General features: G+C 42.4%; 1 protein-coding gene across 4 annotated transcripts; it reads left to right on the forward strand.

Annotated features, from left to right (window-relative positions):
* The first annotated feature begins 19901 nt into the window (after positions 1 to 19901).
* TEX264 (testis expressed 264, ER-phagy receptor) lies at positions 19902 to 197676 on the forward strand. 4 transcript variants are annotated; one of them, XM_063121117.1, is made up of 5 exons: positions 19902 to 20000; positions 25509 to 25797; positions 72315 to 72536; positions 153875 to 154043; positions 191596 to 197676. In XM_063121117.1, exons 2-5 carry the CDS (start codon positions 25540 to 25542, stop codon positions 191916 to 191918), a joined length of 972 nt encoding a protein of 323 aa, XP_062977187.1. In that variant the 5' UTR covers positions 19902 to 20000; positions 25509 to 25539; the 3' UTR covers positions 191919 to 197676. The 4 variants fall into 4 exon arrangements, with proteins under 4 accessions (XP_062977187.1, XP_062977188.1, XP_062977191.1 ...); XM_063121118.1 differs by having other exon boundaries at positions 25522 to 25797; XM_063121121.1 differs by lacking the exon at positions 19902 to 20000 and adding an exon at positions 21776 to 21868.
* The last annotated feature ends 64196 nt before the right edge of the window (positions 197677 to 261872 follow it).

Raw genomic sequence — 261872 nt, forward strand, 5'->3', positions numbered from 1 at the left:
TTAGGGGGAGGGAGTTTGGCCTTCTAGGGAATCCCAGAGGGCCAGACTGGGACCCCAGATGGGCTGGATTTGGTGCCCAGGCCTGAAGTTCTGTACCTGTCATAGGTGAAATGCTCCTCCACATGGTTCTGAGTGTTATTATTTTGACAGCAGAAACCTTTGCCTGTTGACTCAGAAGTAAGTCACATTGAGTCCAGGTTATTCATGACAAGTGTGCATAGGAATGCAGCCTTAGTGTCTGCTTTGTTCCCACTGTTCTAACACATTTGGCCTATTTATTTATACATACATACATTTGTATCCTGCCCTATATCAATGGGATCTTAGGGTGGTACGCAGATATATAAATGGCAGCTGCAGATTGTCGGTAAATAACAAACATGATGCTAGAAAGTGCGCAACTGAATATGCTCTTGATAGCAGGGCTGATGTTGTTTGGTCTTGTAATAGTGTTGGTGGAGTAGATATAGGGACAGAGTGGGCACCAAGGTCTGTAGCAGGGGCTAGTTTGTACCTCCATTTGGTGGCCCATTGTTCCTAGTGAGCAGCTTCTTCAGGTTGTGTGGGCAGTCTTTGTACAAGAACAGGCCTTCGACTCCAGGCTTATGAGAGGGATCATTTTAAGGGCTGCACATCCTTGATGAAGTTTTGGAAAGTTTTAGCTGAGAGTTACAGGTGACAAGAAGTGTCATTCTGTTACTTTTGCTGCTGGACCTGTCCTGAGGTTCATGGCAATAGCAAGCAGAAAAAGAGCTGTGCCAGCTCTAACAGAAAAATATGGTAGAAAGGACATCCACAGAACATATAAGTCTTTATTTCAACAACAATACAATAAAACTATCTCAATTTCTTGTGAACATAGCTGATGTCCGTCAGGGGAATTAATTTAATGTACTCAACAGTAAGCGACAATGCAAAGCAAAAGAGCTCAGAAGTCATGGTTAGTCACACGGTTCTTAAAAGAACCAAATGGTGCCAACCTTAGATTCCATTTAACAGTTGATAGAACAATTCCCTGATAGTGGATCAGGATCCATCAATTGCCAATGGAAGTCTTGCTGGAGTTCCACTGGGGTAGATGTCAATGCAGCACAAGAGGCAAAGATGGCTTCACAGAGAGATTAAAGTTCAAAGATGATTTTTCAATATTATTATTATTATTATTATTATTATTATTATTATTATTATTAATTTATATAGCACCATCAATGTACATGGTGCTGTACAGAGTAAAACAGTAAATAGCAAGACCCTGCCGCATAGGCTTACAATCTAATAAAATCATAGTAAAACAATAAGGAGGGGAAGAGAATGCAAACAGGTACAGGGTAGGGTAAGCAGGCACAGGGTAGGGAAAAACTAACAGTAGAAAGTAACAGTAGACATTTCTTTTGCCAGGTCCCCTTGGTAATACATTGCTTGAAGACATGGCTGGGAATACAGTGAGGCATATGTACCATTCATTTCAGTACTGAAATGAATGGTACATATTGATAACCCCAAAGGGAAAATATAAAAGACAAATGTGTATGTGCAAAGATTGACTTGCATATCAAAAGCAACACAATCATTGAATGACTTACATTCCTCAGTGCCCTTTACATAGGGATTCCTTCATTGGGATGAAACTGACACCTATCACCTGTCTAACATATGGCTTGACATTTAGCAGAACAATTCAAATTCCGGGGGGGGGGGGGCATGTGATGTGTCCAACTGAGAAAGCTTTTTGCCATTCACTTTGCCAGACTTGCAGTGTAGTCCTACAGATGTCTACTCAAATGTAGGTCCCATTGAATTGAATAGGTATTACTTCCAGGAAATTGAGTACAGGGTTGAATAGTTAGAAATGGAGTTAGAGACTAATGCAAAGCTGAACCACACAAGGTCTCAGCTCTGCTGGAACTGCAAAGTGTATACTTCCAGAAACCTTGTACTTTCTGTCACAAATGCCCATTCTGGCTGTGGACAGAGAATCATTTTGTTCCCATAATGTTGAAGGTTGTGTGATAGAGGAACTGTTTCCCATGGTGTATGCATTGTGTGGGGGCATTTACACAACATGTGTCTGACTCAAGCAAGCATTAGCAATAGCCACTCATCACTGTCATGAGCAGTCCATTCATTGAAAGGGTAGGCTAGAAAGAGCATAGGATTTGAATACAGAGGCTTTTCATCTCTAGGTCATCTGCTCAAATCTGGATCAGGTCAATACATGCCAGGAGTAATTGTGGCTGCTGGCTATATAATAGTCTCTGTGAAATGTGGGTGGTCTCAGTCACATTCCTAGGAGATACATGTCACCATCAACTCCCTGTCCATCCTGGCAGTCTAAGCTGGGATGCTGATGTCTGAAGATCATGTCTGCTCTAGAGGTGTTTGTCTGGGGCAAGAGAAGAGAATGCTAATGGGGAAATAGGAGCAGGTGGAGTAAAAGGGACAAGAGCTTTGTTCTACTGCACCTGTTTTAGGAATTCTGCAGCTGACTTTGCTAGCACTGAGTTAAGAGAGTGCCAATGTCTACAACAATTTTTTAGAATGGAAAGCTCCTAAAGATAAAACAAAATAAAGTATTGTTTAAAGAGCACATGCTTGTTTATTGGAAACCTATAATCACCATCCTTTCAGGCTGTAGAAGCATTCAATCTGTGGAGGCTCTGCAGTTTCCCTTGAACCCTCAGTTCTGAATCTTCTCATTAAATCTGGCTTCCTCCCTAGTTTAAAACATGAAAGCTATACAGTATTTTCTTTTAATCAAAAAACCTCCCCCTGCCCACAGCTCTTATCTGTACTCCCCCCTAGCTTCCTTCTGTAATTAAAATAGCAGAAGTGGGTGTGGGAGGGTTTGGCAGAATCCAGGGAAAGTATTTTAATGAGCATTTTGTGGGTGCGTGGGGAAAGGTTAGGCAGTTTTTATTATCTTTTTCTTGTCAAAGATTTTCAGCTGGAATTGGTCTGAAATTATGGCTTCATTTTGAGATGGTCTTTCTGGACCTTCCTATGTACTTGGAAGCAGTGCCCTTTTCTTTGGCACATGCTAGCCTTTGCCCTCCCTAGAATGCCTTATTCCTCAGAGCACCTCTCTGCTCTCTCTGAAAGGTTTCAGAGTCTGTGGGCAATGCCTCATTCTTTTTGGACAAGGTTTGTAGACCTGCCTTCTATGAAGTCGGAAGGGGAGAAAAGCTAAAGATGGTTACAGCCAGGTATCAAGCCGAGCCCCCTTGGTGTTTTGTAGTTCAGATCAGAGAGCAAGTTTAACTTTGAAGAATTTATAGGAGCCCAGCCATAGCACATAATCAGCTCTTCCCTGTTGCTGTCCAATAAGATTCTTTGCTGGTCTGCTTGGTTATCATGAGTTCTTGGTTATCATGAGTTCCCTGGACTAGAGCTTGGTGGTGGCCTAAGAATTGAATCTCTAAGGCCATTGATCCTGGACCTCCTGTGGACTCAGACCTTGACAAAGGGTGAAAATAGTACCTTATAAAATGTAATATGGAAATGTCTGGTTGGTGTCTATTTCCCTTCTCATATACACATTGGGAAGCCAGTGGATATGTTGGGAATGAAACAGGCATGTGCATGTTATTCCAACATCATACTTTACATGCCTTTTCCATTTACATGGGTATTAGCATCCTTATCTGAAAACATAAGAATATTCCCTGAACAAAGAAGGAATTACCTATTTGCTTCTGCTATTGCTTCTATATTGGAAGGGAGCACACACTATGCCTATAAATGTTGGAATAGAGTCAGTTCAAACATGCAGATGTTAATTAATATGCAGGCCTTGTTTAATCCTACTAATATTGTTTTAAGTTAGTTGTAAATATTGTGCCTCATGGTTGCCCTGTGTTTAAATAGGCAAATTTAACGTTTTCTGTATTTTCTGCTATGGCTTGTTTAACCAATTTTCAGTTTTATCCAAGACCAATCCACACCGCCCTGTGCTCTGTCCAAAAAATGTAAACTTTTGAACCATAGAGAACAGCAAAAGAAACTGAAGGAAGAAAATCATAATGAGAAACAGGTTTTGCCCTTTCGTGACAGTCTCATGTTCAAGATTTCTATCTACATCAATTTTTAAAGCCATTCATTGGTATGGAGAAATCTCCTTTTCTAGTTTTTGTTAGTCTGTTTCCATGTTCTGATATGTGCAGCAGCAACAGCGGAACAGAGGATAGACCCTGAGCCAGTGCTGCAACCTGGGTTCACCCCCTATGCTACAGGTTCAAGCTTCTATTTCTCAGATGGTAATATAAAATGTGGAAATAAAATTATGCATATTTTCTTAAGACATTTTATATGAAATTGGCATCCTTTTCTCCCAAATTACATTGACTTCTTGGGTTACTAATGTGGCCTTTTCATCAGCTAATGAGTTGGAAGCTGGTTAAAAATTCCACCAGAATACAGATATTGCAAAAATACAGAACGGGGTTGCCACATTTCCCTGCAGCAACCGGTGCCCAAGTGAGTGTTGTTTCTACCCCCGCAAACAAGTTTCCATTTACTGTCTAAAGAGATACGCTAAGGTACCAACAACTTCCTCTTAAGCCTTTTACAGCCCGTCTTTTACTCCTGAGAAATAAGAGTGATCCCCATCCAAAATCCAGAGCACTGGATATTGAGAAGAAATGAAAAGGAACACCACCTCTATAGTGAGATCGCAGAGATGACCAGCTCACCTCAATTCCATAGCCCTTAACTACTCAACCCTTCATATTCAGTAATAATGAATCAAAGGAGTTTATTGAGATTAAAAGAACGGGAGGATGAGGATGTGAAATGAATATAAAGCAAGAGAAATAAAGATGCATTTAGGCTGCTACTAGAGGTACAAAGTAACTTACAGGCATATAAATCTATAGGAAGTTTTCAGTCTCCAACACCTACATAGTCCTGGAGCCTCTACACAAGTGTGTCTCCCAACTCATTTTTTAAAATCAAACTCGAGCTTCATAGTTTTGCCCACTGCTTTCAGATCTTTCTTCTCTTTGTAATGTTATGCTGCTAGGCTGGTTGCATTACTTTAAACCCAGTCTCTTTCTGCTTCTGCCCCACTATACATTTTAGCTCTCAGTAGAGTGGGCCCAAGTAGGTTGTTAGCCTGGCCTTTGAACATGCATGATTTTGTTGGTTTGGTGAGTCACGCAGGGTTAATTAATATATTATTTATTTAAACCAGCCCCTGTAACTTAGGAGTATCTCCTTGGACACTCTGACGTATGAGTATGTTCTTATTGGTAGATTCTTTTGTTTAAAGTTACAGCACAAAGTAATGGTAACGGCAAACTTTTCTGTTAGGATTTCATCTGTGCTTTCTCACTGCCTAGCTATATACAAATATGTGTTTACTACATATTTTCAGATGTGTCTCTTCTCCATGCATTATGCATGTAACCTTTCTTTCTTGCTGTACATGAAGCATTCCTCATGTTCCTTAATTAAAAAGTTCCACAGGTGTAGTTACATAAAATACAACTCGCAATTCTATGTACACTTACACTTACCTGGGATTAAGCCCCATTAAACACAGTGGGAGTTACTTCTGAGTAAATATGGATAGGATTGTGATGCAAATGTGTTTTTCATGGGATTGCTTTCTTCAGCCTTCCTTTGCTGTTTCTCTACCCCAAAGTTCTTACTGAGATTTACTTTAGAAAAGATATGCCTGACTCCATGGAATATCTTTACCTTACTCATTTCTCCACATTAGTTTGATCTTTTAAATACAGAACTTGGAACAGGCATACATTGCTGTGGGCTCCCTTCCCCTGAAGAGGCCCTCTCCATAATCCCTCATGGGATTGTTTTTAAAATAAAAGGCAGCTCTAAGAATCCAGGAGCCAAGATCTGCAATAAATCTTCCTGCCTGCTGTAAACAGTATCCAAGAAGATGTCACCAGAAGCATAGATGAGAGAAAGGCGGGTGTTTGGGGAAAGAAAGTAGATGATGAGACGATCCTGTTTTGTACTTACATATGAATTGTGGTTACAAAGGATAGAATCAGGTGTCCAGCTATTGTGCTGTGGCTAATTAAATATTTCCCATGTTGTCATTACATCCATGACTACAGCAGGTAATTTGTAGCCTCCGATCACATGACAAACCAAGTATTACTATGCTTCTATAATTGCTTGGCAGTCCAGGGAAACTCTTGGCTCAATATGTGGCTAGAAACTACAGATGACAAGTCTCTGTGCGATTAGAGGTACCTTGTGGCAAATCTTTAAGTGGCTATCTTGTAGTAAGTGGGTGAATGATTCCATTCATAGCATTTTGATCTTGAAGAGATTATGATTGGTTCCACATTAATGCCCTTTAGCACTTCTGAGACATCACTCTTCTACTATCAGCTGTAAATTAAAATGGAGTTCCACACAGCACTTAATACAACACTATATTATAGCAGTGCCCATTCCCATGGCCAAGATCATTGTATAATACTTACTTGCAATTAAGTCCCATTCAGCAAAGATTCCTTCCAATATCAATTAAAAGTTAGCTATTTGCAGATGCTCCCCATATTTTTTTCTTCCTGTGATTATGGCTGGGGATTACTGATGAATAGCCTCTTAATCTCCTTTGAATAGTCTCTCTTAATTGCCCCAGTGTCAGTTTTTGTTCCCAGAGGAAAGGGTGGGGGGATAGCTTTTAAAACAGATTTTATCTCAATGACAAAAATAAATAGAGAAATAGCATATATTGTATAAAATAGTTTTAAAAATGAAATCAATAATTAAAGGCATGGGAAAATAATCTGACACTGGGGCAATTAAAAGATGTTACTTAAGGGGCAATTAAGAGGTTGTTCTCTCAGCCACATCCAAAGGGTAGCAATTAAAAGTGTAGGACCTGCAAAGAGGAAATTTAATTAAAAATCAGAATTTTTAAAACCTCAGCCTCTCCACATTGGACAGGCTAGCATAGAAAATACATTTTAATATTTTTTTACCACAAGTCACATCAGGGAGCAACATTGGAATGCAGAAAACATTGGAATATAGCAGAATAGATGAATTTATGGCGCCTATATTCTTTATAATACTATATGGAATATAGAATATTATACTGTAACATTTATTCAGGTGGTGATGATGGGATTGCGAGATGCTACTAACTATCTCTGCAGAGGCCACCAGTGAGGGAGGAAGCAGCAGCCAGGCACCTCTCCACCTTGCCTGGGTCCAGCTCCAGCTGAGAGCCCCCTCCCTCCTGCTGTCAACTGTAACTGCTGAACTTTGCAACTAAGATTGTAGTGCCTGAATTTGCTTTCCTTTCCCCCCTCCTCCTCCTCCCTCCCAATCCCTTTTCCTTTTGTGTCATGTCTTTTAGATTGTAAGCCTGTGGGCAGGGACTGTCAAGAAATACTTTTGTAAGCCGCCGTGAGAGCCTTTTTTGGCTGAATGGCGGCATAAAAATCCTTAAATAAATAAATAAATAAAAATATATTCTTTATAATACTGTATGGAATATAGAATATTATACTGTAACATTTATTCAGGTGGTGATGATGGGATTGCGAGATGTTCTTTATTTTCCTTGACAAATTAGGATTGCTGTTGTAAAATATGACTCCAGTTCAGAGATCCTCAGGTACATGCTGTTGTAAGTAAGGATTGTCTGTACACATCCCAGAATAGATGGTCATAATTTTCTGTTTTGACAGCACCAACCGCTGATTACCAAGAGAAGGACTGGATTGAGTCCCCCATCTCTCCAAAGAAGTTATTATCAGCACAGTTAAAGCTCACAGAGATGATCTCACTTCAGTCCTGTGTACTTAATCAAAATCCAACAATGCAGCTTTAGTTACCATATGTGGAGTCCAGTAAATGGATAGACATGTGCACTACATTTCTATCCTGCTTTTCCTCTGAGAAGCTAAAGGCAGTGTATTTGGTTCCCACCCCACAATATTATTCTCACATCCACTCTGTTGGTAGGTTAGTTTGAGAGATAGTGGGCTTCATCCCACGTACCAGTTTCCCTCGAATTATCGCCATAGCGTAAAGCTGTTGTTGTTGTTAGCTAAATCACACCCCGGGGCGGCAGCGCTCCTAAGATCCTTTGCATACCAGGAAAGGGGATGACCTAATCTGATTCAAATTTGGTATGCTTAAAGCCCTCCTTAATATCTATTACTGTGCTAATTTTGATGTCTTTATCTTTAAAACTTATGCAGATGTAAGCATTTGTTTAATTTGTACTTTAAACATATCAAATCCTCCTCCTGCGCCTCCAGTGGCTGCTTGGAGAACAACAAAAGATTCGCTCCTAAAGAGGTAGCAAAATAGGTCGGTTCTTTTATATATGAAGCACAATTAACTTTACAGTCAAAGCATGATTATAAACTGGAAAACTTCGGAGTCCTTTGCACGCAATTCACAGTGATTGCACAGTATAACCCTGGTGTGATGAAGCTCAGTGACTAGCTCAAGTCACTTGTTGAATTTCATGTCTGAATAGGGATTTGAATCTGCCTCCCTATTCTACGCCATCATACTTCAACAATCTAACCACCTATAGGTCTTATCCTGGAGGGCATGTTTGTATTGAAGCCTGCTTCTACATGCAGATTGTTCTCACTGGATCAGGGCACATTTCTTTTCAGCACAATCCTATGCATGTTTACTTGGTAAAAGTAAATCTCATTGTGCTCTCAATGTGAATACTAGGATCAAAGCCTTAATCATGCAGGCATCTTTGTCATAGGATACTTTAGTTACTGAGAGGAATTATATGCCATTTGCAGTTACTAGAGCATGGTTGCCAAAGTTACCATTCCATTTGGAACCAGCAACCTCTTGTGCTGGTGGTAAAAACGTAAGAACATAAGAGCCCTGCTGGATCAGACCAAGGGTCCATGTAGTCCAGCATTCTGTTCACACAGTGGCCAGCCAGCAGGACATGAGTGCAACAGCCAGCACCCTCCAGCCCATCTTCCCCAGCAACTGGTGTACAGAGGTTTACCGCCTGTGATACTAGAGGTAGCACAGAATCATCAGGTCTAGTTTCCATTGATAGCTGTCTCCTCCAGGAATTTGTCTGACCTCCTTTTAAAGCCTTTATTTATTTATTTATTTATTACATTTTTATACTGCCCAATAGCCGAAGCTCTCTGGGCGGTTCACAAAAATTAAAACCATAATAAAAACAACCAACAGGTTAAAAACACAAATATAAAATACAGTATAAAAACCACAACCAGGATAAAACCACGCAGCAAAATTAATATAAGATTAAAATACAGAGTTAGAACAGTAAAATTTAAATTTAAGTTAAAATTAAGTGTTAAAATACTGATAGAATAAAAAGGTCTTCAGCTGGCGACGAAAAGAGTACAGTGTAGGCGCCAGGCGGACCTCTCTGGGGAGCTCATTCCACAACCGGGGTGCCACAGCAGAGAAAGCCCTCCTCCTAGTAGCCACCTGCCTCACTTCCTTTGGCAGGGGCTCAAGAGAAGGGCCCCTGTAGATGTTCTTAAGGTCTGGGTAGGTACATATGGGAGGAGGCGTTCCTTCAAATAACCTGGCCCCAAACCGTTTAGGGCTTTAAATGTCAATACCAGCACTTTGAATCGGGCCCGGACCTGGACTGGCAGCCAATGAAGTTGTAAAAGGACTGGCGTGATGTGATCTCACCGGCCAGTCCCTGTTAGTAAACGGGCTGCCCTGTTTTGTACCAGCTGAAGCTTCCGGACCGTTTTCAAAGGCAGATCCAAGTATAACGCATTGCAGTAATCCAAATGAGAGGTTATCAGAGCATGGATAACTGTAGCTAGGCTATCTCTATCTAGATAAGGGCGTAGTTGGTATATCAACCTAAGCTGATAAAAGGTGCTCTTTGCCACTGAGTTCACCTGTGCCTCAAGTGACAGTTCTGGATCCAAGATCACCCCCAAACTATGGACTCGATCCTTTAGGGAGAGTGCAGCCCCGTCCAGGACAGGGCAAACAGATGAACCACCCACTAACAATACCTCTGTCTTGACTGGATTGAGTTTCAGTTTGTTAGCCCTCATCCAGTCCATTACCATGCCCAGGCACTGGTTCAGAATAGCCACTGCCTCACCTGGGTTTGATGAAAAGGAAAGGTAGAGCTGGGTATCATCTGCATATTGATGACACCTCAGTCCACATCTCTGGATAACCTCCCCCAGCGGCTTCATGTATATGTTAAACAGCATAGGGGATATGATAGAGCCCTGTGGAACCTGATGGCTTAGGAGCCATGACACAGAGCAATAATCCCCCAGCACCACCTTCTGGAATTGGTCGTCCAAGTAGGAGTGGAACCACTGCAATGCAGTACCTCCAACTCCCAGCTCAGAAGGATGCCATGGTCGATGGTATCGAAAGCCGCTGAAAAGTCCAGAAGAACCAACAGGGTCACACTCCCCCTGTCTCTCCCCGGCAAAGGTCATCCCACAGGGCGACCAAGGCAGTTTCCGTTTCAAAACCAGGCCTGAAACCCGATTGAAATGGATCTAGATAATCCGTTTCATTCAAGAGTGCCTGGAGTTGTCCTGCAACCACCCGCTCAAGCACCTTGCCCAGGAAAGGGATATTAGCCACCGGCCTGTAGTTGTTAACATCCTCCGGGTCCAGGTTAGGCTTCTTCAGGAGTGGTCTAATTACCGCCTCTTTTAAAGAGGCTGGCACCACTCCCTCTCTGAAGGAGGCATTTACAACCTCCTGCACCCAGCCGGCGATCCCCTCCTTATTTGATGTAATGAGCCATGAGGGGCAAGGGGCAAGAACACAGGTGGTCGACTGGACTTGGCCAAGCGCCTTGTCCACATCCTCGGGCCTCAATAACTGAAACTCATCCAATAAAACTGAACCGGACAGCACTCTGAACGCCTCTACTAGTGGAGCTGCATTAAGTGTGGTGTCCAATTCATGACGAATCTGAGCGACTTTATCTTCAAAGTGCTGTGCAAACTCATCACAGCATGCTACTGAGGGTTCAACTATCTCACACCCTGGCCCAGAGTGTAAGGCCACGAACCACCCAGAAAAGTTCTGCTGGACGACACTGAGAAGATGCAATGCTGGTGGAAAAAAACTGTCTCTTTGCCACCCTCACTGCCACAGAGTAGGCTCAATAGTGAGCTCTAACCCGTGTTCGATCAGACCCAGCACGAGTTTTCCTCCACCTGCGTTCTAGCCGTCTCCCCTCTTGCTTCATTGCCCTCAGCTCAGGTGTATACCAAGGAGCTGACCGGGCTCTGCTCAGAGGGAGAGGGCGCTTGGGCGCGATTGTGTCAACAGCCCGAGTCATCTCTGCATTCCACAGAGCGACCTGGGCTTTGACAGGAGCACTGGCCATATCAGCAGGAAAATCCCCCACAGCCCTCTGGAATCCATCGGAGTACATTAGCCTCCAGGGGTGGACCATTTTAATAGGCCCCCCACCCTTGCAGAGGGGAAAGGCTGCCGAGAGTCTAAACCTCAATAGGAAGTGATCCGACCATGACAAGGGGGTGGATGTTAGTTCCCCCACTTCCAGATCACCATCCTCCTGTCCAGTCGAGAAAACCAGATCAAGCATGTGTCCTTTTACATGCGTTGGGCCAGTGACATGTTGAGACAGCCCCATGGTTGTCATGGCAGCCATGAAGTCCTGAGCTGCTCTGGATACAGCAGCCTCGGCATGGTAGTTGAGATCCCCCAGAACCACCATCCTGGGGGTCCTCAACACCAGGTTCGAGACAACCTCCGTCAGCTCAGGCAGGGAGACTGTTGGGCAGCGGGGTAGACGGTCCACCAGCAGAATCCCATATCTGTCTCAAGTACCCAACACACAGTACAAACACTCAAGATCAGCACTCAAATGAGCAGGGAGCCTAGAGAGGGAGATTGTATTTCTATAGACCATGGCAAACCCCCCTCTCCAGCCCTCGAGTCTGTGCTGGTGCTGCACCGAGTACCCAGGAGGGCAGAGCTGGGTGAGAATAAGCCATCCAAGTTGGTGGCCATCTTGTGATAGTGAATTCCATAGTTTGACTATGAATTGTGTGAAGAAGTACTTCCTTTTATCTGTCCTGAATCTCCCACCAATCAGCTTCAAGGGGTGACCCCAGGTTCTAGTTAAATGTCTCCCTATCCACATACTTCACACGAGGCATAATTCTGTACACCTTTATCAGATCTCCTCTTAGCCTCCTTTTTTCCAAGCTAAACAACCCCAGCTATGATAACCTTCCATCATAGGGGTGTTGCTCCAGTCCCTTGATTGGTTTGAGAACCTGTACCAGCAAAATCCTAGTATGATACAGATTGATGTTGAATCTGAGGAATCACATGATCTAAAGCTGATAGACCGTGGTAATGATTACACCAAGAAAAACCTTTCATTGTAGCAATACATTTAATTAGTTCAAGCAATACATTTAATTAGTCTGTCTCATCCAAAGGCTTAGTAGTCTGGCAAAGGCTGATAAAATGAGGCAGATTTCAAAGACTGAGCAATCTGCGGCCAGCAGGATAACCCAAGCGAAACATATTTTAGCAAATATGTAACCTGCAAAATCACTTTAAAGTTACTGGTGAACCTTGGATTGGTATCACCATAGGGATTCCCAACCCTGTATATAGAAAGTCTTAACGTTATCACTAAACCTACTGACTGCAAAGAAAGGCATTAGTGGGGACAGCAATAAAAATAGGCTTAGCCAGGAGTTTCCCATTATATCATATGACAAACTGATGGGAGAGTAATCTTAATCTTGGCTCATCCTTTTATTAGAATTGTCTTGGGAGAGGCATAGCTGAGGTGCAGAGCTCTTGAGGGAGCTGGGCATGGTATATTTATTTGTTACACTTTATTTTGCTCTTCCTTCAAAGATGATAGAGTAGCATTGTGCCTCAAAACTACATAGTGAAGTAGGTTACACTGAGAAATAGTGACTTGTCCACTATATCTCAATGAGATGCACAACTGAAAGTTGATTTGCATTTGCTTTATGTACATCAGCAAGTGTTTGCAGTGCTAAACTGGGAGACCCATGCCTTCGCTCAGGGATATACAGTACCTAGGAACCATAATAGACCCTCCTGACTCTCCTAGGAACCATAGTTATAGGAATGCTCTCCACATGCTTTGAGTCTTTCGCCTCCTTTTTTTACTGCACAGCGCAACAAGGGAAAGTCAGAGAACTATTCCTGCCTTTTGAGTAATCTTTTAGAAGCTGCAGTTCAGTAGTAATCATTGCAGGCTTCTCCTTCACTTGTGAAGCCAAAAGCAAGAAGAGAGAGACCTGAGGGGGGATCTACACTACTGCTTTTAAAGCACTTTAAAGCACTTTGAAAACGTTTTGAAAACTGTATATGCAGTGTGTCCTGGGCCCCAACAGTTGTCAAAACTGTTATAAAGCGCTTTAAAGCAGTAGTGTAGATCCCCCCCTGGGGATCATAGCAGATGCGGGTCGACTTGTTACTGGGGCTAGGAGAAAATCCATTAGTATTGCCTTCCACAGAACCTGAAATGTCTTTCAGTGGTACTGCTAAGGCTAAAGCTTATATAGTAACTGTTACACATTCCTCAGGTATTCAATAGGTATAGTGCCTAACTTTGTATTACACATAACAGCTGATGGTGAACCAGATTTATATCTAATACTGTAGCATTCCACACCATATTATTTTAATAATAAATCATCAGATTTCATGTTTTGAGGCTAAATGTAGCACTTTTGTATTTAAAAGTGATGGAAAACTAAAAAAGAAAAGAAAAAAGATGACCATTTATGGTATTTTGAAGCATAATAGAACTTACTTCTGATTAAACATACATAGGTTTGTCCTGATAGACTACAATCCAAATACACTTACTTTCTAGGAAGTCCAATTAAACATAGGATTTAGTTCCCAATAAACTTGCATAGGATTGCAATATTAATAGTTTAATCCTATGCATATTCACTCAGAAGAGAGTATGCATAGAACTGCAGTCTTTTAATAAACTTTTAAAAAGTTTATTGAAATTAAAGACACTAAAATTCTGTAATGGGATATATGTTTTTCTATACCTCCAAGGCTGTTCACACTGCTTGCTCTCTTCTTCACTATGAGAAGCTGCTGCTATCAAATTTTAAAAGTGTACCTGTTTCCACTTGACAAATGTTGGAAGATTATGTATGATATTACAAATTCAAGATTCAAAAATAGGTTCTGTTAAATATTATTATATGTATCTAACCAACTCTCTCAATTTTATCTAAAATATTATTGGTTCATAAAATGATAAATGAGAAAACAATTTATAATGCAAAAATACGGAACCATCCCAGCATTCATTACAAAACTATATATATATATATATTAAAAAATATTGTACTACTCACCTGTCCAGAGCTCTCCTGAGGGTTCATAAAATGAATGCATTCCAAGAACAGAATACTGTGCTGTCTTCCACACTACAATTCTGTCTCAAACCCAACACGATCTACTGTATAAGAGGCTGGCACACAAACACCTGAAAATTACAAAGAGTCTTGAAAGTGGGAGTGGAGTGAACAAGCCATGATGTCATTCAGAGACAGCCTCCATTCATAAAAATCAGCAGAAGCTGCTAGTTAGCAAACCATCTGTCCCACCTCTTTTCCAACCTCTACTGAATTCTTTGGATCATACAAAATGTATGGAGAACAGATGACACCTTGTGGCGAATTTGTTTCTCCAGCTAGGTTTCTAAATTCAAACCCTTTCCTGGGACTGACATGAACTTACAAACTGGCCCTTGCTCCAGGTAATTAATGTATTAAAATGCTCATCGCATGATAAATCATCAACAATGCACCATCCTCCTAGCCCCCCATGTTATTAAAAAGACTGCACAATCTATGACATAGTACTTAATATCCCTAGTATTACTGATGGAAAATCAAAGAATTGAATTATGTGATTATGAGAGCAGAATACAGAAGGCACTTGATTTCCAGGCTTATATTTTGATTGCTGGATTGTGGGCAGTCTGACCATGGCTTGAAAGCTGCATGTGATTCCAGACATGTGGCTCCTTCTTTCCTTCCTTTCATCTTTACCAGGACCCTGTAACAGGGCTCTGGCACTGAATAAACAGCATGGTGTTTGTGTCCACTGTAAAACAAATTGAAATAAGTATTATTACTAAAAAAAACAAATAGCCTTTGTTTGGCATGGTCCCTTTGTTTGACTAATTCACAGCTTTATCATATTCATGTTTAGTTGGAAGCAAGCACTTCTAAATTTAACAGAGCTTATTCACAAATGAATGTGGACAGGATTATAGCCTGTTTTGTAAGCATTTTTGCAAGCATTTTGATCTAAAATATTATGTATTTGTCACATGCTAATCTACTATGCTCACTTTTCCTTGGATTGTCCCCCCCCCCCCCACCTTCATTAAATCTTCTGCTGGATCCACCCACAAAATACTATTATTGCCTTACAATTGTTTTTCTAGTTGTTATTGAGAGCTTTCACCATGAGGGGTCAGTCCTTTCTTATATTTGAATAATTCTCCAGTTGTCTGGGATTCCTTTCTATGATCAGAATATGTTATTGATAATTTTCTTTCCCAGCACTTTTTGACCCAGTTCAGCCAATCATCCAAACCATGACTTATGAGGTGATTGTCTGAAATGTTGTGAACTGCTGAGAGTTTCTATTACATTCAGTGGTATATAAATGTTGCAAATAAATAAATGTGTGGGCGATCATCTCTGAGCTGACACAAGTACTTGCTAGTATTGCTCTTTTAAAAAAGGGAATTCTTATTCCGATACCTCGTTATCATCTCTTTTCCCCCAGTATAAGATGTGGATATTTTATTTAGTTAAAGTATTTTTATCCTCCTCCTCAGCCAAAAAGGCTCCTGGAGCAGCTTGCGGCTCACCTGGTGGCTACATTGAGGTCTTTTCAGTGCCAGGTAAAGACTTTTTTTTATTTCTCCAGGCTTTTTAGTTCCTGAGTTTGTTGTTAAATGTGTGTTCTTGTGTTTTCAGATCTTTTCCTACTGCTGTTTATTTTTAGTCTAGTTTTATTCTGTTTAAAACTTTTAAAGGGTTTATATTATGTTTTATCATGTTGTATTTTAGGGTTTTAATATTTGTTAACTGTTCAGATAAATTTCATGGTGGTAGTATTCAGCAGGGCTGGTGGAATGGCCCTGTTTCTCCCTTGCATTTTTTGTTCTAAAATCAAATATAAAATTATCAATAAAATCTGCCTGCCTGAGACCTTTTGGAAGAGCCTTTCTTTGTGCCCCACCAACGCAAGATATACGTTATGGTATGACATGGGAGAGGGCTTTCTCTATTGTGGAACCCCGGGTGTGGAATGCCCTCCCCCTGGAAGCCTGACTGGTGCCAGCAATGGCTTCATTTTAGCGCCAGGTTAAGACATAGCTTTTTAACAAAGCCTTTGATGGCTAAAGCCACCAGCCTACACACTGTCTTGTTTTAATTGAATTTTACTGTTTTAAAATTTCATACTTCTTTTAACATATTGATGGTTATAGGATTTTTTTTAGGATGTTTTAATAATATATACTGTGTTTTTAATCAGTATTTTATGTATTTTATACCTACTGCTGTTCCCCGCCTCGATCAAAATGGAGCGGCGGGTAAGAAATAATTTTTTTATTATTATTTGTTTTAGAATTGTATATTATTTGTTCTATTTTATATGTATGAGTTTATCTGTACGCCGCCCTGAGATCCTTGTGACATAGGGCAGGATATAAATGTTAATATGTAAATAAAAGCAATTACATCATGAATTAAAGTAATCATCCAAAAGTACAGCAATAGGAACCATTGTAAACCACCCAGAGAGCATAGGCTATTGGGCGGTATAAATAAAAATGCAATAAAATAAATAATAAATAGTACACACACCAAGTCCCGAAAGACTAGTTTTAACGATTGGGAGAAGATCAACCAGGTAAACATCTTTAGAAAAGAAATTTCAGAGTGCCACAAACAAGAAGACCCTAGATCTCAGTACCACTATCCAGGCAACCCAGATTGATGGCACATAAGACAGTGTTGTCTTTTCATTTTTGGCACCTTTATAACAGAACACTCTCACCAAAGGGGTTTACCTGGCACCTACATTGTAATCTTGTTGACACTAAGCCAACAGCTTTTTATTTTCCCAGGATTTTCAATCCTAAATATATTTTTTTAGTACTTATTAGTTCTGTTGTACTAATTTTATTTTCTGTTGCTGTTTTTATTTTGTGGTTTTATTCTCTTTTAAATGCTATTTTCATATCACATTTTTATTTCATGAATTTTATTTTCCTTGTAACCACCCAATACTTGTTATTGGGCAGCATATGATATAAATACCATAGACCCAGATCACTCAGGGCTTTAAAGGTCAAAAACAGCTCTTTGAATTATGCCACAACATAAACAATACTATGGCCCCAGGTTGCTTAGGGCCTTAAAGGTTAAAAGCTGCACCCTGAATCATGCCCAGGAACAGGTGAGCAACTAGTTCAGCTCTTCAAGCAAAGGTGATTTAAGGTTCTATTGGTGAAACCCTAAAAGGAGTCTAGCTATTGCCTTCTAAAATAATTATAGTTTCGGAATAACCAGACACAGTGCCACTTAGGGTGCGTTAATGAGTGAAGATGTAACTGGAGGAGGATCCCGAACGGCTGTGCAGGTACCGAGCTGGTAATAGGGAAGTATGAATAGTACTCTAGCTTAGGGGTCCCCAACCTTTTTGGAGCTGTGGGTACATTTGGGAATTTGAGGAACAGCTGTGGGCATCACCGCAACATGGCTCCTATTGAGGATGTGGCTAGTCATATAATGCTCGCTGTGTGGGCCTGGCTACAGTGAACTGAGTACAAGCAGATGAAGGCTCTGAACTCCAAAGCCAACCCACATATTTGACCCATTTAAAGTTGCAACAAAATACCCATTTAAAGTTGCAATCCTATGCATAGTTACATGGAAGTCAGAAGGAATTACTTCTGAATAGGTGTACATAGGTTTGCTCTACTCATCCGACACACACTCCCAACAGCCCAAAAGGAAAGAAAAATGCCTCCAGAGCAAAAAAGAAATAGTTTTCCCTAACTTGAGCCCAGGTTCAGCCATTCTACTCCCCATCTGGCACTCCTACCTCATCCTCTGCCATCAGAGCCCTTGCCAAGAAGTTGCTCTGTGTGTGTATTCAAAGAATGAGTTAAGGGGCTGGGAAAGGAGAGAAAAAGAGCAAGGCTAGGGGCTGGGAGGAGAAAGAAATTGTGTGAAAGAGGAGAGAGAGCGAGAGAGCAAGGCTATGGGGTGGAAGGAGGTAAAGAAGTTGTGAGAAATAGTGAGACTAGGGGCTGGGAGAGAGTGGGAAATAGCTAGGTAAAAAGGGGGAGAGAAAGAGCAAGGCTGGAAGGGAAAGAAACAGTGAGGTAAAGAGGTAGGGAAGGGGAAAAATAGCAAGGCTAGAGCCTGAGAATGAGGGAGAAATACAAGGCAAAAGTTAGAGGAGAGAGAAAGAGCAAGGCTGCAGGAAGAATCATCAAAGTAAAGAGGTAGGGGGAGAAATAGTGAGGTTAGAAACAGGGAGTGGAGTGAGCAAGAACAAAGAGGAAAAGTCTGTGTGAACAGAAGATTGGATGAGGCCAGGAAGCAACTCTTTCCTTCCCTTCCTGCTCGCTGAACAGTTGATCAAATGTAGATACAAGAAAAAGAACCTAGAGCCCTAACATTTTAAGTTCAAAATAAAATTAAAAATACATTTTTGAAGTAGGCAGGGAGTGGATGCTGTCAAAGGTCCAGGTAAGGTGTTGGGGACCCATGCTCTAGCTGTTGTGATACTGCTGACAGGAAACAAAAGCAGACTCAAGCCTGTCAATGTTGCAGAAAAGTAGTCAGGGATTAGCAGATTCTGATCAGCGCCCGGTGCTCTGGCCCACTACTGTCCTGATAAAGCAGATGTAATGTATGCACATCATCAAAAAGTCATTAGAGTGGAGGGAAAAATATGCAATTTCCCCAACCTTAGGAAATCGTGTGTTTCTCTCCCCACCGCTGACGGGAGCCTTAACAGGGCCTTTAAGGCCCCCATCGACGGGGGCGGGCAAAACCACACAATTTCCCCAAGGCTGGGGGATTCGTGCGTTTTCTCCCTTCAGTCTCATGGTGGCTTGAACTGTTTTAATTGTTATTGGAAACCACCGTGATATTATATCTAATAAATACATAATAAATAAATACATTTCTAGGTAAATAGTAGATTACAGTGATTGTTATGGTAAATCTTTAAAGTCTCTGTGTTTTGCACTTGGGAATAAGCTCTTTTGAACTCAGTGGGGCTTACTTTTGTGTAAACATTCACTGAATTGGGCTGCACCTCCATTATAGGCAAAGTAGTTGAGTGAGCCCTGTACTATAGCATTAATAGCAAAAATTACCTTCTTTCTGAGAAATGCCTGGAAAATAAAAGCAGGCAGAAATGAAGCTTTCCCTTGCACGGAACTGAAGACACGGAGGCAGGCTTCACCTGCGGCCGTTTATAGGTGCAGGAACCCTGTTGGGGTAGCCCGCTCTGAGGTGTTCCGTGGCTAGCAAAAACCCAGCCTCCTTTCCTAAACCAGGCGAAGCGGCCTCTCGCTTACTACGTGCCAGCCTCGCCATCACCTGGAGAGCAATGCCGCCGCCGGTTCTTCCCCTTCCCGCCTTCTCTGTAGCGGCGAGAAGGAGGACCACGACGGGGCAGTGCCAGTAGCCCTCACACAAGCGGCTTCCTCCCTCTCTACTCGGGGATACCAAGCCGGCCGGCGACTGAGCCGCCCTGCCTGCCTCGCCTGCGCCCGTCGAGCTCCACCCCATCCCGCGGGGCTCAGCCCGTCGCTGCGCGCTCTCGGGCGGCGGCGGGGACGCGCCTTCCAACCGCCGAGCCAGGCGCGCCCCCGACTGTCGCCTCAGCCCGTGACTGAGCCAGGAGCTGCCACTTGAGTGCCGAGCCGGCTCCGCTCCCAACAGCTGTAGGGGGTGAGTAGGGGGCGGGTGGGGGGCACGCAGGGAAATGGAGTGAGTTTCGCAGGGAGCCGGGGTGGACGGGGGGGGGGGTGGACGAGGAAGGAATGAGGAGATCCCACTCACTGGATTTCTTGGGGCGGGGGGGGGGGTCGCTGTTGCGAAGGGGAAGTGGGAAGGGCCATAACGGAGGAGATCCCAGAGGAATCTGTTTTCGCTCGAAACGGAGTGATTGACATACGGTGGCGCGCAGGTCGGTGGGGTAAGGGGAGGAATTTAAAAGAAAAAGAGCAAAACCCGCCAACGCAAATAACCCCTGAATTTGTTTCAGCCGTCGTATATCTGGTGGAAGAGCTAAATGACTGACAGGCAAATGAGGGTCTCAGCTTTCCCATTTTTGCTTTCTCCCATAACCTGTTGTCAATCCCAGTTGTTCCTTTATGGACAGTTTTGTTATCACGCACCACCATAGTACCTGTCATTCTGAGAATTTACATTATTTCTGACAGAAGACTCCTGTGCTTTTAGCAGCGATGTGATAAGCGGAAATTCGGCATATATTAAGTTTTAACCAACACGGCAGCTGCACGCTGGCTAAAGCTTTTACTGCTGAATTTTGATTGTCACACAAGTGTTAAAGGCACAACAACTTAACACCACCACCCCGCTCCTGCCTGAGATAGTTAGCAGCCTTAATAATTTTGAAAGAAATTAATATGCCCTCCTGTTTGTCAAATTAGGAGTTGAATTCATGCATCTACTAAATTCATCTTTTGCATATTTACTTCGAAGTATGCATCAGATTGAAGGCTTGCAGTACAATCTTAAGAATGTTTATTCAGAAGTTAGTCCCACTTATTCAATGGAGCTTACTCCCAGGTAAGTGTGTCCAGGATTGCCAGTGATTGCCAACCATGACTATTTGAATTTCCTCTCCACCATGAATAAAACTGAGTATTCTTCTCTCAACATTTGAATTTGCTTAAAAAATATTGCTTTCTGAGGTTCTTGTTGTGGAGCTTTTATTTTTTTTGGAAGCACATAGGCTCAAAACTTTACTTTTATTTAAAAAAAACCAGTTTAGATTCTCAGTTATTCACTTCCCTACAAGAGTCACAATTAGAGGAGTAAGTTGTTGCAAAATTTCCAATATAATTGAGTGAGCTTGAAACTTGAGGAGATGCAGCTAGAATTTAGCTGATATATAACACTGTTCAAATAATGGCTTTCCAACTCTCCTGCTGTTTAGTAGCTCAGGTTTTGGGAGTATGCAGTGACCACTGGTTTTCACAGAATACATTTGAATGGAAAATCCCTGTTTGTGCTGGCTAGGAAAACCGGGTGAGCAACTCCTAATAACCTGGTTTTAACAAGTACTGATGTTTTGATCACATTGTGTACTAGTCCCATGGGTTCATTCCACTTTGGTTGTTTAGTCTTTACCTGCAGTGGTAATATTATGTTTGTGTCATGACAATTAGCACTAGAGATGTCACAAACAGAGGATTATGGTTCATGTAGGTGGAGTTGATAGCCTAAAAGGAGCAAAAGCTCCTCTTTTCCATGTAAGATTCTCTGGTAAATGTTTCAGTCACCTTCCTCCACAGCATCATGATGACACACATGCAGGATTGCTTCAAAAGAAAATCTGTTCCAAAGTTTTCAGTAAAAGCATCACTGGTTCTTTAAGGAATGGTTGTAAAATTGCATGCTGGCTCTATGAGCCATGCACGAGCACTGTGATCTCATCAAGCTGGTTCACATGAACCAGGAAGTAGAATGCAGCTGAAATAAACAAGATCAGTTGGGAGAATCGAAGCAGTTCTCTGCAGAGGGAAGGATGAATGTGATTTTGTAGCAGATTTCACTTCCAAATAGCCAAGGTCAGCAACTGAAGTGATTAATTACTTGGTGACATTTTCTGCTTATCATACAACATAGGTGATAGTAGCCTTGTCTGTCTCTGTTCTTTAGAGTAAGATTTCTCTCTTTCATTTGTGTGGAGTGTGTTGTGTCTTGGGAATATATTCTTGGTTATTCCTAGTTTTTCACACTTCAGGTTTAAGAATTAGAAATTAAAACATTAAGGATTAAAATCTGTCTACATGGGTTCAAATGGAGAATTACTGGGGTTGCAGCCATGATCAATGCAAGGGAATGCCCACCTTAATTAGGCAGTGACAAATGGTACAATACAGTATCAAACTGGAATTTAAACTGCAATTTAAATGACTGGGATTTTGCCTTCAGTCTAATTCTATTTATGTAAAAAACGGATTCCTGCTATTCTTGTCAAAGACAACATATGGCAGTTAAGATGACTTCCCAAATGTGGTACCCTCTACATATTTTGGACAATAACTCTTATCATCTCCAGCTAGAATAGCCAGTGATCAGGGATACTGGGGTGTGTAGTCCATACCATCTGAGGGTACCAGGTTTAGGGATGATGTAGCAAGCCTGCTGAGGGTAAGCAGGTCTGGAGTTGGGCAGTGTCTAGATGGGAGATTTCTTAGGAACCTTAGATAAGCCATCTTGAATTTTTGAAATGTGTGATATAAATCAGAATTGTGTACTCATGTTGCTATTTGAGGGAAAAGACAATCTTAAGAGGGAAAAGCCCCTATATTTTTTTACCTATAATATTAAATATTTTCACATTTACCTTTTGCCAGTTTTAAAAGTTTCTGAATTACTAAAGACACTGAATAAATACAAGCAATGAATGTTGTATATGATACTTAAGCCCAATTCCAGCATGTTTACTTGGAAGTATGCATAAATATGACTGCAGCCCTAAACTTAATTTGATAGTGTGGACTACCGCTTTTGTAATTATAATATAAGCACACATATATCTAGGGAGAAAAATTAACCAATTGTGTGTACAGTGGTGCCACTCTTTTTTGTTGTTGTTTATATTTAGCATCCTGTTTACATTTTAGCATCCCATTGGGACATCTGGGTGCTGCCTATTCAGCGTTGGGTTGCTGCCATGTTAAACAAAACCCTGCGCTTTCTCTAATCCCGATGCAGAGGGAAGGCATGGGTTTTCTGGTGGCTATTCAGCTTGCGGGCCTGGTCCCTGCTCTCTGCCTGGGCGAATGGAGACCAATCAGTTGCCATCCGCCTAGGGAATGCCTCTGCCATGATGCTGGAGCGAGGCTAGATGGCGGATATGCCATATTCACCTCGCTCCAGTGAAAAAGTCAGGGTAAGTCTCTGACTTTTAAAAATCGCAGCTTTGGGGGAAAGACCTGCAATGGTTGGGAGGTAGCTACTGCATCATTTAACTGATGCAGCACCACTGTACACCCACCGCAGGGCTTCCAGAGCATATAGGCAGTGCTGGCCACTAAACAGGATGCTGGACTAGATATAGCTATCCTCTGATCTGATTCAGCAGGGCTCTTATGTGGCCTCCATTTTTATGTTTATTTTTATTTTTTTATTGCAAAGGGAGAATGAGGAGCATGGCAAAGAAGACATTTCCTCTTATTTTATCCTTCCTCTCCTCTGCAAGCTTTCTTACCTTGTGCCAACTCAGGAGATCTGTGCGGAAACAACCTTCCCTCTGCATAGCAATTTCTGCATCTGGAACTATGGGTGTAAATTGGGCAAGTGTGGAATGCTTTCTGTCCCTACTGCAGTATATAGTTTTTCAATGGGAAATATGTTTGGGTGTTTATCCAATAGTGTTGGCACAAGGTCTTCTACCACCTGAGGTGGGAGAGTGTGCCCCCCCTTACCATCGCGTCCCCCCCTCATGGGAGGTTTAGCCCTGGCATCCAAATATATATACCACTGAAAGCAATGCAATGAAGATCTACACTGATAGAGATGTGTGTTTAGATGCACATCCAATTTATGCCTGGTTTCTAATCCATTAAGTGATAAGTGTAGATCTCCTAACTTGGATTTTAGTGCATGGCTCCATTGACCATTTTGCTGTGGTGGGGAAGCTAAAATGAAAATCACAAAAGCTTACTATGCTGGCAAAAAAAAGCATTTCTGAACTTAATACTATTTTTCTCCCTGCTGGGCTTTCTTATGGCTTTGAAGCTCAGTTGAGAAGAAAATGTCTAAAAATGGCTGTTGGAATTGGTGTGCAAAGAAGGCATTAATCATTCACCCAGTGCTTTTTACTCCCACAAATGGCTCTTCATTGGCATTGCAAGGGAAACACAGAGATGGGAACCACTCAGTAAGTCTGAACAGAATACCCCATGTGTTCAGCCTGTTATGGATGGCGTTGCGCTAAACATTCAGGTTTGCAGTCATTGATGCAGCACTGTCATTAGAGACCCAAGTAACTTTTGTGGCTCGAAGCAGCTTCCCCCCCCCTTTTTTTTTTTTTACTGATATGCCTACTGTGTGACCTTACTTGGATGGAGATAGTTTGGCCATAATTACCCATGCTCTCTTGCAATCTTTGTACATGGGGCTGCTTTTAAAAGCAGTTGAGAAATTGCAAAACAGGGCTGTTTATGAACTGGAACTGGGCAGTCCGACTATATTATATCTGTGCTTTGTCAACTGCATTGGTTCCCAGTCCATTCCAGGCCCAACGTAATGTGTTGGTTTTAATCTTTAAGGCCGTAAATGGCTTGAGACCAGGTTATCTGAAAGGCATCGGCAGCTGGTTTAGCACTCTGGACCATGCAGGAAATCTGTAAAACTGAAGTGTTCCAATTAATAACTGTGCACATACTTCAGTTAGTGTTTGGATCCTTTTGCATAAAAGTACCGAGAAATGCAATTAAAACCACATTAATTACTAATATGAGTGGGTGGGGGAAGGATCAAGTGAACCTTCACCCTCTTCCATTGCTGCTGCTTCTCCCTCCAGATTGCTAAATCATGAAACAACCTTGCCAGGGTGGGGATGGCAGTAAGGTTTGGTTACATGCATTTGCATGTAATATCTAGTTTGATCTTTAAAAAACTGAAATTATAGGGTAATGGAAAAGACAGTCCTAACAGAAATGAGGACCTTCCCCAATGTGGAAGGTATTTATGAAAATGTTGAGCTTTTCATCAAATATCTTGAGTACTGGAAAGACATATTCTTAAAATACAAATGCTGAGTTCCATATCTTGGGCTGCTCGTGATTGAGTCCATGATTCTCCCCACCACCCCAGTAAGATACTATTACAAAATTAAGTGACATTTTTCAAGGACAGATTTCCTTTCTATAGCTGCTTTTGCCCTTTGGCTAATCTCACCAGGGTGAATAGTAGCAAGCTTAATCTCTTTGCAGTGTACTCCAGGATGTGGCTTTTATTCCTTGCCAAACTGAACAAACAGTTGCTGAAGTGGAATTGTTTTTTTCAGAATTGCTTCATTTGTTAAAGTTCCACATCTGAATTTGGTTTAAAAATTAAAGTACTTTTATTAAAGCTATTAGGAAAGAATTTATTTGTGTGTGTGTGTGTGAACCTACCCTAAACCTATGAGTAGCTCTGGGAGCAAGTCATTTATAATGGTAATGTCTAATCTTTGTCCTCCTCCCTTGTTGTTAGGTCATACCTGCAGTTTGAGCTACCAGGAGTCATGACGGACTGGCTGCTGATTGGATTGTTCGCAGCACTGGTTGTGCTTCTGCTGCTGACGCTCTTTGGATTTGCTGTCTATTCAGGACTTTTCACAGAAGTGGTTGTGAGTGCTGGTTTGCCCCCCATTGGCAACATCACTGTGGCATACAAATTCCAGGTGGGGCCTTACGGTGAAAATGGAAGGCTGTTTACGGAGAGCTGCAGCATCTCTCCAAAGCTCTGCTCCATTGCTGTCTATTATGACAATCCTCACACGGTAAGTTGCAGTGAGACCTTGGTTTGTCAGGCTTGAATGCATCACTGTGAATCCACCACAACCTGGGGACAATGAGGAAGTCTTTTTGAATTGGTTTGATCTTTATTTACTTATGACATTTAAATCTTGCAGATGCTCAAGGCGATGTATGTAGTTTTTCTCTCCCTCCATGTTATCGTCACAACAACCTGTGATGTAGATTAAGCTGAAGGAGAATGACTGGCCCAGGGTCTCCCAGTGATTTTTTCGGCTGAGTGGATATTTGAATTTGGATCTCCCCGGCCCTGGCTTGACATCATCCTGGCACTCTCCATTTTGGAATGTACACCGAGGCTTCCAAGCTAGTTCCATGTGTAGGAGCCTTTTGTATTTGGTACACTGGTCTTGTTACATGGTGTAGAACCTTTAAGCTGGGGGTGCCTACAACTCCCATCAACTGTAGCCAGCATAGCCAATGATTTATTTATTTAATTATTTGTGACATTGGTATACTGCTAAATATAATAGAACCTCTTAGTGGTTTACAATAAATATTAAAATTACATTAAATACAATACTAAAAAGCACAACACTAAGAACAAAACATTAAAAGCACAACATTTAAAATAGTCTTCCAACTACAATAAAAACAATTCAAGGAGCAGCAAAATGGAGCGGCATTATTAATTTACTTACAGTCAAAGGAAAGCCTGGATGAAGAAATGTGTTTTCAGGAGGTGTTTAAAAGATGTCACATTTTCTGCCTCCTGAACTGCATGAAGGAGGGTTTTCCAGAGGGTGGGTGCTGCTACAGAGAAGGCCCGCTGTTGGGGCTCTTCATGGCGACATTACATTCATTTTGGAATGACCAGCAATGATGAGGGATCATGGGAGTTGTAGGCCAAAACATCTGGATTGCCCATCCCTCCTTTAAGCTTTCACAGAATTTAGCTTCCTGAGGACCGAGGTATTCATTTTATTAAGAAAAGCAAGTCTCTGACCCTGAGAATATTCAGATTGGAAATGTTTGGACTGGAGTCTTCAGCATGGCTCACACTTCTGAAGAGCAGAGCTTTCATTCCTGTAATGTCTTTGTTCTTTGCTCTTCCATAACCCTTTTCTGTCTCTACTGCCCCATGCCTCTTAACTGATTTGTGCCTCTGTTCATTGATGTGCCATCACCAGCCTTGTCAAAATGGTCCACATTTTATGAAAGCCTAGAGTATTACAGATTATTATTATTATATTTATTTGTATCCCGCCATTTGCCAAATACTGGGCCTCAAGGCGGTCTCACAAAGTTTAAAACATACATTTTAAAACCTAGGAAAAGAGATGTAAAAAAAAAAGTTTAAAAATACACAACAAAATTATAAGTCTTAACATAGATGGAGGACCAAATTACTCTCCAAAGGCCTGTTGGAACAAACAAGTTTTAGCCTGCTTCCGAAAAGCCCATCAAAGAGGGAGCCAGTCTAGCTTCCCCGGGAAGAGAGTTCCAAAGCACTGGAGCAGCCATCAAGAAGGCCCTCTCCCATGTTCCCATGTGAAGATGGTGGGACTGAAAGAAGGGCTTCTCCAGAAGATCTTAAAGCATGGGCAGGCTCATAAGGGAGAATACAGTCTTTCAAATAACCTGGACCTGAGCTAAGCCGTATAGGGCTTTATAGGTCATATCCAGCACTTTGAATTGTGCCCAGAAACAGACTGGAAGCCAGTGGAGCTGTTTTAACAGGGGAGTTGTATGCTCCCTGTAACCAGCCCTGGTCAACAATCTGGCTGCAGCTCTTTGAACCAGCTGGAGTTTCCGAACACTCCTTAAAGGCAGCCCCACGTAGAGCACTTTACAGTAATCTAATCAGGATGTAACTAAGGCATGTGTCACTGTGGCCGGGTCCGACATCTCTAGGAATGGGCGCAGCTGGCGCACTAGCTTTAACTGTGAAAATGCACTCCTGGCCACAGCCGAAACCTGGGCATCTAGGCTTAGGGCTGAATCTAGAAGTACACCCAAGCTGCGGACCTCTGTCTTCAGGGGGAGTGTAACCCCATCCAGCACAAGTTGAATCCCTATTCCCTGATCTGCCTTTCGACTGACCAGGAGCACCTCTGTCTTATCTGGATTAAGCTTCAATTTGTTCGCCCTCATACAATCCATTACTGCCAACAGACACCGATTTAGCACAGAAACTGCTTCCTTGGAATTGGGTGGAAAGGAGTAGTAGAGTTGGGTGTCATCAGCATACTGGTGGAACCGCACCCCACAACTCCAGATAACCTCTCCCAACGGTTTCCTGTATATGTTAAATAGCATGGGGGACAAAACAGAGCCCTGAGGGACTCCACAGGCCAATGGCCAAGGAGTCGAACAGGAGTCCCCCAGTACCACCTTCTGGGTCCACCCGAAGGAATGGAGCCACTGTAAAACAGTACCTCCAAGTCCCATCCCAGCAAAGCGGCCCAGAGGGATACCGTGGTTGATGGTATCGAATGCCGCTGAGAGGTCCAGAAGAACCAGCAGGGACACACTCCCCCTGTCCAGTTCCTGGCGAAGATCATCCACCAAGGTGACCAAAGCTGTTTCTGTCCCATAACCAGGCCTGAAGCCAGATTGAAATGGATCAAGATAATCCGTTTCATCCAGGATTAAGTACATTTTTCACAAACTGCATGGTTTCCATGCTTCACTGCTTAGTTGTTTGTTGTTGAGGATTTGGATAGCTTGTCATGGCTTTTCTAATGTTCAAATGCAGTTTGCCTCCGAATATCAGCTGCTGGGCACAGACAACAGCAAGGGCCATTCCATTGCCTTCTTGCCATGCTTATAAGCTTTCCAGAGGCATTTGGCTGGCCTCTGTTGACAGCCAAATGCTGGACTAGATGGATCTGCGTTCTGATCCAGCTGGACTCTTCTGATGAAGACCTCTGGGCCCCAGGGAAAGGGAGAAAGCCCCGGCCAGGGCCCTCACGTCATCAGCTCCTGAAGAAATTTTAGTTGGCCTGAGAGAACTCTATTCTTTTTGCAGTGACACTTCTTTCTTTTAGCATTTCAAAACTGTAAAACTGCCTTGGATGCCTTGGCAGAATCATAATAAAATCCCCTGTGTTTCTGAGGATTTCTAATGTGGACAAAACGTTAATTAACTGAGAATGTTCTTCTTAACTGGGAGACTGTGATCTAATTAGTTTTAAATGTTCACCCTCTGCTGTATATAACACACGACTAAAAATGATTAAGGTCTCAAAAGCTAAAGTAACAAACAGATTGTTAGACTGTTCCATCCAGTTGAATTGCAGCCTTTACTCTCTGATAATCTGTATGTATAACAACATTATCTCTTTTTCTCCATTGTGTTGAACCTTTCTGACTCTGCAAACCTGAAAGTATGTGAGAGTTATACTGTGTATTTTATCACCCTTAATTTTCTATGGAATTGTGAGGTCTGAATGAAATGGCAAAACTTTCCTGTAAAACAAAGTGTTGGCTGCTTGTGGCTCAGAGTCCTATGAAAGGTCAGATCACTGTCTAATTCAGGGGTGTAGAACCTTTTTGACAACAATACCAGCATATTTTAACTTAAAGCTCTTACTGCCAGTAACTGTGTCTTAGGAGAGGCCTTTCAACTTTTTGGCTGGGGAAAAACTTCAGGGGGAAAAAAGTGTGGGGCCAGGGGAAGGGACCATGGCTGTTTGGGGAATCCCAGAGGGCTGAATTGGGATCCCAGGCAGCCCAGATTTGGCCTGTGTGCCTGAGATTCAACACTACTGGTCTAGCTGGATACAGGAATGGACTCAGCCTTGGAAGAGGTAGGAGTAATCTGACTTGATGGTTATTTCCAAATGATTGTACTAGATGATATTGGTGAATCTGGATAGCAATATGCCATCAGTTGTCCATTTATAAAGAGAATGACCTGTTGGTTGGTGAGCTGATATATTATTCAGTGATAAAAAACACCTACTGGTTTAGAATCAGATAACATTATGTCAAGTTGGCTCAAGGTCCACAAAGCCAGGAAGTTATAAGCTAAGGCTTAACAGACAAGCCCTGATCAGTAATGATGTTGCTGTCCAATATTACAAATTATGCCTTCTTAGAATTTATTCTCCATGCACCCAAACTTTTCCTTGGTCTTTTGGGTGCAACTCCAGATGGAGAGGATGGAATACATGAAAGCCTATGTGACTGAATAGTCAGCTTCTCTCCTTCTAGTTTAACAGCATTTAACAAACACTAGAAAAGTGGCAGTTTTCCTTATTATTCTTGAGTACTAGTATTAGGGTTTTCTTTCTTAAACATGCATGCATTTAAGTATGTTTTCTCCAGATTCTGTCTCAGTTACTACATTCTTTATTAGAGGCTATATTTTATAGTGTGATCTCAGTGGTGGAGCTTTTTGATTCCCTGCACAAGAGTAGATGATGAAACATGTTTGTGGGGGGAAAATAATCTGTATATAGAAAGGAGTCAGGGAGCCAAGGCACCTGATGGAATGACCTTCCTTACTAACCATATTGTTTGTGGATACAAAGGCTTACAGTGAGAGAAAGTAGTTCTTCTGCCCACTGTGACAGAATAACTACCTCTGGCCCCTCTCTCTTTCATTGGAATATATTTCTTCAGTGTAAGTTAAAGAACCAAGAAGTAAAATGACATTGTGCTTTATCTTAAAGGATTTCCAAATACTTGAAAGACAGTCACTCATCCGGGCAGCCCTTGCTAGTTTTGCACATGGCATTTGCTTCTTCTTCCTCAATTTTCCAGTCCATGTGGAATAAACCTCACCCTGGCTATAGTCTGTCTTGCAAATGCAATCATGTTCGCTGCCTCCTTACTGCTAAATTTTATAATTAAGTTCTGTCTCAGCCATCAGCTAGTGCCAGTATATCTCCAGAGCTCAAGTACTTACCCAAAAGTATTTACTGATGCAGGTGAACCTTTTGGATTTGGGCCCTGTAATGGTCCTTTATTTGCAGTTGAAGTGTGCATCAGAGTAGTCATTCTGTAAGCCTGTTGACACTTGTGGCCAAATAATGGGGTTTACTAACTAGAATCTCTCAGCCTTGTTATTGTGTTCATCCAATGACCTGCCAAATGATGTGCCTAGAGAGTGATCTAATTTAACATGCTTACTAAATACAAATAAAATAAAGCTAAAAAAGTACCCCGTATTATTTTTGTCCCATTATACTACAAGTATTTGAGGGGGAGGAAATTAAAGCACACATAATGTAATTTAAATACTATATTATGTAGACTTTTTATTGGAATACTTGATCGTAGGGTGTGTGGTGTGTCTGTGTACCCACCTCAGGTAAAAACTGTCATTTTTTGCTCTTTTAATCTATATTCATGCATTTCTGAAATAACTTGAGAACAATCTTGGGATGTTTATGCATGAACTTCTGCATATCACCTTTGTGCTATAGTCTTAGACAATATGTGGCCCTGTTTATTGTACATATACTTGTGTGTATAGCCCTCAACAGCCATCTGAAATAATAATAATGTAATGGCATTTTATTATGGCCTTGGCTGTTATTTAAGCAAGAACAGGAGAGACGTGGGGCTTTAAGGGAGGGCAACTTCAGGCGAACCAGGGGCCAATTTAAATCATTCCTTTTTTTAGTTACAGTACCAGATTTTCCACTAGATTTGTTTCTAGTGGAATGTTCTGAGATTATTGGTGTTGATGCTCTACCATTGATGTTTTCTATCCTGTGCATTCTAATTAAGCAGTGTGTGAGCTTCACTTTATTGAACATCTCGGGATATAAGAATAAGGATTTGGTGACAGTTATTTGTGAAGTGTTAACATACCTTCAGAGTGTTATATTATTGTGGATTTCTTCACTTCCCCCTTTTCAGAAATTTGCTTTGATAGTGAGGGATGCATTCTATCCAAAGCATTCATGGACACATAGGCCTAGTTTGCATGTAATGAGAAGCCCCCCTGGATGAATTTCCTCATGGGTCTTTTCATTGCAGTGGTGGCTGCCATCTTGAATATTTCAGCTGTGGTGGGGGTCCACTGTAACTTGTTGTTACGTGTGAACCCTGTGAGGGTGGGATGTTGAGGTGGTTGACAATCACTTAGAACCCATGGGCTGTTTTAGGCAATTCATCCATGGTACTTCTCATGACATACAAATTGGGCCACTATAGGTAATTTTGCATGTCACAATAAGCCACCCTGAAAAGAAGCCATGGTGGATTGGTTGTTCACTCACTAACTCAGCTTACTCCTAACAGATGATCAGGCGCTCTGGGGCTTGCTGGGGCTTCTTTCCCACTGAGTCTTCTCGCCTGCTCCCAGTACATATTTCATGGGCCTTTGCGGCACAACCTCAGCAGTCTGCTCCACTATTCTGCTAATGAGCACAAATGTGCTCATTAGTGTAGTAGAGTTTATTTTATAGATTTTTTTTTGCATCTTCAGTGAGTTTTGCACATATCCAAACTTTTTTTATGTAAAACTTTGAGGGATATTTGTGCAAATTTGCTAAAGTGCAGTAGTTACTGAAAATAAGCGCAGTAGTATCTAAATTTGTGCAAACCTCCCCAAAAGTTAAATAAAAAAGTTATATTTTCCACCCAAACGTGGGAAAAAACGTTCAATATACAAATCTCCCTGAGGGTGAGGGAAAGGGTGTCACTGTCTAAGGAGGTGATGTATCGGGGTGGGGGGCAGATGTCAAGGGAGGAAAGAGGAAGGAGGTGGCACTTGCAATATTGCAAGGAGCAAATGGGTTTTTCGCTGCTCTTGCCAGGCAGCTCTATAGACCTTTCCAACAAGACACGTGTAAGCCACTCTGCTGGGTTTATACATCATGACAAGCTTGAAAACAAACCACCCTGAACAACCCAACAACAAGCCATGATTGCTAGGGTGGCTTATGCATGGTTAACAAACTACACTGAGGAAACTGCATTGGGTTCAGACATCAGAAGAAGCCATCTTGAAACAAACAAGGGTAACAACCCAGCATGGGTTGTGTCAAGCGAACCTGGTCAGTATGAAGCTGTAGAGCCATACAGCCATTATGGGAGCTAGTCGGTATTCTTAGGCTCTTTTTCTGAGTGTACCTCAAGATTAAAGACTTAAACTAGTTTAATAGTAATTGTGTCTCCCCAGGGATCTGTATTGCAGTGAAGAGGGTTAGGATTTCTAGCAGAGCATTTTAAACACCTTCAACAAACTGCGATTTGTAGGATTATTCTTACTGCAGATTTGCCCTCTAGATTTCATTTCATCGTGGGTGTTTTTGATGGTTCATGTCCTCCTGATGAGTGGGAGAGAGCCCACTTCTAGGATACTCTGATTTACAAGATCTAGATTTACAAGATTTGCAGCCCTATGGTTTAAAGTGCAGCTGTCTTCAGCTGTTTCTATTTCTGTAGATTTGCAGGGAGGGTGTCCCTAGGGATGGGGCCACGCCAAGTCCTTTGAGCAGCAGACAAAGGTCTTCCTCTTTTGCATTCTATTGCAAATGACAGCAAGGCTGCACTGTGGGGATGATTCTCATTAGATTAAATAGAACTAAGATTTTTCCTTGGATAACAGGCTTCCTGATTATTTATAATGATAGTGCATCCTATTTGCAAGCATTTTAGACAAAACAGTCCAAGAAGGTGACAGTTATTTCCATTGTACAGATTGGTCCATGACTTGTCCAGGGCCATCTGCTGAGTTGGGTTTTTGAGCTAGGTGCAATTTCAATATTACAGTCCAGCAGTATATCAAACTGATTCTCAGAAGTGCTATTGCTGTCTTAATTGAATGTATTCTCAACAATAATCTGACGAACTGGGGCATAGTTATTCCTCATTTGTTAAGGCATTGGAGATTTCTGATAATGAAAAGGCCATCAAGGCAGTTGGTGTTTCAGTAAGTTGGCTCGTGTTGCAAGGGATGGCTTATTCTAGGAGTGCATGTAACACGCATAGCCAGCTTGTAAAAAAATAGGGTTCATTACTTTAATTGGTCAATGCATTCATATTTCCCTTGTACTGTGTCCTGCTGATCTTGATGGCATTTTAGAGATGACTTTTTGTGGTTTCTAATAAAAAGTGATGTTTTGGACTGTGATTTATTGAAGAACTTCACCTGTGTCTGGCTGCAGTAGCCCAGTGTCTCTTTTGCCACATCCCCTTCAAGAGTCTTCAGAAGTAGCTGGTGTAGAACCTCAGGCCCGAGGGCCAAACCTGGCTTCCTGGAGGTATCCATCAGGCCCTCCAGGGGTCCACAGAAAGCTATGTGTCCTTCCCCTGGCTCCATCCTTTTCTTCAACCACCAATTGTGTAGTTGTTCCCTGGCTTTGTGCAGTTTTTTCCCAGTCCTAAAAGATTGAAATGCCTCTGCTAAGGCTTAGTTACTGACAGTAAGAGCTTTAAGCTAATATGTTGGTATTTGTGGCCCTATCCTTTTGCTTTCAGCCATGCACACCATTGGAAAATAGCTTCCAAGAGTGTCTCCAAAATGGCTGAAAGTGATTTTGCACCCCTGAATTAGGATGTGTGGGTTTTGCTTCCTGATCTAGGTTTTGATAAAACCTAGCAAGTAACATTGAATTCCATTTGGGTGCAACTGGAAAGTAGCCTCATTATCTTTCAGTAGGACAACTCTGTCTCAGTTAATGCAGAAATGCCATGTCTGTGTCATGCATTTTTTGTGAACTGCCCAGAGAGCTTCGGCTATTTTATTCGGCGGTATAAAAATGTAATAAATACAAAAATAAAATAAAATTTACATTCCAAGATTGGGCCAAAACAGACTAAAGGGGATTTAAGAAAGCTTGGGACAACAGGAGATTGGTGATTTTGGATACCTGGGTCCTGCTAATTGCATCTTCTGAAATAGGCATTCATTTTACAGTAGGAGAAACCAAGTCACAAGGAAGCAATGCAGAATGACTGTTGCTCATACACTGAGCCAATGGAGCCCAGGAAAACTTCCTCCCAGCCTCCCATTGTAACTGCTAGACAGAGAGTTTCAAATGTGTGGCAGAGTCCACTTCCAGTATGCCTTGGCTCTTACGCAGTTAACGTGGAATGCTTTAACTGAAACTGAGCACCACAATGGCCACAGCCAACAGACATGGAAAGGCAAGCCAGACTGAGTCACTTTATCAGGGTCTACTTCTACAGCCTTGGAAAAGTGGAGCCATACGGCTTCTGTCGGTTACTCCTCTGGCTGCCTTGTGTTGTTCCAGCTGAGTAATTGACTGATAGCCTGCCTTGTTGGGCATGAAAGGGAAAGCGAGTCTGCCCAGCAAGCTAAAAAAAGTAAGCTGTGGCTCTGCACAGGAATCTTGGTATAAATTGTTCTGTTTTATTTTGAAGGTGAATTGTGAGTCACATGAAGAAGACTGGCTGGAAGGACAAAAGTGGCTTCTGCTTTCTCTTTATGTATATGTGTTCATGTGCCTGTGGGGTTGCTAGGAAAAAGTGACTGCATAGGCTGCCTGGATTGATTCTAGAGGGCAGGGTGGAGGCGAGCGCGTGAGCAAGGGAGACTTTCCACAGTCTGAGATCACCAAGTGGAACCCTATCATTAGCCATCTGCGTTACGTTTTGTTGTGGCCTCTTTATTTCTAACCATGCACACTCACATACCCAGCGACTGCTTGATGTGGGTGGAGCTGCTGGAAAGACTCAGACATGAAAATCCTCTTCTAATCTGTGCATCAAGACTCTTGTTCTTGGGGGGCTTCTGTTGTGGAAGCTCACCAGTTAAGGTTGCACAAGCCATGGATTACTTCAGTAGATAGCAAGCAGAGTTATTCCAAGACAAGGGTGCACAATTATTCATGTCAGCACCAAAGAACAAGCCAGGCAGAACAAAGCTGAAGACGGGGTGATAGGAACAGGTTGTAGATGTGAATGCCTAGAAAAAAATCCTTTAAAAAATCAGAAAAACATCTTCCCCTGGGCCATTTTTGGTTTGTTTTTTCCAAAAGAAATCATTGAACAGCTTTGGATTATGGAATATTTTCAACCCTCAGAGTCATTAAGGATCTCTGGGGAAGTGGGTGGAGAGCATCCCCTCTACTTGTCTTCAAGCAATCCTGCTAAGATGGCTCTTTTCTCACTGCTAGTAGTCTGTATGAGAATTTCTGCGGGTGGCAGTGGAGAGTTCAGGCAGCAGGAAATTCTGCAGTGGTATGTGGGGTGGGGTGGGGGGTTAGGGTATCCTGGGGGATGCAGTAAAAGGCTTGAGGGATAGCAGGCTGTGCACCCTATTCTAAAAGCCATGTGAACTGCTGTGGTGCAGTGGATAGCATTCAAACGGGCATTCAAATGGACTTTGGAGGTGGGTCCAAGGCAAATCCTCTTTTGGCTTCAATTTGCTGTCTGTAAAATAGGAGTAATAATGAACTACCTCTGAGAGTTATTGTGAAACTGAGCTAGGATTGCAATGCTCATTTCACATTGAAAGTGCTACAATAAATGATGCTGTGTTCATAGTATTAGAATTTGAAGGTTTAAATGAGACTTGGCAGTCTGACTTCAGGTGTTATGGTTTCAACAGATCTGACCTGACCTCATGTGAGGAACCACATCTCTGGGCCAACTGCTGTGGGTCTGAGGTGACAATTTGGGTTGGTTTGATGTGTTTTCTGCTTCTATGTCAGTTTAAGGGGATAGACAGTTGCCCCAGGGCCATTTTTGGTTTGGTTCCTTCACCCCCAAAGTCAATCAATTGCTTTGGATTATGGAATAATTTCTTTAAGAAAGATTAATAAAATCTTATGACAAGGTATTTATATAGTGCTACCCAGCCTGTACTTTCCCCCAAATGATTTCTAAAAACTATGTAATAAGTTTTATAGAAAGACTAGAGATGTAAAATTTCTAGAAATAATGAAGCCATAGGGAGATTTTTTAAAAATCTTTTTTGTAAGATTCCCACCACAGTTATTTCTTCCATTCCTTATTTAAATTATCTTTTACTAATAGCCTTCTCAGGCCTGGGCCAAGGTAGGTTGCTCCCTGAAGCGCTGGGGTCTCCCTGTGCCCCCACAGGCCCCTCCCCTCCACCCCTTCCTGTGATCTCCTCCTCCCCACAGCCTCCTCTGCTCCCTCCCTTGCATGCCCAAGAAGCAGCAATCAGCTGTGCACCTTGCCTTCTAACCCTGCCTGCCACCAGGCAACTTAATTTTCTGAGCATGGGCACACACACCTGCATCACCAACACGCTGTCTCAGTAAGGTATTTCTGCCTTCAGTTGCTGCACTAGATGGATGCACAGGTGCTATGTGGCTCCTGAAGGCAGAATTACCTACGCGTGTCCCCCTAAGGAAAGTAAGCTGGCAAGAGTTGGGAGGCGTGGTGCAAGGTGCATGGGCTACGGAGCGGCTGCTGCTTCTTGGGCCTGCCAGCTACCTGCATGGCCTGCAAGAACCAGCAGACCCTTTGCAGGGGTAGAGCACCGTTCTTCCCCTCCTCTGCTGCCTGCTTCCTTCCGCTTAATGGTAAGGCTGGCCCTGGACATTTAGGGATGCTCCAAGTCATATTCTGTTTCCCAAAATGTGAGTAGACTCACTATATTATATAATGGAAGAAAATGTGCATTTTAAACAATCTGGGTTTTGTTCGTAGAATCCTGTGTTTCCAGGCTTGTTCTGGTTAAATGCTGTAGCAGTCAATTAATGTAGTTCTAATCTAAAACCCATATGGTATAGAAATATAGTTCTAATCTAAAACCCATATGGTATAGAAATTATGTAGGTTACCTTGCCACTGTCACCAGAAGTGACAGAACACATGTGGGTTATCCCACCAATGTTTCTTTCTCACCATCACTAGAAGACAACCTTTCAAAATGAACTAAAATAAGATGTTTATTAACTGAAATTATTTACAAATGAGAACAAAATGTCACTCTTCAAATAATAGGTTGAGATTGCTTAAAGGTTCTTAAATTAAATAGGAACCTAAAATATATGTCTAACTTGCTTTCTCATGTTTGTATAATAAATGTAAAAATATAGTTTGTTCATATAATTACGAATTTACTGAGTTTACTTTTAGAGGTGTTTAAATATAATAATAATTTTATGAACAAACCAAGTTATACATAATATAACTTTAGGAACAGAAAAGCTCCTTTATGTTCTTAAAGCAGCCCTCCCCAACCTGGTGCCCTCCAAATGTTTTGGACTACAACTTCCAGCATTCATAACTATTGGCCATGCTGCCTGAAGCTGATGGGAGCCGAAGTCTAAAATATTTAGAGAGTACCAGGTTGGGGAAGATGAGGAAGACTGTCCTAAAGCAACAAACTGACTTTAGATCTCTAAACCATGCTAAAACAAAAGTATTGCTTATTTTTCTATTTCCCCCCAATTTCCATCTCCTCCCCAACCACTGTTTCTTTCCACAGCTTCAAAATTTCTGGAAATTTTAAATCTCTGTGTGAAGCAGTTCTGAATGAGGAAGATCTGGGTTGCTAGTCCTGATGGCTATGTGCTACCTCAAGAATCAGAATCAGTAAGCCTATGTACACCAGTTACTCGGGAACATGGGTGGGAGGATGTTGTTGCACTTGTGGCCTGCTTGTGGGTCCCTGGTCAACAATTGGTTGGCCACTGTGTGAACAGAATGCTGGACAAGATGGGCCCTTAGCCTGATCCAGCATGGTTCTTATGTTCTTAGTAATAGGTTGCAGAGAGAATGTTATGCATTGGCTGCAACAGATTCTAAGCTGGAGCTAATTATGGCACAATCCAAAAGGCAAGGCAACAAAACAGGCAAATGATCATGCACAACAGTTTCAATCCAATATTGGATCAGGCAATGGTAAAATCACAGTTAAGCAATAAATTACCATACATAGTCCAGAAGCGGAGTCAGAAAGGAGTCCAAGGGTCAGTATCACAGAAGGTCACTCGCAAGGCACGGTCCAAAAAGCAAGGCACAGGAGCTGATGAACAATGTTGCTCCACCATTGGTTAGATCATTGGCTACCAGGAGGAGGGCCTTCTCTGCTGTGGCACCCCGGCTGTGGAATGAGCTCCCTAAGGAGGTTTGCTTGGCACCTACGTTATATGCTTTTAGACGCCAGGTGAAGACCTTTTTATTCTCCCAGTATTTTAACAGTCTATAAATCAATTTTAACTTGGTGTTTTAAATTTGTAATTTTGTATTGCTGCTGTTTTTATCTGGTTGAGCTTTTATATTGTATTTTGTACTATGGTTTTATACTGTTGTTTTATACTTCGAATGTTTTTAATTTTTGTGAACCGCCCAGAGAGCTCCAGCTATTGGGCGGTATAGAAATGTAATAAATAAAAAAATAAATAGATCTACTTTTAACTCCAAAGCCTGCTGAGCCCCACCCAGAGCTCTGCTGCAATAATCAGGGCTGTCTGTTCAGAGCCCTAATCCTAAGGAGGCAATTTCTATTGAGTCGTTTTCTGCAAGAGAGCACTCCATTTCACAGGGACCCTATTGGCCTGTCACTTGGGGCAAGAATGGGGCCAGGGGGTTGTTCAGCCTCTGCCTCAGTGGCAGAATCATCTCCTCTTGACAGGGTTGTACTTTCAATTATTATCACTGAGGGCTCAGACTCCTGCTGGGCTAGTGTCAGTATCTGATATGGGGTGCCCTGAATCTCTGGGGGCTCCTCCTCTGAGGAGGAGGACTCCTCCAGTGGCTCCTTGATAGAGAATGACCCAGGAGTGGTGCTGTTCTGACTCAGGGTGGCTTTATAAAGATCTCGTAAACAATTAGATATCTGGGATGAGCATTGGCCAGAGCCTGAGATATCTTGGCATCACAATGGTGGGATTGCATTATTTTGAAGCTTTGTCTGCTAGCTCAGTCACTGATGCTTCTACTTCTAGATGCGATGGGCATCTGACAACTCAACCAGTAGATCAGGTTTTCCCAATTGTGTGCCCTTCCCAGAATTTAGATTTAGATTTAGATTTAGATTCTGATTTAGAGGGATTGCAAAGTATTGAAAGTACTTAGCTGTGGCAGGGGAATTCTACATTCTTCTTCGTGGTCTCTGTGCATCACACATATGGGCTCGGTGCCTGCGCGAAGCCCCCCTTCGGGAATTTTCTATAGCTAAAAGGCATTTTGGGCGGGAAACCCTCCCCTCTCTACTGCGCATATGCAGGAGGGTTCCCGCCCAGAATCCCCAGTTCTTCGACTGTCTTGCAGACTGCCTCGTCGGGAACCTCGCTCTTCAAAAAAATGATATAGCTAAGACTTACCTTGTTTTCTTATATCTTTTTCCTCATCTTTTATCTTTCCTTCCGTCATTCTACCTTTTTTCTCCTAAAATTTTTATTTTTTAAATTTTTTTTCACTCTCTCACTTTACCTCATTCTCATTTATATTCAACTATATTCCGGACCGCATGGGCCCCAAGGCCCCATTTAAAAAGTGTGCCCGCTGTGGGACGAAACTACCTCCATCAGATGGTCACAATTTTTATGTTATCTGCCTGGGGGAAGGCCACAAGGTGGACGCCTGTACCCATTGCCAAGCCTTTTCAAAGCTCACAAGGCGGCATAGAGCAGATAAATTGCGGGCAGAGCTGTGGGAAAGGGCGCTTGCATCGGTTGATAAACCTGCAATGGCTTCTCAGCAAGAACCAATAGCGCGTCCAGCTCCTGTCGAGCCACCAACAGTTCAGGCTGACAGACCCTGCCAGGAAAACCCTGCAACACCAGGGCGATCCCTAACTGCCTCAGTAGCAAAAAAGCTAACGAAAAAGGCATATACTCCAAAATTCTCGGAGATTGTGAAACAAAAGAAGGCCAAATCGGCAAAAAGCCATGATCGCCATAAAAACCGAGCATCGCTATCGACCGCACATTTGATAACCGCTCGTACTCCTCCATCGACAATGGAGACGGCTGCGATCGCCGTACCCCCTTCGACGTCGAGGGCGAAATTAGAGAGAGTGTATCTCACCAGAGTAGAGAACTAAGTTACTCTAGAAGGGGATCAACTAGAGGCTCACCTCGAGCAAACTTACCTGTAATGTCCAACCTCGACACGAATATCGAAGATCGCCTACGCCATTCGAATGTCGGTCACAATATCGACGTTCGCCAGACTCAACCCGTTCAGTCGATGATCGATATCGAGACAACGAACGTTACTTCTACACCAGACGATACCGATCTAGATCCCCTGTAAGGGAATGGGACAGACAGTCAGAATATTCTCTCCCACCAAGACCAACCTATTATTATAGGGACTGGCAGGAAGCACATGACCGATATCTACAAGAAAGCTGACTATCAACCCCTCGTTGTCGACAACCACCATCAGCAATGATATTGGCACCAGGACAAACTACCGAAGTGCTACCAACCCCATTACCCATTACATTAGTCGACCCTACACCTCAGGAACAAGAAACTGCACTTTCTGTAATGAGACAAACAGGTGATGTCCAAACAGTTCAAATAGCTTCTTCTCCCGAGGAAGTAGATGACTATTGTTCAGACTCAGCCTCCGTAACTTCGCCCACTCCATCGATACCATCGCCAGATTCAATAGTGGAAGCACAAGGATCAGTCTCACCTTCTGAGGGACTTGCCCATTTTTCAGACCTCATTCAGAGGATGGCGCAAGCATTGGGCATAGAAACTCGACAAACGTTAGAAAAGTTAGTCGATCCTGTTTTCGATGCAATATATACTGAGGCAGCAACACTAATTGCTATACCCTTCTTACTAACTTTGACCAGGGCAGTCAAATAATCCTGGAAGGACCCGGCAACATTACAACCGTCATCAAAGCGGCTAGATAACATGTACAAAGTCCTGGATAAAGACGCGGAGTTCCTTTTTACACATCCTCAACCGAACTCGATCATCGTAGAGTCTGCACAGGGTCGATCTCAAAGGGTGCATATAGCAGCGGTAGACAAGGAGGGTAGACGCCTCGATTTAATGGGGCGAAGATTTTACTCTACTGCAGCACTAAGCCTTAAGGTATTGAACTACCAGGCGACAATGTCCCGGTACCAATTATTCTTGTGGGATAAAATGATGTCTCTATGCGACAACCTAGGAGATGACCAAAGAGAACTAGCGAGAGTGTTCCATGCCGAGGCCACCAGGATAGCGAGACAACAAATAGCCACAGCTAAGCACCAAGCCGATTGTGGTGCAAAAACCATGGTCGGGGCAATTGCCCTGAGAAGACATGCCTGACTCAGATACGCTGGTTTGTCTCAAGAGGCCAGATCTCGTATTGAGAGTCTTCCTTTTGATGGCACAGGTCTGTTCAATTCCACAACCGATGAGGCTATGGATAATGTTCAAAAGGCGAGAATAACAGCGCGCAAAATGGGGATAGGTCCATCCCAATATCAACAACAACACTTTAAGCCTAAAAGATGGTATAGGCAACCTGGATTCGCTACCACAAGATACCAACCTGAGAAGCAATACAGACAACAATTCCAATCTCAACAGGGAAAGAAACAGTTTCCACCCTCAAAGCCCAGATTCCAGCGTCGTAAGCCCGATTACGAGGCTTACTTACAATTTGAGGAAATACTGGGGCCTGTAACGTTCTTGCAGTTCTCTAATCATAGATTTTTTTAAAGACTATTGGAAGTTCTTGCAAATGTCCTGTGACAAAAACTTGTGGCATAATCAGGTCTTAGGACTCAGAAACTATCTTAATCATCTGGGAGGATATGGTTAATGTGCTTGCCACATTAGTCTGTGGAGATTTATGCAGTTGTCCTGATGCAAGTAGGATGGTAAGAGGAGTGTCATTAACAGCAAGGATGCAAACACTTCCTCCCTTGCTTTGTTAATGCCTTTCCCCTCACAAACATTCCATTGCTTACAGTCTCCCCCTTCTCCTTTTCAACCCCCTCTCCTTATTCCTCAGTTGCTCCCACGTTCTACCACAGGCATGGTTTCATTTATTAGGTAACACACATGTGTGCATGCGTGCACACACACGTGTAGCCATATATCTTCGATATTTTAGAATGCCGCATACTTTGACACTCAGGTGTTCACCCGAGCGTAATAGTTACTTACCCCAAGTAAGCAGATGTGTGGCAAATTACAAGTTGATCCTCTGCCAGCAAAAGACAGGATATCAAGCTGTATATAGTACAGAGCAGGATGTGGTATAAGTTTGATCTTGCCAGCAGCTGTGTTAGAGAAGTTGACGTGGCCCTCCGATAAGCTTTGAGCAGGTTTCAGATTAGTTTAGCATAATTGAGTCAAAGCACAGGAGTTTTACTTTCTGTTAGCTCTTTCTGCACTACGTGGTTTTAGATCTGGCCCTACAGCCCTTCTTTTATTATTTATATAGCACCATCAGTATGAATGGTGCTTTATAGAGTGCAAGTCTAAAATCTGATATGGAAAATGATAGGAAAGGAAGTAGAGGCAGAGGTAGACAAGGAAAGAATGGGTGGTTGTTTCAGTTACACATGCTTAGGCTTGGCTGTAAGCTTAGATGCAGCAGTGGGCAGCCTTCCGTAGCCTGGTATTCTCCGGATACGTTGGATAACTCTACCAAACAGCATAGCCATACTCTGCTCCAGAACAACTGGAAGGCACCAGGTTGGGGAAGGTTGCTTTAGGCATGGGAACTAGAGGGTTGAACCAGCACTTCATGGGTTGAGGATGGATTTAAAGGAGGTAAAAGAGATGGCATCACACAGATATCCACACTTGTTCCTGTTGGTTTTGGTGAGCCTGAGCTGTCAGTTTGCAACACACCCAGCTTGGAATAGGATAGAAATTGCATTTTGTTCCTCCCTCTGTTCTTTCCACATTGTGGGTGAGTATGTATTTGAACAAACAGCTTTAGGGCTTTGTGGCTAAACCTTGCATTGTTGTCACCTGATAAATAGAGGCCATGTTGTTTCTTTTGGTTCCAAGGCACATAGATAGAGCCTCTGCTATATTTAGCATTTGTGTAGCCTTTATAATCTGCAAGGTCATTCACAAACTTTGGTGCCACATTTACAATTGGCACTTTGTTTCTTTCATTTTCATTTCATTACATTTCTGCTTGTGTAATTTGGAGCACATCTTTCTGACCTTCCTGTCCTTAGGTATATTGATCCCCAGACATAGTGTACCTATGGACAGGATGTATAGAGCTAATGCAAAAGGCAGAAATACCTCCTGAAAACTGAAACTCTAGTCACTCTAATATGTGTTCATAGGCCCACTTGTGGTCTGAAGGTTAGGAAAATATTAACTTTGTAGGAAGAGCTAGGACATAGTACTGAAGAAGAACCTTCCAACTGAGACTCTGACATGGCCCAAGTTTTATTTAATACTTAGGCTTGCTCTCACAAAGTATTTCTGATCCATATGATCCAATCCAATAGTCCCTGCCACCCTAGAAGAGAGTGACAATGAAGGGGGCAGGGCTGGAACTCTCCTTGCATGTTCAAACAAAATGCTTCAAGGAACCCTTGAATAGGGCTAATTTATCATTTATTTCTGGGTACCAGTTTGAGGCTTTACCTCTCTTGTGCTTTTTAAAATTATTATTCTATGGTGCAGTTTGTCCTTTTCTTTTGCCCACCCAATTTGACACCAGCCTGTGGAAATGTTTCATGGCAAACTAATTTTGTGCACATGGGAGCTCGGAATGAGCATGCGAGCACTTCTACATGTTTTGGATTGAAACTATAGCCTTTGAGATTTTTACAGAACAGTGCCAGTTCAGCATGTTCTGCTGCCTGAAGCAGAGACCAAATGGTGTCTCCTTCCAGCCAACACTAGTTTTGCTCCATCATTCAGACACGAATTCCTGCTTTCATCCACTCTCTTGTCATAGTGCTGCCTGTAGCAGGTTGCTTCAACTTGTTGTGTGGCATGTCCACTTGGAGAAGGAGTTAAGTATTGAATTATTTCATACAAACTTTTAGAACTCTCTCTTGGGCCAGATTAAGGCTGCTAGCTTTACAGTCCATCCTTATGAATTTTTACTCTGAAGTGTCCCATTGAATTCAGAGGCATATTCTTTGGTGCGTAGAGTTACAGCTATATTGGTTTCATCATAGGTAAATCAGCTAGTGCTTAAATTGATTTGGACCAGGGGTGTGTTTTAATTGTTGGATGCTGAATGTTAAGTTGGTATTTTATGTTCTAGAAACAGGAAATGAAAGAAAATATTGTAGCTGACCTTTCCTTCTAAGAAAATGTGGCAGCTTTTGTCTAAAAGCTATATACGACGAGCGTTTTACTGGGCACTCACTGATTGTTCACATGACATTGTCTGCCTTTCACGTGTCTTCTGCCCCTTCTGGCCTTCCCTGCGCCGCAAAACCCCCAGAAAAAGTCCGGTTGCTGTTCTTTCCTGCCGAACTGAATGGGCTTTGTTACTTCCTGTTTTCAGGAAGCGACGGCGGAGCTGGGCGTTTCTACCTAGATGTGATGGGACTCTAATAAATTATGAGTTACCTTACACTTATTTTAATACCTTAAACAGGTAGCTATACTGAGACTTTGGTAATAGACAAATGCATTTGAATTTAAACTGGTTAATTAGTCAGTTTAACTGAACATTCTGTAGTTGTTTGAGATCTCTAGGCCAGATTTAATGGATATACAAAGGAGGCAGAACATTTCTCTCCCCCCCCACCCCTCATAGTGTCAGAACAGAGGGGTGTGTGCAAGACCATGCTCATATTGTTTTGTGGTGCACTGCTTTGCACTTCTCTTGTTGCCCACCCCTGTTTTAAGGTAAATTTTAGGCTAAAGCATCTGGAGGACCACAACTCCCATCATCCCTCACCATTGACTACACTGGCCAGGGCTGATGAAAGCTGTAGGCCAAAACACCCAAAGAGCAACAAGTTGCCCAGCTAAACCAATAAACCAGGAGTACTGGACTTTTTCTGTGGTTGTGCACTATGGAGAGAAATAAGGGCAAAGTCCACTGCCTTATTTCTTCAGGGCTGCTTAAACATGGGGCACATTGGATCCTATAAGATAACTTCTGTTTCCTCACATGATAGCAAGAAGGCATGAGATTATTTTATTCCTGGTAACTGATTCAATGGAAGTTCTTGGGAAGTGGTGGTCTCTAATAATACAAGTCTTTCTTCAAAGCTCATTCTGAAGCTTTAGAAAGGGCATATTCTCTTCTTCTCTCACTGCCTCAGTCAGGTGCTTCTCTTGATCCCCCCCCCTCTGCTCCTTGGATGGATCTGATAATGCTGCTTTCAGAAAACAACCAGTTTAGCAGGTGGGGCCTGTGCTACTATGAGTAAACGATGCCTGCAGTGTGGACCAGTTCAAAAACGGAGATCTTATAGTGGCAGAGAAAAATCAGCAGTTGTCCCGAGCACTGGTATATACCAGTTAGAGGCTTGTGAGCATGGCATCACATCTGCTTATTTGCTTTCTGCTTTTGTGGCTCACTGAATTGACATATACTTCCCAGCTTATGCTGAATTGTAGACAGCATGTTTACCAGATGTTCTTTTAATATGGGATCTTAAAACTCAACAGAATAGGATCAAATTGAGAGTGAAACTCCATAATTTACCTTGTCTTTCCGAATTTTAACCTCTTTAAATATAGTTACTTTGCCTTTAAAAAGCTACTAAAATTAATCCATGGATGAGGGTAGGGAGAAAAACAATCCAAAAGCTAATCAACACGAAATGCGTGTTTTTCAACTCACTGATTTTGAAACTAGAGATGGACAAAATCTCTATCAGTTCAGAATGGGCAAGGTGTTTCTGAGCCTATGAGATGCATTCTTTGGAAAAAAATAAATTTCCCAAACTCAGAGCTTGAGCCTGCGGGGGGGGGGGGGAACTCCTCCTAAAATTATTGGAATTGGAAACATATTTTGTGCTACCCTTTTATTTTTGTAGTAGCGCCATACAGAGGAGATGTGAATGTGTAGTGTGTAGAGAAGAGCTGGCTTTGGATATGTGAAAAAAGGATCAAGTCAATTCCCCAGCTTGCCAGAGGTCTCTTTGCGGTCAATGAATGGAAACAATCAAGCAGTTCAAGCAGTATTCCGATTTCCTGACCAGAGTCCATTAGCCCATACTGAGGCAGAAAAAGTTTTAGACAGCACTTGTAGGGCCTTCTTTTTAATACTGAGCTGGTTCAAAACATCTATTCCTCATGCTCCTGTTCCACCTGTTTTGTCCCAATTCTGCTAGACATCTGAGCCAGTCAAACCAAGGTGTTTAGTCTGAACTGCTAAATGGCCAGATACTCCAAGAGAGTCTCTCTGACTTGTTTCCTTGCATAAGAGAGGAACAGCCAATGCTGCTATGAAATATGTTTATGTACTTTATACATGAGATTGAAGCCTCGTTCCAGGAGACTTCATTGTATAGCTTAGTCTGGAGACCTGTTAAGCAGCCCAACTGGCAGCTCTTCTTCCCTTCTTGACAACACTGTTGGCTACACACTCATACCACCCCATACCATCCACTGGTTTTGCCATCATTATTAGGGGAGTTTGGGATAGTTAACCATGTAATGAGTTTTTCACCTGTGAGAAATCAGTTCCATTGTTCTGCCTTCCTCCATGGTATGAAGCTGTAGCTGAGTTTTTGGGGTATTTTTTTATTATTACATTTATATTCCACTCCCCCCCCCCTTTGCAAGGAACCTAAGGTAGTTTACATGGTTGTCATCCTCTTTATTTTATCCTCACTCTAGCCTTGAGATGTAGGTTAGGCTGAGAGTCAGTGACTGTCCCAAAGTTACCCAATGAACTTTATGTCGGGCTGGGGACTAGAATCCAGATCTCTCAAGTCCCAGTCCAATACTCTAACCATTACACCATACTGGCTTTCGAGATCTGAGTGAAGGTTGCTGTAGCATAGAAACCAGGAAATGTTCTGGGCTTCCTCTTGTACCAATTCTAGAGAAGTGCCCATGAGAATCACAAAAAAGAGCCTTGTTAAAAAAAATATAGTGCACAACAATTTTATGGAATATAATGAAAGCTTATCCACAACATTTGCTGTAATATTACAAAAGCCTATGCTTATGCTGATAGTCTTTCAAGTGCCAGGTGATGGTTTTTGTGTGTGTCTTTTGTCCCTAGTCAAGCCCCCCCCCCCCAAATGTTGAATAGCATTTCCTGTACAGGCATTCGGAATATTAGACAGGCATTGGGAATAAACTTTGATAGGACCAAGTCTTTAAAAGGAGGACAGGGCTTTCTTTGTGTCTTATAGATCAGGTTCCTGGGTAAACTGGGTTTCCAGGGCTAGTTATGAAGCTACATACCATGCAGAGAGGCAGGCGTACACAGGGGAATAGAGCTATTTTTAATAATACTGTGAAGGAAGCCAAACCAGGGACATCTCATTCTCACATCAAACACATGTGAGAAGCAACATTAAATAACCTTTAGATAATATTAATTGTATTTTAGAGAGGTTATTAGTATTTTGGGGAGGTGAATTGAAAATTGATTACTTAAAATACATATAATTTCTGTGATCTTGACTATAGATCTGGCCCTCCACCTAGTGGAGAAATGAATATATTCTGCACGATGAAAACCAAAGAATCATCTTGATTTGTGTTGCTATCAATGCTAAAAGGTACTAAATTAACTGAAATAATTGTCAAACAAAACAAATGATATGACACCCTCCTGATGGAAATTCTTCACCTGCCCCCTTTTCTTTTCTGAATAAAGTGCCTTCTATATACTTATAAGTTTGTCACTCTTAATTTATCTTTGTTTTTATGGGCTTTCAAACAGGAGGTATGAGCCTTTAGTTAGAGGGGCTGATGAGATGTTAGTTGCCTTGAAGCTTCTCCAACTATAACTAGCTTTTGCTGAAATGTTCTTTAGGCTCTTCATCAAGCATCTCCCCATGAACTGTGAAAGATGCAATGGCATCTTTTCCATTTTACTCCATGTCTAAGTCTGCATGCTCAATAGCGTTTTACATGGCACATTTATTTCTTAAAACCTTGATTCCCCTTAGGGGTATGTGGTATTGGAGTTACCTGCAGCCACTATTGTTTAATCAGATAAGAACATTTTATTTTATTTGACTAATAGCCATTACAAAGAAAATAAATTAATACACCAGTCAATAGCAGAATGTAATCAGAAATCAAATCAATGAATCACCTGCACAGTCCATTGCAATAGCGTTCAGAGTGATTGCACGAATATGTTTTGCAGCTTTAGCAAACAAATCAATTTTAGCTATTCTTATGTACATGTTATCAGAAAAAAATAGAGTTGTAAAAGGGTGGACTTCCCTCATTTCTTTTCACTGCACACTATTGTGTGGAGTGGGGATTCTAATCAGTGTTAGTGATTGTGTAGACTGATCCAAACCATGTTGCAAGTCCTCTATGGAATTGTTTCTACATGGAAACAGTTTTACTGGCCTTCACATTTGAACTTTAGTTACAGTTGTGGGACAAAGTTTGTGAACCCTAATGATAATTATGCAAATTCCATAGTTTTACTATAATAGCTTTCATGAATCAAAATGTCCTTTTCTAAATATGCAATAGGGTTTATATTAACCAATTACATGCCTTGTGAAATAAAACGTATAAATTAGGCAAACAATGAGTAAAGAGGGTATGTGCAAAAGTAAGTGAATCCGTTGCATCAGCTCAATTAAAGGGAATAATTAAAGGGAGGGCATATGTGGCCCGCATCTGCCTTAGGGGGAGTAAGATCAGAACTTTGGCCCTGAGTTTGGAGACATGTTTTGAGTAGTAGTTGTTCTAGGTCTGGTTATTTCCAGATTATTTCAATGATGCAGAAGGGTTTATTGAAGCTGCTTTTTTCACTTGTGTATTTGTGCTATTCCACTATACCACAGTGCCAATTAAACGTTATGTAGTGGGAAAGCAGGAAAGGAAATGTAGGAAATGTTCATGTGTAGGAAATGCTCAGCTCTCAATTCTGTGATAAAACTGAAAGTAGATACAGTGGATTAACAGCCAATAATAGCCTTGTGTAATTGTGTAGAAAAGCTCAATGAGAAAATGTTATGAACTAGCTGTGGAGTCATGAGTGTACAATTACTTTTCCAGTTTTAAACCTTTCAATTGTGGGTATTTCCAGTACAGTTCCATTTCTATGAGGTTACTGCTGTAGCCATTATGTAAGTAGGAGCTTATGTTTTTATTTATTTATTAAAAACATATTTGCCTTTCTTCATGAATCTGTTGGGACTATAGATGAATGGAATGAGCATCTTGTATGTGGGAAAAATATATAACCTCTGTTAAGTGTGTGCATCTTTGAGTTTCTCTTTATATCTACTGAGTTGGTGTATGTTACAGCCTACATAAAGAACTCAAGAAATTTTAGCTCAAGAGAGGAATACTCATACTCCGTGATCGTCACCATTATTTTGGATATAGCATTCAAACAATAGATATGCTAACCAGGCTATTCTCTCTAGAAATACTACTGGAATTTCTCTTTTAAACCCTGCACAGATTGCTAACATTTTTAGATATGAACATTAGCAGAAGGAGAGTTAGAGGCTTTATAAGAAAGAGAAAATGTGACACAATTCATTTCTGCAAGTTTGTGCTACGTACTTCTGTGAAAGTAGCAGAAATTTTACTTTATGACATGCAGGCTCCAATGCAAATTACCCCCAGAACTATCCTTGGATTGTAATCCTCCCCGGCCCCAATTTTGTTCCTATAAAATAATTTGTAGTCGCTGCGTTTGCACTACCAGCCTCAAGCGTGCTGTGCCAAAAACGTGGCACAGACCAGTGGAGTACAGTGGAAGAAGCTGACACCTGAACCCTGCCTGCCAGTCCAGATATGAGATCAACCTCCTTGTGGACCCAAGGCTTGCCTCATTGAATCCTGCCACGTTGATACCTGAACTACAAAGAAGAAGTTCCAGAGCATGACTTGAAGTCTTGCAACTTGGCACCAAACCTCGCCCAGACCTATACGATGACCTCGAGTTGTTTACTGATGGATCCAGCTACAATTGTACAACAAGCAGCTGAACTCGTAGTATGCACAGAAGCCCTGATGCTTGTTTCAGGCAAAAGACTATATTTACTGATTCAAAATATCACATGGACAGATTTGGAAAGAAAGAAGATTTGTGACTGCCTATAGAGCAGTGACCCATGGAGAATTAACAGTTGATCTGTTAGAAGCCCTGATGTTGCCAAAAGAATTGGCTAATTTGTCTACAAACAGCTGCCATAATTGGAGCTAGCCCATTTCTCAGTATTTGAATCCACCTTATGCATAAGAAGACTTGGAATTAGCACAATAACTCAAAGTTTTCAAGAACCCAGAAAGATGGGATTTGTTACCCCTGATGTGCCAAGAATCATCATGACCTCCCTGTCATGGTGTTTAAAGACCAGGTGTTTAAAGACCTCACAAGATGGACAGTGTTAGTGATTGTGTAGACTGATCCAAACCATGTTGCAAGTCCTCTATGGAATTGTTTCTACATGGAAACAGTTTTACTGGCCTTCACATTTGAACTTTAGTTACAGTTGTGGGACAAAGTTTGTGAACCCTAATGATAATTATGCAAATTCCATAGTTTTACTATAATAGCTTTCATGAATCAAAATGTCCTTTTCTAAATATGCAATAGGGTTTATATTAACCAATTACATGCCTTGTGAAATAAAACGTATAAATTAGGCAAACAATGAGTAAAGAGGGTATGTGCAAAAGTAAGTGAATCCGTTGCATCAGCTCAATTAAAGGGAATAATTAAAGGGAGGGCATATGTGGCCCGCATCTGCCTTAGGGGGAGTAAGATCAGAACTTTGGCCCTGAGTTTGGAGACATGTTTTGAGTAGTAGTTGTTCTAGGTCTGGTTATTTCCAGATTATTTCAATGATGCAGAAGGGTTTATTTGTGTATCTGAACCATCAACAGTATTTGGGTCTAAATCAAGGCTTAAAATGGATCCTTAGCAACATAATGATAGCCATTTCCAAGCATTCTATCTTTGTCAGAGCATGACAGAGAGAGAGAGAGAGAGAGAGAGAGAGAGAGAGAGAAGCCAGGAAATTGTTTTGAAGGGAATTGTGTGGGGTGGGGTGGTGGTAGGAAAGGAGATGGTGCCTGGGAGCTTCAAAACTGAGGCAAATCTGTGGGCCAGACAGGAAGGTAAAGATACTGCCAGCAAGGCATCAGGAATACTTGAGGCCTCCCTCCTCCCCCATCCAGATCCCTCTTAGTGGTGGTCTGGGCCAAACATACCAGGGGCGGCTTACCTTCCCTCTCCTTTCAATTGAGGGACCGATGGGCTGGTCACCAAATCTGGTCCCACTTCTCCAGGAGTACCTGTAAGTGGGTGGCAAAGAGATGCACTCCCAGGACATTTCAGAGGTCACCTTTTGAATGTATTTAAAATAAAAATGTCCCAAAGAATACAATGTGTATTAAGGACAATTCTTGTGTTTACATTTTACCCCCCCCCTTAATAAGCACAAATAGAGCTTTTTCTGAAAAGTAATTACATGCTGTTGAAACATGGGATTCCCTTCCAGCTGTCCCCAAATTCTGCAGCAGCATTGCCTTTTATGGACAGCAGAAACTCTTGCCAGCCTTTGATATTGCCTGTGCCAGACTGGAGAATGAGTTGGGGCAAGACTGGAGAATTGGACTGCTCCTTTCCTTGTTTGTCCAGCAGTGGCAGCTCCTGTGGCTGGCCAGTGTTGCTACCATCCATAGATTTATTTATTTATTTATTTATTTAAGCATTTTTATCCCGCCACTCAGCCAAAAAAGGCTCTCACGGCGGCTTACAAAAATATTTCTTTCAGATGCCATTAGTATTTAGTTAGTCATACCATAAGATAGAGAGGCAAACCCCTCTATCTTTTGGTATGCTGCCAAATCTTGAACAAAGAAGATGAAGAGTGTGAAACTTCTCCCCTCATTCTCTTCCCTTAAGTAGTCTACTTGTTTACTTATTTATCCTTAATAAATGCTGACCATGCTAGAGACTGCATCTTTGCTCTCTACAATGCTATGCCTATGGCTCACAAAATAATTATTATGTTTTCCTGATTTGTTACTTGTAGATGTAGAAATAGACCAGGAGAGATTAGCTGTAGATGCATATATTTTTAACACTGGAAAATAACAATGTGAGTCTGAGACAGATGAGTAGTGGAGGACTGCATGTGAGTATTATAACCAGGCGTTACCAGAGGCTTGCATTCAACAATGCTTGTATTACAAAGATTTAAAAATATTTTATGTTAAACATTTATAGATCACTTTCCCACAAGGCTTAAACTGTTAGCAACCAATAAAAATACAATAATATAACAATTATATTAAGCTAAATATGCATCTGTCCATTTTTCTGGCTGCTTCCCCATGTGTGCTTTTACCGCTATGACATTTGGATGGCCCAAAGGGTATACATAAGGTAATTTTAAACAGAGGCAGGAATTCATTATAGTCCAGGCATCAATCTAATTAACATAAAACCTATTCATATTTATAACCAGATTCAGATGTGTATTTATTGGATCCATGTTTTCTGACTGTTTCTCTTAAAAATACTTAGGATTTTTGGTCAGAAAATGCTTCATGCAAAACTGCTATTTGGGCACATGGTGGCAACAGTGAGCTGTTAAAAGTTGGTCTTCACTATATCAAGCATAGATTTGCTTCTGCCAAAAGGCTCTTTGCCCGTTTACATCTGTTTCAAAGGAGACGACGACACACAAGTGTGCTTCAGCATCAAAGTGCATATTTATGTGGTGTGGATGTGAAGAGAGGGAAGAACAAAATATTCTGCACAGTACAAGTATGTTAAGAGAAGATGGTGCAAACTTAATTTGGTGTAATATAGTGGCTAGAGAGTTTGATCTGGGAAGTCCCTGCTTCAAATGTCACCTCAGGCCATTAATGTATTTGCTGATCTTCAGCATGCTACTGTCTTCCAACCTCAGTCCCCATCCCACATCTCCTAATCTGCAGTACTGGGATAATACTGCCCTATCATACTGGGCACTTAGTAAGGATTAGTGAAAGAATGCATATAAAGCTCTTGGAGCACTCAAAAATGCTGTGTAAATGCTAAGCATTGTTATTGGGCTAAATATGCCGAACCCATGTTTTCTTAAACTTGGCCTAAGGAGCCCTTGGAAAGTTTAAGAAGTGGACAAAAAGGATAGATTTGAAGAATGATGCTAGTATTGAAAAAGCACAAGCTAGTTAACCTTTCTTTTTGCATTTGGATATTTGGTTCCCTCACTAGGTAGCTGTGTTTTAACAAGGTGCCCAGCCTGGAGTATACAGAAGTGAGGAAGTTTGTGTTTTATTGAATTACTGGCAGTAAACAGTTTCTCTACAGCCTGTCCTAGGTTTCCCCCTTTAGTTAGTGTTGTTATCAGCTAGCATGCCAGATAGTAATAATACTTAATGCTTAATGTTTGTATAGTACTTTCAAGTATTCAAAGTACTATACATACACCATATAGTTATAATCCTTACAATAACCCTGTAAAGTAAATCAGTATTATTATCCCCTATATTGCAATATTGCAGATGGGGGTGAACTGCGGCTGAGAGAGCGTGGCTTGCCTAAGGCCACCTACGGAATACATGGCAGAGGTGAGATTTGAATCAGAAACTTCCTGATTTGTACCTCAGTCTCTTGGCCACTATGCTGTATCAGTCACTGCACCAATATTTTTCGATTTGTGAGGCAGACATATTGTTTTAATTCTGTGTTTTGTTTTGTAATATTATTGGGGGGGGGGAAAATGTTAGGATTGTATTTTGAAATGAATAGTTAGATATATTGGTAATAAAATTCTTATTGTTGATACTATGTTTTATGTATTGCTGTTTCTGATTTATATATTGTGATGCGAATATTAGTTCTTTTGTGGAAAAGCAGCATATGAGTTAAAGAAGGGGTGGCCCTCCAGATGTTTTGACCTACAACTCCCATCATTGTAGTTGTCCACTCTGGACTACTTCATTCTTCCCCAACCTGGTGCACTCCAGATATGTTGCACTCAAATGTCCATCATCCCCCAGCCATGGGGAAGCTAGACTAATCTGTATTCATACTGGAGCTTCAGTGTGTCTGATGTGGACTGGGAGGATCTGGATTTAAATCCTTGCCCATTGAGTGGTATTTGGCCAGCCACACTCTTTCAGCCTAACCTACCTAACAGAGTTGTTAGGAAGATATAGTAGGATAATTATGTCTATGTCAACTTGTGTTCATGGATAGAAGGGTGGAATACGTTCATATTGTTGCTTATTTGTCTGCAAATGAATGGGTAATCCGATTAGAGGCATCCTGTGTCTTGAGAAGAATGAGGAACTGGATTCTTCTATTACATGGAAAATTCAAGACTTTGCAGTTGTGACAAGTGATGTCTGTCAAAATGTCTTCTGCCCAACAAGAGCCGAAAGGTAGAATGGCAGCTATATAAAAGAATTAGATTTGAGAAACAGCTGATCATTAGAGCCTCTGTGTTGCTTGTGATGTCTGATAACTTATAGATTAGTTGAGATTTGCATGGCTGAAGTAGAATGCAGGGGGAAGAAAAGGAACGACAGGTACCTGATGGATGGGTGTTTAAAATTATTGTATAACATCCTCTGTGTGCCTATCTAGAGTGATTGGCAAGCCCCTGACTTGATCAGATTGTGCGAAGAATTGGTTCTCCTTCTCTGTTACTCTGTCTGTGTTCCCAGTTTGCCCCACTTATTTCTGTTGTGTATGTCTTTCCTATCTTTCTGTAAAGAGACACTCACAGGCATGCATATATACACATCCCTCCCCCATGAACGTTGCTTCTCCTTGGTGCTCTCAAGCTATTTGTCAACCTATTTAATTCAGATAGATGAGCTTCTAGGAACACTTTCCCCCTAAGTGACTAAGTGAATAGTTTGTCTGGGGCCTTCTGCCTCATTTCCCCAGGTATAGACAGAACAGCTCAGAGGAATTCTCTAGACCTTGATAATAGCACCTGCATACAAAGACAAAGTGCTGCATTTTCCTGAAGTCTGTTGGCTATGTGCTGTAATTGGTTGCTTTGCAAACTTACTTGACATACTATGAGAGTTTTGGCTTCAGGAAGTTAAATTTTCATTCCCTGTATCCATAGTTCCTGCCCAAAGCATCCCATCTAGCCCTACTTGCTAATTCAACTGATGAAAGAGGGGTGGGAGTTGGGTCTTTGACAAATGGAGTAAGTGGTTGAGGGCCAAAGCTGCAGCTCCACATCTCCAAGTCTGTTGCCAAAGTGGCCCTGGTTGCTAATTAGGGACCTTATAGGCTTCCATTACTACTTATGTTACTACTTCTATTACTATTTCTTAATCTCTCTACACTGGGAGTAGGCAATGTGGTGCCCGCCAGATGTTTTTCACTATAACTCCCAGAAGCTCTGACCTTTAACCATGCTAGCTAGGGCTTATGGGAGTTGAAGTCCAAAAACAAAATAAAACCACAGGTTGTCTACCCTTGCTCTGCACCATAGGTGGGCAACCCACGCTTTGCATATGGTCCTTGAGTGCATTCTGCAGCAGGTGCCCAAGCCTCTGAACATCTCTCTTGCAAGACCGCTGCTCAGCTGCTTTTTGGGTTGGGTTAGGAGGATTGTGATAGGGGAAGAAGTGTGCAGGAATGGCTCTTCTTTTGCACCATCCTTCTCATGTAAATTGCAATCTACCTGGGATACCACACTTTTGTTTGGTGGCTGGAGGGAGTGCAATTGTGATCGGGAGGAATTGTTTGTGGGGAGAGACATCCCTGCACTCCATACTACCCATTTAACTTGCATACCTCCCCTCTGTTCAGGTGATGGGTGACTAGGCAGTGTGAACAGCAGAATGCACAATGGGATCTCATTGTGTAGGAAATTTAAATTTCCTCATCCCTACATGCTGAGATAACAGGGAAAGTGTATATGTGTCTGTCGGTCTGTTGGGGGGTGGGGAGAAGGAAAATTGTGTCTTTCTGTCTCTCTAGGTGTAGGAAAGTGTGTGTGTATGCATGACAGAAAGTGTGTGTGTAAGGCTATGTGTTTGTAAATGGAGGGGGGCAAGGGGACATCAGTCCTAGCCATGGCTATCACTACCATATGGCCTCCAACTCATGGCCACACATGGCCCTTGGGGGCAAAAAGGAGGACATAAAAGGAGTAGGTCTTCCTATCTTTACAAAATGCTCTCCCTATCTCCTTCACACATGTCAAAATTGGTAGGGCTTGCACATATGTGCTTGTGTCATATTGACAGAGAATGTTGCTCACAGAATAAAGCATGTAAATATGAGTCTTTGGCCAACTGGGTGTGGAAAGTAACTTGCTGCTTCTTTCCTTTTAGCTTTGGGAGTTACAGGGGAGGGAACAAAGCTCAGAACAGGGCTCCAACCCAGTGTCCCCACTCCCATCCCAGGATCCTTTAAGCTATGGGGGCTGTATTGACTCAGATACTATTTATTTATGAAGTTGGCATAAGGAAAACACTAGACACCCCAAGAGCTCAAGAAGTCAAAGGTTCAAGGAATGCTGCTGTGCTCTGTCTGCTGTTCACAGGTCCTGCTATATGCCTAGCCCGCAATGGGGTTTTCTACACAAGGCATTTAGAGTGTGCTTGTCATTTCCTACTCATCATTGTTTGGACGATGTTGTGACCCTCTAGTTTTGCTTCTGTGTCTAATGAGCACTTTTGGCAAGATTTTTTAGAGCAGGTAAAAATAGGCATTTAATTGTGAAAGCAAATGAAGCTGCTTTTTTCACTTGTGTATTTGTGCTATTCCACTATACCACAGTGCCAATTAAACGTTATGTAGTGGGAAAGCAGGAAAGGAAATGTAGGAAATGTTCATGTGTAGGAAATGCTCAGCTCTCAATTCTGTGATAAAACTGAAAGTAGATACAGTGGATTAACAGCCAATAATAGCCTTGTGTAATTGTGTAGAAAAGCTCAATGAGAAAATGTTATGAACTAGCTGTGGAGTCATGAGTGTACAATTACTTTTCCAGTTTTAAACCTTTCAATTGTGGGTATTTCCAGTACAGTTCCATTTCTATGAGGTTACTGCTGTAGCCATTATGTAAGTAGGAGCTTATGTTTTTATTTATTTATTAAAAACATATTTGCCTTTCTTCATGAATCTGTTGGGACTATAGATGAATGGAATGAGCATCTTGTATGTGGGAAAAATATATAACCTCTGTTAAGTGTGTGCATCTTTGAGTTTCTCTTTATATCTACTGAGTTGGTGTATGTTACAGCCTACATAAAGAACTCAAGAAATTTTAGCTCAAGAGAGGAATACTCATACTCCGTGATCGTCACCATTATTTTGGATATAGCATTCAAACAATAGATATGCTAACCAGGCTATTCTCTCTAGAAATACTACTGGAATTTCTCTTTTAAACCCTGCACAGATTGCTAACATTTTTAGATATGAACATTAGCAGAAGGAGAGTTAGAGGCTTTATAAGAAAGAGAAAATGTGACACAATTCATTTCTGCAAGTTTGTGCTACGTACTTCTGTGAAAGTAGCAGAAATTTTACTTTATGACATGCAGGCTCCAATGCAAATTACCCCCAGAACTATCCTTGGATTGTAATCCTCCCCGGCCCCAATTTTGTTCCTATAAAATAATTTGTAGTCGCTGCGTTTGCACTACCAGCCTCAAGCGTGCTGTGCCAAAAACGTGGCACAGACCAGTGGAGTACAGTGGAAGAAGCTGACACCTGAACCCTGCCTGCCAGTCCAGATATGAGATCAACCTCCTTGTGGACCCAAGGCTTGCCTCATTGAATCCTGCCACGTTGATACCTGAACTACAAAGAAGAAGTTCCAGAGCATGACTTGAAGTCTTGCAACTTGGCACCAAACCTCGCCCAGACCTATACGATGACCTCGAGTTGTTTACTGATGGATCCAGCTACAATTGTACAACAAGCAGCTGAACTCGTAGTATGCACAGAAGCCCTGATGCTTGTTTCAGGCAAAAGACTATATTTACTGATTCAAAATATCACATGGACAGATTTGGAAAGAAAGAAGATTTGTGACTGCCTATAGAGCAGTGACCCATGGAGAATTAACAGTTGATCTGTTAGAAGCCCTGATGTTGCCAAAAGAATTGGCTAATTTGTCTACAAACAGCTGCCATAATTGGAGCTAGCCCATTTCTCAGTATTTGAATCCACCTTATGCATAAGAAGACTTGGAATTAGCACAATAACTCAAAGTTTTCAAGAACCCAGAAAGATGGGATTTGTTACCCCTGATGTGCCAAGAATCATCATGACCTCCCTGTTTAAAGACCAGGTGTTTAAAGACCTCACAAGATGGACATTGATCAGACTCTTCAATGACTGAAAGACTTTTTTTTGAGAACCATGATCAGCCAAGGAATATAAATGCTCAGTGAATTGTTTTTACTGGCTTCATTTGTAAATGCATCAAAAGAAAAGCCCCTGCAGACATGGACTTGTTATCTTTTTTTTTTAAGAATCCAGAACACCATCGCCCTGCTCAGACATCTGGAGACTGCAGGTTACCGTGCTAGTCAAGCCAAAGCCCAAATCTGCAAACAAGAAGTGACATATCTGGGCTTTATCATCAAGAAGAACACTCGACTATTAGCTGCCAGCAGGACCCAGGCAATCAATTGTATACCCCAGCCCCGGAACAAAAAGAATTACGAGTTTTCCTGGGCATGGCAGGGTACTGCCAGATCTGGATCCTGAACTACGCTGCCCTGACACAGTCCCTCTATGAACTCTTGAAACAGAAAGTCCCTGAATCCGGGACCCTAGACTGAACATCTGAAGCAAAAGAGAGCCTCCGGAATCTTAAATCAGCCCTTACCAGTCCACCCGCTCTAGGACTACCTGATATCAGCAAGCCCTTCCACCTCTATGTAGACGAAAAGAAGGGCACAGCCGTGGGCGTTCTGACCCAGAGAGTGGGTTCGTGGAATCGGCCTGTAGCATACCTAATCAAGAATACTGATCCTGTGAGCTGAGGTTGGCCAGGATGTCTCCGATGTATCGCCGCCGCATGCCTGCCCTTAACTGAAGCCATTAAACTTACCTATGAGCAGCACATAGAAATCACTGCCTCACACTCCATGAAAGCTCTGCTAGAAACCCACGGACCAAAGTGGATGACCAACTCCCGACTTGTCAAATACCGAGCACTGCTGTGTGAGAACCCTAACGTGCAAGTGAATGACTGCGTAGCCCTGAACCCTGCGACTCTGATGCGCTTGCCTGAGCCAGTTATACATGATTGAAATAATGGACACCGTCCATTCTAGCAGACCCGACCTAAAAGACAGTCCTGTGCCTGGCAGCATCGTCCTTTTCACTGATGGAAGCAGTTTTGTCCAGCATGGTGTCAAAAAGGCGGGTTTCGCCGTAGTGACAGAAGATGATGTCCTAATTGCTGAAGCTCTTCCACCTGGCACATCCGCTCAGAAAGCTGAACTCTTAGCTTTAATCGCTGCACTAGAATGGGGAAGAGAAAAGAAGATCACGGTCTATGCAGAGTTACAAAGAAAGCCTGTTAAAGAAGACGTGGGACGGGCCATACACCATTATACTGACTACGCCTACTGCTTTAAAGGTCCAAGGGAATTCCAGTTGGATTCATTGGAGCCGAGCCAAATTAGCTGCACCCGAGAGATGGCAGGCCACGAAAGGTGCGGGCCTAAAGCTCACCCTGAGGAAACAGCCCTCACCGCTGGACACGACGGGAGAAGACTCCTCGGGACCGGCAACCGAGGGAGCGAAATAACTGGGGGCGCTGCATCCCCTCTCAACCTGGAAAGAAGAGGTGGACACCGCCCGAAGCACGTTTTGCCTATTTTGCTCTTCCTGCTGACCCTGAGCATATCATCCCAGAAGTCAAAACTTGATCTCTGCTCCTCTTGTATACAAACAGTGAAACTGCATAACCAAATCAAACAGACTATTATATATCAGAGTAAATTGCAGTGTACTGAGACCAAAACGTCTTGCACTTTCCGTAATGTTTCTTTCTCAGCATGTTCTCTTAATGACAAAGTCACATGTTTTGATCCCAGAGAAAAATCCTGTTAAATGGCACCTAGAGGTCAGAGATGCTAACCAGCAAGGTACACTATTGTAGAAAATACCCCTTAGAACCCCAAATTCTCCAGCTTCTGTGATCATAGACCCTTGCAAGATCTCCCACTGGCCAGATCAGTGTGGGGATCTCAGCTGGGAGAAGACATACATGCACGAAGACAAATATATATGCCCCTCCACAGACCCGATGCGGGCTACCATCCCCAAACAAGCCAATTGCGATAACAGCTGTCCTTATTGGAACTGTGTATGGTGGGCCACTTATCCAACAACACCCCCCTTTAGTAAAATCCACGCCTCTTTAACCAAAGTGCCAGTCCTCAGTAACTGCAAAGCACAACAGTGCAACTTAGTGAATTTTACCATTTTTAACCCACAACAGTTCGTGACCACTTTTGGGAACCAATTCGGGCTCCGCATTCATGGACGGGGAGCAGATCCCCTGGGGCGGATTTATCTGAAGCTCACCCAGTTTGTAGAAACAGGCCACACCATACAAGAGCACTTCTTCCAAGACTTTTGGAAAGAAGTCGAACAGCCTTTTGAAGTGCCAGAGATAGCGCGCAACCTTTTTGTCACTTTTGCAGAAACTGTCGCTGCGACTCTGAATGTATCTAATTGTTATGTATGTGGAGGAACCAACCTAGGAGACCAATGGCCTTAGGAAGCCCAAGAATACAATGTCAGCCAGCCGTATAATAAGACCACTGACCCCAATCCCCATAGTCAGTGGATGCTGACAAACACCCTAATTAGAAGGCGGTGCATCCAAAGAATATCTTCCGGGGGTCCCAAGATCGGAGAAACCCCGTGTCAGACCATTACCACGCTGAACCAAACTATCTTGTCCTATTGACCAAATCAAACCGTCATACCTCCTAATCGCCCATGGCCAAGCTCACTTCAGGCCAGGGCTTAGGCTCATGGTTCAATTAGTTTGGTGGGCTAAAAGAGATGATCAGTATTGTTGTTATAAGAATTATGTTATGCTTGCTGTTACCCTGTCTTATGCCAATGATTATACAAAGTTTGAAGGACATGATAGAGCAAATTGCAGATAAACGTACTGCAGTGCATCTAATGGCCTTGCAGGATTACAGGCCAGTCCCTGTCAATGATGACAATCTAGGATAATGATAGCACTCTGTGCCTTCGCTAAGAGTGTATCAAAGGGGGGAATGTGAGGGAACTGGCTGTCATTTCCGGTTATGACCTTAATGAAGGCCGTGTTCTTTGCGCATGCCTGAAGTCCGAGGCAGACATTCCTACCGAACAGGTTTGAACCGGTTGTGCTATGCTGCCAAGATGCGCACGCAATTCCTTTGTGTAAAAGTGTGGGCGTTTCCTCTGCATGAGGGGCGTGTATAAAAGGCCCCTCCTCCCAGTCCCCAGGGCAGCTGCCCGTGGACTCATCCCGGGCTGTTGTTTCGCTAGCGAATAAAGCTATCTGTTTGGACAAGAACTTTGGTGTGGACTCCAGTTTCTCCGTGTGGGCTCCAGTTTTTCCGTAACAATATGATGGCTAGAAAGTTGGATTTGAACTGAAGGACCTGGTTTCAGATCCTGACTCAGCCATGAAGCTTGTTGGATGACCTTGCATCAGTCATCATCTCTCAATTTACATTACCCCGCAAGATGGCTTTGTGGGTAAAATTAAACATGTTCTCATGTCTGCTCCCCTGAGCTCCTTGGAGGAATAGCAGGATACAGCAATGATATGATATTCTTGTGGCATCCATAAATGGACTCTTTTCCTACGCAAAGTCATTGAATATAACGCTCCTGCCATCTTGTACAAAGGGAAGATTTTGGTGGATCTCATACACTATCAAGGGTAGGTTCAAAGTAGCCCCCCTCCCACTTTGTTAAACCTTCAGTCTGTCACACAAGGAATTACAGAAGAGCTGGGTAGAAGGTAGTCATTGCAGTTCTGGCTTTTATGTTCCTTGTTTGAAAAGAGTATATTGCCTTTCATTCATGGGAACTGAAAATGTTTCTTTTTTGTGAAGGGGATATACTAAAAATTAAAAAACATGTACCAATCAAGTACACGTCTGTAAACAAGCAATTTGGGACTCCTGGAAGCTGGGATACTTTCAACCAGACTGCAGACGGCTATAGAAATGAGACTTGATGGTCTGTTGGCATTATATAAATTATCTTTCTCTTCATCAAAAAGCACACCCATGCTTTTGTTCCTTGTTCCTTCAGCATTAATATATTTGATGATAAACTGTCTTATCTTCCATTCAAGATTACAAGGTGAAGGAAAGCATTATTGTGAATTTGGTCACCTTTGTTAATGTGAATAGCCAATGTATAAGATGGCCAGGGACTTTAACAAAATAATTTTCATGGTCCTTTATGACCAGGGATATTTTCTCAATAACTGAGAAATATAGTATTTGAGAAGATGTCCCCCCTCCGAACTAAGGATATAGGCAAAGAAAATGTAGTGCCAGCTTTGCAGTTTGAATGGAGATAAAACTCAGAATAATAAAAAGTGAGAAAGGAAGCTTTGTTGATGAAAAGTGAAATACTTTGGCATGCCAGGACCCTCTCTAGGAATTTGCTGCAGGGATAAATGGACAGTCTTTTTACTTCCAATATGCTATGTTTGTATATGTGTGAACTAAAAACAAATACAGGTATAAACCTCTAGTATTTTTCCTGTCCAAAGAAAACTAAGCTCTATAGTATTGCCTCTGGACATCTTACCACTAAGGAAAGTAGTGGGCACTTAATGGTATCTTTAAATGTCTTGTGTCTTTTCTATCTCTCTGTAGACTATTTCAGCAAGGGTGCAGAACCTCTTTCACCCTAGGGCTGAATTCCATTTCAGAGAAGCTCTCAGTGGTGGTGGCGCATTCCAGTGTTGGGTGGAGCCAAAGTAAAAAAGGTGTTGAACCCCAAACCCCAAAATACTGGCATATTTTAGCTTAAAGCTCTTACTGCCAGTAACTAAGGCTTAGGAGAGGCATTTCAACGTTTCAGGACCGGGGGGGGGGGGGGAGGGAATGGCAGAAAAGGCAGGAAACAGTTGAACATTTGGTGGTGGTTTGAAAGAGGGTGAGAGCAGGAGAAGGCATGTAGTGTTCTATTGGACCACAGAGGGCTGGATGTGGCCCCTGGGTCTGAGGTTCTGCACCTCTGATTTAGAGAAATGTTCCTCCTCCAGTCTTCTACCACTGAAATACTGAGAGTCTCACCATGTTGTTTGGAGACTGTGCCCTTTTCTTGACGACATCGGGTCTGCAGCACGGGGTGGTGAAAGGTGGTGTGCCGCCGCATTGACACTCCTTCCAACCGTCTACAGTGGAAGGAGTGCAGTTGCAGGCTTTCCGGGAGGCATTGTCGGTGTCGCAGCTGCACCCGCCGACTCGAGCACAGACGTGGCAGTTTTGGGGCGCCTGGGAGCATCTGCACCCCCTCTTCCACGGTTAGGGTTTGTTTGTTTTTAAATTGTTTAGTTCTCCTCCCCTTTTTTTCTTCTTTTAAAGCTGTAAATGTGGGGGGGGCAGGAACGTGGTGCTCCCCCCTCACAGAATAGCCACCCCCCTTTAATTCTTTTTCCTTTTTTAACAAGGCACCGCAGAGGCGCTGAGCCTCGCTCCAAGCTAAAAAAAAGTCAGGGCAAGCGCCCGACTTTTTTTAGAGCGGAGCTTTGGGGCTTTGCCCCTGGATCACTTCGGAGTGGCGGCTGTGTCATGTAGATCACCTGCTGCCACTCTGAAGCTACCCCGGGGCAAAGCGCCCATCTAGACAAGCCCTGTGTTCCTTCTTCACAAATGAAGAAGACAGTTTTAGCTTTTAAATTGCAACCATAATCTAAACCTGATTAAAAAGGAACTATTAAAATGTGAACGTGGACAAAGTGAAGTTGATACTTAAAAGGAGTGAGAATTCTTTGAAGGGTTTGCTTCTGTTTTGATCCCTCATTACTCGACTAATCTCTCTCCAGATTAGGGTGATTTGCAGTGCAGAAGATTATTCTGTGCAGAAGATTCTGAACTACTTGATTCAAATCCTTTTGACTGCAAAAGCGGTCATTTGTATGAATGGCCAGGAAATTGGTTTCCCAGTGGGCCATTGCGACCAAGGGCTCCACATCATTGGCTACTATTGGTGGGGGCATGGAAACTCACATTGTGATGACATCATATCACATGGTGAATTATACTAAACATTACAGGAAGTGCAGCTGGAGACACTAGACATGTGTGCTGTTTCTATGTAGTAGTAATAAACTTTATTGTTTCAACCCATAGTTACAACAAGCACAATAAAAACAATACCAAAATAAATCATACATACAAGGTCAGAAATTTTGTTCTATACATTGTGTGCTGTTTCTGCCCCCGGGTCTATCTCTGTATGGAAATGGGATGTTCTCGTGTGCAGCAGATACCCAAGTGCCTGATTTCTGTCCTTTATTGTTCTGTGGCTAGTTAAGTAAGACTATGATCGGAACTGCCTGTTCTTTTGAGCCCTGCAACCTGTAGACAAGCTTTCAGATGAAGTGTGGTAAGCAAACTATATGGGGAGCCGAAGTTTTGAGGTTCCATTGGGAGGCCAGAGGATATGAGGGTGGGAACAATCTCCCTTTTGAACCCAGAGACAGGCTGGTAATAACAATCAGTCTTTTTTCTGTCCATCTCCAGCTGTAGCATTTAGCAGAAATGGTGTATTAGTTAGTAGAAGCAGAGCTTGAGAATATAGCAGTTGCAGGTTAGGTTATTGCTAGGCAAATCCTGTCGTTCTCATTACTCTGCTCTGAAGTCCTCTGTCTCAAAGCCCTGCATCGCTGACCACAATTCCCATGGCTCATGAGGGTTAGATTGGATTGCCTTTCTTGGCAGGAGTGATGTGATGTGTGTTTCTGCTAAGCAGTTCCATGGGGGTTATAGAAAGATTACAGAAGCAAACGGATGGTTTGTTTGGTTTGATTCCCTCTAGCTTGACTCCTTAGTGATTACTCTAACCACTCATTTTTCACATACATACTCTGACAAATTGCCAAAGGGGATATTGCTGTGCAGAAAAGAGCCAGGTGGATCTTTTGATTTGGTGACAGAATACCTGGATGTCATGTTTGCCATTACCACTTCCATCTTGCATGACTGAATAAATAGCCCCCTTTCCTTATCTATAAGCAGAGGGTAATGGGTGACATTAATACACTTCTTATCATATTGGTTTTAAAATATTGAAAAGGAGTAATACAGCATAGGTTTTTAAAAGTTATGTTTATCTTTAAGTGTATGTTACTTTTGAATAGATCAAATATTGCCTTTTCATTGAGTGCTTTCCAGTATTGTCCTGCTATAAGTTGTATTTTGCATTGTTGCTATTTTTGAAACAAAGTTGTGCCTAGCTCAGATTCCAGAGAGTTAAGCTCTATTCAGGCATGCATATGGAGGGCTTAAAGTGGGTAGGTCTATGCATGCTGGCCCCACCCCCTGGATTTCATAGCGTGCAGGCCCCGCCTTGTCAGTTCAGACCTTGCCATGTTGAATCAGCAAGGTCTGAAAGGGAGTTCTACTCACATTCACTTGAACCAAGTAGAACTCTCTGTGCAGTGGGAACCCTGGGCTTCCCCAGTTAATGCAGAGTCCAGGTGGGAATCTACACTGATGTTATTCTAACGTTTTGAATGGGTTACTGTGACGCACAGCGTCACGTGACCCTGGGTCTCCAACGTTGCAAATGAGTTGTACTTACAGGTTCTATTTCTTAGTTCCAGCATGGCTACAGATTCATGTGCCTCGTTCTACCAGTAATTTTCCTCTCCCTTTCTCAGAGCTGCTGGGTTTGCTCCGCCCACTTCCTGTTCTCCTTCCTTCGTCCCGTTTGCTATCTTATCTGCTACAGCAGATAAATCACACCAGCATTATACTGTGCAATCACTGACAATTGCATGCAAAGGACTCAGAAGTTTTCCACCTTAGAATCTGCTTTGATTGTGAAGTAGTCCCATGCATCCAGCCTTAATTGTGCTCCTTTTGCAAAAGATTCGCCCGAGCCGCTGCTGTGGGCGCAGGAGCAGGATTTTAAACAAATGCTTACATCTGCGTAAGCTTTATAGATAAAGACACCAAAATTGGCACAGTAATTCAAATACCAAATTTGAATCAAATTGGGTCATCGGTTGATTTTTTATGATTTTTTTTTTTAACATTTTCCCCCTCTTTGCAAAGGAGCTGAGGAGCGCTCAAAGGATCGCTGTAGCTCCGTGCAGGAAAATTAACAAGGGTCTAAAGTCCAAAACTCATGACCAGTGGGGCTTAAATGGGGCTGCTACTAAAACTTTTCAATTTGGTCTCCCATCCAAAGTCAGACCAGACCCAGCCCTGCTTAGCTTCAGCAAAGTGGCTGGCTCCTATGCATTCAGGCAATTCCCTGGGACTTATGTTAAGATGTTTTGGGAGGAGGTTTGTGTGTGCTTATGACTATTGCCCTGCCCTGCCCTGCCCTGCCCTGCCCTGCCCTGCCCTGCCCTGCCCTGCTGGCTAGGAATGAGGCAGGCAGTGGGCGGAGCAAACCCAGCAGCTCTCACAGAAGAGGGAGAACAACGGAATGATTTAACAATGTGCCCTGAAATTCCGTTGCAGCGAAACGTAAGTCACACTAGTGTGTCCCGTGATACAGAGAACCGATACAGAGAACCACGTTAGAAAGGGACACTAGCAACGTTATAAGACTAGTGTAGATCCGGCCCAGGAGGACTCTTAGATTACACACTAAATCCTTTAGGGGGAGTGCAATCCCATCTAAAGCCGGTTATAAACCTCCATCCAGAGTAGTTGTTTTCCCAACCTACAGTACCTCTATTTTGTCTGGATTAAGTTTCAGCTTGTTCACCCTCATCACCCCCAAGCAGTCACATTGGTGCAAGAGTTTGACAAGTTCCTGGAATGTGTAGATGGAGACGAGAGATAGAGCTGAGTATCATCTGATGATACCTCAACCCAAACCTCCTGATGATATCCCCCAGGAGTTTCATTTAAACATTAAAAAGCATGGGGGATAGAATGGTATTTTGTAGCACCCCCAGCTATACAGTGAAACAGGAGTCCCCAGCACCACCTTCTCAGACCACTCCTCCAGGAACGACTGGAAACCCTTTTAACACTGTGTTTCCTAAGCCCAACTCAGAAAAACAATTCAGAAAGATACTATAGTTGATGGTATTGAACGACACCTGAGAGGTCCAGAAGAACTAATATGATTTCACTCCCGTTCCCTGCTGTAAGTCATTAACCAAAGCAACCAAGGCTGTTTCCATCCCATAAGCAGTTCTGAGAACTGATTGGAATGAAACTAAATAACCAGTATCATTGAACAGTGCATTGAGTTGTGAGGCTACCACATGCTCCAGCACCTTGTCCAAGAATGGGAAATTTGACACAGGGTGGTAGTTATTCAAAACCATAGGATTTTTTTTATTTATTATAATTATACCCTGCTTCTCAGCCATAAAAGGTTCTTGGAGCAGCTTACAATCAATTAACAAAGAAGCCCTCAGGCGTAAAATCTTAAAAAGACATGACACACAAGGAAAAGGAGTTTGGGAGGGAAAAGGGGAAAAAGAGAGAGAAAGAGATATTAAGTAGACTGGCAACAGGGCTGATGGGATTGTCCTGCTCCTTAAAGAGGGCAGTCCAATTGGAGCAGGCCCTGATGTTTCTTCCACCTGCTCCTGTCCCCTTGCTCTTTCTTCTTCCCCACAGAGTCATGCTGTCAGTTAGCCCTGGTTTTTTTTAAAGTACAGGCAGCCTGGTAAGGAAGAAGACAATCTTTCAGATAACCTGGTTCCAAGCCATATAGGGCTTTATAGGTCATAACCAGCACTTTGAATTATGCCTGGAAACAAACTGCAATCCAGTGGAGCTGTTTTAACAGGGGAGTTGTATGCTCCGTGTAACTAGCCCCAGTCAACACTGTGGCTGCAGCTCTTTGAACCAGCTGAAGTTTCCAAACACTCGTTAAAGGCAGCCGCACATAGAGCGTGATACAGTAATCTAATTGGGATGTAACTAAGGCATGTGTCACCGTGGCCAGGTCCGACATCTCTAGGAATGGGTGCAGCTGGCGGACTAGCTTTAACTGTGCAAATGCACATTGTGCTCACACGGTCTGAGCTCACTCAAGCGTTGTGCCCATATTTATTAAGGGGAAAATTATTCTCTGACAAGTAGCATCTCACACACCCCAGACTCTTCTCTGGTTTGAGTGCCTTTAGTAAAATATCAAAAATGTCTAAATTCTGTTTAATGGGGGTCTAGGCCTATCACTGGATAAGTAAAAACAAACTCATTCACAGCACACAGCAGAAATGGCAGTGCTGGTCTGGATGGCAGCCTGAGAATGTCAGGAGCTTGTTTTAATATTCATCTGGCAGGTCCCTAAAAAGTGTGTGTGTGTGTGTGTGTGTGAGAGAGAGAGAGAGAGAGAGAGAGAGAGAGAGAGAGAGAGAGACAGAGAGCATAATCTTTGGATAGCAGGTAAAGCAATGAGGCCTTTGAATTGGCAGTAGTGACAGCTGCTGTTGCCGCTCACTTGTTGCTTCTTTCAGAATAGACAGATAATTGGCATTGGTACTAATTGGTCTTTCTACTACAATTGGCATTGTTGAGTAACAAATGGATCCATAACTACAGAGGTCCATGAAACTTTCCACCAGAGAATGTCAACAGACATTACAGGCATCATTGTGAGGTATTTAACCACTCCATTGTTCATATGCAGAAGTTAGATTTTTCAGAATCTAACCCTGATTTTATTATTTATTTATTTATTTATTTATTTATTTATCATACTTATACCCCGCTCCTCAGCCAAAAAAGGCTCTCGGAGCGGCTTACACTTAGCAAAAAAGACACATTCCTTTGCACATTCCTGGTGACAAATCATGGGTTAATTAACTCATGATTTGCCAGAATGTACACAGCATGTGAGCTTATTTATTTATTTATTTATTTATTTATTACATTTCTATACCGCCCAATAGCCGGAGCTCTCTGGGCAGTTCACAAAAACTTGTGAACCTCCCAGAGGTTCACATTTACCGCTTCCATTTACTGTAAACAAGCTCTGATCAGTTTGTTTGGAGGTTGTCACCATAACATGCAAACCCAGACTGATGGTTGTTTAGGGGCTAAACAACCCAGCAGTTAACCCAACAACAAACCATGGGTAAACAACTGGTTTGTTTCCCCCCCCCCAAATAATCCATTGGTCTGGGTTTGATATCACTCTGACAACCTGTGATTGCGCTGATCAGAGGTTGTTTACAGACATGGGAAGCAGTTCACAGGCGGTGTGCGTTCCCACAAATCATGGGTTAAATAACCCACGATTTCCCACCATGATGTGCAAACTGGGTCACTGTCTATTGTCAGGCTTTGGATATGGAGACAAGAGGTCTGGACTGGTCAATAATCTAGATAGAATATGATGTCTTTGTTACTCAAAAACAAGTTTACCAAGAAACCCATATAGTGCATACAAACTCTAAACATTGGATAGATGCAATTCCCTAGACATAAGTGAGAATGTATTAACTAAGCAGTAACTGAAGCCTATTTTTCAAAATGCTTGGGGACAAATAGTAATTGCTCTAGGGCAAAACTATCCATGAACAAATGCCATAGAAACATGATGTAAGCAAGTGTTCCAGTGATTTCATTGCTTAACTGCTAAAATGTGCAGTGCCAAAGCTCAAGCTTATTTTGAAGTAATTCCTTCTGACATGGAAGCATTCCCCCTAATTCCACATGTGCCTGGGTGTGTATGTTGTGATTAATAGGCACATGCTCACAGGTGCTTCTCTATCCATTATGACTCCATGTGTTCCAGGGCTGATCCAGGGCCAAATTAAGCCTCGAGTCACCTCATGTTAGCTATGTGCTAAAGTTGAACTTTCATTCTATATTTTAGAAAGAACCTTTTTAAAAGCAACAACAATCCAGGAATACTGAGAGCTGGGCGTACCTCTGGCACTCAGACCCTTCATGGCTATGAACAAGTCATTTTCTGCTCTTGTTTAACCTGTTATTGTGCTTCCTGCCAAGTTGTGATGCTCATGAAGAGCTGTTTTTATATAGGAGAAAAGATAAATTCCAAATAAGGCACCCCGCCCCCAAATTGGAAACAAAGTGCTTTTTGTAATGTGCACAGCTCCACAGGATGCCTCAATGAGAGTGACAGAGGCATGGCATAGCCAACATAGATGTATACTTACAAATAATGCTCACATTGTTTATAATAATAATACTAATAATAAATTTCATTGCTTTGTGTTTTCATTGGTCAGTAGTCATTATTCAGGGTTCATATCAGGAGTAAAAATAAGCTGGTATCCCTTTGCTTACCCTTTCCTGAAGTTCATATCAGACATATTTTTAAAAACATGTTTTTATGCACTGTGTATCAGGCTTCATTGAGTATGAAAGAGGTACATGATGAAAATGTAACATGCGAAGCAGCCCTCATCCTGCTTTGGTATTTCTTTACTTCCCTAAGACAGTGGTTTTCAAAATGTCGACCTTTAGATTGACCTTTAATATTGATTTATCTGCTAAGAAATCTCTGGGCATCTCCCAAAGAACCCGTGAATGTAGCAGAAGATTCTGTGGAGTGTTCTGCAGCGCCATCTCAGCTGAAAGAGAGTACCAAACAGGCCTATTGAGCCTCATGTGAGCCTTCATAAATTGAGGGCCAAATTACACAGTACATTAAACACATATTCTGGCTTCAGGTCCTTAATTTTTCTACCTTAAATAGAAGCTGCACGTGTGTGTGTGTGTGTGTGTGTGTGTGTGTGTGTGTGTTAGGTCTACACCAAGAGGGAAGTTTTTAATAATCCTTTATCCTCATACTGTGATCCTGATGAATTTATTTATTTATTTATTTATTATAGTCCTTTTATCCCGCTCTTTAGCCAAAAAGGCCCTCAAGGTGGCGTACAAAAATATTTCTTAATGAAAAACACCCTCCACACTGCTACTTATGTTGGGATGAAAGTTATCATTTGTACTGATGGCAGTTTTGGAGGACAGTAATACTGCAGGCAAACTTTAAGCTCACCCTTCTCGTGTGTCTTGGTCCCAATTTTGATTCGTCCCCACAACTGGCACATAGGGCCAAGTTACACTTCTTACATAGCATGTTAATTTGACCCAGATAGTGCAACTTAGAACAAGTGCAATACTCTTCTTCGGCTTCATATGGATGTTAATAATGATGGTAAGTTATCTTTCTAGGAAATGGTCAACATTACTGATCTTCTAATCAAAGAACCCCTGATAAGCTTGCAAGGAACCCTGGGATTCTCCAGAACATAATCTGAAAACCACTGGTTTAAGGTGTCTGTAATGCCATTGAATTGCAGTGCCAGTATTATCTCATTATTGGAAAGATAGCATTCTGGGACCCTTGAAGCTTTTTGTCTTCTAATGCCTGCCCTTTCTTGTTTCCATAGATAGATCCAGAGAAATGCCGCTATGCTGTGGGTAGTATCCTGAGTGAAGGAGAACAGAAACCATCTGAGGAAGTGGTGCGCATGTTCCTGAAGTTTGGTTTCAAGATTATCAACTTCCCAACCCCAAGCCATGTAGTCATGGCAACCTTCCCCTACACGACTCCGCTGTCCATCCATCTGGCAGTGAATCGTGTCCACACATGCCTTGACACATACATCAAGGTAAGTGATCCTATATAGCATGTCTTCAGTTTTAAGCCGGCTGGTTAAAGTCCTCTCCTCTTGACTTTGTGCAGATGGTAGTCACTGACGCAGTTTGCATGCAGTGGTGGAGGCCTGATTGGAAGTTGCTCCATGACCTGTGTCTGTCAGCTTGGCTGGTTTGAAGCACATGTCTGAGATGGCAGACATTTGGAGACTATTGTTGAACTCTGCTGTCTTCCTGTGCTGGTAGCTCCATTGTCTCCTGGGCATGCTACCCTGGAGTGGTGATGACAGGCAATACCCCTGGGTTCAAGGGACAGCAGGGTGTATTTACAACATTTGAACACTTGCTTTCTTTGTCCTAACTGTGGGTAAATGCACAAGCCTTGTGTGCTGATAACATGGATGGTGGAGAGGAAGGAAAGCAACGAAATGTATGCTCGCTTTATGGTGCAGAGATGACATTTTGATGCTCTAGGAAAGGTCCTGGAGAGTGCATCTGTCACGCAAGCAACGAAAACATTAAAGCTCAAAAGAGAGCTACGGATTGCACTGGGAACACCTGGTAGCTTTTTAATGAGAGCTGCCTTCCTGGTTTAAAACAATAAATCCAAAATCCTTGGTGCTTGTGCTTTTCAATCTGAATGAAGAACAGAGACTTGTTCTAAGCTGAAATTCTCCTGTTTCAACCAAGGAAGACAGGAATCACAGGCAGATGTTCACCAAACTTATGATTGTTTTGTGCATGTTCCTCCCTTGGGAATCTGACACTGGAGACTTGCTTGCGAATTTTAATCACAGAGTTTCTGTGGGACAGCTCAGGATGGGCATAGTTGAGACTGATGTTGCGTAGCCAGGCTGTGGGACAAAGTAGACGGTTAATCAATTTTAGGTTTTCTAAGCAGTTGTTTATCATTTGACGTCTCCATCAGTAAATCTTGAAGAGGAGTGGGCATTTCCCCCATTTGACAGAAGTGGAGGCGAAACACAGATATTTGAAATGATATATGTGGGAAAGATAGAGTAAGGTAGATACGTGACTGTATGCATGTGGATCTGACAGTTGCAGTTCTTACCCAAGCAAGACGCAAATAAATGGAGCAGAAATTAATGATTGAAGAACTATTTGTTGTTTTAGGGTTGTTGTTTCCTCCCTCACCTTTGAATAATTTCCTGAAGGAAAGACCAGAGCTGGAAAATCCCAGGCACTTGCTTGCCCAAACTTATAAGTTACTTTATTTATTTCCAAAAATGTATTAGTTGCCTTATAGTTAATAGCTCTCAGGGTAATGTACAATCCAATAAATTAAACCAGAACATAAAACAATGAATAAAATACAGCTAAATGAGGCACAAAGGGAAAACAAATCAAAACTAGCAGAAATATAAGTGGGTTAAAAGACCTGAAAGATTGAAAAAATATTTGCCTGGTGCCAGAAAGATAACGAAGTTGGTACCAGGCAAACCAATCTGGGGAGGATATTCTGTAACTTCAGGGGTCACTAACTGAAAAAGATCTGCTCCCAAGTAGCCACCTGCTGTACATCAGCATGTGAGAACACTTGGAGCAGGGCTTCTGATCTTGATTTCAGGGCTGAGGTAGGAAAAGACACTGTGTCCCCAAACTGTGAACGGCTTTATAAATTAATACCAGCTTTTTCAGTTGGGCCTGTAAATGAACTGGGAACAACTGAAGATGATACAATATTGGCATAATATGAACATAATGCCTAGTTTTAGTCAGTGCCCTGGCTGCCATATTTTGTATTAACTGAACTTTCAAGGACACCCCACGTACAACGCATCATAGTAATCAAAGTGGGAGGTTACTAGGGCATGGATTATTGAGGTCGCGCTATCTCTATCCAGGTAGGGCCATAGTTAGTAAAAGACGCTCCATGCCACAGAGGACACTTGTGCCTCTAACGACAAAGATGGATCTTTCAGCAACCCCAAGCTATGAACTTGATCTTTTAAGCTGAGTGCAACTTTTTCCATAAGTTGAACATCACTCACCCAGACAGATGAATCATTCACTATAACAGTACTTCTGTCATGTTCATTTTGTTGACCCTCATCCAGTTCATTCCTGTGGCCAGAGACTGATAAAGCACCCCCACTGCACTTCCATTGGTGTTCTCTTCAGGAGAGGATAGCATGAGCTCCTAGGCCTGGGCTTCTTCTTTTCTTTTGAGATCTATTTCCAGTCCTTTTAAGACCTCCTTTTATGGTAATTAGGGCCTACTTGCCTACTCACTTGCTTCCCTTTTATTTTTCTTGCTGGGTATTTATCACTGTATCCTAACAGTGTGAGTCTGCCTCTAGTTCTGTGTTGACTTAATTTTCTTGCAGATACAGTAGTAGGGCACAGTGGAAAACTTGTACCGCAGGGACACTGTAACATGTGCGGTGCCATTTACTTTTCGTAAAAATGCTTTGGTTCTTTTTAGAGATGGAAAGTTGATTTTTACAGTGACTAGAGCTATATAAATATATATAAGCAAGAACAAACTTCCCTACTGGTTTTCATGCCTCTGTTCCTAGGGCGAAGAGTAGGAAAGTCATTTTGGAGAAACTGTCCAACTGCAACTTGCAGTTCTCTTTTCCTTGCAAAGCCAGTTCTGCCAATGTATCTCATTCCTGGCTGGAAACTCTCTCTGCTTCCCTTATCCATCATCTGCTTTTGAAAATGTGTGGCAGTTTGACATGAATGCCAACTAGAGACCAGCCTTGTCACTAGTCAGCCCCTTTAAACTTGTCATTTCGTCCAGGTTTGCACCAGAGCCCTTGGAAGTGTCAAATTCTTGTTTCCCTCCCGCAATGTGGACCTCTGGGAACTCTCGTTTCATTCCTGTTCACATGCCAGAGCAGACACTTTCAGACTTCCGAGACTGAGGGAGGTCAGCCTTCCTGAGACATTGCTCCTGAATCGGAGATGTTCTTGCATCTCCTGGCTGGTGTGGCAAACAGCATCTGCTCCCCTGGCACCTGTTGGAGAGGCAAGGAAAGAAAACAAGAGAGAAACTTTCACAGAAACAGGTGACCTGTGCACATTTTCTGATGGGAATATGTGTTGCCATGGAGACAGCTTCTCCAAATAGCTCCCCTCCACCTCCCCCAAGCAACCGAGGCGCGAGCAAGACATTTTTGCAGTGTCTGGTTTGAAAAGATTCTCTTAATGAGACTCGTAGGTCAGGCGAGCTGAGCGAAGGAGACCCCCTTTCTGCTTCTTTGTCCCTGCGGGATCCACAGAGGAGGCAAAAGGGTTTATAAGAAAGACATATCTTCAAAGGGTCCCCATGTTGCAAATGAAATGCAGGCTCTGGTTGCTTTTTTTTTTTTTTTGAGAGAGAGAGAAAGATTTGGTTGAAATGGATTAGCTCTCTTCCAGGAGAAGCAACTTAGCAAGCCCTTTGAAAATGGAAAGAGATGGAAAAACAGACAAAAGAAAAAGAGAAAGTCAAGGTGGAATGATGGAGAAAGGTGATGATGATGACCAAGGGCAGCAGTATATGAGTAGTGAGAAGAAATTGGCATGAGAAAGAGATGAGAGGTTTGGGAGAAAACATATAGCAAAAATATAGGACTTAATGACAAAGAATGGAGGATAAAAAAAAGAAAAAACTAAGCGAGTAGAAGGACTGAAGTGGTTGAATATAATACAAATGACAGGACTGAAAGTTTAGGAAAGGACCTCCAGATGGGTGCAGGTAGCACCAGGAGGCTTGCGGATCAGACACTTGCTCCCTCATGTTATAGGGGCTGCTGATCAAAGGAGAGAATTACAGATAGTTCCAGCTACAGTATTCATACTTAACTTTATAATCCTCCTGGCCTGGGAAGTCGGATGACAGCAGAGGGCCAATGTGGTTCCAATTGGCTGGTAAAAAGCTCCTAGAGCTGCTGTCTTCCCTTGGTCTGTGCAAGACACCATCAGATTACTGGTCCTCAGCTTGCCTTCCTTCCTTTCTACCCATGCCAAAGGCCTTAGTACGTGACACAGGTTTCTGCTGTTTTCCAATCTCTTCATGCCTTTGAATACTAAGCAATATATACATAGTTGTTGTTACCATGCCTGCTCTTTCAGAGACACTGTGTAGTGGTTTTCCTGTGAAACTTGTCTATTGCTAGGATTGCAGTATATGTCTAGCATAATTTCAGCAAGCTAAATTGTTACAGCTCAAAACATGGAGGTTGTGGAGTTGCATTGTGCACTGGATTTTTTTCTCCATAGACCAATTGATTCTCATCAGCCAGTGACTGCAAAAATCCCCACACAATGAGAAACGATGCCTATCTGAATTCAGCCTTAGAAAAAAATGCACAAGAAGACTTCATTAAGAGGCAGGTTGAGAGACAAATTTAGGAAAAAGAGAGAGTTAGAGAAGGGAGCAATGGTGGGCTTAACATCAAAAGGCAATTATTGGACAAAATGGAAGTTATGTTATGCTAGGCCTGTGCTAAAACACTACTCATATGAATAGTCTTATAACATGGGAGGTATAAACTCACATTTGGCCATGGCTTCTCGCATTCTGGAAAAATTGCAGTACAGTTCATTTATTTAGTTTTGTAAATGGGGTGGATCCACAATCTGTTGTGAGTTTGTGGTTCTCATGTTATACTGCTCATGTGTATAGAGTGCTGAAGGATTCTCTCCCCCTCCCTTCGCCCCGCTTCCCCTATTGGCCATTGTTGTATTGTCAGAACTGACTCTCTGAGGGGAAAGTTAGAACAGAGCAGGAAAATTGTTGGTGTTCTACAGTGTGACTTGTGGACGGATTTTGGGGGCATATTTTCATTCCCTTGTGGGCCTCATAATTCCAAGAGCCTTCATTTGTTAATATTTTTTACTCCTTTTCTGTCTTGAGGGCATGTGATGGGTTACATCATGCTTGGAAACAAAGCGTATTAACTAAGGATTACATTTTAGGCAACATAAAACCAGAACATAAAACAGCTGCTGCTGTTTTAAAGGCACTGTATAATGGCATTCCTTTCTGTTTTGCATGTTTTTAATAATTTTGTTTTAAGTCATCTTGGGTCTTTTTTAAGAGAAAGGTGTCCAATAAATTAAATAAACCATCCTTGAATTCTGTTTGGAGGACTCTATTACAGCCACATCTAGTACTCTTCTTGCTTGTTTCGTTTATTATGGGTGCCCTATAAGCAGGGAGCTCTGTAGCACTGAAGCAGTGAGATAAGATTACTGGCGCTACTGGTCAACTGCTGAAGTCAGTTGCTATTCTGCAGATCTAGTAAGCTGTAAAGAGTTTCGGAATGCAGCTGCTTCCATGAATCTCTAAGTATCTGTCCTTTCCTAAATGCTTCACCAAACAAATAGGATTACCATTCCTCAGATAGTAAAGGTCAGACCATTGTGATGCTCTGTTTCCTTAACATATTCAAATAAATAAAACCAGAAAGGCCACATTCTGATAGCCACATATATTTATGTTGGGATGAGCCACAAATATTGAGAAATCCAGGGGAAAGAGTCTGCAAGCCTTTCATTGATATGACAGCTCACATCTGCTAGCAAAATTCCATATGGGAGCCCAAATCCACTACTTGAGTTTCTTCAAAAGATTAGAGTTCTGAGTTGGTTATAATATAAGTCTGATCCCCTGGGTGTTTATTGCAGCACATGTGCTGACTTTTTGTAGTTCATGTGTTTCTGAGTCTTCATGTTTGCTTCACAGTATGTAGGCAAAGTTTTTTTTTTTTTTAAAAAAAATAGTGTATGTAACCCTTTTCCCTTGCTAAAAAAGAAGTTAATGGATTTTCTTCAGATCTGGATGTGGTAGAACTCGTGTTCATATGGAAGCTCAGCTGCTTGAATTCAATGGCTAAATAGCCAACAAAACTAATTTAGCAGTTCTTGAATGATCAGACTTTACTAACTGTTGTATTGATGTTGGAATAGCAGTGGGTTCACATTAAAAATTTAGCACGTATCCAGTTTAACCCTATAGCAAGTGAGACAGCTGTGCAAAATATTTTGCAGAGTGGGAACACTACTGGAAATATATATCAGGGAGCCAGATTCAATGCATGTATCTTTGCCGTATAGATGGTGAAAAAGAAGTGTACCTACGAACTCGTGTGTTACAGGGAAGAGGTAATCATACCCCTGATTAGCTTAGATTAGATGTCAATTTATGAGTGTGTGTGTGTAATGACAACAATAGAGAAACATAAACAAAACTGCAGAAGTATGTCTCTATAAAAAGCAGCAATAAATAAAACAATACATTCACCAGACGGCAGCAATATAAAATAGTTGAATTGCAACTAGTTATTAAAGTGCACTTGGACCATAAAATGTGAAATCCCTGGAGAAGCTGTGGTTAGCGACATCTACATTCGGAAGGCTAAGGTACCTAAGAAGCTCAAATCTGGGCCCATTTGCTCCAGTTGTGTGGCACCAATGGAAGCATATCCAAATCTTGTTAATGATGTCCTTCCCAGTTGCTGCCCCATTCCATCCTCCTGTTGTGGTGGCCATTATAATGTCAGGCATGCCTGAATGCTCTGAATTTTCGGCAAAATTGCCTCCTTGACATTTGGCCCAGGCACCACTTTGTGATTGCTACTCTTGCTCTGATCAACATTTTGTGCCTTGGAAAGGACAGAGTAAATTATGCCCTATTGAGTCCATTGGGTCTTTCAATGGGCTTTGATATTCCTGATTATAAGGTACTGATGACATACCTGAAGAACCTGGTGAGAGTTTGTTGAAGAATCTTTTCAGCACTGCATACCTAAAAGATTACTTCTTCCCTTGTGTCCCTTTAAAATCTCTAGGGATGGCTGGTGGCGGCTCCTTCATATTCTGTGTATGTGCGTATCCTTGGAGATTCATCAAAGCCCAACCCAGAGATTTTTCCAAACAAATTATAAAACACTTCTATTTTTGTTAGCTTTTAGCAACTGCCTTTATGTTGCAATTGGGAAGGGAGGTGGGAGGAATTGGTTGAGGTTTTAATAAGGTCTGGCTTTTGTGAGACTTGTTTGTTTACAGTTTATATTTTTTTGGAATCTGTTTTTATTTTTTGATCATAAACATGTTATAACCTGCCCTGAGCCTTTCAGAAAAAGTAAGATAAAAATCAAATAAACACAATTCATATGAGAGGAAACTGACTTAGCCTATCTGTGGACACGCACTGAAGCCCAATGACAGAGCCAGAATGGAACCTATGAATACTGATGTCCAGTTTCCTTTGATAATTTTAGCGATATTTATTCTCTAGCATGAAGCCCAACAAATGATGGGAATGTGAGTAAAAATGTTCTCTACTGTTTACTTTCATCTCTGACTGTTTTTTCATATCTTGCAGCATCCATTTCGAGCATCTTGGTTCTCTGCTGCTCACTTTAATTGGTTTGCTTTTTCACATACCTTGCAGCATCCACAGTGAGTCTCTTAGTTCTGCACTGCTCACTCTTTTTAGCATAGGTGTCCACATTTGTGCTTGGCATGTACTTCACCTGTACACTTGAACCCTTCAAATGCTGTACGGCAAGTGGTTCTTCGATTACTGCAGAGCCTGCCTTAGGCCACAAAGAGGTAAGTAGCTTAGACTGAACTATGGGTCAGTGGGTTGCTAGGCAACCCTTTTGTATTAGCAGCAAGGTAAGCACAGCATCCATTTATGAGTTGGAGCTTGGGATTTGTAATCATACAAAGAGGCATAGGAAGAGAGTGAGCATTGGTTTACTGTGATGTAAATAAGGCCCTGAAGCCTGCATAGTTAGAAACCTTGCTAGTTTTTCTTGCTAGTTACATAAGGGGAAGGGACATCTTAGGGTTGTGAAAGGTCACAGATCCCTCAAACATACATTTCCTGACAGTAGCTCTCTTGCTCAGGCTATGAAATCGTTCAGGACAAAAAGGGAGTCAGATGTGTAGACCAAGAGACAGTCATATGATTGTGGAGAAAGACATTGCTTTATCTCTTTTATGTATTTGTTAAAGTAAAGTGTTGACTCCACTGGTAGAACTTCAAGTTTGGTAGAACTTCAAACAGAAGCACCACTGTTCTGGTGTATGGAATGAAAGTAGGAGAAAATGTTTGCCAAATACTTGGATCCTGTCAGTTCCAGAAGCCAGGTCTCATTTCCTAGCTGCCAAATTCTCAAAATGGACTGCAAATGAAACTCCTCTAAAGATGCTCTCCCAAGATGAGCATTTTAATGATATTTTTAGCAGGTTATTAAACAGTAACCTGCCATTTCAGGGAGCATTTACTCATGTTCTAAGTTTAATTATCCCTCTGTTGCAGTCTCAGTGTGACTACCTGTGCACACATGTGCAGTCTGTGTGAATGTCTCCACAAAGCAAAACAAAAACCCCAAGCTCTTCACTGGAAGGCCTTTATGGCTCTGTGATTTCTGTCCTGTGGCACACTGGACAGCTTGTGAGGTGTTTTAATTGCTTTCTAGCTGAGAAGTCCATCTGTCAGTGCTCTTTGCTGTGGATGCCATAGTTACAAGCCACATCTTGCTGGGCAGGTGTTTTTTATTTTACTCTCCATAATCAAAATAACTTCAGTTTGGCCTTTTTATTGCAGGGATTAACAAAACGCCTAAATCTTGGGAACCATGCAGTACTTTTCCTCATGCCAAAGTTATGAAGGGCTTCACTCAGTTCTGCTGTAGGGATTTTAAACAGAATTTAGTACCAAACTTGAAGTTCTACCAAATCAGAAAAACAAAACAAAACAACAGCACTTGGATTTGACAGAAACTAGTGAACTATGATGCAAACCTCGAAGGCATGCCTGATATTTCAAGTTGCACCATACATGTTCATAAGTGTTGTACACCAGAATAGCGCAGGAGGTCTTGGCATCATGTTAACAGAGGAAGCCTCTGTACATGCCTAACACAATCTATAGCATGGGAGGGCAGCATGTGGGCCTTGTTGCCCCCTGTTGCGGCCACATCTGAAACGTGCATGTGGTGGAAAAAACATCACCATTTGCCAACAGATAGCTAACCAAGCCCAAGGTAGCCAAATCTACCTTGAATTCAAGCAAGATTTGGCCTTTTTAGGCTTCTACAGCAGTTTTCTACCAATACAGAAGCCTAAAACAGCCAAATCTCGCTGAAAACAACAAAAATCGACTGCTTTAGGCTTCCTTAGCGGTTTGCAGGTGGGTGGTTTCTGGTGCTTCATGGAGTGCAACTCATGGGTTGTCTGGGTGGGTGGGTTGATATAGGCCCCTGGACCTATATCATAGAAGCCTTTCTTAACTTTAGAATATAGACCATGTCAGGCATGTGAAGCACCTTTCTGTGTTGGTATTTCTCAAAAGGCTGCTTTGCCACACCAGTAGAGGAAGTATTCCTGGCACTGGCACATTAGGAAATCAAACACAGAGGCCAGAACCTATAAGATCTTGTAATTTTGCTCCATTTGCAATGGAGTCAAATAGTTCAACAGAGTTTGAGATGTAAAATGTTAATCCAGTGATTCCCCCCCCCTTTGGAGAAGTATTGGGTGGTTTAGCATATTTGGATCCTGTTGTGATTTAATTTGACCTTTGAGATGAATACTAATCCAGTTTTGAGACTTCCCTCTAATTGTTTGAGATACAACAATTGAGATTTCAATGAGATAAACTACAAATATTCTTCACCAAATTTAATGACATTTGAAGCACATCAGTGTATGATGTTTGTGGCTGTACTGAAACTTTAAAATGTCAGTTGTTTTGGGAGATTGTATGAATTTTTCCAGAATTGTTATGAATATAGGAATGTGTCATATTGGTGTAGCGACAGTTTTATTGAATCACATGTAATAAAGAACTTTTGTGCTATGCTGGTGCACATGTAATACATTCAGTTAGAAATTCTCTTCTACCTTGAAAATTTGCTTGTACATAATTAAATATGAATGTTAAAACAAGGGGAAGCTTCCACTAAACAACCTGACATTTATGTCTGATCTTGATATTTAAGGGTCTTAATTTAATTCTCGCTAAATAACGCTATATATGTGTAATTAATATAATAGTATTATGCTCAGTGATAAGTCCCAGGGGTACAGCAATTTTCAGGTTTCCTTCTCCTTTGAAAGGAGGTCATTGGAGTCTTATTGGCATTTTGTAATATTTGTGCTGATTTACAAATATACAAGTTGTGCAAGTTGTTGCCACCAACTTTAACAGCTTTAAAGTGGTTTTGACAAGTGAATAGAGATTGAGGGTATCAATGGCTACTAGTCATGATGGTTATATATTATCTCCAGTATCAGAACCAGCCTGTCACTCAATGGGAGTTGCTGGGGGACATGAGTGGGGGTGCTATTGTCCTCATGTCCTGCTTGTGAGCTTCCTTCAGTTGGCCACTGTGAGAATAGGATGCTGGACTAGATAGGTCTTTGGTCTGATTCAGCACGGCAGGCCTTATGAAGCAGTACCACAGTCCTGACAGTTATGCTTGATAGCAGTAGCCTGTCATGCAAAATTGGCATGAACCAACCCATACACTACACTCTGCAACCAAGGCGCTCTTCCGGAGCCTCCTCCAATGGAGGTTTGGAGAGTGGCAACAAGGGAGAAGGCCTTCTCTGTGGTGGCCTCCCATTTGTGGAATGAACTCCCTGATGAAGCCTGCCAGGTTAAAACTGCCTTCTTCTCTCAGGCATTTGGTAGCAAATAACAAGTTTCTTGATCGGTTCCTAGATTGTCTCTGGCCGATTGTTTTAAATTGTCTGGTATTTGTTGTTGTGTGTGCTGTTTTATGTCCTTTATAGTTTTTATAATGTATTTTAATGATTTTTCATTTTTGTGAACTTTGACTATAGGATGGCATAAGAACATAATAAATGAATGAATGAGTATGAATGAGAATTACCTGGATGTAATTCTGATCCAGGAAACCCACCGAAGCAAAAAAGGAGTATCTCGACACCCTGCTCCTTTGCCCTCTGCAGGGGGACAATGGTTTTTCTCTCAAGGAACATCAAAACGAAGGGGTGTTGCTGTCTGGATGTCAAATAAATTAGGTTTAGAAGTCAAAGAAATTCTGTCTGAGCCAGACAGCCGGTATTTATTCATTAAAGGCACTGCTGGTAACTCTTGGATGTCCATAGGATCGCTCTATGGCTCAAACTCACCAAAGGAAGCCTTTTTAAATGAAACTTTAACACTTTTAGACACCTTTAAGCAAGGCAGTGTCCTCCTGGGTGGGAACCTCAACTTAGTCCTTAGTGATTACTTTGACAAAAGTAAAACTACAATGACTGGTCAAAGACTGACTTGCTTTCCCTCTTTTAAAACCCTACTATATAAGATTCTTTTAAAAAATTCTTTATATGATGCATGGTGGACAGTTCATCCCCATAAGCACAATTATTCATATTACTTACCTCGTCAGTGGGTCTATTCAAGACTGGACTATATTCTGGTCTCAGAGGAGTGGACATCCTTGGTCCATCCCTCAGAGATTGAGACATTAGGAGTCTCAGATCACGCCTTGACATCTAAGGTTGAGAGAATAGGAGTCTCAGATCACCTTAGTCCGGGCATCCCTATATTGGGGAACTAGGCCTTCATAATCTCCAGCTTTTGAGCCTTGGCTGGCTCAAAACAAGCTAACATTAGACAAAATGAAAAAAGAAATCCCAGATTTTCTTGCAATTAACAACACTGGAGCCCATACCCCAGGAATAATCTGGGAAACTTTAAAAGCAGCGACTAGGGGCCTATTCATCAGCGAGTGGAGCAGAATTAAAAGAGAAAGAGAATCAGAGTCTATCCTTGATAAAAGAGATCTGTGAGCTCACATTTCTGATACTTGAGAGTGATCATCCCAAAATACCAAACTAGAAAAGCCTAACTTCTTACCACTTATCTCAAAAACAGTTCAGAAACTTAAATCCTGGACTAAGGTGGTAGCCTGGTTCAGACAACACGCTAAACTCTGCTGCTTAACCACAACATGGTTAAGGGAATGCATTAACCTTAATGCATTCATGTTGTGGTTAAGCAGCAGGGTTTGCTGCAATGTTGTCTTGGCTGGGCTGTGTTGTGGCAGTAAAAATGATGCTACTACTATGCCTCCTTTATCTGTTTTGGGTTATTCCCATAAGTATTGCAGAATCAAAACTAAAACAATAGCAGACGATGCTATATAAATTCATTCATTTAAGCAAGATACCTCATCTACCTCAAAATACTTTGTACAGACCTAGCACACAAAGAGGCATGGCGATACCAAATTTGAAATGGCATCACGAAGCGGCAAATCTACACAATGTGATGCTAATAACACAAGACTCTGAAAAAGTGACACGGCTAAATATGGAATATGAAGGGAACCGTGCAGCCTCACGTGGCCTACCCTTCCAATATCTAAGAAAGGTCCAGGATCCAACAACTTTACACCTTTTTTTAGTGTTAGATGTCATAATATGGAAACAATGGGCTAGCAAGCTATGCCCCCCCAGTTTCACCAATAACACCCTTACTTTTCCATCCATCTTTCTATAATAAAGATAGATGACATATTTTGGGGAGCTGGGAAATGAAGGGGTTATACTGGATCAGAGACTTTTATAAAGCCCCCAAATCACTTACTAGTCCAGAACTCCAGGCACAATTACAAGGTTTAGATTACATCTGGATTACTATTCATCAAGTTATTCATCTCACAGAGCAACCAAACTCTATGAGTATAAGTAGCTTGTAAATAAACAAGCTACTTATACTTTAACCATTTTGAAAATTCAAAATATACTTGTAATCCTCTGGGTAAGAGGCTAATTTCCCAGATTTACAAAGCTATAATTTCTGCCTCATTAACACCCTTAAACTCACTTAAAGCCCGATGGGAAAAGAGATCTAGGAGAGGCAATTGATGAAACTCTGTGGAATAAAATCTGGGACAAAACACCCTTTAAAACAACTTCTGCACAAGTCCAAGAGAATGCTCTCAAGGTTATCCACTAATGGTATATGTATCCACAACTTTTTATACTGTATTTTGTATTTGTGTTTTTAACCTGTTGGTTGTTTTATTATGGTTTTAATTTTTGTGAACCGCCCAGAGAGCTTCGGCAATTGGGCGGTATAAAAATGTAATAAATAAGATAAATAAATAAAATAAAACTTCTCAGTAAAATTATCAACACCATTTCAGTATTGTGCTGGAAGAATTGGGGTACTGTAGTAACATTGGTTCTTACTTCCACATGTGGTGGGATTGCCCACTCATCGCTAACCAAACTATTCCACTCAACCCTAAAATTGCCCTCCTGTCAATATATGACAGCACTAGATCTTTTCCAAAAGTGCCTCATAACTCACCTGATGACAGTAGCAAGACACTATAGCCAAATGCTGGAGATCCCTGCATGGATATTTATTTGAAATCTGGCTGGCTCAGCTCTGGGCTGGCTGGCTGGGGAATGCTGAAAATTGTAGGATTTTTTCTGTCTACTCATGCATAGGATTGTGCCCTAAATGAACTTTCAGTTCAAGATTTCAAAACACCAATTCAATTAAGAAATACAAAATTCAATATATCAACAGTCAACAAGGGGATAATAAAATACAACCCATATTTTATTAAAAAATATACACTCACATCCTGCTCCATGAGGAAATATATTAAAACATTTGGATATACCAATAAGGAACACCAATCCACCCTAGAGCCAGCAGAAGCCAAGACAAAAAATGAGATATAACCAGTTAATACAGGATACAAAGTGCTACCATAATCCAAAGCTCCTTCTCAATGCAGGTTAATACAGAGGCAAAAAATAGGAAGGCAGCCCTCACAATTCTCATGCAAAATGCACAAACCATCAGATGGTGGTTGTAATTTTATAGCCCAGCCTGGAGTGTGCTCAAAAGGTGCGGACTACACACTTCCTCCAGGCTTGATGCTCCAGGGCCAGATCTACACGTCATTGCGAAGTCGCTTGCGTGCGTCGAGTGCGCCCTGAAGCTCATCGAGACACACAGGCTTACTTTCAAATCGCAGTTTCCTGGCTTTTGAGTGCTGTTATTTACTCCGTCTTAAGTCAATTTAATATGTTCCTTCTTCCAACGTGTGTAACAATTATTCACTGTTTCCTCCCCGCCCTGCTCCGCCTAGACTTATTTTGTTGCCTTTCGACTTCCGATACCATTTCCGGTGCAAACAGCAGCATCCATCTTTAATCATCACCTTTCCCGCGTGCGAGGACAGGTGTGGTGGGTTCAATTTTCCTCATTCCTTTCCTCTTTTGCCTTTCCCATTTTTAATTTTTTTTTAGTTGTTAATAGGGATGCGCATATGTGCTTGTTCGGTTAGGGTTAATCTGCTGTTTACATAGCGGAGTCTATTGTGCTTAAAGTCTATAGCCAACCCACAAATCTAGCGCAAAAAGCAGCATCCATCTTTACTCTTCACCTTTCCCGCGGTTGAGGAGAGGGGATGTGGGTGGGTTCAATTTTCCGCATTCCTTTCCTCTTTTGCCTTTCCCATTTTTTAATTTTTTTTTAGTTGTTAATAGGGATGCGCATATGTGCTTGTTTGGTTAGGGTTTATCTGTTTACATAGCAGCGTCTATTGTGCTTAAAGTCTATAGCCAACCCACAAATCTGGCGTGAAAAGCAGCATCCATCTTTACTCTTCACCTTTCCCGCGGTCGAGGAGAGGGGAGTTGTGTTCTCATTAACTTTTTTCTTTAGAAGAAAATGCCGATGTTTTTATGTCTGCTGATGAATGCATGTTCACTTTTTAATGTATTCCTGTCTCATGGCATAATTTATTTAACTCTAATGTGGAATGCAATGCTTACTTATAAACCTTTTGCATGCCTTTCTTCTAAGTAGAACTGCTTGTGTACACTGCGGTCATTTTCAATTTCATTTCTTAAAGTAAGAACAGATACTTTCGTCAGTCCCCCTCCCCCCCTTTTCAAAAACTGTACTTTTGCACGGAATTTTTCTTAGCAGAACTGCTTTTGCTGCCTGGTCAAGCTCATTTCATTTCTGCATGTTGGAATGTAAATAATGTTAAGTTTCTCCCCTCCACACACAAACCCACCCCACCCCACCTTAGATTACCCTTTAATTTTGATGTTTTTATGTCTGCTGATGAATGCATGTTCTCTTTTTAATGTATTCTTCCCCCTGCCTCATGGCATAATTTATTTAACTCTAATGTGGAATCCAATGGTTACTTATAAACTTTTTGCATGCCTTTCTTCTTAGTAGAACTGCTTGTGTACACTGCGGTCATTTTCAATTTCAAAGGAACAAACAACTTGGTCTTTTAGTTGCAAAAATATGGTCTTTAGTTTCAAGTAATAAAACATTTTTAAACAAGAAGTGCTATTTTTTCTTTATGTACATTACTAATTTAAATAAAGTAATTTTTTAAACAAAACTTCATTTTTTTGGAGGCTACTGGTTAAAAAGGGAAGTACAGATGCCAATACAAAAGGTTTTTATTCAATATGAAACAACGTAACACAAAACATAAAGTCGTGAAGAGAGTGAAGGAATATACAGCAACAACATTGCAATTATAGTACACTTTAATTTTACCTACACAACTCCCTATTGGATTGTCCTACGGTCGCAAGTGTTACACAGTTTTATGGTCCGTCACTGTTAATGATTGCGTAACCTCTGGCTTCACAGATGTTGTGCAAAACTACGCAAGCAGTATTAACTGAGGGAACATTTTCCTCTGCCACTTCCAGCCGACCACTGAGGCACCTCCATCTGCTGTTCAGTCTCCCAAAGGCACATTCGACAACGTTCCGGGCACGGCTAAGGCAGTAATTGAAGTGAGCTTGCGGTGGCTCAAGGTTACCCCCATAGGGCTTCATAAGCCATTTCTGCAATGGATAAGCCCCATCAGCTACAATGAAAGGCGGCACTTCAACGTCCCCAATTCTCCAGACCTCATTGGAGGGGCAAAAAACTCCAGCATCCATTGCTTCAAAGAGGGATGAATTTCGGAATACATGTGCATCATGGTTCCTGCCACTCCACCCCACCTCAATATGGGTGAAGCGGCCAGTGTGGTCCGTAGTGCCCTGCAGTATCATAGAATAATAGTTTTTCCGATTTATGAAATCGCTGCCTTGCCTAACAGGAGATACAATTTCAATATGCGTTCCATCTGTGGCTCCATGGGAGTCCCGAAATCCCAAAGCTGCAAAGCCGTACATTACCTATAGTAAAAAGTAAAAGACAATGTTTAAACCAACAGGAATATTTACATTGAAACACATAGCAGTTCGTCACACATGCGCACGTGTGCATCCAACTACGGGCCAAAGAAAAAAAAACTTTCCTATACAAAACACTTGTTCATTCGTCTCACATGCGCACGTGTACCGGCAACTTCGGGCCAAAGGGAGAAAAAACCGTCCAATACATAGCACTAGTGCGTTCATCACACATGTGCACGTGTGCATCCAACTACGGGCCAAAGGAAAAAAAATTCCTATATACATAACACTCGTTCGTTCGTCACACATGCGCACGTGTGCATCCAATTTAGCTTAGAAGAAAAAAAATTACCTTCCGAAAATCGCCAAGATAGACTGTGCGACGAAGAAGAACTAGCTCCATTGCCAAGCACACTTCAACGAAGACTTCGCCAACTGTCGAGTGGCCAACTGCTCTGCTCGAAGAGCACATAGAAGTAAATTGATAGAAACAGACATGGTGCTGACTAATTCCGTTTGGCTATCCATGGACTCCATCTTCTCCACAACGATCACAACGACCCAAACAGGGAATTCTGGGATTTGAGGAATTTAAAAAAGGGGGGGAGCAAGGGAGAACGTCACAAGCATCCACCAAAGCCAGCCTCTAAGAAACGCCCACTTGCGACAGAAGGGACAGGAATTTAGAAGAGTGTGAACCGCTCCAATGAAACGAAACGAAAGAAAAAGTGCATGAGGCAGTAAAGAAAGATGCGCTTCATTTAGGTACGTATTAAAAAACCGCGCACGGAAGTGACTTCACAACGATGTGTAGATCCCCCCAGGTATGTCTACCAGAGGCTCAGTTGATCTCATATGTAAATAGAAAGTCAACACGGGGGTGGTGTGGGGGGAAATGCATGGTCCCTAACCCCACTCCTTCACTGCCATTGTTGCTATATTTTAAGTAAGGATGGGAGGACCAGCAATTTTTGAGCTTGCCCAATTTTTTGAAAATCACTTCAAAGTTTGTGTGGCTCATTTGCATTTTCAACCTCTTTTTCAGCTTGTTCAAATGGGCAAATGGGCACTTTTATCCCATTGACTAAAGCATGAAAATGTGTATTTTTGAAAATACATTTTTTTAATGCAATCCCAAATTCAGCGATGTGCTAACATTTCTCCAAAAAAAGTGTTCTTACCTGAGTGCATTCTGGATTGCGAATGGGTTATGTTCACATGATTTGCGAACAGGAATTAAATTTGTCAAGCATCTCTAATTTGAAGTGCTTGAAAAGGAAAACTAATTTCTTATTCTAGATTAGAATAAAAGTTACAATATAATAACTAGTTAGGGGAGTTCATTGTATAGAATCCAATTATATTGGTAGTACATCCTCTGCCTGAAATAGTAGTACAAGATTTTGGAATATCCTTTGTGGATTTAATGGCATTTTGAGGGAGAGAAGTACACTTGAGAAAGGGGCTATCACAGCAAAAGAGAGAGAGAGAAGGTAGTGTGTGCATGCACACGCGCACGCACGCGCGCACACACACACACACACACGGAGAGAAGGGGTGGCCATGCCCACTATTTTACTGGCTCCAACCCTACCCACTGCTGGTTTGCAGTCCCCAACAAATTACCTCAGGGGAATGCAGCCCTTACCATAAAAAAGGTTCCCACCCAGGTGTAGACCAATACTGTGCTAAATGGACCATTGGTGTAATTTGGTATTAGGCAGCCTCTTATGTTCTGAGCTTCATGTGTAATACCCATCAATATAAATTGTGCTTTAGAGGTCTAATCCTCTTTACTCTCACTTTAGATGTTGATGGAGTAACTTTCTTGATTTCAGTAATACTACTCTATTTACTGTAGGCAGAATCCTATTAACGTTAAGAACTTTTAAATTCCATTGGCTGCATTAGGATTATAAAATCTCATTTTAATAAACTGAGAGATAAATGAACAATATGTACGCTTTGAGGGTGCATGTAACTAATTAATTTCTCAGTTTATTAAACTGAGAAGTTATAACCCTAACCCTGTCTTTACATAAACAGGGAAACAAGCCAGGAAACAGCAGTTAAACTTAGGCCCTGTTCAGAAGACACCTTAAACCAAGGCTTTAACCACGATGCTTAAATCAAAAAGCCTTAAGCACTGTAGTTAAAGCTGTGGTTTAAGGTGTCTTCTGAACATGGCCATATTTTCCCATTATGTCCAAACTAGGAAATGATGGTTAATGGCTTTGAAACAAGCCAGAATGTGTAGACATGGTAAGTTGGCTTCCATATCCTGGCTTGTTTGGAAGCCATTACTCATAGTTTCCCAGTTTGGACATAATGGGAAACTACAGTTAAATGGGACTTCCTGGCTTGTTTCCCACTGCCTGCTAATAAAACAGATTTGGTCCAAACATGGCCATTGGTTTAAATTGGACCAAAATGTAGTTAACTTCAGCAGAATTGTACCCACTGTGAATAGAACATCAGTTGGGCCTTAACATTTTTTCTTCAGAGCTGTATTTTATTTATTTATTTATTTATTTATTTAATTAATTAATTAATTAATTAATTAATATATCACCCCATAGCCAAAGTTCTCTGGGTAGTTTACAAAAGTTAAAAACAATGAACATTAAAAACAAATATACAAAAATTTTAAAGCATAAAAACAGCAATATCCATTTAAAACAGCTATTCTGGGGTCAGTTAAAAACACAGCATATGTTGGAATCTCTGCAGTATAGGAGAATGTCTCCTCATCACAAAATTAATGTAGTATATAATGTAATGTTAACAGCTGTTAATTTCTTATATGTGAAGTCTGACTACCTGATTGTTTTCATGACTGGGCCTTGATTTCAGCATTGATCCCCCACCAACCTTCTATAAAGCTGGTATTCTTGCAAGACTAGCTCTTGTGCTAGAACAGCTGTCAGGAAATGTATGAAGGCTGACTGTGTTGCATAGATGACATTGATCTTATGCTTTGGAGTTGCATTCCAGAGATTGTACAATGGACTTGTTTCCTTTTGTCTCAGAACAAAGATCAAGCACATAGTCTGGGGAAGTACTGTCTATGAACCTTCTTGCCATTTTCACTGACGTTTACATTTCCACAGACGTTTACTGACAGCCAGTCCTCAATGACTTTTAGCCGACAGGATGCACATTGGTTGGCAGCCCCCAGCTGCATGTCAGATCCCATCACTCTTCATATTTTCAGCAAAAGTTAGTGCTGGCGTTTTTTAACAGTAGCAACCCAATCTCTGAAGGATGTCTAGGATGTGGTGTAAGCTGCAATGGCTTGCTGAAATATTTGATAAACTATGGCAGGGAATGTTTCCTTCTATGAATGTGCTTACTGGAATGTAGTTTTGATTAAGCAACATTTGCTTATTTGGGACATGCTGAAGGCTAAGTAGTAATAGGAGATGGTTCGGAACGAAAATATGCATCTGTCCTAATAAGATAGAATGCTTTTGGTTATTGGAGAAACTAGGATATTTATGGTTGTCACTCATCATGTGCTACTTGCTGGAGTTGAATGTTACCATACTGAATGGTAAACACCCAGCTGGATGGTGACCTATGAGGGATGTTGTAGCAGTGGATTTCCTGCATCAGCGGGGGATTATACTACATGACTGTTGAGGTCCTTTCCAACTTTATGATTCACCAAACAACACTGGCAATCAGTATGTGATTCATTTTGACCCAGGTACATTTTTGAGGATTGGCTTAATCTCAAAGAGTACTTTTTAACAGTGTTGCTGCTGTATCGATATCTTGCTTCCCTTGTTGATGCAATGATAGTCTCTTGTTTAGTTTAGACTACTGTAACACACTCTTGATTGGTCTGTTCTTGAAGTTGGCTCAAAGGCTTCAGCTAGCATAGGATCAAGTAGCTTGTGTTATGACTTCTCTGAATTCTAGCCAAATCACTGTAGTTTTAATGCAAATACACTTGCTACCAGTTTGCTTCTGGCTCAATTCAAGGTACAAGTTCTCAAGTCTTTAATACCCTGGGTCCTGCGTTACATCATGGAATACCTAATGACATATGTTACTCTCCATTCATTGTAGTAATATGCAGATGCTTTGCTCCACATCCCTTCTTTTAGAGCTGTAGAGAGCTATGATATTTTCCTATTTATAGCTAATTATATATTATGTAAGTATTTGTAATGTCTTCCTGATTCTTGTTATTTTAGGTTGTAAGAGCATGAATGTGACAAGTGACATGAATGTGAAGTGAATGCTGATAGGTTGGTGGTTCAAAGGTCTGGATTGGCAATTAGCAGGGAGAGGGAGGAGTTAGCACAGAGTAGTGTGTGTGGGCCAGAGTAGAGTCTGGTCTGTGAGAGGATCTAGAGAAAGTGTAGGATCAATGTGTTTTATTATTTGTGGAGGGGAGTGAATGGGGAGGAGTTAGTGTACTGTAGATTAGTGAGTAGAGTTTTCAGGGTTACATCTGAAACAAGTGGGTATATGACAAATGAAACCACAAGCTGGATTGGATTCTTGAGGTACCTGAGGTAAGGTACAGTGTTTTATGGTGGCAGTCGTAAAGAGCAAGGGTGAATAGAGAGTGTTGGGCTGGTGGCTGTGAGGCTAGAAAAGAGTCAGTGAACAGCATTCTACTGACTGACCCCTGAGTTGGTATCCTTTGATTTTAGGAAGAAATAAAGGAAAAACAAAAGGGGTTGTCACAAGAGCATACAGAGCAGAATCTCTGCAAAAGCACCCACTCTGTGTTTTGCCCTCCCTCAAAAGGTTCAAACCCTGACATCTCCTGGTAGGGTTGGAAAAACTCCTGCCGAAAAGCTTGGAGAGCTGTTGCCAGTCATTTTTGTCAATACTGGGCTAGATGGACCAGCTTCCTAGGTTCTTATATACAATGTCCACCATCTGCTGAAAACCTTTTTGTTTTGTAAAGCATTTGTGGGGACTTGCTAATTATACCTGGGGTTTGGGGGATTGCGTATGTGTGTGTCTTTCATTGCTGTTAGAGATCATGCCATGTTTTATTGTATTGGTGTACTTATTTGTAACACTGTGCATTGCCTGGTGAACTCAATTTTTGCGTGGAAAGGTGTCTCATAGATGGTTTTTAGTAATGGGAAAAAAACCCCTCTCCTCTGACATATGTCCCTATCAAGGCCAGCTAGCTGGAAGTAGTTATGTGCTTCCAATCAAGGCCAGGTGCTTCTGGATTTATTGCAAGCTTTTGAGGCAAGGCTTAATTGGAAGCCCCACTCCAAGCCTCCTGAGAGAGACTGGACGCTGTAGTTGACAGCACAACCCAACCATTGCTAAGGTATTTATTTTTTTCAGTAAATTCATCTCTAGAATGTTATTCCCTGTGTTACACCTCCTGTCTGTGTTTGGGTACTTCTGCTAGTTTCCTTTAATTTCTGTACAGGGCCAAACCAAACTGAGAAATGTAAACAGATATATGAAACTTCAAATTACTTTCCTCTGTCCTTGCTTAGAGAGCCTAGTAGGAACATTTTTTCCTACCTTCAACTTTAATTTTGACTATCTCTCATCAGTCTATACATACATCTAAAATAATGCTGCATTACATTATTTCTACTATATAGTCTTATACTAGGGGGGCGGGGACTTGTTTTGTGAACTGCCCAGACAGCTTTGGCTATTGAGTGTTATAGGAATGCAGCAAATAAATAAATGATAAACATTTGCCAGAGATTTCAATAATTCTTGTTCAGTTCTCTGTGGCCACTTTGTATGTGATGCTGAAAACATCACGGGTTACCTTCTTTTTTTGGTATAGTAATTGGTCTTGTGAATGTTGTGAGACATGTTGAAATTGCGCCTTACCACTTCCTCGCTGTATTCACATTTCAGAGCTTTTTTAGGAGGTGATGTGTCTCTGCACATGTTGGAGAGGGCTATGAGTTGAAGATTAGTTGACAGCATCTGGACCTCCCATGAATGAGGCACTATGAAGGTGTGATAAAGGTCTTGTCTAGAAGAACCTTCAGGGAACGTAGCCCTAGGCTAGGGGAAACAATCGTGAACTGTTTGGGTTCTTTCTACTTTTTTTCTTGTTTACTCATTCTTTCTATACTGTCACTTCACATTTTTATTTGGAATTGGCACTTCAATTGTTCTTCTTCATGGTGACCTTCTTGGGCCTATGACTTAGAGAATGTCCTTTTTCTGTAAGTGCTCTTTTTGTGGAAGCATGTTGCTGCCTTTGGATGGTCATGGTTGTCTTTCCTTTGTTTGGGAGAGAGTCAACTGGTTATTTATTTATTTATTTATTATTTATTTATTTAATTACATTTATATACCGCCCCACAGCCGAAGCTCTCTGGGCGGTTTACAACAGAGAGTTGAATCTTGGTTGAATCTTGTAAGTGTTGTCTTCCTTTACCAGGCAGGTCTGATAAAACAGGGCCTTACAACATTGTGCTCTCTTGTGGGAGAAGGTACTTCAGCGAGTGGATTCTGATATAGTTGCTCAAACTTTCCTTTCAGTTCATCTTGACTTTATAAGGTATCCTAATGGTGCAGCAGGCTCTCACATCCTCAACTCATGGGGGAATTGTTGTGGCTTCTTGGAGCCTGCCAGGTCTTCAGCTCTTGTGGCAACAGGATCATCTGCTTTGGTATCTAGCAGTGCCTTAGTTGTGCTTTTGATTCCAGGCAACAAGTTGATACTAAGGCTTCCAGCTCAATTGGCATCAAAACATCATGGAGTGGTTCCCTCTGAAGCTTCTAAGAAAAGAAAAAGAAGGGATAAGTTGCAGGAGTGTTCTCTGATCTCAAAGCACACCATAAAGCCTATGGATGCCCAGTTGGTGTGAAGTCTTATATTGGGAAAGTTGGCTGCAGCTTGCTTGTACAAGCAGTGGTACAATTGGTGCCTCTGGTTTTGTTGCTCATGTCTTACTAGCCTGGAGTTAGATAGCTTACATTGGAGGGAGAAATAATTGTCCTTATCCCAAAGCTATAGAAATCAGGTACCAGGAGGCATTCATACATTGAATCCAGTGGGTATAAAGAAAACATTTACACTCACTTTTGAATTTTGCCTCACATGATATAGTGGGGGGAACTAGGAAGTTGATGAAATGTCCCACAAGGTTAAGTTCTGCTCTAAAGTAACTACCAAAATGTCACGATGTGATGCAAACATGATTGTATTAATGATTTTAAAGGCCTGTTGAAGGTAATCAATTTGTTTAATCTATTTACGCAAAGAATTCTGCACTTTTATATTTAATGGGTGCTCTTAGAATTCACAGCATCCAGCTCTGGCTTTTCTGTTTTCATATTAGGTTTCATATCTCTCTTCTGGAGATGTTTGCTGACTGTTAATGGTTATTTACCAGCTGTAATTTCTTTTATGATCTTCAGAGCCTAGTAGGTGACCTATAACTTCCACACTGACCAGAGTTTGGATACGGTGTTGAAAGGGCTGGTATCAAATACCTCATGTCAGATATGGTGGGTGATTGGTTGAACACAGTACAGTTTCAGGTCACTGAACAGAAATGACTTTTATACCTTCTACCTTGGGCTCTATCTGCCTTGTCACAATGTAAACCAGCCTGAAAAGCTGCAGGAGCTGGCATACTCTAACATGAATGCTGCAGAGGCTGGGTAAAGAAATGGAACCTTTCTAAGGCATCATTAAGTTTCCACCAAGTTTACCATGTTAATGGATACTCTGTATCTATTTAAGCAGTCTGTCAGATAAGGCTTGCCTCGAGCCAGGTTACAAAAAATGAACAATTTCAGCATGCATTTTACTTTTTGTTAATAAATTCAGAGGGGCAGGAAAGATTGAGGTGGGAGCAACTATTGCAAGTTCTGTCACCCAGGGGCCCTTAGCTGACACTTCCCATGGGAGTAGAGCTCTTCAACAGGGAGCTGGGAGAGTCAGGAATCAGGCTGCTGAGACAATGACAGAGGGGTGTTCTCTTCATTCCTTCTGGGTGAGGAAGGAGATATGATACAGGACATAAAGTTACACTGCTCTTGAATATATATGGTAATCTTGGAAATGGTAAACATTTGCTAAAGTTTACCATGGTTCCTCTTCAACTATTTTTATTCAGTGACTGTTCATCAGTGAAGTCACTGGGTGTTACCTTCTTTTTTTGGCACAGTAACTAGTCTTGTGAATGCTGTGAGACATACTAAGCTCAATCTTTCTTGGTGGAAGCTAATCAATACATCCTTAAGTTGAATCAGGTGTGCATGTGGTTGAATTTGACAAATGCAGTACATGGAATGGCTGGGTTGCCTTGAGGAAAGGTTTGGGAAACAAACCTGTGTACTTCTAGCCATCTCACAAGATATCAATAACTTTTTGGAAAACACAAGGAATTCTTGTTAGTTTTTAATTGTATTGTTATTTGTATTTATTCTAAATTTATATAGTGTTTTCTTAGCAAGTAAGCACTTAATGCCCAGATAAATAACTTCAAACTTAATTTTCTTGGATGGCCTAAGAATTTTGCATAGTACTGTATGTTCTGATTTATCAGACAGAGACTCACAGCTTACCACAGGACACAACCAGAAGAGAAAGTGACAGAACACCATTTGTTGTTACCTACAGCTCCCACGTAAGACCACTCAAACAGTGCATCTACAGCCCATCCTAGATGAAGATACTTTCCTCTCAAAGCCTTGTGTGGTAGGGTCCTTGCTTACAGATAGCCCTGTAACCTAGAACAACAGGCCAGATAAGGGACAGACAACACCCAGTGGCAGATGCCAACTGTCCCTATCAACATTATTACGGGATCTAATAATCTTAGCCCCAACATCAAGGGTTAATTCACCTACTCACCTTCTAATATGATATATGCTATCATCTGCCAGATATTCCCTTCTGCATTCTACGCAGGACATACAGACTGATCCCTAAAAACAACAACAACATACCAATGGGCACAAAGCTGACATCAGAAATGGCAATATTCAAAAACCAGGAGGAGACCATTTGACTCTTCCAGGACACTCTGCTACTGGTCTATAATTGGAAGTAAAATGAGTTTCAGAAGTTTGTATGATTTTTCCTTCATACCTTCCATCCTTATTCCAGGCTAGCCTTCGCCCTCTAGATGTGTTGGTCTACAACTGTCATGTGACCATGCTGGCTGGGGGATGATGGGAATTGTGCAGTCCTATACAATTTTACCTGGGAATATGTCCCATTGAATGTAGTGTGATTTACTTCTGAGTAGACAGTATAGGATTGCACTGACAGTCACACAATATGCACAATAAAGAATACAGGAAGACTCACATAAAGAACACACAAAGACTCAGACCCTCCCTCCCTCCCTCTCTTTTACACCCACACACCTACAACTATGCCTACAGATAACACTGGCATTAAATCAAATGCTTCTAGGGCTGGAATGGTGGTGGGTGGGCATGAAGTAGTTTGTTCAATAACTAACAACACAGATCGGATTCAAGACTAACGATAAAACAGCAAGAGTAAGAAGAAAATAGACAAAAGGGCTTAAATTTTAGGAAATAATTGGTCTCAAATTGCCTTCCTCAATCTGGTGTCCTCCAGATGTGTTGGACTCAACCTGCGTTTTACACATATATACACACACATACAAATATTTTTAAAAAACTTTCATCCAGTTCTGTCAAAAAATAAAAAGACTATAGGCATTTGTTGATTTTCTCCTTGTAATCAATGGGGGAAACAACCAAGGCGTAGGAAAGCGAAGTGAGGTGTGACCCTTTGCCTCAGAACTAGGACAAATTGAGATGTTAATCCCAGCCAAAGCAGTCCCCTATCCAAGTCAACAAGATAGGTTCCAAGGCGATTCCCCCCACCCCGCCCCCAGTACTCAGCTCTGGTTCCCAGTTGAATTTGAGAATTGCCAGGAACATAGTCAACGGTTATCATTGCTATGGCTATTAATTGTAGTTCAGTTTTGATATTCACCATTATCCTTGCTAGGGTGTAAACTGTGAGGATGATTCCCACCATTATTATACTACAATTGTTGCATGTTTAAGTTTCTGCTTTTATTCAGCCTTGTAGTATTGTCATGAGAAATATATTAGCTTGCTTGCAACATCTACTCATCTTCCTTTTCCAATAGATATTAATGGTTGTGCAAAAAGCAGTGATATTTTATTTCACTGTGAAATAATGACTTGTATTGGACAAATAGGGAAACTAATATGCTTCAGTGCCTGTCTGTCAAATCTGTACACACAAATAGACCAGAGTGCTAATGTGTTTACAGAGAATGCTTGATGAGTTGCTGTTGTCTAGACATTTCATTGACATGAGTTTGGCATGAAGTGATTGTCTCTTTCATACATGGCTTTTGCACTGATGGGAAGGCTTTATCTATTCTGTTTATGCTGATATACCTTCTAATAATTATAATTCTTAGACTTATATAGCACATTTCAAGTATTCAAAGTGTCTCTACAAACTTTGTAAAACTACCTTTCCACAATTCTATAAAGGAGTTATATTATTCCCATGTTGCAGAATTGGGAGGGGAGATCTGACAGAAGAGTAGTTTGCCAAAAGACCACTTAGCAGTTTGTGGCCAAGGTGGATTTGAACTGGGGATTTCCTGGCCTTATGCTTCCTAGAGGAATGGCTACCAAATTGAGGGACATGATGGTGGACAAACCCATGGGGAGCAAATCCAATTCATTGACCCATTTTCAGTTCTGAGACCACTCTAGGTTAGCTTAACCTGCTTGGGCCAGCTTTTTCTGTGTCACTGTTTGGGCTAGAATGAAGCATTTATACTACCAATGCTTTATAAAACAGGCATGAGCCATGTTTTAAAGCTTTGAGCTTTATAAGGATGGCAGAATCACAGATTTAGCTTTTTGCATCAGTGCTCAGTTGTGTAACTGCCCACCTAATGTGATTTAATGATAGTTTGATCATCCAGATGTGAGATTCGGATTTGGCTGACCCACAATGAGGTCATATTTGACAACTAGATCCAGTGTTTTTGTAATCTATAATTACAACAAATAAGCATATATAAGGCACTCATCTCCATACCAGCTGGGTCCTTCCTGCACATGTTTCAGTACCAGAAGTAGACTCCAAGTAGGGAAGGGGGGGGGAAATCAGATCCCCATAATTCTTACCAATTATCTGGGGTGGGGGAGAGAGAGGTTAATAAGCTCAAGTGAACTTGGGGTCTTGCTTTCCTGTGAGGACTGGGACAAGGAATACATAGAATACTGTATAAACATGCCAAATTAAATCTCAGACTAAAGATGTTGGTGGCATCATGGTTTTGAAATGGCACCTTCTGAAGTAGCCTCCTAAAAAGAAACTTTCACCTATTTTGAGGTAACGTTTTGAAGGGTTTCCACAGAATGTAGGAGCCAGAGAGAGGCAGCCTTTGAGATAAATGAGGAATGGAGAATTTGATTCTGTTTAAATGTTACTCATAGCAGCATGGTTGTTATCATCAGGGGAATACTCTGACTCCATTCTTGGCAAAGTAATCTTGTGAGTTGCTGATTACCGTGAATAAGGTTATTGTCACTATGTTTTTTCCAAAAGTGATTTGGGATGGAAAACAGGAGCTTGACACACAATAATTTTCATGTCATTTAATGATTGTGGATATTTCCTAAATGAGCAATTCATCTACAGTGGTGGGGTCTAAGATGAGTGAACCTGAGAAATAGGAATTGCAGATGGGTAGATAAAGAGAGGAATGGGGAAAGCTGTGAGTTTGCTGAAGCTGAAAGACCTTGTGGTTTCTCTCAGAGATCTGATGTGTGGGGCGGTAGTTCTGCTGCCTTGTAGGATTGTCTATTTACCTCTACTTGTTCTCCACATACATATTAGTAAATAGAGCAAATATTACAAAAACACCATAGGTCTCCAGTGCTCTCTTATCCAATAAAAACTAAACCTATTTGCATTGCCCTTGGTACTTCTTATCGCTCAGGGAAATGGGGTGAGCGCACAATAGTATGAAACTGTTGCCAGCATGATTGGGGCAGATCATATAATTACACAATAAACTATTAATGCTTGCATTTCTGTTAGTAATAAATGGGGCATAGACAATTCAGAGTGTGCAGGGTTCACTACTAGTCAGCCCTCCTCCTTCAGCATGTGAAAGCCAAGGACTTCTTAGAGGTCTGAGTTAGGGTACCATACCTTTCAACATTGGCTGGATGAAAATAGAGACACTGTTGTTTACTTGTAACACTATTCTATTCTCACACCTACAATCTCTGCCTGAGATGCCTCCCCACAACCACTTACACCAGGGGTTCTCAATCTGTTGGGGCCTTTGGTCACATTAGGAACTTTGAAAAAGTGCCCTGGCCACCATCAATCGTGTGTTGTATGGAGGTGACGGGGCAATCATAAAAATGTTGAGAGTACCTCCCTTCTCTCTCTCTCTCTCTCTCTCTCTCTCTCTCTCTCTCTCTCTGTGCGTGTGTGTACAAGAATGTGTTCTCTGCATGTGCACATTTCTCTTTCTCTGTCCCTCTTTCTGTTCTTTCTTTTCTTTTCTTTTCTTTTCTTCTCTCCCCTCTGTGGCTCCTCTTTTCTTTCTCTCTTTCTCTCTCTGTGGCTTGCTTTCTCTCTGTGTCTCTATGTCTCCCTCCTGCTCTCTTTCTCTCTGTCTCTCCCGCTCTGTGGCTCCTTCTCTCCCCCCTCTCAGTCTCCCTCTCCCATTCTTTCTTTCTCTTTTCTCCTCTCTTTCCCCATGATCCCATGCAAGTGAATGGAGCAATTCCTTCATTCATTTGTGTGAGGTGAGAAGAAACTGCCCTGCTCAAAATTGGATGAAGGTGTGTAGGTGTAGGTGTATGTGTGTTTTTGTGTGACGCCTACTCCTTGTAAAGAATCCTGTTACCCTAAAGGTCTTTGGTGTGTGTGTTTAGGATTCACCTCCCTCCAGCCAGTTTTTGACAGGGAGGACTTTTTTCTCCTTATTTAAGAGCCTTTCTACACGAGGCACTTAGGTGTGCTCATGATTCTTCATTTATGGTAGTATGTTGGTACTTTACACGATGTCATCATTCTCCAAGGCCTTTCATATTCTTTGCAACCAATATAGTGCTTTTTCTTTTCTAATGAGGAAAGTCTGGTATATTGATGGATGCTGGCATGGAACCCTGGTGTATTTGCACAATTTTGCTATACCACAGCACCACCTAGTGGTTGTGTAATGGAACATGTAGAAAGGTAGAGAAAACCCCTGGGGAAAAACATGTGTAAAGGAACCTATCTTAATTCCACAATGAATTAAGAAGCAGAAGCCCCAGTAAAGTTCCAGGTTTAAAGCTTCATGTAGAAAAGCCCTAAGTGAAGTGAGGAGTCACCTCATCACTTGACTAGGGAGAGAAAAAGACCCCCTGCAGAAATTTGGCTGGAGGCTGAAAATCCCACACCCTGCCAAGGACCCTGCTACCCCAGGGTCCTTGGTGGGGGCTGAGATTCATGCCCTTCCCCCAGCTGTGCCTCATCAGGGAGGGCTTTCCCCCTCTTTATTTAAGTGAACTAAGGAAAAAAGCCCCCTGCTGAAAATTGGCTGGAGGGGGGAGGAAGCCACCCTTGCCAAGGACCCTGCTGTCCCAGACACCACCCCTCCAGCCATTTTTTGAGAGGGCACATATTGGGGGTTGGGGGAATGAACAGAGAAATTTCTCTATTCATTTATAGAGTGGGAAATGGCTTGCTGGGCACCTCATCCTGTCGCATGCAGCCATGGGTGCTGCATTGCATATCCCCGACTTACACATTGTTAAAGGTTCTTCTCTGCATACTGTACATTTGTATTCATTTGCTCTGCAGTTGCCTATTCTGTGCTAACTTATGAAGCAAGTGTGTTAGTAAACTGACCATTTTAGCTTTTTAAAAACAACAGTGTTATCTCATAATGGATCTCACAATGGCATTGCCTACCTCCACCCTCAGAGATTTAACATCTAGAAATAAGGATCTGCAATCTAAAGTGCTGTACTGCACATATAAGTATATAACAAAATCTTTAAAAGACATCTTCCTAGAAGGCAAAACAGGGCCAGTGATTTACAAGAAAGTAGGGAGCACCCCAGTGACAATTGGAAATGTAAGGAGCAGATATTAATAGGGATTTCCTTGGATCAAAAAGGAGAAGCAAACAACCATAGGAATCCAAAAGCTTCTCTGTATTAAAACAAAATAAAACCCCGCTCAGTACTGTTTCCATTTTTGTCCCAAGATTGTAATCAGCTCATTATATGGGCGGCCATGTGGTTTGAATGGAATACTTCCTATCAACTCAACCCTTGAGTTGAACTTCCATTCAAATCAATAAAACAGCGCCATCTAGTAGCGGAATTGTAGTGCAACGCCTCCAATACATAGGGCGATTTGGCAGATTTATTTTCTAAAACTGATTATCCTTGTGTTTTCTGGGGGAGGGGGATGTGGGAGACGTTCTGCCTGATGACAACTTTGTGAAACTGACCCTCAAACTTCCATGACTAGCCAGTCACAAGTGTGCTATAACTCACTCATTTAGAGACAATGTAAGTGCTCCTACAGTGGTGATGTGCAAAAGTGTGTGGTGTGCAAAAAAAAAAAAGAAAAAAAGAAAAAGAAAAAGCTTTTCTGTGTGTCTATTTTCGGTGTAGGTAATTTATTTTATTTATTTTATTTAAAACATTTATATCCTGCCCTATATCATTAAGATCTCAGAGCCCTCATGTTCTCTAATGGGCTTAATGTGTGGTAGTGCCTTAGGCATGGAACTTTATTTCACCAGGACTCCAGGATGGCCAGTTAAAATGGGTGTGCCTTAGATGGCTTGATTCCATTAAGGACTATACTTAAAATAGGTGCCAGGCTGAGCTCTTTGGGTGACATGAGGAATGACTGTGTGATGGTAGAAATGAGAGGATTTTCCCTGTTCTGTTGCTTTATTTTTCCATGGGTTTGCATGGCTCTGTTGGTTTTCTTCAGCTTTCAGCTCATTTGTATCTTTTCTCTCTGTTAATAATTTTAACATGTCTATTTAACCTCAGTTTTATTTTTCCATGGGCTTTTGGTTCTTTTGTTACTGTCATTAATTTTTCCTAGTCTGAGAAAATCTAGCCTTGTATATATCAATCAGTAATAAACTATAACATTGGTTGGGTAATATTCAGAGATATTTTTTAAGCTCACCTAAAGTGGAACTCCTGAAAAATTGGGACATTGAATAAAAACACTGACAGCCTCTCAACTCCAACAACTAGCAGGTAAGAGCAGCCCTTAGCTTCTTTTGCCTTCTCTTGGAGGCTGAAGGGAAGAAATGCTGCCTGGAGCTATTGTATTGTACAATTGATGGATGTTCCCAGCCTGAATTCCCTGACTGAATTGTAATATGTGGGCTTCCTATGCTACCTGGTGCTACTCGGTCAAAAAGACAAAACTGACAAGTGACTAATGAGCAGAGAGACGCATCTGGCTCTGTTCCCTTCATCTTAGACAGACAAGATCAGTGCCTTTTGCTTGCTTTCCTCTCTTATCCGGAAAGTGGAGGAGACTTTCTTACGTCCACATGTTAGAATCCGTCAGAAATGAAAAGGGACAATAAACAGTATAGAATGGAGAATCTCTAGAAAGCCAATGCTGCTTGGAAGACTTTTTTCTCTCTATTGACTCACCATTCTCTGGCTTTTGTGTAAGAGAAAACCAGTGTCCAATACAAGGCCAGTGTTCGGAGGCCAGCATCATTGGGCACATGTCCAGAGCTCACACCCCAGCTACTGGTCCCCAGGGCTCCCTGGCCTTATCTTCTTCATAGGTCCCTGGCCCTATCTTCTTCATTGTTGTTACTGCCTGTTCACCTGTCCTTGCCAAGTGTGCAAACAATGTTGGGAACGAGGAGGAGGAGGAGCCTCCTTTTGCCTTTCTCCTTCCTTCTGGATAATGTGGTATGGCTTGGGCTCAAATGGAGAGGGCAAGTGGATTAGCTACAGTGAGAAGGAGGCAGACACACACACACACACCAAATCTGGAGCTGGCATCAGTCCTGTTGACTGACGTTTAAAGGTCTTCTGGGTGGCAGTTAAAGAATGCTCAGTGCAGTGTAGGACTGAACTCAAGCTGCACTTTCTCCTATTCATCCCAAACATATGTGTACACCTCAAATGAACTCCTGACTGGATCATTGAACAACTAAATGGCATTTCTGAGTTGGAATATGTAAAGCATGTAAATGAATCTGAACTGGATTTATGGACCTGCCTTTAGATCAAATATCCGTTCATTTCAGCCAGGACAATAGATTGGATGACACCCACCTAAAAGTCTGGCCATCTCTCTTTTGCCTGGGAAAGTTTCAGATCTCTGGCAGGCAGGCAGGCAGGCAGGCAAACGCCTGAAGCTTCTTAGTGTTCATACAAAGGTGGTGGGGGGGAGAGGGAGGGAGAATGAGAAAGAAATCTCTTCTCCCTGACATTGTAAAGTAGGAATGAAAATACTAATGAGGCTAAGGGTGCGCTTGAATCTTCCAAACTACTGAAGTTTGACTGCCTTTAGCTCACTGTGTTTTGTGTGTGTATATGTGTTTTTTCTTCCTCAAGCTTGTGAGGCTTTTCTGATCTAAGGCACAGGAAACTGATGAGCTTCAAATTAAATTACACCAGCCGGCATAGCTTTACATTTCAAAGGCTTGAGGGAGACTGAGAAAGGCTCTGAGTTTCTGTTTCTTTGCAGTAATTGAGGTGATTTTTTGACAGATTGTATGATTACAGTTGTATGCTAAATCCACAGCTGGTTTAGTGCCTCTTATTTATCTCTGTTTACTACAAGGAATTTATAATGACCATTTAGGGGAAAAACATGTGAATATATATTTTTAGCACATTGGAGTGGGAGAAAGAGAAACTAATGCTGGTCATCTGAAACTTTAGCCATAGGTACCAGCAGGTTCCACTTCTGCCATATAAGTGGCATTAATCTGTGGTAAATATAACACTAAATATGGCTGTAGTATGCACAACTGCTTTGAGAATTGCTACAATGCCCATAGTATACATTTTGGTTTTACCTGTTCCCATACATCTAATGTCTCAACTATTATTCTTTGGTTACACTGTAATTCATGTCAATGATGTGAGGCGGGAATTTTTCCAGTCCTTTATTCTTCCATGGAAAACTTTCCATTTCATACGTTTGTTAGTAACAGCGAATTTATGCAATTAAAATGCAATATTAGGCAAGCTTGGCAGTTTCAACTTTGTAGATGAGTGGTTGTTAGCATATCATGCAGAGTTCGTTATATTGATGAAATTTATTAGTGTGCCAACAGTTTCAGTACCTTCCTCCCTCTTAAGTTTAAACAATATTATATTTTATTTATTTATATAAGTATTCCATTAAAACATTCTACACAATATAACATTTAGATCAAATCAAGGGTGTAATCATATCGGATTGCCCTCTGCTAGACAATTCTCCTGGGCCCTGCCAGACTGCTGCTGGTTGAGGAGCAAGAGTGATAGAAGAGATTTTCGCCTCTCCATTCACCTTTCCAATTCCCCCCCCCCCGCCCCACTAGGCAGGCATCTTATGCCCATGTAGTGGAGTCTCATTGGTAGGGGTGGGCCCGGGCCAGGGGCTGGAGAGGCCATAGGATACAGTTTATTTTGGCCTCTCTCTTCCCTTCCCACCCACAGGCATGCCTCCCTTTTTCCTCTTCTGAGGTTGTGACACCAGTCTTGGAATAGGAGCCACCATGGAGCTTCCTGCAGCAGCTGGGAGGGTGGTGGGGGTGAAGATCTGAGCAGGGACTTTCACCTTCGAGGTCATAGCTCGGTGGGAGGTGAAAATTCCAATATCCTCTACCCCTTTACATTGTCTAAATGACCAAGGACCCTACTTTAATTCCCCCCTCAAGTACTTTAAGTCAAATATTTGTGTATTGGGACCAACAGTTAAAATGGAGTACTTTTTAAAGCTTTGTTCTTTACCAATACAAGTAACATAAACATGCTAAATTAGATCACTCTGGAGGGCAATGGTGGGCTTGGCCCACATGTTGAATCCCTCCCCCAGCCTCTGATGTGGTGCACAGGTTGCAAAAGAACACCCCAAAATGGGCTGTTTGTTTGCTGGCTAAATGTGTCACTTCTAATCCACTGTAGTGGTTTGCTGCGGAAATTTTATTGCAAACCACACATTTTTGGGTAGAGTTTCTTCTTCTTTTGCCACCACACTTTGGCAGCATGGCAGAAGTATGGTCCATGGTGTGCGAATGGGCAGAAGTAGCCCCAGGAGACTTTCAAAATTGCCCACCAACGCAGAAAAATTCCAGTGCAGATTATCCGGTGCAGATTAACCTGGTTCACATGGGAATTTTTTCTGGAAAACCCACACGGAAGGCATGGGAAAATATTATCACCAGGAACTCACCTCTTTTTGTTCATTTAGAATGTTTTGGTTCTGGTTTGTGTTTGTTTTTAAAACTGCAGGACCAATCTCTCAGTAAAAATGGAAGGAGCGATGAATTATAGAATGCGACTAGCTAGTGGAGCTGTACCCTTTATTTTATTCCATTTGGCTCACTGTAGTACAATCAAGAAATAACTATTATGTGACTTGTCTAAGAGCATCATCAGATGGAGGGAATATCGCATTTCCTTACTGTCGCTCCCCCCCCCCGCGCTTCTGCCCCACAATACTTCCTCTTTCTTTACACGGGGGGGGGGGAAAGAGGAAATAGACAAGTGACCACATGGCCCATTCAGTGGATGTCATTATCCTGCTGCTTCTCCTGCACACAGCAGGATGTGGCGGCTTGTTTCACTACAGCTGAAAAAGTCGGACTTCCCGGGTCTTTTTTTGTGACGGGAAAACGGACAGAAAGGGGGGAGGCAGACGGCATCATCAAAAGGACCCATGATAAACCCTGAATGTCTAGTAATGAGCATGCAATAAAATGCTTGTCTGGTGACTCTGTAAAGCAAGGGTGGGCAGCTACCACCAGCAGTGAAATTAAGGATTCTGTGGCATTTCAGGAGCATGTCAGGGATTTCATTGGATCTAAAAGATCCTAGAAACATCTATGGATTGGGCACACAAGGTGTGTTATATAGTTTGTTAGCCACCCAGGGCTGTTTGTGAGGAGGGGTTGAATATAAATAAATAAAATATTACAGCTAGAAGGGAGTGTCCAGCTGGGTCCAGGAGGTGGTAAATGCAGCTTTGAGAGTGCAGGTGGTCCCAGCCACCTTAAAAAAAGGCTGTGCTACAACTGCTGCTGAAGAAACCTGTCTTGGGCCCAAAAGATGTGAACAGCTCACAACCAGTGGTTAACATTCTCTTCCGAGGCAAGGTGCTCAAGCGGGTGGTTACTGGCTAACTCCAAGCAATCTTAGATGAAACTAGCCTGACCACACCCACCGGGGAAATATGGAAACCTCCGGGGAGATCTGGAGGACCCGGACTTTTGGCCCAAAGAACCGGAGTTGTGGTTACTGGGCCCGCGGCAACCGCAACCCCCACTTACTGGCATAAGTTTCCCCCCAGCAGTGGCCATCTTTAATTTCGTGGTGGTGGTGGCCATCTTTAATCTCGCCGGAACTTATACGTGATCTCGGCTGCTGGCTGGGGAAGTCTCACCAGAACTTGTGCGAGACCCAGCCAGCAGCTGAGATCTTATCTTGCGCGATTTTCGCTCTGAAATCAGAAGCAGAGCAGCAGCGTGGAAGCTGGAGCCAGCATGCCAATAGAGGCGAGGCAAGGCAAGCTACCCTGGCGTCTGCCTAACACAGGCCGTGCATTGCAGAGGCGGCTTTTTATTTTGCTTTTCTGGAGGCCTTCCCTTGTGCACACCCCACCCCACCTTCTCTTGCATCCCCCAACACAGGGCCTCAGAAGGCTTGTTTTGGGCGGATACCATAGGGAAGTTGTTGTTTTCGCTTCCACTAGAATGGCAGCTGCAATTTGAGTGAAAGAGAAAAAGGCTTCCCTATCCCATCCACCCAAACAGGCCCTTTCTGAGTCCTTTTCTAAAGCCCCCGCAATGCAAGGGTGGCCGAGGGGGGTGCTTTTCCAGAAGCCAAGAGAAACCCACCACCACCACCACCCCCTCTCTTACCTGCTCTCAACCACGTGCATGCAGGAGTTGTTGCAGGCTTTTTATATAGAGCTCTCTGGGGGAGCAGGCAGTGAACAGCCTACAAGTCCCAGCATGCACTGTGTGGGAGGGCTGCATTTACTGAGGCCTAGGAGAGCTCTGTGGGGAAGCAGGCAGCTGCGGGGTGTGGTGACAACAACCTCTCCATGGACTGCCCCTCCTGCATCATGGCAGCAGGCATTTGTGCTGGTTGCACCGGCAACGCCACAAGTGCTCACTGTTTCTGGGCCCCGGTAAGTGCAGCCTTCCAGGCAGTGAGTATTGTGAGTTGTAGGCTGTTTTTAAGGCACAACATCCTCCCCCATTTCTCACTGATATATAATCTGAAATATAGAGATTGAAGGAAATAATTTGAATTAAATGTAGGATTTCCATTTTAAGCTCTTTTTTATGGTTTATAATCACAGAGGATGTAAGAATCTGATGATTGATATGTATAAGCATTACCAGTGTGTTACTGCAGGAGCCTTGCCCTCTTTAGCTAGAGTGACCAGTATACAAAAGAGGGCAGGGCTCCTGCAGCTTTACGTGTTAGGATGAAAAGGGAATTTTTCCAGTTGCTGTATGCATACGAGTGACACCTGCTGAAATTCCCTTTTCTACTCAACTGTTACAGATACAGGAGCCCTGTCCTCCCTGAATAAATATGCATAGGTTTGTGCTGCTTGAATTAAAGCTTCATCCTCTTGTATTCAAAGTAGAGTTGATGAGGAAAAAATGCATAGTGATTTTATTAAAGGTAGATTAATTTCATGAGAAGGAGTACAGGAGGCCTGAGACTCAAGCTTGCTTATGGATCCAAGTGCTCCAGTATAGGCATAGAATGGTCCTACTTACAAGAACATTCTGATTTATTTCAAAGAAGGAACTAGATCCACATACACATTCCTTTGAACACCCCAATTGGATCCCTTCATTGTACGCCGATGATACACAACTATATCTGTCATCTCCGGAACTTTCTCCTGATGTTCACGATCGTATCTCGGCATGTCTTTCAGATATCTCAGCTTGGCTGCTTCATCATCGCTTGAAGCTTAACATGGCAAAGACTGAATTGCTTGTTTTTCCTCCTAAACCTTCTCCTCATCTCTCATTCTCTCTTACTGTCAATGATGTTACGCTTACTCCGGTCAAGGAAGCTCATAGCCTTGGCTTTATCTTCGACTCCTCGCTCTCCTTTATTCCTCATATTGAGGCAGTAGCTAAATCTTGTCGATTTTTCCTGTATAATATTGCCAGGATTCGATCATTTTTGTCTGTCTCTTCTGCCAAGACGCTTGTTCATGCACTGGTTATTTCACGGTTGGACTACTGCAACCTTCTTCTCTCTGGCCTTCCTTCTTCTCACATCAGTCCATTGGTTTCTGTTCACCACTCTGCCGCAAAGATCATCTTCTTGGCTCGCCGCTCCGACCATGTTACTCCGCTTCTGAAATCTCTTCATTGGCTTCCAATTCACTTCAGAATCCAATATAAACTTCTCCTGTTAACCTTCAAAGCTTTTCACGGTCTAGCTCCTTCCTATCTCTCCTCTCTCATCTCACACTATTGCCCCGCTCGTGCTCTTCGCTCCTCTGATGCCATGTTTCTCGCCTGCCCAAGGGCCTCTACTTCCCTTGCTCGGCTTCGTCCATTTTCGTCTGCTGCCCCTTACGCCTGGAACGCTCTTCCAGAACATTTGAGAACTACAAGTTCAACCACAGCTTTTAAAGCTCAACTAAAAACTTTTCTTTTTCCTAAAGCTTTTAAAACTTGATGTTGTGCAGACTTCTACTGTTACTTTCTACTGTTAGTTTTCCCTACCCAGTGCCTGCTTACCCTACCCTGTACCTGTTTGCATTCTCTTCCCCTCCTTATTGTTTTACTATGATTTTATTAGATTGTAAGCCTATGCGGCAGGGTCTTGCTATTTACTGTTTTACTCTGTACAGCACCATGTACATTGATGGTGCTATATAAATAAATAATAATAATAATAATAATAATAATAATAATAATAATAAATGAAAAGTGACCCCTCATGCCTAGTTGCTTCATATAAGCATTTGAGTATACACCAAGTTCTGGAGTGTGGGTGTACTTTTATATGTTTACCAAGAGTTTAAATCAACCTGCTGTTTGTCATTGTCATGAAATCTATAAAGAAATATTGGTTGATTTTTTTTAATAAGTAGGGATGCGATGTTTAGTTGTTTAATAGATCGAAAACTTTTTCTATCTATCTAAAACCTAAGCCAAGGTTTTGTAAGTGTCAGTAATTAATTTTTTTTTAAAAAAAGTTCACAGCTGGTGCAATATAATGCCTGTGAAACTGAGCAACTTAAGCAGGCAGCTGATTTTTTTTAAAATAAAAACTTAGCATTTAGACAGGGCTTTAGAATGTTCTAGCACATCATATGCATGACATTATTAGAATATAATCCTTACAACAACCCTGTAAGGCAGGCCAGTATTGCAGGGTGGAGGCTGAAAGAATAGTGGTTTGCCTAAGGCCACCCAATAAGTTCATAGAATTTGTGAGAGCTAAGCTAGGGGCTTTCTAGTTTGCTGCTCAGTTTCACAGGCATTACACTGCACTGAACTTTAAAAAATAATAATACTGATGCTTATGGGTGGCAGGAACCATCTTAATGGAATATTCTTCCACCTTCCTCATGGTAGAGGGAATGCATCTTTTAAGAAGGCACACTGTTGCAACAACTGTGTGCACTACCTAAAAACAAAGAAAGAATATTCTTCAGAAAAATTGTTTTATCTAAGTATTGGAGCATTTCTTTATGCGTCAGATCTTTTGTGGGGAGCTCCCTTGTTTGGCTGGGCAATTCCGGAAGTTGTATGACTTTTTTCTGCCTAAACATGCATAGGATTGTGACCTAAGTTGGTTAGCCAATTGAAGTATGCCCAATTGAGCTCAATGCAGTTGCTTCTGAGTAGACCTGTGTAGGATTGCACTGGTCAATCTACCCTTGCCACAGTATCTCACTGGCAAGTCTCCCATTAAGGTATTTCCATTGGAGTCCTGCTGATAAAAATTCTGACCAGCACAATATCTACAAGTTCAACCACAGCTTTTAAAGCTCAACTAAAAACTTTTCTTTTTCCTAAAGCTTTTAAAACTTGATGTTGTGCAGACTTCTACTGTTACTTTCTACTGTTAGTTTTTCCCTACCCTGTGCCTGCTTACCCTTCCCTGTACCTGTTGGCATTCTCTTCCCCTCCTTATTGTTTTACTATGATTTTATTAGATTGTAAGCCTATGCGGCAGGGTCTTGCTATTTACTGTTTTACTCTGTACAGCACCATGTACATTGATGGTGCTATATAAATAAATAATAATAATAATAATAATAATCTCAACCTATACCAAAATGAGTGAGGTTTCCTAAAACCTTTGCTGGGTCATCATACTTGCTTGGGATCAGGAATTTTGAGTCATGAAGGAAATTCTTTCCCAACATAGACAGTTGTTTTTAGCCATCCTCTGTGGTATGTGGTTTGGCTCGTTTGCTTGAGTTATTTGTGTGCCTACTTGCTCCATAGTGCAAAGGAAGAAGTGGTTCTCTAGCTGGTGCTAGAAGATAGTAATTCATTTTTTTAATAATGCATTTTGACCCATAGACCTTCCTCTCCAGTTTGTTTGATATAATTGGCCTGACATATATTTTGTAATAATTGCTGTTAATTGTGCATTCTTCTTTAAAAAAATCTTTTTAAAAAATTAACAGGCTTGCTACTATTACTATCATCATCATCTCACTTTTCTTACTTGGGGTGTTTTTTCTTGATGAACATGACGGGCTTTGCCAAGTCATTCTGTCTTTTACTGATTCAGAAATTTCCTGACTACTGAACATGTTTTAAGTATGACTACTTTCTGGATGTTGGTGCGGATGTATTTTGGTAGACCTAGTTTTCTGTAAAAATAAAAATTTAAAAATGATGTGATGCTTGTGACTGATGTAACTAACAGAATAATTGTAACTTTTCCCTGTTGCCGTAGTTCTTTAACTTCCATAGCCAGTGGCGTATATTTTCCTCTCTTTTCCTCTTCCTTTTCTGCAACATTTGTCACTAGGTATTGCTATGTCAATGAGGTAGGTATGTGTGTTTCTTTTTTGTTTATGACTGTTATGTCTGGTTGATTGCAAAGTATTCTCTTGTCCCAGAATGGTTTTCATACAACCATAGAATAGTAGAGTTGGAAGGGGCCTATAGGGCCATCTAGTCCAACCCCTTGCTGAATGCAGGAATCCACCTTAAACCTGACAGATGGCTGTCCAGCTGCCTCTTGAAGGCCTCTAGTGTGGAAGAGTTCACCACTTCCCTGGGTAATTGGTTCCATTGTCATGGCTCATGTTTGCAGGGTAATAGTATTTTATACTCTTTGTGAATGCTTGTTTGTTGTACTAGATTTTTCTGTACTTGTCAACTGCTTCATTTGTTCAGTGGTAGCAGTGTGCTGCATGTGTGAGTATGGATATGAGAAAGGTGATGGGGAAAGAGTGTTAAATGTTAAGAAAGGTGAGACTATGGTCATCTAGTGAAGGATTTGCAGTCAGAAAAGATATTTGAGGGAAGGGGAGACTGTAACACACAGAATCTATCAAAAGCTTTAAAGTACAGCAAAGGCTTCAAAGTAGGAGAGAGTGAAGTTAATTTCAGGTACATTGAATGTCTCACTTGTACTTTATTTCAGTGATTTTAACATTAAGATGTTGTGTAGAAAAGTTTTTTCTTGTGTGCTGTAAAATCAAACATGTGACCAAGGCTATGTTCGGGTGGGCACACCCCCTTGGGGGCTGGACATGCCACCCTGGGGTACAAACACATTGGTGGGCACGCCGCCTTGGGTTGCGGCCATATTGTCCTCCTTTTTGGTTTCCAAAATATGGTCTCCCTAATGAATTTTTTTTCTCAATGAATTTCAATCAGATTTCAGGCTTGGTTATAGCATGGAAATTGTCTTGCTTGCCTGTGAGATGACCTCTGCTCTCTGTGTGTGTGTGTGTGTGTGTGTGTGTGTGTGTGTGTGTGTTTGTGCGAGAGAGAGAGAGAGAGAGAGAGAGAGAGAGAGATCCTGTTGGGTCTCTTGAACCTCTCAGCAGCTTTTGATACTATTAACTATAATATCCTCCTGGCAAGACTGTTCAAATTGGGTGTCCTGGGTACTGCTTTCTAGTGTTTCCATTCATACATGGATGGCTGATTCCTTTAGGATATGCTGGGGGATTTCTGTTCAACTCCTTGACAGATATGCTTTGGAGTCCTAGAGTGTTCTATTCTATACCCCATGCTTTTTCACATCTACTTGAAACTGCTGAGTGAGGTTATCCAGATATTTGAAGTGAAGTGTCATCATTTGTGGAGAACAACCTACTTCTCTTTATCTAATTCAGTTGAGGTGATGGGAGTGCTAAATCATTGCCTTGATGCAGTAATGGTTTGGATGAAGGCTAATAAAATGAAACTCAATTGAGACAAGATAAGGTATTGCTAGTGGATGGTTTGTCAGCCCAAGTAGGTGTTGTTCAGCCTGTTCTAGGAGAACTAAAATTTCCTCTAAAGGAGGTGTGCAAAATGCACCCCACCAAACCATTTCTGGCAGCCTGCCAGCCACCCTGCATGTGCCGCCAGGGTCACAGTGCCAGGGTTTCCCATTCTACCAAAGGAGTTCTGTCTTCGTCTACGATCTCAATAGGGAAGGGGTTCTTTTGTTAGTGCTACCAAGGGCATGTCTAGACCAGTGTTTATCCTGGTGATCGTCCACATGACGCACAGGGGGTCCTGGGAGCAAGGAGGGATGATCCCTCCATTTCCCTGGGATAACTGGGACCACTTCTACCCCCAATTTTTCGCATGGTCTCGGGATCATCCCGAGACCATGGGAGGTGTGTGGATGCTCGTCCCAGCTTCATCCTGCCTCCAAGTGAGTAAATGTAAGGAGGCAGGAACCAGGCATGGGATATGGAGTTCTTCAGGCACTCCATGCCCATCGGGGGTAGGTGGGGGAGCAGGTTTTTTTAAAATTAAAACCTTTTTCATTGGAGCGCATGTGCGCTCATCTTCTCTAAAAAAAAAAAGAAAAGAAAAGAAAAGAAAATGGCAGGTGCAACATCCCTCCCAGGATGTCGTGCTTGCATGTGGACAAAGGGGAGGAACTTGTGAGCAGAATATCGCGAGATCCTCCCCCCTCCCTCCCCTGGTCTAGACATGCCCCAAGAGAAACCCCAGGGATTCCTTTGCGAGCAAGGGAATCTCTAAACCTCTGCACATGTGTGCATGCATATGTGTGTGCATATGTATGACTCCCTGGCCACTTGATGGTTGTGCAACCTTGCTCTAAAGGATTAGATTATAATCTCAAGTGGTTATTGATTCATCTTTGTTGCTGGAAGGATGACTAGCCTCTGCTCCCTTGAGCAGCTTTAACTTACCTAGGTTAGTTTGCCTGCAACAAACCTATTTAGAAAAGGATAGCCTTGCTTCAATTATCCATGCCTTAGTGATCTCCTGTTTGGACTACTGCAATATATTTTATATGGGACTGCTTTTGAAAATGGTCCAGAAACATCCATTCAGAATATGGCTGCTAACTGGAACTGGGCAATATGAGCACATTGGTCTGGTGCTTCGCCATCTTCAAAGACTCCCATTCCATTTCTGGGCCCAATTCAAGGTGTTGTTTTTGACCTTTTAAGTCCCTTTATGCCTTGAGACACCTCTCTCCACATAGACCTACCTGGTCTTTGAGACCTTTTTCAGAGTGCCCCCATTGAGCAATGTACAAGAAAGCAGGCCTTTTCAGTGGTGGCATCCCAGCTGTGGAATACCACCCCAGAGTAGGGATGGACAAATTGGTTTATATTTGATCCATGTCTGTTTCACATGTATTCCATTATGTCTTTTGTGCCCAATTTTCTCAGCAATCTACAAATGTTAAAAACACACACGAGAATTCAAATTTATTTTCATATGCACTTTTTTCCTGACACAACAATTTTGTATGCAACTTTTCTTAATATACACACTTCTGTATGCAGTTTTTGAGCAGAGAACTGCGTTGCAAAATTTGGAGACATACATAATCCAAAGGATAACTCTGTTCCATTCCACATATTACTCCAGGAAATCAGTTCACTAAAAAATGCGAACCAAATGAAATTTTCCTACATCCCTACCCCACAGAGGTTCACCTGGCACCTACTTTGGTGTGCATTGACCATTAGTCTTACCACTGTTTTCTAAGTGCTTATGACAGGCTTGTTTTCATGATTTGCTCCAGTAGCCATTTCTGTCAACACTTCAGTGTATACTTCATCAGCACCCACTGACAGTCACTTAAATGTATTTGGTATTCTTCAATATATTTTTGTTTCCTTACTACTTAATGTTACCTTTGCTGATCTGATGATAGATTGCCTTGTTTAGGAAGACTGAAGCAAGATGATTGAATTATTCTACTAGTTTTGCATCCTTTCTTAACACAGCTATATCTCCTTTAAGGAGCTGAGTCATGTGACATGCTATGTTTTTCTTTTATAGCATACTTGCAAAACGCTGTATTACTGATTTGAACATCTTTTCCAGTTGCAACTTGTTTTGCATTTCTGGGTTATAATTTGTCACATTAAGTTGCTTAGGCTCTTCACTACATAAATCTACCTCTTTAATGGCATGCCCTTCCTCTCATTTCCTCTGTGATTCCCTTGAAATTTTCAGGTCATATGCCAGTTTCCTTGTAGACCACATCACTCTCATGCAATTCCATTCAGCTTTTCTTCTGTATTGGAAGGATGCACAATTCTGCCTCTATCAATATACTTTTTACTCTTTAGAAAGAGCTGGATTTCCAGATTTCTTTAAATTCTCCATCGTTGGAACCAAATCTATTTGCTGATTTCCAGAGTCTGAATTTAACTATTGTTACTCTTTGCTTTCCCTGTAATTATGAACTCTGTCGGCTTTTATGACCACTTTCACACAGAGTACTCACTACTTTCATATTTTCAGTCCTCCCTCCCTGCCTCCAAGTTGGTCATGTAAGTTGTTCCAAGAAAACAGATCCCATTACCTGTATTGTAAGTGGTCAAAAAGGAAATTGTTGATATTATATGCAAAATCTACTATATACACACAAAAAGCCTGTCTAGCTAAAATGCAGAGTGGGAGGTGCAGCAGAGGTGACAGTTACCTCCGCTGCACTCCTTGCTCTGCATTGGATACTGGTAAGCCTCCAAGATCAGAGGCTTACAAGCTTCGAGGGCGCAATTGATAAGGTTGTGCCCTTAAAATCTTGGTCTCTTTAACTTTGATACAACAGAGGAAGCTAAGAGAGGGAATGTGACTGATAATATTCTGCAAGTATAGCAGAAGGGAGAACTGTTTAACACAGATGACAGTGATATAAGAATTAGGACTTATTGTCTATTCCAGCTGGAAAGCAACTATAAGTGGTATAAATGTCTGGAATTGTCTCCTTTGGAGCAATTGTGGGAAGAAAGAACTTACACCACATATGACATCCAAGCATTTCTTAGTTATGGGGCATTGTGGTAATCAGGAAAAGGTTTAACTTACTCAGGAATCCTGGGTAGTAAGATGTGGACTGGATAGAACTGCTAGATGGCTAGGAAAACAGCCAGGCTGAGGGGGCAATGTTGTCAACCTAAGGTGTCAAGTGTGTACCCTTCACTATACCCCCACCCTATGGACAATATTCTTTGTGAAGGTCTAGTTGATGGATTTTGCTCAAGTCCAGGATTAGATAACCATCATACGGCTTTTGGGATTTTTTTTTCTAGAGTCAAGATTGGCTACTGACATATTTTGGATTTTTTTTTTTAAAAAAATTACCTTCTTGTCTTTCTTGAGTAATTCATCTGAAGATAATGTTCTGCCACTGCCACTATGCAAAGGTGTAGCTGCTCTGTGGCTTTGACACACCAGTCTGTATTGCACTGGTTGATAAGTATTAGGGTGACCATATGGAAAGGAGGACAGAGCTTCTGTATCTTTAACAGTTGTATTGAAAAGGGAATTTCAGCAGGTGTCATTTGTATGCATGCAGCACCTGGTGAAATTACCTCTTCACCACAACAGTTAAAGTTGCAGGAGCCCTGGCCTCTTTTATATCTGGTCACTCTATACTTTAGCAGCTTTAACTGTTGTGATGAAGAGGGAATTTCACCAGGTGAAACAAATGAAATGCATACAAATGACACCTACTGAAATTCCCTTTTCAATACAACTGTTAAAGATACAGAAGCCCTGTCCTTTTCCGATGGTCACCCTGTAAGTATGGCAGGTGAGGGGTGACTTAATTTAAGAACCTTTTGGGTCCCTGCCTGCTCATTTGATATTATGCATTTAATACTAGTTGGAATGGATAGGAGAAACCCAGCAGAAGAGAATTGTTGAAAGAACAGAATCATATCATAGAATCATATTCTATGATATGATTCTATGATTTAATACTAGTTGGAATGGATAGGAGAAACCCAGCAGAAGAGAATTGTTGAAAGAACAGAGTATAGTGAGGCTTGAGGAGGAGGTGGTGGAGGATTTCTGGACCATATTCAGTGACTGAGCTAATGGGGGTATTTAATGCTAGAACTTTTGACCTTTTTTGATTAGTGAATGGCATGGCACAACAGAGAATTAGCCTATTGACTAGGAGAGAAGGAAACTGGCTTATTCCTTGCCTTATACCCACCAATTTGATTTTCTGATTGATCTATATGGTTAAAAATGTAATCCTGAGCTTGTTAATAGAAAGCATAGCAGCTGCAAAGGTCAAAGGAATCAGTTTCTAACCTTTCATTACCCTGCTGCATGTGTTTAGGGGTGGGGTGGGGGCACACTTACAAGAAGCTTGTTTTCTGTCTCTGCATCTCTCTTCTCTGACAGCACAGGCTGGTAATTGGCTTGCCTTCCATCCTGGTACCACCGTGGAGAGCTCTCAGCTAGTTCACTCTCTTTGGGTTGAGGTAATGAGACCTCCTGGGATAGTTCACATGAGCCCCAGTTGTGCTGATTTGGTGTTTAGGAGGAGGCTGATTGCAAAAAGGGAGCAGGGCCACACACATACTGCAGCATCTCCCACTGCTTGGGGTGCGCCCTTCCCCTGTAGACTATTTTCCAGTTAAACCTGTAATCCTATGTTGCAAAATATTTATTTATGTTAACAGTAATGTATCACTCTTTCAGACTTCCACTCACAGAGAGGTATCTAAATAAGGGATGAAGTACAACAGCTGGGGAACTTGCTTAATCCCTGCAGGTCCTTACCGTGGAGAGAGAACTTCTGCTAAGTCTCCCTGAACATGTATCACCTTTTCTTATCCTCATTTTACCTTCACTTTTTTTTAAAGTGGCATTATAAGAACAGCCATGCTGGATCAGACCCAAGCGTCCATCTAGTCCAGCATTCTGTTCACACAGTGGGAAACCAGCTGCCCGCGGGAAACCCACAAGCAGGGCACAAATGCAACAGCATTCTCCTGCCCATGTTCTCTAGCAACTGATGTACATAGGCGTACTGCTCTGATACTGGAAGTGGCATATAGCCATCCAGACTTGTAGTCATAAATAGTCCTCTCTCAAATTCTTATTGCTTCTGAGTGCCATCCACATATCTGAGTATCAGGCAATGGTTGTCTTGAATTTTTGTATCTAAATTATAAGCACAAGACGGTTCATTACCTTCTATTGAATTAAACTGTTGACTGTAGCTGATTCTTCTGTTTGAGTATCAGAAGTGGTATTTCCCTTTTGCCTCCTTAGAGACAGATATCTGTTTATTTTCATATTTTCTCCAAAGTGCCAAAGAATGAGTCTCCCACCAACCCCTATTAGAATTAACATTACCATCAAACTAATCTGGCAAAAATGGGCCCTCAGAATGTTTATAGTCTTACTCACTTTTTAAATGGAAGGATTTTTCCACTTGGATATCCACTTGAATGTCTTTGGGGAAAATGTGGGCTTGTCCTAATTCTGGAGAATTTCTTTAATTCTAGGATAAAACTTAGCCCAATATATTCTTTTAATGTCCCTTTCAAATTGTTAATTTCAACATAATCCCTTCCTTCCTTCCTTTCTTTTTTTTAAAAATAACCTTTTTGCACTCTTCATGGCTTGGCTTCTTCAGCCTTATTCCATTTTCTTTGGATAAGATGTCTCATTAAATATGTCTTTTAGTTATGTATGTTTCTGCTTGTTCTAATCTATAAAAATACTCTTAATGTTCAAGAAAACAGTTGGACATCTGACTGTTTTTTCTTAGCACTATCTTATCCTGTCACTATTTGCTGTTGAGACTTCTTAGTTGTGTTTACATGAGGAACATAATATCTGGAAAGTGATGTACTCTAGAGACATCATTAACCGTGTTCTCTTTTTGTAAGAGTGTTCCCAGAATCCCTGTTCTCTTTGCTACTGTGTATCTTCACTCATGACCACAAATGTTTTAGAGGATGAACCATCAGTTCTCATGTTTGGGAGAATAAGTGCTCCTTTGCTGAAACTGTGCTGTGGAAAATAGTCTTCATGGTTTTCTTATAGATTCTAAGCATCCTAGAGGCCTGCAACCAATATTTTGGCTGATAAATTACAACCCACACTGCCATCCCCACCCATCTACCTAATTGCTGGACTATGGGATAATGTCTGAATCTTCCACCACCCCTCCTCCTATGAGGTCATACATCTTTCTTTCCCCTACCTTCTGTCATTTCCACCTCTGTCTTGTACACACCATTCATCTGTTGAGGTGAAAAATGTGATTGCTGTTGCGGTAGTGAAATTCTGCTTGTTTGAGCTGACTCGCATTTATTGCAATAGGATGGTGTCATTCTAGGTAAGATAACATAAAAGCCAAGCTAGACCAGACCAATTTTCCATCTATTCCAGCATTCTGTTCACACAGTGGCCAACCAACTGCCCACAGGAAACCCACAAGCAGGATTGCAACACCACCCTCCTGCTCATGTTCCCCAGCAACTGGTGTGCATAGGCTTACTGCCTCTGATATTGGAGGTAGTGTATAGCCATCAGGACTACTAGTCATTGATAGCCTTTTCCTCCAGGAATTTGTCTAATCCTATTTTAAAGCCATCCAAGTTGGTGGCCATCACTACTCCTGTGGTAGCATATTCCATAGTTTGATTATGCTCTTCATGGGATGACCCTGGATTCTAGTATTATTAGAGAGGGAGAAAAATGTCTCCCTATCCATATTCTCCACACCATGCATAATTCTGTACACCTCCATCATGTCTCCCCATACTCACCTTTTCTCCAAGCTGAACAATCCCAGCTGTTGTAAGCTTCCCTTATAGGGGAGTTTCTCTAGCCTCTTGTTCATTTTAGTTTCCCTTTTCTTCACTGTTTCTTATTCTACAATATTTTTTCTCCCCTCCCCACTTTTTTTTTTGGATATGGTGTCTAGAACTGTATGCAGTATTCAAAGTATGGTCAGAGCCATAGAGTTGTATAAGGGCAATATGATATTGGCAGTTTTCTCAATTCCTTTTGGAATTATGCTTAACATGAAATTTTGTATAGTGAAGTAATAGGATAAAATTAATAGTGGTTTGTAGTATCTGAAGGGATTGTACTCTGGAGGTTCAGCTGACTCTATTCCCAAGAGGAAAAGAAGAATGCATTAAATTTGAATATGCCCTTTAAAAATTTTCCTTTTCAATCTATCCATCGTGGGATGGGGAGGGCTTTGCTGGATGATAATGAACAAAGCCCTAGTCCTAGTGGTTGAACAGATTTCCAAGACAGACTAGCAAGAATACAATCCTGCTGGGAATGCTTTTTACATCCATTGAGCAGTCTTGTTGCAAATACTTCTCTGCTTTGCATGGAGGACCTGCAGTGTAATTTATTAGATTAAGCAGTGTATGAGAGAAAAGGTGGTGGGAATGAATACCTGTGTATGCATATGTGTGATCTACTCAAATGGTAGTCACTGCAGCCTCCTAAATTGGATTGTTTGTTTGGATTCAGGCACAATCGTCCTGCAAAGTTCACACTTGTACATTGTTGCACTTAAAGATTTTACCAAGTCTGACAGCTGTCACTTTTCAGCTCATCTGGCTATACAGTTGTATGTGTCTTTGTGTGTGTGCTGGGGTGTCAGCTCCAGGAAGTGTGAGGGAGACAGACGAGGTGTAAATTGCATGGTGGGCTATCTTAGCTTAGGTGAAAATGAAAAACTCTCCTGCCTCTTGTGCCAGAGTTTCTCAGTTTCCAGCTTCCTGCAGACTTTAAATATCATTTCCTACCCCCCCTTCTACTCCAGAGGACATCTTGTAAGCTGATTTTTCCTCTGTTTCCAGCAGTCAGGCTTGTTATTGATTCCCAAGATGATGCTTGCCTTGTATTTGTCCTAGCAGAAAGATTATGTCTTAAATTTAAATTGAAGCCTCTCTAGCAAAACCTGAGTGGGTAATGAAATGTGTCCAGCGCTGGGTGTAGAATTGCAAACAAAGGTATTGCTGGGGGCGGGAGGTGTTAATTGCCAAACGACACACTTTGTTACTTGGAGCATTTTACCTTCTTCCCTTGATTTTTAATTTGAGTTTTATTTTGTATTTTCTGACCCATGTGACATTTGGAGGTATTCATCCAGTTGAAAGAAATGTGCCTATGGCTGCTCTTCAATGCAGTATTGTATTGCACATTTATATTCAACACCTTTAATTCTGATTGCGCTCAAAAGTATTTCAGGAGCCATTATACGTACTGGTGAAACACAGTCCTTTCTGGGAAGGGTTGCAACAGTTTTTTTAACTGCATGATAGCACCATATTGCTGTTTTTTCTTAGTGCAAATCTTGTAAGTTAAACGTCATATTCTTTTGATATTTGCATGTGTTTAATACTCCAGTCTTGGACTTCAGCATTACATACTACTTCCTTTAAGTACTGTGACAACCTTTTATAAATCTCACATCCCACAGCTCAGATCTTGGTTAACATATTAAGATTTGATGAAATTAGAGGTCATGATGATAGGACGATTCTAGTCCTTTTTGCCTCAAATATTATTCTACAAATTACATATTAAATCTTCTATTAAGATCATATCAAAAGGCATATACACTCTATGCCCTTCTGTTTCAGAATTAATATAAGAAGCTGCCATTCCAAATGAAAAGGTTGGAGATATTACTTAGGACATTGATCATTGCTTGCCCAGCCAAAAGAGTGTTTCCCTCATAAATATATTGATCTATTACTGCTAGAGGTGGCCAGAGATAGCCAGTGCATCTCGTAAAAATGTGGGACCATTTGCTATCTTGCTGCTGTGGTAGTTTGATTTCGAGATCAATCATCCTACTGGGGAACCCAGTTACATTACTCAAAAGTTCTTTCTCAATACTACAGACTTTAGTTTGACACATCAAACTACATTTGGTCTCCTGGACTATTAGTCTTATGATCTTTGTAGACATGTCCCGTATTTGATGTACTAAACTACCAAGAACAATTGTGAAGACTTTGAAGCCCTTTAAGGAGGCTGAACTAGAAGCATGTAATACTTAAGACATTTTCTATGTTGGATGCGTGCACACAGATATAACTCCTACTTATGATCATATATCCCTATGAGATCAGATCAGCCAGCAAAGTTTGGTAGGGGCTATTTCTTAGTATTCACCTAACTACAAGCAGTTAAATCAGATATACTTTCCCATGATACTGAAACTCTTAACTATTTCCTTCTGTAGTAATGGTAAGGAATGATAACCCATAAAGATGTGCTGTTTAGAACTGCTCTCCCCACCTCCTCTTCTGGTGCCCATAGCCCAGTCTCAGGGATAATCATCACTTCTGTTCAGCACAGATATAAGCCAGCTAGCTGCCCATCCATCCCCTGACATTCAAGACATCTTCAGCCTCTCTCTCTCTCTCTCTCCCTCTCTCCCCTCCTTATTGTCATATTGAGTGTTCAGTTGTTTGTCATGCTCCCAGATTTCCAGAAAAATAACACAAGCAGAACTAGCACTACTTTTAAATAATTTGCTCTCCCAAAACATTCACTGAGTCTCCAGATGATACATGTAAACCTTGTGAGGAGGATAGAAAAATCCTTTCTAATTTGATACATATGTGTGGGAGCTTGTTTCGGCTTATCCATGTGCAATTTACAATGCTCAGTTCTAAACACTAAGCATTAAACTCCTAGTTTGCAACAACTTTTCCACTGCAGTTTCAATTTGAACATTTCCCTCTCCCCTCTTGTTTGCCTGTTTTTGTTTTTTTTGTTTGTTTCCTGGTGGTAAGTTCAGTTACCATATATAGACTGGTTTATGTATGTGCTATTTTGCAAGCTCCATACGAGCCAAAGGCAGAGACGCTGTGATATCAAAAATGAGAGAGATAGGGGGAAGGGATTGTTGAAAAGCAGCATGAAGTCAGTGCTTAATTTTAGTCTTGACTTAACAGGGCTCAGTTCCATATTCTGTTTTTAGTTCTAGGGCTCAGGCCTGGAATATATGAGACAACAAAAACATTGTACATATGCATACGTAGGGATCTCTTATCTCTGGGTGATACTGCCAGCTCTCACACGGTGTAAAGTTAGTGAAAGTGGCTTCTAAGCCAGAGGGTGGACACTGAGGACAAAAGAAAATACCAGTACAGGAAACATCAGATAGCAGTAAGCAGAAGATCCCAGACAATGAACTAGATGAACCAAAGGGTGAAGGAAAGGGTGGGTTGAGATGACAGGGAGTTGAGAAGTAGAGGTGGGGGCGGGGCTGAGCAGTTATAGAATGCTTCCAGATAGATGGCTCCTATTGCTGGTAAGAAGTAGTGGGAAGAACATGAGAGGTATACAAATTGAAAATGACACCACTTTGATGGCTGAAAGCGAGGAGGAGCTGAGGAGCCTTATGACAAAGGTGAAAGAAGAAAGTGCAAAAGCTGGGTTGCAGTTAAACCTCAAAAAAACCAAGATTATGGCAACCAGCTTGATTGATAACTGGCAAATAGAGGGAGAAAACGTGGAGGCAGTGACAGACTTTGTATTTCTGGGCGCAAAGATTACTCCAGACGCTGACTGCACACAGGAAATCAGAAGACGTTTACTTCTTGGGAGGAGAGCAATGACAAATCTTGACAAAATAGTTAAGAGCAGAGACACCACACTGACAACAAAGGTCCGCATAGTGAAAGCAATGGTATTCCCCGTAGTAACCTATGGCTGCAAGAGCTGGACCATAAGGAAAGCTGAGCGAAGGAAGATAGATGCTTTTGAACTGTGGTGTTGGAGGAAAATTCTGAGAGTGCCTTGGACTGCAAGAAGATCAAACCAGTCCATACTCCAGGAAATAAAGCCAGACTGCTCACTTGAGGGAATGGCATTAAAGGCAAAACTGAAGTACTTTGGCCACATAATGAGAAGACAGGATACCCTGGAGAAGAGGCTGATGCTAGGGAAAGTGGAAGGCAAAAGGAAGAGGGGCCGACCAAGGGCAAGATGGATGGATGATATTCTGGAGATGACAGACTTGACCTTGGGGGAGCTAGGGGTGGCGACAGCCGACAGAAAGCTCTGGCGTGGGCTGGTCCATGAATTCACGAAGAGTCGGAAACGATTGAACGAATAAACAACAACAATAATATCAGGGCTCACCTCCATGAGTGAGACAGTGCAGTTGCACAATAAAAGTCTTGCCTATATGTTATGTTTCAAAATAGTTCCAGGAGAAATTTTATACAGAACTTAGAATGAGCTTGCTGGTTGTGGTGAGAAAGGTGCAGACAAGTGATAGCAGATGGATTTCAAATGTACCCCCTCCTTTCTTCCTTTTGGACTTCTCACCTCTAGTTGTCTAATGTCATTAGGAAAAATGAATAAAGCTCTGTTTGGAAGAGAGCCTCAGCCATTTCATTGCTATGTTTTTGGTAGGATGGAGTCAGAGATATGAGGAGGGATGAATTTAGAATAAGCCAATTAGAATAAATCTTTCTGCAGATGTTGTAGGCTTCCATTTGTATTCCATAGAGCCTTGTTACAAATAATGAAAAAGTAATGACTAATTTTAATGAGGCAGAGAATTATCTCTAGGCAAGAGGGTCGTCATTTAATCAGCTGTCGCTTTTATGTATTTTGAATTGTATCTAGTGATCAAGGAGTCATAATATGGAAAAAGGCTTTATATAATACCTTAGACAGGGGGGCACCTTTCTCTACACTTTCAATTCTTTTGCTCTTGGAATGGCTATGTTGTGCCTAAAGGAAGGAATGGGAAGGATGAGAAAAAAGTTAGTTTGGTGCACCTATTCAGTGTAGGTCTGCTGTAGATACTCTGACATTTGGGTAATGCTTGCAATATGAAAACTTGGAATGAATTCTGCCCAGTCAAGTATGGGAAGAGATCCTGAGTGCTGTATAAATCCTGATTAAAACTTCTTTTAGGAAGAAGGATCAATTCTTCACTACCTATCATACTGTGAGAATATGAACAAGGTATTGAATATGACAAGGTATTGAGTATTACAGAGAGGTGAGTGTAAAAAAAGACATTGCCACCACGGTATATTTGAGAGTCAAAACTACACATTACATTAACCATCCAGTTTAAATCATATGCTCTTTCTTTTTTAAAACTGAAGCTACAACTGAAACTGTTGTAAACTGCCCAGAGAGCTTCGGCTGTGGGGCAGTATATAAATGTAAGAAAATAAATAAATAAAATAAATAAAGAGTTTTATTACAAAACTCTATTATGAAGAGTAGCTATTCCTCCTCCCCTCAGTGTGAAGGGGTGGGGAGAGTTTAATCCTTTTATCCCTTTGCTGTTTTCTGCAGAAAATCTACCCCCTCCCTAGCAAAGGTGTTATTTGCTGCAAATATCACCTTCAAGGTCAAATAGCAGGGCGGTGGGGGGCAGGGGGCAGCAGGAAAATGCTGCGACGTGAAAGTGTTCCCCCCTCCCATGCTATAGTCCCAATCCATGGCTTTTTGTAAAAAAAAGTAAAGTGTGTGTATGCGTGTGTGATTGAGAGAGAGAGAAGATAGTTTTAAATATGTGCTTAACGTAGTGTCATCACACACAGGAAAATCGTGTTTGCTTACCATTGCTTCTCCGCCCATGTGTTTGTTCCTCGTTACCGCCTCTTTTGAAGGAGGAAGTAAATAGCTTGCATGCAGCCCATTCAGTGGGCCGTTTTGATTCTGCTGCTTCTCCTTCACACAGCAGGAGATAGTGACAACTTCCACCTTTAAAAACAAGTCTGACTTACTGGGGTGGTTTTTTGTTGCACAAAAACGGTTAGAGGGGGTGGACCTGCAAAAATCCGTGAGTGCCCAGTAACAAGCGTGCAATAAAATACTTGACTGACGGAGCTCATAATGTGTAGTTTGACCCTCAGAAAGGGAGAAGAATCTTTTTTGCCTCCCTCCCAGAGATCGGGACTGTTGCGGTAGCAGGGGAGAGGCTGTAAGTTCTTCCACCATAGCAATCCCATCCCTTGTTCTCAGTGGGCAGGGAGGGGAGGTTTAAAATTCCATTGGGTTGTTGGTGGAAAAGTGTGCACCCATGTGTTTATAAGAACAGAAGAGACATTCTGGATCAGGCCGGTGGTCCATCTGTTTCAGCATTCTGTTCACACAGTAGCCAATCAGCTGCCTGCAGGAAACCCCCAAATAGGACATGAATGCTATAGCAACTGGTACACAGAGGCATACTGCCTGTAATACTAGGAGTCACAGGTAGCCATCATTACTAATAGCCAGTGATAGCGTTATCCTCCATGAATTTGTCTAAGTGAGGTTGGACTGTAATAAGACCACAGTCATTCACAATTTAATTGTGGATGAGAGGGACAGTCTGGCATGTATTACTGAGACTTGGGAGGGTGAGCTGCATGGGCTTGATCTGACTCACCTCTGCCCTCCAGGTTCTTGGTACAGCATCTGCATAGGTTGGAAGGCCGGGCGGTGTGTGGGAGGGGGTTGCAATAGTCTACCAGGAAACCATTCCACCCACATCATGTTGGGCTGTAGAGACAGATTGGGGATGCTGCTAGTATATCACCCACTCTGTTGCCCATTAGCCTCCTGGACTGAGCTGATGGAAGTGGTATCAAGTATGGTGTTGGGGGAACCAGAATGATGGTTCTGGGTGACTTCGGTTTCCATGCCGAGGCTGCCTCTGGAGTGCCAGCTCAAGACTTTATTGCCTCCATGACAACCATGGGGTTGTTTCAGTTTGTCATTGTTTCAACACATGAAGCAGGCGTTACCTTGACTTGGGCATTGCTCCTAGTTGTGAAATGACTGGTCTGAAAATTGTCACTGTCAGACCATTTCCTGGTGAAACTGAAACTTGTGGTATTACTTCATTTCTTCATGGGGGTGGGGACCCATTTGGTGGTCCATCTCAGGAGATTAAGAGAATTCGAAGGATTCCTGAACACTTTGGGGGATCTTCCAGTGGAGAGAACGATGTAAACCATGCTTAAGTGGCTCACAACAAGATAAGCAGGCTGTTAGAAGTACTAACAGAAACCTGATCTATTCAAAAGTGAAGCAAACCCTGCAAGAAAGTTGAGCCATTTGGGAGTTATCCTAGTATAGTTTCCGTGCCTACATGTCTCTGCATTCATGTCTGCTGAGCTTCTGTCTGTGGAGTGAATAGAGGGAATTTATTCTAAGTGCCAAATCCTGTTTTGTTTAAAGGTTAAATAATAAAAAGAAATCTCTCTATACACTTTGGCTCCCCTTAATTCCTTTTTATTACTTCCATTCAAAGAGCTGTCACTCAGAAGCCTAGTGGGGTGGGGGGAGCACTGCTATTCCGCTCATACATTCTGTACAGTGTATTTCCAAAATGAGAATCCAAACCAATAAAACCAAATTATTTGGTTATAGAATAGGGTGGGTAGGAATGCAGTAGTGCCTCCATGGGGCTGACTTATAATGAGATGAAAGATTAAATGAGAAAGCAATGCAGCATTATAAATAACAATACAAACCTTGTACTGTACTTTGGATATACAGCACGGCTATGGATGTCTACAGTTCTCTTCCTTAGGCTGTTTGGGACCATCTGAGTGAACCCAATGAAAGTTTTAAAGTATGACAAATGTAACGAACGAGGATTATGTATCCTAATATATTCATTGCAATGCGGGGAAGATAATGCCTGTTCCTTTTTCATTTAATGTAACAGCTAAACCAGATAGATTTCACAATTAAAAATGTTTTTCATATCAAATTTATTTTTTTTAAATTCAGCCTATTAATTTTAGGTCTGCTTGCAACACTAAATGCTATTTTAGAACCCATTATAATTTTAGAACATTCTTCAGACGTCATTGGATTTCAATTGAGAAAGAGAGACTGATTTTAAACTATGTTTAAACATATTGGTGAGGTATGGTGTTGGAATCAAAAATCAACATGTTTACTGGTGTGTTTTATACTACTGTGTGGAAAATATACTATTTTCTCATACTGGGAAAAGTTTATTAGTATTATTTTAAAGCATTAGCCTATGGGAATTAACCAAAATGCTTACAGCTCCCTCATTTTTAAAGATAAAGAGATGAAACTTGGCACCATGAGAGCTCTAAAGTAGCGCTTTAGCCATGCCAAGTTTGAATCAGATCAGTTCATCCATTGATTTTTAGGATATTTTATGGTTGAGATTTTAAAATTATTATTTTTAAAAACCGCTGTCATTTTTAAAGATAAAGAGATGAAACTTAGCTCCATGTTATCTCTTAAGTAGGGCTTTAGCCATGCCAAGTTTGGAGCACATCCCTTTATCCATTGACTTTTTAAGAAATTTTTAAATTTCCCCTCTCAAACCATTCCCCCCTAAAACAGACACACATATACCACTCTCCGATTCTGCGTTAATCCACCCTTGCGCATTTATGGAGCTGTGCATCAGCAAAGTAAAGGATAAGAACTCCTTCCATAAATGCGCAGGGGTGGATTAACGCAGAATCAGAGGTATGTTTGTGTGTCTAAGGGGGGGATGGTTTAGAGGGGAAATGTAAAAATTCCTTAAATCAATGGTTGAAGGGATCTGCTTCAAACTTGGCATGCCTAAAGCCCTACTTAAAAGTTATCAAGGGGCTAAGTTTCATCTCTTTGTCTTTAAAAATGAGGGAGCTGTAAGCATTTTGGTTAATTTCCATTGAGGGTGGAGTTGGAGCTACAAAAGTCCATTTGTTTGACACGGCCTGCTGGAGAAGGAGAACCGCCCCACCCTCTTCTTTCGTCAGCAAGACCTCCCTTCAAAGCACATGCACACAACAAAGGACATAGCACGAGGACAGCAATACAGGGGGGCAAAAGAGTGCTTTAATCCCACATGGAGGAAATAAGCCGGACTTTCCCCAGTCTAGGAAAATGCAAAAAATGAGGGGAAGAGGCGGGGTGACTGCAGAACAGGCATGACATCATGTGAGTACCATGCTGCAAAACTGCAAACCAGGCATGATGAGAGTGCGTTAAAACGCTGGTGTGATGGAGCCCTTAAATTTACTACATGTAATTACTTTTTTTCACTTTCCAGTTTTGATTATTTGCGGTAGAAAATGTGGAAATAGACAAGCAAAAGCTGTGGGTTTATACAGTACCTGTATTTATAATATATGGCGTAATAGTTTAAAAAAATGCCCTCAAATTTTGAGGGTTGTGTGAGGGGTAGTGTAGTTCAGAGGAGAGTCAAACACTTGACTTTTCCCTCTTGTCATATCCTACTACCTTCTTGGGAGGAACTGGATGAGACCACAGAGAAGGATGAGGAACCTGTCAACTATCACTGATTGTTGCGGGGGCTCAAGGGGAGTCTGAGGATGCCAATATCCCTCCTGAGATCACCATCCATCCAAGCTTGTAATGGGTTGCTGGTCTCTCAGTCCAGTAGGAATCCACAATAATAAATGCAATACACATCTAACTTTATCATTTATAATGCTTAAAACAGAAGTTGGGTATTTTCGCACCAAAACCAAATTTGGATTTACGCTAAATAATCTGATAGCATGGCCCTAAATGCTTATGCTAATAGGAAGAGGGGAAATGATTTGCAGTTAAATGCTATTTATTTGTTGCATGGAAATTATTTGATAACAGAGTACACACTTAAGAAATGTCATCAGACAGCTTTTATGTTTGGGGCATCAACACCAATGAAGACGGGTTGAGACAACATTTGGACTATAGGACCCATTAGCCATTCAAGGAACAGGTATTTTGTCATAGAAAATTTCTGAGTGCACAGTGCAAAGCACTTTGAAATTACTACGGCATGGACTGATGGTAGAAATATTTTCTATAATATTGTTACATTACATGTTATAACCCCCACCCACTCCAAATAGATATTTTGGAAAGTGACAGTTAGTATTAAAATAGTCATCATCTGGCAATAAAGGCATTCCCTTCTCTTGGAAGTTCATCAAACCCTATGGCTGTGCTTCTCCTGGAAATACTGTAAGATGCTTTTATTTTAGCACTTACGGATGTGAGGAGGAATCTGGGACTCACCAGCTTTTAAGCCAGCAAGACGATCCTACCTGGTAGGAGTATTAGCTTATATGGAAACCAGAAAGTTTCTCAGAAGCAATACTCAACAGACCTCTCTTCAACATAATCCTACCCAGACTTGAACTTTTGAATTATTATTATTATATACTGCCCAACAGTCTAGGCTCTCTGGGCAGTTTAGTGGGCTCCCACCCTTCTCAGACTGAATTGTGGGCAGCAACCCTACTGATGTTCATCCATTGTGAGGCACAAGGACATGGAATTAGCATTTGTTACCCATGAACCAGATCCAGGGGATTATGCAGCAGTATTTCAAAACTGGCAGCATAGGGCTTTGGCACTCTGTGTGGAAGGAGATGATAGTGCTCTCTGTTTTGGGCCAAGGGGCACTTGGTCCCAAGGGATATGAAGCTCCCAGTTGAATTCCTGGAATATGTGGCATGGATGAGAAAACCTTTAATTGCTTATTATGGTGGTTTCCTTTCTCCTATCTACCGTTCTGGTTTCCAGGCACTCCATAATAGTTACGGCTTTCATCTCTCAGGGAAGAGTCTAGAACTTTACAGGGTATGAAGTTTTTAGCATATATTTATTTAGCCTTATTTAACGAGTTACAGGTCCCCCCACCCATAATCCAATCATTTCAATATATATCAGGCTAGTAGCCCAAGCAAAATAATTCAGTACGTTAAATGTAGAAAGTAAAAGGTTTTCCCAATCAGTGTCTTTTCAGACAAGTTAATTAGGACCAAACCCGAGCCTTTTAAGCTGTTTATTTTTCTTCCAGCTTTGCACCTGTGTGATTATCAGTGGAGGACTTGATCCCTGGAGTTTTCTTTTATTTATAGTGCTTTTCATAAGGGATATAATGTACAGTGTCATGGTATCTTCTGTTTCTAAGAGAGGAAGGTAAAATGCGCAGTTGCCTGACACTTGAAAGGTAACATATAAACACGAACCTTCAAGCCAAAACCACAGCTCTTGTGTGACTGCACAGAACAGCTTTCTTTTCTCACATGTTTAGCAGGATTAGGGAATTGGACATGGAAATGCACACAAACGCAGATAGATTGTTCTATACTCTCAGGTCTTCTAACACTGGTTTTAAAACGGCATTCCTGGGCTATCTCAAAGGCTTATCAAGAAATCTTAAATAGAAGATCTGTAAGTTAACAAGCTTTCTGAAAAACACCTTGTCAATCACTACAAAACTTCTTCCTGCAATGCACAGCTGCATAATGTTGTGCCATACAGAGTGATGATCAGGCCCAACAGGTATGAAAATATGATTGTGTGCACACTAGAATGTGCCACAGAATTCTCAGCCATGTGAAGGAGTTCCATGACTGACAGGGGATTTGTGGCAGACTGGTCAATATGAAAAGGGTTCCCTGAAGATAGAATGTTTACAAACCCTAGTTCTCAGATTTATGGGCACCAGTGTGCCCGCAGACACCTCTCTTGCTGCCCACCAGGCTTCTCCTGATATTTATTTTATTACGTAAGATTTTTAAAAATAAAATAACTGGGAGGCTGTCATACTGGAAAACAAAGTGTTGCCCTCCAGGACCGTCTTCATTTGGGTTCAAAAGAGTGTGTTTGTGTTTTAGAGCTTGGATCGTTCAGTATTGCCAGTTTACTTTTTGGAAAATGAGTATTTTGTGACTGGCCATGCTCACCAATGAGCAAGCTCCCTGCCCATGGCAGCCATTTTGTGAGAGGACCCACTACACTCCCAAAATCCCAAATGTGTACATCGACCCAAAAAGGTTTTGTTTACCTTCCCTAGCCTGGTGTCTTCCTGATGTTTTGGATTAAAATTCCCATCACCCCTGGTCACTAGCCATGCTGACAAGCCTGATGGGAGTTGTAGTCCAAAACATCTGGAGGGAAGCAAGTAATGGAAACAATAACCTTGTTCTGTTACATTCATTTAGCCCACAAAGTCCTTCTACCGAGCAACAGGCTCTGTCTGACATAGTTTCCTTTTCCCAGGCTAGTTGTTGTCCAGATGTTAATCTGTATATCTGGACTCTTATTTTTCGTACACACATAAACCTCACTTAATTTTGTCTTTTTCTGTAGCTCCTTGACCCATCAATTTATCCACCTCAGAGGCTGACCCCTTGGCATAGGACAGGGAAAAAAATCTAAATAAATACATAAATGAGATGCATTTTAAACGTCAAATTGTATTCCTTCTCAGTCGAAGCTGCTGGTGGGATTCTGACCAGGTCAGATTTTACAGTGAATTAAACCACTGTGAGCACCCCACGAGTGATGACTTATGAAACATTTATATGGTGGTATTTGAATTTTTGAGCAGCTGAGCCTGACAAAGGCCTTCCCCTAGTGCCCCTGCTTGCCTTCTGTTTCCCAACAAAACACCACGGGGGCATTGTGCTGAACAAACAAATCCTTCCCTGATTTTTTAAATTTTTTTGACAGGATTGAACTTGTATTTTAATGAATTCAGGTTGAGCTGTAAATTAAATTTTAATTAGAGCAAGTCCCTTTTACTAGCAATTAAGAATGCCTCCTTGGTGGAAGGCAGAGCAGCAGTTGAGTTGGAGTTGTGGGGGAGGATTGTCAGGGAGAGGGAGATTTAATGGATGGAAAGTTTCTCCATCCTAGCCCCTGAGACCTAACCTATGCAAGCCTGGACACTTTGAGCTCAATCATAGGGATTTGGAAACAGTGAATAAAATGTGCCCTATGGACCCAACATCAAGTTCTAAACAGCTGTGGGACTGAGTATTTCTATTCTTTCTTTTCACTTCAGTTTGGCTTGGACCAGTCAGTGTCAAACTTGGGCCATTCCTTTTAAGGACTGGAACTTCTTATGAAAACAGACCAGGCGCTTATTAATAAAGTGATTATTATTTTTTTACCTAGTAATATATTTTAAAAATTCCTTCCAGGAATTTGGAGCAATAGTAGAAGGTGGGCAACATTAGGGGTTCCGGGGGAAAATATTTGCCCCTGGATCCCACTGGGGCGGAGGCGCACTCCCTTCCAAAATCACTGGTGCTACACCATCAAAAAAGCCTCTTCTCCCCTTTACAATAAAGCACACAGTGAGTGTGCACCTTGCTTTGAAGCCAAATTGGGCTCCTGGAAGAGAAATTTGGCAGCAGTTCAAGGGAAGCACTTTGTGGGAGTGGCAAGGGTTGAAAAACACACCAGGAGGGGGTGCATACAGGCTGCATGTTGCCCACCCTGTCCCAGTGAATAACAGACTATATATTGTTCACCATTTGCTCTAGATTGGTACTATGATAGCATATTCCTAAAAAGAAGAAGGAAAAGACCAGGGCTGGGGGTGCACAAACTATACACAGAATAAGAGGGTGATACAACTGTCGGGAGAGAACTGAGAAGTGTCCTCTGATCAGAATTTTCATTCCTGAAATGTATGGGACTCGGGTTTGTGTGTGTGTGTGTGTGTGTGTGTGTGTGTGTGTGTGTGTGTGTGTTTCCAGAGACTGAGGATCATTCTAAGTACATTTGACCTTCCTAAGCAGAAGTGTGTAGTCAGCAAACTAGATAGAGGGGAGGGGTGTTGGGCATCCCTCTCACAGCCCAATCTTAATTGTGTGTTTGTTTATTTTATTAAAATGTTTTTTTCCTGCCTCTCAGTCAAAGATTTTTAAGAGAGCTGACAATATTTTAAAAGAATAAACACAATAAAATGGTTAAAAATTAAAATAGATTAAAAGCCATAAATAATAGAACACTCAATAGCAGCAATAGAATCAGATTCCCTTAAATGGTAGAGAGAATTAAAAGCTCTTCAACTGTTGCCTAAAAGCGGTGATGTTAGGTACTTATTGAACCGAAGTGGGTAGGGAATTCCAACAGTGGGATGGCACAACTCAGAAAGCCTTACTCCATGTTGGCCCCCACCACACTTCAGAAGTTTATTCATAAGTCATATTAATTGTAAATTTACTTCCAATTTAATGTGCTTAGGGCCATGGTCTTGCTTGCATCTGACTCTGGAGTGAGCTGGGTAGTGCCCTCAAAGGAATGGAGGGTTTTAGGGTTTGTGTGGCTTCCAGCTGATTTTTGCATCTTAGTATTCCATCTGCCTAGCAGTTCCATATTGGTGTTTTGCCATATATAATAGCAGCTGGTGGTGGAGGCTTATCTGGCTGCTTTTAAATTGCATTTGCATCCTTTCAGCTGAGAAAGAGACTGTTACAAGTTGGACTGGGCACTTGTGAACTTCGTGTTTAAAAGAAATTGCTTTTGTTGTCGATAATGAATCTATGAAATTGCCACAGTCTTCTCGGTTTGCAGCGCCTATTTGTTTATTTGTTCATCCCTCAAATGTCCCCCTCTATCTAGTGTATGTCTACCTTCTGTATACCCATTTTCCCATCATTTCTGCTGCTTGCTTTTGAAGCAGTATCTGGTTTATCCTCCATACAAAGGTCCATTTGAGCTTTCAACTGTTGAGTAGCTTGAGTGGGACCAGGCATTACAGAAGACCTGGGACTGCTTAGGCAACCAGTATCCCTGTATCTAACCCTTCTCCTCCCACCACAGTCTCTAATGAAACTTACTGTACATGTAACATAATTGACAGCTGCTGCCGGTGAGTATGGGGAGACTCTCCATATGATGTGATGTCACACAGAGAATTTCACTAGACATTACAGAGGAGAGAGAGAGAACCTGACACAGGGATCCCATTTTCAGTGGCAGCACCTTGTCTTCTGTAATGCTTAATTTTACCTTTCTTCCGACATGTGTGCACCCTGCTTATTATTTCACTTTGGTTGTCCCAAGCAAATGTAATAACCAGGTTGGCACTGTTGGTTAGTTGAGCATTGTAGACCCTCAAGCAGCGATTTCTAGGGCATATTGAGCAAACAGTCTGCTTTTTCCCCTTCAGACTTCAAAGTCTTCACATAAATTGGTTATGCTTCTTGGAACAGAGAATTCAATAAGAAGGATTACTGCCCTCAAATAGCTTACACTTTTGGCAGCAGCAAAAGAAGTAGAGACTTAGTTTACAACAGGTGGCAAAAGTGGGCAGAGGAGAGTTTGTTAGCCACTGGGACTTACTTGCCCTTTATGAAAGAAAATTATCTTGTGCCAAACTGTTGGAGGGCACCAGCTGTGGGGCAGCACGCCAGCCTGGGTTTGCTTGTATTTCTTGCTTGCTGCCCTTTAAACCAGATGGAGAAGCAGATCTGGGCAAAAGGCACCTGACTGAAAGAGATGGCTAATTAGTTGGGGGGCATGGGGAATAGTGTGTGTGTGTGTGTGTGTGTGTGTGTGTGTGTGTGTGTATGCACGCACACATGTGGCAGCCCCTCTCCTTCACAAACAGTGCAGTCTGGGGCAAAGTAGCAAGGAGGTTTTCTTTCCTTTCTTGCTGTTGGTACTGGAGAACAACTTCTGTTGAATTTAGAATATTCTCATCTTTATTTTTGCAAAACTGTTGAACTCACCTTGTATCTGCATGCTTTCATCCTCCTGTCCAAGACTGGATGTGAGCCACAACTTGTTCGTGCCCTTCTTATCTGAGGTGTATATTGGAAAGTCCAGTCTGTTTCATAGGATAGATGGTGTTTGGGGAGAAAGATATGAGAAGATGCAAGGGAGTAAGGCTATTGATGAAGCTGGTATGTAATACTATATCCACATGATGGACTTTGAATTTAGTTTTCTGATTATCTCATCTTTTTAAAAACAAGTTTCTAACCTTTACATTTTCAGAGGGAAGTTTGAAAAACGCAGAAGTGCATGCTATTGGCTCAAGAAATGAAAGAGGTCTGTGTACAATGTGTATAATGTTGAGATTTTTGTGCCCTTCATAGTACCCTATGACATTTAGACCCAAAATATTTCCAATCCCAACAAAAATGTATATTAAGGTTAGAATAAAGTATGCAAGCAAGTTTTTTTAATCATAGAATTCGAGTTTATCCTAGACAGATACTTTGGCAATATCCAGATTTTGATATTGGCATTTTTCTTTGTGTGGATTGCTATTGTACAAATCCCATCATCCTCATTTTCTCCAGTTGCATCTCACAACCTTAAAACCTGATGCTGGCTGACCTATGTTCATTAAGTCCTTGTAAACTCTTTCTGTGTATTGCTAGAGGAACACCAAGAGCAGCATCCCCGCTGACAAATTATACCAGCTCATTGACCAAATGTCTTGCCTAATAAACTCTGCTGCCTCTATCTAGTCACTCCATTTATTGATTAGCTGCACAATCAACAGAGGTTCTTCCTAATTTGTTTCTAAATCAGCCACTTCTCTAACTGCACTATTGATTTACTACATTATAAAATCATCGCTAAATTATAGTAAGTTTCCTCTTCTTTCTTTCTAGATGTGCTCTGCAAGTATAATTCATTAATCGCATTGTAGTCTTGTTTCCTTCTCCCAATCAACACTGACTTATTTGCCAGTAAATTGACTTCTCAGCCAGGTATGCCACTTGGTTGAGTTCCTTCCAACCACCCGCTTGCTCTCCATGATTAGCCATAACTTTCAACAAAGCTCAATGTTTCCTGTTTTTGTCCCAATCTCTCTTTCTCCCTTTTTTCCCCTCTGTCACCTCAAAATTCCAATTTTTCAAAGCTTCTTTTTCCTTTTCTTCTCTCTCTAGTACTTTTGCCCCTAACTAGTATAAAGCTCATGTTGTCACAGGTGCTACGTAATCTGAGAATGATTGGATGAAAATGTGTATGGCCATTTCCCTTATGACTAGAACAATTTTGCACCAGATCCACTGATGTAATTTTTAAAAATAAACTGACTTATCGAACTTGAAATAAAATTTTAAAATAAATCTACTGTAATAATTCTGGGAAGACAACGTTATGGGTAAATGAGCACTGAAGGCTATTTTAAATGGGTCAAGGAATAAAAAGAACATGATAAGCGGAGTCTACTACCGACGACCCAGTCAAGGAGAGGACGAGGACAAAACTTTTGAGAAACAAATTGCCAGTGTTTCAAGGAAGTGTGATGTAGTAGTGATGGGGGACTTCAATTACCCTGATATCTGTTGGGAGACAAATACTTCCAAGAAATTCCTGGCATGTATGGGTGATAACTTTCTCCTTCAGAAAGTGGAGGAAGGAACTACTAGAGGATCGGCAATCCTTGACTTGATATTGACCAATAGGGATGACTTAGTGGATAAAGTGGCAGTTACGGGAACTCTGCGGGAAAGTGACCACATCATACTTGAATTCTTGATTATGAAGGAGACAAAAGTTGAGTGTAGCCATACACGTACTCTGGATTTTAGGAAAGCTGATTTTAATAAACTAAGAACTATGATAAGTAAGGTCCCGTGGCAAGTGAGCCTAATGAGAAAAGGAGTGCAGGATGGGTGGGAGTATTTAAAAAAGGAAATTTTAAAGGCACAGTTACAAACAATTCCAAAAAGGAGAAAAGATAGACGACAACAGAGGAAACCAATGTGGCTCCACAAAAAGCTTAGAGATGACCTGAAAACAAAAAAGGATACATATAGGAAGTGGAAGGAAGGCCAGGCTATAAAAGAAGAGTACAGACAAGTGGCACAGAAGTACTGAAATGGCGTCAGGAAGGCTAAAGCTGTGAATGAGCTGAGATTAGCGAGGGATGCTAAAGCAATAAAAGGCTTTCTTCAGATACGTGAGTAGTAAAAGACAGAGGAAAGAAATGGTGGTTCAACTGCTTAATGAGGATGGCAAATTGATAACAGATGACAAAGAAAAGGCTGAAGTGCTCAATTCCTACTTTGCCTCAGTCTTCTCCCAAAAGCGGGTCTATGACCCCCCTGGAAAAAGTGAAGTAAAAGTTGAGGGGGCAGGATTGCAGTTTGAGTTTGATAAACAAATGGTCTAAGAACACCCAATTTCCTTGAATGAGTTCAAATCTCCAGGTCCTGATGAACTGCATCCTAGAGTAATGAAGGAGCTAGCGGAAGAACTCTCAGAACCTTTGTCTATTATCTTTGCAAAATCATGGAAGACGGGTGAGATGCTGGACAACTGGAGGAGGGCTAACGTTGTCCCTATCTTCAAAAAGGACAAAAAGGAGGAACCTAGGAACTACAGACCAGTCAGTCTGACATCCATCCCTGGGAAAATTCTGAAGCAGATTATGAAGAAGTCAGTCTATAAGCACCTTGAAATCAATGCAGTGATTACTAGAAGCCAACATGGATTTGTCAGGAACAAATCCTGTCAGACTAATTTGATCTCATTTTTTGATCAGGTAACCTCCCTTGTGGACTGTGGGAATGCTGTGGACATCATATATCTTGACTTCAGCAAAGCTTTTTGACGAAGTGCCCCATGATATTCTGATTAACAAACTAGCTAAAAGTGGGCTAGATGGAATAACTATTAGGTGGATTCACAGTTGGCTACAGAATCGGACTCAAAGAGTACTTATCAATGGAACCTTCTCAAACTGGGGAGAGGCAACAAGTGGGGTACCACAGGGTTCAGTCCTGGGCCCAGTGCTCTTCAACATTTTTATTAATGATTTGGATGAGGAGGTTCAGGGAACGCTGATCAAATTTGCAGATGACACCAAATTGGGTGGGATAGCTAATACCCTGGAAGACAGAAACAAACTTCAAAGTGATCTTGATAGGCTGGAGTGCTGGGCTGAAAACAACAGAATGAAATTTAATAGGGATAAATGCCAAGTTCTACATTTAGGAAATAGAATACTTGGCTCAGCAATACTACAAACGAGAAAGATCTTGGAATTGTTGTAGATCACAAGCTGAATATGAGCCTACAGTGCAATATGGCTGCAAGAAAGGCAAATGCTATTTTGGGCTGCATTAATAGAAGTATAGCTACCAAATCACGTGAGGTACTTGTTCCTCTCCATTCGGCCCTGGTTAGGCCTCATCTAAAGTATTGCGTCCAGTTCTGGGCTCCACAATTCAAGAAGGACGCAGACAAGCTGGAGCGTGTTCAGAGGAGGGCAACCAGGATGATCAGGGGTCTGGAAACAAAGCCCTATGAAGAGAGACTGAAAGAACTGGGCATGTTTAGCCTGGAGAAGAGAAGATTGAGGGGAGACATGATAGCACTCTTCAAATACTTAAAAGGTTGTCACACAGAGGAGGGCCAGGATCTCTTCTCGATCCTCCCAGAGTGCAGGACACGGAATAACGGGCTCAAGTTAAAGGAAGCCAGATTCCAGCTGGACATCAGGAAAAACTTCCTGACTGTTAGAGCAGTACCACAATGGAATCAGTTACCTGGAGAGGTTGTGGGCTCTCCCACACTAGAGGCCTTCAAGAGGCAGCTGGACAAGCATCTGTCAGGGATGCTTTAGGGGGGGTTCCTGCATTGAGCAGGGGGTTGGACTCGATGGCCTTGTAGGCCCCTTCCAACTCTGCTATTCTATGATTCTATGTGGCACTTTGTTTCATATTTCTGTCTTATCACCCCCAACTCTTTTAATTATTCCTTGACACATGGCTTACCTTTTCTCTTCAAAATCTCCATCCTTCATCCTTCATGTTCTGATTAGGAATATTGGAAGCTGCCATATACTGAAAGCTCCATCATACCGAAGGGAAACACGCTCCCTACCTTCGCTTCTCTGCCTGTGTTTTCGTTCCTCAGTTACTTCCCTTTTCAAAAGAGGAAGTACACAACGAGCATGAAGCCCATTGAGTCCGCTGTTCTAATGGCGCTGCTTCTCCTGCACGCAGCAGAGGTGAGCAGCAATTCCGAGTTTAAAAAAACATTGGACGTAATGAGGTTTTTTTTTTGTCGCGCAAGGAAGGCCAGAAGGCGTGCGGGAGGCAGATGACATCAAGTGGGGGACCTGAGCAAACTCCATGAGTGCCCAGTAGAGAGTGTGCAATAAAATGCTCGTCAGATGGAGCTCTGAGTCAGGCTATTGGTTCATCTGGCTGAATATTTTCTATCAAGTGTTTCAACCAGGTCTTTCCCAGGCCAGGCACACCTGGAGATAAAGCACTGAGCCTGGGACTTTTTGAATGCAAATCGTGTGCTCTATTGCTGAGCTATGGCCCTTCTTCAAGGATCCCAACAAGCATTAAGCTTTCTGGTCTTTAGAACACAGATGCCACTTGCCAAAATGATCACTTCCTTGAGTGCCTATGTTTTTCATCTATATAGTGCTGATATATCTTAGTCACTCTGCCTTTTGTGCAGTCTTGGAAAGGATGTATCCATCACTGGAAATCAAATTACATGTGCAAGCTCTATTGCAATCTAATTAAGACAGAATAATTACTGCTTGTGGTTCTACAATATCAAGCAGCCAACTTGGGTTAAGATTGAAGACCAATGAAGCAGTTACATTTTCAGCAGGAAGAGCAGCAGAAGAACATCTGAAAGCTTTATGTTATAGTTAAGTCAATGAACCAGTCACAGAAGTAACCAGCAACTTCCTAGTTTCTCATTCCTCCTTACTGAAGCATGCTCGTTATAAGTCTCTAGCCATATACTGGTGTAATTAATTTCCTGACAATAGTAATGTGCTCTGCTTACTCTGATGTATCAGGAGCTCATCTGAAGCACTGTTCTTACAAGGAAGATTCCTAGGTAACTATGCTACACACTATCATTGCAAAAATTATAGGCTGGTTGCTGAGACAATGGAAAAGAGTACAGTGCATGAAATTCTAAGCCTTGATATATTTGCAAAGAATCTTAGCAACTAAACAAGAGACTTCAGCTTGGACATGGTACTACAGAGAAGCAGTGCAGACAGGTTTAAATTAGGTTTACTACTTGCTCTGTAATTGGCTATAATTGCAAAGTCTTTGACCTTCAAAGTTTTGAATGGATAAAATATATAGCCAGCTCAGAACCTGCTCCGTGCGTGTTTACCCATTTCAGACAAAGAATGATGCTCTCAACAGGAAAGGTTCCTAGGAACTGGGATACTGCCATCTTGATTCCCCATCCTCATGTGTTGAAATGCTTGAAAGCCCTATTTTTTTTATTTCGGTTACATTGATTCCTACATAAAAGAATGACAATCCATTACTTACTTCAAAGTACAACTTTGCATTCTGAACAAAGAGAATATGTGTTTTTTCTGCCTCCTTAATGTTGTGCCTAGGATTGTCAAGCATTAAGCAAGCAAGCAAACCTGTGTTATTACAAATTCCACAGCAGTGAGACAAGAGAAGAATAGACTGCTTGGCCAGGTTTTCTACTCACTCTCCTCCCTCACCTGGGTTGGTAGTCAGGATTTTATTTTTGCCCAATAGCATAAGCAGGATAAACAAAGGGATTGATGGAGCAGTGGGGTAAGGATTACACTGGCTGCATCCTCTCTTGTTGCTTTGATTCTTTTTAGAAAGGTGTAGACATTCTCTCTGAATTAACACCCAACAACTCTAATTGAACCCCTTTTGTACACATCAGAAACATAGGCTGCAGTCCTACACATCTTTACGTAAGAAGAGCCCTGCTGGATCAGACCAAGGGTCCATTTAGTCCAGCACTCTGTTCACACAGTGGCCAAGCAGCCTGCGGCGAGAGACCAACAAGCAGGACATGATGCAACAGCACCCTCCCATCTATGTTCCCCAGCAAGTGATTCACACAGGATTACTGCCTTGAATACTGGTGATAGCACACAACCATCCAAGCTAGTAGCCATTGATAGCCTTTGCCTCCAGGAATTTATCTAACCCCCTTTTAAAGCCATCTAAATTTGTGGCCATCACTACATCCTGTGGTAGTGAGTTCCTTACCTGGGAGTAAGCTCCATTGAACACAGTGAAACATTCTGAGTAATCATGCATTGGGCTGCACTGTAAGGCACATATGTGAGGGTAGTAGATAGTTGAAATGCTTATTAGGAGAAGGGGAGGGTAGTTCATAGAATCATAAAATAGTAGAGTTGGAAGGGGCCTAAAAGACCATCAAGTCCAACCCTCTGCTCAGTGCAGGAATCCACCCTTCAGCATACTTGACAGATGACTGTCCAGCTGCCTCTTGAATGCCTCTAGTGCGGGAGAGCCCACAACCTCCCTAGGTAACTGGTTCCATTGTGATACTGCTCTAACAGTCAGGAAGTTGAAATACTATGAGGGAGGTGGTTAGTTGAAATGTGCATGTGTTGGGAGTGTGTGTAGGGTGGGGTGGGGTGGGGGGCAGGGCAGGGGATCAGACAATCATAATAGGCCTGGCTTTTGAAAACTATGTTTAGATATTTCTGATATCATTCTTGATGCCTAAGTACTTTTTGGATGTATCCAGTACAGATGGTAAATCTTTGTGCATCTAGAGTTCATTTCTATAACCAAAAATATCTTTGAATTTCACTTTTCTGAAATGCTGCTAGCTATTAAGTTTGAGGCCAAAGGGACAGAACAACAGGGACATTTCTTCTTTGGTTTGTCTTTAAAAACATCAACTGTTAATGAGATGTGTTGGTTCTGCCTTTTAAAAAACAACACTCAAGCCTTTTAGTTTAATATTTTCTTGGTCAATGTTTGATTTTTGTTTCACTTGCCTTGGAATGGAAACTGTAGATGTCTGAAATGACTGGGAAGATTCCCTCTGTTCCTTTCAGATTTTTGGAGTTATCAGTCTCCTTGTTAGAAATGTGTATGTCTGCTTTTCACCTGTGCTTTAAACAAAGTCACAACTTACGTTTATTCTTAAAGGGCTATGTTGCTAGGGTTTCTGCTTTTCCCCTATTTTACAACGGATCAGAATTAGCCAAACAACGAAGAAGAAAAACAAACCCAGTGGAAATCTGCATAAAGATTACAATTTTAAAATGTATATTAACATGCGTTAGCTACTAAATGACAGTGTTCTCAAAAAGAAAAGACTAGCATATGATTACATAAAGCTGTCATATACTGTAAGACCATTAGTCCATCTAGCTCAGTAATATTGACTGAGTGGCATCAGCTTTCCCAAGAGCTTGACTATGGAGCTTTTCTAGCTGTGATATCTTAGACCAGGGGGATGTCTATATGTCTTCTAAGCCCCATACTGGCTGCAATCTGTGCTGCGTTGGTTATACGACACAGCCGCCAAATCAAAACCACTGCGGTGCTTTCCCATGAAGCTGCATATTTTAAAAGTCAGGCACCTCAATTTTTACTGCTGAAGTGGGGTCTCCAAGGCCCTTCCGTTGTGTGACCTCACTCCAGCATTGAGGCGAGGGCGTTTTGGGATGGATGGCAATCCCTGATTGGTCACCAGGCAGAGGGCAGGGGGTGGGCAGCAAGCTGAATGGCAGCTGGAAAGCCCGCACTGCCTCCTGCCATCGGGATTACCCTCCTCCACCTTGCAACAGCAAAACTGTGGGACTTAGCGGGAAAGTGGCAGCAATGCAGCAGTGTCAACACAGGGCCCAAGGATATTGAACCTCTTTCAGCCCAAGGGCTGAATTCAATTTTGGAGAAGCTCTCAGAGACCCCATTCTAATGGGCTGAGGCTAAAATGGGGCAGGGCCAAAATACCAACATATTTTTGATTGAAATTTTTACTGCCAGTAACTAAGCCTTAGGAGAGGCATTTCAACCTCTTAGAATGGGGGGTGGGGATGCAAAAGCCAGAAGGCTGCCAATCAGCAGTTGGGAGAACAGGGATGTGGCCAGGAGAAGGGAACATGGCAATTGTGGTATGAGTATGAGCCCTCTATCTACCCCAGCCTTTCCCCCCTAATAATGGCAGGTATTTTGCTAGTAATGATAATTTCCTTGCACCTTTCATTGTTTTACAGTTCCAGCTTTATTTATATATTTACACATTATGGCTTGATTTGCAGGAGGATATTTTGCTAATGTCTTAATAACTAATGTAAACCTCTTAGGCTGATTTGTGATTATTCTGCTGAAAAGGAGAATGGATTTTTTTTAAAAAAATCTTAAAATCTTAAATAGTTTGCTTCAAAACAAGTCTTGCTGCCACAATGCATCCGTCACCCAGAAATCACAATACCCCAAAGGTTCTGAACTCCTCCTCGTGGCTGTGCTGGAGGAAAGGGGGAGTGCGTGAGTCCACAGCTTGCTCCAGCTCTATCTTATCATGTTGAACTGTGGTTTAGTCTGTAGTGTGACATCTGAATGTGGCCACTGGCTCAAGGTTTGAATCCAAGTATTTTGCCTTAAGAAGCTTCTGGATGAGATGTCAGCCATCAGTAACAGCTTTATCCTTTTCTCCATTCTTGTGCTCTATTTTCCACCTCTCCCTGGTTTCCTCTTTTAAACATTTCTACCAGGGCGTAAAATAATGGCATCTTTTTACTGATTTGTAATGCTTCCAGACTTGAGCGTCTATTATCTGAGGTTGGGTTTTAGTGATACTGACTTGAATCTTTAGTTGAAGAGTGACTGTAGAAGCAAACTTGTTATATATTGTCAGGTGTTACAATATAATAGTATGTTGTTAGGTGCTAGAAAAATGCTATGTAAATAATAATACTGACAATGAACAATTCTCCCATTTATGGCAGTAGCTTTTTGCCTCTAACTTCAATAGAAGCTGGATGATTTTTTTAAAAAGCCAAATGGTTTCTATTTGACATGCAATACACTTTTTATTGCCTCTAAATGCTATGCTTGTTTAGGAGCCTTCACCGAGCATGCTACTAAAAATAAATGTATTGCAAAGGCTTGAGTCTGCAAATGAAGACAATGGCAAGGTTTGAACAGTAATCTTTGTACTCTACAGGATAATTGTGCTTGCAAGAATAAGAAGAAAGACAAGTGGCCTATGAATTAAGAAAAGGCCCATAGCCTTTTTGGATTTCTTGATATATTGCTTATTCCCTTCCTCAAAGAGAGCACCTTCGTTGTAGATAAGGCAGCCCAGCTTTAGTTTGGAGTGATACTGATACAACATCAGAATTGATACTTCCATTAGATCTCTTTAGCATACACTTTGATTGTCCTCCTTTTCTGGTGTCCATACCTGGTGAATCACTTGTCCTTATTTTGTTCTTACATTTTTTTAGGATTTTTTTTTAATTAAAAATGTTTGTGCGTGTGTGTGTGTGTTTCTGTTTTATCCAGCTCAATAAGTCTAGGATGCACAGTCTACTGCGCCCCACCCCAGGTGCCCTGATACTCACTTTGCCACCAAATTCCTGCCCTCACTACAGATTTCCCCCCAATTGTCCTATTGCTACTAGCTATAGAGATCCATCTTTTCAGCTTTTCTATATCAGGAGATCACTCTTTCCTTGCTGATGCAATTGTGTGGTCCCTTGTCAACATTACATTCCGCATTCAGGGTCAAAAAGGTTGTGCACCTCTGCCACTAGTGGAGGCAACATATATCAGGTACTGAAGGGGCTTCAGCAATGAATGAGTGTGCATGAGTGGGTGGGTGTGCTCAGGCCATTTTATAGAGTATACCAACATGTCTTAATTTGTATGTGAAACGTTGAAGGTTTGTGGCAGAAAGCTGTTGGATTCTTGTGGCAGAAAGCAGGAAGTTGGTGGAGAATGGAGCAGGCTGTAACATTTTGATATATGACATGATTGGCTAAATTTTCAACTTCTTTCATGGTCAAGATTTTGTGTGCTTAAGCTACCTGGAAGTTGGGGTGGTGGAGGAATTAATCCTGTTTGCTTATTTTTCTTCTTGTAAATCTGAAAAATACTGGAGGATAAAACCTCAGGTACATCTTGACAAGGAGTTTGTACCAGGATGGATCTGCAATGGGAGCAGGTCATCTATATGATGTAGCCACCATCATGAAGCCATCCAGAGGCAAACCCCCAAAACTCTGCTTTAAAAAAGTTGGCTACTTACCGTGACTTTTTCCTGTCAGCAAGGTGCAGACGAACATTTACCATCTGTTGCTATCCCCCAGCATTGCGCCAGAGGTGTGTCCCGGATAATGCCTCACCCTGATTGGTCGCCCAGCCGGGACAAGGGGAGGGGCAGCCCAGCACGCTGAATGGCTGCTAAATGTTTTCATTTAGGCAGTATTATGCAAGTCTTTCAATAGTGTGTGTGTGTGTGTGTGTGTGTGTGTGTGTGTGAGAGAGAGAGAGAGAGAGAGAGAGAGAGAGAGAGAGAGAAGAAGATATGTAATCAGCAATTAAAAGACTGATGTTTAAATAATGCACTGACACTAAAGGGAATAGTATGTATTTATGTGGGAGAATGCAGCCACTCAAATAGCCTGGGTCCCAAGTTATATAGGGTTGTGCCTGGAAACTTTGGGTTGTGCCTGGAAACATACAATACCAATGAAGCTATTGTAACAAGGGATTCACATGCTCCCTGTAACTGGCCCTGGTGAATATTCTGTCCGCAGCATTTATTTATTTAATAATATCTATACCACTTGATATAACAAAACCTCTAAGCAGTTTCCATGCCACATTACAAATCACTACTAAATCAGTAAACGATTACAGCTACAACAAACAAACAGAAGCAATTAAAAAAACCTTTAAAAGCAGCATTCTGGACCAGGTGATGTTTCTGAGCACTTTTCAAAGGAAACCCCATGTAGATCACATTACAGTAGTCCAAAGAAAAAGTAATTAAGGCATGTATCACCATGGCCAGATCTGATATCTTCAGAAACAGGCACAGTTGGCTCTCTAGCTTCAACTGCAAAATTGGCATTTTAGCCTCAACTGTTTTTAGCCACTGGTGAAACCTGGACAAATAGCTTCAGGGCTGAATCCACCAGTACGCCCAGACTGTGAGCCTGAGTCTTCAAGGGACTGTAACACCTTGCAGCACAGGTTGAAACCTTATTCCTTGATCAGTCTTTCAACTAACCAGGAGCACCTTCTATCTTGTCTGGATTAAGCTTCAAAATTGATCACCCTCATCCAGTCCATTACTGGCATCAGACATTACTGGCATTAGAACTAGAACAGATGTCTTCTTTCATCAGCCTTCCTTGGATTTAAATGGAAAGGAAAGATAGAGTTGAGTGTTATCAACATACAAGTGGCACCAAACTGCAAAACTCTGGACAATCACTCCCAACAGTTTCATGTACTGTATATGTTAAATAGCATGGGGAACAAGACAGAACACCAAAGGCCACTGTAGAACAATGTCTCCAGGTCCCAACTGAGACAGACGTCTCAGAAGTATCCCAAAGTCAATGGTATCAAAAGCCAGTATAGAAGTCCAGCAGAACCAACGGTGCATTCCCCTTGTCCAGTTATTATTATTTATTTATTTATTTATTTATTTATTTATTTATATAGCACCATCAATGTACATGGTGCTGTACAGAGTAAAACAGTAAATAGCAAGACCCTGCCGCATAGGCTTACAATCTAATAAAATCCTAGTAAAACAATAAGGAGGGGAAGAGAATGCAAACAGGTACAGGGTAGGGTAAGCAGGCACAGGGTAGGGTAAAACTAACAGTAGAAAGTAACAGTAGAAGTCTGCACAGTTCCTGGCATATATCACCCAGAAAGGTGAAGAAAGCATTCTCCATTCCATAAACAAGACTAAAGACAGAATGAAATGGATCTAGATCATCTGCTTCATCCAGAACTCCCTGACCAAACCCAGGCAGATCATCAGGGATGCATGACTTTTCTGACCCCAAGGGCTGCATCCAATGTCTGTTGGGGGCCTGGGGCCATACCTATCCACACGTTCACACATGCACACACATACACACTGAGCGTTTCCTTGCTAAGCCCTAAGAAAGGGAGTCATTTTCAATGTTCAGCATGCTAAAGCTCTTATCTCTGATCAGCTGTCGCTTGGGGTTGAGAGCTTTTCCCTGTTAGGACAGAAAGCAGGTGGTGAAGAAGAAGCTGGTAAGCGGAGCAGCTGGGCTGTGGGGGGGAAAGTGGGTTCAATATTGCTGGCTTTGCAGTCCTAAGCAAGAATAGCCAGTGGCCTTACTTGGCCCTTGGGTTGTACACCCCTGGTCTACACTGATTGGCAGAAGCTCTCCAGGGTTTTAGACAAGGATGTTTCCCAGCCCTACCTGGAGATGTCAGAGATTCTTTTATTATCAGGAGTATCGCGCTAAGGGTCTCAATGTTTTTAATCACCTGAATAACCCTTAAGACTTCCCATTTAGTTTTTATAACTTAAGATATGGAAGAATGAGAAAGTACTCAAACCAGTCTTTAACAGACTATGAGGGCTCCCATTCCCAGAGAAAGTATTGCATAGCTTACAGGGGGCGGGCGGGGGTGGATACTTTCTCCCTCGCCCAACTTGTTGCTATGAAGTAGACTGAGGCCATAGCTAGATGAGGTGATATCCCAGGGATTGCCCCGAGATCATCACTGTGCGTCCACATGACGCACAGGGGATCCCGGGAGCAGAGGATGATCCCTCCCTTTTCCCAGGATATGGCCCTACAGTTGTAGCTGTGTGGGTGGGCGTCACGGTTTGTTCCGGGTCCTTGCAGTTACTCACAAGGAGCTGGGAACCGCGCATGGGGGTGGGGTGGGAAAAATTGTTTTAAATTAAAAAAAAACTTACAATTTGCGTATAAGCATTCCTGCGCTCGTCTCCTTTAAGAAAAAAACAAACAAAATGGTGGATGCGACGTCCTGTTCCTTCAAGGTCTTCGTGTATAAACAGAGCGGGAGATCTTGTGATAACAATATCGCAAGATCCTCACCTCACCCCTCTGTCACGCCAGACCCGTAGCTGAGGCCTGAGACTCTCAAACTCACTCTACTGCCACCATTGCTGAAAACTGTTAGCAGACAGAACTGACAATGAGAAGCAAAGGGGGGAGGCACTGTGTACAACAAGAAGGCATGGCAGACGCAGGTTCTTGAAACTGATAGCGTAAGGTAGATCTGTGCTGGTAACCTAGAAAGAAAAAGCTGGTCCTATTCCTTATCCCTGGGTCAGCAGTTCTTGTGTTCGCTCCTCAATTTTCTGTTCATTTGACCTTCCAGGCATGTCCTCCTTTGCCATTCTTTTGCTAATACTGAACTGTGCAGTGTCATCCCTGGCCTTATTTGAGAATTTGCTTCCTATGCCTCCTGGTTATAGAGCAGCAAGCATGTTGCAGAATATGTTGGCAAAGTTGTGATCAACAAAGGCTATTTGGGGACATTAGCAGACGTCTGTGCTGCACTATGTCATTGACATTTATTTTAGAGCAAAGAAACTAATCCTCCTCCCCACCCCTTCATAACATTTTCACAAAGAATCTCACCCCCCCAGCCCTCAGACACGTACCCATACAAGCCATAATATATGTCAAGCAACGCAGCTGCTGGGCGGGCAGGGTGTGGGCGTTCATTAAAACGGCCAGCTGTTCTTTCAGTGCAAAGTGTCCATTCCCTGCACAACTCTTTGGAGCCTTGCTTCTTTGATCCTCTGTAGTTCCAGCATGTGCCACATTCATTCCAATTGGTGCTTTTGCCATCCACTCGCTGTTCTGCTCAGGTGACACCTGTAGGCTTTGAAAATGGTGCTGCTCATCAAGCATATTGGATCTCTTAAAAGACTGAGGTGCCCCTAGAATCAAGGTACTATATCCAGTCAAAGGATAAAGAAAGAGACAAGAGACATAGGGCATGTCTATACCGGGGGTGGTGGAGGGCGAAGATCTCACGATATGCTGTTTGTGAGATCCTCCCCCTCAGTCTACACACGGTACATGATGTCCCGGGTGGAAGAGGATGTCGCACCCACCATTTTTTAAAACCGAAACTTAGTGCAGGAGCGCTCCACCGAAAAGCTTAGGGTTTTTTTGTTTTAAAGTCCCGCTTTCACCCCCGATGGGCACGGAGCTCCTGAGGAGCTCTGTGCCCGGTTCCCAGCTCCTTGTGGTTTCTCGTGAGGACCTGGGACAATCTGGGATGGCCGCCCACATGTCAAGCGGTCTTGGGATCATCCCGGGACCATGGGAAAAACCAGGATTAAAGCTGTCACGGTTATCCCGGGACAAGGGAGGGATCATCTCTCCCTGCCCCCGGGATCCCCTGTGCGTCATGTGGAATCACAGGGATGATCCCGGGGCGATCCCCGGGATATCCCATCTTCTAGACAGGCCCATAGTCTGATAGACTTATACTCTTTTCTGCTCATTTCTGAAAGAAGCTGCCTTTATCTGTCTTTCCTGGATTATACTGAGTACTCAAAGAAGCTCAGAGCTAGTTCAGACCAGTCAGAGTTTCATACTGTGGGGAAGCTGTGGCAGGTCCCCTGCCAGGAGCAGCAGCTGGAACCCCCCTTGCTTGGGACAGTATTGTTAAAGGCATTAGTAATGGGCAACAGAGTAACATCTGTTTTCCAGAGAATTTTCAAAGAGAAATCTGAGGTCCTGGACCACATTGATCTCTGGGACAAACACATTTTAAAACCTGAACTGCAGAGTGAAATATAAATTAGGGTTTGTGTCTCCAAGCTAGTAGAGAGAAATCAATTTTGAAAGTGTATAGAGGCAAGCATTTCAGTTCTTTGCTCGTGGTTACTCTTGTTTGTTTAGATTTTGATGCCCAAAGATTGTCCTAAAGATTTAGGGTACCTTGCCATCTGAAAACAAAATCCCAAGACAAAAATGATATATGGTATTTTCAGTGCTTTATACTTTATATAGACTAGACTAGAATAAGTAAGCCAAAACCAGGAGAGAATAGATAAATAAGGCAGTATAGTGCTAAGTGTCCAAAGTGCTCTATAAATAGAAAACATTACTATTAAACATGCTCCCCCAAATCTTCCAGTAATAATCTTCCGTCCCAGTACCCCTATTTATACCGAATCCCCTTGATGCAACTCCAGTATGTGAGAGATAATGTACCCCAATCCCCAGTTATAGATTTCAGGGTTTGAAAGAGAGTCTGAAAAGAATGAAAAGAGCGGGAAAGAGAACCTTGTAAAATCACAGGTAGTTGAGCTGAGCAATGATAATCTTTGTAGCAGCAGTTGTGTGGCACTAATGGCAAAGCAAGGGGGCAGAGAGCAAGTAGCCCTGGGAGGGGGCAAAATATACTGCCTGTTATAGAAGGTAGATGGCATAGGCATGGTTGAGAAGAATGGGGAGATGGCAGAAGAGGACCTTGCCTTTCTAGTTTGTGGACAAGAGGATTCTTGCAAGCTTGCCACTCACTGAGGGAGGAGGCTTCTGTTCTGCCGCTGGGGAGTCCTTTCCTTGCTAGGAGTCCTATGTGAAAGAACCCATGGGGATCTCAAGCCCAAAGGCTGAAAATACATCTCAAGTGCAGTAGATCTGAGGAGCCAGCTAGCTGAAGAATGACTCCAGCAGAAAGCAGGGAAAAGAGAGCTCACAGAAATTTACTTACACATTGTCCTTTGAGGGTCAGTTGGGCTATTCCCCAACCACAATTAAAGAAACTATAAGCTCCATCTGACGAGCATTTTATCGCACGCTCGTTACTGGGCACTCACGGAGTTTGCTCAGGTCCCTCACAAGATGTCGTCTGCCTTCTGCCCCTTCTCGCCTTACTTGCGTGACAAAACCCCCTCTCTTTAAGTCCACTGTTTTTTTAAACTCGGAATTGCTGTTCTCTCCTGCTGTGTGCAGGAGAAGCAGTGCCATTAGCGGACTCAATGGGCCTTGTGCTCCTTGTGTACTTCCTCTTTTGAAAAGAGGAGGTAACTGAGGAACAAAAACATGAAGGTAGGGAGCGTGTTAACCCCCAGTGTGATGGAGGTTTATGTCTCTGTGCCTTGTTGCATTACAGTTTAAAAACCAATAAAAATATATTTGCAAAAGAAAAAGGAGGGATTATAAACCATGCCAAGATATTATTAGCAAGTAGCCTGTGAAAACATTTCCAAATCCTTGACCTGGCTTTATCCATGTTTTACAAGTCAGGCAAATTTACAAGCTTCTTATAGTAAGAATAACGCAATATCATCAGGTTTCCTCTCACCAAGGTCTCAGGCTTTCTTTTTCTAGTTCTGCTATCAGATATCTTCTAACTAGATGAGCTAGGACAGGACCTACTGCTTGGAAATAGTGTGCTCTATCATTTAGGTTTTGGCCCTACCCTGAACCAACAGGGCTTGAAATAGTGAAATTTATAAACCAGGAGAAGTGAAACCTGCATTAATGGTATCATTCTCATGATAATTTAGAATGGATTTAAATTGTAACCTCTTTTTTATTATTTGACCCACTTGCTGTGTATGATATGTTGTTAAACGAATCCCACAGTATTTTGTATTGGTGCTCAAAGCAGGGGTTGTAGAATTCAGCACAATAGAATATGGATCTGCTTCTGCAGAATAGTTCATTGATCTGCTAAGCACTCTCAATCTCTTGCAATTTATTATCTGTTTTATCTCAGAGCCTGAAAGCTCTGCCCCTTTTCACAAGATGCTCAGCCATTTATAAATTTGGTCCCCTGGTGTCTGAAAATGATAAAGAACAGAGAATTGGACAAATATGTCTTGGCATGCATGCCAGGGATGGGAGTATCTCCCTGGAATACTGAGAGACCACTATTTGGGAATTGCTGATCAAGAGAGTGATCTTGAAAAACTGTCCAGAGATGTTAGCATTGGTTGTAACATAATGGCAGAGACAAAAAAATCTTCAATGCTCTGTGCTTTATCTCTTTTAGGAGCGGAAACTGTGTGCCCATCCCAGGCTGGAGATCTACAAAGGCAACCAAATCTATTTTGTATGCCCCCTTGCTCGTCAAGGGGATTTCTACGTGCCTGAAATGAAAGAGTTGGAGAAGAAAAGCAGAGCAGCAGCAGATGCTGAAGATGCTCAAACAGATATCACAGGTACCTGTGAACCAGAAGGGGTATGCTGCTATGAAATACCAAAGGAAATCTGCTCTTCTCCATGCTAATAACGTGTAAACAGTTCATTTTGTAAATATACAAGGATCTGCCTTCATACCATTGGTTCATCTAATCCAGCTCCTTTGTTCTAACTGGAAGCAGGTTTCTAGGATCTTGGGCAGAGGTCTTCCCCACCTCTGAGATCCTTTTTAACCAGACATTCCAGGAAGGAAGGAACTTGGAGGCTTTCATGTTTCTTTTGCTGTTAGTCTCCCCGCCAATACTATTTTGGGGCTATAACCCCTTCTGGATTTTTTGTTTGTTTGAAGCTACAGTGCATTTATGCGCTTGGCTAGTGTAACAGGCAAGGTTATTTAATGATCTTAAACAAAATGGTTGATTAGACCACTAGTAATAGTTAAAAATTATTGATGCTTGTTTATACCCTTGCCCCAATTGTTGTTATAGTACAGCTGAAGTATGCTCAAGGGGTTGGTTATTCTACTGTTTCCTGCAGTTTAAACATCTGTGGCTTTAGTGTGTGAGGGCTTGCATCACCATTGTGTCTTACCAAGTCCTCTTTTAAACTGTTGGCAAATGTAGATAAATACTGTGTTTTGACGGCAATAGGTTATTCCAAGACTAAAGGATATTCTTGGCTTTGTTAGTGTTACTTTCTTCCTTCTCATTTTGATGGGTGTTGTACTTGTTTGCAAACCATTTTTTAAGAGGGATTTCAATTGTTTTTAATTGCAAAGAAGATAGACTAACAGAAAAATGTGCAATTGTGCAAAAAAATAAATAAAAATAATTCCAACAACCCTGTGAACAAATGGATTAAGTGGAACATGTATTTTCATCTTTTGTCACAGATGAAGGAAAGGTGAGGACAGTGTGATGGCAGATTAATGAGTGTATAGCAACCATGATTCATTCATTCCATCTTTTATTATGTTTCTGTACCAACCAATAGCTGAAGTTCTCTGGGTGGTTTACAGACACTTAAACAGACAGCACACACACAGGCAACATATGATTAAAACAATTCAAACAATAAACAATAAGACAAATTCAGGACATGATTATCTTCATAATATGCTTCCAAATGCCTGAGAGGTCTTAACCTGGTACCGAAAATATAACAGTATTGGCACCAGGCAGGTCCTGTTAGGGAAATCATTCTACAATTGGAGGGCCACTAGTGAGAAAGACCTTTCCCTTGTTGCAATCCTCCAAGCTTCCCTCAGAGGAGGCACTTGGGGGAGGGCCTTAGATGCTGACCCTAGTGATCGGCTAGGTGCACATGATGGCTTAATTCTCATGTCCATGTTTGCATATTTTACTTTCTTGCTAGGCATTGAATGTAATATTTGCTCCTCTTCAAAGCAATACAAGTTGATCCAATGCAAATGTATCTGGTGCTACAGCAGTTCACTTTTTATGGCTCTCTCTCTCAATAAAGCCATGAAAAGGTATCAATAGACAAAAGGCTCTAGTGACCCAATCCTGTATCCCAGTTAGCTTAATGGTGGAACACGTGCTTTGCACATGAACACTCCCAGATTCAGTGTCCGATATCGCCAAAGAGGACTTGGAAAGACTTCTGTCTGAAAACCTAGAGGGTTGCTTGCAATCAGTGCAGACAATACTGAGCTAGATGAGCCAATGGTCTGACTTGTATAAGGCAGCTTCCTCTCTCCTGCATGCCATTCTTTTTGCTGCTGCTGCTTCTCCTTGAGCTCTTGGAAGCTGTGGTTATTCAGAAGGAATCATTTCTTTCTCCTGTCTGATAATCTCCATGTATCACAATTTACACTGAAAAGATCATTAAACTTTGTAACTCATGACCCCTCCTGATGTGCAAGTCCTCTAAGAAAAAAACATACTTGTTTCTAAGGCTCACGGATAAGTCAAATTTTAGTTGTTCTAGTCGCACAGTTCTTTTAAACTCTTGTTTATGTGTCCTAATTGGAATTTTGAATAACTTTAAATGGCATTTTGACAGTGATAGTTACCTTATGACAACAGCAAAGAGACATTTGTGTGTATATATAAAGGAAGTAATTGTAACTTGGTAGGAGCATGAAATCAATGCTATCTGCTCCTGATATTTCTGCTGTAGTATCACAGACTGCTAGTTACTGGGATCTGCCCACATGCTCACATCTTGTGAGTCAAAAATATATGTAGCTTGCAACTGCTATTTATAAGTATTGTATGTGTTACATATGGCATATAAATTCGCTCTCATCTAAACCACCATGAAGTTCCATTTCATGTATCTTAAGCCATAAATGTAGCAAAATACATGCACTAGCTCAACATAGCCACAGTGTTCATATATTACCTTTATAACTGGGGCAAATTGTACAATGCCTGGGGAGCCAGACCCCGAAAAGACACCAAATAGAAAGCTAGTAGGGATCTTCTGTTTAGGCTTCCACTGAGCCATTTTGCCCGGGAGAAGAAGGTTGTGCTTGCTGCAGAGAATAAGGTATTGGGTCTTTATCCCCCCCCTTTTTTTTTTTTTTTTTTTGCTTGCTGCTTCTTCAGATAGGCAGTAAGCATCAGTTTGGCTGTCTAATGGTTATTCCATGGTTTATGTACATGGTTAGTTACTGACTTACAGGGGGAGCAAGAGGTCAGAATGTTGAAGTGTACCACAGTTAAGGGGATGTATGACAACTGAATACTCATCTCAAAGGAAGACCTTGGCCATGTAAGAAGTTCCACATTGAAGCAACGTTGGACCAATTGCTCTTTTAGCTACTTCACTGTTTTCAGAGCATTTCTTATTAGGTAAATGGTAATTAAAATGATTATAATCTGTAGAACTATTCCGCTTGCAGCCCGAATCATATTTGCAATACAAAGCTTTAATTTTTTGCTGGCCTTACTGCCCCCTGATCTCTAAAAAGACAAAAGGGAAACCTGCCTTAATAATACATGGCATGAAACTTCAGATCTGTACCTAACAGTACCTGAACAAGATTAGTAAGGAGTATTTAGATATCACTGATCCTCCTAAACCTTTTGAGTTGAGAGTTTCCGCCATTCCTTAATCTGAGCTAGGACCTAGAGCCTTAGTGCCAAGACTCGGCCTACAGACTTGTAAATAAATACATTTATTTGTTTGTTATATATAGCCTGCTCTTACTGTTTAAAAAGCTAAGACTAGCTCACATGGGTCCCCCTGGAGTCTCCCATGCAGGCATTAATCAAGTTCACAACCCCTTATCTTTAACAAAGCAAAAGCTAGAGTTGTCCCTAGACCATTTGCAGAATTAAAAAAAAAAATGCCATTCTGCATGTTCCTCTCACCACTGCTTAGCCACAACCTATCTCCATACATCTGGCATTCAGGAGATGGGCTTCCATTTCAGAGAGTGTGACTTCAAGGCAGCTTCAGCCCTAACACCTCTCATTTTAGAAATGTAGCACTGGTATCCACACTTGTCAATCTGACATGTTTCAGCGTTATGAATATGAATTAAAAAGAATAAATAAAATATTCATTCCCCCTGATTCTCTAACCATCTTGTTGTTCTACTACATATTCAGGCTCCATAAGTCTTTGTGGAGAATGTTCATTCTGATCACAACTAGTATGAAACCAAGACTTGCCTGTGAATTAAGAAGCTTTTTCTTGTTGTTTTTATATATTAGGGTACACTTGTGTTTGCTTCAGAAAAGGTTCCTCTTGAGTAACGACTTTTTATCAAAAGCATAGGCTGCAGGGTTCAGCTTTTTAGTGTTTTGGAATCTCCCAGCACCAATATATTCATTTTGGATTGATTTTTATTCCCTTTGTGGCTGGTTGTGTCGGGAGTGGGGGAAGCTACTATAGTCTGGCTTGGTTGTTTATAATCTACGGGGTGCAAGTCTGGTCCTTCAGACTATGAACTCAGATGCATCTATATGTGTTGGGATTAACATTGAGCTGACAATGTGTGGGGTGAGCTTTGTGAACACATTACACACACACCACATGCACACAACACATCCCATTTTGGCGATTTTTGCATCCATTTGCATCTGTTTGCAAAAGGGACTGAACTGCTCACAAGGGGACAGGTCTCTGTGTGGGAGTAGAACACATCTACTGGGCTAGTGCTACCTAACATTGGGATCCACATTCAAAAGAGTGCATTCTGGTTAAAATAGTACAGTGCAGAGGAACAACATCTTCCAAATGCACAACTGAAAACAGGAGCCATTGCTCTGCACTAAATTTCTTTCAAAAAGATGCTTAGGAGATTGCAACCTCATTGCAAGGGAGCATCATGCTTCAGCAATGGGGATGTCTTCACTCTTCTTTCCCCTCTCCCTTCCAGGAATCACAGATCAGAGGAACCATGGGTGCAAAAGTTGTAATGCATGAAATAGTGGAAGGTCAAGGGGTATCAAGAACCTTTTTTCTGTCTTTTTTTAATGGCAACTTCCTGGGATCCAAACACCTGCTTTAGGCATGCCTGTCAGAATAGCTGACTCCCCCCCCCCAACCACCGCCATATCACAAATTGCTTTTGAAAATCCTCTCTGTTTAAAAAATGACTTGTCACGTGGTTTGAGGGAATGCTGTTTGAGAAGTACAAGACCAAAGCCCTGTGGACACACAGAATTAGTTCTGCTGTTCTTTGGGTCCCAGCCAAAGTCTTAGGTTGATTTGAGATAAACTAAGCCAATCATGAATAATGGTTAATTCTGATGAATGCAGAGGACAGATCCACAAATGCTGCAAACAGAATGCATTTGCTACACCCTGCATATGGCTGGCTGTGTGAGGACTGGGTTCCTATCATGGGCCTGTTCAGACAACACACTAAGCCATGGTTAGTCCACTAAGTCTTTTGCAGCAAATGGTTAGTGAGCGTGTTTAAACTGTGATTAGGAATGGTTCACATGACACACTAAGCCATAATGTTTAGCTCAAAACGCTTAACTGCCATGGCTTAGCATATCAACTGAACAGGGTCCCTGAGTGTTTTGTGCGCTCTCACCTACCTGAAGAAAATAGGGCCTTAACTGTATAGTCTTGCAAAGGAGGAATTTGGTTTTGGTGTATTCCTCACAGAATGAAAATTACTGAGATGTTGGAGAATATAAAGTAATATATCACTCACTGCCATGTTTGTAAATGTCTTAAAGGTTTTAGAGTTACTAGTAGGCCAGGATGTACTGTTTAGCAGACATTTTATTTATTAATTCATTCAAACATTTATATACCACCTTATTTGATAAGGTGGTATATAAATGTTTGAATGAATTAATAAATAAAGGTGGTGATGATGATGATACTAGGGTGAAGAACAACAACTTAAAACAATAAAACTTTGTTCAGCTTTGACTGTAAGAACATGCAACTGCTTAGCAGTGGAAATATGGCATCCACAACAATCGAATAATAACATTATAAGAGAATGCACTTTTCAGGTTCTTCTTCTGTACCATTGAAAACCAAATACTGGATGGGGACTTTATTAAAATGATTTTGTTATATCTAGTTTGATTTCAAAACATCTTTATCTTTAATAATACTTTGCCCTAATATAGCACCTTTCCTTTGAGTTTTCCTGAGCTCTTTACAAACAGCTATATTAAAAATTCTCCCAGGTCTGTCTGAATTAATGATTTCATTTTATGAATTTCCCCGCAGAAGCCTCTGCCATTTTCCCTGCTGACTTCTGATGCAGCTGATGTCATTTAAAAGCTAGCAACCTGTAGATGTGCCAAACAATAGCTTGATTTTTGAAGTTGAGCAATGATCTTTTGACCTTGAAAGAAACACCACATCTGTTTATATAGCTATTATCATTCCTTCCTTCCTTCCTTCCTTCCTTCCTTCCTTCCTTCCTTCCTTCCTTCCTTCCTTCCAGTTCATTCTTCAGAGATGCTAAGTGCTTTCTACTACTACTGTATATGCAGTGTTTAGTTATGATGCATGGCATTTTGGAAGCAGGGGAGTGCGGGGAGTACTGAGTGTGTGTTTGTGTGTGTGTGCGCACACGCACACACATACAGACCCTGTTTGCATGATAACTGCAGACCACTGGGCCTGCTGGAAGAAACTGAGGACAACTACATAGTACCTGTGCAATTGAGAACTGATTCTGTTTGCTGCTCATTAGTGATGAAGGTCACTCGAAAGAGAGGGGTAGTTTAGAAGGAGCCAGAATGCTTCTGGGGCTTCCGTCAATCATAATTAGCTTTGTTTTGCACTTAATTGTCATGTAATGCTCAAGCACCAGCTATGGGTCCTAAGAGCATTCTCTGTGTCCTTGCTCTCAGCAGGACTGTCTCCAGTGTTTTGTTATAACAATGAATTGAAAGTCAAAGTAAACAATAGTAGCCTCTTGATGTGAGTTAGGGGAAGAATTACACTTCTTGGAGTGACAAGGGACTGTCTCCCTCTGAAGGATTCTGCCAATAAGCTTATACCATTTCAGAGATGCATATAAATCTCACAGTTCCGTCTGCTATTTGCTACTTGCTAAAGCAAGCAAATAAGGCATCCATTCTCACAGACAGGGCTCATTCTCCAGCAATAAAGATTTAGGGGCAGTCATTTCTAAAAGAAAGGCAGCCGTGTAATTTCTACACTAGTATAGCCATTTTTTGGCAGTTCACCTCAGTTCTGTCATTCTAATTCTTGGTACCCACTCAGTTCTGCTAGTTGGTGGACATCAGCTCTTTCTTGCAAATGCTTCCTGTAATCATCCCTTTTCTGAATCAGAGGCTGACAGTGTCCTTGCCTACACAGTTCTGTGATTTTGTGATCGGCTGGTGAACATAAGCTAAAGCTATCGATATACTGATGCTTGTGGTAACCATTGAATGGGGTTTGAATTTTGGCCCCTACTTATGGAAAGCTAGTACAACTAAACCTCTATACAAATATGACTATTTCTCCACTGGCTACCCACACACTTCTAATTCTTTTTTTAATGGTTTATTTACCTTTTAATATGCAGTAATGTAAACATAGTTTCTTAACCATTAAAAATTAGTTGAACAAAATATCCAACATTTAAACAAAGAACCAACACAAGACCTTTAATTACACCCAATACTTCCATTCCATCCATTTGTGAAAATATCCATTGCTGCTATATCACTTGATCTATATTGGATTCCAGATTTGGAGTCTCTTGACATTGAGCTTATGCCTCTCTGTCCAGCTTGGCACCTGTTGCCAGAAAGATCTGCATATTGGCTCTGGCTATGTCAGAACACGCTCTCTTCGAAGGAGGCCTGCAGCTGCATCTCTTGCGGGGGATGGCCCAGGGGCCAGGCATGGAGTTCTTTTCCCACTTGTGTGTGCTGTCATTATAAGCTGCAAACATTTTGGTCCCCCCCCCTCTGCTGTGCCTGTCCCTGCCCATCTCCTGGTGGCTTTTGTGTGGGGTTTGAAAAGCTGTGATTAACTGCGCTTTGCCTGTTATTACATTGATCTATTATTTAGTGAGAGAGGAGATGAATATTTGATAGAGCTCAGAGCCTGGCTGGGGAAAGAAGGCCAGAACACTGAAGGGAAGAATTATGGATTAGGTACTTTTGCCACAGCAGGAGTCTGCTGAAGCTGGGCATATCCTCCCCTCTTGCTCTTCTCAAGAAAACTCTGGGGTTGAGGACAATGCACAGAGCTTTGCTTTGGTTTTTTCAGGGAAACACAGAGTTCCAGCTTATCCTCTGAGTCACATGTCTTGGTTATCAGACAATTTGGCACCCTCATCTTATCTCTATCTATCTATCTATCTATCTATCTATCTATCTATCTATCTATCTATCTATCTATCTACACACACACACACACACACACAGAGAGAGAGATTTTCGTCTGTTCTATTCTTTTATCTTTTTTAGAGGCTTGTGGTAGGGGAAACATCAGCAGTTCTCTGTCTTTTCTTGTGTATGTATATAAACAAAAGAGTTGGGTATTCATGACACATGTTGCCCTCCACATCTCACCAAATAAGAAGTTGTAGAACGACTTATTGCTAAGTTTCCATAACTTGAAATTTTACAATAGGATACTTTTCTCCACATTTATCTGTATAGGATAATATACAGATAAACATCTGTCCTTCAAACAACTTCTTATTTTATACAAGACTCACTAATAGCCCCATCCATAGTGCAGTCCAGCCACAGTACTTTTATTTTACCTCATTTGGAGTTGCAGTGGATTTAATTTTGTTTAAAACAAGTCTCTGAACTACTCTTGTGTCATTCAGGTGGGAAGTCATTTGGATAATGTGAAAAGTGAGGGTTTTCCTGTGGGAATTCCATATATGAGCCTACCGTTTTCTATGGTAATCCATTAGGTATCTCCAGTGCCATTTCAGATGCAAGGCAAGCAAGTACAGTGTTCACAAGAAGAGTCCTTCTGGACCAGATCCACCTATTCTGGTATCCTGTTTTCAACAATGGCCAGCCAGATTCCTCCAGGAAACCTACCAGCAGAGAATGAAGGCAGTAGTCCTCCCCTGCTGTAGGTGATATTCAGTCCTATACGCCTCTGAATATGGAGGTTTCATCTGGCCTCCATGGCTAATAGGTATATCAAGGATTACCTAACATTTATTTATTTATTACATTTTTATACCGCCCAATAGCCAAAGCTCTCTGGGTGATTCTCAAAAATTAAAATCATGAAGAGCATAAAAACAACCAACAATCTAAAAACACAAATACAAAATACAATATAAAAAGCACAACCAGGATAAAACCACACAGCAAAAAATTGATATAGGTTAAAATATGGAATTAAAACAGCAAAGTTTAAATTTAAGTTAAATTAGGTGTTAAAATACTGAGAAAATAAAAAGGTCTTCAGCTGGCGACGGAAGGAGTACACTGTAGGTGCCAAGCGAACCTCTCTGGGGGAGCTCGTTCCACAGCCAGAGTGCCACAGCAGAGAAAGCCCTCCATGAATTTCTCTAATCTTTTTTAAACCCGTCTAACAGAATGGTCATCACTATTTCATGTGGCAGTGAATTGTATGTTAATTATACACCCTATTAAGTATTTTCTATTTTCTGCCTTGAATCTACTATCAAACAATTTTATTGGATGACTATGTTCTAGTGTTATCAGAGAGCCAAAACATTTCTCTCTTCACATAATTCATAGTGAAATAAACCTCTGAGGTGCCACCCTTAATGATCTTTTTCTTTTCTTTTTTACCATGCCCCCTGCAATGCTTAATTTTATTATTTATGTAATGTAATGTAATGTATATCCTGCCTTTCCACTAAAAGCAATGCTGAAGGCAGCTAGCCCTCTCCATCCTAATTCCCCCCAGATGTGTTGTACTTCAGCTCCCAACATCCCCAGCCAGGATGTAGTTCAACACATTTAAAGGGCACAAGGTAGAGAACGCTGCTTTAGGCTTTCCTTCTAGGGAAGCTGCTTCAAGTCCCTTATCATTTTAGTTGCCCTTTAAAACCAAAGGGTTGAGGCATTTCCCTTATCGGCCAGTAATAATCTATGTAGATTGGCTATAGCTCTATTTATAGAAAGGACAGTCACTCAGGTACTCATCCACTCCATCTTCCAGCTCTCCTTCCCTGACGTCTCACTCACTCATTATTGCTCATATTGAAATTGGCACTAAGTATGACCTAGAGCCAATCCTTGTCCTCTATTAGCACATATTGATTCTGCTCATTTGAATCTCTGGCCTTTCTAATGTGCCTGGTCCCCAGATACCCTAACTGGCTTTGATACATCACATGTTCACCTGTTCCAATTTAGCAAGTGCTCTGTTCATGCCTTAGTTCTTTGTGAACAATTAAATTGCTAGCATGTTCTGTATCTGACAGAATGAGGCATTTTTGGCTGAAAAAATATTAACCATTCTTCTCTAGCTGATGGTGAAATGTAGAAAGGACTGAAGTATGCCTCTTCTGGGAGTAGCGTTCTCTGTGGAGCTGCAAAACAAGCTTAGAAATAGCTCTCTATAGGATCTAATTTGAGGGTCTAATTTGAGATCCTCAACTTTTGACAACAAGAGACCCACACTTGAAGAGAAGTCTTTAACCAGGAGAATGGGACAGATGGGCAAAGAACCAGTGTGGTAAGAGTAGCAGCTTCTTCTGCTTGATAAGGCATTTCCTGCATTATATGGAAGGTTTGAGATTGTTCAGTTTGAATGAAGATTTTATAACAGAAGAGGCTCTTATAAAAAGGCTTTTAGTGGAGGCTTTATAAAGATGCTCTGCTGTTGTTAGAATCTTACATTTACTTTTGATCATACCCCTAGAGCAAGGTGGAAAACCTCCAGTCTGCAAGCCTAATCTGGCCCATGAAGCCTTTGCTGGTAGACACACACCTTTTAAAACACCAACTTCCTTATAGTTTACCCCATCCCCGTATTTCCCCCCCAGTGTTTTCACAGAGTTTGGGAGGAAACGCTGGAAGAGTTCCTTTCTCAGCACACAGTGGGCAACTGCTCTTATCTCCAGTTAGCTGTTGATCAAAGATAAGAGCACGTCCCTGTAGGGTAGAGGGGACAGGGACTGGGTAGGACGCTGCTACGTAATTCAGTCCTGCTTACTTCTGAATAAACATGCAGAGGCGTTCCTTGTGAGTAAACCTGCTGCTCATGCTTACTTCTAAATAGAGGCTTGGTATTTGGAAGTGCTACTGAAAATAATTCATCCCTGTTTATTTGTGAGTAGACATGTAGAGGCTTGGTATGTAGGATACTATCAGGCCTACTTAGGTCTGAGTAGCCATGTAGAGGCTTATCCTGCTTATTGCTTTGTAAACTTTAAATTTAAAAGAATCATATCTGGCTCTGCCCTACTCTGCCTTTGGCCCCTCCCACAGAAGGAATGCAGCCACCAAGACCTTTCTCAGATTGGAATTTGGCCCTGGGATTGAAAAAGATTCCCTACCCCTGCCCTGGAGCTTGGTGTTGTGGTGACTTAACTGCAGTCCAAAATTGTTGATAAAGGCACATCATTAAAGCATAAATTCTTATAATTACAGCCTATGTCTCATGACAACTCTGAGTCTGGATAATCATAGCTTGGCAGGTTCTTCTCAGTCAAAATCTCCCTTGTCACTAAATTTAGCTTTCCTTGGACTGAGTACGTCTGAAACTGTCTCATTTTAATTAAAAAGATCATGCTTGGCTCCAATCTTGTGCTTTGTGCAACTGGTTGGGGGTGTGGGGCAAAGAAGCATCTCTTATGCTTATTGATGTGATGCAGTCTGTATTTGGAGAAAACATTATACAGTAAATAACAGTGTGTTGACTTTATTTCCTTTGGCAATATTTTCTCTCTCTCTCTCTCTCTCTCTCTCTCTCTCTCTCTCTCTCTCTCATTGCCTTAGACTTCATACTATGAAGATTAGGCTTTATTGTCTGCTCAGTCCTGTGGCACCAATTGTGTTGCATATCGGGAATGAAGCTGGCATAGTTTGGGGAAAAAGAAACAAGCTTTCATACCATCTCATTTGCATGGGAAACAGCTGAGAAAAAAGCAGGAGGGTCTAGGTTAGGAGGAGCTTGGACATGATGCACTTAGGTTGCAACTGCTTGTTGTACATCTCCTTCCCCCACTTTCCTCTAATTGTTACTGAGCTCCCCTAGACAAAAATAATTATATGCACTGCATCCGAAATGGAGCTAATGAGGGCTCTTTCATTCATTACTACAGTGACTGAAAGCCACTTTATAGCAATGATGTGAGATAAAGCTGTGGAAATGTTCGAAGGCCCAGTACCTCTCACCCAATCCTCATCTGGCCACTAGTAGTGGTGATGATCAGGTGTGAAGGACCCATGCAAATGGCCTCACCCATATATTACCAGACCTTCAAACCTTTCAGCAGCCATGTGGGCCAAAGATATGGAAAAGTGTATTTTGTGCTGCTATGACAACATATTAAGGAGACTTTATATGTATCCTTTTCTTAAACAGATACTGTAGTTAGCTAGGAATCTCACATTTCAGGCCCCACACACAGATCTTATTGGCGCTTGCAAATCTGTGGAATATTTACAGGTGATAGACTAGTCCCAGCTGCCAAGGAAGCAGAGGTGCTATCTGCAAGAAAGTATCCTCTTTCTGGTCATACAAGTCAGCTCCAGACCCTCTACAATCACCCAGAAGCCTAGATGCTGATGAATCTAAACCGATGACTAGACCAGAAGGTGCAGTACAGGTCTGTCAGCATCACTGAGCCCTACTCAGGGGGAGTAACTATGAACCAAAGTAAACTCCAGGTTAATGCCCCACTGATGCTTAGAAGAGAAAAAGCAAAAAGGCCACCTTAAAAAACTCCTCACTTGCTGTCTCACTGTTGCTGGTGCATACCTCATTCTGCTCAGCTCCTAGTTTAACTCTGAAGTCCTTGGCTGGACAGCTCCCTTGCTGCTTCAACAACCTTGCCTCACATCTGCTTCTTGCTCTCCTGGATACCTTCCCAGCCACTTTATGAATAAGAATGGGTAATCAAAGCCACACAGCAACGGTGGTGGGAATGGGATATAATGGATCCATTATTGAAATCCATTGGTATGATTTTTCTAGAGGACACCTTTTGAGGCTCATAACAACTTCTCTGTTGGCAAAGTAATCCCACAGTAAAGCAGGTGCTTGAGCCTTCGAATGTTTGGACTATTATTATTATTATTATTATTATTATTATTATTATTATTTATTTATTTATATAGCACCATGTTTTCTGCTTGCTGTGTGCCCTTTCTGTCTGGTTGGGGCACATCTCAGCTGTGTCCGGATTGAGTAGATCCTTCCTCAAAAGGGATGTATCTGCCAGAATGGCCAAGACTGCCAACGGTGGCTATTCAAAAATGATTGGAAGTGACAGAGCAGTGAAAAAGTGCCTGGCTAAAAGGAAACATGAATGTATTTACTGTCGCCCTTAATGCAGAACAAAGGGATGAGGCTGCTGGGGATTTCTGAATGATGGAGTTGTTGTAAGAGTGTTGGATCAGAGTAGTGAAGCCTGAAACCATAGTTAAACTTTATTATGGCTTTAACTTTAAAGGTACAATCTCATTTTTTCTTTACTTTGTATGTCAGCTTTCATTATGGCTTTGTGTACAAAATTAAATGAATTAAGGGATGTTTTATTCAAACTTAGTGTATCTCTGGTTCACTAACATGGGAATTAAATTTGGAAGCTTCAAATTGATTCTAAATAGGAATATACATACATCATAAAATGCTAGTCAGTAATATAAAACAAGATTTCTGCCATAGAGAGGCTCAGTAGATATATATCAGGAGCTTAATCAGTGGCTGAGCACTTTGGAGACTAGGGGTGCTTCCAGATGGACAGCTGTTAGTACTACCAATCAAACAACATTGTTTAGCTACTCCATCTTCTCATTAACATATTTTTTGTAGGAGAGGGGGATAGAACAAGCAGTGGGAAATCATGACAGGGTTACAAGTGGAAGGTGACATCGTTTGGACACCTACCACTATAAAGTAAAATTACACAATAAAATCCTTGTCTAGAAATCCTAGTTGTTACCTCTGTGTCAATATATTGAGAGTTTTACATCTGGGATAATAGATCTCCTTTTTCTTGTAAGTAGAATGTTTGTAGAATTGTTACTATAGAAGACCTCTACACTAGATGCTTAGTGAAATACCTCAACATGGAAGTTCTATTAATGGTTACTATATTGACCAACGCTACCCTTTCTGAAATCTTCAAAGCTTCTATATAATTAAGCCTTAAACTCCAAGTAACAGCAGCAAAACACACTACCCAGGAATAGAAATGCATTGGGAATTCAGTTTATGTTGAAATAGAGAAAATAATAATGCAATCCTAAAGATGTCTATTTAGAAGTAAGTCCCACTGAGTTTAATGGGACTTGCTTCCAGGTAAACGAGCAGAGCAAAGCACTCTAAATCTTGGTAACTCCATCAGAGTCAATCCAGGCAGTGGATCCATTTTATCATTCTTCCCACTCCCACAAGCCACTCAGTGGGTACTCGAGGCTGAGTATCTTTGGGGAAATCGCAAATCTGGATTTGAATAGTTTGGAGCCTAGCCTAAAGAGTTTCCAGTTTTATAATTCTTCATGTGTTTTCTGATTTTCATCTGTGGTTTGAATTATTTGATAACATTACTCAGGTCTTCGTATCACTGGCCTCACAGGCCATGGGAAGCTAGGAAATCCTCGTTTCTTAGTCAACTGAGAAATGTTGCTATTCCATCACCAAAATTTATACCACTGTGTTTCTCCTTTGTGATATCTGTGTGTAGTTCCTCAATTGGGTTTTCCGCCTGTGCAGACAACCTTGAGAACTAGAGCATTAGTCAGGGATCTGGTACTCCATCTTCTTCCCCTGGGGTACATAATCTAACCTACTCTGCACATTTCTTAAAGAAGCAATTTAGATTGCTGCACAAGCAGCATCACTGAGTAGTCTCACCAAGCTCTCAGATATCCTCTTATACCAGATATGCCCTATATCATAAGTGGCAATTTACCTTTAACCATTGGGGTTATTGTGAATACTGTAAGGGCAAATGGGATACAATCCTGCTACAGAGATTGCTTCAAGGGAGCACTTCTCAGGTCCAGAATGATAGGGATGCCATTACCTCCCTGTACGTTACCTAAAAGAATGTTGTTACTTTTCATATCTTCAGTTTCAGCAGCCTATTCACAGTTCTTACCATCATGTTCCATTCACCTTTTCTGCCCCACTGGATACCCACTTACATATCTTCACTCCAACCTATTGTTGTTCTTCTGACATCAGCCATACCACCCTCAGCCCCATTGACATCACAGTCTCAACCTGTTATGACCTTGATATATGTTCAGCCTGGAGCACTTATGGTTCTTGCTGTGGCACCTGTTCAAATTACAGTCAATCCTATTTTGCCTCACTCTACATTATCAGTATAAACACGGATGCAGCCACCACCACCAGTTTCTTGGATGTCAGTAGCCTTATTCAGGAGTTCCAAATCCAATAAAAGTAAAGCTCTGAGCAGGGGGTGTGATCTAGCCCCACCCTCTCCATCATCACTTTCTTCAGTTTCTACACATGGAAGGCAATGTTGTAAAGAGAAGAACCTCTTCTATCCATGAACACTCCCCACAAAATCAGAGATGCTGGAAAATCAGCATTCTGTGTTGGGTGGAGAGTCCCATGGATGGAGGAGGCTCTCCTCTTCCCCAAGTCACCCTTCAGGTGTAGAGAGCAATGAAAGTAAAGATGGAGGTGATGAGGCTAGCATGCTCCCCTTCTTGTGTTTACTATGCTCAGATCTGGACTACTGGAATAGGGCTAGTGTCTCAGACATCTGAACAACCAGTGATTGAACCTTTATCAATAGCATCTGATCAGCTAATACTGTTGGTAGTGGTGTCTCTGCCACAAGATGGTGAGTTTTCTGGAGAATTGGATCCAGGTTCAGATGATGGTTCAGGGGTAGGCAACTTGTGGTCCTCCAGATGTTTTGGCCTACAGTTTCCATCATCCCTCAACATTGGCTATACTGCCTAAGGCTGAGGGGAGTTATAGGCCCAAACCACTCATGTTGTGAATGATCCTAAAACAATATCCCCTACAGAGGATCTCTAACTATGCTTAGAATAAGGACTCGAGATACAGCAACCTCCACTGCTTATTAATGAATCGGTGTTTCAGCTTGTTTCCCTGGTACATAAATTCCAGTAGCACTTCTGTGCTTCCTGCAGTCTTTCAGGTAGCAAAGAACTCTTGGAATAAGCCCTTTTCTAATCCCCCCATATATATTTTAAAGGATGAAAGGTTGCACTATTTTGTTTTAAATATCTTGCTCAGATTCACACTTGGGGAAGGGGAGTCCAACAGTCTGCAATGATTGATAAAGACGGCAGAGAATTTGATACACTGGTCAACAAATTTAACTCTTCTCCTGTAATCTTCCCTTATAGGGGAGTTGCTCTAGCGTCTTGATCATTTTAATTGCCCTTTTCTGCTTTTTCTAACTCTACAATATCTTTTTTAGGTATAGTGGCCAGAACTGTACACAATATTCTAAGGATGGTTACATCATAGATTTGTATAAAGGCAGGATTATATTGGCAATTTTATTCTCAATTCATTTCTTAATTGTGCTTTACATGTATGGCAGTAGCGGCCACATTTCCTCAGTCAAAAAAGATATCTGTTTTCTCTTGGTCTTGGAAAAATGTTTTGGCCATTAAAGCCCACTTTTCACACACAAAAAATATTTGCTAGGGAATATTCTGTTGAGCTTTATTCCCAATAATTTGCCTGGACAATCATCAAAATACATCAAGCTGCGCAGTGCTTGCAGTGCTAGATAAGTGCATGACTCAATACTAACTCAAAAGAGTGTCATTATTTAATCCTTTGATAATCCGTTGAGGTGTCCAAACAGATTCAGACTTCCCCTGATCTTATCACATCTGAAGAGATCATAGAAAAAAGTGGCATGGCTTCAGACTACAAAGTCATTTACACAAAATGGAAACCAGATAAGATTGTTTAAGGATCAAATTGAAAAGAAAGGCTCAGACCTCTCTCAGCAGGGAGCCCTGATTCTGGATCCTTCTGGGAGCTGAGCAGAAGTCTTGCTGTGTGCCTCCTGAGCTCCATGTAAGATTGGAGTCAGTGCACCCCTCTTTTGTATTAGGAGAAGGTGAGGCAGAGTGCCTGAAGCTCAGTGTCAGGTATAGGTTTCAGCAAGGCCATCTAATTTATTTATTTATTTATTGCATTTTTATACCACCCAACAGCCGAAGCTCCCCGGGTGGTTCACAAAAACTAAAACCATTCAAAGTATAAAACAAACAGTAGAAAAACATGATATAAAAATCTAATGGTGTTTGCGAAGGAAGTTAGAATATCTCCGACTGCTGTATTAAGACTTAACTATTCTATCTGATTGAGACAGATATGCTGTAGTCCAGGTCTTGTTTATTTTTAAATGATCAGAAACCTTCCAAAATAAAACGAGATTTAAAGTTGCCCCCCCTATCATTATGTATGTTGTGAGGAGATCCATGAAGGCAAGTAACATTTTCCACTAAAGCCTGAGCAACTGTAATAGCTTCCTGATCTGGAAGTCCACACATTTCTGCCCATTTGGAGTAGTAATCTGCAACAAGTAGAACAGAACACTGACCTTGATGAGTGAATGACCTTGATCCTGATGAGTCTTCAGGATAAAACATCAGCATTTGAATGTTTTTTTTTACCTGGATGGTGCACAATGCAATAGGCATAGTGTGATAATTGCTCCAACCAGAAAGCCAACTACCCTTCCTGTTCATGAAAGTTATGGAGCCAACATAATGAGCATAAACTTATAACCTAGAAGAAAATGTTGAAAATGCTTTGTAAATTTTTCAACAGGCAAAAGTTACTTACATGTCATAGTATATTTGTCTTCAGCCTTATTCAGTGCATAGCTAACATCAATCTTTCTTGCGTCTCAAGCTTCTGAGATTAAAGAGCTTGAATGCCCACTTCACTGACATCTGTATCTAATATGAAGGGCAGTGCAGGATCTGGATATGCCAAAATAGGGGTAGATATTAACACTTTTCAAGCTTCATAAAGGTCTCATCACATTTGTTTGTCAATTCAAATGCAACCCGTTTGTTGATCATTTGAAACAGAGGGCGTGCTTTAGTGGCAAACTGTTTCAGAATCTTCCTATCATGTGAAGCAAGCCCCAGAAAACTCCTGATATCAGTTACAGTGTTAAGGATCAGCCATGTCCTCACTGTTTCCATCTTGTCAGGGTCTTTTGCTAAATATTTTGGTGAAATAATATGTCCCAGATATTGAACTTGCTTACTAAATGTACAATTTGATAGCTTGACTTTTAAGTTAGCTTTCCAGAGGCATTGCAATGCCTCACACAACTTTTGTTCATCAAATGTTCATCCAACAATGACAATGCGATCTAAATAGATCAACCAGGAGGTTTCCTGCTGATCAGCTTAGCACCACTTGCATACTGTAAGTCTCTGAAGCATCCTAGGGGCATTGCAAAGGCCAAAAGGCATGACATTGAACTCACTTAAGCCTTACCAAGTGCAGAACGCTTTTTTTCTTCATCTTCTCTTTTATCTTCACTTGCCAATAACCACTAGCCAGTTCTAAGGTGGAAAACTACTGAGCATTAGTTAACAAATCCAGGACATCATCATCATCATCATCATCATCATTATATATTTATTTCTTACCCGCCTCTCCCTTTGGATCATCAATTCCTGGTAATGGATATGTGCCCTTCTTTATCAAAACGAGAAAAAACAGAACAAATTAGAAGCAAGGAAGAGAAACAGAAACAATCAGAAGGTGGCAAAATGAAATATCTGGAGGAGAAGCAGGGGTGCTTGCTGAAATTCTTTGGAGATCTAGAAGATCAGATGTGCTGAGAAGACTTCCATGCAGTTTTCTCTGACCATGATAATATCAAATGGATAAACTTTGTCATAGATGCAAAAGAGGGAATCATCCTGTTCAAGAGTAGTGCAAAAGAAGTGCTGGATAAAGCCAAAGAAGCAAATAATGTGAGTCTGCAGCTACGAGGCAAAGATGTTAAGTGGGAGGTGCTTGCATGAGATGTGGCAAGGGAAGATCATGAAAGGGCAGCAAGAATTGTTAAATAAAAAGAAAGGAAAAGGTCACAAAGGTAAAAGAAAAGGTGGTAAGGGACCCCAAGGTGAACAGGACAGAAAAGTGAAATTTCAAGGCAAGAAAACAAAATTTCAAAGTGAACATCAGGACGAATGTGAAGACAATGGTAAAACAGCAAGTCCCAAGAAAAGATCACTTGAAGAGGCCCAGCAATGAAAGCTTGTCCCCAAACAGCAAAAAACAGAAAATGGAGCTGGAGATGGGAAATGGTACTTCAAAATGTATTCAAGGTTTTTTTTTCCTTTAATTTTTTTTAAGTCATTCTTCCATTCATCATTTTTTCACAAGAGAATCTAATAAAATCAACTTCTATGTCCACCTACAAAGGGCCAAGAAGAAAATTACTTTTGAGATTCTTTCCTTGGGATGCTTGCTCATTTTAACATACACTTTTAAAATAATTTTCAGTCAGGCTAAAAGGAAAGGCTCAAGAAACTGAATCATGTAATTCAACTGTGAACTGTTGTATTCAGTATATACCAAATAAACTTAAGCATATTGTGTATTAGAATTCAATGACCTATTGTGTTAATTTACAGAGATCGAACAATAGCTGTGTTAAAGTGTATCACCATCTTTCATGGAAGAAAGGTGGGCTATAAATTAATTAAATAAATAAATTCCTTGATATTCACAGTCAACCACCAGTAATCCACATGAAACCAGGCACTGCCGTCTTTTTTCTTTCTAAGTCTGCAGAGGCAGTCCAGGAACTGGAAATGATTGAATAATTCCTCTTCTTTGCATCTCCTGCAGCTGGGCACCGTTATATAGCCTAATGTTCCAGAGTATTAATATGTATTAAAATAGATGTTTCGTCTAATTTGTGTGATCCAAGTCATGATGCCTTGACTAAACACAGAAGACTTTAACAGGGCCTGTTTAGGCTCTTCTTAACTAATTAGGCTGTCACTGATCTAATGAAAATTCTTCTGTAATTTCAGCAATAGCCCAGTTGGATCTTGTGGAGGTACAGTATTTCCTCTTAACCTGGCATTATCACACATGGCAGGTCTCTTTCTGGTCCAACCTCATACTGGTGTCAAAACTTCAGATCACAGTATCCTGATACAAAATGTGTGATGCCACTATCAAATTAGCATCCCAGATAGTCACCTTATTGTCATACACTTTATTAATGGATATCCCAGTTAACACTTCTACTTGTAATGTTGGCCAAGCTTTCATCAGCCGTCCTGTCTCAGCTTTGTTTCCCCTTCAGATTTCTACTCATCAGCATTTCAGTCCTTCGAGAAATGATCATATTTTACAAGACTACCATTTCCAACATGTCAGGCATGGGTTGGATCATTCTCAAAGAAAACTCTTGTTCTAAAAGAAAACAAGAACCAGTTGCAAAGCTAATTTCAATTTAGTATTTTTGAAGAAAGTCAGTTATTAATAAAGCATTAGGTGTAGCCCCAGGAATAATCCTGGCTAAGATGCAAGCTACCAAAATTCTTGTGCAATACTTTCAGCGGGTAGTGTCCGATCTTTGACTACTTTTACAATAACATTACAAGTACAAAAGTTCCTTACCACTGTTTCGGTTATTTTGTGTCATACCCGAGCACGTAGGATTGATATTTGTGCCCTAGTATCTTCCACATCCTCTTCATGATAATGCCTAACTTCTCTCCGTCCATTAACCAAAAGTTCAGGAAAGGGGCCTGGTGATCCATAGGCAACAGAGGACTCCGTCTCAGTTGGCCAAGTTTGTTTCCCTAAGGCTTGTACCCTTGATGCTATGGGCATTCTCTCCTGAAATGCTCCAGCTGACCAAGTTCACAGCAGCTTCTTCCCCGAGTGTTCATTTATCTTTCTTACTCCCAAAAGTGATCCCAAAAAGCAGTCCCACCAGCACTTTTAAAAGCAGCTACATCCTTTTGCAGCTCTCTCAATATAGTCAACATAGTCTATAAATTAGAATCCTCAGGTCACACTTTATAGTATTACCTTTTTAATTCTCTGTGAGGGACAGCACCTGAGGCACAGACTCTCCCCTGCTGATGGCCTCAATCACTTTCACCAACTATAATTCACTCACTATCTCCATAGCCGCCTCCATATTTTTTTGGTTTAGATAAATGGAGCTGCATTTGCTGCTTCTCCTTGCATGACATGCTCAATGAATTTTTTAAAACGAAAAACATCCTGTGCATCAGTGAGCAGATTTGGATAGGCCCTCATCCCCAATCATCACAAACACAACCGAAACCATAGATGATTAGTAATGGGACAGAATTTTGTTCAGTTCACATATTGATATGGGCTTATCAAATTTGCAGTTCTCAAATCAATATGTGCAATGCAATGCAATGCAATTATCCTTTAGTATTTGCACTTCTTTGGATTTTGCAATTCTCTGAACAAAAAAAGTGTAAAATATGCATATATTAAGGACAAGTGTACACCAAAAATGTGTATATTACGGCAAAATGAGCACAAAATGCATATATTAGTAAAATGTATCTAAAATTATATAAAGGAAAACAGCTCGCAAAATGTGTACGTTAGGCAAAATGCATACAAATATGCATGTATCAAGAGAAATGTGTACAAAACGCCGTACAATTTTCCATGCAGACTTAACTGATGTGGGGCAGGACAGATAGAACTGAAGGCCAGCAGAATTAGAAACAGAGAGAAACCAGAATTGACAGATTCGCCCATCCCTAAAGTTAATTCACTTGCTACCAGTTCATATTCTTTCTGCACATCTAATTTTACCCCAAATAAGCTTTAATATATTTTCCATTGCAAGAATAGGCCCAGAAATTTTGCTTTGCTGGTCTTAGTCTAGCTATAAGAGCATAAGAAGAGCCATGCTGGATCAGATCAAGGATCCATCGTGTTCTGTACACAGTGGCCAACCAACACCACAACCAGGACATGAATGCAACAGAATCCTTCTGCCCAGGTTCTCCAATAACTGGTGTGCATAATTATATTGCCTCTGATACTGGTGGTAGCATATAGCCATCAAGCCTAGTAGGCATTGTTCCTCCATGAATTTGTCCAATCCACTTTTAAAGCTATCCAAAGCAGTGGCCATCACTACATCTTGTGGAAGTGAATTCCATAGTTTAATTATGCACTGTGTGAAGAAGTACTTCCTTTTATCTGTCCTTAATCTCCCACCAATCAGCTTCATGGTACTACTATAATTCTAGTAGGGCTTTGCAAGCTTCGGATTCGGAATTCCAAAGCATAGCAACCATTTTATGTGCAATCTGCCATTTTCTGCACAGCCCTAGTGAGAAGAGGGGGGGGGAAAGTAAATGATATGTCATTTACAGAGTGACGGACTAAACCTTTGTTGTCATTTATAGAATAGAAAGGGAAAGTTAAGAAAACAACAAGTACATACTTTAGTTGAGCAACACCAGTGCCACTCCCCCTTTTGCTCGGGTTAGGGTTTAGAGGAGAGAAGTGGTGTAGTTGTGCCATGTGGACTAATCCTTTGCTTTAGATTAAGTTTATTCAGAGAATAAAAACAGAAACTTAAGAAAACTACAAGTATATACTTTAGTTGAGCAGCAGCAAATCCCACCACTTCAACACCCATCATCCCCAGCACCCCACCCCTGGGAGGTCTGTTGTTGCAATATGGAGGAGAGATTGAGGGAGAGCGGGGGAGGTGCAAGGAGCCTCCCTCCCACACTCTCCTCCTAACCTTTTTCCTTTTTCACAGCTGCCGCACACTGTGTTGACATTTTCGTTGAGCTGTCCACCACAATCCCAAGATCTCTTTCTTGGTCAGCCACTGTTAGCTCAGATCACATGAAGTTTTTGTTGTTGTTGTTGTTCCAATGTGCCCAATTGCTTACATCAAACCACGTTTGCCATTTTGATGCCCATTCTCCCAGTTTGAAGACATCCTTTTGGAGGTCCTCACAATCCTGTTTTGTTTTAACCACCCTTAATAATCTGGCATCATCAGCAAATGTGGGCACTTCACTGCTCAGTCCAAATTATTTATAAATAACTTGAAAAGCATTGGTCCTAATATGGATCCCTGTGGGACCCCACTGTTAACATCCCTCCATTGGGAGAATTTAGCATTTATTTCTACTCTCTGCTTTCTGTTCTTCTACTATTTACTGATCCATAAGAGGATCTCTCCTCTTATTCCATGACTACTAAGTTTGCTAAGGGGTCTTTGGTGAGGGATTTTGTCAAAAGACTTTTGGAAGTGCAAGTGAACAATGTCTACCAGATCACCCCTGACCATATGTTTATTGACACTCTCAGAGGACTCTAAAAAATTAGTGAGACAGGACTTACCTTTGCAGAAGCCATGTTGATTCTTTTTCAGCAGGGATTGTCCTTCTACTGTATATGCTTAGTAATTTTATCTTTAATAAGGCTTTAAACCAATTTACCCAGAACAGACATTAACCTACTGACCTGTAATTTCCTAGATTCCCCTGCTCGATCCCTTTTTTTAAAAAAAAATTGGTGTTACATTGGCCATTCTTCAGTTACATGTTTTTGTTAGAAGAACTGCAATTTCATGTTGGAATTCTTTAGGAAGTCTAGATGGATACCATCAGGGACCCATGATTTAATAGCTTTGAATTTGTCAGTGGAGTTGAGAACTTCAGCTTTTGTCACCACTATTTGCCTCAGTTCCTCAGACTCTTTTCTTGAAAACATTAGTTCGGCACAGGTATCTGTCCTGTATGTTCTGCAGTGAAGACAGATGAAAATAATTCCAGCTTCTCTGCATTCTCCTTATCCTCCTTTAATAGTCTTTTAACTCCATTGTCATTGTCAGCCATTTATATCAACTGCCACGTTGAAATGTTCCATTTCAGTCCAAGTCTGACCTTCACCATCATTTTTTTATTAATAATAATTTTTTATTTGGATTTTATAACACATACAATAATCACACTACATCAACTTAATATACCACAATAATGAAATTAAAAAAGAACTTATTGAAATAATATAATACTATCTTGTGCACCCCATCCCCTGGGACCCTTATTCTCCTTTCCAAAATTGTAATGTATCCTGCGACGGTTTACTCCCTTTCCCTTTTCCTAATACAAATTTAACAAATGGTCTCCAAACCTCATCAAAGTCATTTCGCTTGACCTTCACCATTATAGGGTGAAAGATTAAATATAGGCTGGTGGACTGCCATTGGGATTGCAGCATATTCATCCCCAGAAATGTCAGGTTGCTTGTTATTCATAATGCTTAATCAGAACGAAATCAAGAATATTTGGATTGATATTCTAACAGTGACATGTTCACCAAACAGACTGCACCACTTGCACCAAATTGTAAGCAAAATATTTCTGGGTGGATAGTTTTCCAGACTGCACCAAGTTTAGAACATTGTACACTTCTAGACCTTTCTTAAACATAGGTGTTGTGTTTATTTCATAATTAACAGGATCTGTATATTTTGGGTGCAAACAACTCAATATAACAACGGAATAAATAACTCATCAAATTAACACTATAGCTCCCATTCCCTCAAAACCTCTCATCATGTTCCTTCGCTGTCTCTCCCAAAAGCCAACTGACACCCCTGCATTCTCTCCTGTCTCCCTGGTAACCAGCGACACTCACTCTCATTGCACCTCCTCCTAACTGGCCACTCTTGCATAAGATTCACTACTGTCTCAATTTGCTGGTCACCCCCCAGCGTAACCAGAATTGTTTTTACACTACAGCAACTCTGGATCCCTAGTAAGTTCACATTAGATAGGGCTTAGTCGAATCCAGAAAGCTGATACCTTCTAGGGTTTCCTTTCCAGCTCAGACATCTTTAGCCACTCTGCCACTATCTCTGAATCTGAAAGTTTCCCGAGATCTTGTGATATTCACAAAGGGGTTGTCATGGCAGAGAAGTGTCCAGTAGGTGTCTGTGATTGTCATTGCATTTGCATTCTAGACAACACTTCAGTTGATGTTTGAGCTTGCTTGCTGGGTGAAAAAAGAATCCTGCTTTTTGCAGTGATAATTCCCATAACAATGTTAGTGCTTTGTGAGAGAGTTCAAAGTGGTTTCCACTGCAAAAGGCAGAATGGTCTTTTGTGGAAATGGTTAACAGGGCTTTTTCCCCAGATATAAAGGGAATCTGTCCTTCCCCAACTATTTGTGATCATAATTCAAAGTGATGTCATAATTATCCTTGATTAATGGCTTCTATGACAGTTTTGTCACCCAGTATGTTGCCCTGACAACAACACTGGGACTTTGTTGTTAATCTGATATGCTTGTATCTTCTCTAGTTGCTCCTTAGTTGCATTGTTTTCAAAACTAAGAATATACTGATCCTGAGGAGTAGATTACATGGGTCTTTGAGACAAATAATGGAAAGCGTGGGAAAGATGCTGAGATGTTATGTGGGAATAGGAGATACAGATCAGAGATACAGCAATCTGTAGGGTGAGTAGGTGGACATGTGTACAAGAACTGGAGTAGAGAAAAGTTTCTGAAGTCTTATTCCTCATTTTTCTGAAATATGCTTGAACAGTGAGCAATTAATGTAGTAATTGCACTGCATAGGTTTCTGATTATTCTGTGTGTGTTTTTACATAAATCTGTAGAAATAGCTGAATTCCCTAGCCAGATTTGCCTTGGTGATTTTCCTCCCATCACTTGGTTGCTCGCAGTAGAATTCTCAGTGAAATGAATTTTGCTGATTTTCTGGGCTTATCCAGACAATCAGCTCATTGCATGCATTTTAGCCTTTGCTGCTGGGGTGAAACTGTCCAGGGGCTTCTTCACACTTTGCCTTGACAGTACTCAATTCCAACTCCCAATTCTTTGTATGCTAAGTGGTGCTTGGGTCATCACAACATGGCAGAGGAGTCACCACTCATTATCAGCTGAGTCACGGGTTGTGTACAACCATACTCCAGACAGCTCTCTAAATCACAACAGCACTGTTTACTGGGGAAATAATGTTCTCTACAAAATATTGCTGAGTGCTGGAAAAATACACATCTATTGCTTTCAACGAAGGTGATTTCTTGAGGCAAACCATTTAGATTCTATACGATATCTGGAAAGGCCTTCAGGGCACTTTCATTAATGGTTTTGGTGAATTTTTATTTTAAAATTTTTATTTTTAAATTGTGAATGTGGCTACTGTGGGATATAGGAAAGAAATCAACCCTTTACTATTCAAATGGTAGTCTCCACGAACATATATGTTATGTTTGGCTATTCTGATGCACATACACAATTTTCTGTGAACCAGTGAAGACTTAAAAGATGTTCATTTTGGTTACTAGCAGCCATTCTTTATCACAGAGAAATAGAATGCTGGGGCTCTCCTAATTTTTCCTGCACTAGTAACAGTGGACACAATATTTGTAAAAACACCAGATTTCAGGACATTGGGATGCAATTGCATGCAAACAGGAAATTCCAAAACCCATTTAGCTATCTGTTGTGATCTGATTGGCATTTCTACATGAACTGAGTATTATAGAGCTTAAGCCCTTTTCTGATCAGTATGTTCACTTGGCCCATTGAAAAATTCTCACAAGGTCTCACACCATCTTTGACAGTGTGCTGCTTGTTGTCAAATATTTTTGTAGTTGATGTGCTTGTAAGACACCATAGCCCTGAGGAAGGAAGTGCTGTGCCTGTGCTCTCAGCTCTCTCTTAAGGGAATGTGGAGATGTACTGCCTTGTCTGCGCTTAGGTTTCTGCTTTTCTAATCACTTATTCCCTCTCCGGGCTTTGCTATGGTTTTCATGCATGCACTTGTCTCCTTGGGCAGCAATTACCTGTGAGAATCTCATTTGGAGAGAGCATTGCTGGCTTCATATGACAGTCATGGAAAGAAACATTGGCGTTTTTTAAAAGCAAATGTCAGCTTTATGCTCATGACTAAAAGGCTACGGGTCCAATGTGGAAAGGCAGAGGCAAAGTGAGTGCCAAGCACCTACCCCATGCACCTTTCTTTTAATTCTGGATCTACAACTTCTGAAGCTCAGTTTTTTTGTAAACAGTTTTGCCCCCTTTCCAAGCCCCTGTGTACTTTCTACATCCTCAGCCCCCACACTTTCCAGGGTCCAGCTTTTGCCCCCTTAGTATATTTGTAGAAATGACATGATGCCTTTTGTTGGAGGCCCTTGGGCCAGATTTTTAAAAAATTAGAAATCAGCACAGTTGTAGCTTAAGTCACTGAAGCCAAGTTATTATTTGAAGAATTATTACTGGCACTTGGCCAGTCTCATACTAGATTTGTTTAAAGAACAACGTAGCTGGTCTTACACACGCATACGTACACACAGAGAGAGAATTTCAATCTTTCTCTATATACATTCTGCCAGTTTGAACCAGTCTGCCATCGCCTTTTTAAACAATAGCCCAGTTCATCCATTGCTTCATGGTGCTGATCCATTCCAAACATATAACTATTCTTGTTGGAAGGGAAAAAAAGAATCTACATAGTTCCTCAGTCTTATTCAGCTATTTTACTCTGGTTTGGTGTGCTGTTCCACGCCCCCTCTCAATTTGCTGTTCAATCATTTTCTGTAGGTATAAGGCTTGGGGTAGAAGCTATAACCACACATTGAACTAAAGATATACATTATGCTAGGGAAAATTAAACACCTAAACAGGGCTCATGATTATCCAAACCCACTTATTAATGTCCCACAAGTCCAGGAATAAAGGTAGAAAGAAGATTCTCACCATTGTATGGATTGAAGCCACTTGCCTCTGAACTGCCTAGGAAAGCAAGCATCATGTTCCTATGGTAGCAGCTGCAAGAAGACTCTTCTTCAAGGCATGTGGAGCTTGCCTGTGTGTCTTTGGAGACCAGAGTCGGCCACTTGGGTCTCAGGGCACTATGCATGAGCTTGAATTTCTTGAAGTGCCTCATGTAAATAGTGATGTTTCCAACTCCATTGTTTTAATGATTCTTTTATTGACAAGTGCTTGCTAGGGGATATTAGATTGTGCTTTATGACTATTGATGAGTCTCCTCAAGGGAAGAATCAAGTAGAAACATTAGAAAAGACTTTCTTTCTTTCTTTCTTTCTTTCTTTCTTTCTTTCTTTCTTTCTTTCTTGGGTTTGTTTTTTCATATTATTATTATTCAGTGCCGACAGCCATTTAGGCTAAGTGGGGGAAAGAACCATTGTCAGAGGCATAAAATGGAAATTACACTTGGTTAGAAACCATGGTCATCTGGTCTTACAACCCGCGCTGGGTGTCTAAACACCAACACTTCGGCGCTTTGCTCTCCCCACGTCTTCTATGAAACACAGAAAGTTGCCAACCTGAGTTAGCCCGGGGTCTCTGATACGGGCCTTTCCTAGCGGTGCCACCAAAGATCCTTTAAATGAAAATGCAGTGGATTGAATCCAGGACACTTTGCAAGACAAACATGTGCTCTATCATTGAGTTGTAGGCTCTCCATTGTATCAGCTGCAGCTGTGCTAAAAGAAGCCTCTTCTAGAATTCGTATAGAATGTGTGCACACTTCTCTATTTTATAAAAAGATATGCCAGGATTTTGCTTCTGTACTTTGACCTGGCCTGACCCCCACAGTTTCCAGAAGGAAGGAAGTTGGACTAAAGACCATTTACCGTAGGACTGTTGCAGTGCTTGCTCTCAGTTAGATGCATCACAGAATAAGGGTTAGCTCAAACAGCAACACCATCATTATCAAGAGGGTTTGCACTTAAAGAATTGCAGTGTATGACAGGTTTGTACTTGTCTAGGGATAATATGATATGGGATTTCTGTATTTAGCTTGATCATGGATCAGCAGTTAACATATATCATCCCATATTCCAGACACAAACTGTCACCATGGAATTTGTAAGTTTCCAAAATTCCAAGTATTAAAACACAGAGTTTTTAAATAAAGGCCTCTGGGATCAGGTGTGTATTTTCATCTTTTATTTTAAAATCTTAAGCAGTTTTTATATTTCAAGATATAAGAGCATTAAACATACAAAAATACATATAGTTGCAAACAAAACACTATTTTAAAAACATCCTTCTAAGTTTAGTTCCAGGAGCACTGCCTTTAAAGATTAAAGTATATTATCCAATGACATTTCTAACCTTGAAGCAAAATAGAGCAGAGAAGTCAATCTGAGACAGGTGTTTTGGTGTCAAATGAAGATGGGTAGAATGTCCTGGTGAGAATCAACATGTGATTCTGAAGTCCCTGTATTTCCCCCCTGCCCCTCATATTTATATGATTCCTTGTTAGCACTTGTTTACATCTGTTTCCCACAAAATTGGAATTCCTCTAAGAATTAGTTAATACTTTTTCCAAAGCTCCTGGCTATGATTTGGAAGTATTAAATGTACTTCATAACTTGTCAGGTTTTCTAAGCACATTTCCTTAAGTTCCCCAAACAGGATACCACTTGCTTCTTTTTCATAAGTTTTGTCTACTTCTCGCAATATTTCATGTTCATTTATTTGTGTCATAACCACACACAAGCTGACATGTGAACATGCCCAGTATGCAGTTATTCTTTCTCCAACATTCTTAATCTGAAGCACATTTTTCTGACTTCAGGTGGGAAACCTTGCTTTCCCGAGTTTAGCTTTTCTTGTGTCACAAAGCTTAGAGGTCAGTGAGAAGTTCAGTGAAAAATTGCAGCATGTTACCACAAATGTTTTTATTAAAATGCCTTGCTAGAATCAAACTGATACAACTTTCATATGGTAATACAATTTAATAAATCAATTGTTGTTTGTTTTAAATCATAGTTTAGGAGATATGCTGTTTATGAGGAAATATGAAGACCAATAACTATTTATTTTGGATAAATACTTGCAAGATAGCCTATTATGCAGGTTGGTGCAGGAGTCTTGCAAGATGTAAAGGCTTCTGGGGAAAATATTTGTTACAAGTGAAAGGAGGGGGCAACTTTCCATCAAACCCTTAATGTCCACTTTGGACTTTTATTTGGGCCTGTTGACAACAACAACAACAAAAGCTTTCGGCACACCGTGTTCCCAAAATACAAACTTTGTTGTTCCTCATGCGTCACTCGTGATTGGGGACAGAAGTGCTGCAGGGGCAGGCTTTAGTGCTGTCTTTGTGGAAGTGCAGGGAGCTAGAGCTAATGCCCAAAAAGCATCTCAGGAACAAATGGGGCTTGATTTGAAAGTGCTCCGGTCTCCAGGCCAGTTACTTACTTTCTGACAATAAAAAGGCTTTTTTTTTTCAGACCAGGAGAAAGAGAGGGGAGCAGCAAACGAGTAGCTCAGAAGTACCAACAACTTGCAGAAATCTAGGTGGTCTTCTACATATGTTAAGGACTGGAGGAAGATCCAGTACTTAATGATGGAGAAGGGAGGGATGCATATATGTTCTCAAGGGCCCGGAATGTGTCTTGTAACCATTTGTGTGCTGTGTATAATTGCATCCTACTAATCTTAAGGAGTGCATATTCAAACCATTGTTTTCAGAAAAGAGTAACTGATGATAGTGACTTACTCCATCCACTTTTCTTTTGGATCTATCTTGAACAAAGACTTCATTGTTGGGTTTCCATATGAAATCTGTCAAGATCCACATAGCATGAAGAACAAAAGCAGAGTGTTCCACGTTTTGCGGAAGATGAGAACTATTCTAAAGTTTGAGCAAGCAGGCACTAAAATATATATGCCTGGGATACTTGGGGATATTTTCATGTTCTTGCTGGGTAAGCCAGTAAATAAAGTTTATGCAATGCAAGTAGACACAGCTTGCATTGTCAAGTACGAATGCATTCTTGGCTGCTACTGGAAATTGTCAAGGATTGTTGCAGCGTGTAAAGGGGGAGCTCCGACTTCTCCATTGAGACAGATGTGGGCATTGCTTTGATCCTTGCCAGATGCTGGTATGAGGGAAAATCTGCATTGCATTTTTTGACTGCTAGACATAGAAATGTCCTGTTTTTAGGTTTTGGTAGTAAGTCTACCAAATTTTAACTGTTGTGTGAATTTGGATAAACTCCATTCTCTCTATCTCTCTTTGTTTTTAAAAGCATAGGAAATATTGTTGTAAGAAACCTTAAATGGAACTCACTGGCAAATGCAAAATCTTAGCAATGTTCTTTTTTTAAATTTTTGCTTTCTAAGCCTTCATTCCATTAGAGGAAAGAAGCCATGGCACTAACGTAGTAAGGGGATATGTTTGCAGAAGAAAAGAGTAGCTTGTGGGGGTGGGGTGGGGAATGTCCAGTAGAGGGCAATCAGAATGCACTTTCCTCATGTCAACATTTTCTCTGAAGCAGGAACTTCTTGGTTTAGCGCCAAAGGTATAATAGAAAGTCTGGGGCTAATACATGTTCACCAATATTTATTGATAGGCTCTTATGAGTCTCAGGTATTCCAAAAAATAATAATTTGACATTTCAAGCAGAGAGTAGATCTAGAGCTGAATATAATCTCTGGCCACACTTTTATACAAATTATAGGAAACATGTCTATTGTATATATTTATTTTGTAACTATCTTCTGTATGAATTTCTAGTAAATTAAGACTGAATTAGGCTGGTTTTGTTGCCCTTTTATCCAGATTGGGGATTAGAAGGAAGTTCTTCTTCTTCTTCGTGGTCTCTGTGCATCACACATATGGGCTCTGCGCCTGCACGAAACTCCGCCTCGGGAAATTTCTATAGCTAAAAATCGTTTGGACAGGAACCCTCCCCCTCTCCACTGCGCATGTGCAGGAGGGTTCCCGCCCAAATCCCCCAGTTCTTCTTCGACCGTCATCGCGACTGTCTCATCGGGAACGTCTCTTGTAAAAGACTAGCTAAGAATAACCTACCTGTTAATTTCTATACTCTCCTTCTTTCTTCCTTTCAGGTCTGTTTTTCATCCTATAATATATATATATATATATATATACACACACACACACACACACACACACACACACACACACACACACACTTACTTTCTCTCCTCATCTATACTTACCTTAGAACGTATGGGCCCCAAGACCTCTTTTAAAAAGTGTGCCTGTTGTGGGACAAAACTATCCCCCTCAGACGTCCATAACTTTTGCGTAATCTGCGTTGGAGAGGCATATAGAGTGGACACTTGCCCTCACTGCCAAGCCTTTTCAAGACAAACAAGGATGCATCGGGCGGATAAGCTGCGGGCTGAGCTGTGGGAAAGAGCCCTAGCGGCAGTAAGTAAACCAGCAATGGCTTCCGAACAGGAAACTACAGTGCTTACAGCTCCTGTTGTGCCTTCAACAAGCCAGGCAGACAGACCCTGCCAGGACCCCCTGCTAACACCGGGCCAGTCTTTGACAGCATCAGTGGCAAAAAAGCTGTCAAAAAAGGCAAGAACGCCTAAATCTTCAGAGGTTCTGAAGAAAAAGAAAAAGGATAAGTCCTCTCATAAATATGACCAACAGAGAACCAAGGAGTCAATGTCAAACAAACTGACCCCAAGTACTCCTGCTCAGCCATTGACAGGAGGAATGGCACCGATTGTGAATATCCCCCCAACATCGATGGTCGAGGCTTTACCGACCCTCTCGATGTCGGAGGGTGAGATCAGAGAGGGATCATCTCTGCAGCATGGAGATCGTAGCCTATCGGGCAGAGGTTCGAACAGAGGCTCGCCCCCACATAGAAGCTTACCTGCTCCCATGGAACACAGGGCTGACTTTAGACGATCACTGGAGTTGGTTCGTTCCATTGACAGTCGATACCGAGAAAGGGAACAATATTATTACTCAAGGGCCCGTCACTGCTCCTGTTCGCCTGTGAGGGAATGGGAAAGATAATCTGAATGGTCGCTCCCACCAAGACCTTCTTATTATTATAAGGACTGGCACAGTCTACATGACCAATACCATTATGGGTGTGAACACCCACCATCTCCTAGAGTGTGGGCTACACCGTCGGCTTTGGCTTCACGCCCTACTTAAGAATTTGAGACAGAACAACCTGTCCCCTTAGCCATTGCGCCAGTGAACAACCATCCCCGAATTATCCAGCATCAAGATACTACAGCACTATCGACATCTCATCAACAGACTAGTGTAGAACAAACTCTACAATGACCAACGTCACCAGACTCTGTGGAAGACTATTGCTCTGATTCAGTCTCCTGCTCTATAGCCTCACCAGATGCGATAGTGGAAGCACAAGGATCTGTGTCTCCGTCTGAATACCTTGGACATTTTTCGGACTTGATTCAACGGATGGCCCAATCTCTGGGCATAGAGACATGTCAAACAGTGGAAAGATTGCCTGATCCCGTATTTGACGCAGTGCATACAGAGGCTACAATGCTGGTGGCTGTTCCATTCTTGCCAACACTAACCCAAACCGTGAAACAATCCTGGAATGATCCGGCGTCAATGGCTCCGTCATTGAAGAGACTAGACAATATGTATAGAGTACTAGACAAGGAAGCGGAGTTCCTTTTCACACATCCTCAACTGAACTCGATTATTGTGGAGTCGGCACAGGGCCGTTCACAGAGAGTGCATACAGCACCGGTGGACAAGGAAGGTCGGCGCCTAGACCTAAGGGGCGCAGATTCTACTCGTTGGCGGCTCTAAGTCTTAAAGTTTCCAACTACCAGGCCACAATGGCAAGGTATCAATTGTTTTCGTGGGATAAAATGATCTCAATCTGTGACAACCTTGGGGATGACCAAAGGGAGCTCGCAAGGGTGTTCCAATGCCAAGGCTACAAGAATGGCATGACAACAAATTAACACAGCGAAACACCAGGCTGACTGTGGCAAAGGTTATGGTTGCTGCTGTGGCCTTGAGAAGGCAAGCCTGGCTGAGATCGGCGGGACTTTCGCAAGAAGCTAGAACATGGATTGAGAGTCTACCTTTTGATGGAGCAGGCCTTTTCAATTCTACAACAGATGATGCTATGGATTCGGTCCAAAAGGCTAGAAACACAGCAAAGAAAATGGGCATAGGCTCCGCTCCACAACAGTTCAAGCCCAGACGATGGTACAGACAGACAGCCTATAATTACGTGAAATACCAACCTGATAAATCGTCTTTTAAACCACCCCAGCAACCTCAGCAGGGAAAAAGACAGTTTACAACATCCAAGCCCAGGTTCCAGCGTCGAAAACCAGACTTTGGTCAGAAATGACGTCTTTGACTTGCCCATACCAACGACATTGAACACCCCCTTCGGCAACTGTCTCTGGACATCGAGGGAAGCTTGGAATAGAATCACCTCCGACAATTGGGTGTTGACCATCATATACAGAGGTTACAAAATCGGATTCAATTCCCTACCCCCCTCGGGAGTCCTGAGAACTACTACACCATCGGTACCACTTCAGTTGGAGGTTCGTTCACTCCTGGAAAAAGGGGCAATAGTACAAGTACCAAAACATCAACGTTTGAAAGCCTTCTATTCCTGTTATTTTACGGTTCCAAAGAGTGACAGAGAACTGCGCCCCATATTAGATCTACGGGACATCAATACCTATATAACACCAAGGAAGTTTCATATGGTCTCCCTTCCCGCTATTTTACCACTCCTAACGAGGCGGTCATGGTTTGCCTCCATCGATCTCAAAGACGCTTACTTTCACATAGCCATCCACCAAGACAGCCAGCAATCCCTGCGTTTTGCTATCGGTCATCAGACCTTTCAGTTCTGCCTCCTCCCATTTGGGCTATCAACAGCACCCAGGGTGTTCACCAAGTGTATTGCAGTGGTCTGCGCTCACCTGAGAAGTCTAGGCATACAGGTCCACCCCTACATCGACAATTGGCTCCTGGTTGCGGATTCGAAAGACACCCTGAGTCAGCACTTAACCTACGTGCTACACCTATTGAAGAATCTGGGACTTCTGATAAATACAAAAAAGTCACACCTTCACCCATCCAAAAACATAAAGTTTATAGGCATGATCCTCGATGCAGACACTGCCAAGGCGTACCTACCAGCCGACAGAGATCTCGCCATCGAGAACCTAGCACACATGGTGATAAAGCAGTGCAAGATATTAGCACACACAGTGCAGAGACTATTGGGACTGATGGCATCAACTACCATGGTCGACCTGTTCGCAAGGCTCAAGATGAGGCATCTACAGATCTGTTTCAACAAAATGTTCAACCCACTCAGAAATGCCAGGCGCGTCTCTCTCTTGATACCACCGAGGATAGCCAGATCCTTGAAGTGGTGGACACACCATCCAAATTTAATACGAGGGGTACCATTCAAACCATTGATGCCATCAAAATTGGTTACGACTGATGCCTCTTGTACGGGGTGGGGAGCCCATCTCGACTCACTAAAAGTCCAAGGACTATGGTCGACCAAGGAGAAAAAGGCACACATCAACTATCTCGAACTGCTGGTGGTCCAAAAAGCCCTCAGAGCTTTCAAGTCCGAGATTCGAGGCCACCACGTCCAAGTAACATCGGACAACATGACTGTCGTGTTCTATGTCAACAAGCAGGGAGGAACGAAGTCTCTACCCCTGACCAGACTTACCATACACATTTGGGAATGGTGCGCTCGACCTTGAATCTCTCTCACTAAAGTTCATATAGTGGGACTGTCCAACACACTAGCAGATACCCTCAGCAGGGAGTTGACATTGACACACGAATGGTGAATTCATCCTCAGGTTCTCAAGGGAATCTTCCACCTCTGGGGAGAACCGAAAATAGATTTGTTCGCAACAGTGTGTTACCAATTTTGCAGCAGAGTGGGTGTGGGGGGAAATTCACTCGGAGATGCATTTATTCACAAATGGGACAATCATCTCCTATATCTATTCCCATCATTTCCGTTAATTACAAGAATGCTGGCAAAGATTATACACGACAATACGGATTGTGTAATCCTGATACCCTGGTGGCCCAGACAGAACTGGTTCGCAACCCTACTGAACAGGTCACAGGATCCTTTCTTTCGCCTCTCAATGAGGCGAGACCTCCCATTCCAGGATCAGGGTCAGATCTGCCATCCGGACCTCGACACCCTACATATGACACGTGGAGGCTGGGGTCCCAATAGGGACAATGAACTCACAGCCAAAATACAAACAGTCTTGGAGGCAGCCCTCAAACCATCAACACATAAGAATTATAGTAGGAAATGGAATTCTTTCACCATTTTTGCCTTTCAATGAGGTTTTTTTGCCTTCAAACTGCTCTGTCAATCAGGTTCTATCTTTTTTATTAGTTTTGCTGGACAGAGGCCTTAAGGTTTCCTCATTAAAGGTCTATCTAGCAGCTATTTCTGCCTTTCATGACGTCATAGAAGGTTTTAGGGTTTTTTCACACCCTACGGTTAAACGTTTTATGAAACACCTGTTGAATTTAAACCCACCAGTAAGGACCTTTTCACCTTCCTGGAGTTTATCTGTTGTTCTGCATGAACTATAATCGAAGCCTTTCGAACCATTGGCACCCACTGATTTGCGCCTTCTCACCTTGAAGGTTGTTTTTCTGGTGGCAATTACATCTGCAAGAAGGGCAAGTGAGTTATGTGCATTAAGAATAGATGAACCTTACTTAATTTTTCATCTGGACAAGGTGGTGCTTCGCCCCAACGTTCAATTTTTACCTAAAGTAGTTTCTAATCACTCCACAAGAGCTGTAGCCACATCATTGGCTTTCCACCATGGCATACCTGTTTCAGAAATATGCAAGGCAGCAACATGGGCTCGACTGATGACGTTTGTGTCACACTACAAACTTGATGTCCAGTCCAGGTCCGACTGCTCGTTTGGAAGAGCTATTCTATCGTCTGTCTTCATTTAAGGACACCAACCCCCCTCCAGTGAGTAAGCTTACTAATCACCCATATGTGTGATGCACAGAGACCACGAAGAAGAAGGACAGGTTGCTTACCTGTAAGTGTGGTTCTTCGAGTGGTCATCTCTGCAGTCACACAACCCACCCACCATACTCCCCTCTTGGTGTCCCACAAATGACATTATAATGATGCATTAGAGCATATACATACATACATACATACATACATGTAAATGTGGTTATATTCCTCAGACAAGGCCACTAGGGGTCTCAGAAGAACTGGGGAATTTGGGCAGGAACCCTCCTGCACATGCGCAGTGGAGAGGGGGAGGGTTCCCATCCAAACGAATTCTAACTATAGAAAATTCCTGAAGCGGGGCTTCGTGCAGGTGCAGAGCCCATATGTGTGACTGCACAGATGTGTGTCCTTCTCTGTCTTATCTTAGAAATTCATCTAGATTTTCTTATAAGAAAACCCTAAGCCAATCATCATGTTGACAGGTTGAATCTAGCCAGAAAGCAGAACTGTTTCTGCTTGCCATCTTAAAAGCTTTGGTACCATAGGAAGATTGTTTTAGTTCATATATTTTTTAAACTGTACCATTGAGTTAAATGAAAAGCCCCAAACCAAAGAGTGAGTAAGAAATCAGTGGGCCTGTTCAGAAGTCATCTTAAACCCAGCTGGTTAAGACTTTTGGTTAAGCAGCAGGGTTTAAGGTGTCTTGTGCGATGCGTTTTGCTAAACCCTGCTCACTCACTAACCACAGTCGGGCTGTCGTCTGCAGCAGAGTTATCGGCTCTAACCATGATGTAAAGTGTTGTGAGTGACAGCACGGCTTGTAGTTAGTGCTGACCCCAGAAAACCACGGTTTCGCTAACCACAGAGCCTGAGGTGTCGTCCATTAAAACTTGCCCATTAAAACTCGCTAAATCCATTTGTCTTAGTATGGGCTTTTGTTACTTATTTTACTTTATGATGAAGACTGAACATTTTAGATACTTCTTGGTGGGATGGATTCGTACACTTTATAAATCTCATAATGGTGGGAGCATTCTAAATATGTTCAGAGAACAGCAAAGATGGAGATATGCATTGGGTACCTCTTTATTGTTCTGAATTAATCATGCATTCCCTGTATTGACTCTTTGTTCTTTTTTTCTACATAAAGGGTCTGACACCTTGAGTGAGACCAGCTCCGTCAGCCTGGAAGCCACAACCAACAGCAGAGAGACTTCAGTGGCTACCTCCATCTTGTCCCCCTTCATGTCTGGCCACAGCCGAGATGAAGTAGACAATCGCAGTGAGCACAGCTACAGCGAGTCAGGGGCCAGTGGCTCTTCCTTTGAAGAACTGGAGTTGGAAGGCAATGGGGATGGGGATGGAATGGCAGGTCTGTCATCTGACCTCGGTTCTGCTGAGGACCACGACGTTGCCAAGGCCAAGTGGACCAAGGAGCCTATTGCCCTGGAGAAAGAAATGGGTGAAGAATAAAGCCATCTATTTACTCGTGTTTCTTAGGGATTGAAAAGAGAAACTGATCGTCTCTCTTGCTTCTTTTCTGTCCAGCCAAAAGATTTCGGTCACTGATCCATGTTGAGACCTGTCCTACTCTTTGTCCTCAGACAAGTATTTGGGGTGTAATAAAGGAAGAGAAATGACATCCAGGGGAATTGTAGCTGGTTGCCACGCTCCTGTAGCCAGACTTAAGGATATGTGCTATTACAAGAAGCTGAGAGGAAAGGCATGAAGTGGTGGTGGGGAACTCTGGTGTTGAACAACAAAATATATTTCCATGTGTGTGAAAGAGAGAGTGAGAGAGTGAATGACTATGCAGGGAGCACTTTACATGGGCAGGTAGATGCATTTGTGTATAGACTATCCCCTTGCCTCTCTTTACTTCTCCCCTAATCAGCTGTTCCTCTGCAACTTGCACTCATTGATTGGCACCACATTTATAGACGCCAAAGAGCAGTAGTTATATTTGAAACTGGAAAATGTAGCGCAAACTTTTAATCCCTAAATGGACATCTCAACTTCTCTAAACTGTACTACAATTAACAGCTTTAATTTGAGAGGTGAAGGTTTAAGAGCAGGATTGCTAAGATCCCAAGCACTCTGCTCCCTTCCCCATTCTTCCTCACTTACCTGTGCAGCCCACTTTCACGGTCTCTCTTTTATATTGCACGATGATGGAATAAACCAAGTTCTTCTTAGTTGCAGTTGTTGCACCCATTAACATCTGTTGGTGTACTCCTGGGAACTGACCTTGAGAAATTCCTTGTCTAACTTCAAATGTAAACAAGCCCATCTGAAGGAATCAGCCATTGCTGTTGGCATTAATGATGCGCTCTTCCTGCAGTCTCAGCAGAGAGGCTGCAGAGTTTGAGTGGTCATCACAGCAATACAGGTCAGTGGCACAACAGACGTGACAAATTCATGTCTCTGTAGTGTGGGTCCTCAGAGGTTGTGATGCAGTGGTAGTTCAGTTCAGGAGTGAAATTTCATGTGTTGAGTATTGTGATATAGCAGAAGGCTTGCAGTGGTAACCTTAGTGGATTTGACATAATATTGTGGCATAATGCACTGGAAGTTCCTGAATGTTATGTCTTGGAGAAGCTATGTACTCTGCCCTTATGCAAGATAAGAATTCCTTTGATTCCCTAAGCATGATGAAATGAAAATGGTCCTCTTTGCATTAGCAATATTTCTGGATACTGGGTTAAGTTAAACCTGTCTCAGTCAAAATCATATATTGAGGCACTGGGGCAAATTCCTCACTGCAATATATCTACTGAAGTTCTTGTCCTGAGATATCAGTTGATAAGACCCATGTCAAACAGTCTGCATCCTCCGAGCTTCATTACTTTGGCTTGAGGGAAGAGTCATCAAGGCAGCAGGAGGTAGAAAATGTTAATATGTGTGTATTGGGGGCTGAAGTATTGAGAAGTTCTGATTCTCCTCACCACATTCTTGCTCCTCTTGCTGACATCCTCTCTGTAGAGGTCTTGGATCAATGGCTCACTCTGTTTCTTAATGGACTTGGATCCATACAGTGAGCAAAGGAGTTCAACGTTCAGCCACCTTCAGACCTGCCTTGTTTCTGAGCATTGACTCAGCCTGGAGGGAGATCAATGAGATGCAGTGTTAGAACTTCCCCCTTGGGCTGCTTGGCCACAAGGCTACTCAGCTCCCTCCCCCAGTCACCATTGATTCCTCACTTTCTTCTTTTTATTCTTATTTCTGTGGTCTATAAAGTTTCTGCCTCTCAATTTGCTCTCTGTTCCATGATTTAATATTGATATTCATGTCCCCCCAATCCTGATTTACTATGACATCCAAATCAGTGACTCCACTTTAGCTGCAGCATCACTGAACCAGCACGACTGATAGAAGCAGGCACATGCTAAAATGGGGAATTGGATATGTTCCATCCCCATTGTGTCTGGATAAGATTCCCACATACCATTCGGTAGACTTTCTCATCTTCCTGGATATTACTTCATCCACAGCATTGCACATGGAATTACTTGAGTAAACATCATTCCAAGTGCTCCATTTTAACACTCAATGCGTTCTCTGTGGCCATTGCTAAGTAGGGCTTCTGAACTGCTAGCTTAGCGTGCCTGTTCACAGGGTGTCTCTGTACATGTACATCTATGTGCAAATGGGTGTGCATGTCTATATCTTCCCTTGGGCATGTGTGATTATACGAGTATTTATGTATCTGTGCTTGTTCATTGTGTGCATAGACCTATGCTATATGCACTTGTGCACACAGGCTCAGAGCCAAACTAGATATGATACCATTCACACAATTGTTAATTTTGTAAATAAATGATGTCATATCTAGTTTGAACTTCATACTGTATGCTTGTCCTTCTATATTCATCTGTATCGTGCTCTCTCTTTCTGAGTCATAGGGGTTCTATTAGAATAAAGGTGAAGGACGACAGGAGCAGCAGGAGGCATATAGCTAGGACTGTATTATCCCTATCCTCAGATTTCATTTGAAAGATAACGAAAAATACCCTTCTCTCTGTGTTGTGCTGGGTGGTTGTGCCTGTTTTTTGGAGGAAGGGGAAAGCAAATCATATTTCTTCATCATACAGTAACTTCTGCTTGCTTGTGAATTCTGTGCTGATGGAGAAAGGGTATCAGTATAAAAATCTTCTGGCTTATATATGATAGTTTAGTTGTATAGTGTGTGAACTTACCTCTCAGTGTATTCATGCATGTGAGTGGACACTGAACACATCATCATGTGCTGCCATGTATGAGTATGTGTGTGTGTGTGTGTGTGTGTGTGTGTGTGTGTATCCTGCATAATTTCCTGCTTGTATGCATGATGTATGTATGTGTATCGGCCATTCTAAGTGTGCCCATACACATACACCCCCTTCTTCATAAGCACAAGTGAATTTGCTGCTTATTTGTTAATGATGATTATACAGATACGTATGAGATTGTCTGACTATACCACCACATGGGGGATTGCTCCCACATCAAAATGCTTGGAAAACGAATACATCAGGGAGAGAAATGGTGCCAAATGTGGAAAGCCTGCATGTCAGGGAGAAGACTAGGCTAGATGCCTTAACCTAGTATTTTCCCTGACATGCAAGCTTTCCACATGTGGGGAGATTTTGACAAGAAAGAAGTTTCCAAACAAGTAATTCCCAATATATATTGTAATGTATGCTATTCATGTGGGGAAATGTATTCCATGCTGGACTGAACAGCTCAGTGACTCAGGTGAGAAATTTTGATTGGATGGTGCTCTCTTGTGAGAGAGTACAGGCTTCCTTTACCCATTTTTGAATTCAAGCCCAGATGAATGTAAAAATAATAACCCCCTTCACTCTTCTTCTCCCTAAGTGGTAGCTTGAAGAATGTTTTGTCTTGAGCTGGAAGTGGGTAAGAAGAGCTGCTTTAGGTACATGGAGACATTTGCAAATAAGATGGTGAGCTGGAATTCTGTGGGAAGCTACTGCGCATGCCATGTGTTGGGATGAGCAGTTGGTAAATTCATTACTGTTGCTCCCCTGAGATAGGGAAGCAAACCTTGCTAGACATGTACAGACCATTGCAACAATCCACAAGCCATTTACTCTGCGAATAATTCTACTGATTCAATGCGTTTCCATTTTTTTAAAGGTTGGCATATTATAGTCAAAGGGTGGAATAATGGCATGTTTCCATCAGTTGTGGCTTTAATATCCATATTAGACATTCAGATTAGTGAGTAGAACACATTGACTACCCTGCCATGTCAAGGACCAAGTGCAAGAGAAGCCACTCAGACAAATGCTCCCAGCTATACTCTCTTTTTGTCAAAATCCTCCATGAAAGGTTTGCTTTAACGAGTTGCCAGAGTTAGATACACATCACATCTAAACTCCTTCTCTCTGTGGATCTTATATGCAGAATGCAGTGGCAGCCTCTTAGTTAGTTGTCATTGGTGTGAGCATCCATAATTTTGCAGACAAATAACTTTAGAGATGAGCCCAGAATCATAAAAGAATCTGGAGTTTTATGCTACCGTCCCTTGGGCCAATCAATAGAGGGCTCTTCAGAGTGTTAGAGAGACAGTATCCTGCCCACTAATAACCTCTTTCCAAAGAGTTGAATTCCCAGGGGCATAACTCAAACCTGCTCTTTACGGACAGCTGTCTGGCAATGTGCTGTAAGATGCTTCTGTGGCTGGGCTGGCATCCATATCTCTCCACGCACCCCTCTGTCTCTCAGCATTTGTTGTGATTGTGAGGGACTGGGTGGTGGGGAGATGGTCATCTATCTGTGGTGATCACACATGATGTGGTGAGAAACACATCAGACCATCCCAAGAGCAACAAATATTTTATCTTTTTCATTCTAGCCACAACTGAAATAGTTTACCACAACAGAAGTTACAAATGCTACAACTGGAATAGAATGCAATGCTACACAATTAGCACACACAGACACTATGTGGTTAGATTTTTAAAGGACCTACTATTCTAACTTCATTGTTGCCTGTTCGAACATTTTAGAGTGGATGACATTCAGCTTTCCTAACATCTTCCTTTCTTAAACCAAAATAGCCATTGGTGTCAGCATCTCACTTTCCTTAGCATCATATACTGTGTCATCAATAAGATTATCACTCGATTTTGAAAGATCTCTGGTGCCTGATCAGAAGCCCAGTGAAGATCAGAAGAGCTTGTCATTAATCACAGTGAACTTGCAGTGTTGGAGAAGGACAGTCTGGGAGCTCAGAATTCTAAACAGCAAATGTACAGTGCAACAGAATTTTTAGACAGCACAAAATGTAGCTCATGGATTCCTTTTTCTTGGTTAGTGTTCATGAAGCCAAAAAATTATAGCGGTGAAAATTTTTATTCCTTTTAAAAGTTTATTGTAAACATATTAATGTTTGGGGTTTTGTTTTGCTTTGATTTACTTTACTTTCTTTTAAAATTCCCCTCTTTCTGTACCCACTATGGGGACACAACGTATTTCCAGCTGCAAAAGACTGTGCAAAACCACCCACAACAAGAAGAGAAATGCAGACTGCTCCCTACACATCCCAACTGCCCTTCCAGAGTACTGTAACAGTAGACTTACATCTAAATGGTGCTCAGAACCCATTGTTCCAGCTTTCTTTAGAAAGGGTGCCATCTCTTTTCAAAGTTATATTCAAGCACTGTTTCATAGGAACATAAAAGTCACCGCATATAGATGCCTATGATTCTAAATTCAAACTTTAAATGTTCATGCGTTACATATTGTTAATAATTTGGAGATAATAGCTTCCGCCTGCAGTTGAAATTGGTTGACCATATTCTGTAAAACTCCCATAGCAAAGCTAATTCGGGGTTTGTGTAGAGAAGAAGAGTTTATAACCTTGAATTTGCATACACAAGAGGTAGCTTGCAAAATCAAAAACGTCTCTCTGTATGTCTGTGTTTGTGTGTATACAGGAGGAGGTACTATTTGGACCTGAACCCACAGATTGTCATTGAATGAGCAGCTAGTACTGAAGAGTGAAAAAAAAATTACAGCTTAGAACGTGTTAGTCATTGAGATACTGGCAAAGCTGTTTGAGAAGTTTGCTTTTTAGTTTGGTAGCCCTGAAGTGAAAAACCTTGTTCTGTTATCTATTTAATCACAATTTTGATATAATGTATAAGGCTTCGAGTTATATATATACCAGACTGGTTTAGATGTAGGTGTTGGGAAAGGTGAGAGGGAATCCTTGTTAAAATTAAAAATGGCTTACAAAAAGCAAACCCCAGGTCTCCGCACTCTGTGAACACGCCAAACCAGCAACGCAGTATCAGTCTGATCCGTTTCTGATGTGTAACATGTCTCTAACGCCAGGACCACTCTGCAACAAGTATGGTTCTTACCAAGCAGCTGTTTCAAAGTGTAAAGTGATGTTACAACTTCCTGGTAATTCAAGATTTATAAAATGGAATGCACATAATAAGGACGTAAGAATAGCCCTGTTAGATCAGATCAAAGGCTTGTCTACTCCAGCATTCTGTTCCCACAGTGGCCAACCAGATGCCCCAATGGGTAGCCCACAAGCAAGACAAGGGAGCAATAGCATTCTCCCCCTCATGTTCCCCGGCAACTGGTATTCAGAGGCATGGTGCCTTCAGTACTGGAGGTCGTATATAACCATCACGACTAATAGCCATTGATAGTCTTATTCTGCATGAAGCTGCCTTAGACTCCTGAATCAAACCATTTGTCCATCGAGCCCAGTATTGTCTACTAATGACTGGTATGGTTCTCCCATGTTCTCAAGCAGAGGTCTTTCCCAACCTCATGATCTGAGGTCATTTAACTGGAGATCCTAAAACTGGGACTGTTTGCGCTTTTGTTTGAGCTATGGCATCTCTTCTTTTGGAAGAAAATCTGAGAGTTTGTACATTTAATTGATCCCTCATCCCATGTATAATTTAATTTTGACTGGTGATGGATATGGAAAGAAGTGCTATAGCTTCAAACCTATGCACATTTATTTGGAAGTAGGTCTCATTAAGTGGGATGTAAGCATGTATGGGCTTAGGCTGCACGTCACTGACATAACCAGGTGGCCAAGAGAATTGTAGAAATCATGAGTGTCTCATGGGATTTGTTTAGCATAATTACAGAACAGAATCTGTTGGGATAAAGTAGAACTGACTGCAGGTTTGAGGGGATCCTGGCAAAGTGGTGTCTGGTATGTTGTATCCCACCCTCCACCCCCCCACCCCCCAGGTTTAACAGCATCAGCTCACACCAGCAGTGGTGCAGTGGGCAGCTGTGAACTGTCCATCTCTTTAGAAAAATCCTACTGTACCCTTGCCTAGCCTCACTCAGACACAGTGGGGAATTTAAAATGTGTGGCTGCAAGCCACCCATCATAGGTAAACAATGAAGTGGGACCTATGGGTGCATAGATGGGCCAGATCCTGACAGGACTGGTGAGCCCAGAGGATGCGTGGTGCTGATGTTGGAGTTGAAATGTAGTGATAGTTTCCTCACAAGTGGATCCTGCTTCTACAACTGTGTTATACAGGATTGCCAGAGGACAACTTGAAACTCCCAATGGGCAGATGAATAAACTAGCTGACAACAATTTCAGGATATCATAGTACAGTTGTAGAAGCAGGACCCAGAGCAACACTTGATGTCATAACCTGTAAAAAGTTATATCTTCCTAATGTTTGCATCTATAGAAGAATTAAGGATGAATGAGAGATACGCAAATTGGGACTGTTGTTTCCTTAGGCCAGCTAATGGAACTTTGGTAGATTGGGCTTGGGAGGAGCTCAGAGCCAATTTGCCCTTGACATTTTATGCTAACTACAGCATATCTACATAAATAATCCAGCAAAAGAGCAAGTACACTTGGTCCTATTCATACAACGTTATGTGGGTTAGCAGGCACAGGATGAGCTTTAAAATAACCTTTTTCTTTTTCCAAAAAGGGATCCTTCAAGTACTGACACCAATGCTATTTAACTAACTGATCTAGAGTCTGGTATAAGCAGTGGGAGAGCCAAAGTATTTCTGGATTACGCTGAAGTATAAAGAGCATCAGAATGATTTCTGCAAACCGAGCAAAATGACACATGCGATTTAGTATCAGGAAGCATAAAATGATCACCATAGCTTCATATACTTGTGATAAAATCCTAAATGTATATTTTCTGGTAGAAAAAGCTTTGATTAGACAGGGAAAAAGATCTCGGGGTCATAGTGGAGATAGTGTCGATCCTGTGGACTGTGGAGATGACAAAAGCAAATTAAGTCATTGTTTGGAATTGTTATGGAAAGTCGTTGAAAATAAAACAGGTGTAGATAGACAGATCAGCTGTGATGCTAATACATTTAAAGAACTGTGTACAGTTCTTATTACACCCTTAATTCAAAAATATATATCACAGAACTGCAAAAGGCAATTGAAAAGGTCAAGGGTCTGGCTCTTTTAGTTTGTATGTGGCAGAGGAAGGGAGATGACTGAGGCCCTTTCTACACCTAAAGGTTATCCCAGGAAAATGGAGGGATCGTCCCTGCCTGCTCCCGGGATCCCCTGTGTGGCATTTGGATGCACAGGAATGATCCCGGGACAAACCTGGGATATAGGGATGGTGTAGACATGCCCTGAGAAGAAACAATAGAACAAGACTGGGCAACTTTGGGTGGTTCAGCGACCATTTCCACTAGGGGTGTGCACAGACCCCCCGCTCCGCTTCACTTGCAGATCCGCCATTTTCCGGATCGGGCCGCTCCGCCCCGCCCCTGCTCCGCCCACTTCCGCTCCGCTCCGCCCGGAGCTCCGGATCCGGATCCGGAGCTCCGTTTCCCCCCCCCCATAGGCTTGCATTGAAAGCTAAAAAATTATACAACTTTTTTTCTGTTCAAGTTAGAAACCTCATGTTTGGCACCATGACACCTCATGGGGATATACACACGCATGCCAAGTTTCAAAGCAATCCCATCATCCCCTGATTTTTGGCGAATTTTTGAAAATCGGGCACCCCACACACAACATCCCTGCGAGGTGGGCAGGGGAGGAGGGAGGGAAGGCAGGCAGGCAGGCATGCAGCTGGCATTTCTGGGGGCATAAGGAAGTGAGCCAAGGATAAGCCAGTAATGCATATAAAATGGAATAAATCAATCAATAAACAAAGGAGGGGTGGAATTAAAAGCAGCAGTGTTGCTCAATAAACAACAAGAAGAACTTTTTTTAAAAGGCTATATCTGTCTTTTACCAGCAATAGGGGGACGTGCCCGGGGGAGGGGGAAGTAGCTGCCAGTTCAAGACACTGACAGCCACAGCTCTGAGAAGAAGTAAAACGCTCACTTCGACTCAGAACAGGCATTGCTCCACCACTGAAAAGTGACCATTCACTTCAACTCATGATAGGCATTGCTCCACCGTTTTACTCTCTTTGGAAGGCTCTAATGGCCTTCCAGTGCAGGAGAGAGTGGGGGCACGTCCACGATGAGATGCCCTAGGGGAGCTCATCCCCTTGCACCACATCGATTCAGTTGTTCCCCAAGGTTAGGGTGGGGAGCAGTGCTGTGTTTCTATCTCTTATTCTTGGCTTAGTATATGATTTCAGGTTGTGTTTGTGCATTTGGTGGGGCTACTGTGTTAAAAAACACGGGGAAAAGCCCGTTCAGATGAAGGAAGAGAAGTTTCCCAGAATCCCAAGTTACCTGTTTTGCCTATGCCCTCCTCCAACTTTGGGATCATCATGACCGGGAGCTGACTCTGCCCCTCAGCCCTTTGAAAAAGGTATTTTTCCCGCCGATTTTTTAAAAACGTCTAGCCTGCGACCCGTACGATGCAGAAAGTTGAGAGTGGTCTCAAAATGACCCCCATCCACGACTCTCTGTGCACAAGAATTTTCAGAACAATAGCTTAAACCCCCCCCCAGTTCTTCTTCGTGGTCTCTATGCATCACACATATGGGCTTTGCGCCTGCGCAGAGACCAGACCGGAACCTACTATAGCTGAGTGGAACGTTTTTGGCGGGAACCCCTCCCCCACGCTACCGCGCATGTCCAGCGGGGTTCCCGCCCTTACCTCAGTTCTTCGTCGTCCGCCATTGTGCATAGACCAGCTTAACCGAACCTCTAGCGTTTTTCTAGTTAACTTACTTAATCTTCTCTTTAAACCTATTCATTCTTCAATCTTTCCTAATTCTTCTTACTTCTTTCTTATCTATATAAAAAAAAAAAAAAAAATTAATTGTAGATAGTTTTTCCCTCAGCGACTTCGGTCGCCTGAGGCCCGTATGGCAACGAAAGCCCCATTTAGGAAGTGTGTAAGGTGTGGGGCGAAACTTCCGCCGACGGACGGACACTCTCTTTGTCTCGTTTGTTTGGGAGAAGGACACGTTGTGGAGGCCTGCCACCACTGTATGTCGTTTACAAAACAAACTAGGAAACATAGAGCCGATAGACTTCGCTCTATATTGTGGGATGAGGCTCCCAGTATGGAAAAAACGGCAGTTGGTAAGTCCGTTACTGAAAAAACGGCAATCCGTAAGCCCGTTATCGACAAACCAGCAGACCGCGGCACTGAGGTGCAAGCCAGAGCTCATAGGGCACAGATACCCCTCACGCCTGGCCGGTCTTTGACGAGTTCTATGGCTAAGAAGATTTCAAAGAAAGCCAGAACTCCTAAACCTTCTTCGGAGCTGGAGAAGAAGAAGAAGAAGAAGAAAAAGAGGGACGCTGAAAAATCCACCTTAGCGTCGCCTCGAGCGGCGGAGCCGGTTAGGAGTCATTCCACGCCTCCCATTGCTCCGACCGCGTCGATGTCGAGGCCTCCCTCGGCATCGAGATCTCAGTCGGTACCGATGGCCACGGTACCGACACGCCCACTCAGCCTTTCGGAGGGCGAACTAAGAGATTCCGCGTCAGCGGCTTCTTTCCAACAGCCTACAAGGCCTCAAACGTTGCAGGGATTAATCCCACTACAACCATCTCCAAGACTTACACCTCGCCGTGAATGGGACGGAGCTTCTAGATACTCCGATCCTCAGCCAAGATATGAAGACTATGAATGGGACCGATATCGTCCCCAGCGCTACTTTCCGGATCGACAGAGTCCCCGGGAAGGTTACTATGCGCACCCGCCACCTATGACAAGAGTGTGCCGGTTACCACTACCTTCACCACCTGACCATCAGGCTTCGAGGGTGTCTACTCCTCGACAATGTATGCAACCTTCGGCGTCGACCGGGGCAGTTCCCACGGTACCAACAGACCAACTTCAATTGCAGGTGGTTACGCTGTCCTCTCCTGAGCAAGACTACCCTTCAGATTCGGAATCGAGGGTGTCTGCGACTCCAACGATGCCCTCGCCGGAGGATGAGGTCCACGATGACGACCCTTCCTCTCCTTCGGACGATATGGTCAGGTTTTCTGACCATATGCTTAGGATGTCACAGGCATTGGGATTAGATATCCAACAAACGGACGAATCGGTTGTGGACCCCATTTATGATGTATTCCAGACTACCACTAATCAAAGACTTGCTATTCCCGTCCCACATGCATTGAAGCAAACAGCTCAGCTGTCTTGGAAGACACCTGCTGTGACTCAGGCTACGTCTAAAAGATTAGAGACTCTTTATCGAATCCAGGAGGAAGGCGTCAAATTTTTGGTACAACATCCAAAGCCTAACTCCATCGTGGTTGAGTCAGCCCAAGGCCAATCGCAGAAGGCACATTCGGCACCGGTGGATAGGGAAGGGAGGAAATTGGACCAGACTGGTAGAAGGATTTACTCCTCTTCTTCTCTAGGTATTAGAGCGTCAGCATACGAAGCGACGATGGCGAGGTACCAGCTTTTCCTGTGGGAAAAGATGGGGTCGTTATGTGAACACCTCCCGGAGGACAAGAAGGAGCTGGCGAGAGTGTTTCAAAATGAGGCCTCTGCAATCGCCAGGCAGCAATTATCCACGGCCCGACACCAAGTGGATTGCCATTCGAAATCGATGATGGGCGCAATATCTCTGAGGAGACACGCGTGGCTCAGATCGGCTAATTTGACCCATGAAACCAAGTGGAGGATTGAGAGTATGCCATTCGATGGCGAAGGACTCTTTAATACTAACACTGATGAAACGCTGGACTCCATCTACAAAGCGAGAACAACGGCTAAGAAGATGGGGTTCACTGCTCCTCCTGTGCAGTATAGGCCAAAGAGATGGGTGAGGTCGCCAACGCAACAACACCAGCAATACCGGCCTCAGTACCAACCTCAACCTCGGCAGCAACAACAACAGTTGCAGAGGAAGAGACCATACCAAGCTCGATATCAACAAGATAAGAGGCAACCTGACTTCTCTAAGAAGCAGCGTGTTTGACTCTTCGGCCCCAGATCCACCCCCTTTTGCGGACCGCCTAGCACCCCATTACCATCTATGGGAGTCAATAACAACAGACTCCTGGGTGCTCACTATCATCAACTCGGGCTATGCCATCGAGTTCGATGCCCTTCCTCCTTTTTCCGGCGTGAAAGTAACGGCTCCATCCCCTCCTCTGCTGCTCGAGGTACAGACCTTACTATCGAAGGGAGCCATCTCTCCCGTACCTGCAGAGGAACTCAACCAGGGGTTTTTCTCCCGTTACTTCACGGTCCCGAAGAAAGATGGAGGTCTTCGACCGATCATGGACTTAAGACAACTGAACAAGTTCATCACCCCGAGGAAGTTCCGTATGACAACGGTTACTTCAATTTTACAACTTCTACAGAAAGGAGTTTGGTTCGCAGTGGTGGATCTGAAGGATGCGTATTTCCACATATCCATCAGGAAGTCGCATCAAGCTTACCTTCGGTTTTCGATCGGTACATCCCAGTACCAATTCACCGTTCTTCCGTTTGGGTTGGCCACGGCACCGAGGGTCTTTACGAAGGTCATGGCGGTGGTGTGCGCCCACCTAAGGCAGAAAGGCATTTACGTTTATCCATACCTGGACGATTGGCTCCTCGTAGCGGACAACAGCGAGGCGCTCCAGTTAGACATATTAACCACCCTCAACCTGTTGGACTCGTTGGGGCTGTGGGTCAACCACGAAAAGTCCATTTTGACTCCACAGCAGAGACTGGATTTCATAGGGGTAACCCTATCCTCTCGAGACGGGAGGGCATACTTACTGTCAACCAGGGCGAACACATTACAGCAGTTAGCCATCGATATCGAGAGCCGCCGAAAAGTTTCGGCATGGACAATTCAGAGACTGTTAGGTCTGATGGCAGCTACTACGGCAGTCATCAGATTTGCAAGACTCAGAATGAGGATCGTGCAGGCCTGGTTTTTGAGGACTTTCGATCTCAGGCACAATGCTCGACCAACTTACCTTTCGTTACCAAAGCAAGTCAGGGCATCTCTGAAATGGTGGTTCTCGATGTCGACTCTTCTCGAGGGCGTTCCATTCCAACAAGACGCGCCTTCGGTAACGATCACGACGGATGCATCCTTAGAAGGATGGGGAGCCCATTGCAACTCCCTTACCTCTCAGGGTCGTTGGCCTCGATCACAAAGGGAACATCACATCAACCATCTCGAACTCCTGGCAGTAGAAAATGCAGTAAAGGCGTTTGCACAGATGATCGAAGGCAAGAATGTCTTGATCGCGACGGACAATACTACCGTAGTAGCATACATCAACAGACAGGGTGGAACAAGATCACACCCTCTGAATCGCTCTGCACTCAGGATATGGAACTGGTGCATAAAGAGAAGGACTTACCTGACTGCGATCCATGTAGCCGGCAAGGAGAACGTCGTTGCGGACTCTCTCAGCAGGTCCTTCCATGTCGACCACGAGTGGGAGCTCGACGTCGAGGTGCGGGAAAGCCTTTTTCTATACTGGGGTCGTCCTGTCGTCGATGTCTTCGCTACCGAAGACAACGCAATTTGCGCCAAGTATTGCAGCAGGGCAGGAAGAGGAAAGCAATCTCTAGGAGACGCTTTCACCAGGATTTGGAGAGGAAATCTCCTATACATCTTTCCACCTTTTCCAATATTGACAAAGGTGCTAGCCAAGATCCAGATGGACAACTCCAATTGCATCCTGATCACACCGTGGTGGCCTCGACAGACGTGGTTTTCTCACGCTCTTCGGTTATCGAGAGGGGATTACATCAGGCTCCCGTCGACACCGAAGCTACTGTCTCGACACCAGGGCAGGGTTCGACACGCAGATCTGTCGACCCTCAAGATGACTGCATGGAGGATAACAACCACTCCTCCTCTGGAACTAGAACTTTGACTGTGGACCACATTATATTGGCAGCACTAAAGCCTTCCACAAGGAAAACTTATGCAGCAAAGTGGCAAAGATTTCAGAACTTTGCATCGAAAGATGTTCAAATACCAGAATCTTGCCATTTGTCTCTCATCCTCAATTATTTATTGACACTCTTCCAGCAAGGACTTAAGCTCGCATCCATCAGGGTTCACCTTGCTGCGATTACATCTTTTCACCAGGGTATAGATGGCTTTACACCTTTTACCCATCCAACAACCAAGAAATTCTTGAAAGGTCTTAAGAACACGATACCAACTGTGAAGAGTATTGTACCACCATGGAGCCTGTCAGTTGTACTACAGGCATTGACACGCAAGCCCTTTGAGCCCATGGCTTCGACAGACCTTAGGTTGCTTACCTTAAAGACTGCCTTTTTAGTAGCCATTACATCGGCAAGACGGGCAAGTGAGCTTAAAGCTCTTAGGATAGATGTTCCGTACACTATCTTTCATAAGGATAAGGTTGTGCTACGCACAGACCCAGCCTTCCTACCTAAGGTGGTGTCTACTTTTCATCTGTCCCAGCATATTACTTTACCTGCTTTTTTTCCTAATCCAACTACACCTCTTGAGTCTTCTTTGCATACTCTCGATGTAAGAAGGGCTCTTGCTTTTTACAAAGTCAGAACAGAGACTTTAAGGAAAACAAAGCAATTGTTTATTTGTTATGGTGAGCCTTCTAAGGGACTCCCTGTCTCTTGCCAGCGGTTGTCACGCTGGATAGTGGAGACTATTGAATTGGCCTACTCTATTTCTAAATTAGAGTTAGTGAAACCTGTGACGGCTCATTCCACCAGAGCTGTTTCAACATCGGTGGCCTTCACCAGAGGTGTTCCCTTGGCAGAAGTCTGTAGAGCCGCAACGTGGTCCACTCCATCCACGTTTGTCAAGCACTACAGTTTGGACACCCGTGCGAGGCAGGACTGCTCATTTGGGAGGACAGTGCTCTCCGAGATCTTCAGATGATGCACCAACCCACCTCCAAAGGTATGTCAGCTTGCTACTCGCCCATATGTGTGATGCATAGAGACCACGAAGAAGAAATGCAGGTTGCTTACCTGTAACTGTAGTTCTTCGAGTGGTCATCTATGCATTCACACAACCCACCCACCATCCCCACTTGGTGGTGTGAGATTTATAAATGACACTGTCATATTGTGGAATGTACTTTATTTATTTACACTCATGTTTATGGGGGGCACAATGTCGGACTCATGTAAACTGAGGTAAGGGCGGGAACCCCGCTGGACATGCGCGGTAGCGTGGGGGAGGGGTTCCCGCCAAAAACGTTCCACTCAGCTATAGTAGGTTCCGGTCTGGTCTCTGCGCAGGCGCAAAGCCCATATGTGTGAATGCATAGATGACCACTCGAAGAACTACAGTTACAGGTAAGCAACCTGCATTTATCCCCGATTCTTTCCCTCAATGCAATCCTATGGGCGAAAAGCCGAAAACGCAGTTTGAGCCGCGCGGTTGACCCGATTTTCACAAAAATATAGCCCGTGACCCGTACGATGCAGAAAGTTGAGAGTGGTCTCAAAATGGCCCCCATCCACGACTCTCTGTGCACAAGAATTTCCAGAACGATAGCTTAAAAACTCCCCCAGTTATCCCTGATTCTTTCCCTCAATGCAATCCTATGGGCGAAAAGCCGAAAACGCAGTTTGAGCCGCGCGGTTGACCCGATTTTCACAAAAATATAGCCCGCGACCCAGACAACGCAGAAAGTTGAGAGTGGTCTCAAAATGACCCCCATCCACGACTCTCTGTGCACAAGAATTTCCAGAATGATAGCTTCAAAAACAACGTAGTTATGCGCGATTATTTGCCGCAATGCAATCCTATGGCGAAATGTTTTCAAGATGGCGACCGGAGCGCTCCGCCTGAACTCGGAGCTCCGAAAAATGGGCGCTTCTCTTCGCCTTGCTTCTAGGGGGTCCGCGGTCCGCTCCTACTCCGCCTCTGGGTAAGGCGGAGCAGGCCAATCCGCTACTGCTTCTACGCTCCTAATCGGACATCCCTAATTTCCACCCCCTTGGACCTGCCCCCATCCCCATGAGCTGTATGCCGCAGAGTGCTCCACATTCTGCAGATGCCCATCAAAAAAGTAAGAAAACAAAAACAAATTGCCAGTTCACTGCTGAATTTTGGCAGTAAACTACTTCATAGTGCTACAGAGCGCTACAAGGGCTAAATTTAGCTTGTTTCCAGGCTAACTTCAGTCTTTTTGCTGCTCTGTAGCCACTAAGGATGCCATATTTTAGTTGTTTTTAATTGCAGGGTGCAGAGGAGGTTGGTGGGGGCTGCGTGTTTCCCACCAATACAATATAAGTTTATAAAACTGAACAGTAGGAATACAGTGGATTGAGAGAGCTTTTTTCTTACCTTCTACCCCCTATTTTGTTTAACTGAAGTCCATCCATATATTGCAACATGATAAAAGTGAATTAAGAAAACATGAAAGCATATTAAAAAAAAATGAATGGAGCTGTAGCCTAAATAACTTACAAGCCTTAAAACATGATTATTTTCATAAGTCATTAACCATGCCAGCAAAATGGCTGCTGTATTCTATGCTCGGGAGGGGAAAACACAGAATCCAGAAAATATAAAAATCATAGAATCGTGGAATAGTAGATTTGGAAGGGGCCTATAAGGCCATCGAGTGCAACCCCTTGCTCATTGCAGGAATCTACCTTAAAGCATACCTGACAGATGGTTGTCCAGCTGCCTCTTGAAGGCCTCTAGTGTGGGAGAGCCACGACCTTTCTAGGTCATTGGTTTGATTGTCGTACTGCTCTAACAGTCAAGAAGCTTTGCCTGATGTCCAGACGGAATCTGGCTTCCTTTAACTTGAGCCCGTTATTCCGTGTCCTGCACTCTGAGATGATTGAGAAGAGATCCTGGCCCTCCTCTGTGTGACAACCTTTCAAGTATTTGAAGAGTGCTAACCTTTATTGACCTGGGGGATTGGCCCTCCCAAAACCAGTTTGGTGGACTAGATGATATTAGCGCTTCCAGGCACAGGCTGAGTCAGTCACCTCCAATTGGGGTGGTGAGCCCAGGGTCCCTTGGCTGGTGGCCAGAGAAGCAGTTCCTACAGGTGCCAGCCAAGTCAGTCGCCACCTTCACACAGCATTTGATTGGGATACTGGGCGGTGCAGGAAGGGGAATCGTGGGGATTTCTCTCCCAGTGGAAAGGGAGGCAGGCCTTGGGTGGGAAACCTCTGCCAGCTGGAATGGGGAACCTCCACGGGCCACATGCAACCAGCGGGCTGGAGGTTCGCATCCCTGCTTTACTGTAAAGAGGATGGGTCTGTACAGTTTGAGAGATACAAATGCACACATGCTCCCAGAGCTACTGATTCAAATACCACAAGGGGAAAACATGGTTCACCCACACACCCTGATATTGTCTGGAAAGGCCCAGGACAACAAGAGGGAAGTTGACAAGGGGCACATGGCTCTCGAGCATCAGAGGTCTAACCAAGGGAGCTTTCCAACGTGTAGGAGCCTGCATGATGTGAGTGAGGTTGGCAACCCCTCCAGAAACATCTGTCTGCATCCTGGGCCACTGCTGGTGGAGGTAGGTTGGGCCTCCCTCATGGTCTACACAGAATGCGGTTGTTCCTTGGTCCCATTGACTATAGCTGTTGGAAATAGGCCTGTAGAGAGCAAAGGAAGACAAATGGAGGGAGAAAGAAATGAGCAACAATGGGTAGTTGGAAGACATAATCCCTGGAGCTGAATGACTGATCATACTTGCCCCTTCTTCCTTGCAGTGAGACTCTGGGTGCACAGGCTCAGCTGCTTCTGCTCTATACATCTGGGTTAAGATTCTGCAAGGCAAAAGAAGGCTTCAGCTATTGGGCAGTATAGAAATAGAATAAATAAATAAGAAAAGTGCTCAGAAGTCTCTGGCCAACACTGACAGAGTGGGTGGGGTGTGTGGGGGTGGTGGAATTGTGTTCCCTATTGCTAAGAAGAAAGAATGGTAGTGCAGTGCAGTTGAAGCAAAATACAATTTTCACATCCAGCAAAGGGAGGTGTGTGGGGGAAGAGACATGGGGGGCAGTCATAGCCGTTATACCTTGTAGCAGATGTTTTTCCCTTCATTTGCTTACCTGTGTGGGGTGCTCTCTCTTGGCAACCCCTGTTGTGTGGAGTGGAGCACTGGGGTCTTTGTGTCTGGAGTAAGACATCTAGATATTGGAAACGTTAGCCACGTGGTCATGTTCCCTTGTGTGCTGTGTGAGGCCAGGCTGTTTTGTGCAAACCACTCTCTTTTTGTGCAACGTGCCATTGTTCCATGGTTTCCCTGACAGTACTTTCATCTTCTGAACTCTTGATTGTGCACAACAGAGGGCCAGAGATATAGATCTTGGTGACTCTGAAGTGTAAACCACAAGAATGCCTGGACAGCTACCTGTCAGGTATGCTTTAAGGTGGATTCCTTCATTGAGCATGGGGTTGGACTCAATGGCTTTATAGGCCCCTTCCAGCTGTTCTGTGATTCTATGATCACATGGGAGAAATTGCATTTCTTTACCATCACTTCTCCACCCACACGCTTGTCCCTCATTACTTCCTCTTTCTCAATGGACAGGAAAGAGGAAGTAAGCAATGTGCACATGGCCCACTCAGTGGGCCGTTTTGATCGTGCTGCTTCTCTTGCACACAGCAGGAGATAGAGGCAAGTTCTGACTCAAAAAATAAGTCAGACTTACTGGGGTGTTTTTTTGTCATGTGAAGAAGGCTAGAAGGGGCAGGAGGCGTGCGGGAGGCAGATGACGTCATGAGAGGGAGATGTGGAAATTTGTGAGTGCCCAGTAATGAGTGTGCAATAAAACACTCATCTGATGGAGCTCCTCGGCTCGGGTTCTGCTTTCCTCCCCAACCCATCATAACTCAGTGGTATCCTGTGTGGGACATGGAGATGGTGTGTTGTAATTGAGTGTTGTGTTAAACTATATATTCTGTCACAGTGATGTGGTCATCGATGCAAGGATGGCTTTTAAAATATTTTCACCTCCCTTTGAAGTCAATCTGAAGTTGTGCTGTTGATGATGCTGTGGCAGTGGATTGAAGGGGTATAGGATATGGTATAAATGTGCTCCTCCCCTGTCCCACCCTCATGCCACCTATGATTCCACCAGACCATTCTTAGCTTTTCCACGGGCATAGCGGGGCTGTTCTGCTAGAATCTCTGAGTTATGGTGGCATATATTGCATTCCACTAGCATGGTAGGGCTTCCACCTGATCCTACAGCTCCCTCAGCTGGGAGATCTAGGAACAAAATAGTATTGCACCCTAAAGAGTATCTTTATAAAAGGTAAATGAGGTAACAGAGGACTCTGTTGGTGTTGGACAACATTCCTCAACCTGAGCATCATCCACACCAGCCATTTATTCCAGAATAGTATCAAGGTTGTCCCTACCGTGCTGCATGATGCACAGCTGGTCCTGCGGTGATCTAGGGATGACCCCTCAGTTTTCCCGGGATATCGATGACAACTTTTGTCCCATCCCACACCCACCCCGCTCTCACAAAAACCCCAAGGTGTGCCCTCCTCTTGTAAAGCTGTTCCTGTTCCTCGCGAGTAGTAGGGCTCAGTGAACAAGCAACCAGCTGTGCGGAGCGAGCCCATGGGCATCGAGGGTTAGGGGGAGAGCATTGTTGACACGCTCTGGATGGGTCTCGGGGTCTTTCAGCGCCAAGTATGTGTGTGTGTTCTAAAAAAAACCCATCTCCACGCAGGATCACAACTCTGCTCTTCCGCAAGAGTCAGGAGTTGTAAAAATAAAATAAAAAATGCCCCGGAACGTCTGTCCTTAATTTGCAGGCAAACTTGCTGGCACATGCCCCATGAGGGATGATCGCTGAAGCAGAAAACTTCACGATCATCCCTCCCCACTTGTTGTAGATCGCAAGCTGAATATGAGCCAACAGTGCGATATGGCTGCAAGAAAGGCAAATGCTATTTTGGGCTGCATTAATAGAAGTATAGCTTCCAAATCACGTGAGGTACTGGTTCCTCTCTATTCGGCCCTGGTTAGGCCTCATCTAGAGTATTGCGTCCAGTTCTGGGCTCCACAATTCAAGAACGATGCAGACAAGCTGGAGCGTGTTCAGAGGAGGGCAACCAGGATGATCAGGGGTCTGGAAACAAAGCCCTATGAAGAGAGACTGAAAGAACTGGGCATGTTTAGCCTGGAGAAGATAAGATTGAGGGGAGACATGATAGCACTCTTCAAATACTTAAAAGGTTGTCACACAGAGGAGGGCCAGGATCTCTTCTCGATCCTCCTAGAGTGCAGGACACGGAATAATGGGCTCAAGTTAAAGGAAGCCAGATTCCAGCTGGACATCAGGAAAAACTTCCTGACTGTTAGAGCAGTACGACAATGGAATCAGCTACCTAGGGAGGTTGTGGGCTCTCCCACACTAGAGGCCTTCAAGAGGCAGCTGGACAAGCATCTGTCAGGGATGCTTTAGGGTGGATTCCTGCATTGAGCAGGGGGTTGGACTCGATGGCCTTGTAGGCCCCTTCCAACTCTGCTATTCTAGGATTCTATGATCTATGAAAGGCCTCTAGGTGTAGATGAGCCCCTGGTGTCCTCCAGGTGTTTTGAACTGAAAGTCCCATAATCTCCAGCCAGCATGGCCAATGGGAGGGTATCCCACAGGCCTTAGGCCAGGAGTGGACAACTCCAGATGTTTTTGCCTGTAATTCCCATCATCCCTCACCATTGGCTATGCTGACTAGTGCTGATGGAGTTATAGGCCGAAACATCTGTAGGGCCATAAGTTGCCTATCAGTTCCTTAGGCTGTTGTGAACTTCCCTCTCTGCAGGTGGAGAGAGAGGTCAGCAGGCAGAGGCCTCCTTGTTGCATTGGTGGAAACCTCTGCCATTGCTGCTCCTTTACTATCAGTGGTAGTAAGGGGGAAAGGGGGCATGTTCAGGGTAGATCATGGGAAGCCTTCGATCCTGTTTCCCTGACATGCCCCCAATAATAATAATAATAATAATAAATTTATTTCTTACCCGCCTCTCCATCTTGATCAAGGCGGGGAACAGCAGCAAGTACAAAATACACAAAATATTAACCAAAAACATAGCATATTGTTAAAACATCCTGAAAAAACATCCTAAAAACATCCTAAAATTCTACTGGATAGTGGAAGAATCTCAGAAACCATGCTAGCCCTGGAATTGGTGGACTTCATTTCCCCTCCCATTGATATCAATGGAAGGGTATTTGTTTTAAAGGCCCCAATGGTGAAAAGGCTAAGGTAAGCTGCCCCCACCTCCCACTTTGGCTACAGGGAGGTAATGGGGCACAGGACATGGCAAAAGCTACAGTGCATACTCTCTCCTTCACCTGCCATAGTTGCTTCGTCCAACTCATTTGATCATTTGTCTGTGATTGAGTGGTGGCTTCTCTGAATCCGAGCTGCTGGGAACCCATGGGAGGGCAATCAGCTACAAAATCCTATTTGTGAGGTTCCTAACAGTGACTGGTTGGCCCCTATTGGATACACACTGATGGACTAGTTAGACCATCTGATACAGTAAAGCAGTTTTTATATCCTTCCCTGATGTGCCCAGGTCATGGTTAACCACATCTGCATTTCCCCTTTTTCTTGCTCATGTTCAATGTGCCATGCTTTAAAGGGAAGTTTCACCTCTGGCATCTCACCCTGATGCTGCATGCCATGATTTGAACTGCCTTCGATGGGTATTTCTGGCTCTGAATTCTTTATTTCCTCAAAGAGTTCACCATTTATTTATTTTAATGGGGAGAAGCAACTGTCTTCCTTTTGGGCCTCCTGAATTGTTAAATGGAGCAAAATGAGGCACAGGGAGGGGGAAAGTTATACAAAAGTTTTAGCCAACCAAAGATGCTAAGAGCACAAGAGGTGAGATAGGCAGGACATGAAAGGGCAGCATTTGAAACCAGACAAGAAGGTATGGGAAGAGCTGGAAAACTACAAAGTGCCGTAGAATTAATGGGGACAGGAAACTAGCAAGAAAGAGGTAGTGCCAACTAAAAAATATATATATGTGCACCTAAGGATGTATTCAGCAGAGGCTAGATTTAGAAAGGTTTGATCATTGTTCTTTTCATCTGTTAAACAGATGGATTTGTTAGTGGTATTTGGGAGGGACATGGTGATTTCTGCCCTTTGTGTCTATGGGGGTTGGACCAGATGAGCTCTTTGATCCTTTCCAGGCCTATAGTTTTAGCGCAGTTACCACTGCCACACTGCAGTTACCCTAGGATGCTACCTAAGACTAGCAGCACAGCAGCCTTGCAATCTTAATCTAAGGAAGAATTTGAAGAAACAACTGCAGGGAAGGATTCTGGTATGTATTGGAGAGAGGATCCACTCTTCTTGACCACAGAGCCAAAATCGCTGCATAACGTGGAGGCAGTGGAATGGTGGTAGTAGGTGGTTGAGGTTGGAGGGAGGGGGGGGAAGATGGGAAATAAAGGGGCTATAGATGTCACTCACAACTAAGACCATCACTGAGACAGCACAGAAATGAGTAGAGCTTCTGCCTAGTTTTCCACTTTGCTCCATCCAGTCTGTAGGTGAAAAAGCTGCTCCCCCATCGTTTTCAGGACCTGTTACCACAACTTGCTTTCTCCCGACTTTCCCCCCAAAGATGCCCTGCCCATTCTTGCTGGGCAGGACATCTTTGGGAAAGAACAGCTTGAATCCCATTTGCCAGGGAAATCAATAGAAGGGAGCCCTAACATCTCAAGGTGACAGATAGCTGGAACGACCCTTGTTTCTTCTCATTAGCACGGCGGCGGGGCCTGTGGGCTTGTGAGTGTGACTTTGCTCCAGGGAAAGGCAGACATTCCAAGCACGTTTACTGGGGAACGTGATGGGCATCCTGTTTGGAAAAGCTCATAACAACAACAACAACAACAACAATAATTTCTTACCTGCCTCTCCATTTTGATCGAGGACCGACATGTGATCATTCAGGAATATTTTGTACTCTGGCTGATAAAATATTAAAATCCTCCAGCCTGGATGGGGGTGGGGGAATCTTTCTCTCCCCGTTGTTTAACTTGGTTCCTTGTTATTACAAAACAACAAGGCCTGAAATATTTATGCCCAGCTGCATTGGTAGAGGGCTATCTGACTGGGATCCCAAAAGGCAACTTCTCCTCTCTCCTTGTCAGCTGGTGGAGAGTCTTGTGCAGAACACCAAAGAATAGAACTGGAAGAGGCAAGGACTGAGTCCCCGTTTCTCACGCTCATTGTTGATTTGTTAAAGCAGAAGGGGGGAAACTAGGGCTGTGCACGGACCCCCCGATCTGCAACTTTTGGATTGGGTCCACTCCGCTTTGGGACGATCCACCTCCAGTCCGCTCCGCTCCACTCCGCAGTGGATCCGGATCCGGACCTAGAGCTCCTCGTCCCCCCCCCCATAGACTTGCATTGAAAATGTCAAATGCCTATAACTTTTTTAGTGTTCAATTTAGAATCATGAAAATGGGCACCAGGAGAGCTTCTAAATAGATACTTAGGCATGGCCACTTCAAAGGAAATCAGATCATGCCCTGATTTTTGGTTAATTTTTAAAAGATTTCCCCCATTTACAGAAATGCATGTATCTCCGTCATTTTTCAAGATACACACATGCAACTGCCCACCAGGATAGCTTATAAATACATCCTTATTTATGCCAATTTTGAAAGAAATTGGATCATGCCCTGATTTATGATGATTTTAAAAAAGATTTTCCCCCATTTACAGAAATGCATGTATCTCCGTCATTTTTCCAGATACACACATGCAACTGCCCACCAGGATAGCTTCCACATAGATCCTTATTTGTGCCCATTTTGAAGGAAATCCAATCATGTCCTGATTTTGGGGGAATTTTTAAAGCTAAACCTAAATCAGAATCTTCCTCTCAGGTAACCACATCAAAAATGAACACAGGGAACTTCAAGACAGAAAATTATTAAACTGGGTGAGCAGCAGCACATAGCTGTTCATGGGATAAACAACTCAGACCTTGCGTTGCCACGCTTGGGTCACAATACTTCGAAAAACTTAATTTCTTTCATGCCATCCACTCATTTCAAAGTGCTATAATGTGTTGGTTTTTCAAGATGCACCCCTACACACACACCTCCATCACAGTTCTCACACTCCAGGGTATGCCCAACCAATAATTGTAATAACAATAATAATACTAATAATCACAACAACAACAAGAATTAGAACAAAAACGTTGTCTGATTTATTACCAGTAAGGGGAAAGTGGATGTGCCCAGTGGAACAGTGGACTGTACCATCAGTTGTTCGGCCGGTCCTGTCTTGGTACCTGCCTTTGAGAAACCACATCACACATCAACTCATGCAAATCATTGGCTTCCTTCCACTGCTTCCCCTTTGGAGGGTTCTGATTACCCTCAAGGGCAGTAGGCACTGGGCATATCCACATGCCGTACAGCACATCACCCACAGTTGTCCACCAAGGTTATGGTGGGTACCTTACAGTGCTGTGTTGCCTATCAGTTATTTTAATCTGTATATTATTTAAGGTTGTGTGTGTGAGTTTGCTGGGGCTACTGCTTCACCAATCCACTACAAACTGAAAAAAGTCCAAGCCAAAGACAAAGAAAGAAAAGTTACTAAGTATATCCTTTTGCTTATTTCCCCCCCCCCCTCCAACATTGGGATTGGAGGATGCTTCACATGGGCTGATCACTTATCACAATTGGGAGATGAAGCTGTCAATCAATGCTGAAAAAAAAGGTCCCCCCTCCGGCTTTTACCCATTCTATAAAAATTAATAGCAACCCAAGCTCTGAACGATTTTTTCTGAAAATCAACACAAATGACCCCCAATCATCGATGTCTAAGCACAGTAATTTCCCGGGATCTAGCTTTAAAAACAAAGAAGTTATAGGCATATTTTTGCCCAATGCAATCCTATGGGGAAAAAGTCCAAAATGGCGGGCGGAGCTCCGAAAACATGTGGAGCGATCCGCAAATGGAAGAAGCACTAGGGCTATGCTCCACTCCTGCTTCTATGACCTGAAACAGGACGGAGCACAGCCCTAGGGAAAACGTCTTTCAGCCCAAGGGTCAAATTCCATTTCAGAGAAACTCCAGGGGGGAGGGGGAGGGCTGAAGGCAAAGTGGGTAGAGCCAAAGATAAAAGGGGTGGTAGCTTAAAGCTCTGACCTCTCGTAATTCATTTCCATTTTTTTGTATGGAAAGGAAAAAAAACTGCACAAAACCCCAGAAACCACCAAATGAGAGGTGTCGGGGGGAAAGGGGGAGAAAATGGGGCATGACCATCTAGGGAACCTTGGAGGGCCAGATTGGAACCCCAGGAAGGCTGGATATGCCCCCTTGGTTTCCCACCCCTGTGCTAAAACCACCTTGAAGTGACTTTTCCCTGCCATTTTCATATGACAAGCCTTCCTTCCCAGATTGCATTCATGCAGGGAGAACTCGTATACCAGCACTTTAGTAGTCAGTGACAGGATATCTGTGTACCAAACATCAACATGTAAGTGTACCTTCACAGAGCCTGATGTATGTATGACCATAATATATACCTGGGGGTGGGGGTGCAGGGGGACTTCAGTTGCATCTGCCCTATAGTCTTCATTGCTCTGGATGGCAAATGGTTACCATGGTTGTTCTTGTCTAGTGCAGCATGTCGGACTGAGCAATATATGAAGTAAGTGGAATGCATTGTATCATATTTTATTAACGTGGAGCTTAGGAGCCTGAGAATCACAGAGCGCAGGAGTCTGCTGTGCTCAGTAAAGTGTATGTGCGCGCAGAGATGCACCCCCACCCCCCAGTTCATAATGGATATCTGGTCCATTGCCTTGGGCTTCCAAACTCTTATCACCCAGAGTGCCTTGTTGACATCAGAGAGACAGCGCACAGCACAAATGTGTCTTTGAGGAAAAGGCCCTGCCTATGACAGATGAGATAACATATGTGGATACAGCAGGAAGAGGACAAGGGAATAATATTTATTCAGCAACTGGGTGGCATGCAAAGATCTCCAACCCCCAGCTGCGTAAGCTGCTTGCAATGCTGGTCTCTTGCGCACTCTTCGAAGCTGATTTGGAAAGCAAATTAAGATAATGGGGCTGGACTAAGGGTCCCCAGAAGGGTCATCTTTGGGAAAACATTGCTTGGAGAAAACAGCTCTAAGCTGATGTTTGATCTCACTTGGCAGTTTTGTGATATGCCAGGAGAGGGACAAACTGCAGCAGCTCCGGTATGGTAACATTAACTTGTCATCTGCCCAATGTCCAAATCCCTCATCTCCTGAGCACAAGATGAAACCTGGCAGGGCTGGAAACGGCCAGTTCTGAATCCCTGCACATGGCAGAAATACAGTCATTTCTAACAGGTTCCAAGTAAGATTTGTATACCGTGAGATATTTTCCCCACCTGCCTGCTTGATTCTGACACCAGCTACCTCTCCTCCCACCATATCATATCTGCAATGAATTTAGCATCTGTGTGGTAACATCACAACTTAACCACACACTCCCACACACCCCACTCCTGCTTGTCATCTCTCTGCTCTCCCTCCCTTTCACCACACGGGAATGGCCCTCCCTCCGCCTTGCATTTTTCAATCCCCATTCACCATTCCACCTCCTCCATGCAGTTTCAATCCACCTTCACGTTCGTAGATCTTCTGCCAATTCCAATACCAACCCAGCAATGCCTTGCTATAACTATTTTGCATCTTCTCCCATTTCTTTTGACTTAGAGCTGCTTCACACATTAATTTCTGCCATTTTCCTTCCTCTCAGTCATGTAAGAGCTTCCTCAGATGAGCGTTTTACCACATACTCGCGACTGGTGGCCACTCATGGTTCTTCGCAGGTCATTTTGACGACACAGTGATCCTCCTGCTCGCCTCTTGCTCCATTTCCCAGGTTTAGTGATTTAAAAAAGTCTCAGAAAGGCCGACTCCTTCGATATACATTGCCATTTCCTGCCGTATGCAGAAGTTCCACTATAAAATGCCCACTAGAGGGCGCTGTCCCATTAAACTGCATTGAACAAGCCATGTGGCCACTTCTCTTACTGCTCTCTCCCTCTGTGTAACTGGATCTCATTACAGAAGCAGAAGAGATGCAGTTTCACAGCCAAAGGGAAGGGATCGTGATTTCCCACCCCCACCCCCGGTCCCCGTCCCCATCCCCATCCCCGTCTGAAGGAGCTCTCGCTATTTGCCCAGAGTAAGGCATGAGCCAGGAATGAGTGGGTTTGAGCTGCAGCCATTTCCATGACATGCCAACATTTATTTATCAAATTGCACTTATAGCCACTCTCCCTATTCCAAGACTTCAGGGAAGGTTTACATGTCAATTATTTGACCCATATTTTTTATCTTTAGCCACCAAAAGTTAATCTACATAAACATATCTTACACTATTATTATTTATTATTTATTATTATTTATTGCATTTTTATACCGCCCAATAGCCGAAGCTCCCTGGGCGGTTCACAAAATGCCAAAAGTCACAAAAACTTGATTTTAGTGAGCCTCTTTGGGAAGAGAATTCCAAAGTTGCCAGGGTGGGGGCAGGGGCAGCCATGAAAGATTGCCATTGTTCTGACTTGGCTTGTCCATGGTAAGAGCATTCCTGGCTGATTTTGCCATCAAGGTGTTGGAATAAAGGAATGGAGCTTGTCTCTTGGGTATGTGGGCTCAGTAACATCAAATTGCCAACTTCAGCCATCAAATGTAACATCAAAATGGACCCGAGTGAACATATCACAGTGTTCACTTAAAACTCATGACTGTATCCAGTTTTGAGGTTTATTGAGATTATTAGCTCCATAGTTTAAGTAGCAGAAATCAGGGTATAGAGATATCATTGTTGGAACCCAATATCACACACACACGTGCACACGCACACGTGCACACGCACACACACACACACGGCAGGGGTAGAGACAAGAAACAGTTTAGAAAAAAAACTTTTTTCTCTCTCCTTCAGTTTTTATGATGGAAATGATTATATACACAATCTATGGTGTTTTTATTCCCCATTTCACAATGTATTTTTGTTTTGTTTGTTGATATTCACAATATTTAAAAAAACCAAAAAAAAAGAAAAGAAAATAAGAAACAGTTTAGATTCCTCTGTCATAGACATTTTGAGTCCTTGTTCATCAGTAACTCTACCATCTCAAATTAGGGAACATCAAAAGGTGGGATACAAATAAATATAATAATATAATAAAGCTGTTCCTAACATTTGAGCCCTTTGTACAGTATGTCTGTAAGAGAGCTAGCATTACTACATGAAACTACTATTCCCAGGGTCCCTCAAGGAAAGCCCTATGAACAGTCTGTTTTAAAAGCAGTTTAGGTGTCCACTTTATTGTGGGCCTCGCCCAGATATTGTATGTAGAGTTCATTCTGGCATTAATATGGTCCAAGAGCCAGTGTGGTATAGTGGTTAAAGTGTTGAACCTGGGCCGATCTACACCAAGCAGGATATAACACTTTTAAAACGGTATGAAAACTGTATATGTAATGTGTCTTGGGCCTGAACAGTTGTCATAACCATTAAAAAACGTTATAAGCAGTAGTGTAGATCCTGCCCAGGCTTGAGGAGACCTGGGTTCTAACTCCCAGCTCTCTAGCTGACTGTGTGCCAGTCACTGACCTACCTCTAGCCTACCTCGCAGGGCTATTGTGAGGGCAAAACAGAGAATAGGAGGGGAGAACTCCTTGGAGGAAAACAAACAAACAAAGCAACTTTATTGTAGTGGGGCAGGGTTCAATTGACCATCTCTACAGAGAGACGCAGGGCTTCTCTACATTTTTAAAAAATCATGCTGCTTTACTGTGGTTATCCGCATTCGCTTCCTTTCTTGGATGTGATTGGTGGCATTACACAGGTGGCCATGTGGTTTGAAATTGAATACTTCCTGCTCCAGGTGCCCAATTGATTTTACTGAGACGATACCATCTGGTGGTGTAATTATAGTACAACACCAAGATTACACGCTGGGAGATGGTATGATTTCCCAGATATTATCCCACATTATTAAAACAAACCAACCAAAAGTTATTTCAGGGGATAGCAAAGGAGGGGCCCTGGATGCTGATGATGCTGTGAAATGAATCCGCAAACTTCCATGCAGGGCTTGCAGGGCTGCATTCTATGAGTGTTGAGGGGAGCTTGTTGGGGGAAGCACCTTAGTACCAGTTCCAGTGGGTGAGTAAAGCAGTAGGAATCTCTAACAAGGAATACTGAAAGGCAGCCTGCCTTGTGTTCAAGCAATAACAGCAACGCGCGCACACCTTCATGCACACCCACACACACACACTCCCACACCCACCCACAGGGGTTTCCTTTTAATTTAATTTTACAGCGTATTAGTCACCACCAGAGTCAAAGGGGCAGCCGTATTGCCTGTACATTGTGCAGGCTGATGGTTTGCTTGAGTTCATGTCCTCAGCAAACTGGCTGGGAATAAATGCCACTCTTCCTTTGCAGAGGTTATGGTGAGAAGTCACTGCAAAATTAGACTAATGCAAAAGCGGGGAGAGCATGACTGAGTATCTTCAAATCCTCTGGACTGTTGCTGAGCATAGGAGAGAGGGACCAGAGAACAGAGCCAGTTTCTGGTTGAAAGCAGAGTGAATATATTGCTTCAGAAAACAGATGCTGCATGTAAAGAAAACTGATGTTATTTAGTCACTACGTTTTTATCCTGCCCTTCCTCCAAGGAATTCAGGGTGATATACATGGCTCTTTTCACCTCCATTTTATCCTCTCAACAACTGCGTGAGATAGGTTAGGCTGAAAGACTCAGCCAAGATCACCCATTGATAGGGTGACCATATGAAAAGGAGGACCGGGCTCCTGTATCTTTAACAGTTGCATAGAAAAGGGAATTTCAGCAGGTGTCATTTTTATGCATGCAGCACTTGGTGATATTCCCTCTTCATCACAACAGTGAAAGCTGCAGGAGCTATACTGCAGCTATACTGTGACCAGATTTAAAAGAGGGCAGGGCACCTGCAGCTTTAACTGTTGTGATGGAAATTTCACCAGGTTCCCCATATATACAAAAGACACCTGCTGAAGTTCCCTTTTCAATACAACTGTTAAAGATGCAGGAGCCCTGTCCTCCTTTTCTTATGGTCACCCTACCCATTGAGCTTCATGGCTGAGTGGGGATTTGAACCCAACCCAGGCCTCTCCAATCCTAGCCCAGCTTTCTGACCACTACACCACACCAAACTGGTTTTCTGTGTTATCTGCAACTGAGTCCTTCCATCTCCCCACAGAGCTCTGCCCTGAAATAGAGTGCAAGGTACTGAAGGGGCAGGAGCTCCGGTTTGAAGCCTCCCATTTGAGATGTAATCAATTTCCTGGGAAGATTCTTTCTGCCTCCCCTGAAAGTGAACTCTCTTGGGGTGGTGGTGTTGAATTCACACCTTGTTAGGCATCAGAACTTCTATCTCAGTGATGCTACATACACTCCAGCATCGACCCATTCAGACAACACACTAAGCCAGGCTGGTTAAGCATTTTGAGCTAAACATTATGGCTTAGTGTGTCATGTGATCCATAACAGTGTGTCATGTGAACCATTCCTAACCAGGGTGGCTACATAACCACAGTTTAAACATGCTCACTAACCATCTGCTGCAAAAGGGTTAGTGGCCTAACTATGGTTTAGCGTATTGTCTGAACAGGCCTATGAGGAATGAATATTTGGGATTGGTTCATGGGGAAAGGCAAGGAACTGTGAAGAGCACACAGATGTCTCACACTGGGCATCAGAAACTCCTCCTTAATCCACTGTATTCTCAGAGCCTTCATCCCACACTGCCTTCTGGCCCTTGTGCTGCTCTATCTTCTCCAGAGTTACTGCCCATCATAACCCACTGAAATCGATAGACTGAGGTGAGCCTACCTGCATAAGATCAGGATAAAACTTTTCTCTGCAACCACATGGGCTAATAATGTGCTGGATTATGGATTCCCAGGAATCTGAGTAGTGCTGGTATGGTACTAGCAGCCAAATTCCATTATCTGTAGTTCCACTGTAGCCATGCACTGAACTACTATGATCATATATGGGCACTGTGGAGAGAAACCTGATCAACTGTATTAGTTAAAATGGTACGGTAGAAGTGTAATACCAGGGGGCTGCCTTGATGGCACCAGGTTGCCTGTGCTTTTAGACCCACCCCCCTGCAGTTTTCCAGGGTGGTGTCAGGAGGCAGTGCAAGCTTTCCAGCAGCCATTTGGCTTGCTGGGCCTGCCCCCTCCCCCCCTTCCCCGGCTTCTGGTGACCAATGGGAGGTCACCTTCCACCCAGAACACCCCCAGCACAGTGCTGGAGTGAGGACAGATGGTGGAAGAGCCATGCTGATCTCATTCTGGCAGGAAAAGTCAGGGTAAGTCCCAAACTTTCCTGTTGCACATCTTTGTCTCTATGCCCCGCAGTGGCAGCAGATTGGAGGCTGCGTCATATAACCAACACAGTGCTGATTCACAGCCACAGCAGGACAAAGACAGTGTTTAGACAGACCCCAGTAATCATTTCAGTCTTACATGATGCTAGGCATTGTTAGAGAACATCCCGGGAAGTATTAGAAATAATTTTAAATATGTATTTTTTAACTTCAAAAAGAAATATAAAGGTAGAGAATGAAAGCATAGTAAACAAAACTACAAATGTCAGCTAGCCAGATATTAAGGTTGGCAATATTATTTGAGCCAAAGCACCATTTACCTGTTGATAGCCTAAAAATCTTGGTTGTCAAAACAGAGCCTGCTCCTGAGGTATAGTTTCAAGAGCTCAGCATGAATATCAATGTTGCAGCCCAAACGCCACAGCCCAAACCCAGGACATGTGTTGCAATCATCATCAGTCTCCTGCTTCTCCGTCTCCTCCTCCACCAGAGCCACAATTCATCTGAGATCCTCTTTCTTAAAGTGCCTTCCCAGTGTAAATTAAATATTAAATTTCCAAAGTGTGAGAGATGATATAATTTCCACTCTGTGTATCCCAATCCCAAGAGTCTAACAGGAAACTTTGACTGTGTGTCGCCTACCAGGAGATGTGCCATTCATGCATATCACAGGAGGCTATGAACTTAATGGACAATTTACATGGCAGAGGAGTCATTGTGACTCCTCTTTCATTGGCTGAAAGAGCAGCTGGAGGTCTTCATGCAGTAACACCAGCGACACCCTTCTGAGACCAGTGATTGTCTTTGGACTTGCTAGCAGCTACTGCCTCCTCCCTCCTTGCTTGGTAAGATCTGTGTTTTGTATCCCTCTGGAGCCAGTTCAGGGGAGCATCTCCCTGGATCTATTCAAGCCAAGTGACTGAATTTAGAGTCAGTGTTGCAACTATCACGTCAGTTAGGAGAAAAGTCGGAGACTGAGTTTCCAGTTGGAACACCAGCTGCACCCCTTTTGAAAAAGGCATTGGCCATACACTTGGTTGCATCTACTGCCTTCTTCCTTGGATGAGCCAGGTCCGGAGCAATGGGAAGGGGATGTCTGGTCACCAAAGCAACCCCTCCCCCAATGCAGCACTTTGCTTTTTCTGCAGTTCCTTGATTCAAATGAGGCGCATGTTTTTGTTCATCACATGGCAATAGACAACAATTCAGAAAGAGCTTGGCCCTATCAAATGAACCTTCAGCTTTCTATCTTGGTTGAATCCTCCAATGATTTGAGGGTTTCTTTAGTGAATTGGCCACAATCCTCAGCGAGTGCTAAATAGTTCTGTTTTACAAATACACACTAGCAATAACATTAACTTTAGTGCACCTATTAGCGCCACTAAACGTGCAGAAAATAATTTGGATTCAGAGGATGTTCATTGTTTGATTGCCAATAATTGGTCTTTTATGCTTCAGGACATAGAGAAAATTAACACAATTAACTGCAATGTATATTGGCTAATAAGACAGTTCTTGTTGGGAAATGACCACTTACATTTGACAAACACCAATCACAAGGGAGTGGAGGTGGAATTAAGATTCTGACTTTACATTCTCCCTGCAGCAAGCTGGCTTCCTCCATCACATTTTACCAAGCTAGGTACACTGGAAAATAGTTGTTAGGTTTAGCTCCCATATACCCGTGCTTCTCTATACAGGTATAATTCTGGGAACTCTACACAGATATAATGTAGTGTCTTCTCACTCCAGGTAAAGATACTGTACAGCTATAATACAGTACTATATTAAACTTGACAAATGCAAAGGTGTCTTAAAAAGAATAAGAGATAATTTGAATGTTCTGGTGCTTGGATTTACTTGAGCCTAGAAGTGGAGGGGGGAGGAATCCAACCATGAAACCATAATGCTCAGTGACATCTCACCTTTTATCCAACAGCACTGTGTTCTTGGGCCATGACATCCTCGTTTATCCTTCTCCCAAATCTACCTGAGTTTCAATCACATTGTTCAGCACATTGTAAAATGCTTCCATCTAGTCTAAATCCGCTGGCTGAAGAAAAAGAAGGAGAAGGAGATGTTTTTACTGTGAAACAGTGAACTCCCTGGGGGGAAATGTCTTTCATCCTAAAATGTCCTCAGGGGGGGTTGGTTGAATATTTGCTATTTCCATGCAGTCACCAGAGGAGGAGTAGAAAATGAAATGTAAAGTGTGTGTGTGTGTGTGTGTGTGTGTGTGTGTGCAATAGGAAAATAGGGAACAAATGCCATTCCAGTTGCAGCAACTTCACTATGAAAATGCATCTCTCCAGTTCATATGTGTGCAAATGGTACAAACCTACTTGATTAGACAGTGATGATATGTGTGCTTCTGTGCTTTGAATGTATACAGCAGTGGTGGGCAACCTTGGATGGTCCAGGGGACAATTTCCATCCAATGGAGGGCAAAGAGCTCCAAAAGGGTCTGTGTCATAACTAGGAGAATGGGAAACAAAATGGCAACTGAAGTTCAGTGTAAGTGTAGAATGGGACAATTTGCAGCAGAAAACCCACGTTTCGCATTGATGGGGTCTGAATTGGCTATGACTCTCCCCAAAGAAGAATAGCTCCATACAAAAATCAGCTCAGATCTTTGTAGCTGGGAAAAGGCAAATTCCGTGCAGGGATTTTTAGGAATGGGATTGTAAATAAAGTTGCCAGTATTGTAATGCCTTCCTATAAATCTATTGCACAACCACATTTTGGATTCTATGGCCCTGTTCATAAGACACCATAAACCACTGCTTAAACCAGAGCTTTCCAAACTGTGTGTCACGACACGTTAGTGTGTCAGCTGCAGTGTGTAGGTGTGTCACGTGAATGTAATGAGAAACCTCTGTCTATGTGAAATAAGCAATACCAACTTGCATGCATTTTTACGCAGCAAAGGTGCCAATTAGTATGGTGCACTAGTATATTCCCCTTCCGTTGTATCTGTGTATGCACAGCACGGTCGAGGGATCATACAGGTACTGCGCATGCACAGTATGTATAATCGGGTCGAAACAGCTGATTCCGTGTCACTTCTGGTGACGTGGCTGCACCTGGAATGACGCATTCGAGAAATTCCATGGGTCCAGTTTCTCAACTGCCGCTCGATCGCAGCTCAACAAAATTGGTTCAATGTGAAAAGTCTTGGAAATGTATGGTATTATCTTGCGAATCATATATTTTTAAAAATATAAATGAAAGGTTTTCATGAGATATGTTGTGTCCCCATACATTTCATTATTACAATTTATGTATGTGTCCGTATCTCTTATAAGGGGTTAGTTTAACCTCCGATTTGCTAGTAAAACTGAATTACTGTGTCGTGAAATGATGCATGTCTAAAAAGTGTGTCACCAACATGAAAAGTTTGGAAAGCTCTGGCTTAAACCATGGTGAATAAAGCTTTTTGCGTTATTCACTGTGGTTAAAGCCATGGTTTATGGTGTCTTCTGAACAGGACCTATGTCTAGAGTTCTAGAGGTTTGGGACAGACAAAGGAAAGTATTTCTTCATGCAAGCATATGAATTTATGGGATTTGCTGCCAGATAATGCAGTGATGGCCACTGGTTAGTTGTCTTTAAAAGGGGAAGGAGAGGTCTTGATGGTTATATAGGCAATGTGTTGGATCTTGGATCTGCCTTCCACAAGAGGGACCTTCTTGGAGAGGAAGGGCTCTGCTTGTGGAAGGTCCCTCTACCCAGTTTTTGAGGGTCCCTTCTTCCCCACACATCACAATGCACCCCATTCAGCAGGGTCTCCCGATTCTCTGTGTAGCATTTTCAGGGGGCTGGTGCTGTGGGAGGGAGGGGGAGCAAAGTCCACTGTGGTCAGTGCAGTTGATACAGCTTAAATCTAGATCCAACGCTGTATTTAGAATCATCTTAAGTTTTCTGGCAGATTTTTGGTCACGTTCAGAGGTGCTCAGCAGGTTTCAATTTATGCATGTCCTGATGGTTGCAGAGACTATTAGCACAGTCAGAGTCAGTCTGGGCTGGCACCATCTTCGACTTATTGAAGATTCTCTCTCTCTCTCTCTCTCTCTCTCTCTCTCTCTCTCTCTCTCTCTCTCTCTGTGTGTGTGTGTGTGTGTGTGTGAGAGAGAGAGAGAGAGAGAGAGAGAGAGTCTGAGTCAAGAGAAGCTGCAGGGGCAGAGGGAGCAAAAGCACAATATGTTATGGTATCACATTGTGGCACATTGGATGAAAGACAGGGAAAATCTAAAACAGTGTGGGCCTCAGATAGAACCTGGCATTGTGGAGGAATGTAGCTGATGATCAGGAGGAAAAGTTTCAACAGACATTCCAAATATTTATTTCCAAATGCTTCAATTAACTCTACATTTTCATCTGAAAAGTTCTGATCACATGTTTGCATGAAAAAATGATGTACATCCCTACTTAAATATTTAACAGTGGGAAAGAACCTGCATGGCTCTACATTGGAGAATGAGTGAGAACTCAGTAGTGCTGGGGCTGAATTTTCTCTCCAAGCATATCCTTAGGGTAGCTCTTGCACCTTTTACCACTTGTGCACATTTATACCCTTTGTACAATAGATCTTCTCCTATTCCATTATATAAAATACACAAACCTAGAATGTAAGCTTGAAAAAATGGTAGATGTGTAGAATGAAGGTATTCAGTAGCAAAACATGAAGATGTAATAGTAAAATGTATTTATTTATTTTATTTCTGGGTTACTATGCTGCCCTTCATTGAAGATTCTAGGACAGTTTACAAACCTAGAAACAAAAATAAGTATTCTGATCTTCGTAACCCACCCTGGGAGCCCTGGCTGAAGAGTGGGATAAAAATTATTTGAATGAATGAATGACAATTGCTATTGTTCATGATCAAACAACAATGAGATAATAATTAAAAACAGCAGAAAAAAATAGGGTAGGATAGGCCTGGGATAACAGAAAGGTAGCAGTGTAAGTTAACCTCTCTGGTGAAAAAATCCCACAGTTAAGGCACCCTAACTGAAAATGCCCTGCCCTCAGTTGCCAATAAGTTAGGCAGAATATCCACTCCACACTTCTGCAGGACCTTTCATTCATGGTGAAAGTGGGTGAGCAAATTCAAAGAATTTTCGGGTACTGGTGGTGATGGTCTTACCTTTAAATATGAATAAAAACCTTGCAGCCACTTCAAGCACCGGCTCAGCTGGTCTCAGAAGCCTCCCCACTTTCCTGAGATGTGATGTGGCATCACTCCCAGTGGAATTCTGACCCAAGGACATGACATGCTGCTTGAAGCAGCAGCATGGCTTCCTTCCTTCCTTCCTTCCTTCCTTCCTTCCTTCCTTCCTTCCTTCCTTCCTTTTTCTGAAAGAAAGGAAGAGAAAGAAAGAAAGAAAGAAAGAGGGTAACCTCAACCACCACATATTTTAAGATAAGATCACCATGAAAATTTGGCTGACCATCCCAAAGGTTAACCCAATCTTCAGGGGTCCCCCCCCCATGTATGGAAACATACAGAAAAATAGCTGAGTTGGACCTTTTAGGCCAGCACTAATTGCCACCCACCTTACCTCTGAAGACAGAGGCACTCGAGGAAAACATCAGAAGATGACTGCATGCAGTGCATGAGCAGGCGGATATAGGAGCAGATGTTCCTTCAAGTACCTGGATCCCAAGCCACATAGGACTGTATAGGTAACCACTACAACAACCTTCTCTATCCTGATGCCCTCCATATTTTTTGGACTTCAACTCCCATCAGCACCAACCAGCAGGGCCAAATCCTGGGAGTTTAGTCCAAAACATCTGAAGGGCCCCGAGTTAGGGAAGGCTGCACTAAAACCTTGAATTGAGCTAGGAAATGGACTGGAAGCCAATGGAGCTCTTCCAACACCAGCAAGATAAGTTCCCAACAACCTAGAAGCATCTGTTAAACCTAGCTTAGTGCTGAAGGCTCTAGTATGGCAGGACCCTAAGACTATGCTAAATCCTGGCCTTAAGGAGTGAAGTGCATTGTGGAGTTATTTTTAAGAACTTCTCTCTTACTCTCTTTCCCCAAGAAATTCTTTGGTCAGGGGAAAGATGGAAAGGGTGAATGTTGCAGAATCCTAGAGCATACAAGAGACCACTGTTACACTTCTGGGTACAGCTTGCTAATGATAATAAATCAATAATTTTGTCCATGTGCTTTAGTAGAAGATTTATCCAAAGGTATTCCATATTTTAAAACCTTTGTGGAAAGGGAAAGATGGTCTGTTGGCTGAATTGTTTCCCCATAGCACATAATTAGTGGCTGATTAAAGAGGCTGTTAACATCAGGAGAGGGAGAAAACATGTCAGCCCTGAGCATAAACTATCCCTAGACTGGGAACAACTCAAGAGAATAATTTGCCTTTCCACACCATCAGGCTGATCTGCTCACTTAGTGAATTAAGTTCACTCCAAACCATGGTCTTATTCACTACTGGGGTGTAATTAAGCCTAAGAAAATGACCCCCCCCAAAAAAAAATTGGTGCAGTTCAAAATGTTTCACTTAGACTAGAGATTGCTGCTAGTTCTCTTTATATAGCATCATCACACAGAGGAAAATTGTGTTTCCTTACCGGCGCTTCTCCGCCCATGCATTTGTCCCTCATTACTTCCTCATTCAAAAGAGGAAGTAAACAACATGCACATGGCCATTCAGTGGGCCATTTTGATTGCATTGCTTCTCCTGCGCACAGCAGGAGAGAGCGGCAACTTCTGTCTCAAAAAATAAGTCGGACTTACTGGGGTGTATTTTTGTCTTGTGAAGAAGGCTAGAATGGACGGGGGATGTGTGGGATACAGACCGCGTTGTGAGAGGGACCCGCGAAAATCTGAGTGTCCAGTAATGAGTGTGTAATAAAACACTCATCTGATAATGCCCATAAAATCCCTGTCCTGCTTTATAAACTGAGACTCAATCCAGACAAGATGGAGGTACTGTTAGCGGGTGGTTCGTCTGTCTGGTTAGGTGATGTTCAACCTGTTCTGGATGGGGTTGCACTCCCCCTAAAGGATTGGGTTCGTAGTTTGGGGTGCTCTTGGATCCAGAACTGTCACCTGGGGCACAGATGAACTCAGTGGCAAAGAGCACCTTTTATCAGTTTAGGCTGATATACCAACTGCACCCTTATCTGGACGGAGATAGCCTAGCTACAGTTATCCATGTTCTTATAATCTCTCGTTTGGATTACTGCAATGCGTTATATATGGGGCTGCCTTTGAAAACAGTCCGGAAACTTCAACTGGTACAAAACAGGGCAGCACATTTACTAACAGGGACTGGCCGATAAGACCATATCATGCCAGTCCTCTTCCAGCTTCATTGGCTGCCAGTCCAGGTTCCGGGCCCGATTCAAAGTACTGGTATTAACATTTAAAGCCCTAAACGGCTTGGGGCCAGGTTATCTGAAGGAACGCCTCCTCCCATATGTACCTGCCCGGACCCTAAGGTCATCTTCAGGGGTCCTTCTCCGTGAGCCCCTGCCAAAGGAAGTGAGGCAGGTGGCTACCAGGAGGAGGGCCTTCTCTGCTGTGGCACCCCAGCTGTGGAATGAGCTCCCTAAGGAGGTTTGCCTGGCACCTACACTATATTCTTTCAGACCTTTTTATTTTCTCAGTATTTTAACCATCTATAAATTTAATTTTAACTTGGCAGTTTTAAATATGCATTTTAAATTTGTATTTCTGCACTGCGGCTGATTTTATCCTGGTTTTGCTTTTATATTGTATTTTATATAATATTTTATACTGTTTGTTTTATACTTTGGTTTTAATTTTTGTGAACCACCCAGAGAGCTTTGGCTATTGGGCGGAATATAAACGCAATAAATAACTAAATAATTTATATGTTTTCTAAAGTAAATGTGTGTTTCTCATGGAGACTTCCTTGCCTGAGTTTTGATTTCCAAATCAGACTATCTGGATGTCAAAGCAAGAGAGGAGCACAGATTGTGGTAAATTTAAGTGGAGGCAAGAAATACTTAAAATATTGAACCATGATATAGCTCCTTAAAGCTAAGTAAGGGCCATTTAACAAATGCCAATGTAAATTTGTACTGATGGCTTAAGGTTAATACCTCCCACTTGTTTGAGGAATATGAAGAGGCATCCTAAACTAACCCTTTCAGTCCCTTAATCACCCTGAAAAATGAACCCTTTGGTTCATTTCTGTATTGGGATCCACCTTCAAAATCAAAACGCAGGAATATTTATCCTCCAATTGCTTCCAGGGATTTAGTACTGATCCTGACGCCTAGAACGAAAGATCGCTACCAGAACAGATGAGAGCTTCTTGCTGTCGCCTCTTTATATGACTCAAACCTTTCCCCTCTCTCTTCAGTATCCTGGCGGGGGCAAAGTGTTTTAGCAGGCGGTGTGCCACGTGGAGCCCCCTTGCCCTGAGAGCTTAAATCCAGCACCACACGGTCGGACAGCTCCCACCGGGGAGCGCTTTGTGCGCCAGCCCCCCGCGCGGGGAGTTTGATTTCAGCACCCTGGATTCGGACAGCTCCCCGCAGAGATAATAAATGCTTGCCAAGCGGCTTGACATCGGCGTCTTTGGAGGAGTTTCAAACGTGAATCAAATATGTGAGCGTCGCGGCGAGCGAGAGACCCGCTTGTGCGCTAAGCAAATCAAGAGCTTTCAGCACCAGAGCTGTGGGCAGCTACTTATGCAAGAGAAGAGGATTCGGAGGCGCAGCACCTCCAGCACTTGACAGAGGCGGCATCTTTACGGCGAGGAGCAGTCCTCCAGGAAAAAGAAAGTCGAGAGCGAGCGAGAGAGAGCCTTTGCCTAGCTCGCCTGGGAAACCTCGAAAGAACCCAGCACTGGAGAGACAGGCTTTCCCATCGCCTAACAGGTGTCCCTGCATCGCAAGGTAAGCTTTGTTATTCAAATATGAGGACAACGAGGGGGAACTAGAAGCCAAGCCTTGCCTCCTGTTTCATCGTTATTACAGGCATGCTACTGTACACAATGCTTCTTTTGGGGGAGCATTCTGAATGCAATATCTATAGTGTTATCTCTTGATCTTATTTCACCTAAACAATCTGATATATTTTTCCCCAGTCACTCTTTCCTTTCCTTCCCCCTCCCTGGCATTTGGATGTGGTGGGATGAATTAGTCCAACACGTTGCTTTTTAATCCCATAGACATCCTTGGCATCTAATCCTATTCTTCCCAACAGATTTAGAAGCTAATAGAAGAATGCACTGGAGCTGGGTTGACTCTCTGCCAGTCACCCACAGCCATTTCTGATAATTAATTGTCTTTTAAAGTTTAAATTCAAAGACATATCAACCTACTTCAGAGCTTCTTGTATGATCTTGATCCAGGATCCAAGAACTACTCTTTGAGATCTCAGAGATAGCATAAACACTAAGTTTTGTAATGGCTGTTTCTATATATATATATTATCAGCTGCAAAACAGTGAGGAACCTGTTTGATTATTTTTTTCTGGGATATAAGATATTCACTGATGCTTTACAGGCACATTCAAAAATTCATAAAAGGATTGGCTTTTCCATATTAAATACACAATTAATTGAATGAAATATATAAAGATCAAGAAAGGAGATATGGAGTGGAGGGAACAGGCATAGAGACAGAGAAATACATCACAGAGAAACCTGTGATGTCTTTCCACCTTATTCAAACTTATGAATGTGTTTGTTTCTCTATTGGTTTAACACTTTTACCTTTTACTTGTTTCTGTTTTATCACATATGTACAAGGCCTCCATAGAGTCTGACAAGTAGAAATTGAAAATAAGCCTTATAGGGTTTCCTTTTCTCCCCATTTTTCTATACTTAAAATCAATTGAAAAAAAGTCATGAAACAATTAACAAGTTAGCAAAAGGCAGGGGGATGGGATGTTGGAAAGTCTTTCTTTCTTTCTCTCAATATAAATCCCCAGTAGGAATATCCTTTTTATTCTAGAGCCAGAGGCAGGCTAAGAAGAGAGCGCTAGAACATTTAACAAATTCCTTGGGGAGAGGATGTTAGGTGGATTGATTCTCAGTTCAAAAGAAATAGCCAGATGAAGCCCACCTTACAACATATGTTAAACAAAGAGCATTATTTATCATGTAAGGTATAAAAGAATCAAATGCCTTTGCAAAAAGTTGGTCCTATCTTATAAATGAGCAAAGGCGTAACTCAGCCCATCGCCCACATTTCTTAAAATGCTCTTGCGAAAAAGAAAGAAAAAGAAAGGAGTAGAAATTCCGATCAACATCTCCATTTCCCCACTGGTGTCTTTCAAATGTTCTGTTTGACCAGCCAGCTACTCTGAAGAGAGGTCTGAATTAATCTGTGTGAATTTAAAATCACTCTGGACTGCCATCAATCAGACAGTTACTGACAGATCATCTCCCACTCAAAAAGCTGCCCCTACAACACGTCTCTTTTGGGGTGATGCACTGAAGTGACTGATGGTGTCAATTAAGCAAAGGAGCCACAGGAGCCTGGATCTTGCCCTCAGAATCTCCTTGTATATTTTGGAATGCAAATAATCGCCAAGAGCTCTGATAGTTGGTTGTTCAATGAGAAGCAAGCAGAGCAGCAGAAAATGAAAGCATGGTGGCAGCTTGCATGATGCCTTTGCTTTAACACTTAAAAGTACACTGCCTGTTTCCCTCACAACTGATGCACACCACTGATGCCGTCCAAGACTCTTGTCAATTGTGAAAGGCATTTGCCAAAACGTCCTGGCAGAGGTCTTTGACCACAAGTGAGCAAAGGTCCAACTGCCCCTAGGGGGATGGCATCGCCAACAGAGGTACTTCCTTGCTTTAAGTCCCTAGTTAAGAAACACCTTGTAAGCAGCCTTCCCTGATCTGATGCCTTTCTGATGTTTTGGTCTATAACTTCCATGATCCATGACTATTGGCCATGCTAGCTAGAGCTGATAGGAGTTGAAGTTCAAAACATCTGGCAGGAACCAGGTGGGGGAAGGCTGCTCTTAAGTTGATATTAAAACTAAGAACATATGTGTTTACCTGAGAGCCAGTGTGGTATATTGGATAAACTTGGACTGATGACACTTGGGTTCAAATCCCAACTCAGTTGTAAAGCTTACTTATTAGTTGGGCATGAGCAAGTCACTATCTCTCAGTTTAACCAGATTGTTGTGAGAATAAAATGGGATGATGCTGTGGATACTTCTCTCAGTATTACAGATGATGAGCAGATAAAACTTGACAGATAAATAAATAAATGTGTCTTTAATCATATAAATACGTCTACTGTTAGTGTGTATGACGTAGTGAGGAAGACTATGCCAATCATCTCCCCTCACCTTTCTACCTGTGGAATCACTTAGTTTGCAGAATTATGCCCCATGTAAATCTGGATCCAACCCAATGAAACGAATTGCTGCTTGAATCCACTCAACACGTAGGGCCAAGTGGAAGGCAATACCCACATAACAAATGTCTTTTTAAAAACCATGATAGATGTACAAACTAATATTACAAATGTCCCTAAAAGTAGTAATCAGTAAAAGTACAATCTAGAGATCACCATACATGGAGAACATCATACTTATCAGTTGTATCATGGCTGCAGCTCAGCGGAAGAGCAGCTGCTTTGCGTTGTGAAGATCCCAGGTTCAATCCCAGGGAAGGCTAGGAAAGGATCCTGCCTGAAACCCCAGAGAGTTGCTGCCAGACTCAGTGTCTGTTGACAATATTGGGTTAGGTGGACCAAGGGTCTTCTGACTTAGCATAAGACAGTTTCCTCTGCTCTTGAGCCATATGTAGAAGCCAGCCACTGATGGATGCAAAGGTTGTCTGACACTGACCTTTGGGGAAGAGGCTGCTCTCTGGGAGACTGATTCTCCAACCACAATGGTAGGAGCTTAGAAACCTGGCATGGTAAACTCTACTGCTGTTACATGCATACAGCACTGAGTTCAGGTTCCACAAAATAAGAAAGAGAATATTCGCATGATTAGGCAAGGGACAGAGAACAAAAGTGGAAGTATCATTAGTGCCTTATATAATCCATGGACTGTTTAAACCCTCAGTTTCATGTTCAAGTTCTAGTTACATCGTCTCAGGGAAGCAACGATCTAATAAGACAAGTAAATGTATAGCAAGAGCATAGAAAATGACCATACATGTGACATGGATAAAGGAGAATTTGATAGGGATGCATGAAAATATAAATGGCCTGGGTAAAGAGAAAAGGGGAATCTCTCTCTCACTCTCTTTCCCCTCCACAAATTTCTAGAATTGGAGGGGTACTTGCTGAAATTAATATGCAGTGAAGGAAATAAAAGGAACATACCCCCATGCACACACCACAAAACTGATCTTTAGGATCCATGAGCATGGGATATGATTTATGAGGTTGCTGGGGAACAAACCAGAAGGAAGGATGGTGGCCCCTATCTTCAGCCCATGGGCTTCCCAGAAGTGTCTAGTTAGCCACAGTGAGAAGTGGGACTCAGTGGGGGCTTGAGGCCTGATCCAGCAGGCCTCTTCTCATGTGATCACTGCCATTTGATTTAAAACAGCAATAATAACAAAGCAAGTTCATAAAAGAGAGGAGCATTGACAAAGACTATTAATTAAGAAGGCCCAAACTGAAGATATTTCTAAACATAGGAATGCTGGAGGCTCCCAATGATTGATAGGGAATGGAAGCCTTGGATAATACTTTCTTCTGCTAGACATTTTACTTAAATCAGGCAGAACTAGTTTATTATTATTATTATTATTATTATTATTATTATTATTATTTTAAAAATGGAATGCTGGGCTAAATATTGCACTGGTCTGATCCAATTAGAATTTCCTCCTCCTCCTTTGGTACAATTGCCTGAACAATCCTCCTTTGCCTCTCAGCGGGACTGTGAAGTGAAGTGTTTGTAATCAGTTTGCAACCTCTGGTGCCTATAAATGAATGAAGTCTTTATGACAGTGGTTCTTGCAGTCATAGATATTAAAATGTGAAATTATATGAATGTTTGACTGGAAGGAGGCAAGAGGCTGAATTGTTATCACTGGGGTTTTGAAGAAAGGACCTTCCACACTCCAGCCTTCCTCAACCTGGAGTCCTCCAGATGCCTTGGACTGCAACTCCCAGCATTCCTGACCATTGGCCATGCTTGCTGGGGCTGATGGAAGCTGCAATCCAAAACATCTGCAGGCTATCAGGTTGAGGGAGGCTGCACTAGCACTTCGGCCCCAGGAAGAGGATTTGTTGCTATTCTTTGTCAAGGAGTATCTTCAGCGGGCCAACAAGGGTCAGGCTTTGAGCCAGAGGCTGCTACTGCTGGGATAGTAAAAAGGTTCATCTCCTCACCTATGGCGACAGCCTTTGTGAAGTGACTGCTGGTTATCACAGTGCATTTCCCTCTAGAGGAGGAGGTTGCCTTAAGGATGCCCCACTCCCAGTAGTACTTAACTGAGGAAGTGAACCTGGAATTGCCTCCAAAAGATTTGGTTTTGTGTTAGAGAGTGTCATCACACAGGGGGAAATCGTGTTTCCTTACCATTGCTTCTCTGCCTGTGCATTTGTCCCTCATTACTTCCTCTTTTGAAAGAGGAAGTAAACAATGTGCACGTGGCCCATTCAGTGGGCTGTTTTGATCATGGTGCTTTTCCTGCACACAGCAGGAGATAGTGGCAACTTCTGTCTTTAAAAATAAGTCGGACTTACTGGGGTGTTTTTTTGTTGTGTGAACAAGGCTAGAAGGAGCGGGAGGCAGACGACGACGTGAGAGGGGCCCACAAAAATCCATGGGTGCCCAGCAATGAGTGCCAATAAAACGCTCGTCTGATGGAGCTCTTAGAGTACAATCCTACAGCACTGACACTTGACAAATGGAGGTCTCTGATCTCTGAGTCCTCTGGCTATGCTAAGCCCTACCAGCAAGACCCAGGCAAGCCAGGAGGAACAACAGAGGCATTTTCCCCTCCTGTTCCTCCTGTTGTTATTTTGAGCTAGACAGTCCTCTGAGCCCATCTAGCTTGCTTATCTTCCTCAGTGGGAGGGGGACAGAGAGACTTGTGGATCTAACAGATCCACAGCTTCTCCTCTCCCCTCCCCACTCACTGGCACAACCCCTTTCCTCTTCCAAGGTTGTGAGAGCAGCCTTGAGTGACAAAACCACCAGAGAGCTTTCAATGCTGGTTGGGGTGTTGATGGATGGGTGAGGGGAGAAAATCCCTGTCTACAGCCTCAGACTGTGCAGAGGAGCAGGAGGAATCCACCACATCCTACAAGCCCTCCTGATAGGATGCAGTTTATTCAATTAAAATTGCTCTCTTAATAGGATGCTGTTCTGGAGAGAACACGTCCAACGTAAGAGCTAATTGTTCCTGTCTCTGTGGGCCAAATTACATGTTACATGCCAGTGCACATAGTAAAACCCTGATAGATGCTTTCTCTAAGCAAAATTTTGAGAGAGTGCAATTTGTAGACAAGAAGGAAAAAATTATTTAGTTCACCTTTAATGCAAACTTATCTAATCTCACATTTTTGAACCAATAGACAAACTAAAACTCAGGTGTCCTTTGAAACGTGTATTTCTCTGAATTTTGCAATGGAGTTCTCCAGTCAATGCATAGAAAACTTGCATATTAGGGAAAAGTGCATACAAAAGAATGTGTATATTAGTGAAAAGAACACATTATATTTGGAAAATTGCATGCCAAAAATGTGTAAATTAGGAAACATTGCATACAAAATGTATGTATTAGGCGAAATTCATACAAAACTGTATACAAAAATGCTTACAAACATTAATGGGAACTTTTTTAAAATAGCAAAATTTGGGACAAACTGAACTCAAGGCTGGAAACATTCTCAAGCTTTGGGACAAATTGAAGTTAAAATCAAATAATTGATCAATGAGAGAAACTGGAACTGGCAGATTCATCTATCCATAGTTGGGGGAGCGGGATGCTAACCCCCACCCCCAGATCCTGTCCTCCTGCAACTCCTCAGCCACCTTTCCGCTTGTGTCGCTCTAGATGCTTTCTGACTATGTAAACCTCACAAGAACATATCTGGAATCCCATAAGGGGGAAATGTATTGGTGGGGAAATGGCACTGGATGACAGCCCTTCCCAAATTGCTTTTCCTAACCCCAGAAGAAGCTGCCAGGTTTGTTACACTTTCAGTCTAATGTGTAGATTTGCTCTGTAACTAACTTAGCTCTAGAATGGATATTCATACAGAGAAGAAATTTCATTTTGGCTTCTGCCCATATTGGTGTACTCCCTCTAAACCAGGGATGGGCAACTTGTGGCCCTGCAGATATTTTGACCTATGACTCCCATCATCACTAACCATCATAGCCAGTGACGAGGCATGATAGGAGTTGTAGGATAAAACTTCTGGAGAACCTCAAGTTGATCAGCCCTGCATAGTGCAATCCTCTACATATTTACTCAGAAGTAAGCCCCGCTGGCCTGGTTCAGACAACACACTAAACCATGTTGCTTAACCACAACATGGTTCTGGGAATGCATGCATTCCCTGAACCATTTTGTGGTTAAGCAGCATGGCTTAGCGTATTGTCTGAATCAGGCCATAGAGTTCAGTAGGACTTACTGCCAGATAAATGTGTATAGGGTTGCAGCCTTATCTGCTTAATGATATGTGCATTGTTGTTCCCATGCAACAAAATAGTTTCATCCTGATCATCTGCTTGGGTTGTTTGCTTGGCCATGTTGCTTGTAGGTCAGAAGGCTGCCAGCTGCTGTTTCAGTTGCTGGAGGAAGGAAGGTACCTGTAGCTTTTACAATTTGGAGATGGGCCATAGCTCAATGTTCAAACATGTATTTTGCAGGCAGGAACCCCCAGGGTTAACCCCTGGCATCTCCAATGAAGGAGCTGCTACCTACTCAGCTGCTACCTACCCCCTGAGATTTTGTAGAGCTGGGGCAGAAGCACCACTGGTCTCATCATGCATTGTAAAGCATTTTGATGTGTTCATTGCTCTTTCATACTTCAATGATAATTTGTAGTTCTTAGCATTTAGTGTTGTTGTTGATGTGTGTGTATGTGTGTTGCAAAAAATGTGCATGTAGACAAATGTATGCAAATATTGCCAACACGTTACAATTCAAGTGATGCAGCTACAACAGAAGTTTAACATGATGGAAACCATCTGTCAAGTGTCCCAAAATATAAAGGTAGCTGATACCTATTCAGGAGGCCAGGTGCTAAAGTTGAGTCGTGAATCTCCCCTATGCACATTTTTGAAAACTGGATATTAAAATCTAGCATGACTCAAAATTGGGAGAGATTGCAAAATTTGAACTCCAGGTATCTTCATTATACTGTGATGTCAAAATAAGACAGACACAGGGTTAGATCCAGATTTAACCATACTTGAAATCAATAGGACTTAAACTACTCACAACTAACTCTTCCCATTGATTTCAATGGGTCTACTGTAAGTGTGACTAAATCAGGATCCAACCCTCACATTGCAACATTTTAAACATTAATACTTGATGTTAAATTCTGACATAAAATTAAAACTGTCTGCAAAATTGCATCTGACCAGGACAGATGAAAACTCTTTTAACAAGACAGAAAACAACATGAAGTGAATGACTGGATATAAAAACGAAGTCAGTCCAGTGTATTGGACTTGGACCCGGAAGATCTGAACTCAAATCCCTACTCAGCAATGAGACAACACCTCGAGCCAGTTGCTATATTTCAGCTTAAACCTCCTTGGAGGGCTGCAATAAGGATAAAATGAGGTAGCTGCATGTATCTCCTGCAGTTCCTTGGATGAAGGTCAGGATACACACGTAAGAATAAATGAAAGAATTGCTGAATTACCTGTGTTAGTGTTGACAACATAGTTCATCTGGATTTTAGTACTGTACTTTGTTCAAAAACACAAGAATCTGCCTTACGCCATATTGCTTGTCCATCTAATCCAGTATTGTTGACAGTGGTTCTCCAGGGTCTCAGGAAGAGACAGTCTAGCCTCCACTACAGGTTACCTTTGGGATTCAGGGCTAGCCCTACCTTTAGGCATAGTGAGGTGGTTGCCTCAGGCGGCAGATCCTGTGGGTGGGGAGCGTCAGCCAGATGTTGGGGGCAGAGCTGTATGTGTATCACTCAGCCTGCCCTGCTCTCCCTAAGCTACCCTCCCGCTGCCCTCAGATGCGGTAGAGGCATCCAGCGTTGAAGTTGGACTCAACTGCCAGTCTGGGCAATGTCTGTACATTGAACAGGAGGGAGGGGCATCTTGTCCTCCGGCACCAAAATGTCTTGGGCAGCCATGGTGAGAATGGTTCCTTTGTGGCTCTTTTCCACCCAATAAAGCTAACACCAGAAGGCCTGGACCATTGGGAATGAGCCCCCTGCCATGGCTCTTCCCCATGCTAGTGCTGGACCAATTTCCACGGTGATACTAGAGTAGAGAGGAGCCACATTGCAGCGATTCCCACACTTCAGAGCTAATATAAAGGTGGGTGAGGGTACACGGGGATGAGGATGAGGAAGTTTAGCCAAAGCCTTACTGCATAGATAACATTTACTATCTAATTAGCAGTGTTCATATCAAATTTAAATAATGAATGAATGTCAGAGAGTGGTTACTTGGAAACCCCACATGCAGATTCTAATTTCATTTCTAAAGAATGGAATCAAAATATGCCATCTTGGAATCCACTCGCCTAGAAAGTTAAAAATTACTCTTTTCCCTGTTCTTGTTCTGATGCCTCATGGTCACTTGATTGATTGATTGATTGATTGATTGCACGTATATCCCACCTTTTTTCCCTCGAAGGAAACCAAGGCAACATATCATTTTATAGTTTTTTTGTAGTTCCATTTTTGTAGTTCCATTTTATCCTCACAACAACCCTGTGAAGTAGGTTGGGCTGAGAGCCTGTGACTGGCCCAAAATCACTCAGACCCTTTTTACACCTAAGGATTATCCCAGGAAAATGGAGGGATCATCCCTGCTTGCTCCCGGGAACCCCTATGTGTCATTTGGATGCACAGGGATGATCCCGGGGGAAAAGGCAGGTGTAGAAATGGCCCCAGTGAGCTTCCATGGCCAAGAGGGGACTAGAAACCGGGTCTCCTCTCATTCCGACACTTTGGCCACTGCACCACATTGGCTCTTTATAACCCAGAACAGCTTATTTTCCCCGAGAAGGTGTATGAGTTGTAAATGGCTGTGGCACATGGGCAGAGAACAGCTCATGGCTAGGGGAGAGTAAAACTCTTAAATCTGACTTTGTGCAGCTTCCCATTTGTAATGGGACGATTCTGTGTGGTATCTAATCACTAGGAAAGATACCTTTCTCACAGTTACATTTAGTACACTTGAACAGTATAGCTCCACCTCTAGTTTGAAGTCACCTTATTTTGATAAGGCTCTCCTCATGATAGTCTATAGATTTTGCCTATTTGTATCTGAATTACCTATTTGTGGTTCTTGTCATTACCTCTGTGATTCAAACAAGTCTGTCTATGATCTACCTATGCAAGTACTGTTTTTAGTTTTGATTTAGTTATGGTTTGTTGCCAGATGACATTTACTTCCCTATTATGGCATTTACGTAATCTCTTGGCACAGTAGTTTCCTTGCTGGTTTCTTACGTGTTGCTACCCTTTAGCACTTACTGTGTTGCTGGTAGAAACAAAACAACGCCCCCCCCCAAACCATCTTTTGTTTACCATCATCATGTCTGCTGTTCAGTAGGCTGTGACTCTCCAACAACTGAGAGACATACAGTTTTGTGTTTATATTGTCTTTTATATTCAAAAGGCAAGCAGATTCTATGAAGGGTAAGATGTATATATGGGGAATTTGGCAGTGTTTCTTTAAATTTGTCCCCCCCCCAAAAAAAGGTTAAGGACAGATTTTTTGGGGTGGGGGGAGGCTGTCTTGTTTATATCTGGGGTGCAAAGGCTCCCTCTTTCAGGAACAGAATTGCCGCATGGCGTTTGCTCCATACTCCTTTCTAGTTAGTTTTATAAGGTCAAGGCAAATGGTTAATAAGTAGCATATTTCTTTGTTCCTGCTTCATATCGAATAATTCATCAGCCCCTAGTCTTCGAAATATGCATGCATGTACGTAAGCATTGCTTTGCTGAATCAGAGCAAGGTCAATCTAGCCCCATCTTGTTGCTCCGTGGCCAGCCAGCCACCTCTGGTGGCTGACAGGCAGGGGAGAATGGTGATTGCAGTCAACCCATTTGATCCCTTTGCCTGACCTCTGGGAAGTAGACAAAGGCTAGGAGCTATTCATAGGCACACACACCCCTCTCCCAAGAATTTGCCTATTGCAGGCATGGGCAACCTGTGACCCTCAAGTCACATGTGGCCCTCAGCCTAATTTCAAAAGACCTCTGCAAGCGATCAGTTCAGACCTCTGGCAAAAGCCCTCTGTCCCTTCTCCAGGAGCCACTGGGTGGGAGAAAGAGGGAGAGAAGGGGAAGGGGTGATAGAAAGAGAAAAGGAAAAGGGGTGGTCCTCCCCACATTGGGCTCCTGCCCCCACCCACCACAGTAATTTGCAGGCTGAGGCCTTTCCGAGATCTGTGGGCTTGACAACCATTCTCTCTGCTTTTGTGATCTCAAGGATCAGCTATTGTAATGTGCTGTGTATGGAGTGGTCCTTGAAAAGAATTCAGAAGGTAGCCAGATTATTAACTGGAGGGAGAAAAAGATACCATCTTCAGTCAAGCCTTTGTCCACTGCACGAGGGTGACCATGTGTCCTCTTTTAAGGGCACGGTCCTGTATTTGAAGTAGGGCTGAGAGAGGACTGTCCTTGATTTTAAGGACAGTTCAAGGGCTGTCCAGTCCAAATCTGAGTTAAAGGTAACAAGCCATCAGAAGGAAGAGCTGGGCCTTGAATCTCTATGGTGGCTGCAAATCAGTGTCTGTGTCTTATAACGGACACGATGCCTATTCAGAGCCACTGCGGGTCAAAGAAGATGTATAGACAGCCCCCTGGTCAGTCTTCCTTACCATGCTGAGATGTACTGTACTACTGAAATTATAATAATTATTTCTGCAACTACATGCATAAATTAGCATATGCAAATTTTGTGCAGAGTTGAATTTATGCAGATTTATGCACTTTGAATTGGGATCACAAGTGAATAGGCAGCCAGTGTGCGACTCTTTCAGAATGGGTGTAATATGATTCTGCCTGGCTATACCAGTTACATTTCTGCATTCTGCGCTAGCCAAGGCTTCAGAATTGTCTTCAAGGGCAGCCCCACGTGTAACATATTACAGTAATTCAGTTGGATGATTGCCAGAGCATTAACCACCATGGCCAGACTATCCCTGACCATGTATGGATGCAGCTGGTGAATGAGCCCAAACTGCTAAAAGGCTGTTCTAGTTATTGAGGCTACCTGAGCCTCAAGTGGCAAAGCTGGATCAAGAAATGTACCCCTGAGCTTCACACTTGCTCTTTCAAGTGCATGCACCTCCATTAGGAACTGGGCACACATCCAATTCCCAGACACGAGAAACACCTATCCACATGGTCTCTGCCTTGCTGGGGTTCAACTTCAGTTTATTGGCTCACATCCAGCCCATATCTGAACCCAGACTCCAGTTCTTGCTGATTCTGAATTTCTCTCAATGAGATGATTGCTGCTATCTCCTTGGAAGCCGCATCACATATTTTCTTTTTCTCCATCCTGGGCACTGTCACACTTCCTGATCTGGGCTATGTAAGGGCTCAGCTCCACCCCCTTATTAAGTGCCAGCCCTCTCTAGCATCCCAGCCTCAGGCTTTCAGAGTAGATGAACTGACCAGCCAATGTTCCAGCTGTGATACTGCAAACAATGGGGTGGCAGGGACACCTTCTTTCCTCTGTCTACGCAGGTGGTGGAGCAAGCAACACAGTCTCAATGCCATTCAGGAATGAGGGCATAGCCAATCTGCTGTGGTTAAAAAATTAACAGCCAGGGCTGCAAGCATTCATTGATTTAATAGGTACACGGATCATTTAATAACATACAAGCATGTGTTTTTTTAAAAAAATAATCATTTTAGCATGGACACGTTAAGGAATAGAGAACAAAAATATTAAAGTTGGCTTTTTTCTCTGTACAGTAAGTGACAGCTTTTGTTTATAAAATTGCAAGTTAGTGCACCCTTCCTTCAAAATCCCAAGAAAGGCACCTATTTTGTGCCCTTAGTGATATGCAAATTTATTTAAGTGTAATCAATTTGATTACATGACAGATGGTTAATCAACCAAACTAAATCTTGAATTGGTGGACAGCTCTGCTAACAACGTTAATAGCCTTCCACATATTTAAGTGTTGCCCATATTGTAGTATCTACAGTTTGCTAATATACCAAATCGCCCCAAGGAATTTAGGCATATACATTTAGCAATAAAAGTAAATGCATCGCCCTCTCCTTCTCCCTCTGCCTCCATCTGCCCAACCAACTAATTCTGGTGACAATCCAGTTTCTACCACATCCTTTTCTCTTCTCATGTGCAGAATTCTCTGCCCCACACAATCACTCACTATTGAGCCCATCTCTCTCTCACACACACATGCATTACCACACTCAGGAGACAGACTGGATCATCACCTAAGTGTTTTGTATGACTTGAAATTTTTTACATAATCTTTTGCCTGCAGACGCCAGCTCAGTACAAACCAATTCTTCAATTATTGTGTAGCTCTTGGGAAGAGAGAAGCTTTTTATGGGAATAGTATCAACATTTCTGCACGGCATTCATTGAGTTAAGATACACTGCAATGTTTTAAAATAGTAAAAGTTTATTCCCCCCCCCCACACACAAGTATCCATGAAAAGCATCCATAAAATATACAGATTAACATTGCCACTTCTAGCCACGGTCCCTCATTCATCCTGCTGTCTTTAATCAGGCAGTGATCCTGAATAATATAAATGAATAAATACAAACTAAAACCAGGAATAGCTGATAATGCCAAACCAGTTAATAACAACTGAAAAAACATAAAAACGTTAGAAGAGCCATGTTGGATCAGGTCCATCTAGTCCAGCACTCTGTTCACACAGTGGCCAACCAGTTGTCAACCAGCTGTCAACCAGAGACCTGCAAGCAGGACACAGTGCAAAGCACCCTCCCGCCCATGTTCCCCAGCAACTATGTATATGGGCTTACTGCCTCTGCTACTGGAGGTAGTACATAGCCATCACAACTAGTAGCTATTGATAGCCTTCTCCTGCAGGAATTTATCCAACCCCTTTTAAAGCTATCCAAATTGGTGGCCATCACCACATCTTCTGTAGTGAATTCCATAGTTTAACTTTGTGCTGTGTGAAGAAGTACAAATAATCAAGACTAACATTGAAGCATCTGAGAGGCCAAGCGCCTTCCAGAGCAGCCAGCCTGGAATAGCTGGACAACCATCTGTCAGTTATGCTTTAGGGTGGATTCCTGCATTGAGCAGGGGGTTGGACTCGATGGCCTTATAGGCCCCTTCCAACTCTACTATTCTATGATTCTATGAGAAAGTCATCAAAGTGGGGCCCAAACAACTCTCCCTAGGCAGCACACCTCAAAGTCTGCGCACAGGGACAAAATAGAGCCCATCATCACATGTTCCCACCAGATGAGACTCAGAGGTTGGTGACACCCAAAAGGGCCTGTCCCAATGATGTCAGAGGAGGGTGAGCTTATTTAATAGAAGCAGTACTAAACCATTTGAGGTTTAGGTAATTTAAGGGTAAAGTGACCTCTGTGTCAAAGAGCGTCAGCTATTACCAACTTTGGCTTGTATTACATCTCTGATGGCCACAGTGATCCATGCATTGTTAATCTCAAGGCTGGACTACTGTAATGTGCTTTATGTGGGGCTGCCCTTGACACTGGTGTGGAAGTGCAGACTGTGGTGGCTAGATTGCTTAGTGGAGCTTCTTCTTACCACAGACATATGACTCCTGTGTAGAAAGCTCTGTGCTGGCTTCCAATTAGCTACTGAGCAATGTTGAAGGTGTTACTGCTGGTTTATAAGGCCCTAAATAGCTCAGGACCAGATTTTCCAAGAGATTGCATTCTCTATCTAGCTTGCCCCGGTCTCTACATTTTGAAAGGGAGGCCTAGCTTAAAATACCCTGGCCTATTGAGGCTTGTTTGGCCATAGTATGGAGCAGGGCCTTCCAAGTTGTGGTCCCCCACTATGTCAACTGATCTCCCCACTGAAATCAGGTGGGCTCATAGTTTGGAGTGCTCCTGCTGCCAATACATCTGTTTCCCGAGGTGTTTCCCTGAGCACTGAGATTGTCAGCTATTCATGTTTATCTTAATGAGATTTTATTGTTTTATCACTTTGGTTGTTGTTGTTTAAAGAAAATGGTACAGTAATTCTCTGAAACAAACAAGCAAATAAATAGATAAATAAATAAAATAATTACCAGCGATTTGAATTGCTCTTGGAAACAAACCAGAAGCTAGCGAGGATGCTACAAGGAAGGAGTCGTCTGCTTTCAATAAAGAGATTTATTTCAGCATTTATTTATTCAACTCAACAATAGAGTTCTATACCCCTTCCCTGCCCAAATAAACTTCATACTGGGTTGGAAAACAGTCCATAAAGCTTCTGGATACAGAAGGAAAATAAGGAGAACCCCTGAGTCTTTTTTCAGATGTCATGCTTTTAATCATGATTGTGAGGACTGCCTCATGGTTTTCATTTCAACAGGAATGGTAGATATGTCCCTGGTCAACCCACATGGCTGAATTCATCAGCAAACGAGAGTGGCTTTGTTCACACTTCCCAGAGGCAGTGTCCTGAAATTGAAATGTTGCTGAAATTTCAGAATTGGGGATATCTGGCTCCTCTGCCCTCACATAAAAAGTGCAACAGCACTACCCACCATGGCTTGGCATCCATTACACGCATTAACGTTCCATGCAGATTAAGTTAATTATGTGCAAATTAAATACGCACATTATCTGGCATCTTGAAGCTGATACGTTTCCAAGGAAGTCCTTCGGTCTGAACAGTGTCTTTTCATAACTTGGCTGAAGCCACGATTCCGTCAAGTCTCCTTATGGGATTCCCATAAATTTGCCAACCTTTCCGGCCGACCTGGCCCCAGAGATCAAGGCACAGACTTCCTTGCCCTTTTGCCCAGTTTTCCTTGCTACCTTGAGGAGTTTGAGAGGTCCCTCCAACTCCCACCTTACCCAGATAATGAATGTCTTCAGTTGGAACAATAAGCCTATCCATTCAGCTGGCTCAGTGTTGTGTTAACTCCATCTCGATAGGGAGACAAAGATGTATTGTTGAAGAGCTGGATTATGTCAACAGCAGATATAGCTCTCTCTCTCTTTCTCCCTCTCTCTATCTCTGGGCAAAATGCAGTTTCTGTCACCTGCTGTTTAAGTCTACTTCTGATGCTGCGACCGCTGCTGGTTGTAGGGCCAGATACCATTGCTGGGAGCCTAATCAGGGGCTGGTAGAGTCCAAGGCTTCCTGCAACGAGGGTAGAAATAATCTCAGCCCTCAGTTATTATGTCTCTCAGCCACCTCTGAGCCCTGCCCCACCCCACCCCTGGTCTGAACTTGCATGATATTGAGCCACTTTGCGTGTCTCCCTCCCCATTTGGCTGCTATTGTATCATCTCTCTGAGCTCATCTGTTTGAGATCGATTCTCCTGCTCCTTAAGCATTATGCTCAGCCATATTTATGAAAGGCAACAGACTAACAATTCTGCATGAATTGCCAGGACATGCCTCATTGCACCATCATACCATTAACAAGAGGGAAAGGTCAGGGGGTGCTCAGCAAATATTTAATTCAAGGAAGACGGCGCTGTCCTATTTATATCTCATTCAGCCTTCCGCTCCTTGACAGCTTGGCATAGTTCACAGTAGTCACTATGAGAAAGGGGTGGTGGAGTATGGCTTCGGAGTAACCACAGTGTGAGTGGAAGGATCTGTGCCAGAGGCCCTCGACTCAAGAGGGCCTCTACAGCAAACAGCACCTGTCCGCAGATGCAGGCCTTTCTTGGAATGCAGAGCTCAGGAATATGCTCCATTTGCTCTTCTGCACTAGAGAAGCCCCCACTCCAGAGCTGTAGCCACAGAGGACCCATGGAATTCCCTCCCGAGGGATGTAGTGTTGGTCACCAGTTTGGACGGCTTTAAAAGTGGATTAGACAAATTTGTGGAGGAGAAGGCTATCCGTGCCTACTATTCCTAATGGCTATAAACTACCTCCCAATATCAGAGGCAGTAAGCCTATGTTCACCAGCTGTTGGAGAACACATCCATGTCCAATGCATCCATGTCCTGCTTGCGGCTTCCCACACCAAGCGTGTTAGCCACCAGGGGAACACAGCGTTGGACTGATAGGCCTTTGGTTGTTTGATTCAGCATGGCTCTTGTGTTCTTATGTGGGGGCCTACCCCACTCAGGCCCCATCACACCACTTGTGTGGAGTAGTGGTTAGATTCCAGTGGCATGTTGGCAGAGTGTGGCTGATTCCACTGGTAACTCCACTACCCCCCACCTGCCAAAATGACAGGCACCCACCCACCGCCACAAACCCTCAGCCTGCCACCACCACTCCACCTGCCCACCAGCTGCCACAACCCCTCACCCACCTGCCCTCCAGGTTTTTTTTATTGGGGGCAGGGTCTCCTTCTTCTCCACAGCAAAAATCTAGCCAGCCAACCTGCAGGTGTAGATTAGCCCTATGATAGGGTGACCAGATGAAAAGGAGGACAGTGGGGCTCCTGTATCTTTAACAATAGTACAGAAAAGGGAATTTCAGCAGGTGTCAGGAAAGTTAGAAAAACAGTCCACAAGTCCGCAGACTCTACCTGGCAGGGGGAAAGCCTGTCTGCTGCAGAATAACAATCAGAAATTTGTTTCAGTTCTGGGTTTCTCTGGCATCCCTAGTTCTAAACAAGCCCAAGGGAGGAGGAGCTGCCTGTAATCTTTTGGCTCAGTTACCACTCATTATAGTGCAGAGGCAGGGAAAACTTTTTCCTGTCAAGGTCTGCATCACCTCAGTCGAAACCTGTCAGGGTCTGCATTCCAGCAGTGGTTATGGCCGGAGCCAAAAGTGGGTGGAGTCACAGTTGTGACACTTCACTTTGTTCAGTATAGTGTGAAAGAAGAAAGACATTTGCATCCAGGCATTCCCCTTCCCTAACTTGGTTGAGGTTCCCTCGGCCAGCCGACAATATCCGTAACCCAGACCAGGGCCATTGAGAACTGGGAGATCCAACCTGAGAGGCCTGAATGTCCGCATTTGGCCCACGAGCTGGAAGTCCCCCCCCCTCGCTATATTGCTTGCATTTTATGAGAACAACTGGCCAAATATTCTTCTGCATCTTCTGCATTCTTCTGCTTCTTTTAAAATCTATTTTAAAATGTTTTATTCTGCTTTTATTTTATTTTATCTTGTACACCACTCCAAAATTTTCCATGTGGGGTGGTATATACATATTTTAAATAAATAAATAAAAACTGAGATTTTTTAAAAATGCTGCAATTTCTCTCTCCCTTCCCTCCCCCAATTTTTAGTAACTGGATGCTGAAAAATGTCAGAACAGCCCCAACTATATTGATTATCCCACTGCATATTATTGTTATAGTAAATCTTTGGTAACACAGACATAGAAATATTCAAATATTCAAAACAGGGCAGCCCGTTTACTAACAGGGACTGGCCGACGAGACCACATCACGCCAGTCCTTTTCCAGCTTCATTGGCTGCCAGTCCAGGTCCGGGCCTGATTCAAAGTGCTGCTATTGACATTTAAAGCCCTAAACGGCTAAACAGAACTACTGAATACTTAATAACCAATAAGCTGGAGATAAACTATAACAAGACCAAAATTATGGTCTTTGCTAATAGGTGGTCCCCTCACAAGTGGACCTGTAAGGGTAACAAGATCGAGCAAGTGCGGTGGTTTAAATATCTGGGAATTATGTTTCATTATAATCACTCATGGTCATGCCACCGCTGTGCAGTGGAGAGTGGGGCTAAACTCTCAGCATCGGCAATTTCAAGGTTTTATTACTCCCAGGGCAACCGCTATGTACCAGCAGCCATTACGGTTTATAAAGCTAAGGTGGTTACTCAAGCCTTGTATGGTATCCCAGTATGGGCCAAGGCATTGGGCCCAGCCTTGGAACGTCTTCAATCGGTCTTTTTACGGAAGATACTAGGCATGCCGTGCTGTGTCCCGTACGCTGCTCTGTGCCTTGAAACTGTACTTGTAAGGCTAAACACACAGGCTTGGTTGAGGATTGCGAAATACTGGATTGGCATCCTCTATAAAGCAGATAGTGGTAGCCTGATTTTCCAACTCCTCTCCGATTCAGTTTTGTGTTCAGGGATGTTAGACTTCTATGCCAAATTAAACTTGCTTGGACTAGACCTTTTAAATCTGGGTATGTTAAACCAAACTGAAGCATTCAGGGTCATTAGAGAAAGAACTTTAGATATCGAGTACCAGGAACTCAACAGTGCGGCAAATACTTCATGCTCCCCACTACATCTCCATCTGCCTGTTAAGCCTGGTAAAATGGCTCCTTACTTACAGCTGCTGCACAACCCGCAATTAAGAAGAGCGTTTATGTTAGCCAGGTGCAATGCCCTTCCCTCTGCATTACTAACGGGGCGGTTCAGAGGTATACCATATTCAGCTAGGCTATGTTTATGTAGTGGGGGTTGTATTGAGACCCTGGAACATATATTTTTGCACTGTCCTCTTCACGTATGCCAACGGCAGAGATATTTGGAAAAGATCTTATCAATTTGTCAAGGATCTGCGGGATCTGACATTATACGGACCCTATTATCTGCAGGGGGGGGGGAAATGCTTGAAAATGTTGCATTATTTGCTCACTATGTAATGACTTACCAAAGACCAGGAGCCACACCCAGAGGCATGATGGAATAGTTAGCAGGGGGATTAGTACTGTCTACCTTACTAGCAGGCTGAATTGCCAATGTAGAGTGCTAGTCTGTCTAGAGGATGTTAAGATTTTTTTTTTGTATGGTTTGTGGTTGTATTATGCCAATAAAGGTATATTGATTGATTGATTGATTGCCCTAAACGGCTTGGGGCCGGGTTATCTGAAGGAACGCCTCCTCCCATATGTACCGGGGGTCGTTCTCTGCGAGCCCCTGCCAAAGGAAGTGAGGCAGGTGGCTACCAGGAGGAGGGCCTTCTCTGCTGTAGCACCCCGGCTGTGGAATGAGTTTCCTAAGGAGGTTCGCTTGGCACCTACATTATATGCCTTTAGACGCCAGGTGAAGACCTTTTTATTCTCCCAGCATTTTAACAGTCTATAAATAAATTTTAACTTGGTGTTTTAAATTTGTAATTTTGCATTGCTGCTGTTTTGATCTGGTTGAGCGTTTATATTGTATTTTATATTATGGTTTTATACTGTTGTTTTATACTTTGAATGGTTTTAATTTTTGTGAACCGCCCAAAGAGCTCCGGCTATTGGGAGGAATAGAAATGCAATAAATAAATAAATAAATAAATAATTTTTCAGTATTTCTGAAGGAATTGTAGACTTAGAATTTGAGGGTGCTTCTGAAGGCTACTAGCATTGTGCTGCTATTCAAACATTTTCTCCTTAACAGAGGGTGTTTTTTTTCCCCTGAGAAGGAAAAATCAGGTGAAAGCAGCAGTAGGATAACATGGGAAGGTTACAAATTGAAGATGGGGCAGGAAGGTTGATCTCAGAATAAGGGTCTTGTCTGGAAGCACCCTGAGAATTGGAGTTCTGATATTCAGAAGTTTCTGCTGCCTGTTAGGAAGCAACATACAACTCAGAAGAAGCAGGAGACAGATGGTATAACTGAACACTGTCTGCTTCTTCACCCAAATTAAATTGGGTGGTGGTGTGGTTATAAACCTAAGAATGGCAGTTTTAAATGTGAAAAATATGTATTGGCACACACATATATCATAACTTACACATGTCATGTATCCAGAATTTACTGACAACTGAATGTCTACTCAGTGGCAAACCCAGGTTTGTTAGAGTGTGATATGTGAAATGGCTATTATGGGCTTTTCTACATAAGGCTTTTACCCTGCCACTTTAAAGAGGCTTTTGTTTCCAAATTCTTTGTGGGATTAAAATCAGCTCCTTTACACATTTTTTCTCTTGCTGTCTTTCTATGTGTTCCATTACATAACCACTAGGTGGCTCTGTGGTATAGTAGAATTGTGCAAATACACCAGAGTCTCATGCTGCCATTCACAGAATACCAGGCTTTCCCTATTAGAAAACAAAACAAAACTGCTATAATGGCCAGAAAGCATAAGAGGGGCCCTGGATGATGTTGTTGTTGTGCAAAGCACCCGCAAACTACCTTGAGTAAGGAATCACAAGTGCATAATAAATGCCTCACGTACAAAAGCTCTGTGTGAAGTGGAGAATGTGTAGCAGCATTTGACAGTCTATGTTCCAAATCCATCCACATCAGCCTTTAATAATTTAAAATGCAGTATTATGTGTCTTAGAGCTTGCATTTGTATTCATGAAAAAACTAGAAACAGAGATCAAGAGAAGTATTTGATTATCTCCCAAAGCTGATCAGAGGTATTCCCCCACCCCACCACATTTGTTCTGAAGTACATGGCTAGCCACCCTCCGACCTCCCTTAAGAAAACAGCTTCTCTGGAAAAGGCCTGCTACAGATGATACAAACATGGAGAGGAGCGGATGTTATTAACTAGGGGTGTGCACGGACCCCCGGATCCGCTTCTCTTCCAGATCCCCAACTTCCAGATCGGGTCTGCTCCGCTCCGCCTATAGTCCGCTCCGGTTCGCTGCGAAGCTCCGGATCAGAGCTCCGCTTCCCCCCCCCCATAGGCTTGCATTGAAATCCAAAGCCTTCAACTTTTTTTCTGTTAAAGTTAGAAACCTCAAATTTGGCACCATGACACCTCATGCACGTATACACATGCATGCCAAGTCTCAAGCCAATCCAAGCCTCCCCTGATTTTTGGGGAATTTATGAAAATCGGACACCCCATTTTTAGACATGGACTGTTCTCCGACATTTTGAAAGATAAAAACTTGGAAGCAGGCACATCCACATTCATGGCAAGTTTCAAGCAGATTCCATCATCCCCTGATTTGGGGGGGCTTTAACCTCCAACGCAGCACCCCTAACCCCAATTCCAACACACCTTTCTATAGCTCCGTCAATTTTCATGTTAGAAATCTCAAGTTCGGCACCATGACACCTCATGCACGTATACACGTGCATGCCAAGACTCAAGCCAATCTAAGCCTCCCCTGATTTGGGGGGAATTTTTGAAAATTGGACACCCCAGTATCTCAGGGATTTAAAGCTGCAGACAGCTCAAACGAGCCATTTCAAAGGAAATCCCAACATGCCATGAATTGGGGAGTAGATAATCCTAAATATAAATCTTCTTCCACACTTGAAAAATTGATTTGGAACTTCAAAAAGTCTAAGTGAGCGCACGAAAGACTTGTCCCCTGAGACAAAGCAAGACACACACAAACCATCCCTGTGAGGAGGACAGGCAGGCAGAGAGACAGGTAGAGATATGCCATAGATCTAGTATGGGGGAATCGGTCCCGGCAGATGCCCCACCACAGCAGCACCCCGGGGGCGGGGGGAGGCACGCAGGCAGGCAGGCAGCAGGCATTTCTGGGGGAATAAGGAAGTGAGGCAAGGATGGTTTGTTTCAAAGCCAGCAGTAAGTCATGCATTGCAAACCATCCCTGCGAGGCGGTCACAGAGGAGGAGGACAGGCAGGCAGAGAGCCAGGCAGAGATACGCCATAGATCTAGTATGGGGGAGTCAGTCCTGGCAGATGCCCCACCACGGACTTGCCCATTTGATTTTCACAGCAGGAGAGGTGGCCTGCTTACTGGTGCCAGCCTGAGCCTTCCCTTGACCACCACTGCTTTCAGCACGCCTAGCCACAGACGTGCGCCTGCTCCCTCTTCTCATGATGATAATAATATAATACTACTACTAATACTACTAATAATATATATTTGGGGAAATGGGACAAGTGTGTATGCTTTGCCCAAACTGGATTTGAAATGCTCAAACTGTATTGGCTTTTTTTGCACTTCACAAGCAGTGCACACAGCACACTCACACAATAACACACAAGTCACAAACACAGTCCAAGTAACACACAGAGAGAGAGAGAGAGAGAGAGAGAGAGAGAGAGAGAAAGAATAGAGATTTTTTTTGGTATTTTTTTGTATTTTCTTTTTATATAGAAGAAAGAAGGAAGATGAAACACAGTCAGGCTTTAAGAGGGAGGGGGGGAAACCAACCATCCAAACAAACAATCCAAAAATTAAAAATAAAGTTTATATTAAATCAAAGTAAGGGAAAAACACAGAGCAAACTAAGCAAACAGTCAGAAACAAGCAAACAAACACACACACACAACCCAAGCTAAATCCTAATCTAATCGCCTCCAACTCCAAACACAGCAGCAGCACCTGTAACTAACTCCTCTCTCCATGAACGCCAACCCACAAAGAGACACAAAGCAGAAAGCTCTCAGGGTGGCTCTGCCTTAGTCCCCCCTCCAACGCTGGGATTGGAGGATGCTTCATGAGGTCATCACTTCTCATCAGGATTGGGAGTTGAATCTGCCTCTCAGCTCTTCAAAAAGGTACCTCTCCCGCTTTTTTTACCCTATTTTTAAAAAAATTATAGCAAGCGAACCGCACCACGCAGAGTGCTGAGAGTAGGCTCAAAATGACCCCCAGCCACGACTCTCTAAGCACACGAAATTTCAGAAAGATAGCTTTAAAAACAACACAGTTATCCCCTAATCTTTTCTGCAATGCAATACTATGGGCGAAATTATCCAAAATGGCAGGCGGATCGCTCCACGAAAAGAGAAGCGTTTCTCCTATGGCCGCTTCTCTTCGCCATGCTTCTCCAGGACCCTGGTTCGCTTCTACTCCGCCTCTGGGCAAGGCGGATCAGGCCAATTCGCTTCTGATTCTCCGATTCTAAGCGGAGCGGAGCACATCCCTATTATTAACGTTTCTTAACACAGTTCATTCTGCAGGTCGGATAAGCCAAGAAGTGTTTTGTCAACAGGCAGGGAACTGCCTGTTTGCAAGTTGTATGCATTTATAATTCATGCACGAAGCATAAGAAAATATGTAAACTGTGAGTAATGTGAGGAAGGTTTGTGAAACAGGGCAGGTGTTTGCCATGGAGAGGGCATATAAACAAGCAGCACTACAAATGTGTAAGTGTGAATCTTATCTTCAAAAAGGCAGATGCTCCAATCCCATCTGAACAGAGACCTCTCGGGGAATCTTTCAACGCAGTCAATAATCTGGGCGGGTGTGTGTGTGTGTGTGTGTGTGTGTGTGTGTGTACAACAGATGTGCATCCCCTCGTGAAACGGCATGTTCTGCACAAAGTCTTCAGTAACTAAACATTTTAATACTACATTTGGCTTGCCTGGATCTCAAAACAGGCAAGGCAGGCAAAAGGCAGGGAGAGAGAGAAAGGACTTTGCTGACTTTTGGTTTCTTCTTTTTTTAGTGTAAGTGCAACCTAAATATTGTGAAATACAATACATCAGTATAAATATGTAACATGTTCCCTAAATTATGATTTACACAAAAAGTAGATTCTATATAATGTTTTATTCTGGTTATAAGCCATCAAGCAATCTCTATCCACCTGCATAGGATGCCGATGTAAATTCTAATACATGAGGAAATCATCCCATTTATCTGCCATGTTAGCATTTTGTGCCCCATTTTGTATGATCCATTAATTTATCCATTTATGCAATATCCAAACATTTCAATAACCGTTGGTGAACTGATGGAATTTAAGGGTGTTTCCAGTTTCTTGCACGGAAAATTTTTAGCCAACATTCATACATTCGTTATCATTCATTTTTGGACATTTGGGATATCAACTTGAATTGTACTAAAAGACACAAATAATGGATCTAATATTAAAATTAATCATACAATTTGTGAAACTACATTATAATTTTCCACCAATAATTCTGAATGAATTCACCACTCCACCTCATGTTGCAGAGATCTGCCTGAAGGGCCTCGCATTTCCAGCACCTAAAACTTGTAACTGCAAACATCCTATTAATGTTTCAAATAGGATGAAACAATAGGGTGTCAAATACCAACAAAAATGTAGTTTGTATTCTAATTACCCTAAACGAGAGACTTAACAAATATAACTTGATAGAAATAAAAATATTTAACAAATCTTGTTCTGACATGACTCTCCCTAAATCTCTTTCCCAGCATGCCTTTGATATACACATATTTAAGCCCAGATTAAATAATATATTGCAGTTTTCTCCAGGACCACCATTTGGTAGTATCCAATTTCAGGAGTGCTGAAATTTGGTAGCAAATCGCTGCCCTTTTCCATTGTCCTAGTGCAAGTTATGTTTCCAAGTGCTAATTAAGTTGCACAAGTGTTGATTTGTGGTAGCCCAATGCCATTAGGGTTAGTGTTGGAGCACAGTTGAGTTGACCCTTCAAGTCTTCATTTTGGCACAATTTTTTCCATTCTATTAATTTCCTTAATGAATAAGGCTTGTTTTTTTTCTTTAAAAAAATCCTTTCCCATACATATTGAAAGTGAGGGCATAGCTAGACGGGGCCATCTCCCAGGGATTACCCCGGGGTCGTCCCTGTGAGTCCACATGACACACAGGGGATCCTGGGAGCAGGGAGGGATGATCCCTCCCTTGCCCCGGGATATCGCCCTACACTTCTAGCCCGCTTTTTCCATGGTCTTGGGATGTTCCCGAGACCTCGGAACTTGTGGGCAGGCGTCGCAGTTTGTCCCAGCTCCTTGTGGGTAACTGTGAGGAGCTGGGACCCAGGCACAGAGCTCCTCAGGAGCTCCTGCGCTCATTTCCCATTCAAAATCCAAATCCAAAATGGCAGCCACAATGTTGCGCACCGCATGTAGACCAGGGCGACCATATCGCGATCATAAAATCGCGTGATCATCCTCCTCAACCCCCCCCCCCTCGTCTAGCTGAGGCCCAAGGCAGGTTCCAGACACCTGTTTTTTCTATTGATACCATGGCAATATCTACACTACTGCTATAAAATGGTTTATAACAGTAGTGACAACTGTTGGAGCCCAGGACACACTCCCTATACAGTTTTCAAACCATTTTCAAAGTGTCATATCCCACTTGGTGTAGATCTGGCCCATGGCAGGATCTACACTACTGCTTATAACGGTTTATAATGGTTATGACAACTGTTCAGGCCCAGGACACATTACAAATACCATTTTCATACCATTTTTAAAGTGTTATATCCTGCTTGGTGTAGATTGGCCCCAAGTCTCATCAGTATATTCTCATTTATTACCAAACAATTACATTTATCCATCCTATTTTTCCAATATTTGGAAAGCTCATTAATATTAAATGTTCTTCCCTAATTACTGATGGCAATGGAGATATAGTTTGAACTTTTGTGAGATCATGAACCTAGCGCCTCACCAAATATTTACTTATGAAAAAGAGGACAGGGCTCCTGTATCTCTAACAGTTGTATGGAGAAGGGAATTTCAGCAGGTGTCATTTGTATGCATGCAGCACCTGGTGAAATTCCCTCTTCAACACTACTGAAGCCCTGTCCTCCTTTCCATATGGTCACCCTAGCTATATATATGATTAGATTTGACCAGATGATATCATAAAGTCAAGTCAGAGTAACGCCACTTCTTCCTGCCCTCAGTCTAAAGGGGTGAATGCTTCTACTCTGTAGTACTTCCCCACAAAAAAACACTGCTTTTTACAGCTGATTGAAATTTTCGCCAAAAGTGCTTTGCCATTTTAGCTCAGCCCAGGACCAAGGGAATGAATGAATATATATATATATATATATATATATATATATATATATATATATATATCTTCTCTGGAGCTCCAACTACTGTTACTGCTGTACCAGACCACAGTGGGCTGCTACAGTGTGAATAACTTTGTATAGCGCACGAGAGAGAAAGACAAGAGAAAGAGGGACGAGGCACATGCTGCAAAAGAGTCTTGATGAATAATGTATTGGATGAATTTAGCCTCTTTTTCTGCTCCAGGAATCCCCGTGAGCAAATCAGCACTTCGTTGCATTTATTCATTACTGAGAATTATTCAGTGAATTATTATTTTTTACTGGATTCTGGATGGGGATTATTCTCTGCTAAGCATTGCAAGGGAATTTCACCCTTGTTTAGAAAAGACTTGCACAGCACTCCTGTGTGGTAACAGGTTACTGCTCTGAGGCCTAGAGAGTGAAATGATTCCTCTTCATTCCTATCTGCCTTCAGTGAGTCTTATTTGAACCACATTAAAGGGATGGAAATCCATTTTCATGAACCACATTGCAATGTAGAGTGCTGGTGTGCAGACATGTGATGACTTCCCTGCAGGTGTTCCTTCTGTCCCCACATGAAGTCAGAGCTACCGCACCACATCAAGGGGATCGGGACAATGCTCACTACTACAACAAACGTTGTAAACACCAAATCTTTCCATACCCCAAACAATGTCTTTGCTGGAGGTGAGAAACCCAGTACTTACAACCTGCAGTTGAGGGTTGTCTTCTTCTTCTTCTTCTTCTTCTTCTTCTTCTTCTTCTTCTGCTGCTGCTGCTGCTGCTGCTGAACTTTTTTAATTAAAAAGAAGAGGAAGAAGAATGACTGGGAGGTTGGCAGGCTGCAAAGGGAAATGCTACCTTCCAGTGTCATCTTTCTTTGGGTTCAGAAGAGTTGGTTTTGTGTTTTGTAGGGTGACCATATGGAAAGGAGGACAGGACTGCTGTATCTTTAACAGTTGTATAAAAGGGAATTCCAGCAGGTGTCATTTGTATGCATGCAACACCTGGTGAAATTCGTATGTTCTTATGTTGGATATAGGGTGACCATATGAAAAGGAGGACAGGGCTCCTGTATCTTTAACAATTGTATTGCAAAGGGAATTTCAGCAGTATATATGAAGAACCTTGTGAAATTTCCTCTTCATCACAACAGTTAAAGCTGCGGGTGCCCTGCCCTCTTTTAAATCTGTACACTCTAGTATAGCTCCTTTGTCTTATAATTTTGTTGTGTATTTTAAAAGTTTATGTTTTTGGGGGGTTTGTTTTAAGGTGACCATATGAAAAGGAGGACAGGGCTCCAGTATCTTTAACAGTTGTATTGAAAAGGAATTTCAACAGGTGTCATTTGTATATATGGGGAACCTGGTGAAATTTCCTCTTCATCACACCAGTTAAAGCTGCAGGTGCCCTGCCCTCTTTTAAATCCAGTCACTCTAGTATAGCTCCTGCACTTTAGCTGTGGTGATGAAGAGGAAATTCCACCAGGTTCTCCATATATACAAATGACACCTGCTGAAATTCCTTTTTCTATGCAACTGTTAAAGATACTGGAGCCCTGTCCTCCTTTTCATATGGTCAGCCTAATTGGATACCTCATTTCAGAACCCCAACCCTCCACCCCTGGTCACCAAAGAACAAGCACTGCACAGGCCCAGAAGATACCTTATATGTGGAAGATGTTGACCTGGCAAGCCGATGCTGCATGTTGCAGAGGAACAAGGGAAAAGAGCCTATCTATATGATACATAGCAAAACAGGGTAAATTAGGCCACGAGCTGCAAGTTAACAATAGCTTTTAACCATAAGATTGTGACAGTCAGAGCAGCACACTGGGGAGCCGTAATTAGGTGGTTTTTCTAAAGGGAAGAAAGGTCATAGTTCCTTTGTATAAGAGGTTTTTTTATCTTCTTGTCTCTTATCCACCTCTTTGTACATGAGTATATTTCATAGATAAGAATAGAATTCATGGAAATTCAGTACAATTCAGAAGGTGATGTCAGCTGGTCCCATGGCCTGGAATTTAAGATTAGATTATTCTTATAATTGAAAGCCCCCAAACCTACAAAGTAGAGTAAGTGATTGCCATTGTGATTCACCTGGCAGGCTTCCATTAAGCCTAGTTTGAGAGTTTCCCACTCTAGAACGTTATTTCTTGGCTTTGGAGCTGCCAGGGGTCACTGTGGGGCACATTGCACGTGTCTCCCTTTCCTCCATGGGCTGTTGGCCTAGTTTGTTGACAGTCTTTGGCAATATAGCTCCAACAAACTAGATCCCCAGTTATTTCCCCAAACCTTCTGGTGCAAAACTGTCAGCAGGAATGACTAGGAGTGTAGGGCTGCCAGGTTGAAGGCTGCTAGTCTTCCCTACAGAAGCATGCACTGCTTACCTCATGGGGAAAACCCTTTGAAGATCTTCTGACTCAAGCAAGAGGTCATGTTTCTACTAGCAGGATACCCAAATGACTGAAAAATAATCTTTCCTCATAATTCAGAGTAACAAATGCATACGTAGATTTGACTGCAGGTCCCTTTGGACTATGACATTCCACCACGACGTTCCATTATGATGTTCTTCTCTGCGAGACCCATTGAAATGAATGGAAGTCATGTCCCAATAGGGCTTGTGCAAGAGAAGTGACCTGTGGATTCTGGCCTGAGTCCCCTGTCACCTTCAGCCACTGCAGTGCTGGGCCATATCCAGGCCGGGCTACACAACTGCTGCCTCCTTTCTCCATTGGCAGCTAGTCAGCCCCAGACAGCAACCCTCCTGGCTGCTCTGAGACACAGCAGCTGGCACTGGATGGCCCAGGTTGTGGGCCAATGAGAACAGGAGAGGCCAAGGCCAAGGGGAAGGGTGCCAGCTAAGCAAAGCATCCCTCTGGAACCTGCACCAGGAAGAGGCTGATGTGCAGTGCATACAAGGGCACAGGAGGGGAGGGAGAAAGAGGCAGAGAAGGCATTGGTTGGAGTTCATGCCTGTCCACCTTGTGTGCCGTCTGCCAAGAGCAGAGGCTGAGGTTCCACTCACTTGCTCCTGCCTCTTGCTTCAGATCCCAGCACAGCCAGCTGTTGTGGGTGTACGAGGAGCTTGACTGGTCACCAGGCACTCTGGCCACTCCCAACCTCATCCCACGGGGGGGGGGGATGGGGAGAGTGGGTCAGGAAGATTTAAAAACGTGGAAATGAGCTGAGATGACAACAACAACAATAGCAACAACAACAAAGATTTGGGCCACCTATGGACAAAACTAGCAATACCCATGTCAGCAAACCAGTTCTTACATTGATTCTTCAAGGATCAGGACCAGTGATGTCTGGGGGAGGTAAAATTCAGCCTGCCTCAGAGAGTGATGCTTTTGTGTAGCATTGTTCAAAAGGACAGGGTGGAATGTCCCTCTTTTGAATCCCCTTTTCCTCCATCTGTCTGTCTTTCCTGCTTATGATAATGAGGACTACAAACCCTGCATATGATCATGTGTGTTTGAAAATACCCACTGTATTTATTCTATGGGGAGAAAGAGAAACAGCAGAGCCTTTTGAAAGGAAACCTTTTCCTTTGTTTAAAAGGCATCTTTAAATGAGCAACAAAACATTTCCTTTGTTTGGAAGAGACAATTAATCTCTACGGAGAATTTACTGCAAAAAATAAAAAAATTAAAATCATTTGCTCGAAGACAATGTGCTGTATGGTTAATTTGATATAATTTAATTTGGGAGAAAATTGTGTTACATTTTAAAAAAGGAATCAATACATTATCTGGGGAACCCATGGGACAGGGGAAGGAA

The sequence above is a fragment of the Elgaria multicarinata genome, chromosome 3 (assembly GCF_023053635.1).
Source record: "Elgaria multicarinata webbii isolate HBS135686 ecotype San Diego chromosome 3, rElgMul1.1.pri, whole genome shotgun sequence".
NCBI classification, from domain to species: Eukaryota; Metazoa; Chordata; class Lepidosauria; order Squamata; family Anguidae; genus Elgaria; species Elgaria multicarinata.

What these genes read in the sequence shown, in the direction of transcription:
- TEX264 (XM_063121117.1), top strand. Translation starts at nt 25,540, where the DNA reads ATGACGGACTGGCTGCTGATTGGATTGTTCGCAGCACTGGTTGTGCTT. An exon ending in ATTATGACAATCCTCACACG is followed by an intron (nt 25,798 to 72,314) that starts GTAAGTTGCAGT and finishes TTGTTTCCATAG; the next exon opens with ATAGATCCAGAGAAATGCCG. An exon ending in GCCTTGACACATACATCAAG is followed by an intron (nt 72,537 to 153,874) that starts GTAAGTGATCCT and finishes TATCTCTTTTAG; the next exon opens with GAGCGGAAACTGTGTGCCCA.